General features: G+C 37.0%; 11 protein-coding genes and 3 long non-coding RNA genes across 24 annotated transcripts; 9 read left to right on the top strand and 5 right to left on the bottom strand.

The window, feature by feature from the left end:
• Positions 1–7,750: 7,750 nt before the first annotated feature.
• LOC134201455 (uncharacterized) lies at positions 7,751–12,946 on the bottom strand. The gene is made up of 3 exons (XM_062676228.1): positions 12,850–12,946; positions 9,319–12,207; positions 7,751–8,643 (listed from the first exon to the last, which is right to left on the bottom strand). Exons 1-3 carry the CDS (start codon positions 12,944–12,946, stop codon positions 7,751–7,753), a joined length of 3,879 nt encoding a protein of 1,292 aa, XP_062532212.1.
• A 20,778-nt stretch (positions 12,947–33,724) lies between these two features.
• On the top strand, positions 33,725–102,679 carry LOC101741191 (kielin/chordin-like protein). 4 transcript variants are annotated; one of them, XM_021346911.3, is made up of 26 exons: positions 33,740–33,933; positions 38,259–38,348; positions 80,056–80,138; positions 80,817–80,963; positions 82,924–83,117; positions 83,666–83,897; positions 84,220–84,360; positions 84,919–85,240; positions 85,660–85,949; positions 86,514–86,710; positions 87,603–87,786; positions 88,666–88,870; positions 89,654–89,847; positions 90,390–90,558; positions 90,924–91,071; positions 91,467–91,673; positions 92,528–92,717; positions 92,967–93,143; positions 94,095–94,154; positions 94,805–94,933; positions 95,741–95,881; positions 96,196–96,465; positions 96,901–97,050; positions 99,166–99,380; positions 99,893–100,021; positions 100,470–102,679. In XM_021346911.3, exons 3-26 carry the CDS (start codon positions 80,078–80,080, stop codon positions 100,722–100,724), a joined length of 4,407 nt encoding a protein of 1,468 aa, XP_021202586.1. In that variant the 5' UTR covers positions 33,740–33,933; positions 38,259–38,348; positions 80,056–80,077; the 3' UTR covers positions 100,725–102,679. The 4 variants fall into 4 exon arrangements, with proteins under 4 accessions (XP_012545066.1, XP_021202586.1, XP_062532144.1 ...); XM_062676160.1 differs by lacking the exon at positions 38,259–38,348 and having other exon boundaries at positions 80,059–80,138; XM_012689608.4 differs by lacking the exon at positions 38,259–38,348.
• Positions 44,835–46,234, bottom strand: LOC134201357 (uncharacterized). Its single transcript, XR_009976612.1, has 2 exons — positions 45,466–46,234; positions 44,835–45,054 (listed from the first exon to the last, which is right to left on the bottom strand). It is a non-coding gene; the product is annotated as an uncharacterized LOC134201357 (long non-coding RNA).
• On the top strand, positions 65,107–66,243 carry LOC134201452 (uncharacterized). The gene is made up of 2 exons (XR_009976743.1): positions 65,107–65,332; positions 65,830–66,243. It is a non-coding gene; the product is annotated as an uncharacterized LOC134201452 (long non-coding RNA).
• Positions 102,680–104,824: 2,145 nt separating the features above from the next.
• On the top strand, positions 104,825–131,484 carry LOC101739524 (egl nine homolog 1). Of its 2 annotated transcripts, XM_004921742.5 has the most exons (7): positions 104,825–105,776; positions 109,919–110,038; positions 112,456–112,536; positions 125,500–125,639; positions 126,234–126,350; positions 127,908–127,969; positions 129,850–131,484. In XM_004921742.5, the coding sequence occupies exons 1-7, from the start codon at positions 104,910–104,912 to the stop codon at positions 129,879–129,881; spliced, it is 1,419 nt and encodes a 472-aa protein (XP_004921799.2). In that variant the 5' UTR covers positions 104,825–104,909; the 3' UTR covers positions 129,882–131,484. The 2 variants fall into 2 exon arrangements, with proteins under 2 accessions (XP_004921799.2, XP_062532163.1); XM_062676179.1 differs by having other exon boundaries at positions 104,831–105,776; positions 127,908–131,484.
• Positions 131,485–133,142: 1,658 nt separating this feature from the next.
• On the top strand, positions 133,143–139,629 carry LOC101739664 (dynein regulatory complex protein 9). 2 transcript variants are annotated; one of them, XM_004921743.3, is made up of 9 exons: positions 133,143–133,396; positions 134,326–134,363; positions 134,632–134,702; positions 134,869–135,037; positions 135,996–136,142; positions 136,970–137,075; positions 137,431–137,625; positions 138,211–138,342; positions 139,114–139,629. In XM_004921743.3, the coding sequence occupies exons 1-9, from the start codon at positions 133,295–133,297 to the stop codon at positions 139,318–139,320; spliced, it is 1,167 nt and encodes a 388-aa protein (XP_004921800.1). In that variant the 5' UTR covers positions 133,143–133,294; the 3' UTR covers positions 139,321–139,629. The 2 variants fall into 2 exon arrangements, with proteins under 2 accessions (XP_004921800.1, XP_021202601.1); XM_021346926.2 differs by lacking the exon at positions 134,326–134,363 and having other exon boundaries at positions 133,311–133,396.
• Positions 133,708–134,984, bottom strand: LOC119630539 (uncharacterized). Its single transcript, XR_005246279.2, has 2 exons — positions 134,249–134,984; positions 133,708–134,172 (listed from the first exon to the last, which is right to left on the bottom strand). It is a non-coding gene; the product is annotated as an uncharacterized LOC119630539 (long non-coding RNA).
• Positions 139,630–140,857: 1,228 nt separating the features above from the next.
• Positions 140,858–148,867, top strand: LOC101739807 (dynein regulatory complex protein 9). Of its 3 annotated transcripts, XM_062676189.1 has the most exons (10): positions 140,950–141,096; positions 141,699–141,873; positions 142,881–142,993; positions 143,109–143,179; positions 143,257–143,425; positions 144,013–144,159; positions 144,783–144,888; positions 146,926–147,120; positions 147,603–147,734; positions 148,546–148,867. In XM_062676189.1, exons 3-10 carry the CDS (start codon positions 142,926–142,928, stop codon positions 148,735–148,737), a joined length of 1,080 nt encoding a protein of 359 aa, XP_062532173.1. In that variant the 5' UTR covers positions 140,950–141,096; positions 141,699–141,873; positions 142,881–142,925; the 3' UTR covers positions 148,738–148,867. The 3 variants fall into 3 exon arrangements, with proteins under 3 accessions (XP_021202609.1, XP_004921801.1, XP_062532173.1); XM_004921744.4 differs by lacking the exon at positions 141,699–141,873 and having other exon boundaries at positions 140,859–141,096; XM_021346934.3 differs by lacking the exons at positions 141,699–141,873; positions 146,926–147,120 and having other exon boundaries at positions 140,858–141,096.
• A 7,197-nt stretch (positions 148,868–156,064) lies between these two features.
• On the top strand, positions 156,065–212,261 carry LOC101740039 (serine/threonine-protein phosphatase 2A 56 kDa regulatory subunit delta isoform). 2 transcript variants are annotated; one of them, XM_038020336.2, is made up of 12 exons: positions 156,065–156,200; positions 156,436–156,489; positions 180,545–180,728; positions 193,354–193,553; positions 196,012–196,215; positions 200,516–200,646; positions 202,547–202,664; positions 204,217–204,329; positions 205,068–205,230; positions 205,997–206,226; positions 206,922–207,012; positions 207,566–212,261. In XM_038020336.2, exons 1-12 carry the CDS (start codon positions 156,183–156,185, stop codon positions 207,713–207,715), a joined length of 1,656 nt encoding a protein of 551 aa, XP_037876264.1. In that variant the 5' UTR covers positions 156,065–156,182; the 3' UTR covers positions 207,716–212,261. The 2 variants fall into 2 exon arrangements, with proteins under 2 accessions (XP_037876264.1, XP_004921802.4); XM_004921745.5 differs by lacking the exons at positions 156,065–156,200; positions 156,436–156,489; positions 180,545–180,728 and adding an exon at positions 190,138–190,462.
• Positions 212,262–213,361: 1,100 nt separating this feature from the next.
• On the bottom strand, positions 213,362–228,548 carry LOC101741333 (protein phosphatase 1 regulatory subunit 21). Of its 2 annotated transcripts, none has more exons than XR_009976699.1 (9): positions 222,563–222,789; positions 222,296–222,490; positions 221,987–222,118; positions 221,312–221,563; positions 221,148–221,231; positions 220,754–221,080; positions 219,829–219,924; positions 215,762–218,812; positions 213,362–215,686 (listed from the first exon to the last, which is right to left on the bottom strand). XR_009976699.1 is itself a non-coding variant. In XM_062676186.1 (9 exons), exons 2-9 carry the CDS (start codon positions 222,626–222,628, stop codon positions 218,666–218,668), a joined length of 1,299 nt encoding a protein of 432 aa, XP_062532170.1. In that variant the 5' UTR covers positions 222,629–222,793; positions 228,500–228,548; the 3' UTR covers positions 213,362–218,665. The 2 variants fall into 2 exon arrangements, 1 of the variants encoding a protein (XP_062532170.1); XM_062676186.1 differs by adding an exon at positions 228,500–228,548 and having other exon boundaries at positions 213,362–218,812; positions 222,563–222,793.
• Positions 228,549–229,202: 654 nt separating this feature from the next.
• On the top strand, positions 229,203–233,236 carry LOC101740307 (DNA polymerase iota). 2 transcript variants are annotated; one of them, XM_004921747.4, is made up of 2 exons: positions 229,203–231,219; positions 231,318–233,236. In XM_004921747.4, the coding sequence occupies exons 1-2, from the start codon at positions 231,209–231,211 to the stop codon at positions 233,125–233,127; spliced, it is 1,821 nt and encodes a 606-aa protein (XP_004921804.1). In that variant the 5' UTR covers positions 229,203–231,208; the 3' UTR covers positions 233,128–233,236. The 2 variants fall into 2 exon arrangements, with proteins under 2 accessions (XP_004921804.1, XP_062532162.1); XM_062676178.1 differs by lacking the exon at positions 229,203–231,219 and having other exon boundaries at positions 231,358–231,546; positions 231,623–233,236.
• Positions 233,237–234,042: 806 nt separating this feature from the next.
• Positions 234,043–239,200, bottom strand: LOC101740528 (conserved oligomeric Golgi complex subunit 2). The gene is made up of 6 exons (XM_004921749.5): positions 238,977–239,200; positions 237,726–237,953; positions 236,322–237,168; positions 236,036–236,241; positions 235,094–235,539; positions 234,043–234,330 (listed from the first exon to the last, which is right to left on the bottom strand). The coding sequence occupies exons 1-6, from the start codon at positions 239,052–239,054 to the stop codon at positions 234,060–234,062; spliced, it is 2,076 nt and encodes a 691-aa protein (XP_004921806.1). The 5' UTR covers positions 239,055–239,200; the 3' UTR covers positions 234,043–234,059.
• A 1,987-nt stretch (positions 239,201–241,187) lies between these two features.
• On the top strand, positions 241,188–259,835 carry Or-16 (olfactory receptor 16). Its single transcript, NM_001111362.2, is given in 8 exon segments — positions 241,188–241,525; positions 241,603–241,740; positions 243,065–243,233; positions 243,321–243,427; positions 244,592–244,691; positions 257,347–257,451; positions 259,333–259,488; positions 259,782–259,835. Coding segments are annotated over 8 exon segments (1,167 nt in total).
• LOC134201417 (uncharacterized) lies at positions 254,727–256,163 on the top strand. Its single transcript, XM_062676198.1, has one exon. It carries the CDS (start codon positions 255,639–255,641, stop codon positions 256,032–256,034), a length of 396 nt encoding a protein of 131 aa, XP_062532182.1. The 5' UTR covers positions 254,727–255,638; the 3' UTR covers positions 256,035–256,163.
• Positions 259,836–262,899: the final 3,064 nt, after the last annotated feature.

The raw sequence follows: 262,899 nt of genomic DNA, 5'->3' as shown, positions 1-262,899 counted from the left end.
CTATTATTATTATTATTATTTTTATTTTTTACCGTTTCTGATAAATGCGTTATATTAATAAGTTGCCTATAACATAACTGTGCCGTTGTAACTATACTGAGACCTTAGAACTCATATCTCAAGGTGGGTGGCGGCATTTACGTTGTAGATGTCTATGGGCTCCAGTAACTACTTAACACCAGTGAGCCTATTCAGTCACCTACGCAATAAAAAATAATAATAAATAAATGTGTCTATGATTATATAATAATTTATATATGAATATGTATTTAAACATATAAGACATATGTGTAAATTTTATATTATTAGTATGATTATAGAACGGCGTTATATGTTACGTCTATGTACATTATGTATATCTACTGCGCGAGTGTTTGTATACGCACGTATATAATATTATTATTATTTTTCTTACTTCTCAAAAAGCAGTGCACCTACCACAGGACTCTCTAAGCCCTTGGTTGACTGGTAAAGAATGCCTTAAGCATTAAGTCTGCCGCTGCACTTTTGTGCATAGCTGAATTAATAAATAAACATATAAGTGTAAAAAAAATGAAAAGTGCCCACTCAGCTTCTTACCTTTTTTTAAGGCATTTTAAGTTAATCGATTGTTACTATGAGTGTTCGTAATCAAAATTTAAAAACAATATTAAAAGCGTATGCAGTTGATCACATTAAATCGGTGGATGCACAGAACCATTTAAAGGATATTATATCGTACAAAAAAATGTAGCTATTTCACAAGTACATCCATACATTTACCGCACTTCATATCTTTTTTCGAAATATTCCGAAAAAAATGTTTTGTTAATGTGTAATATGAATAAATAAAATAAATAAAGAATTGACGTTTTAGGGCTACGAGCTTAATATAGTAAATATGTATAACTTAAATAAATACGTAAAATGTATTATTATTTATGAATAACAGTGATGTAAATAGCTACAGCCTAAAGCGTCTGCTTATAAATATTGGCAACAAATAAATCGAGCCATTGCTATGAGGCGCCGAGCAGGCTCTGAGACTTTAACGATAGCCTGCTTGGCAGCCAGCCACTCGATAAGGTTAAACGACGGTGCCACTGGTTATGTCGTATGTCTCTTATATACATAAACGCAATAATATTATAGTTTTAAAACGAAAGGATTTTTTTTTTGTTTTTATTGCTTAGATGGGTGGACGAGCTCACAGCCCACCTGGTGTTAAGTGGTTACTGGAGCCCATAGACATGTACAACGTAAATGGGCCACCCACCTTGAGATATAAGTTCTAAGGTCTCAAGTATAGCTACAACGGCTAACCCACCCTTCAAACCGAAACGCATTACTGCTTCACGGCAGAAATAGGCAGGGCGGTGGTACCTACCCGCGCGGACTCACAAGAGATCTTACCACCAGGTTTTATAGTAATTCATTCGTTCTTTGATAACCATCATCTATCATTGATAACAAAGAGATTTAACGTGTCATCGTTATCATCCTCTGTAAAGATCGAAGAAATATGCATTCCTTAAATAATGGTATGAAAGAATTAGGTTTGTTATTACTTTTTTTATTGCCTTTGTAGGCAGACGAGCATACGGCTCATTTGATGGTGAGTGGTTACCAGTTACCGTCGCTCATGAGCGTCAGCAATGCCAGGGACAGAGCCAAGTCCCAGCCTACCGTTAATATTCAAAGCTTTTTACAGATTATGCACTACTAGCATTTCCGGAATCCATATACCCATGTTGTATATTTTGAAATATTCGAAAATTTGTTAAATTCGTTCGGTAATCGATTTAACAGACCTTAACCTTAGAAATAGAGTCAAAACCGTTTACTGCGACATCGGTTAGAACAACATGCCGGTTATAATAACCTAGAACAAAGGTCCCGGCTGAATGCTATATGACCGCCTTATTAAAAACATTGCTTTATACGACATTGCTTATAACGACATACCTCATAAAACGACCACATTTAACTAATATTTCGGAGAATTAGATCTGTTAGAACGACTGGCTAAGCTGTATTGTAAACAATTTGAATAGGTATCCACTTTTGTCTTCAATGGCTATTAAAGTCAGGAAAGAAAACAATAGGATTTAGTTTGGTGTAGGGTATTTTCTAATTCTTAGAAACAAAACACGTGCATGCAGTAGAGTCAAAGACCGCTTCTTCATATCTCTTCAGTTAGTTTATTACTTATCTATACACAAGACGCACCAAAACTTTGTGGAGTTATTCGTGAAACTTTCAAAATGTCGCAAAGAAAAAGAAAACAAATTAATATTGAAGAAAAATTGCGTATTATGTAAATATATTTTTCCAATAATTCCCTATCGATTTGTTTGTACTTGCACGATACACATTAAACATCACCGGTTGTTACGACTATCGGTTTTTACGACTGAATATGAGCAGTCCCTTCGATGTCGTTATAACAGATTTTGACTGTATATAAAATTGTGCCGAAAATCAAAGTTTATTTAACAACTATTTCGGTATAGTTGCTCCTGTTGGGTTTGAACAAGGGTTGCCTTAAAGACTTTACGAGTTCTCTTGGGTTTTATTCAAGGTATCGCCGACGTGAATTTCAAAGTGCGACCTCCTGGGAGTGTAGGCTAGAAGCTTAGGAATCCTTCATAAAATTTTCAAGAGGGCTGGGTCAATGCAGAAACTACGAGTAGTATAGTAAAAAAAATGTTGTAAAAAATGTTTTTGACAAAAAAAAACAAGTTTTGTTTAATGAGATGCTTTATGGAATTTCGATTTCATATTTTATCTTTACCTACTGCAACCTCGTCATTTGAATGTGAATTATTTGTAAGTTCGTGTTGTGTATGTGACAGCCTTATTCGGGAACGTTTTGAATTGCGTAGGCTAATGAAATACTTCCGAACTTCACTATTGCTAGTTACGGATGCCTTATTTGGTGTGATCGATTTTCAAAATAATTTACAATCGACTCTTTGAATTTTAGTGCAATTCATTCAATACAATTTGTTCAGAATTTATTTGCGTGAAGCACTTAGTACTATTAGTATGGAGGGTAGAAGTTACCATTAGCTAGTCCCATCTTGGCGACGTATTAAGGAAAAAAATTGTTAGTGGTAGACTATACCAAATAAATAAACTTACTGAAGGAACACTTTTCGAAAATTAAATTATAGGTTGAGCGACAGTTTCTTTACAAAAAGATTAATTAATAAAAGAGATTAAATAAAATATAATTAAAGAAATGAAATAATTTAAAAATTATTTTCAGATGCCCACCTAAGTTTAAATGGTTGTAACGATGGTATGCTATGGCTGCTAGTCAAAGGCTTAAAATCTGTCACAAGTTATGTACGTACTTGCTCTGTCTCTGTCACATTTATCGCTTCGTGACATTTCCATCGCTTTCGTAACAGCAAGAACAATAGAAGGTGGCGGGTTGGACAAACCAACCGGATTCTAAATTCATGTCATGAACTTATGAGTCGTGTCGGTACAGACCTTGGGGTGTATTTGTGAATGATTCATTCGTTACTGGGTCTTCCCATCTAGTTGCAATAGAAAATGCTGAAATTGCAAAACCATTTGTAATCAAGGGAAATAATGTTGTTTATTAGAATCGTGTAATAAAAATCAAACCCGCAAAATTATAATTTGCGTAATTACTGGTGGTAGGACCTCTTGTGAGTCCGCGGGGGTAGGTACCACCACCCTGCCAATTTCTGCAGTGAAGCAGTAATGCGTTTCGGTTTGAGGGTGGAATAGCCGTTATAACTATACTGAGATCTTAGAACTTACATCTCAAGGTGGGCAGCGCATTTACGTTGTAGATGTCTATAGGCTCCAGTAACCACTTAACACCAGGTGGGCTGTGAGCTCGCCCACCCATCGAAGCAATAAAATAAAAATATAAATCGACCTTATGAAAAAGTACTAACGAAAAACTTACTAAAAACTGGTTTTTGTATGTTTTTTTCCTACTTATGCTGATAGCCTTGAGCGGCTATTTCAGCTTCACCCTAACGTGTGTAGGTGAGCTCACGGGGCTCAAACCGGAGTGTTGCTAACACTGACCCTAGCAAGAGCAGTGCTTCGCAGAATCTACCACCCCACTGAGAAGATCCGGCGAGAAACTCAGTGGGCTGTGTCTATGGGTTAATTCGTTCGTCGAGCCCTTCGTCGCAAGCGACGGGTTCGACGAGGACGGTGGCCGGTGCTAGTGGTGCCTAAAAGCACCGTTAATGGATCGGGAGGGCTTTGTATGAGCTTATGTAACTCTATACAAAATCGCGTAAGATAGATCTATTTTTTCCTTTCGCTGGTAGCCTAAGGATTTATACCAGTTACTCACGAACCGGCTAGATCAGTAGATTAACAGTGTTTTTCCAATAGTTGTTTGTCATGATGACAGTTTTGACGTCCTAACACGATCAGCATGTGCATAGATATTGTTAATCAAAGACTGTGAAATGTTTAGTTGATAATGTCTACTGCTAATGAGGTGTAACTGATAGGGGGCCCACATTACCATAATTTACGAGTTGATTTAAGTAATCCACGGTCGCTTCGATTATATTGACCTAGTTTGTGCGCAGTCAGCTGATGTGTACAACAGATCGTAGACCGCGACTTCAGTCGCATGTTTATATTTTTAATTTTTCCATAAAATTTTAACATTTGTGGGAGGTTTAAACGACAAAGGGAAAATCTTCCACCGAGCGGGTGATATTGCTCGGTAGACCGACGGTCCGAATGTTGTTGTTTTTTTCTTTTTCCTACCTAAGCTAAGAGCCTTGAGAGGCTATATCAGCGTAACCTTAACTAGTAGGTGAGTTCACGGGGCTCAAACCTGACGTTGTTGCTAACACGAACCCTAGCAAGAGCAGTGCTTCGCAGAATCTACCACCGGATCGGAAACGCGAACCACTGAGAAGATCCAGCGAGAAACTCAGTGGGCTGTGTCTGAGGGTTAATTTACTCGTTGAGCCCTTCGTCGCAAGCGACGGGTTCGACTACGCCATAAGGCGATGAGTTTTCTAAAATAATGAGATACGTGTTATATGTTATCTTTTGAAGATTATATTTTACATATTGGTTCAATCGTTCCTAAAAACCGTCTATCCAAATATACTTAATCACTCCTTTACGTGTATAGGTAACTTATAAATAAAGTTCTTTTTTAGGAATATGCAGCTAAAACGTTTGCATTTCGGGCACAACTAACGGCCGTCTGGTGTAGTGGTAAGTGACATGGTCACTACACAAGGGGGTTGCGGGTTCGAATCCCGCCAAGGGAAGATATTTGTATGATAAATATAAATGTCTTTTCCAGGGTTATGGATGTATATTAAATATATGTATGTGTATAATAAAAATCTTACATTTATTTCCGTTATCTGGTACCTGTAACACAAGTTCTTTACGAACTTATCACGGGACCAGTTAACGCGACGTGATTGTTAGTAAATATTTATTTATTTATTTAACTGTATCCGCATTACTTTCACTCCTTAGACAAATATAGTTTTCTATTATTAATTATTTGCTGAAATAAGTAGTGAAATTTTGTGTGTGTGACAAAAAAATTTAACTCGTACAAAGTATTATTGCAAAACTATTATGTAAACGAGTTTGCCAACATGTGTTCTGAATAATACAAAATTCGTACTTTCAGGTGTTTCAATAATCGCCAATGGAGCGAGGTTCGGTTTGAAGGTTGCAAAACACTTGAGGGATTTCGCTGATATTATTATGAAAATTTTACATAAGTTAAATCACATTTAAGTACACTTAACTTAGACTGCAGCTAGCTGTAAGCTTTTTGTTTTCAAAGTCTCTTTTGTTTTCAACGAATGTACTCATAAGGTACGCGTCCATTAGCCGGCGCCGGACGCACCGCACGCAACGGATTTTATTTATTATATAATATAATTCATTCAATAATACATTTAATAATTTATACTTCATTTCGCAATAGATGACCGTTGAATTCAGTATTTCATTATAATTTCGCAATTAAGTAAATAAAATCTAGTCGTTGTAGTTGAAAAGTTAATCCAATGGTTTGTTAGTTGGATTTCACAATATTCAGATCGATAGAAAGTTTTATGGCAAATATATCGTGTTTACCTCGTGTTGTAATCCGTATAGCAAATAATTACAGGATGGCATCATATTGACACGCAAGGTAAGAACGTAATTGAACTTTGAGAACGATGTTCGATAATATATCGGCAGTCTGGTATTCTTGGTCAGAACTTGTCGTAGGATCCTGCCATTTCACAGCGAGAATGTTCTCCGGGATTAAATAAGCTTTAGAAACCTTGACAAACATTCAAATTGTGTGAAAAATTATGCAAGTGATTCTATAAACGCTGAAAACAACATGGGCTACGAGGCTTATGGAGAGTACTTAACGGTAGGCAGTGGCTTGGCTCTGCCCCTGGCATTGCTGGAGTCCATGGGCGACGGTAACCACTCACCATCAGGTGGACCGTATGCTCGTTTGCCTACAAGGGCAATAACCATAAGGGCAAAAACTTGTCTGTCCAATTTGTATAATTAAATTCTTGGATTTTAAATAATTTTGCATCCAGCCAAATACCCGGCTGTCACTCATTTAAACCGGCAATATCAAGAACACGGCTAATTTTTAATTATTACGATGAAATTTTACTCAAAGCAATGTACATTCATAATTAATTTAACAAATAGATACTTATTTATAAATACAAAAAGCCCGTTTGAGGAAAGCTCGTTTTCTTAAGGCACATCATTTGCATAATGTTGTTACTAACCTTATACTCTTTGCTAATTACGATATTTTTACTTGTCAAAAGTGAAGTCAGTCGCACAATAAATGTCGTTGCAACCACACACAGTTTTTCTTTACGGATAGTACGCAAACCAAATTGAAACTTAATTACATCATTCATATTGATAATATTCCATTGTCTGAACACTTTTGACATCAAAAGGGTAACACCAGGGCGATGTGAAATGTTTATTCCATGAAGTTTCAAAGCCGCAAGCTTTGTACATTAAGTTCACGTCATCCAAGCTCAGTAAATTTTTTAGACCAAGCCTTTTCGTGACCGATTTAATTGTGTCATTCATTTCTTTGCTAATCCCATAGAGTTTTTGTTCCGTGTATGTCAATGGATTACTTGATAAATTCTTGTAAAAATATGTTGTTACTAACCTTATACTCTTTGCTAATTACGATATTTTTACTTGTCAAAAGTGAAGTCAGTCGCACAATAAATGTCGTTGCAACCACACACAGTTTTTCTTTACGGATAGTACGCAAACCAAATTGAAACTTAATTACATCATTCATATTGAGTCGCACAATAAATGTCGTTGCAACCACACACAGTCCTTCGAGCCGGATCAATATGAATGATGTAATTAAGTTTCAATTTGGTTTGCGTACTATCCGTAAAGAAAAACTGTGTGTGGTTGCAACGACATTTATTGTGCGACTGACTTCACTTTTGACAAGTAAAAATATCGTAATTAGCAAAGAGTATAAGGTTAGTAACAACATACCGCCCACCAAAGGACTACTAAGTTCTTTCTAAATCTATTGCACTAATTACAACGTCAAGGTGACTTCAAAACAATATTCTACAAAACGAAATAAAGGTTGCTTAAATACTAGACATCATAATACAATATGCTTAACTTGAGACTTAGTATTAATTTAATAATAATATTATTGCTACAGTGACATTGGTAGAGAATCTTGACAAAATTACAAGATGACATTTCACCGAGTGGAATCCACCGGCAAACGACATAATTTTGCTATTGATCTTTTTGTCACAGCACTGCCACTTTTCACACTGTAAACTCTCGTGAGATTATCAGGACCTGGGTGCTTCTCGACTATTCTTCCCAAAGACCATTTTCCAGGCGGCAAGTAATCTGTTTTTATCAAGACTATATCTCCAATTTTAAATTCTTCCTCTCTTCTTAGCCACTTAGGACGCTGCTGCAGTCTGGATAAGTACTCGTCCTGCCATCGCCGCCAAAAATCATTTACCAGCTTTTGTGTATGTTGCCATCTAGATAAATGATGTACCCGAACCTCCTTCATGTTAGGCGATGGTACGACGATAGGAGCTTCTCCAATTAGGAAATGCCCGGGTGTCAATGGGTTTAAATTTTCTATATCTGTGTCATCCAGCGGACATAACGGTCTCGAATTTAAACAAGCTTCCACTTGGCAGAGAATGGTGCTCATTTCTTCAAATGTAAGGTGAGTTTTAAGGATCCTTTTTAAATGAAATTTTATAGACTTAACTCCCGCTTCCCATAATCCGCCAAACGTAGGACTGTAGGCTGGAATAAAATGCCATTGGGTACCTTCTGCAGCAAGCTTTTCTGCTATGTTTCCGGGGAACTGTAATTGAGCCTCGTTCCAGGCATCTTGCAGTTCCTTATCAGCTCCTATAAAATTTCGACCTTGGTCACTCCAGAGGTGACAGCATTTGCCTCTTCTGGACACAAAACGCTTAAAAGCTCCGATGAAGGCTTCTGAAGTTTGATCACTAACTAGTTCAATGTGGATCGCCTTAGTAGCCATACAGATGAAAATACATACGTAGGCCTTGACTGTCTTACATCCTCTGAACCGTGACATCAAGATGTGAAACGGCCCTGCAAAGTCAACCCCACTGTTTATAAATGGTCTTGATGGGTTTACTCTCTGCTCCGGTAAGTCTCCCATTAGTTGGGTTCTTGTAGTAGCATTCATTCTGGCGCATATTAAACATTGGTGTACATGTTTCTTTGTTATTGATTTTGCCCTTAAGATCCAATATTTTGATCTGAGATAACATAGCATTAACTGAACCCCTCCATGTAGTGTTTTGATATGGGCGTCAGCAACGATCAAGTGTACTAGGGTGTTGTTATTTCCAAGAATAATTGGGTGTTTTCGGTCATCAGGCAAGTTAGTATGTTTAAGGCGACCGCCCACCCTGAGGATATGATTCTCATCCAGGTATGGGTTTAGCGATCGTAATTTACTTTTTCTTCTAACTTGTTTCTTATCTCTTAGCCAATCTATTTCTTCTTTGAATTCTTGTTGTACTAACTTAATGCATGTGATAAGCGCCTCTTCAAATTCTTGTGTAGTTATTTCCTTGCTCGTACTTAAATTACTTTTGTATCTTAAAAATCTTTTACAGTAAATAATAGTTTTTAGTAATTCTGGTAACGTATCAAAATCTTCAAACTGAGCGGTTAAAGGTTTTAGTTCTTCTGCATTGTGGTAAGTATTTAATTTTATTGTTTTCATTTCTAATTCTGTTTCTGTTATTCCTGGCTTACTGTATAATATTTCTTTTTTGCATAACCACTTGGGCCCTGTCCACCACAACTCTTTCTGTTTCAAGTCCGCCAGCAGCATGCCTCGCGACCCGATGTCTGCAGGATTCTCTTCCGAAGCTACATGGAACCATCGATGTGTGTTTACATTCTCTACAATTTCTACGACCCGGTTTGCCACGAATGTCTTCCATCTATGAGGATCACCAGATAGCCATGCAAGAACAATTGATGAATCTGTCCATGCATAGATGTTAGAAGTAGGTATACGCATTGCATTTTCTATTTGCTTAAGTAGCCTTGCTAATAACAGCGCCCCACATAACTCCAGGCGTGGTAGAGACACGGTACGGAGTGGTGCCACTCTAGTACGGGCAGCTAATAGATTGGTGAATACTGAACCATCTTCCCTCTTCACACGAATGTAAGCTACCGCAGCATAGGCTTTCATGGAAGCATCGCTGAAACCATGAACCTCGATGTTTTCCATCTGTGTGCTTACTGTGTTTAGCCATCTTGGAATACCTATCTCTTTTACATGTTCAAAGTCTTCTCTAATTGTCAGCCAATCGTGTAACAGCGATTGGTTAATCTTATCATCCCAGCCAATCGGTTCTAACCATAGCCTTTGTATGAGTATTTTAGCCAAAATTAAGCTAGGGGCGATCCATCCCAGTGGGTCAAAAAGTCTTTGAATATCAGATAGTATGCCTCTCTTAGTAATACTGCTTGACCTTGCTGGTAAGTTAACCTTGTATTGAAATTGATCCGTGCCCAGGTTCCATATCAAACCTAGGGCTTGTACTTTTCCATCCAATTTAAAATCCAACTGTGCTCGAGATGTACGTTTGTTTGGTTCTATAGATTTCAAAAATTCAGCAGAATTGGATGACCATTTTGATAATACAAATCCACCTTTCTGTAGAATATTATCTATTTCTTGTGCTCTCTTTATGGCTTCAGGAGCACTGCTGTCCCCCGACATTAGATCGTCCATGTAAAAATCTTCTTTAATAATTCGAACAGCCATTGGATGATTTCGACCCTCATCGTCCGCCACCTGATGAAGCGTTCTTACAGCCAGGTGAGGAGCCGCCGCTGTACCAAATGTAACACGAAGCATACGATATTCTTTAATCGGGTCTGTATCATTCTCTCTCCACAAAAGGCGTTGATATCGATCGGCGTCTTCTTCATAAAGTAATATTTGCAGGTACATCTTTTGTATATCACTTGCATAGCAAACACGATGTAATCTCGATCTCATAAGTATGTTCCTTAAGTCCTCTTGCAGTTGCGGACCTACAAGCAATTCATCGTTTAGAGAAACGCAGTTAGAGCCCTTCGCTGAAGCATCAAATACTACGCGTGTCTTAGAAGTTTCTCTGTCTGCGTGTACCACGGCGTGATGAGGTAAGTATACTGATTTTCTCTCATTTATTTCATTCTTAGGTATTTCTTCCATGTAGTTAGCTTTTATGTATTCTTGCATGACCTTTGTATAATCTTCTTTCAGTTTAGTTTCTTTCTTAAATCTTCTTTCTAGCTGAAGTAACCTCTTTCTAGCTATTTCTTTCGTATTTCCATCAATCGAAATTGGATTCTTTGTATTAAATGGCAGCCTTACTAGATATCTTCCTTCACTATTTCTCGTATGTGTGCCTTCATATATTGTTTCACATAGCTTTTCTTCCTTTGTTAATATTCTCTTTTTATCATTGTCAATTTCCCAGAGGGATTTCAACATATGATCTATATGGACTTGATGATGAAGGACCAGAAATGATTCATTTTCACTGTTATTATCGATTTCTCCGAAGAGGATCCACCCCAGGTTGGTTTCTTGGGCACATGGAGAACCTGGAGGGCCCTTAATAAGTGTTGGTTGCACAATCTGTGCATACTCTTTAACACCAAGAAGTAAGTCTATAGAACCTGGTTTGAAGTAGTCTGGATCTGCCAGGTTGAGTCCTTCTAGATGTGGCCAATGTGTGACAGTTACAGCTTTGGAGGGGATCTTCGTGGTCAACTGTTTACTCATAACATATGCTTGTATGTTGATTTCGAAGCTTGGATTCCAGCGGGAGCCAATCTTAAGTTGAACCACGTGATCAACATTAGTCCTAGTAGATCCCACCCCGATAATACTTCCTCTCGCTGATTGCCTGGTAAGTTTGAGCATTTGAGCCGCCTTCTCGCTTAAAAATGAAGCCTGCGAACCTTGGTCTACTAGCGCACGAAGAACAACGGTTTGGTTATGCTCGTTCCTCGTTAAAACCATCGCTGTGGCTAGTAGTGCTGTGCTTTGTTTAGTACTGTGATGTGACGCCACCATGCTATTTATAACCTCTTCTTTCTCTTCTACCCCGTGGTGAGATGCACTCGGTTGATTCCTTTCCTCAGTTTGTGCCGAGTCTTGATGGCGGTGGAGAAGAGTATGATGCCGTCTTCTACATAAGCGACAGGACATTTGTAACTTACACTGGTAAGCAGAATGCCCAGGCACCAAACAGTTAAAACACAGATTGTTAGTCTTGACATAATCAGATCTTTCTTTAGGTTGCAGTTTGGTAAAATTCTTACAATGACATAATGTATGTTTTTCTTTACAGAGCACGCAAGTTCTTTCATTTGGCTGTGACGTGGTGGCTGTGGCAGTTACTAAGTGTGAACGTTCTCTTACAGGTTTGTCACGGCTGCTACAAGTCCCTGACACGGACAATACAAGTTCTAAGGTACGGTATCTTGACTGCAGGAAATCTTTGAAATTCTCCCAAGTTGGTAGTTCGTCCTCTGATTTTGAATAAGCTGTCTGCTCCCATTCTTTGTGAGACTCCGGGTCTAACTTCTGTATCACAAGGAATACAATTATAGGATCCCAGGAGCTCGTAGCTATATTTAAATTTTCTAAATTATTCAAACAATCTGTCGTGACGTCTAATAAATTTTTTAATTGATTTGTAGACTGAGAACTAATTTTCTTCTGATTAAATAATTTCTTCAAAACTGAGTTAATTATTAATCTTTTATTTCCATACCTTGACTTCAAAATATTCCATGCTTTTTTATAATTGTTTTCCGTGACTTGAACAGGTTTTAATAATGTTTCTGCCTCGCAGCTGACTGTACTCTTAAGATAATGTAACTTTTGTACGTCACTTAAAGCCGGGTTCTTATCCACTAAGGAGGTAAATAGGTCTTGAAACGTAGGCCAATCTTCATAGTTTCCAGTGAATTTAGGTAATTCTATTCTCGGTAACCGAACAAGGTTTTCGGTATCCGCAATAATCTTAGAATTATTTGGTGAGGACGTTAAAGTACTCGGCGCGGCTGCTTGTGTGAAAGATTGCAAAAGATCTTTTAAATCGGCTAACAAGACGAGATACAAATCTTCGAACACGAAGTAATCTTCATTTTGAAAATATGGTAACTCTTGTCTTTGTTCTTTCGGTGTTATTTTTACCAATTGTAGATGCGTTTGCTTAAATGTAGTCCAATATTCTTCGATACATTTGATTCTTGCTTCTACATAACCTCTTGTCAATCTAGCTTTTGGACATTTCTTCAAATTAATTTGAGTTTTGTTTAAGAGCGCAGCGGTATCTTCTAAAACGTTCAAAAGTTCATCCATAGTACCGTCCAACCAGAAAACGGAATAAAATTGTAATATTTATAAATTATGTATAAATTATTTGTCTTTAAATCACTGGAATGTGGTTTACGGCTTACTGGAAAACAATATTTTCACTGGCCGGCGTCCATCTTCGATAGCTTGTATATTCAAAAAATCCGCTCGAATTTGACCAATATGAATGATGTAATTAAGTTTCAATTTGGTTTGCGTACTATCCGTAAAGAAAAACTGTGTGTGGTTGCAACGACATTTATTGTGCGACTGACTTCACTTTTGACAAGTAAAAATATCGTAATTAGCAAAGAGTATAAGGTTAGTAACAACACATAATCTTATTGTTCGTTCTCTCGGAGAGGGTGGGTACGTGCAGAAACGAATTTTAATCTTGTGAGAGAGTCGCTCCATTACGATTCTATTGTTTTATATTAACAATGATATTCGAAGTCAATTCTCATGTCAAATCGGCTTTTCTAAATTATAGATTTTTGCAATCGTCATTCGTGAACTTCATTTGTTCGTGATTTTGAAATGAAATTGGTGATTATTTCATTTAGGCTGTATAATTACAGAATCGCGGCATTTCCACTTCTAATCACAAAGCATAAAGACCATATTTTATAAAAATGTAAAATCAATGAATGATTTTACCGCATTTTTATCTCTGGTATTTTTTTTTTGTTTTCGCGGGACGTACACAATTATAATATATACTTTTACGGCTTAATGTCGCTCCATTCCATGTGGATTCAAGTAGGCCTATACATTTTTAATAAAAAATACTCTCATTTTATATAGTATTTTATTTGGTAAGAGAGTGTTAACTATGAATGTGGAATGCTATAGAGGAAGAGGTAGACTTAAGAAAAATGGAAGGATTGCGTAAAGACAATATGTGTAAGAGAGGAGTGAGCGAAAAAATGATATATTTTAGAGAAGTATGGAAGGAGAAAACATGCTGGGTCAACGGCAGTTGACTGGAAGAATGGCAGGAGAATGATGATTTTATATGGTATTTGACCATTGTATCTCAATAGTCCGTGACCGCGTAAACTGTGAAGATATATTCAATATGATATTTAAAATCGTATTAAATATATTCGTGACATTATACATTACATTTAAAAAAAGAAACTCGTCTTTGAGAAAACAGTGTTCTGTTTTTACTGATATCGGTGACTCAAATAGATATGAGCAGGGTAAAATGGCGTACAAATACTTACTTGATGCGTTGAGCAGTGTGACGTTGACAAATCGCGGAGAGGTCTCGTCGGATCGTACACGATTACACCGCTCCTCCATCAATCTCCTGTCTCCGGAGTTATCGAGCGCGATCCACTTACTAAGGACACTCGAATCTTTAAGCCGACACATTCAAAGAAATGAGAGCTCTATTTTAACAACGACTTAGTAAAAGAAGAGAAGTAAGAAACAGTTGATCTTCCATAGGTATTCTCTTTCATAGCGATTTTTATGGCATCAACGGGTAAACGAGCTTGCGGCTCATGTGATGTTAAGAGGGTACCAAAGCCCACAGACACCATAAAGTGATTACCGCCACCTACCAAGAACTTTGAGGTCTGAGTATCAATTATACAGGTCGTAATGATTGTACCGACCCTCAAAACGGGACTTATTAATACTTCGCTTCAGAAATAGGCAGGGTGGTGGTACTTCCCACAAGACGCCCGGAAACCACTTTCTAATAGGAGAGTCGTGTTATCTTTCTTCCATACATGCAATACATATGTACATAAATAAACCAACCAACACATTTATATATTCAACAGATTCTATACGTTCTACCATTTCTTGATATATTTTACCTAAATGACAGAGTAGTACTAAGTAAAAAAAAAACGTCTTTACAGATTCATCCGATCTACTAAATAATACTTTATTAGACGCGTGCAGATTTAGCATTAGGAGCAGGCTTCGGAACCCTGGAAACGATAAAATCTAAATAGATAAAAAAGCTTAATTATCGAATTCAATACATCTGTATATTAATACGTGAAGCAAAACTTTGTATCCCTTTTTACGAAAATTGCGCGGACGGAGGAGTATGAAATTTTCCACACTTATAGAGAATATAGAGAAGAAGTGTACAATGCTAATTTTTTTTTAAAATAATGCATAAAAGATACATTAAATTAACAAAGAAAACATTACACACACTACATACCATGTATTTGACGCACACACGCATGTATACTATTTACTGTCAAATTTTTGTTCTTGGCGTCTGTTGTCAAATTGAGAATAGATTAAACATTGTTTGTCTTTGTTAATATTTTTTATAGTGTAGTCTTCATAGATTATACACTTATTATATTTGAGTAGTCTTGGCGAAATTTGTGATTATAGAAGTATAAAATACAATCATAATAGTATACAAACTTACAATTCCAATTAATTATAGTCGAATTTCGACTACTGCGGGACCTTTAGTTCTTTATAACTTTGGAACCGTGTGGTTTTCAAAATTTGTTTGTCGATAAGTGATCGGCACGAGCAATAAAACTTCCCGTGTTTACTTACTATTGTATTTATGATTTATGCCTCCTGTACTTGTTTTTATGTTATATACGGTGAAGCAACTATAAACATAGTAAGGACTTGTACAGTCGTTCAAAGAGAGTGCAGATCGCAGCGCAAGTGTTATTGAAATTGAACACATTATTTAGGTTACGCTTTCGTCTTTATACTTTTGCAATATGTAATCAGAATATTGTAAATTAGTAGACTTCGCAAGTTAGCTATGAGGCTATTCGTCCGGGCCTCTGGGATCGGTTGACACTCACTTTCCGGCTGGTGCATCACTTACTTCGGAAAGTACTGCACCAGATCAGAGGTGAATCGACAGTGGATGTGGCTTGGACACAAAGAACGCTCGCAATATACTCCGCATGAGAGGAGCCGAGCGGCGCAGTGGCCTCGTCCTTTTGTATGCTAGTTTGGGCATAGGCGGGAGAGATCCAAAAACATGACCTACGAACTGCTCTATACGCGTCTTGCGAAAGAACCACCGGGAACAGATATCTGCGCTTACGAACGCACGCTAGTTTTGGCCCAGCGGGATATCTCGGGTGTACGAAGTGCCAGCGCTTTTTAGGCATGCTTTGAGCAGACTGCCGACCAAAAGGCCCGGCAGCTCTGCGTCCAGTGTGGGCCGCATGGCAGCCACATTGCTCTCCGTTCGAAACGCACAGATTCGGGAATGATACATAAACAAACTTGTTAGTTTTTCTGCTAGTTATAATTAGTATGGAATCTGAAATGTGTTCATTTATGTGCTTGATGTTTTTAAATAATAAAATATACAACAATCGCCAAAATAAAAACTTGTATCATAATAAAATGCTAAGAGCTATTGGTAAAATATACAAGTTCGCTTTTGTAAATAGCTTGTATACTTTATTTTCTTAAAACAAATATGTCTGAAACTCGGCCTAATTCAGCAATCTCTTTGATTTCGCTAATTACTTCGTTTAGTTAATGTCGCCGAGCTCCGACAGAACATTATTTACCTGATTTATGAACATTTCTTATTGCTTCACGAAAAACATACTTAGGACGAGATTTTTTTTTCGCATGTCGTATCACTCTTGTCAGATCGGTCGTGCTCGTCGTCCAGCATCATTGCTATGGACAGATGTTATGCGCCTCACGAGCAATCGCCACTCCTCCCGGCTTGTGGTGAGCCTGGTACACTCATGCAAACAGCCGCCAACTGCTGACTTGATCTGGTCTTTCAGGGCAAAGTAGAAGGCACCAGACCGCGTGAAAAGGTGCCCATGCGATGGAGGTCGAGATTAGTATACATTTTTATAGTATTTTTTATCTTTCTAGAGTAGTAGTATTGTTTTTGACGATGTGAGTTACATATATAAGGATTTTTTTTATTGTGTAGGTTATTTTAAAACTTATTGGTTCTAAGAATACGAAATGATTTTAAAGGTCTTGCGAATCTTGTTGTACGAGTCCACGATCCATTTCATACAAAACTTCGTAACGCAACTTAGTTCCGTTATTAACATAAATTTCAGGGTATCGAAAACATCGCTTGAGCCTCATTAAGACAATACTAAAATTTCCTTAGCACCTCTGTATTTTTTATAGCAGTACTTTCCACTATTTTATTGCCTTATAGCCTGCATGGTCAGATACCACGATATCTGCGGTGCAGCAATAATTCGTAGCGGTTTGATGTTGGAACCACCATTGCATTGATGCAATTAGATTTGAACCTTGTCTCTCAGAGTGTAAGGCTCTATTTACCTTTTAATATTTACGCAGTGCAAATGCTCAGCCGTTTGTCTGTCCATATTAGCCAAGAAAAAAAATCATGTAACTTAAACGCACTGAATAACGACCTTTAAATTCGGCACCCATTATCGCCCTTTTCATAAAATTATAATTTTAAAGTATTTTATTAAAGTTAGACCAGCGGTTGCTTTAAATACGTTAATAATCTATTATATTTTTTTTAGGTAATAATAATTTTATTTATTATAAAAAAAAGAACATAATATCACTAACCTAAAAGTACATGTTATTATCCGCAATATGCTTCGTGAAAAAGTACAATACTTAAAATACTTTCAGCTACAAGCGTCGTCATAATCTATTTGTGTTGTAAATATAGTTAATTTTTGTACCTACGTCTATAATTCTTCTGTAAAGTTGACGTTCGAAATCCTATCGAGTTAGATAAACGTGAATAGGGTTTAATAAGAAGATTTTGGCAGCTCGGCGTACAACACGGACCAATCTTGTTACCTCTGTATCTGATCGAGATAAATGAGTTTAGGGAGGTTTTCTGGAATGTCCTCACTTAAACAGTAACGAGAATTTTCGGACGGTTTTCACTTGACAAATCAGTACAGGATATTTATCGTACATTAAAGTTGTAAGCTGCGTATCTTAAAGTTCAGATTAAAGAACTTTGAGAGAAATATGAGAGCCCCATAGTAGTACAGTACAATGTGTTCTTTCAATACATAAGCAGAAAATGAAATTTTATTATTTACCTATGAATGTCGATGCTATTACACCGGTCACCGTTCTCGTCGAACCCGTCGCATGCGACGAAGGGCTCGGCGAGTAAATTTACTCACAGACACAGCCCACTAAGTTTCTCGCCGCATCTTCTGTGGGTCGTGTTTCCGATCCGGTGGTAACTTCTGCGAAGCACTGCTCTTGCTAGGTTTAGTCTTAGCAACAACGTCAGGTTTGAGCTCCGTGGGCTCACCTACTAGTTAAAGCTACGCTGAAATGGTCTTTCAAGACCATCAGCTTAGGTAGGGAAAAAAAAGTGTTTTTAATTTTTTGTTTCAATCTAATAATCACTTATTACGTTTTTAGTGATTTATATGGTAAAGACAGTTACTAGAAAAGAAAAGGCGGTTTTTATTGTGTCATAACATTATTTGTCTTAGAGCAGAGTTAAATAATTCTACAGTCGCCAGTCTCATGTTTTGTTTTGACAGTAAACACATGTTTTAGTATAATGAAACGAAAGCGAAAGACAAAGGCACAGTCTGTCTCTTTCTTACAGAATTTTTAAATCTACATATCTGTATATTGAACCAATTTCAGGCAGAGAAACAGTAATTCGCGAAAAATCGGTTTCTACTTTAACCAAAGTATTTTCAGTGCTACATGCAACTGTAGTAATTCTCGTATTTGGCATTCAAGTTTCCATAAAAAGTTTAACTAAGTATAACACGTCAAAATTATTGATAAGCCGTAATAAATAACTGAAGTGACATTTTCTTATTTTCGGATATTTTTGGTTATAATTATGGGTTCAGCCCCAGGACCTGATTAGAAATATATTTTTTGTGTACGATATTTGAGAAGAATATCAGAGTGTCAATGATTCTTCTTCTCAGTGGTTTGCATTCTTGGCAGAGTGATCGTGGTCATCAGTTCGGGTGGTGGTGAGCTTCACACGAGTTCGCCATTCCTCGCGTACCGCGGTCCTTCTTGGGCACTTGTTGACGGGACCGTTTAGAGCGTTTAGAGCCGTTTTACTGGTGGTGGGACCACTTGTGGGTCCGCGTGGGTAGGTACCCCCACCCCGCCTATTTCTGCCGTGAAACAGTAATGCGTTTCAGTTTGAAGGGTGGGGCAGCCGGTGTAACTATACTGAGACCTTAGAACTTATGTCTCGGGGTGGGTGGCGCAATTACATCGTAGATGTCTATGTGCTCCAGTAACCACTCAACACCAGGTGAGCTGTGAGCTCGTCCACCCACCTAAGCAATAATTGAATAATTGACTTGAAACATTTGACTTCATGACTTTTCCTTACACAGTTATTATACTTTTTTTGTTTTGTTGTGTTTATTTTGAGTAACACTTGTCGTATAAGTGTTGATATGACTAGTGTTAAGGTTTTAATTGCAGAAAAAATGTGTTTTTTTTCTGTAAATAGTGATTCATCTGTTTTTACAATGGACTTAACTAGAAATTAACCATTGTAAAATCTAATGTTTATTTCTTTATTAAATCTATTACTATTCTTGTTCTCAATAATAATAAAAGTTTAAAGTTGACACGCACAGCCTTCACCTTTCACTACGTATTATTTTAATTCAATACAACACATTAACACTTGTACAACCCTTGGACGTCTAAGATCGCATGTTCAAAACGCATACTTAAATTAGTTGATATAATCGGCTGCTGTTTGCGTGTTCAACTAACATTATTCGGAAGTGTTGTTTCTTGTGACTTAAATCGTCATTGACAGTGACCTGATTTCGCCCAGGACCGGACGTAAAAAACGAAACACCCGGATCTCGAATGCGAACGCATTAACAAATTCGGCCTTCGGCACAAAGAATTTTCGTGTCTAGAGAATAAACCGCAACGTTTATTGTATTACGTTGAACATTCTTAAAACATCAGCAATGACGACATGTCCTTGTGGAAGCTGACGAGTTAGCATTGCACAAGCGTTCACGGAAAATTGTGTAATAAATAGGGACACGTAATTTTAAGGATTACACGTAGCATTGACGTATTTATTATTACGAAAATAATATTTATGTGTTTGTTGTACAGACTAACTCTATAAAAATTGGCTGTAAAACTGTTTAATTTATATACATGTAAAAATAAGTTTAAAATACACTTTTAGTTTAAAATACACTACAAAATTCGTGTTTAAATGTCTCGTTCTCCCTCTCTCTCTCTCTCTTTCTCTCTCTTCTTCAAACGAGGTTGAGTACTCCGCAGTAGGCACCGACATCGTGACGATGATGGCCAAATATGATAACTTACCATGGTGGTAGTTCGTATATCTCTCTGTCGATAAAAAAAACGTGTTCTTAAAATGTAATAAATTTTATTTTGTTATTCTTATGAAACATGACGAAATACATTATTTACTTAACCAAGTAAATAATGTATCTTCGTCGATAGATAATGATTCTTTAACCAGTTATTTAAGCAAAAACAACGTATTCAGTAACAAAATAACAACCTTGCTATCAATTCCTGTCTGTAAGTAATTAATCCTTAGGGATCAAGTCTTCGAAGAGGCTAGAACGTATCTCTCATGGTCCCGACCTTGATGTGTTTAAATGACGTATAGGCTGTTTATTCGAGTAAAAAATAAATACGCAACTTATGAAATGGTGTTCCATTGTTTATTTGCAATATAATTCGATCCAACATCTATTAAGTAAGCCATTTCAAGGTTGTACTGGTACATTTTAGTATTAGTACCACAATCCTGCTTGTGATTTGAAGGGTTATAGGACTACATACACAGATGAGATTTGAACTTGGTGGGCGACGTCCATGGGCTCTGGGAACAGGAAAGCCGTGAGCACGTTCAAAATGCAACATAACAAAGCTATATTTCTGAAAATCGCAAAAGAATTGAAGTACGTTCGTATTTGAAGTTCACTGTTGAAACGACGGCCTTTGAATTTTTCACCACCCGTGCCTTTTTGGAACGAAGTTCCCTATCGCGCGTTGTGAAAGGAGGCTAGACGGAAAAAATTCTTACGAAAAGTTGTCACGACACTTTTTAGATCCGTCATTCTGACCAATCAACGTGTAGGCGCTTATCGCGTGACATTGCTCGTATCCGATTGGTCCGCGTAATGAGTACAGTTTCTCGAGATAGCGTTTCAACAATAGTAATTTAGTTCATAGTATTGTTTTTTTCTTCTTCATAATGCCGTAATTTATTATTATAACTTAAAAAAAAAAAATTACAATTCCTTCACTAATTAATCGAAAGGAACTTCGTTCCATCCGGGTGTCCCTTGACACCTCTGAAGTTTTTTTATTGCTAGATGGGTGGACGAGCTCACAGCCCACCTAGTGTTAAGTGGTTACCGGACCCCACATACATCCACAACGTAAATGCCGCCACTCAACTTGAAATATGAGTTCTAAGGTCTCAGTATAGTTAGGACGGCTGCCCCACCCTTCAAACCGAAACGCATTACTGCTTCACGGTAGAAATAGGCATGGTACCTACTCGTGCGGACTCACAAGAAGTACCAGTAATTACGCAAATTATAATTTTGCGGGTTTCATTTTTATTACACGATGTTATTCCTTCACCGTGGAAGTCAATCGTGAACATTTGTTGAGTATGTATTTCATTAGAAAAATTGGTACCCGCTTGAGATTCGAACATCGGTGCATCGCTCAACACGAATGCACCGGACGTCTTATCCCTTAGGCCACGACGCCTTCTCATTTGGTTTGTTAAAAAAACATTAAATGTCACGATTTCGAACTAAAGAACGCTACGTTAACTTTATATATTATGGTGGTAATGCGTAAATTTAGAAAAAATAAATGGTTTATTTTATTTTATTGTCCTGGATGGATTGACGAGCTCACATCCCAGCTGGAGATTAAATGCATTATGGACATCAAAATTAGGAACCCAACACGCTTTGGAATATGAGGTCAAAGGATTAATTGAATTGTATAGCAGCTGCCCCACCCTTCAAACTGAAATGGTTGACTGCTTCGCGGCAAATGTTCACGATTGACTTCCACGGTGAAGGAATAACATCGTGTAATAAAAATGAAACCCGCAAAATTATAATTTGCGTAATTACTGGTGGTAGGACCTCTTGTGAGTCCGCGCGGGTAGGTACCACCGCCCTGCCTATTTCTGCCGTGAAGCGATAATGCGTTTCCGTTTGAAGGGGAGTAGCCGCTGTAACTATACTGAGACCTTAGAACTTATATCTCAAAGTGGGTGGCGTATTTAAGTTGTAGACGTCTATGAGCTCCAGTAACCACTTAATACCAGGTGGGCTGTGAGCTCGTCCACCCATCTAAGCAATAAAAAAAAAAGCAGGATGGTGGTGCCTACCCGTGCCAGCTCTATCACCAGTATAATTACAATAGCGCACTAGTTGTGTAAAAAATTGATATGAACGTGCTAAAGTTAACGTTGTCAGAACTCAATTACCTTAGTGCTTAACGATTCATTGAAAAGCCACTGAACGCTTCGTGCACTCAAGAGATTTAAAATTTCCACTGGATTTGACTTGAAACATTAATTTGTCTCCAGTTTTCGTTTTTCAAAACAAGAAAGACAAATAAGGTTTTTCAAGATTAAATCTTTTACATTGTTTCAACTGCACGATTGGTTCTTTTAAAATTGTTTTAGAGTTCAGTGCACTTAATTTTATGTGAGATACTGCGTTAAATCTTCTAAAGCGAATCGCGATATTTTGAAACCATTATTAAGGGACACGGAATACAAGTATGAAATCTATAATTTGAGAGTAGTTTAAATAAAGATATAAAATCGGAAGCGATATCTGGGTTAGAAATTACTGGTAAAGCATTGAGAGGAGATAATTTTTTTGTGTTATCTGATTTGACTAAAACTTCACGGCTTGTAGACAAATACTGCACTTATAGAATTAAAAACTTTCCACAAAATTATTGTGTTGATAATATAAACAAAATACTACATACTAAAAACTATGAATTTACTCTGGGAAATCGGTTCAAGTTCCGGACTTAGTGCTGATAACAAATTCAATAGATGTTTTAAGCTGAGGATACTTTACACGTTTTTTTTTATTGCTTAGATGGATGGACGAGCGCACAGCCCACCTGGTGTTAAGTGGTTACCGGAGCCCATAGACATTTACAACGCAAATGCGCCACCCACCTTGAGATGTAAGTTCTAAGGTCTCAGTATAGTTACAACGGCTGCACGACCCTTCAAACCGAAACGCATTACTGCTTCACGGCAGAAATAGGCGGGGTAGTGGTACCTACCCGTGCGGACTCACATGAGGTCCTACCACCAGTAATTACGCAAATTATACTTTTGCGCGTTTGATTTTTACTACACGATGTTATTCCTACACCGTGGAAGTCAATCGTGAACATTTGTTAAGTACGTATTTCATTAGAAAAATTGGTACCCCCGCCTGCGGGATTCGAACACCGTTGCATCGCTCGATACGAATGCACCGGACGTCTTATCCTTTGGGCCACGACGACTTCAACTAGTTAATTCAATTTTAGTTGAACATTATTGAATATCCCCTTATCCCCATAACTGGGTCATTGGGAAATACCCTGAATCACGGATGGAGGGGTGGGTCGTCATGTAAGTTTTTTATGTACAAAATGTTTTATATTCATTATCTTGACGCATGTCTCGGTGACTCGTAGTGACGCTGAGTTTCAGACAGCGAGGTCGACGACATCCGAGAGATTTGAGACAAACGAACTATTGTAATTTGGAGAAAGAAATATCGTCGAGAAAATGAAATGTGTCTGATTTATATTGTACTTTAATCTGCTACATCGGTACAGTTCAAATAATATTTTTTAATCGTATTTAAACTGATTTCAATCTGTCTTTATTCGTATGAAACTCAATAAATATGGTACCTACAAAACTTTATATTCCTGCCACTATCTTTTTTTTTATTGCTTGGATGGGTGAACGAGCTCACAGCCCACCTGGTGTTAAGTGGTTACTGGAGCCCATAGACATCCACGACGTAAATGCGCCACCCACCTTGAGATATAAGTTCTAAGGTCTCAAGTATAGTTACATCTCAGTTATATCTCACTCGGTATACCGCTATATTTTATTTCTGGTAGAGTTATTTTTTTATAGTCATAGCTATAGTTCAATAGAGATTTTCATATTCCGCCATCGCACTTCTATTCGTGTCCCTAGGCACGCCTTCCAAATATTTTTTTTTTACTGCTTAGACCTGTAGACGAGCCCACCTGGTGTTAAGTGGTTATTGGAGCTCATAGACATCTACAACGTAAATACGCCACCCACATTGAGATATAAGTTCTAAGGTATCAGTGTAGTTACAACGGCTGGCCCACCTTTCAAGCCGAAACGCATTACTGGTTCACGGCAGAAATAAGCAGGGTGGTGGTACCTACCCATGCGGACTCACAAGAGGTCCTACCACCTGTAATTACGCACATTATAATTTTGAGGGTTTGATTTTTATTACACGATGTTATTCCTTCACCGTGGAAGTCAATCGTGAACATTTGATGTGTACGTATTTCATTAGAAAAATTGGTACCCGCCTGCGGGATTCGAAGACCGTTGCATCGGTGGTAGAGTTAACATTGTTATTTGTATTTTGACATTCAACAAGTGTGTCATACTGACATCTAAGTTGAAATAAATGATTTTGAATTTTGAATTTGAATTTGAATTGAATTTTGATAGATACGAATGCACCGGACGTCTTATCCTTTAGGCCACGATGACTTCAAGCGATTCGGGATAGCCGTTGTATGTACGTACATATTTGTACATGTATTACTTACATGTGATGTTTGTCGCCGACCTAACTTTGCATTATGCCCCAGTAATAAGAAATGTATAAGTTCATTTGACTAATACAAAGCTACGTGCCATTTTCGTTTCTATCGAAGTCAAGGTTCAGCGAATCACACTATTTTCCCCAAGGTAAATTACTGATAAGAACTAACTTTGTAATCAGTAGGTTGCGTGTGAACGACACAACCAAGTTTAGGTTACCAGAATTATTAGATTGCTCTTATTATTATTATTTTATTATTATTCTTATTATTATTATTGTTATTTTTAAAATATTTACGAAATGCTTTAATGGAGACATGTTCAAAATTGGTTGTACCTACATCTGACACTACTGAATCAAAAAATGCGATTAACTCATTTATCTGGCCCTAGGTTGGTGGTCTGCTTTCGATGGCAATAAAACTTAAAATACAATTAGTGTTTTATTTATCTTAATGACCTACATTATTTGACAAACATTTGTGTCGCTGTGAATGACGTTACATTTTCAGATATCTTAAAGATAGGACCAGAGTTATTCCGTATTTTAAAATGGAGACTGTGAATGTACCTATTAATGCATTGGCAATTGGTAGAAGAAAACTGAAGCAGCCATCGTCTATTAACAAACAATCGAATCATATCAGCTTTTAAATTACGTAACATGAAAATAACCATTACTTTTACTTTTGAAATTTCTATTTTATGGTTGTCTACCGTTTGTCACGCACCAAAAATCAATAATTTAATGATTTTTTTCAACATCTAAAAATCCTTGCAACAACTCTCGCATAGTGGATCTACTGTGAAACAACAGTAAGCCCACCGAGTTTGTCGCCGGATCTTCTCAGTGGATCGCATTTCCAATCCGGTGGTAGATTCTGCGAAGCACTGCTCTTGCTAGCAACACTCCGGTTTGAGCCCCGTGAGCTCACCTACACACGTTAGGGCGAAACTGAAATAGCCTCTAAAGGCTATCAGCATAGGTAGGAAAAAAAAGAAGTGAAACAACAGGAATTATTGTGTATGAAAATCCTATCATGGAATCTATTAACTGTTTTATCAGTTGTCCGTGATCTCGAAAACTGTAGGTAAAGTATTCAAAAAGTCGGAAATATTGTGATAACAATTAAAAACGTCAGATGAAACCGTTAAAGTAATTTTAATTATGTTTACGAGTCACGAAAAATAAAGATTGTTCTATTTTGGAATATCGGATAAAAGAATACAAAACAGTTATGCAGTCTCGATAATTAGGATAAAAATGCTACAATCTATCTATATATATATAAAAATGAATTGCTGTTCGTTAGTCTCGCTAAAACTCGAGAACGGCTAGACCGATTCGACTAATTTTGGTCTTGAATTGTTTGTGGACTTCCAGAGAAGGTTTAAAAGGTAGATAAATAAAAAAAGGCTTGGAATTAAATAAAAATAACTATTTTGTTTTTCCTTTAATGTGTCCCTCAAAAGTTTAGGTCTTTTATTTATCGATTGAGGCACTACGAAGTCTGCCGGGTCAGCTAGTTAAATATAAATACTTACTACAAATACTACTCTATTCATTTCCTTATTAATATCGTTATTGAAATAAAATAATTCTCCATCTTCACATTTAAGATCGATGTTAATAATTTGCATAATTTCATTTCAGACCTTTTCAAACAAAAGATATCTTACGTCAACAAAAGCATCAAGAGCATAACGAGAAAAGGGCAGGCCTTTTTTTTAAACGTTGAAAAACCCTCAATTTCCATTGTTTCTCGTGTGTCAAGAGCCAAAAGGCCGTAAAAGGAATGAATTAAGACCTTTTTACGGGTCGCGTCGGAGATAATATGTACAGAGGGATGTCTCGGCCCTACAAAACTTTTTAGCATTTTAATTATTTAAATATCAATGAAATGCATTTTTACTTGTTTCTATGAAACTTTTTTTAGACTCTACCTCTTCACGAAAAGTCATTGTTTTGAAAATATATTTACTTATAACTATACCTCCTTTCAAAATTCAATTGATAGAGGCACCCGTAACGTGCGGACGTGCCCATCGACCACTCGATCGCCCGGCCTTTGTTCGCCCGGCTTTTGTTAGCCCGGCCATTGTTCGCGCGGCCTGTGTTCGTGGTACATCTGCCGACCAAGTGTTTTTTCCTGGAAGTTTTTATTTGTTTTGTTTCCTTTCGTTATTTCTGTATTCGTGGTACATCTGCCGACAAACTGCTTTCCTGGAAGTGTTTAATTGTTTTGTTTCTTTTTGTTATTTCCGTTTTGTTGTGTTTTTTTCTTTGTCCTGTAGTAATCGTGCCGCATCGCCACCTGTGTTCAATAGAACCGCTCAGGTCCGAGAAGTTGGGGCCTCGCCGCAAGGCGAGTGTCTTCAAGACCCGGGGCCGCCCCACCTGGGCACTCAGCGATCATGGACGCTGTGTTCGCGGAATTCCTCCGACTTCGTCATCCACAGCTCGCCTCAGAGTTTCTGGCTTTCAAGGCCAATCACACTGCGAGCTCTCTCGAAGACTCCGCCGTGCTCGCTGCTCCTGCGTCGCCTGTACCTGCGTGCAAAGCTTCTACATCGAGCACCGCAACCTCCGTCGTGCCTGCCGTTCCCGCGTCGCCTATACTGGCGAGTAAAACTGCTGCGTCGTCCGCCGTGGCCACCGTTCCAGCTGTGCGATCATCCGCGGCCTCCGTCGCGCCCTCCAAAACACCTGCTCGTAGGTCACCGGCGCCCGCCTCCTCGTCCTCCGACTCTGACTCGGAGATGGAGGTCGACCTCGCCCCCGCCTCATCGACGGATGGATTTACCCTGGTACAAAAGGGTAAGAAGCGTGCCGCGGAGTCTCGAGCTCCCGCGGCCGCTAAAATTAGCAAAGCCGCGAACGCGTCGCGCCCCCGCCCCCAGACTCCCGTTGCGCCTCCAGCCCGTGCCAGTCCGTCGCCGCGTCCGGTGGCACAAAATAAAACCCAGTCCCCTCCTCCGGTAATCCTTCAAGAGAAGGCAGCTTGGGATCGAGTTTCCCTGGCCCTTAAGGCCAAAAATATCAATTTCACGAATGCCCGTAACCTCGCGAACGGCATCCAAATAAAGGTGCATTCATCTGATGACCATAGGGCCCTCACCTCTTACCTCCGTAAGGAGCGTATAAGCTTCCACACTTATACGCTTCAGGAGGAGCGCGAACTCCGCGTTGTAATACGCGGAATCCCTAAAGAGTTAGATGTAGAGCTCGTAAAAGCCGACCTGTTAGAACAAGGCCTACCAGTGAATTCTGTGCACCGTATGCACACCGGTCGCGGTAGGGAGCCATATAATATGGTTCTAGTCGCCCTCCAGCCTACCCCCGAGGGTAAGAAAATCTTTAACACACAGACCGTCTGTAGGCTCTCTGGTATCGCTGTCGAAGCCCCCCATAAAAAAGGCACTCCTAGCCAGTGCCATAACTGTCAATTGTATGGGCACTCTTCCCGTAACTGTCACGCGCGCCCCCGATGCGTCAAATGTTTAGGCGATCACGCCACGGCCCTATGCACTCGCGATCAAAAAACCGCGACGGAACCGCCTAGCTGCGTCCTGTGTCGAACACAGGGTCACCCCGCAAATTACCGCGGATGCCCCCGAGCCCCGAAAATAAATCGCCGCGTCGCCCGCCAAAACCGCCTCCGAGCTTCCGGCCCAGACATCAAAGCCTCGGCACCCTCTGCGTCGCAGGCTAAGCCAGCGTTCGTTCCGGCGGCGGTGCCCAGTGTCTCGGCCTGGGCAAAACCCCTGCCGTACACGAACACGGCTACAACTCCCTCCTCCGCGATTCGTCCCGCCCCCGCGACTCGTCCCTCTCCCGCGACTTGCCCTCCGACCGCGTCCGAAAATCTCGCTTTAGCGATCGACTTCTTTCAGTCGATCAACTTTGAGCGCGTTAACGCTTTGGGTGACGCCATTCGCGCTGCCTCCACTGCACAACACTTTATCGCCGTTGTGCAAGAATACGCCGACGTATACGCGTCATTAAATACGTACGTCCTCCCCTCACTCCGCCGGTAATCAATGGCGTATATAAGTAGAATAAAGCCCCTATCCGTGACGATAGGATTTTTTAACGCTTACGGTCTCGCAAATCAACGTGATCAGGTTTCTGACTTTTTGCGTGACCATCAAATTGATATCTTTTTGGTGCAGGAGACCCTACTTAAGGCCGCGCGCTGTGACCCTAAAATCGCGAACTATAACATGGTCAGGAACGACAGGCTCTCTGCTCGTGGTGGTGGTACCGTCATTTACTATAGAAGAGCCCTGCATTGCGTCCCGCTCGATCCTCCCGCGCTCGCTAATATCGAAGCATCAGTGTGCCGAATCTCACTGACGGGACACGCGCCGATCGTTATCGCGTCCGTTTATCTTCCACCGGATAAGATCGTTCTAAGCAGTGATATCGAGGCGCTGCTCGGTATGGGGAGCTCTGTCATTCTGGCGGGCGACCTAAATTGTAAACACATCAGGTGGAACTCACACACCACAACCCCGAATGGCAGGCGGCTTGACGCGTTAGTCGATGATCTCGCCTTCGATATCGTCGCTCCGTTAACCCCGACTCACTACCCGCTAAATATCGCGCATCGCCCGGATATTCTCGACATAGCGTTATTAAAAAACGTAACTCTGCGCTTACACTCGATCGAAGTAGTTTCAGAGTTAGATTCAGACCACCGTCCCGTCGTTATGAAGCTCGGTCGCGCTCCCGATTCCGTTCCCGTCACGAGGACTGTGGTGGATTGGCACACGCTGGGCATCAGCCTGGCTGAATCTGATCCACCATCGCTCCCGTTTAACCCGGACTCTACCCCGTCTCTTCAGGATACCGCTGAAGCCATAGACATCTTAACATCACACATCACCTCGACATTAGATAGGTCATCGAAACAAGTTGTAGCGGAGGACTTCCTTCACCGCTTCAAATTGTCCGACGATATTAGGGAACTCCTTAGAGCTAAGAACGCCTCGATACGCGCCTACGACAGGTATCCTACCGCGGAAAATCGTATTCGAATGCGTGCCCTACAACGCGACGTAAAGTCTCGCATCGCCGAAGTCCGAGATGCCAGATGGTCTGATTTCTTAGAAGGACTCGCGCCCTCCCAAAGGTCTTACTACCGCTTAGCTCGTACTCTCAAATCGGATACGGTAGTAACTATGCCCCCCCTCGTAGGCCCCTCAGGCCGACTCGCGGCCTTTGATGATGACGAAAAAGCAGAGCTGCTGGCCGATACATTGCAAACCCAGTGCACGCCCAGCACTCAATCCGTGGACCCTGTTCATGTAGAATTAGTAGACAGTGAGGTAGAACGCAGAGCCTCCTTGCCACCCTCGGATGCGTTACCACCCGTCACCCCGATGGAAGTTAAAGACTTGATCAAAGACCTACGTCCTCGCAAGGCTCCCGGTTCCGACGGTATATCTAACCGCGTTATTAAACTTCTACCCGTCCAACTCATCGTGATGTTGGCATCTATTTTCAATGCCGCTATGGCGAACTGTATCTTTCCCGCGGTGTGGAAAGAAGCGGACGTTATCGGCATACATAAACCCGGTAAACCAAAAAATCATCCGACGAGTTACCGCCCGATTAGCCTCCTCATGTCTCTAGGCAAGCTGTATGAGCGTCTGCTCTACAAGCGCCTCAGAGATTTCGTCTCATCCAAGGGCATTCTCATCGATGAACAATTCGGATTCCGTACAAATCACTCATGCGTTCAACAGGTGCACTGCCTCACGGAGCACATTCTTGTGGGGCTTAATCGACCAAAACCGTTATACACGGGAGCTCTCTTCTTCGACGTCGCAAAAACGTTCGACAAAGTCTGGCACAACGGTTTGATTTTCAAACTATTCAACATGGGCGTGCCGGATAGTCTCGTGCTCATCATACGGGACTTCTTGTCGAACCGCTCTTTTCGATATCGAGTCGAGGGAACCCGCTCCTCCCCACGACCTCTCACAGCTGGAGTCCCGCAAGGCTCTGTCCTCTCACCCCTCCTATTTAGCTTATTCGTCAACGATATTCCCCGGTCGCCGCCGACCCATTTAGCTTTATTCGCCGACGACACGACTGTTTACTATTCTAGTAGAAATAAGTCCCTAATCGCGAAGAAGCTTCAGAGCGCAGCCCTAGCCCTAGGACAGTGGTTCCGAAAATGGCGCATAGACATCAACCCAGCGAAAAGTACTGCGGTGCTATTTCAGAGGGGAAGCTCCACACGGATTTCCTCCCGGATTAGGAGGAGGAATCTCACACCCCCGATTACTCTCTTTAGACAACCCATACCCTGGGCCAGGAAGGTCAAGTACCTGGGCGTTACCCTGGATGCATCGATGACATTCCGCCCGCATATAAAATCAGTCCGTGACCGTGCCGCGTTTATTCTCGGTAGACTCTACCCCATGATCTGTAAGCGGAGTAAAATGTCCCTTCGGAACAAGGTGACACTTTACAAAACTTGCATAAGGCCCGTCATGACTTACGCGAGTGTGGTGTTCGCTCACGCGGCCCGCACACACATAGACACCCTCCAATCCCTACAATCCCGCTTTTGCAGGTTAGCTGTCGGGGCTCCGTGGTTCGTGAGGAACGTTGACCTACACGACGACCTGGGCCTCGAATCAATTCGGAAATACATGAAGTCAGCGTCGGAACGATACTTCGATAAGGCTATGCGTCATGATAATCGCCTTATCGTTGCCGCCGCTGACTACTCCCCGAATCCTGATCATGCAGGAGCCAGTCACCGTCGACGCCCTAGACACGTCCTTACGGATCCATCAGATCCAATAACCTTTGCATTAGATGCCTTCAGCTCTAATACTAGGGGCAGGCTTAGGGACCCCGGTAACCGTACTCGTCGAACTCGACAAAGAGGTCGACGTGCAACCTAACCCATGCATCAGCCCGCTGAGTTTCTCGCCGGATCTTCTCAGCGGGTCGCGATTCCGATCCGGTAGTAGATTCATTCGCGAAACAATTGCTCTTGAGTTGTTAGGTCTCCTTCGGAGGCGCTCGGGCAGTTGTTAGCAAATCCCACCCCTCTTGGCTGAGCCTTTGCTCGCCCACCTGTCCTGGTGAAACTGGAAAGGCCTTCGGGTCACCAGTAAATTTTCAATCATAAAAAAAAAAAAAAAAAAATTCAATTCGGCTGGTTGTACGAGCCCTCTAAGTAATGTATTGTTCATAACAGAAATGACGTTTGTTAGTAATTGGTTGACACGTAACCACTATTCATAGTATATTTACATATTACCAAACTAACTTTAAGTTCACATCAACAAACAATAAAGAAATAAAAGAAAAGTTACATAAACGAACCGTTTTCCTTATATCTCTCCTCTAATTAAGACTACGACTACTCGTATATAAGGAAGAGTAGAATGTTGTTACTTAATTTCCAAATTGACAGCCCTATATGCGATTAATTTTTCCATTCCATCAACCGTCGTAGGTATCAAATTAAATTTTACAGCATTCCTAACGCCTTTGAGTGCTAAACGAAAAAGTGTATAATGTTTTTTTATATTTAACATGGATGTTCAGATGTAGACGAAAATAACAAGAATTTGTTTTGGGTAATGAACACTTCTTCTTTTTCTCCACCCTATCCCACTAAGTGGAGTCAGCACAGCGAATTTTTCTATTCCATTCTCTTCTATCAGCCGTCATCTCAACACTCATTCCTCTCTCTCTCTCATATCGTCATTCACACACTCCATCCATGTCTTCTTCCGTCGACCTCTTCCCCCTCTACCTTACACTACCATTTCTATACATAAAAGGTGACAGGGGGATCTGGGGGCGGAATGAAACACTTTCTTTGAAAACTTTTTCTAGTTAAAACTAAAAAACTCAACAAGGTATTTGCGAGTATTCTAGAAAGTGACATACCAAATAGTGACCAAAATACTCGTTACACACACCATTTAACGTTGTACATTTACCCCTAAGCTTACCCATTTACATTTCCCCATAACCTTACCCCTGTACATTTACCCATTTACATAACCTTTTCTCTTGTGTTATGTTTTAGATAATATGTCTCAAACACACCGTAAACACCTTTACCCAAATGTATTTCACAAAGACACTTACTGTAGCTGAAATTTTGTATTTTTTACAGATATATGTTTACAATTTTGGCCTAACCAAGAATTTGAACAGAATAACAATGAAACGTGAAATTATAAATTCATTCTAATGTTAACCTGATGAAAGCATATTTGAAAACTTATTTATAAATATGGATATATTATTAATGTTTTCGAAATATTATATGGAGCAGAGAAACAGTGTCGCATCCGTTATAATGGTGCATGTCGTTCTCGCGGACTGCTGCCAAGTTTTAATTTACGGTTCCACAGAATTTATGAACCTTACCGCTCTTCACGGCAATATTTTTATTTTTCATTTCAGACCGCTGAATGCGAGATAGCCTTTAAAATAAACATACGGACCCCGAACGAAATTAGACCCTTAGACGTTGTATTATAACTCTTACTTCAGCATTTTTTTGTTTGGTCCCTTAAATACGTAATTTGCATTTGTAACTTGCGAAAAAGTTTCACAGGTTAACCAAGCATGTTAAGTTTAATTGGACACTTGTTTAACATTATATTTTCAAACGAAGCGCCTAAATTTTACATTTGCGATAAAGGCGGTCCTAACGAACTTTTCTTTTTAAGCCGAATTGGCGACTCCCAAACCGGTCGCTTCACTTTCGACAATCGGTCAGATGTTTGACCAAAACACGATCGACGACCGAATCATCTCGCCGAATGACTCAGAACGATTAAGTTTTTAGGTGCTTTCTCCCACACCTGCCCGAAAGGGGCACGGATCACGGATACGAACACTTTCCACTGGGGGAAATGGGAGCAGCGTTTTGCATGGCCTTGATTCGAGACAAGCCGCGTTGCCGCGCGTTATACACGGACACCGCGACCAGTCCACAGTCTGCAACGGGCGCTCGAATCGTATACCCGTCGATCTGGCCTAATCGATTTACGGCGCCGATACTTCGCCGCGAGTGATACTTTACTTGCCTCTAGTGATCGTGAAGTGACGCGAAAGTGATTTGTGAACAATTGCAAGGATATCGGGAGCAAATCTGGAGCGACACATTATCAACGGGAGGTGTGTGTTCTTTTAATTACCAAACTTTAGTGGTTCAACAGATATTACTTTCAAAATATAATTGTTTGTTTTGTGAATGGATACCGATCGTTCAGTTGCTGTATGATATTTTCTACCGCTTCGAAGACGCATCGGCCCGGCATGCAGAGAGTCTTGAGTTTTTTATTTGTTGTTTGCGCAAAAAATGTGAAAGTTACTCGACTCGCATAACTTGAATATAGCTTAGCGAGCAGTTATCGCGCCGTCACGCTTTGTTAGCGCACCAGTCGCTCGTCCAATTAAAAATGAACGTATCTAACTTAATTTATTTTCACCTACATTAAAGTTCTTAATATTATTGAGAAACGTTATTTTATTGTTGTGATCAATTAATATAACAATCCGAATGCTTTATAAATTCATTATATCTGCACAAGTGATATTTGCGAGCTAATGCTTCGAGAGACCATAATAAATCAACAAGTGTGTAAAAAAATAATTCCATTATTCCAAATAAGACTGTTTTATGTAAGGCTAAGTAATAATAAAAAAATTGGTAATGCCGCCAAAATCAATCGAAGTTAGATGTTTAAGCACCTTATTTGAAATTAATTTGAATGATCAAGGGGTTGTACAACGGTTATGGAAATATCACATGTGAATATTTGTAACCATATTTAATAATAAAAATATTTCGTTTTGAGCTCATGATTATTGCTCCTAGGGTGTCCTATGTCATCCTTTATATGTTTCATATATTAATTCATCAATATGTATTAATTCACATTCTTAGATCGTGATCGGTGCTTCCCATAGTTGAAAGGATTTTAGAACCGTACAATTCACTCCATCAGTTGGCCATTCATACCAAATCTATAGCTTTTGTGAACTGTATATTCCTTCCTTCAATTCAAATTTTAATTTTAATAGTACGCGTGAATTAATTCATAAAGGCACACGTCTAAATCTTCAAGTATGTGAGTAATTAAAGGTACAGAATTGGAATTTCCGCGTGGAATTTCTTTGGGTACAGGTAAAGTCCGACAGGAATAATTATGTACGGAATGTCGTACACATATTTCTCTTTCATGTAACAAAATACTGAAAACCAATATTTTAACAATTCCTTGTTCTATGTATGATCTAAATATTATGTAGGTAAATATAGAATATGCAGATGAAATATGTAGTACCCGATAAATGCCGTACAAAGATTAAGGCTTCAAGACCTTTGATAGTCGTGCTATGACTGTAAATAAGTTTGTTGAAATTTAAATTTATATGTAGATTTTACAACGGCCACACTATCGTCCAAATATTTGAAGCCTTATTTCATAAAAATATTTATATTCAAATTAAATCCAAGTTGATATTTTGTTTCTCTAGTTCGGTGATATTTTGGAACTTTTTAGAATTATGCCCTGGGCTTGGGATTGGAAAATAGGATAAGGGTGAGATGCGCCCGAGGTGGTATATACTTTGAGGGTTTTTATTAAAATTAATTAATTTGCCGGCGTTTCGACCCTCGGGATATTTCGTATCATTGCCCTGTCCTCTAAACGCCGTTCGGATTATTTTTGGATTGGGAGGACAATGTCATACTACTGATTCCCTGTAGATAAGAGTTTGTTGAAGTCGAATCGTTTGTCGTACAACAAACTGAATCAGAACCTCAGATTGTTCGAGACTCAAACAAGGCAGAGAAAGCCGTTGAAGAGTTTAGCGCGAAGCGAATCTCTTGCGGGAACTAGTACTATGGAATAAAAATACGGATCAGGCAGTAGTAAATTCTTTTGGTCTATGTACAGACAGACTAAATTTTCATGTTAAATTAATTAGATTAATAATAAAGTAAACAGTAATTAAGACATTTTATTTCCTACCTAAGCTGATGGTCTTGAGAGAAACATATCAGCGTCACCGGGCGAGTTGGTGAGCTCACGAAGCTCAAACCCGACGTTGTTGCTAACATGAACCCTAGCAAGAGCCGTTCTTCGCAGAATCTACCTCCGGATCGGAAACGCGACCCACAGAGAAGGTCCGGCGAGAAACTCAGTGGGCTGTGTCTGTGGATTATTTTACTTGCCGCGCTCTTCGTCGCAAGCGACGGGTTCTTAGAGAACGATGACCGGTGCTTGGGGTACCTAAAAGCACCGTTAGTGGACCGGGAGGATCCGGGATGACGTGTTTTGAGCGACGTCGACTGCTTACCATTCGGTCCGCAGAATCGGGAATGAAATATATATATATTTTATGGTTTAAATGGGTGGACGAGCTCACAGCCCACCTTGTTACTGAAGCCCATAGACATCCACAACGTAAATGCGCCACCCACCCTGAGATACAAGTTCTAAGGTCTCAAGTATAGTTACAACGGCTGCCCCACCCTTCAAACCGAAACGCATTACTGCTTCACGGCAGAAATAGGCAGGGTGGTGGTACCCACCCGCGCGGACTCACAAGAGGTCCTACCGCCAGTAAGAGATTACTATACTGCTGATTCTATTATAAATATTTTTGTGTAAGATTTCACAAGATAATCATTTCATCACATTTCGTTGTAATTGTCTTTTAAAGTTTTGATTTACGCATACAACGATTTGTGTAGTATGTATTTTGTGTCCAACATTGTAAAGATCTGTAGACTGTCTGGAATCCCTAATCAAACCTAAGCATTCAATGTTACTATAATGAAATTAATAACAAAATTACAAGCATTTAAACGGAACGTAATTTGAAATATAAATTCCTCAAATTTGAAGCGAAAGCGTTTCAATCTCTGTAAAATAGACTGTTCAAAGACAATCAAAATTTTCAAAGGACAAGTTAAAAGTGCTTCATTATGAATAAAGTAGTCTTTAATCAAGTTATTGAATTCCATTAACTATCGAATTTCAATGCTTTATCCGAGAAAGAAAAAAAGGCTAAAACATTAATAATTAATTTAATTTTTCAATAGTAGACGAAGACTAATAAATAGCCTCAATGTAAAACTATAAGTTTCATGTCTTTTTTGGTTATTAATTACTTATGACTTTTAAATATTTTTATGAATAAACGGCGTCTAGCCGGTGTTGGAGTTTAAGTTGTGAATGTTCTAGAAGAAATGTTTATATAAATAACGAATATTTATTGAATATGAAGGAGTGCCGGAGTAATTTATTATTAAGGCTAAATAAAACTATAAAATTAGCGAGTTGATGTATGTACGTATATTGTAAGGCTTACAAGACACACATACACACTTCATTAGTAGTTACATTACAATGTAAAAACTATATAGGCATGCATTTTAAATAGTGATTTCTACTAATTTACTACTTTGGCCTTTAAGAGAAATAATTAATTTAAATTATTTATCTATAAACTTAACGTAAAAGGGATAACGACCAATGCAATAATTTAAAACTACTTTTACAGGTTTATCTCGTGTTTATTGTTTATGTCTACGGCTCGCGAAAGACCTATAAAATGTTTTAAAGGTTTTTCAGACAATTAAGACATTGTTTATGGATTTGTACTAGAACATTTAATCAGTAAGATAGTGTGTTTGAAATAATTTATGACCGGTTAAAAAATGCATGATGATCTTAATTTCGAAATTCAAAATATGGACCTACGAAAATGGTTGATTATTAAACTTTGATTGAAGGCTCAATTTTATTGGATAAAAACTATCGTTTTCTACTAAATAACCTTTCAAGCTAGAGCTCTTGATTGCTTCAAGGTAGAAAGCGACAGAGCTATTCATACGAGTCATTTTCTTTTTCGTTGTTTTCCTTCATTGTGGATGACTAAAAAGTAGAGAGTTAAAGAATAGTAGAAAAGTCAAGAAAGCATCATGAAATGCAATAAAACAATCCGATTGTTTTTTTTTTTTTTTTGCCTATATGTGTGGACGAGCTCACAGCCCACCTGGTGTTAAGCGGTTACTGGAACCCATAGACATCTACAACGTAAATGCGCCACACACCCTAAGATATAAGTTCTAAGGTCTCAGTATAGTATGTTTCCAATTGTGGTATCGCTAACAAGAATCGCTAATACTTTAAGATTATTATAACCATTAATCATTGACCTCTCCAAATTAACATTTACGGTAGTGTTCAAGTATCATACTTAATTTAAAATCAAGCGATAGTAATCTGTTTTAACTGATTTCGGCTACTATGAAAATTGCTTCAACAATTATAATTGATTATTCTGCTAATTGACGGTTAGTGGAGTTTTCGTTTAGTTCATTCCATTAGTGTAATAGCGGTCTCTTTTTTTTTGTACACAAATTTGAATATGGCATGTGGGATAGGTTGTGATATACGAATATATATCTTTTATTGTTATTGTAGGTAAACAGCCATACGGCGCATTTGGTGGTGAGTGATTACCGTCACTCATCATCATCTCAGCCAAGAAGCTGCCTACCGCTTCAAAGGCATGTATGTAATCATACTAAATATTTTATACTTTCGTAGCTATCTACATTATATAGACTATTATTTAATTAGTTCTTGTTACGATTTTCTTATTTGCAAAACTCCAAAATGGCCCTTTAAATAATATCGTGTATATATTATTCATATCAAATTCATAATAAAACGCGCAATGAATTCACGAAAAGTAAATGGAGCTAAAAAACCGACACTAAACGTTGAAACACAATTGAGCCTATCTACGAATCCCGAAGGGCATGTTAAATAAAGTCAAATATTATTTCATCCGACCCGTATCAGAGTATGACAAGCCCGTCCACAAAGGCCGTGTCTATTTTGTTTTTCGTTTGACATGTTTTCTTTTCATCCATTCACAGAGTGGCAGAGCGTAACAATAGCTCCCGCGAACACACCTTTGTTTTTGGCTAGTTAGATGCGTCCTATTTTTACAGTGTGGCGTATTTAGCTAGACTATTTTTTTATTGGCTTTGTATAAGTTCCGTAGACCCGGAAACAGAAGGCTATCTTGACACGAGAGGTCAACTCCATTGGATTATAATAACGATTGGACTACGCTTTTAATGAAGTAATTATACTATTCACTTCGATTTTCGTAACTCGCAGACACAAATAAAACCTTACTTATCATTGTCCACGAAAACTGTAGTATTGAAAAGCAGGGAAAGAATTTAGTGTCAATAAATGTGAAAAAAAAAAACCAATGAAGGAGTTTTAATGAAGTTACTGTCTTTTAAAGATTTTATTATATATACGAATAACTGTTTTATGGCTAACAAAAGTATACTTTCATAGTAAGCAGCTCTTGTTGAGCTGAGGTAGAAATGCGCAGAAAAATATCTTAAATTTTATGAACTCCATTATAAAAGGAATTCTTTTAAAATTCCAAACGAACAAGCGATGGTATGGACAAAATGAATTTATTATAGAAATTTCTTTTGCTTGCTTACCTTATTGATGCTTTATTGGAACTGAAAGTGCCTGAGAATATGAAGAATTTTTAGTTCACTTGGTCTTGTCTCGTATATAACATTATCATCATCACTAATCAAATGAGAAAAGTCTAGTTCGAAGTCATTGGGGTTATAAATTATTTTATTATTCATGATAATGTTTAAAATATCAAATATAAATAGTGGTGTTTCTATTTCTATAACTAGATATCATGTAACAATATCGTATGCAGACATCCACTCAGAAAATAAGGGTGAGGGTGAAACGAGGGTAGAATGGTGTAAAAGTGCCGAGTCAGGTGCCCAAGGCTGCTCTTTGCGAAGTTGAAAACGGTTCTTTTCCAGACACACCCTTGTAGCTTCTTATTGCTGATATCATGGAAGTTATCGCGAACAATACGACCTTTGAACCATTCCCTTTGTATGGCGGTAGCTTGCTTATTATTCCTACAATACAAATCTGTAGATATTGGCTTCTGATTTTTTATATTTTGTATTACAATGATATTTTTTATAGCCTTTTTTATTATATGCAATCTATACAATGATGTGTTGAAGAATTTGTTCTGTATTCGTTGCCGAGCTTTTCTTTCTAATTCTAACGAAACTGATATAGTTTTTGGCACTGCAGCGGAGACATTTGTCAAAGTACGCGAGTAGTTTCAAGAAATCGATATTAATATGTCATAGAATTAGAGATAGTCACAGCAGAGCGTTAATGAATTTCACTAGTTTTCAAACAAGTTAAGGGCATCTCGAACAGTGAAATAATTTATTCTGTGCACTATCGAACCAAGAGTCTATCCAATTGTAAGTGATGAATCCATAGATTCACGTCGTATCTGACCGAATATGTAGTTGAGACCATGAAGAATGACAAACAGATTTATGTCAAAGGAATGCGTGAGCAGGCGTGCTCAAGCATCGTAATGTGGGCAGCAAGTACGTACCTATAGTTTCGCAGCCCGTCTCGTCTCCATTGTTGTCTGAGTATGGTATAATATACTCGATGGCATTACAGGTGAAATATGAAACAAATGAAAACACGTAAAATAATATGTATTTATATCCAGGGGTGAGATACTGTTTGGTTTAATGAAGATTTTTTTCAAGTTTACAGGAAAGACATTTAATGTTTAAAAATTGGAAAAAGTATTTGGAAACAATAAAAAACTTCTTGAGCTATTTGAATGGGGTAAGCTTAATTTTTTTTAATTTTCTTTATTAGAGCCATACATCTATTAGGTTAAGTCGGCTTGGGTAAACTCAATTGAAGTACAATTAAAAACCTCGAACTGTTGATGCTAATCCATACCAATATTATAAAGCTGAAGAGTTTGTTTGTTTGAACGCGCTAATCTCAGGAGCTACTGGTCCGATTTGAAAAATTATTTCAGTGTAATAACCGTTCAGTGTAAATAAAATAAATTAATATAACCCATTTATTGAGGAAGGCTATAGGCTATATAACATCACGGTAAGGCCAATACAAGTGGAGCACCAATAAATAATGTTTCAAAATAGGGGTTTAAAAAGCTCCTTGACATTATATAATTCAAAAATATTTTCACTTTCTGCGTAAATGAAGTGTGGGTAAATATTAGCGTTATGCCAAAGTAACTATTCCACGCGGACGGAGTCACGGGCAAAAACTAGTACCAAATAAAATGGACCTTCATCAGATAGATGTCGTGTATTAAGAGAAATGTCTTTTAAACCACCTTTCACCCCTCGACATGGGTTTTAAAAACGACAAAAAAAACATTTACATGACATACTTAACTACAATGTACTTCATCTTTTTATGGATGGAAGAGCAATGACTTGAGAGATTGTCATTGAATATACAATAGACAAAGAAGTAAACAAACGCATATCTTAAATACTCAAAGCTTATTCGTATTTATATTATATATTGAGTTCATAAAATATTTTGCTAAAGTGTTCCATAAATAATACGTACTAGTCAAGCTGTGTAATACTGTATTACGTAAACTTATTCTATTTTGTAATATTCTACTTAGATAGCACTTAAAGATTTAATTTATCTGATAAATGAACACAGAATATATTAAAATACGTAAAATAAAACTTTATAATACTTAATAAGACTTTAAAATATATTTTTCGTTAATGAAAGGCAATTTTCGTTATACTAACTCAGAATCCAGTTAAAATAGAAATCTCAAGTAAGTTTACATTTTACTAAACCGATGTCAAATCACGGACGCTTTTTACAGCTACTAATAAATAGTTTGATATTATTACTGTCTTTACGAATAGTTTGTCATTCAAGAGTTTATTACTAGGTAGGTACCACCGCCCCGCCTATTTCTGACGTGAAGCAGTAATGCGTTTCGGCTTGAACGGTGGGGCAGCCGTTGTAACTATACTGAGACCTTAGAACATATCTCAAGGTGGATGGCGCATTTAAGTTGTAGATATCTATGGGCTCCAGTTACCACCAGCCATATAAGCAATAAAAAAAATTACGGTGTAAGCGATATTGTTTGAGTTTAAGCCGCGCAACACCATGCTCAGTATTCGCTCAACGTAAGGAGGCGTACCTACATAAATTCTTTGTGTTGTAATTGAAAGCGTCAAGCGAAAGTTTTAGTTAGTCATTATGACATGTACGACCTGAATTCACAATAATATGGTCGATGTAGAAGTCAAAGAAGGCAAAACGAATGGTCGTTCGTTTTAAGGTAACAAGACAAAGTTTTAAACATAAAATATCACTGTTTCTTTACTGCTGGTAGGACCTCTTGTGAGTCCGCAATGGTAGGTACTACCACCCTGCCTATTTCTGCCGTGAAGCAGTAATGCCTTTCGGTCTGAAGGGTGGGGCAGACGTTGTAACTATAATAATAATAATAATAATCCTTAGCTAACGGGAATTGGAAGAGGCTGAAGGTAGAGGGTATTTCAGATCGCATAACCGTATGGAGGAGCAAGGAGTTACACGGTAGGTTCTACCGGGCTCTCACAGGGCCTGATGTAGACCAATTAGCTTCCGTGGCCTGGTTACGATTCAGTAACCTCTTTGGGGAAACTGAAGGTTTTATCTTTGCAATTATGGACGAAGTTATCATGACGAACAACTACCGGAAATATATACTAAAGGATGGGACGGTCGACATTTGTCGGGCATGCCACCGTCCGGGAGAGTCTATTAGACATATTGTTTCTGGCTGTTCTCGGTTTGCTAACGGCGAGTACTTGCATAGACATAACCAAGTGGCTAGGATTATCCATCAACAACTTGCTCTGAAATATGGTTTTCTTGATTCTGCTGTACCTTATTACCAATACCAACCTCAACCAGTTCTTGATAATGGTCATGTTACGCTCTACTGGGACCGATCTATTATCACGGATAGGTATATTGTTGCCAATAAACCCGATATTGTGATAATAGATCGATCTGCGCGTCGAGCAGTGTTGGTTGATGTCACCATTCCTCATGACGAGAACCTCGTGAAGGCAGAAAAGGACAAATTAATAAAATATTTAGACCTGGCCCACGAGGCTACCGCCATGTGGCATGTTGATTCAACCATCATTGTTCCAATAGTTGTATCGGTACACGGCTTGATAGCGAAAAGTTTCGATCAACATCTTAAGAAACTTTCGTTATCCAGCTGGGTTAAGGGCCTAATACAGAAAGCAGTTATCCTCGATACTGCACGCATTGTGAGGAGGTTTCTCACTCTGGAGTCCTAACCACTGGTGGCTTGTGTCGTAGACACCGCCATCAGCGGCAATCTATTTTTATATAGTGTTTTTTAAAAATTGTATTTTTAATATTTTTTTAAAAAATATTATGTAATTAATAAGATTTTAAATAAATATAAATAAATAATAATAATAATATTACTCTTTATTTAACACCATATTATGTACAGAGTAAACTAATAAAACAAATAAAAGTCGGTGATATAAATCGGCGGCCTTATCGCTGAAAGCGATCTCTTCCAGGCAACCTAGCAGGGAGAGGAATAAGTGAACTGGACGGTGCTATATCTTAATACTGAGATCTATACCTTATGATATGATATCTTAATACTGACTATACTGAGATCTTAGAACTTATATCTCAAGGTGGGTGGCGCATTTACGTTGTAGGTGTCTATGGGATGCAGTAACCACTTAACACCAGGTCGGCTGTGAGCTCGTCCACCCATCTAAGCAATAAAAAAACAAGTGTGGCAATTAGATTCTAGCATACGACACACTTTTTATGCATGAATAGGTATCTGATGTAGGCCTTCGTGTAATTTGGGGCTTAATGCGTTCCTCGGGTCTACAGCAATTACGGGACATTACGAGGCATTAAGCCTTATGTGGAGGTTTTTGCTCTGGTTTCTGTTTTAAAAAAAACATGTGAAATTAACGATGATTACTCTAATGCTCTATTGTATTATTATGGAGACCAGTATTTAGTTCTTAAAGCACGTGAGAAACTCTGATTTGCTGAATTGAGTGTGCGGTTTCGGTCTACGTATGAAATTAATTGCATAGAAAATTGTAATTTGACGTTTTTAAAGGAACATAGATTTTGTTAGATCGTGAAGATGCACGGGATTCCGTGTCGAGCATTGAGTTTATTATATCGGGTAATCGAAAATTATTTACTAACAATTTGAAAACTGATGATTTTTTCTATGACTTCTAATTTAAAAATTTAGAGTGTAAATGTGTTTTAAGTTTTCAATTTGAACGCGTGAAAAAAAAAAAAAAACTACACCAAGCATGGACATGAATATAACTTAATATTCTTGAGATACCCACACATATTGCCTAATTACGATATACGGTGGAAGCTAAATTGGATTCCCGCACGACCTTAACTCAAATCAATTTCTAATACATTTACCCTACCTAGTTATTCGTATATAATATGTTACTGCCAACAATGTAATATAGTAGGATGCAGGCTCGTTCGACCGAATCGACCTATTTTCATTGGGTGACGTCATATTTATCCGTGGCTACTGCATTCTTCTCCTTTGTAGAATTAGTTCTGATATTAGATAATCTGTTATTGTTGAATAACGAAGGTGATTTAAGCAATATTATTCAATTTACATTTTTGCTTTTATGTATGTTTTGGTGTGGTGGTTGTCCCTAAATATATACCCGGAAATTGTTGTTTGTGAGATATTTAATAAATCAAACTCGCACAATTATAATTTGCGCAATTACTGGTGGTAGGACCTCTTATGAATCCGCACCGGTATGTTCCACCTACCTGCCTGTTTCTGCCGTGTAGTAATGCGTTTCGGTTTGAAGGGTGTGGCAGCCCTTGTAACATACTGAGACTTTATATCATAACTCATATTATCTCAAGGTGGGTGGCGTAATTTACGTTGTAGATGTTTATGGGCTCCGATAACCACTTACCACCAGGTGGGCTATGATAAAATCATGATAAAATTAAAATATGATAAAATTGAATAATATCAGATGTTTATTAATAGAAAATTAACTTTATTTTTATTTTGTAGAAAGTTTATGTGGCAAAATCTTCATGTCATCGTGTTACTACGCTGAAAAGCTAATAAACTCATTTTCGTGTTTTTTTTATGTTTTCCTTCGCACACGAGAACAACTTGTTCATTAATCCAGTTTTCAGTACAGCCTCGCTCTGACTTTCCGTGTTATATGGCCGATGTTCCGAAAGTACTAATGAATGGCCTTCATTAATTGCCTTGTGCCGAGCCGAGGGAAAAAGCGAGCTGAAAATGTTCGTCGAGTGAGAAGAGAAAAATATTCAGTCATTACTCCGTATAAGTTACATATTATATATTATTATGTAAACATTACACATGGAAATTGTTAATTAAGAATTTTTCAACAGTGTTAATTCTTTACGGTAGTTAATTTAAAAACAATACATTCTTAATCGACAATATTATAAGCATTTCAAATCATCGAATCGCGTGCTCGTATAATTAATTAACAGAAATTAAGTGTGATTTCGATAAACAGAAAATTACTAATTTATTCAAAGGCAATGAACTGTTTTACTGTTATTTTTAAATCAGTTATTAGTAAATTTCCACTGAAGTTTTACTGTTTAATTAACAAAATAGTAACAAAAGATCAACTTATTTACAACGCTCGCAAAGACTCCGCAGTGTGCTTACCGAATTCAGCAGTATTTCCGCCATATTGCTTGCACTGGCAAAATCAAGAGAGTAAGATTCCAAGAGAACGGACCGTTCTAAACGATGAAAAGAGCAGGAACAAACACCTGAAAATACCTCTCAGCGTAGCTCTCCTTCATGCCAACGTAACAGATATCGATGGAAAGATCCATTAAAATCCAGATCGGTTAGGTTAGGTCAGGCTAGGATCACGAATTACAATTTTAGAATTATATCTACGTAGTGAATTTTTTTTTTCTTTTTTTTTTATTGCTAAGATGGGTGGACGAGCTCACAGCCCACCTGGTGTTAAGTGGTTACTGGAGCCCATAGACATCTACAACGTAAATGCGCAAAACCCTTATCATTTATTCAATCGATGCAGTGATTGGTAAGGTGCTTCTATCTTCTGCACTATTAGTTTACAGATCTAACAACTTTTTTAAACAAACAATACAGCAATAGGTAGTAATATATAAACTTGTAATGTTCTCAATGAAATCAAAATTGGTAGATTTTATTGAAATTACTTTACTATTTGTTACGAACGTTTCGAAATACTCTACAGTTTTCCTAGTCACGGACGACTAAGGTGGTAATAGTCGTCATTTGAATATTGTGCCAAAAAAGTTACCTACTACTTTGGGTAAATGCGAAACTAAGCCATGAAAGTAAAATAAAAGTAGTTAACTATGTCTACGACTCGCGAATATATTATTTTGTAAGATCTTTAAAGTTTAACCTAATAAAGTTAACTTGTAACATGAATTTGTCCTGTATTTTAGAAGTCGTCGTGGCCTAAAGGATAACACGTGATTTGATTTGATTTGATATGGGCTCCAGTAACCACTTAACATCAGGTGGGCTGTGAGCTCGTCCATCCATCTAAGCAATAAAAAAAAAAAGTATCGTAATTGAAAAATTCGTAATTATATTGGCTCTTATTAAGAAAACTTTTAGACTTAATTATTCTGTGAACGTAATTAGATTAAACATGAAATATTGTTATAAAAATGTTATTTCATAGCGTGCCAATTAATCATCATCATAAGTTAAAATAAAGATATTTTCGTACTAACGATTGAATGGATTTGGTTATTACTCTAAAATTTATTACCGAATATTTCTATGATTCCATAGCCAAAAGTGAGTGCTTAAACTAGAATATAATCTGAGGTATTAAAAGTTATAATCTTTAATAGTTATTTATTTATCTTGGCCTTTGGCTCTAAGGGGAACTTAAATAGCGATATTAGATTTCTCCAAATATAACGCCGTTCCGTTGCTAGCTAGAAACTCTCATAGATCAACCTAACGTATGTCCATTGGCCCATTACATCAGTTCTCTCAATGCTCTGAACGAGTCCCTATGGAATTGTTTTAGACGATTCCTTCTTCATTCATGGCTCATATCTTCGTTTGGCTATTAAAGCTAATAAAAAAAGAGGTATTACATCATCAGTAATACTTAGCTGTAAATTCATTGATATACAAAAAGTAGCGTTACTAGCTGCATTGCTGTAGCGTGTCTGTTGTAATGTGATTGCCCCTAAGCATGTAACGTTTGGCGTTTCACCTCCCCATCCATCCATCAAATCAGATCTTTAATGAGTTTTTCCAACCAAATTATAGCTGAATTTCAGCTTGATTCGTATACTTTATAGTGTAACAAAACTGCCAAGGTTACGTTGAACTATTTATAAAGTATGTTATAGGGACCGTTCATTTTGATGATTAACTGGAGTTTGGCAGTAATGTATTGAGAGGCTTTTAGCATAATTGAAAAAAAAAGGTTGGACTTTTATGAATATATTTGGAATAAAAATGTACACGCGGCCTAAAATATTGAATAATATACTAAATTGAAATATTACATATTTTATTTGTTATACAGCTTGTTGTTTTCGCGACAATCTTTGTTAATTAAATATACTCATGATAGCAGTGTGGAGTGGGAGCGAATTGCTGTGATAGCATTATACAAATTAGACGTGGGGCCAGATGTAATTTTTTAATAACTCCATCCACTTGATATTAGTCGAATGCTTATCCCTAATTATTAAGGTACAATGGAACGGACTTTGCCTGTAATGGCTAAGATCTGGCTGTCCATATACTACATAGTCAGGTCATAAATTCTGTCACATGTTTAATGTAAAATAATTGAAACAAGTTTATTCATTATGTAACCATTCATATACCAAAATGAACTTAACAAAACATAGATTCTTATGACACTAAACTTTATTCAAAATGACCTCCGTGATTTTGAATACAGGCCTTCAATCTGCGCGGCCAGTCGTTTATCGCAGCACGAACGAGGTCCATGTCAATATCGGCGGCTGCCTTAATCAAGGATGTCTTGAGTGACTCCAAATTGGGATGAGGCTTTGAGCACGCCTTTTCCTCCAAGTGTTGCCATATCTTGTAATCTAACGGATTCAAATCTGGACTGGAGGAGGGCCAGTCTTCGTGCCGGATGAAGTCGATTTCACGCGCCGCCAGCCAGTCTTGTGTGCTCTTCGCTCTATGAACTGGCGCCGAATCTTGTTGGAATACCCAGTGCCTGTTATTGAACATGGTATGAGAAACAGGTACTACAAGGTTCGTCAGGACTGTATTTTGATACACAACTGCATTCGTTTTTACACCTTTCTCACAAAAATGTACCTCTGTTAAGCCCCAATAAGAAACTCCCAACCATACCATGAGCGAGGATGGAAAATGACCTCGTTGGACACGCGGAATACGGTTGCTCGCTTCTTCACTACGGTGTGCGTACACCTTATCATTTTGTTTGTTGTAGCTCTCTTCTACGGTAAAAAATTCTTCATCCGAAAAAAGAATTTGCCGATATTTTTTTCCCGCGTACCGCTTCAACAAAGCGCGGTATCTCTTCAGTCTCAGGTCCATTAGACGAGCATTCAAACGATTTCCTGTTTTTCTTCGATATCCCCGAAGCCCTAAGTCTTCATTTAACACCCTTTTCAACGTGGTTCTGCTTAACCCCATCTGAAGGGCCAACAGTTTCTGCTTACGTTTGGGATTTCTTTGAATTCGCGCCTTCACAGCTTTTATCACTGCTGGAATCCTAACAGAACGAGGGCAACCACTTCTTGACCGGTCATCTACACTAGAGTCTTCATTGTATCGTTTGATGGTACGATAAACGAATCTTTTGGTTATATTCAAATTTTTCAGTATGTTAAAAATTTGAACTGGTGCGTAACCGCAACGATGCAACGCAATAACTGCAACACGGTCTTCTTTAAGCGTCCACTCCATATTAAAAAATGAGTAAAATTCTAAATGTATACTATTTTTATTTTCATGAACAATTCGAAATTCGAATTCAATAAACTTTTTTGTGGCCAGCATTCTAAAAGAAAAGTTTTTACTGTGTGACAATACTTATGACCTGACTAGGTATTTACACTAGAAATGAGAAGCAGTAAAGGAATAAAGTTAAAGGAATCCAGCTCGATAGCAAATTGTATAATGTCGCGTATTTTAAAATATGACTTTCGACTAGCAACTTATAAGGTTGAAGTCCCAGGAACACTGATTAGAAAAGATTTTTTTATGTCAAGCAGTATTTTAATAAGCAGAATGTGCGAGTTTATGCTAAAAGTCATTTTTTGTGTAAAGAGATTGTGAAAAAGATATTATACCGTGGTCCAGGCATATAAAAATAAATTCTCGATTGGGCAGTTAAGTATCTTAACATCACTACAGTTTATACTCAAAAATTATCCTTTCAGTAAAGCTCATGAAGCTTGACACAAGCGTGACTGGAAAGGAAAGTTTCTAAATTCATCAAAGCTGAATCCTCAGCTTCATCGCTATTAAGCAACTAAACTATGCTTTATGTTTTTTTAAGAAACTAAATATTTCATAAAATTGAAATTGTCAAAATTTCCCATGGGGAAAGTTCCCGTTGTGCTCAAGGGCTGGCCAGACAGAGCCTGTAAAGGATTGTATTAAAGCTAATGGATATTATTTTTAAAAAGCTTTATTTTTAAATGCCCTTATATTATTTGATTAACTGGACAACATGTACATCGATTATCTCGAATATTATGCAATGGCGGTGCTGAATTGGGCTTTAATACCATTGTTACGTTGTATACGTTAAGTTCGTTTTGTCTTATTACAGAAAGTAGTTGTGATTTGCGCTAGGCGTATCTTAATTCTTGGTCTTAGCCTGAATTAATGTCATAGGAGATGGTTAAGTACATGTTCATATGACCGGGCAATGTCCCAAAATTACGAGTAGATAAATGAGATGCTGTCATTATTACATGTATAAATTTTGGAGGGTACACAAACAAAAGGACAAGGGTTCTTATTATTCACTTTGAAAGCAGAGGATCATTTAATTAAAGTACAACCACTAAAGACGACTTAAAACTTCCTTTCAACCATTAAAAAAAAATTGAAAATCAGTCAGTACCCATTGGCTGTGGTAATGCATTAAAATAGAGTAATAGTGAATTGTATTAAATCAAAGTTACTTATAACTTCAGCACGACAATACAAGGAAATTTTGGATATATGTTATATATATGTGGAAAGCAAAAGAACAAAAACATATTGCAATATCTTTTAAAGGTAGGTAGCCAAAAAGCACGATGGTTTCTGTAGCCTTTCCCGTGTTATTGAAGAGCAGTGAGCACTTCTAATGACACGACATCTTGTGAGGTTACATTTAAGCAATTACTGACATTCGAAACATGAGGCCGAACAAATTGGGTTATATTAAAATGCTTCAATTCAGAAATAGGCAAGATGCTATGTTGGATACTGACCCGTGTGGGCTTCTCCATCTTTCCACCATCAGTAGAGAAGTGAATTAACTTGTCGGTTTATTTTTGTTGATAGTGTTTACTGGTATTATCTATAAACAATAGCATAAAAAAAATTCAGTGCGGCCATTCAACAAAAGTCGCTTTGACTAATTGTAGAAGACTTATCTATAATCTTTCGTAAAGTTCTATGTAATTCAGTATTTGATGTACCGAAAAGACTCGTGGAGGTTTCGTAAATCTAAGTTATCTCCCGTTTCACAATTACATACTTACAGCTTACTTACTTTTGCATAGCAATGGCTATTACTTTAGTAGTCTTATAAATACCGCGCGTGTTAAAACTTTTGAACAATGTCGTTTACTTTACTTTCCACTATATTTCACTTTGACTGTTAATGAGGCATCAAATGACAGAACCAAACTCAACAAAATTTACTAGTAAATAGACATAAGATTGTATTTTCCGAGTCTGCACTTTGAAATGACTAAGTGCGTCTTGGTAGTCAATAAATAGTACCGTGACTAATCTGACCGACAATATATTTTATAGCCTAAGCCGGATCCAGTCATTACAAATTTGTGGTAAATATAGCTTAAGTAATCTAAGGGCGCATTGTAAACGAATTTCTATGCATATCTATACTAACTAGAGGTCCCGCAGTAGTCGAAATTCGACTATAATTAATTGGAATTGTAAGTTTGTACACTATTATGATTGTATTTTATACTTCTATAATCACAAATTTCGCCAAGACTACACTATAAAAAATATTAACAAAGACAAACCATATTCTATTCTCAATTTGACAACAGACGTCAAGAACAAAAGTTTGACAATAATGTTTTCTTTATTGATTTAATGTATCTTTTATGCAATATTTAAAAAAAAAATTAGCATTGCGCACTTCTTCTCTATATTCTCCATAAGTGTGGAAAGGGATACAAAGTTTTTGCTTCACGTATTTAGATATTATAAAGCTGAAGAGTTTGTTTGTTTGAACGCGCCAATCTCAGGAATTACAGGTCCGATTTGAAAAATTCTTTCAGTATTAGATAGCCCATTTATTGAGGAGGGCTATAGGCTATATAACATCAACAAGACCAATACAAGTGGAGCACCACTTTATTGGTGCTCCACTTGTATTCAAATTGTGTTTCAAAATAGGGGTTTAAATATCTCCTTAACATTCTACAATTCAAAAATATTTTCACTTTCTACGTAAATGAAGTGGAGGTAAAATATAGCGTTATGCCAACGTAACTATTCCACGCGGACGGAATGGCGGGCTAAAGCTAGTACGGATATAAAAATGTGTAGGTTTCAATTAAAAAAAACATTATTACATCATTACATAGCTGGGCAGCCGAGTTCAGGCCTGAACTTGCTTAAGTAGCAATGACCGCACGCATATACCACAATATTAATTCCGCTGCTCACCTTTCAAGTCTCAAATGTATTCTCCGTGCAACTTCGCTTCAAACAAGAAGGCATGATTAAAACAAAACAACACATATTTAGAGTTGCTATAACACCAATTAGTGTTAAGATTTGAGAGTCATATTAATGTACAAACAAACGCATTGTTCCTTTTAAAATATTAGCATTTCGTAGACCGTAGTTTTGTGTCGATAATGTATTCACTGGCGGTCATCCAAACGGTCTGGAGCCCATTCTCTCTGCTACACTGTAACACACACATCACATAAAATTCAGGATTGATATCGTATATGTCGTAATACATTACGAAGGATCTGCTTAGGAATATCTACAGTTTGAATACGTTTTACTGTACAGAAGGAAATATGTAGAAATAAGGTTATCCGAGTAGCTCGCAGCAGCATCGCATCGAGAAATAGGCACTGATTTATTTAAAATATAGCTAGAATTCCACTTTACGATTATGAGATTGTTGGTGAGTAGATTTCTTCTTCTCTTCTGCCAGTGCCTCTTCAATCCTGAAGGTTGGCCGTTAGCTTCCTATATTCATTTTTATCAGCAGCCAGCCGGAACAGCTGTTCGACGGGGGCAATACCGGTCCACTCCCGGATATTCGGGAGCCATGAGTTCTTTCTTCGCCCAGCACGTCTCTTTCCGTACACTTTGCCCAGACTACTACTTTGAGTAGATTTAGTTATTGTAAAATAATGGAACCCGCGAATTTACAATGCTGTCAGATTAGTTATTATAATCCTACGAATTCCATTTGTCAGACGTATACAAGCAAAATCGCTATCATTCTTAAAATCTGAGACATATGACTTATTTAACAATCGGTAAGCTCTTAAAACATCCCCGACACGGATCAAAACTGTAAAGTTCTTGGCTCTTTTGACTAGTCTTTGAAGAATACAAGAACTAGCGAACGAGTTGACAGACTAAATATTTACAACACGGTCCATATTTATATGTATATAAAAATGTCTTGTTACATAAAGCGGTCTCCATTGTCTCGCTAAAGTATAATGCGGAAAAAAAAAACGTTTGACCCTTTTAAATATACATCACGTGATGTCAGGCATTGCATACAGCCCATTGAGTTTCTCTTCGGATCTTCTCAGTGGGTCGCGTTTCCGATCCGGTGGTAGATTCTGCGGAGCATTGCTCTTGCTAGGGCTAGTGTTAGCAACGTCTACGTTTGAGCCCCGTGAGCTCACCTACTCACCTGGAGAATCTAGCACAACCCCTCAAGGCTACTAGGGTAGGTAGGGAAAAAGGGCATTGCATAATGTTTTGGGAGTTTTTTTTTTCAATGGAAATTTAAATCTTTGCCAATTGACGATGTAAAATCTAAATTATTTATAATTTTAGGACAATATGTGGAAATGACGCCTTTAAATATATTATACATACTGTCACTGTGATTTGCTTGCTATAAGTGATCGACGCACTGTGTTACGTAATCAATTTTTTCACGTTTATTTTTCTAAATCAAAAAACTTGGTTATACAGCTTGTACATTCGTTTTGATTTCACATTTAATTTCACTTTGCAATTGATGGTCGTTCTCTTAAAGCATTCGTTTCGGCGTTTTTAAATTTTCAATGTCATTTAGTGGACACATAAAGTTATGATTAATACCCACTGAAATAACCGTAATAAATCAAACCGCTTTAATATCAGATAAATCGCCGGTTTGAATACCAAACCGCAATAACGAGATACCCCGGGACTCACGATTGATTAACATTGCACCGTGAAAGGGTTTTCTCGAACATTCATTGTCCTACTTTGGTTAGCGAATTTAATTTTGAACGAGAATTAGAAATAATTCGTTTTATTAATTTATTAGGTGATGATCTATATATTAATACGTGAAGCAAAAACTTTGTATCCCTTTTTACGAAAATTGCGCGGACGGAGGAGTATGAAATTTTCCACACTTATAGAGAATATAGAGAAGAAGGGCACAATGCTAATATTTTTTTTAAATAATGCATAAAAATTATATTAAATCAATAAAGAAAACATTACACACACTACATACCATATATTTGACGCACACACGCATACATACTATTTATTGTCAAACTTTTATTCTTGACGTCTGTTGTCAAATTGAGATTAAATATTGTTTGTCTTTGTTAATATTTTGTTATAGTGTAGTCTTGGAGAAATTTGTGACTATAGAAGTATGTATAAAATACAATCATAATAGTGTACAAACTTAGAATTCCAATTAATTATAGTCGAATTTCGACTACTGCGGGACCTCTAGTTCAATTTGATCATCAAACGTATGCAAAAACCTAACAACATTTTCATAGATTTTTTTTTACTACATTCACCGTTGGTAGGGCCAGTTTCAAGTCGACACGGGTACGTATCACCAGTGTCTATTTCTGCCGCGAATAAGTAATACGTTCCAGTTTGAAGAATGGGATAGCAGCTGTAGTATACATTTGCGAATTAGACCTCATGTCTCAAGGTGGGTATTCATACAGTCATATCTTTGCGCTTAAGTAACCACTTAACACCAGGTGGCCCCTGAGCTCATTCGCCGGTTTAAGTAATGAATAAAAAGGTTAAGTTTGATAGTTTCATGAAATGCCGAAAGTTTTCCAAATTTCGAAAATTCAACCCTTTCAATAAGCTATTACTTAAAAATATGAAGAAAAATACAAAATATTTTTTGAAAGTCAGCTTAATACTCCACTTGAGTATTAAGCAGACTGCGTGGGATGTAAAATCGACGGAGAAAGCTCCTAAGCTCCGCCCTTGGACAAATTGAATAATATAAGCCGCGAACAATACCAAAAGCGGATTTGCATTTAGAAATAAGCATTCGAGTTCCGTTCTTTTATCAGTCTTTTTATTTTCAGTCGGGTTTGTTCGACTAGTCACTTTTTCGTTATCTTTATCTGTCCAAGATCGTCTTTAGTTTTATGTCCCCCTTTTAACAGCATGGATGAGAAGAGCTCAGCATCGACTTGGTTTTATAAGGTTATCAAAATCCACATAGGTCGAAATCTTGATTGGAATAACAGTTATCGTACTTCAAATCTGAATCCACTATTGCTTCGCCAATGAAACAGTCAGGACAGCGGTTCACAATATAACAAACTTAGTAATTACGTTATAATTAAATTTACAAAACATAGCGAGTAAATGTATTTACCGAATTGTGTTCAATCGTTTGACACGAGAATTAATAGAAATAATAAACTGTTGATTTCTTCATTAAAACTACTTTTACGGCTTAATCTCTAGTTTATTGTGTGGCTCGTTTATTATATGGCGTCTTGTGAGCTCGTACGGATAGATATCCGATCTATTTCTGCCGTGAAGCAGTAATGCGGTTCGGTTTGAAAGGTGCGGAAGGCGATGTACCCTAAAAACTGAGGCTCAGAACTTAGGTCTCAAGATGGGTGACAGCATTCACGTTGCTGATGTCCATGGGCTTCGGTAACCACTTAATAACAGATGGGTCGTGAGCACGTCCACCAATCTAGGTAATTTATTTAAAAAAATTACAGTCGTAGACTCTTATCTGTGTGGTCGAGAAATCATGATGATGATGTTGACGCTTGAGCTAATTCAGCTTTTGGAACGTATCTCTTGAAGAATTGATTGCATAGAAATCTATTAAATTACCAAAAATGTGTAGGTAAAAACAGTTATAATTCGAATAGATAGGCAACACAATAGTTGCTACAATAAATGGAAATGTTTTTCATTAGATTATAGGATCGCGTGCGCCCGGCCAGGCGTGAAGTTAACCCTGTTACTCATCATTTAGTGTACCGTGGTAACGGGACGGTCGATTGTTCTACTCCCGATTCAAACAACTTACAATCCTAATCGAATATAGTGTGAATAGGCTTAAGGCCTTAAATGAGAGAACGGCTTCTATTAGTGCTCGAGAATGTGAAATCTATACTAATATTATAAAGCTGAAGAGTTTGTTTGTTTGAACGCGCTAATCTCAGGAACTACTGGTCCGATTTGAAAAATTATTTCAGTGTTAGATAGCCTATTTATCGAGGAAGGTATATATATAAATCATGCTAAGACTAATGCAGGCGGAGCACCAATAAAGAATGTTTCAAAATCGGGGTTGTTTCCCTTTTGAGAGCTACCGCTGCGTGCGCTGCAGAAACGATTAATGTTTCGCTAAAATAATGTGTAACAGAATTATTCCCCTTTAAAATATCGAAAAAAAGTCCGCGACAGCATATGTCTATATGTTAAGGTTGGCTCACTATAACGTTTTTTATGCTAACCAAATTTGTTCTAAAATAAAGCATTATTTTTGAGCTATTCCACGCGGACGAAATCGCGGATAAAAGCTAGTCGTTGATATTGTTCGAAAACAATAAGCCAATGAATTCATTAAAAGTACTTTTACGGTTGAATCACGCTTTGTTTTCGCTTTTTTTGTCTATAAATATTGTTATGGCCGCTTCGAATACTTCAGAGTTTCCCGTTGTCACGGACGATCGTAGTTTTGGAAACGTAAAAGTAGTTTGAATAGTGTCTTTAACTCGCAAAGACCGAAGAATTACAAGATTACATTGGCTGTTAGTTACTTTTGACGATAACGGTAATAGATATATTTTATCTTAAGAAAATGCCAACAGAAACTATGGAAACAATTGTTGTTTTTTATTAAATAGCACGTATAGAATGTTAATGATTCTTTGGAAAATATAACCATGTATGCATTCTTCAAACTTCAAAGCCGTGTTTCGAACTAGTTTTACGATTTAATTTTGCTTTTATAATTTTCATTTTATTATTTCTGACGCATCGAATAGTTTACAGGTTTCGTGGTCACGGATGATTGAGGTGTTATTCGTCGACATTTTGTTAACTGTCCTGGAAATAAGAAAAAATTAAATGAAATGAAAATGATTTTTTTTTATTGCTTAGATGTGTGGACGAGCTCACAGCCCACCTGGTGTCAAGTGGTTACTGGAGCCCATAGACATCTATAACGTAAATGCGCCACACACCTTGAGATATAGTTCTAAGGTTTCAGTATTGTCACAACGGCTGCCCCACCCTTCAAACCGAAACGCATTACTGCTTCACGGCAGAAACAAGCGGGGCGGTGGTACCTACCCGTGCGGACTCACAAGAGGTCCTACCACCAGTAATAATAAATGAAAATTAAACTAAATTTGAACCCTGTTACTCGCATAACAAAGTGAAAGATAATATTGTATACAAACTGTGTATGATAGAGAAAGGTCTAGTTTAGACTGATCTCATCAAAGCCTACTGTTGTAAATTTTAGTTAGCGATCACGTTATGCTGGCACTTAGGGAATGCTGTTGCCCATTCTCCGGCGAATCCTTTAGTCGTCTTTTACGACGCCCACGGGATAAGATGGGGCGGTGATAGTCAAAACCGAAACCACATAGTGTCTTAAGTTTGAGTTACCCGATCGACAATGAATATTAAGTGGGTAATTTATCTGAAGGGTTTCATAAGTTATTATAGTAAGATACAATAACATGTAGGCAAGAAATATGTTTTTTTTCATTTTAATTAAAATCTACCAAGTTATATTAACGCGATGACCAAATTCACAATTTATCGATACGATACGATAAAAACGGTCACTTGGTGTAGGTGAACCTGAACAAAACAATAATATACTAGACATATTAATGTATCTCTTCGGTATGTTTTTAATCTACAACCGTATAGCTCGATGTTACAGTTTTATTATAGAAAAGGTGTATAAACAAAACTGCTAAAAATGTTATATCGATTTGAATGAAATTGATTACAAAACCCCACGCTTGAGCCGCGTGATCTCTGTGACTCAACATTTCGACTTAACTCCACTTAAGTAAAATTATTTGCAATAGTTAAGTTCTGGATAGTTAAGTAATCAATCGAATTGAATGAAAATATCGAGGGGTAAAAGGCTATCAAGCGACATTACGTTATTATTAATACTCAACATTTATCTTTGTAATTAAAGATCCGTTTTATTTGGCATTAGTATCAACAATTCGATGTTTTTAATTGAACTTCAATTAAGCTTACCCCAATCAAACAGCTGAAGAACTTTTTTGTTAAGATTTTTTTCTAAATTTTAAACATTACACGGCTTTCCTGTAAAGTTGCAAAAATATCGCTTAGACCAAATAACATTCCACACCTAGATATAGCTAATACCTTTCCTACGCTGTAGGTGATATCTTTTTATTTAAGCTTTGACCACACGTATGGAGGTTGTTCGCGACATTTCCGTTGGTTCCGACAGGTACTAAAACCCGCATGTATGCGGGTTTTAGTACCTGTTTAATACCAGATACCAAAGGACTCAAGGATTTATGGAGTGATGGAAGCGGTCTGTATTCATCGCGTTCCTATAACTCTCTTCAAATTGATGTCCTCTTCGGAAACACTACGAGGTTACATTAAAACATCCCTATACGTAGTTTTGCAAGAAATTTGGTATATATTATCAGTTCATTAATATTTCAAAGCCCAAGACCAAAACAAACAGCTAAACATTGGCTAATAACGGTAATTTAGGAGTACGTAGACAGTAAAACCGGTAATAGGCTGGATTAGTGACAGGCAAAACGTGCGTTTAGAACAATGGCGTGCAACGTAAATAAAGTTGAAACTAGGCTGCCGAATCCGCTTCATGTAATCATAGGGCTGTCACAAAAAAAAATTGATACAAATTAATGTATGGGTAAATTTCTTTATGTATGTATATGTATAATATATCCACATGAATCCACTATCAGATCCAGACTTCTCTCGATGCGTACCATGGCCCTTTAAAATTAATATAATTGAAAATAGATCAGGTACATACTAGTTCAGTTAAATACTACAAAATAGTTTCATTTTGAAATTAATTCTCAACTACTCAGACCTTATTGTTAAGTATATTTTACTTCAAAGTAACAAAAATTAGGAAATCATTACTTCTTTACAGAATGCTCAATATTGCTTGGAAAGTCAACAAAAAGTCGCATTGTTTTATTAACGCTTAGAACATTGTAAAGTTTAATTTAATTTACTGGAAATTTACATTAAACTTACCAGCGCTTAGTAAACTGCATACGTGCTAGAAACAGTAGCAAACAACAGCAGTAATGCGTTTCGGTTTGAATGGTGGGGCAGCCGTTGTAACTGTACTTGAGACCTTAGAACTATATCTCAAGGTGGGTGGCGCATTTACGTCGTTAATGTCTATGGGCTCCAGTAACCATTTAACACCAGGTGGGCTGTGAGCTCGTCCACTCATCTAGCAATAAAAAAAAAAGTCCTACGAACGTATAACACGCGAATAGTTTGGTGACATTTTAATTAAATTTACCAACGACATTTAAAATTAATGTCATCGATTGAATTGTAAAACAGCCACTAACCAATCCCAGTCTTTGTGCGTTTATAACACTGAATCATTGATTGAGACCCAACGCACGAATTTAGTATTAACTAAAGACAATTGGAAAAGGAAATTTGAATTTAGTACCAAAATGTAGCTTTATTATTAAAAAAACATAAAAAAAACGGGTCTTCTAACTACCGTTCAATTTTATTGGAGTTTACTCCTTTAGAATCGATTTACATATATAGGCCCGGGGTATGAAAATTATGGGGACCAAAATCGTACTAGCATGTCACACGAAATGCGTTATGCGCCTGATTGCGCATGTCACACGAAATGCGTTATCGCAGGTGACGCCGGGCTGCTGCGCCGGCGGCAGTCCGCCACAAAGCCTCGTACTGATCGCGCGTTTCTCTCATTATTGTATTTTCATATATTTGTTAGTCGTTTGTTTTGTGTCTCGTTAATTTGTTAATAATCTGTAGTGTATCGTGTTGTCGTAATATAGAACTATTTCTCGTATTGTTTCGTTTAATTTTTTATATCCAGTAAACTCCAGTCGTGCGTCGGAGCGGACACACACACTTTTTATGTTTTTATTTGTATTTTTATTTCTGCGTCGACCCTATCTGCTTTATTGCATTAAGCTGCTTATGAGTAGCCGAATATTGCAAACTACAGTACTTCGTTGGGGCCATTTCTGGTGAATAATGTTTACTAAAATCTTAATCAAGTTTCTTAACCAACTCATTACATTCTTATTAAGTTATTATTAATTCTGTGTTCAATGCTTAACTATGTAATGATAAGATTTTTGTTCTACTAGATGGGTTAAAGAGATCGGTTAGCTAAGGGGCTATTCTAGCTACTCGCAGTCGGGTAGTAACCTCAGGGACTCAACCAGAGAGAATTTATTAGCACTAGCCCTAGCAAGAGCAGTGCCTCCCAGAATCTACCACCGGAGACATGAGGTCGACTGTATTGATAACGTCCCGTCACACCTAAGTCTTAATACGTGCGTGCTTTACGATATAAATAAGCAAGATAGTGGTACCTACTCATACTGGCTTTCACAATACGCCTTACCACTAAAATGAAATAATAAGTACCAGTAGATTCAATGCATGTGGACCTTGTACAAAAACCTGAATGTGTGAGTCATAAAAAATGCGAATTCATTCCATTATCTTTTTTAAATGTTCTTTAAACAATTTGTTACAACACTACATATAATTATTTAATGTGGCGAACCGATGTGAGCTGGCTCTGTATCTAACACAAAATACATTAACATTTTGCTTATTAATGACGCGAAGAGATCTCTCGAAAAATTTTCAAATCGTATGTCTGTATTCTTGTTTTAATGGCAATGCGCTCAGGTATCCCTTCCTTTTAATAAATTACAAACAAAATGAACAAACAAAACCATCCTCGAAAACAACGATTCAGTACATCGAAACAAATCGAAAAATCAAAGAAACATCGCTGTAAGATTTCAATTAACTTTACTGATTCAATTAATTTTGTGAAGACCCCATCACTAGACTAGAATCGACTAAATTAAGAAATATAGGAAAACGAATCGAAATACGTTCTTTAAATAAACCGTTGCATAGAATCGTACAAGGCTGTCGTGCAAGTTTCCTGGTGATTGCATAGCGAATTTCCCAGCAATGAGTTCCGCGTGTAGGTCAGTGAACGCATCACTTGCGGTGCATTGTAACGGATTCGATTCGATGCAACCGAGCTACACTTCCAGGAATCCTGTTAATTCATTTATTTATATCAACTCGCGTTAATAATTATTGAGCGCTTGGCTTCCGATTTATAATCCATTTCTGATGTGGTTTCGTATTGGCTTAATGAGCTAGATGAACGAGTTTGCGACTGACAGTTCGAATCGGATAATAATACGTAGGTACTAGTGGTCCCCGGTAGTCGAAATTCGACTATAATTGATAGAAATTATAATTTTGTACACTATTATATTTCTGTTGTGAAATACTATTATAATTATTTAATCTCAGATTTCGCCAAGGTAGTCTTTAATTTAGACAAATATGAATAAAGAAAAAACAATATCTAACCTATTCTCAATTTGACCACAGACTATAATTGACAAACTGCAATAAGAAAAGTTTGACAATAAACAAATGGTATGCATGCGTGTGTGTGTCAAATACATGGTAGTGTGCGTAATGTTTTTTTAATTGATTTAATGTGTTTCTTACGCATAATTTAAAAAAAATATTAATATTCAGCGCTCCTTCTCTATATTCTCGATAAGCGTGGGAAATTTCATACTCCTCCGTTCGCGCAATTTTCGTAAAAAGGGGTACAAAGAGTTTGCTTCACGTATCACTACATAGTATAAAACATAGTCGCTTTCTCTGTCCCTATATATGCTTAAATCTTTAAAACTACGCAACGGATTTTGATGCGGTTTTTTTAATGGATAGAGTGATTGAAGAGGAAGATTTATATGTATAATAAAATCCATTAAATAGTGGAGAAATCAATAATAAATTACAGTTTCCGAAGCGAAGCGAGAGCAAGTCGCTAGTTTAATATATACGTATAATAATGTGAAGGCACTTGAAACATGAGATTGAGCAACAACAACGTTTTAATATCGCCCATCCTGATCTCACAATCGAAAAGTTTGGAAACGCGTGGAGGCGTTGTTTAATTTTACAATTCCAAACACATATTAAACTGAGAACTTACATAAAAAGAACAAAAAGAGTCTTTTTGGAACGTGAGATTCTAAATATGTAAATAAATGTCACTGAAAAAAATCTTATTCTGGTATTTTTCCCATCAGTGCCCACAATGCAGTAAATTTGTCGTAATATAGTAACAGTTGTAGTCGTTCATATAATATAGGATTTAAGAAAGACGGATAAAGTCTGAATGGGCTTGGAAATTTAATAATAATATATCTGAATATATGAATATAATATATGTATACAGAAAAATGCATACCGGTTCGTTGTACAGAGCAATATCATTTTCTCGGTGGAAGTTCTTCTAGCCTTTGCTGTTGTCTCTACAACGTTCAACGTAAAGCTATTCTTGGTGTTGGTATTAAATTTATTGTCTACCGAATCTTAAATACATTTGGTCCAAACATTTGGCCAAAAAATATTGGTCACTTATTTAAGCGCCATAGTTTTTGAAACTTTAGTTACACGTTTTTTTCTATGACGACGAGTTTTAAGAAATTCTCTTTTTTACTTTTTCGATGGATGAACGGCATCACGGTTCACCTGGTGTTAAGTGGTTGCCCATAGATATCGAAAGAGCGAAGGCCCCCTGACAGACACAGACATCAGTTCTAAGTCATAGTATAAACGCACTACTTCTTCACGGCAGAAATAGGCCACCCACCATATTACCCACCGGTGCATGCTTTGTGAGCCTTACTACCACTATTACTACTACCAGTCATCTATCGAGCACCTCCCTACAATTTGGTAATAAGCCTCACAAAGTTTCGTATTTTGAACAGCAAGCCATAACCACAGACTATATAAAGTCGGGATGAGGTTACGTGGCTTTTAACTCTAAAAGGGTAGTAGTAATATTCTGTTCTTAACGTTGACTTAATAGTTTGATGAAACTGGATGTGTTCTGATAGTTAAAAGTTAAAGTTTTTTTTAAATATCCTTAACTATATAATGTTCAAAATGTAGATTTCAATGAAATAAAAAGGGTACGTGTACTTATGTACGCGCGTAAGAAGCTATACTTTATTTTTATTAAATTTATTTCTTTCTTTTTTTAATATTAAATAATTAATAATAAATATTTAACGTTAATAATTTAATAATATTTAGTATGAATTATATTAAATAATAATGTTGTCATTTATATAACTAAATAATACATACGGATAGTTAACCTCAATTGTATTAGAGCACTTGTGGGCAACTTCATTTCTGTTAATTTTGTGTCACGGTGCGCGCGCATCGTAAAATTTCACTCTCATCAATTTTTCATAACGTGCCTAAAGAAGTATAAGTTAAAAAATGTTATTAAAAAAATATTATACGTATTAACCAAATAAAAGCCTCCTCCAAATCGAATACTAAAGCTTAATAATAAAATAATATTTTTTAAGTTTGTTGCGAGGGGTTATTATGTAATATTTATATTCTTTTATTACATATATTTAATATTAAAAACGTCGTGTCCTCCCAAAACCTGATACTAGTCCTAACAGAAATTCCATTACATTCCTAAGATTTATTTACGGACAACTTGACAACTGCTTGACTAAATTTATGGAGGTTTCACTTTTTCACAGGTGTTCATTTATTTGCAAATAAATCTTTACTACGAAAAATATAGTTTCGGATGAAAACAGCGTAGCGATTTATCGTTGTAGTCAGGAATAATGCTTAATGGGAACATCTTGCTATCTCTCTCTTTCATATCAAAATCATAATGACCGTGACGTCATAGACTATTTATTATGTGCAACGTTTACCAGAATTCTAATGAAGTTCTTATCGAATTTTTATACATTACATAATTTTTTATAAATGCAATATTTAAAAAAGGATTTATTAAGTAGAACGTTTAGAGTATATAATATACTCTAAGGTAGAACGTTTTTAAAAAGTCAAATTTCAAATCTTTTGTTTCTAATTCGGTTTTCGGAATTCCTTGTTTAAGTTATACTTCTTTAGGCGCGTTATGAAAAATTGATGAGAGTGAAAAATTTACGATGCGCGCGCACCGTGACACAAAATTAACAGAATGAAGTTGCCCATTAAATCGCTCATTACAATACGACCGACGTAACTTGGCGAGTCTGAATATAGCCGCAGGTGAACTTTCCGAACCGTACCGAGAATTACCGAATTTATACGATGTCAAGAAAAGGGATGTCCAATACGCTTGTTTGAGGATGTTGTTTAATCGATTTTTTTTCAAATTGATTAAAATTTAAATAATAAAAAAAGAAATAAATTTAATAAAAATAAAGTATAACTTCTTACGCGCGTACATAAGTACACGCACCCTTTTATTGGCTTTATTTTATTTATGTATAAGTTTAACGAACATCAAACAAAAAATAATAATAGATAATTAAAATTAAAAACATATTTTACTGTATTTATAAGATTATCGTCTTTACGTATTTTCACCTCGGCTAGTTGCTATTATAGACTTTTCTAGAACCAACTTTATATTTAGTTCAGTGCTTCTGAGACTATTAAGTTTATGAGAGGCTGAGTCACGTAGAGATCGAGATAATATCGTGTCGCAAACACCAATGGTTTGTATAGACATCGCCTGAATAATTAAATGTACAATATCCATTAGTTTATACGTTTCCAATTCGAAATTTATACGACAATCACATTTCGGCCATCGCTCGGAACCGCGAACGTAAAATGAGGTCGTAATACAGGGGATACGAAACTTTTATGTAAATTGTAAAATAATTTAGGTGTGGGCATCGCCGTAAATTTTAGTGCTGAATAATTTCATTACTTTTAATTGGTTTTTTGTAATGTGTGTTTTGAGTTTAATTGTATTAACATGTTCGCTTCCTTTTTTTAGGTTATGAATGCAATTTAATATAATATACGGACTTTTTGGCGGGAACGCGAGGAGTTTAGTTTGTGATTTATTTCGTCTATTTAGTGTTTCTTCAGGTTTAAATGTGTAATAACGATGGTTTATTAACTATTTAGTATCTGTGTAAGTGCACAAATGTGGGAAAATAAAACAAAGCCGCTGGACGTCACTTCTCGGGATCTTACAAAAAGTCCACTGAAAAGGTCTCAGTAAATGACCACCATTTTACTGAGATTATATTTCATCCCATATCTGACTTACATTATACACTGCTTATAAGTAAGTCTTCTTATAAGTAAGTCTAATTATAAGACTGCTTATAAGTAAGTCTTACCTATAATAAGCTTAAAAAAATTAATATAATCTGTATTCTGCGCAACATCATGAGCTTTATTTGATTTACCTGTGGATTTACCGATATTTACCGATTTCAATATCATGAATGTATACAGAAATGTACGTAGTTTTTATTAATGGCCAATACGGTCCTATATTGTGATATCATAGTTATTTGTTCCGTATTGCGTATGTTTGTTTTGGATATCGTGTACGGAAACCGTTGGTGTTTTGAAACAAAATACCATTTGCCCGATGCAATAGCAGCAAAACAAACAGAATAACATTTACTCACGCTTCTCGTCAAGATCAACAGTTATGAAAGTAAGTCGCTGTTAGCAGACTGGCTGGTAATCGTATTTTGAAAATGTTTGTTTTGAATTGCCTTACCGCGTACAAGGTGTAAGGGACTTACTTAGAAACAGGAAACAATGTGCATAAATTAGATTAAGCACTTTGTTAAAGAAACAGATGGCTGAAGTCACTCGACGCTTTCCCCCAAACATCGCTTAAGGCCGTTGACCCCTATCGACAACTGATCCTTAATTTTACATACATAGCGTGCAGTGAAATAAAAGATTGGGTAATGCAAATGTTTTAAAAAAAATCCAGAATTCTAAGGTATTATCCGCTATAAGCTATTTCTTTCTGTTATACTATAAATTTTAATAATAAACTGGATTACATCAACGTAATCTTGTTTATCACGGTTAGGCACAATAGAACCAAGCTTTTTTTTGCTAAACTAAGTCGATTACCTAAGATTCTTAAGATATATAATTCTAAAATCGTGTTTATGTTTTGTTCTTTGCTGTCGACAGGCACTTGGTACAACGGACTTACTTATGTTAGTTAGATCAGAGACCACATCACTAGGACGTGAATTCCGCCTTAATCGTGGGATATGAGAACATGTCAAAGTTTAACTGTGTTACTGCGATTCCACCCTTCAGTCACAACAATTAGTGAATTCATTATATCTCCACATAAAAAAAACCTGTACTAACATAAAGAACGAAGAAGCCTTCGCTTTGATGTACCATTTCCATTGGACACGCGTGCGAGAATACGTATTCGAAATCTATTGTTTGACAAATCGAGAATTTCAATGGAAATTGAAATCGATTTTTTTTTCTACGAATACCTTATGACATATAAGTGAGCAAAACAATGTTTAAAGTTTATGAGTGTATTTCTTAACTAGAAATTTAAAAAAACGCTTTTGATCAATCTTATTTCGTCTTATTTATTTCTTAATAATATACTAAGCTCAAGTTTGAAATCGTTGTGTATACAAAATGTTTCTAAGCATAGATTATAATTCAACAATAAGTAAACGTGGATTAGGCGGAATTTTATGTTTCCCAAATGCAAAAAAAAATTTTTTCGTTCGGAATAACATCATCTATATACCTACGTGAAAAACAAAGTTCTATGCAAAGACACCACATGTCATACAGCCATTAATAATTACAAACTCTCTAAAGGTGGTTTCACTGCGTCGTGTTGCGCGCTATGTCGCATGAATCAGGCGGTGAAAGTGCTCGGACCGAGCTCCGTGATCAATGCTAAGCAGCCCGACCATATTACACTTCAGCAATCGACACTAATTAACACGTCTGTCGGAAATTGCACTTGTTATGTCGATATCACCTTTGCTTTCGCAATTTATGTTTGTTTGTCAGTGGATCGGGACGATAAATGTTAAAATGTCTCCGAGCTATTAATCTGAAGGTTTATTTTTGCGATACTGATGTTCCAGTTCGTAGATTCCTCGCTTGCTATTCTGTCTAACTACTTAATAATAATTATAGGACGAATAGTACGTTACGCGGTCGGAACTAGCGTCCTAATTCGACCGCGAAGCAAACCCGCAATCTGATGTGAAGAGTAGGAAACTACAACACTATTACTAAAATCGTCGTGGCCTAAAGGATAAGTTGCCCGTTGCACTCGTATCGACATTGCGACAGTGCCCGTGTTCGAACGATCCACGATGAAAGAATAAATAATTAATCGAAGACAAATCACACGCGATCATCTGACTCCAAACTAGGATTCCCGCTACTAGGGGAATCCAAGACTGATATACACACTTATGTAAATCCCGTTTTTGCAAGATAAGCGTCGCAGCACCGTGTGTACGTGAGGACTGTAAGTACGTACATCTTCTTGACGACCTAGAATTATCAATTACAATTTCAGCGCTAAGATGCATATAACTAATACGCGAACTACACGTTTTTGGTTTAATTATTTTCAAACTAGAAACTTCGTTTTGAAGAATCACTAGAAAGAAGGAATGATAAATTAGAAGTTCTTTTGAAAGAGAACTTTTATCAAACAACTATGTGGTTATAATCAAAATATTGAGACATTTAGTCAAATAGCAAAGAAATTGGTGTCATACGAGTTAGCTAATGTCTTACGCGATCTTCACTGTTTTTTTCTATGATGCTAGAAAAATACCTCATGTGGCTCGAAAAACCGTTTTTACTTACCAAGAGCTTTGGAGAGTTGTATCTAAAAAAATATTTTTTAAGAAGTAGCACAAAATGTATTATTCCTGGACCCAGACACCAGATTCCAAGAGTTCTAATCCCTATGACCCACAAATAATATTTCCACGAAATGGGATAAATGTATTTGTAACAAATACTTCGAATGCTTTTTAAATTAATTTTTTAAAACTTAATATCCAATTTCGTAGTGTAAAATAAAAATAAAATAATAAGAAATTTGTTTGCGATTCAACAACATGAGACAGTTTAATGAATATATATGCACTATAAACAGACAGACCTAGAAAACGAAGAAAATTTTCAACACGAAATAAAGCAATAGTAATTACTGGTCGTAAAACTATTTAAAGGTATTTAGCTAAAAGGTAAAGTGCGGGTCGTACCAGTCACGAGTCATGACCCAATGATTACTTCCTCGCCGCGTTATATCCTTGGAGCTCATAATGTTCCAACAATTCCTTTATTTAAATAACTTTGAAACTGCGTTGGTCTGCGTGTATCACGCTCTAGTTGCAAACCAAACTCAAGATACGTAATCATTGTAATATGTTTGCGGAACAAAGTATCGTTTTGAACTTGTTTAATCAACTAAACTGCATTAATTCTTTAGCATTCTATTAAAGGCTTGTTTATACATTTGTCCCTACAGGCACTGTTTTGATGTCCCTTCATAATCGAGTGCCAAGGAGTTCCAGGTCGGCCTTCCATTAAAGTGGTTACAAGATCCCATAAACATCACAACGTAAACACTACCATCCACGTTGAGATTAGAGATAAATATCTCGATTCTTCTTCTATATCGTTTCCTCACTGCTGAGGCCACATGTGACGTTCCTCCACTGTGTTCGATCATGGGTGGTACGGACCACATGGTACATACTATCACCAAGTGCTTCTCTGACTAGATCTGACCATCTCGATTAAATAGAAATAAAATTAGTTATAGAAGTAAAGAAATTTCGCGGTTTTGTTATTACGCGATGTTATTCCTTCACCTCGTTCGTGTACATGAGTTCAGTGCGTATTTCATTATAAAAATTGGTACCTGCCTGCGGGGTTCGAACTTCGACATACTCGCATCGCTCGATGCGAATGCATCAGACGCTCTATCTCTTAAGCGACGACGATTTTAAGACCTCAGATGTCAATAGACTGCACAGCATGAAAGCCATCGCCCTGAAATATAGTTGAAGAAACTAATTTGATTAATAGACGGAGGAAATATACAATTAAAAACTACTAAAAACTAATATGGTTTGTAGGCTTACGACAAAGGGAAGTTCTTCCACCGAGCGGGTGATATTGCTCGGTAGACCGACTGTTCAAATGTTGTTGTTCGGAACTTGTATATATGCAAGCTTATCTTTAAAATGTCGTAAGCGAGATTCAGGCATCTGTCAAATATCTTTGTGTTCTGTGATGGCTACCGCCACAATGGTAATTACTGAATGACCTACATGAGCATAGTAGCTCGTGTTCATCACAGAAGACGGAGGTGTGTGTTAAGGTTTTGTGATGAACACGAATTCTGTGACGCGAGTTGAGCAACGTTTTATCAAACGATAAATCATTATCAGTTCTAATGGAACATTAAACGATTTTTCAATATTAAATGCGTTCAGTTGGGACAAATTGGTGAATCGACAAAATTTTTGGCTTCCCCTTGACTCCATTATCCGTCTAAACTTTGGACGTTATATAAAATATTACGCAAATTCTGAAGGCTTTTAAGCGAAGACAAGTTTTCGGCAAACATTAGTTATTAGTATCATAAATTAAAATTTAAAGTTAGAGTATTGTGTTTTATGAATGCTTTCAATGTAATTGGTCTAGTATAAATAAGGTAATAAAATAATTCCAACCAAAAAAAAAAGAGAAACAGTTAAATTTCCCAAACACATTTTGTAACATCTTGCCACTGCGAAATATAGGTACTGTAAGATCGCATATGATACCTTCTTTGACTATACTTTATGTATCTCTCTTCCTGGTTGAACCCGTGCTCGCCAGCATGCCGTGCTGAAGCTGTAATGGTCCTAGGGCCACCAGTTAGCGAGTTATAGTCCCATAAAAAAAATTGGTATTAAACAGCCGCCTTTTGGATAATACTCTTTCTCTAACTTCACTTGTCGATATTGATATAATTTTATTAGCTTTCATATATTAAACAGACTCTTCAGGATCCTCAACAAACAACAAATTGTTTACAAATTTTAAAAATAATACTAAATTTTGACAAGATTTTGATTTTTTTATTTTTTATTGCTTAGATGTTTGGACGAGCTCACAGCCCACCTGGTGTTAAGTGGTTACTGGAGCCCATAGACATCTACAACGTAAATGCGCCACCCACCTTGAGATATAAGTTCTAAGGTCTCAGTATAGTTACAACGGCTACCCCACCCTTCAAACCGAAACGCATTACTGCTTCACGGCAGAAATAGGCAGGGCGGTGGTACCTACCCGTGCGGACTCACAATAGGTCCTACCACCAGTAAATACGCAACATTGTTATTTTTTCTTAATTGTTGGGATTTTTTTTTATTACACTAGATCGCGACCTACTTATAAGCATTACGTTGTAACGTAATAAAAATTTCTACCGCCTTCTTGCTTATTTCTATTGTGAAATTATGGAGGGTAAGAGGAGCACCATCTTGTATAGGGGATAAGTTGAAAATGTCCACCTGTAAACAGCAAGTTATTGTTGGAATACTCACCGAAATACCGCTAGAGAAGTGTGCTGGATTGAAGTGAAGTGTGGTAGTCTATGGCACTGTTTTTAAAATGCTTCTACGTGGTGATATAGTGCCATCTTAATTAGCCCCCTTTTAGCGGACACTTTTCAATACACTGAGATGGTGCTCCTTAATTCTACCATCCATATGTGAAACATATTACTGGTGGTAGGACCTCTTGTGAGTCCGCACGGGTAGGTACCACCGCCCCGCCTATTTTTGCCGTGAAGCAGTAATGCGTTCCGGCTTGAAGGGTGGGGCAGCCGTTGTAACTTACTGAGACCTTAAAACTTATATCTCAAGGTGGGTGGCGCATTTGCATTGTAGATGTCTATGGGCTCCGGTAACCACTTAACACCAGATAGGCTGTAAGCTCGTCCACCCACCTAAGCAATAAAAAAATAATTTAAAAAAAACCATGGGGCTACGATTTCATGATTAAAATGGATGACGACAGTCATGTTGTAATTTAAGGATTTCGTAAGCATTTCACCAAGCAACCGAATGAATAAAAAAAGTATAACTAAATACTATTTTAGTACAATTTGGTATTCACAACTTACAGCCAGTGAAAACGTGAAAGCGCAGTATCAACGACCTTAACTTCTCGCTTCTCATTAGTTTATCACGTGCCACTCTCGCACTATGAATAAATATAACAAAAACAACTAATTACCTAACTGTTAATTGAGATTCAGTAATTTTTTAATTAAATTTCATGGAACGTTCAAGATTAAGATTTATCGTGATAATTTATCGACGATTTAAAAAGTTGATGTGTAGTGACAAACGCGATAAAGTCAATCAAATCTAAGTTCACAATCTGGCGAAGAATTAGCCGAACGGAGGCTTGAGTCATTAGCAGCAGGCATTGCCGGCCATCACACAATAACAAAGAGATAAAACACGGATTAAGCTAGAACTCGTTACGCCGGTTTTTTAATAACAGCTAAAATGTTCGATTTTATCTACAGTTTCACTTTCATTACAGCACGTTTTTCGCTCGTGGATTTTACTATTATTAGAAACAGTATCTGTAATAACAATTAGTCAGAAATGCTAGTAAATTGATTACTTATTTCGATCCTATTATTGAGAAACTATTAGGAATCTAGCTCAATGTTTCCCATCAAATTAATTAAAATGTTTTACTAAACCAACACAAACTATTCCAACAGTTAGTATTCATTTTGCAAGGCTCTTTCTAGATTTAAGTATACAGCAGTGCAAACATCGTAACCTATTAACTATACGTTACATTGATATTCAATTTGTTCAGCAATGCTATTTGCGTTAAAGGGATTAAAAATGAAAAAAAAATAATGACAAAGTGTAGATTTAGTTCTTTTAAAATTTTAAAGTGTGAATAGTTTTATCGTTTGTAAAGGCACGTTCACAAATGACACGACGAATGAAACACACAAAATACTCAGAAAATATTTATGTTTCTATTTTATGAGTTCTATTTTATCGCGAAGCATGTTTTTCAGCTTAAAAAGTAAAGCGGCTATTATTACGATACGATTCAGATTTTGATCTCATGTCTAAACTTCTACTGCTGTCTACTTCATAGGACTTGGCGCTAAATGTTCCGTGGCCTTACTCATTTACAGGTTTTTTTTATTGCCTTAGTAGGCAGACGAGTAGTAAACGATCCACCTGGTAGTTATCAACGGTAGACTTCAGAAATCGCAGGGGCACCGCCGCTATCTTACGCTAAGTGCTCTCCGCAAACATCGTTTAATTATAGTGTTCAGGAAACACCGTGGAGGGTAGTTTGTTCCAAAGCCGGATGGTACGTGGCAGATAAGCTCTCTGGAAACGTACTTAGATGAAAACAGTGGTTTTAGGTAGTACGGATGAACTCCACTCCAGTGGCCGGCTCTACTTTAAAATCTGTACGAAGACAGATACATGAATAATCTATTATTTAACTGTGAGTGTTGTGACCACACCGAACCAGACTCTTAGATTTCAACTTTTACGATCCGTCACGAAATCGTGAAGTTGTTTGAGAAACTTGTCAGTTTTACGATGGAACTCGTGGAATGTCTTCAACTAACTATTGCAATTCGCGACGAATCAAATTTCAACACCGCTTTTACGACCCTTTGAATTACGGTCCCGATCAGGATTGAGGTTTGTGTGAATTTATGTTTGACCTTCGAATAGTCTTAAAGTGCCTGTGGTATTTCCAATTACTATTTCTATTTACCATTATTTATGAGGCATTCGGTTGGATTTGTTGCAAATATGTTGGCGGTAATGAAAGTCAAAAGGTAATGTAAAAAAGTCGGCTTGATTGCAAACAGGAAAACCCCAGCTAAAGAGACGGAATTATAGTATTGAGATCAAGCTTTTCCAAAAGTAAGATGGTTGTATTATTGCACATATTATTTGATATTAAATAACTATGCAATAGATTATTTAAAAATATTCTCGTGCGTCGTGTTTTGATGACTAAAAACTTGACAATAACAAGCTCGTAGCTTTACATTGTCGGGATTCCAACTTCACTAACTAAAACTACAGTGGCTACTAACAATGAGACTTCAAAACCAATTACTGAACTTTATTGCCGGCCAATACTACATAGTTTACTACCGAATGTTTATCTCTAAGCTTTTATTTTATCTTAAGTTGGATGTTAAAACTTTAACTTAGACATAATAATGAAATTCAATTTCAAGATAAGATACGCATTAAGTTTGGAATTAGGGAGTCATTGAAAACGGGTGCTCATATTTTGATTGTGAAAAAAAAGTGTTTATTATAAAAAAAAGAGGAGCTTAAACCTTACAACTTATACGGTTTCATCAAAACCGGCTCAATACGTAACACTAAAACAAGATTATTTACAAACAGACTGAATAATATTGGTAATTAAGAGAAGTTATTTCGAAAAGCTTAATGTTTAAAGCAATCGCAAGATGTTCTCTACTAGGCATTGGATTTCCTTAAATACATATATCACTTTATAAATACTCATCCGCGTTTATATGCCCTTCATGAAGCCACAAAAATCTCCAGCTTATTGATTGTATAATATAACAACAGATCGTAATTTGTTACTGAAATTCTCCAATGCATGACTTGTCGGGTATGACGGGGATTCTTCGACTGCGAGACCTTTCACCAAATGTATGTACCAGGCGGATCGTTACGTAATCACATACGTCATACACGCAGAGTTCACTCACATCTTACGACATCGGAGATCCTGAGGACTTGCCAAGTGGTTCTCAAGTACTTTGAAACATTTTTAATCGAAGTTTCGAGCAAATACGACAAATATATTGTGATTGGAACTTCACATTTTCACAATTTTAAAATATACAAACAAATATATATCATGATCGATCTCGACCGAAAAACATAAATATTGGAATCAAGAATAAATAGTGTAGTGTTCATTATTAAGCAGTTCAGTAACTGACAGTTAAATTAATTGCGTTTTGTCGGTAGCATTCTGATAAGATGGTACACCATACATCACGATTGCTAATTAATTAATAATGCTAAGCGTTGACAGATTGTTTTCGTTTTGTGCGCATTATCAGTTATCTACTGGGATAAACTTGGGTTTTATGGGGCTATGGGCTAACTTTTCTCACATACATTAACAACATCAATGCCGTCAACTACCTATAGTTTTGATATGTCTCTATTGTGAAATAATAAAATTATATATTTCTTTTGGTATTGATTTATGTAACATGATTTTATTCTTTCATTGTAAAAGTAGTTTGAGAATACACCGTAATATTTGGCTAATTTTAATTAATAATTGTATTAATAGATTTATACCTGCTTACAAAATAAATTTGAATCTATTCTCTTCATATTATTTTTTATTTTCTCCACAGCCAGTCTTATTTGTACTTCATTACCAATTGTAGTTTAGTAGATCAAGGTAGTTTAAAAAACTGCGTTTTGTTTATTTTGTGATTAGAGAATACAGCACTTTAGCAAACATAATAAAAACTGAACTATCAATAAATACATTTATGAGGAGTTTTTTTATTCCGAACTATTTTATTGTCTGAAGTTCATTGACCGAAAAGCGTCGGAGTATAAGCCGGAGAAAGTTATAGTTAATCAGCATGCCCACGACTAACTCAGCTTACGTCACTTCCGTATCCCGAATAACGAATAGATTGTAGATAAGCGTGATACTTTGTAGACAGCTTTCATTCGGATTGCTTTTATTGTAATGAAAATGTTTGCGCAAAGGTCGCGACACTGTTTACGTAAATCATTTATTGTGTGTGGTTTATTATGTTCTAAATAATTTTGTGAATCTATAAAAAGTGTGGCTTGACGAACTTCCTTACCTTAGCAAATATACTTATGATGAACAGATTCGTTTGCTATGTGTGTGTGTGTGAGAGAGAAATTTCTTTTTTGTATTATTTTTGTAATGATAGCGATAAATCTGTTTTTTGTAAATATGCCGCCTTCATTTTAAGAAAAAATAATATGTTTTTCTTTTTATTGTTTAGATGGGCGGACGAGCTCACAGCCCACCTGGTGCTAAGTGGTTACTGGAGCCTATAGACATCTACAACGTAAATGCGCCACCCACTTTGAGACATAACTTCTAAGGTCTCAATGTAGTTACAACGGCTGGACCACCCTTCAAACCGAAACGCATTACTGCTTCACGGCAAAAATAGGCTGGGCGATGGTACCTACCCGCGCGGACTCACAAGAGGTCCTACCACCAGTAAAAATGTAATGAATATTAAATTCAGAACATGGATAATGCGCGGGAAAGCCCGACAGAGCGCAGAGTACGTAACGGCTAAGTGGCGCGAGGACATGCATACCTCGAACGTGTCCGGAATCCTCATTAGTGCGCGCATCAATTATTACTGCAATAAAGTGTATTTTCTTAAAACTAGTGCCTAATTATTGATAATAGACGATGACGGTGTTTTTTTTTGATAAATTGTGTTTTTAAGAAATTACCTATATTTAAATACGAATTACATATTGATAAAATGATGAAATATTCTAAGATCGTTTATTTATTTAAGCATTACCAACAGGGTTTACAGTAAGACATAAAATAACATTGACATGTATAGACCAATTGATAACTGCAACTCTAATTAGAGGCAATCACAGCATCCATTACATTAATGTATCAACAGAGATTTAACAATACTAATACTAATAATAAAAAATTAAAAACAAAAGAAAGACAACAAGGACAGTAATACCCGAGTACTCAGACCAAGGCTGAGGCTGAAGTTCAACAACAACTTTTTATAATTTTGTTCCTGAATATTGGAAGGGAATCGCCAAATATGTCAAGGTTTTCAGCTTTTCTGACTAGATTATTATAAAGGTTAGTTAGACGAGGAGCAGGTGAGTGCTTGCCTAGATAGGTTCTGCTAAAGCGGGTGCTGAAAAGAGAAACGTTTAGGTATTTTTAAGTGAACACATGAGTAAAAATGAGACAAATAATATAAATAAACAATTAATTTTCTTGGTCTAACCTTAAACCAAAAACTCATTGGCTTCGGGTGGCTTAACAACGCCATCTGCTAGAATAGCTTTAGTGCTATTGTGTTTTTAAAGCAGTTAGTTGCTCGATTATGAAAAATTGTATTATTATTCGCCAATAGACGTCGGGAAGAGTCATAAAGTTGATTATCGATAAAGTTGATTATTGAAAACACGATAAAAACAACATTTTCTGAAAATAAATCGTAGCTAGATCGATTTATCGCCCCCGAAATCCCCTGTATACTAAATTTTATAAAAGTCATTGGAGCCGTTTCCGAGATTCAGATTATATATAATATATAAAATAATTGCTCGTTTACAGGTATAAGATAAGATAAGATTTACAGGAGAAAGCCGTCAAATACATCTAATCATCTTCCTTTTCAAATTATACAAATGAATATTCATTTGTTTGAACTTTTTTTTGTTGTTTAAGATCTTTGCGTCGCGTTTGTGTTAAAACTTTGTACAGTTGCTGGAACTCTACATTAGGTTTCTGGCACCACACTAACAATTGGGTTCCAATATTTTTTTCTTTTCTTACATTTTCAATCTCGATCGACTAGTTAGTACAAGTACCGATCAAAATAAAATCTTAAAGACGTTTTGGTGCTCTTGCATTACGGTATAGAGGCTCGGATAGCCATAAATCCAATGCAATTAAGACTTCTATTTCGTGTTTCGGGGCCATACTGTAAAGAAGAGCGAACAAGTGGACAACGTGTTCACATTTGAAATTTAAATCATAAAAACTAAATTTAATGCTTAAGCCCTAAGCTGCATGAATGAAATCAGCCACAGACACAGCCCACTGAGTTTCTCGATGGATCTTCTCAGTGGATCGCCATTCCGACCCTGTGGTAGATTCAGCGAAGCACTGCTCTTGATAGGTCTAGTGTTAGCAAATTCTCTCAGGTTGAAACCGTGAGCTCAACCATCCGGGCGTAACTAGAATAATCACTTAGGCTAACAGAGAAACGCAAGTTGTTTTTAAAAATCTATACTGATATTATAAAGCTGAAGATTTTGTTTGATTGAACGCGCTAATTTCAGGAACTACTGGTCCGATTTGAAAAATTCTTTCAGTGTTAGATAGCCCATTTATTGAGGCTATAACATCACGGTAAAGCCAATACAAGTGGAGCATCAATGAAGAATGTTACAAAATAGGGGTTTAAATAGCTCCTCAACATTCTATAATTCAAAAATATTTTCACTTTCGACGTAAATGAAGTGGGGGTAAAATTTAGCGTTATGCCAAAGTAACTATTCCACGCGGGCTAAAGCTAGTAAAATATATACTGTCTGTCTCCAAACCTATTGATTTTATTCATTACTAGCCGAAAAGTGAAGAAGTTGTATTGATTTGAACAGAACAAAAATGGCAATATTTCGCTGCTCCCGCACCCTTATTGCCCCTTGCGAAGCATTACAAAGGTGTACCCAAGTTAATGCGTCAGTGGTTTATGATCAAACTAGCCGTACTCGCCCGCATCGCTGGGCATTTAAAATAAACATTATTGTTTATTGTCATTATTATTAGGGAGTCTAACACTCATATAAATATTAGGCTATCCATTAGGTAGGTACATGTATTTTCTACATGGATACCAAGTTTCAAATCAATCGGATGCATGGTTCAGTAGTTACAGCGGAACATCCGTAAAAACCACTGTAGAATATTAGTATAGATTTCGACTTCTAACGTCATATTATTTCACCGTCGAAGTATTTTCTGTATGCAAACATGTAGCAATCACAATGAATCAATCTTTTTTTTAAATGGTATCCACTTACAGTTAAATACAAGGTTGACGGCTTATTTGTCCTGCGTTTTTACAACGATGAGTCAAGAGGCATGCATGATGATGCGTACGTAATATAAATAGCATGTTCAAAAACAAACAATACGAGTCGTTAAAGCCCACATTTATCAGGATTACTAAATTTTAAATACTTTAATTTGCGGGCGATATTCAAGCGGAAACAAAGATATTTCTAACGATTCGCTGCATGTCATTGTAAATGTAAGTGGAGCGAAACATACCTAGTCAGGTCATAAGTATTGTCACACAGTAAAAACTTTTCTTTTAGAATGCTGGCCACAAAAAAGTTTATTGAATTCGAATTTCGAATTGTTCATGAAAATAAAAATAGTATACATTTAGAATTTTATTCATTTTTAAATATGGAGTGGACGCTTAAAGAACACCGTGTTGCAGCTATTGCGTTGCATCGTTGTGGTTACGCGCCAATTCAAATTTTTAACATACTGAAAAATTTGAATATAACCAAAAGATTCGTTTATCGTACCATCAAACGATACAATGAAGACTCTAGTGTAGATGACAGGTCAAGAAGTGGTCGCCCTCGGTCTGTTAGGACTCCAGCAGTGATAAAAGCTGTGAAGGCGCGAATTTAAAGAAATCCCAAACGTAAGCAGAAACTGTTGTCCCTTCAGATGGGGTTAAGCAGAACCACGGTTAAAAGGGTGTTAAATGAAGACTTAGGGCTTCAGGCATATCGAAGAAAAACAGGACATCGTTTGAATGCTCGTCTAATGGACCTGAGACTGAAGAGATGCCGCGCTTTGTTGAAGCGGTACGCGGGAAAAAAATATCGGGAAATTCTTTTTTCGGATGAAAAATTTTTTTCCGTAGAAGAGAGCTACAACAAACAAAATGATAAGGTGTACGCACACAGTAGTGAAGAAGCGAGCAACCATATTCCGCGTGTCCAACGAGGTCATTTTCCATCCTCGCTCATGGTATGGTTGGGAGTTTCTTATTGGGGCTTAACTGAGGTACATTTTTGTGAAAAAGGTGTAAAAACGAATGCAGTTGTGTATCAAAATACAGTCCTGACGAACCTTGTGGTACCTGTTTCTCATACCATGTTCAATAACAGGCACTGGGTATTCCAACAAGATTCGGCACCAGCTCATAGAGCGAAGAGCACACAAGACTGGCTGGCGGCGCGTGAAATCGACTTCATCCGGCACGAAGACTGGCCCTCCTCCATTCCAGATTTGAATCCGTTAGATTACAAGATATGGCAACACTTGGAGGAAAAGGCGTGCTCAAAGCCTCATCCCAATTTGGAGTCACTCAAGACATCCTTGATTAAGGCAGCCGCCGATATTGACACGGACCTCGTTCGTGCTGCGATAGACAACTGGCCGCGCAGATTGAAGGCCTGTATTCAAAATCACGGAGGTCATTTTGAATAAACTTTAGTGTCATAAGAATCTATGTTTTGTTAAGTTCATTTTGGTATATGAATGGTTACATAATGAATAAACTTGTTTCAATTATTTTACATTAAACATGTGACAGAATTTATGACCTGACTATGTACATAATATAATAGTTGCGTTATGAGTATAGTTTAGCTAATAATCATTGGTATAAGAAATACCTGTTAAGAATACTTAGTTTTTTTTTTTTAATAAATCTTTATATAAATTATAATACATACCAACAGAATGTTTGTTACTTTTTTGTTTAATAACTACGAAGTTTTAGTGTTAACAATTTTAAAAAAATACATATTAAATGTTTGTTTTCACACTTACAATACATTAAACGAATCTAAATTCTGAAGAGTCTGTAATTATGATGAGTTCAATAGGTGATTAGTTTTCATTAAGCAATCGTCGCACACATTGCGTTGTTGGCTGAACGACCTCACGCCTAGTGGTCATAAGAGTTCACACGGAGTCCATAAGCAACGTAACATGGATGCAAATTGAGACATGATATTGTAGTGTCAATTCGTCTTTTCGCATTAAAAGTGTACAATTTTCAAAAATATTCGAAATCGACTTAATATGCAGATCCATTTGGTATCACCAGTATTTTTCTAATAAGTACTGTCAAAAGAGCGTAGTTTAGTTTTTTGTTTTTTTTTTTTAGGTTTACCTATGTTTTGACTACTACTAACAAAATTAATACATAATTGTATCTTACTTTAAAAGACAGATAATGTAACTGGTACAAAATAAAAAATAAATGTTGCAAAGATGATTAATATTACAAATATCACATGTTACCTTTACCTTGTTATGTTAAACCTTTAAAACACTCTCCTGTAAAACTAGTAAGTTTTGAGATAATACAATTTTAATGTGAGAAGACAAATTGTAGTGGGACTGACAGGATCGCCGTGACTGTTTCGCTCTGCTACTTACTCACCCGGCTATCAATAATTTGTTAATTCTTAAACTATATCTGGAATTGATATGGGCTAACGTTGATAATCAACTTTGTTACAGAAGAGGCGTGTGTGATGCAGCGATGGCAGCGTTCTCGGTGAGGGTGGCGGTGCTCTGCGCATGCGCATTGCTCCTGCAAAATGGTAAATACCAAATAATACTTTTATTAATGTATTTATTCTAACTCAAGAACTATTTAAGATGTTAATGTCTTTGACCGAGTAAGTGCTTCGTATCACTCTATAGCGTGTGATCTTTTGACTTCCACGTTCCTTAAGCTATTCTGTTAATCCAAAAACGCCGTAGCCTCGACTATTTCTATATAATTCGTAAATTAGTTAATGTCTTCAATAGCTGCCATCTCGCCTATTTCTGCCACGAAGCAACCATGCGTTCCAGAGAACCACATCAATGAAATCGGGAGTTTAATCCTCTCTCCAGGTTAAATATACTTTAACCTTCTTATTTTCTGCTGCGAAGGAGTCATACTTTCTGTTTTGTAGGGTAATACTATTATGACCCAATTAGTTGCAGAAAAGAGGCAGTTACGAAAATCATCCTCACCGAGCTACTAATGTTAATATCACCATCGTTAATTCACAGCAGTAGCACCATCATCTATTTTTCAACCTAACTAATCTCCCCTCCTTCCGAGTTTGAATACGATTTCTCTCCAAACACTTCAGGTTTCGAAATAGGCAGGGACGTTTACAAAATTAAGCAGATAGTTACTTAAATAAGACTATTGTTATTTAAGTATTTGAATGTACCCACCAAAAAAATAATCCGTTCCTGTATTCACATTAAGTTTTTTTATGCAGCAAGCGCTGAGCTGAAAGGGAGATGTCCAACTGAAGAGAGTTCGTGTCCAGCGCGAGCGGCACCTTGCAGCTCCGATGATGAGTGTGGCGAACAAGTGTGCTGCTCAACCAATTGTGGACGAACTTGTGTCGATCCGCTGTTTACTGGTAATATAATTAAACTTTATAATAGTACTAGCGGCCCGCTCCGGCTCCGCTCGGGTCCTTAACAAAAATTTCAAATATTTGACGTTGTTTTATTTTTTTTAAATAACAGAGCACTTATTGCGGCCTAACTATAATAGTTAGAAATATGCTGTCGGGATACTTTTTATAAATAATAATGTGTTCTACGAAGTCGTAGTACATTCTTTGATTCTATCTTCAATAGTTTTCGCAGGGCACGCGATGTAAAGAATATTTTAGGTATTTTTTTTACACCTCGGGTTACATTATTGGAATTTTAGTAAGGATCCCTAATTTTTTTCAAAAAAGATTATAGCCTATGTCACTCGGGAATAGTGTAGCTTCCAAACAGTGAAAGAATTTTACAAATCGGTTCAGTAGTTTCGGAGCCTATTCAATACAAACAAACAAACAAACAAATCTTTCCTCTTTATAATATTAGTATAGATTAATGTACTAGGACTTTTAGTACTTTTATAGTCGTCGTGGCCTAAAGAATAAGACGTCTGGTGCATTCGTGTTGAGCGATGCACCAATGTTCGAAATCCCAGGCGGGTAGCAATTTATCTAATGAAATACGTACTCAACAAAAGTTCACGATTGACTTCCACGGTGAAGGAATAACATCATGTAATAAAAATCAAACCCGTAAAAATTATAATTTGCGTAATTACTGGTGGTAGGACCTCTTGTGAGTCCGCGCGGTTAGGTACCACCGCCCCGCCTATTTCTGCCGTGAAACAGTAATGCGTTTCGGTCTGAAGGGCAGGGCAGCCGTTGTAACTATACTGAGATCTTAGAACTTATATCTCAAGGTGGGTGGCGCATTTACGTTGTAGATGTCTATGGGCTCCAATAACGTTTTAACATCAAGTGGGCTCAGAGCTCGTCCATCCAACTAAGAACAAAAAAAAAAATAGGTTAATTCTTACATGATACCTTCATATACAAACTGATGCGATTTGCAAGAAAAAATAATTTAAGTAACGGATACTTGTTTTTTTTGTTTTGTTTGTTTAAATAGGTGCACGAGCTCATAGCCAATCTGTTATTGAGTGGTCACCACAGACCATAGACATAATATATGCCGTCATCTTTCAAAAATGAGCTTTAATTCGCAGTTTTACTTACTCGCTGTCAACAGTAATAGCGCAAATTATATTTTTATGTAAATGTGTATTATAATTTAATAAACTTGTCTTCGTATTATGTATTTATTTTAAATGGTAATTGGAATGCATATTACAAAATACTGCGTCAATATCGGAGTTAATGCCTTACCGATTACATTCCTCTACAATTTACAATCCGTTTCTTCCATCAACCCGTACAATAAGTTCCCTCCACGTTTCCCAAGCACTATACACTTCCTTTAAAAGAGATTGTTTTAAAGGAAGACAAGGAAGTCATTACCTCCCATGTCTATGAGATTGAATGATTTTAATATCAAGACTTCTCCGAATCCTGATCACGCAGGAGCAAGTAACTGTCGTCGCCCTAGACACGTCCTTACTGATCCATCAGATCCAATGACTCTTGCATTAGACACCTTTAACTCGAACACTAGGAGTAGGCTTAAGGATCGCGGTAACCGTACTCGTTGAACTCGGCAAAGAGATCGACGTACAACCTAACCCATGCATCAGCCCGCTGAATTTCTCGCCGGATCTTCTCAGCGGGTCGCGATTCCGATTCGGTAGTAGATTCATTCGCGAAGCAGCCACTCTTGAGTTGTTAGGTCTTCTTTGGAGGCGCTCGGGTAGCTGTTAGCAAATCACACCCCCTGGCTGAGCCTTGCTCGCCCACCTGTCCTGGTGAAACTGGAAAGGCCTCCGGGCCACCAGTAATACTTCAATCAAAAAATAATAATATCAAGACTAATTTAACAAAAAGAGCAAAACCAATTTAAGCATTCTAAACGTTACGTATGTTTCCCGTACAGGTTGTGAGAACGTTAAGCTATCGACGGAGCGGATTTCCAGAGCTTTGGCTGCGGAGAACGGTCGCGGTGGCAGGGGCTTGATGCCTTCTCTTCGAACTCCACGTTGCAGGGTCAGCGACGGAGAATTCGAGGAGATCCAGTGCGATAACGAGATCGTCAGCTCGTGCTGGTGTGTCGATGCCGCTGGATTTGAGGTGACAACTTAATAATATATCTAATCGTCTCTTTCCCACACCAAGTCTAATTAAAGTTATGGCCTGCGGAGGATAAAGAAATTTAGGTATTTCTTAGCCACCTACAAAGGAGATATGGACGAAACCGTTAGTTATTAAAGCATTAATATAATCTTTAAATATAAAAATGAATTGCTGTTCGTTAGTCTCGCTAAAACTCGAGAACGACTGGAAACGGATTTGGCTAATTTTGGTCTTGAATTATTTGTGAAAGTCCTGAGAAGGTTTAAAAGGTAGATAAATACGAAAATGCTCGGAATAAAATAAAAATAACAGTTTTGTCGGACGGATTCTTTTTGTTTGGTTTATTTTATACAAAAGTTTAGGTCTTTTATTTATCGATTGAGGCACTACGAAGTCTGCCGAGTCAGCTAGTAATTAATAATTACATAATAAAAAAAATTGTTAATAAAGCAAGTATAAAGTATACATTTTTTTTTTTTTGACAATTAAAAATTGACAAATGTATAGGTACTTTCTTTAAACTGTGGCTCTCCCTCTTTTGAAAGGTACCCGGTACTAGAGCGCCGGCAGCTGGTCTGGTGAATTGCACGAGGTCGGCTCCATGTGCTGCTCACACTTGCCGGATGCTGTGCCCGCTGGGCTTCGAGCTCGACTCTCGAGGGTGTCCGCTCTGTAAATGCCGAGATCCGTGTGCATCCATCACTTGTCCTGGGCAATTGTCTTGCCAGCTTGAGGAAACTCCTTGCTTGAGACCGCCGTGTCCACCAGTGCCTACATGTAGGTATAATAAAGTGCTTTCTCACTTCTTCTAAGTGATAATTTTTAAGGGTTTTTTTGTTGTTGGAAAATCTGAATGGTGAATTACCTCACAACCTGTCTGATTCCTGAAGCCTATAGAATTCACAAACTGAATGCCGCCCCCCACCCTGAGACACGAGACCGAAGATTCAATTGCAACGGTATACTTTTTTAGTTTTTCTGCCTTTAAAAGCAGATGACCATACGGCCCTGGTGGTGAGGTGATTTTGGGATCCGTAACAGGATAATAATAGCATGAATTATACAAATTCTAATTAAAAATAATATTTTGTCATTTAAGGTAAACGTGGAAGGAGTCTGCAAAATATATGTCCTGTCGGCGAACCCTTATTAATCTCAGAAACAAGTCGACCATTCCTCTGTGGTACTGATCCGGGAAAACCAAACTGTCCACCTCTGTATAGATGTCTTGTCGAATCAGGTATTCTTTTATTTATATACTCCATTTTTGGATGGACTTTTGCAATATAATACGATGAACTTAAATGCCAATTTGAGGTCGACGTTTCAATTGGATTGTATAACGAACCATCAAACCAGTGGCTGTTTCTCGACAGAAATAGGCAGAACAGTGGTATCAACCCGTGCTTTCTCCCTACCTATTCGCTGATAGCCTAAGAGGGTATTCCAGCTACGCCTGGAGGGGTAGGTGAGCTCACAGGCTCAACCTGTGAGAATTTGCTAACACTAGCCCTAGCAATAGCAGTGCTTCGCAGAATCTACCATCGGATCGGAATCGCGACCCACTGAGAAGATCCGACGAGAAACTCAATGGGCTGTATCTATGCGTGCCGACCCGTGCGAGCTTAAAATACACACTGACAGTGTATTGCAAATTGATAGCCTAAAGTTAATTAAAGTGGCCATTCATTTCATTTCCAGGATGTCGTCCTAACATTTGCATCGATTCTAAAACCTTAGTTGTAATTTATGGATTAACGATTTTCTTTGTTGACTAAATTTTCAATTAACCAAATAGGAAACGACTACGGAGTTTGTTGCCCAGCATCTTTAGAGCTGCAAAAGGCCGGCACTTGTCCGGAGCCGGCCACGAAGGATCTCGACTGTAGCACACCTTGCAGCCACGACTTAGAATGTCCTTCCATGCAAAAATGCTGTGACGGCGGGGAGTGTGGCAGGCACTGCGTCCTTCCGCACAACGTCACTATGTGCACGCAGCAGAAGATGCTCGCAGAGCTGTTGGTCGTTAGTGAGAGAGAAGGAAAAGGCTACGTGCCGCAATGTGCAGCTAATGGCTCATTCGAATCTCGGCAGTGCTCTAGGAACGGATTAGTTTGTTGGTGGGTACATTAAAATTTTGAAATACCAATCGTAGTTCTATTAAAATAAATATCTGCTTCCTTTTGTATCTGTCGCTACCCGCTTGGAGACTTGAGATCGAAGTATTTGGAGAAATGGTACTTAAACACGGAAGGAGGGGAGAATAGTTACGTTGAAAAATAGACTTTGGTACTACTGTTATGAATTAATGATACTAATAGTGGTAGGTAGGTAGTGGTGATTTGTCACCAATTCCTCTGAATTTTAAAAAGACATCAATAAGGAAATACTGTTTTTATATAGATGTTAAAATGTCACAACGAATCCCAGGCGTCCCACAAGATTAAATAAAATCTTTGGTTGCGTGTTAAACTCATTTTGTTATCAAAATTCTGATTTTTTTCTATCCGATTAGACCTAACCTTCATATTTCTAATAGGTGCGTTGATACGGATGGAAATAAGCTACGAGGTTCCATGGGACCATCAGCTACGGTTCATTGTTCTCCAACTCCACTGTCAGCCAGGAGTGGTGCTCGTAGCCTCAGCTCTTGCGCACGGTCTCTGTGCGCTGGTATATGTGAATACGGGTACAGGACGGGTCCTGATGGGTGTCCGTCATGCGAGTGCGATGACCCGTGCGCTGGTTTCCCTTGCGCTGACGGAGAAGAGTGCGTACGAGTTAAAGACTCTGAGTGCTCTGGTGAATTCTGTACTGGATATCCTGTATGTAAGTTTGTATACAGCTTATTTTTATTCGTGTGTCGAGCGTCTGTTTTCTGGGGTAGCTTCGATAAAACTTGATTCAGAATGAAGGATTTTTAATTCTCTTGATATACAATCAAAAATATATGCGAAAAGTACGACCAAAATTTTTTGTGCAATTGCAACAACTTGTGTTGCCATACTACTAATGGGTTGCCACATTAAAAATAATTATATAAAGTGCTAAACATAGCATTGCCTTAAACAATTGGTATCGATAACTTAACGTTTTTATGCCCCATCTCATTGTACGCGGTACCTTGGACATTTGAACGTTACCGCCTACTATAAGAAATGAAGTCAAAGACACATTTGTAATTGATTAGCGCATGTCTTACTTTTTGAATTTGAAAGCCTGGTGAATGACCCTGCGGAATAAAGGTTGATCGAGGAAATCGTCGCCTGATGGAAACTAGACCTACCATGAATTATTAAAAAAAAAAAAAATGTTGGAGAATGTTGTTCCTTATCACACGTGAAATGGCTGCTTCATAATCGACATCATACGTTATTCATTATAAATGTGCAGGTCGTCCAAAAGTATCGTACGAGAACCCTTGTGAACTCGGAGCTCCTGCTACGGACGACGATGGCTCTGTGATCAGATGTGGAGCCGATGGAGACTGTCCGTCATCACACAACTGCATCCGTACCAGACGTAGTGGAAACGCGCTCTGTTGCCCCGACCCGGCTTATCTAAACTCAACCGATGCTGATCTTATGGAGGTGAGCTTGATGGATTTTCAAAACGGAAAATTTACTTTTACTTATCTAAGCTTTGTTATTTGATTTTCGTTTAATTGGAAGTTGTAGGGCTGTGTCTTAGAATAATTCTTAGGGCTGTGTTTAAATATTAGAGCTTACAATTATAAAAATCAGAAATTACATTTATTTGTGTTTATTCTCTGACTAGCGACCCGCCCTCGCTTCGCTTCGGAAACATTAAAACACACATGAAACCAAAAAATAAAAATAAATTTTTTTTTAAAAAAAAGTAGCCTATGTTCATCAAGGACAATGTCGGCTTCTAATGGAAAAATAATTTTTCAAATCGGTCCAGTAGTTTCGGAGCCTATTCGAAACAAAGAAACAAACAAATCTTTCCTCTTTATAATATTAAGTATATTAAGTATAGATTGAGTTCTCGATCTGCTAGGTTTCAATGTGCGTGTAAAAATTTACTGAAGCCGCTTCAAATCTCATTTGTATTAGTTCAATAACTATAAACAAAGTCAGTTGGAACTAATACGTTAGAAAGTAAGATGTTACGGTTGGTATTGTGAATCCGCACGAGTAGGTACCCCACCCTGCCTATTTCTGCCGTGAAGCAGTAATGCGTTTCGGTTTGAAGAGCGAGACTCTCAACTCAGATCTCAAGATGGGTGATAGCATTTGCGTTGTAGATGTCTATGGGCTCTAACCACTTAACATCTTTAGAGCAAGAAAAAAAAAAAAAAAAAAATTGGTGACAACAGATTCTAGGCAAGTAGTAAGGTGGTATAGAAGTAGTAGGTGGGTTAGGTAGGTAGTAGGTATGATAATATCATATTAGGATCGAAAGTTGCTAGTTGAAAAACTAATGTTTTGGATACCAATCAATGCACATCATTAATTCTAGATAAGCTACGAATCGTGTGGCTCTGAGGCTGAAGCTCTCTGCGGCTTGAACTCCACCATGAGCTGTCCTGAAGGTGACTGTGACAACGACTTAGTGTGTTGTTCTACAGCGTCCTGTGGACCAGTCTGTGTTGATCCCGCTAAGATGCGACTCCAAGCTGATCGGGTCGATGACACTCCTACAAGTAAGTCGACACCAATTTTTCTAGTCTTCTTCGAACTTTCTAGATTTATTTAAAGCTAATTAGCTGTGCCACTGGAATTGCTGATGTCCATGAGCTATGGTAGCCAATCACCATCAGACGGGCCTTATGCTTGTCTGTCTACAAAGGTAATAAAAAGATGCTACAAATATTTTCGGACAATTTTTTTTAACATAGACTAATTTTGTATTTGATTGTGCTGTAAGAAATTAAAGGCTTTAAGAAAGATTTCCTTTCGTTCAAAAAACTTTCAAACTTTTTTATTTAATAAATACAAGATATTCCCGAAATTCCACTTGTTTATTACTTTTAAAAATTATTTTATTTCATTGTTTTCTTAAAGCGTACATTTTACTACGACTAAAAACATCACAGGAGACCGAAGAGTTGACTGCTACCTCGGACAAAGTATTCGTCTAGCTATTCAAATGGGGGGAGTGTGATGGGAGAGATGTGCTCCGCACTAAACGCTTCGCTCTCCCCCTTTGCCTTTCCATGAGTTCTGTCTCATGCGAGGCTCGGAGGACGTGGGTTGTTGAGCGACAGGAGGTTTTAGTCGGTTCGACTCTGACATGCCCCGTCCCCCATCCACAGTGGAGGGTGGGACACCGGTGATTTCCTTCTGACCAAAAAAGAAAAAAAAAACAGAGAAGGAACGCTGTCAGTATCTTGGAATCTTGCGTAAAGGGACTGCTTTAAATAATATATTTTAGTTATTATATTATATTTTTTAAGGTTTTTTTTAGTTTTAGTTTCATTATTCTAGTATATATATAATTTTTATAATTATCTAAGTTGAACGTTGTAAATTTAATTGAGCTTTTAAACAAATAACGTGAAATATTGAAATACCTATTACAGTGTGCGAATACCTGAGAGACTTTGACGAGAAAATGGAAGGGACAGTGGACGGCATGAAGCTGGCTCTACCGGCACCAACCTGCCAACAGGACGGCTCCTTCACATCGCAGCAGTGCGCCAACGGTAGATGTTGGTGTGTCGATTCGTTTGGCACTGAGATACCTGAGACCAGTACCCATAACGCATCTGCAGTGGATTGTGATAAGTAAGTTCTATGACACGACGTCAGTGTGCTTAGTGCGAGTTTTTTAACGTTCTCGATAGCGTAAAAGTTAACTCAAATTTGTATGGAGTTGGAACAGCGCCCCTAGCGGCAAATGTAGGCAAACGTATAATCAGACGTAATATCCTTAATAAACGTAATAACTATAATGTTCAGATATAATGTGTAACAAACAATCTATACATACATACATATTAATAAAATTAGAGTGTCTGTTTGTAATAGTGAAATAACCTGTTTTTACTACATGCATATGAATATAATAATATATACGGTACCAACACGAAAATAACATTTTTTACAATTTTTGTCTGTCTGTCTGTTTGTTCCGGCTAATCTCTGGAACGGCTGGACCGATTTTGACGGGACATTCACTGATAGGTAGCTGATGATATAAGGAGTAACTTAGGCTAATTTTTTTAGACTAGCTTCGCCCTGCGGCTTCACTCGCGGTACGACAATAACCGTGGGTAACATCGCGGGACTCAGCTATCAATAATAAAGTTTAATGTTTCCGAAGCGAAGCGAGGGCGGGTCGCTAGTATTAAAATATAATCAAACAGGAGTAAACGACGTAGGCACAAGACGATACAAATTCAACTAAAATTTCGATTTTATATTGGACTTAAGTCGGCGCGCGAATCTTGTTGTCGTGACGTCAGGGGCAACCTGCGCGTTCGGGAATTCCGATCGCGCCCGATGACGCCCGAGTGCGGCCGAATGTTGCACGCTACAAATCACTAAATTTTTCTGTTACGCTTTCAGAGTTCGCGAAGAGCTATCATGCTTGGAGTTGACCTGCCGCATGGGTTGCGACTATGGCTTCGAGCTCGGAGCCGGTCGTTGTCCGACTTGTAAATGCCGGGATCCTTGTTCAGGAGTGACGTGTCCGGCCGGTAGAGCCTGTGCCACAGTCGACGTCGCTTGTGACGCAGATTATTGTCCTCCCGTACCTGCATGTAAGTTCTTATAGGCCCGTTGCTTTAAAATATTATGATCAATTAGGACTATGATTTTAGATTTTATTATATTAATAGCTAAAAAAATATCTGGACTTATAAACACCACTCTTTAATGGACTCTTCATCATCATCATCAGCCCGCTGAAATCTACTGCTGGATATATCCACTCATAGTGCCTCCTATACAATTCCTACCACCAACAAAAGTTCCACATTGCAGGACAATATACAAATGATACACTAAGTAGTAGGATAGAATATAAACAAATTTACAAAAAAAAATATTAAAATATTGGACGCTACTCGCTGCTAACGCTCGCGCTGTCCTGTACCAGGTATACTACGCGCATGCGTTCGAGTGCCATCATGGAGTTAATAAGTACCTAGTAACTCTATGAGTGCCATGTATTCACTCTCACTCTGTCTCTTTCTAGTATGGCAGCGTTAAACGTTTAACATAACCTTGTTGGAAGTCGCATTAGTTTCAATTCAAAAACAGGATTGATTTTTGTTACATTCAACTTCTTTTTTTAAATTAGGTTTGCCAAAGAAATCCGGTCAGTGTCCATACTTAGTGCCTCAGAGCGGAGCGTGTGAGTGGTCGTGTCGGAGCGACGCCGAGTGCTCCGGGGGGGAGAGGTGCTGCGCCACCGGATGTGGGACTGCTTGTACGCAGCCCGTCCACCAGACAGCTTGCCAACAGAGAAGGTATGTGCTAATTATGGGATGGCCAAGAATAACACCATCACCCATCACACACGACACAAGGATGCCAAGAAGAAGAAATTATATCGTGTAATAGCATTAGTTTTTACTCCCAAAAACTATAATTTGAGTAACTACTATAATACAATTGAGACATGGACTTAAAATCTGAAGGTGTGTGGCGAAATTCACGTTGTGATTGTCCATGGACTCCGGTAACCATCTTACCCCAGATGTACCTATAGCTTGTACACCCGTCTATGCCAAAAAAAAACAATTAACTAATACCACAAATAATATAATAAGTCCAAAAAGCGATACTATTCTTAAATAGCCAAGGCCTCTAAACGAATGCGACTGTTTTTCAGAGCTCTAGCGCTTCATACGGCCGCTGAAAGCGGAAACCCTCCCGCTTGGGCCTGGGTCCCGCAGTGTACGGAGGACGGTGCTTACCAAGAAGTTCAGTGCAGAAGATCTGACAAGACATGCTGGTGTGTCGATACTGCTGGTAACGAGGTACGTACAAGACGTTTTATTCTTCTAGGTGTTTCTTTTTAATCCATTACTTGGGTATGCGAGATCACAGCCGACCTAGTGTTAGAAAGTCATTTCAAACAATAGACAACACAACGTGTCAGCTGTGTCGTAATAGTGGTCATACCTTCCAAATCAGAACACATAATTAATCTGCCAAAAAAACAGCTACCCCTACAGAAATAAACTGCAAAACCCCTAATAATTTTGGTACCGGTAAATCAAAATTGTACCCACATACACTAAATAGTTGCCCAATCAACCTATCATAGTACCTACCAAATTAATTTGTTCTCACCATGTCCGTAACTAAAAATGCCTTTTCTAACGACGTATGCTAATAAATTATAATAATTCTATTTCCATGTATACGCCAGATCCCCGGTACAAGAACTAGCAACTCCACACCGACTTGTGCCTCTCCAATCGAATGTCCGGAAACGAATTGCAATGACATTACCGCCTGTGCTCATGGACAAGAGCTGGACCGCAGAGGCTGTCCCACTTGTGAATGTAGGGACCCCTGCGCCGAAGCCAAGTGCAAACCTGATGAATCTTGCGAATTAGTGCCTTTGGATTGCGAGGTACGATTGATATTAGATTTAACATCATAAATTCATTAGAAATACAGGGACCCGTTTGATGTTCACCGAAAATGAAGACAATATTTTCTCAACTTAAGAATAAAAAAATATGGTTTAGGAGGAGGGGTTTTAACCAACTACGTATAAATAAATGTTATTCTAGTTATGAGAATATTTGTAAGTTGCTAACTGCTATTACTATTTGCAATAAATAAATAAAAAAAAATGTTTTTAGCTGGATGAAGTTCTAGTTAGGAATCAATATTTATTAAGTAGGTCAGTCTAGGCCAGGACCAGACCCAAACCCTTCATTTGTATTGGCCCGTTTTTTCAATTGTCTAGTATTGTTATTATTCCGTGGACCTTCCTGTTGTTGTTGTGAACTCATACTGAGTTATACCAGCGTTTTGCCTGTTTACACCTCGAATCGGTCATGCGTTGAGATTTTAAGCTGTCATTCCTTTGCAACTCGGTCTTCCATCTTGTGTCTCAACGTAGATGATGACATATTTACATACGTCAAGATCCTGTCTCCAATCAATAAAACTAGTAAAAAAAGATGAATAGAGTTTTTATTTTATTGCATAGATGTGTGGACGAGCTCACAGCTCAGCTGGTGTTAAGTGGTTGCCGAAGCCCATAGACATCTACAACGTAAATGCCGCCACCCACCTTGAGATTTGAGTTCTGAGGTCTCAGTATAGTTACAACGGCTGCCCCACCCTTCAAACCGAAACGCGTTACTGCTTCACGGCAGAAATAGGCAGGGCGGTGGTACCTACCCGTGCGGACTCACAAGAGGTCCTACCACCAGTAAGTTTTTAAGAGTCTGAAGTGTTTCTGTATGTGTACAGGGTGCAGTGTGTCCGCCGTTGGCTCGATGCGCGCCGTCCCTGCGGTGCCCGGACAGCACCACGCCGCTTGGAGCGCCGGACGGCTCAGGATCATTGATATGCGGACCTAACGCTGCGGCTTGTCCATCCACACACGCTTGCAGATTCGCCCCGCACGACTCTGGACCAAATGTTTGCTGCCCCAAGCCTCGTAAGCAATGATTTTATTTTTATTTCTTAGATGGGTGGACTAGCTCACGGCCCACCTAATGTTAAGTGGTTACTGGAGCCCATAGACATCTACGACGTAAATGCGCCACCCACCTTGGGATATAAGTTCTAAGGTCTCAAGTATAGTTACAGCGGCTGGCCCCACCCTTCAAACCGAAACGCATTACTGCTTCACGGCAGAAATAGGCAGGGCGGTGGTACCTACCCGCTAATGTTACGAATTGGGCAGGTACCGTCTGCTTCGAGAGCAAAGACGAGGGTAATTGCACGGAGGGACAAGTGTTGAACACGACAAGATGGCACTTCAATCACGAGCGGAACAGATGCGAGAGGTTCCGCTACCACGGATGCAGCGGAAACCACAACAATTTCAGGACCAAGGACGAATGCAACGCCGTATGTCCCGGTAAGTAGTTCTCGTTTTGTATCCGTAACACCAAATAGTTTTTATACGAATATCATAAATACGACTAGCTTTAGCATAGTTTAAATTCATTTCTTTTTTTGCCAAATAATAACGAGTGATGAAAGGATATTTGGTTTAATCGACATTTTTCAACTTAACAGGAGAGCCATTTAAAGTATAACATTTGGAAAAAATATCATAACAAAAAAACTTCTTCAGCTATTTAAATAGGGGAAACATAATTGAAGTTCAATTAAAAACATCGAACTGTTGATGCTAATACCGAATAAAATAGATCTTTAATTACAAAGATAAATGTCGCGTATTTTTTTTTATACCTTGGATGGGTGGACGAGCTCTCGGCCCACCAGATCTTAAGTGGTTACCATAGACATCTACAATGTAAATGCCGCCACCCACCTTGAGACATGAGTTGTAAGGTCTCACTTTTAATAATGCGAAATGTCACTTAAACCAAGTAGTGTCCTTTCGAAATATACCTGTTAATAATATGCTATCTAGGCGGCATTGTTGGATCACTCGTTCGATTCCACTCTCAGTGCTTTTAAGCTCTTCAAGCACCGGTCACCGAAAAATAATAAAATATGTAATTTGTGTGATGTTTAACTTACACAAAAACAAAACAATCTAGAAATAGTATTATGCATTGTATAAGTTGTTAATGTATACGAACTAAGAACATTCGGACGTACACTTGCGTGAATTTTAGCAATGTTAATTACACGACTGTGCAAGACTAATATACCGAAGGCATGATGCAAATGGCTATTGCCTTTAGCTATGACCTTTACCAATAATATTTTTTTCAATCTTTCGGAAAAAAGCTGAAAATAAATTAAAAATACATTTAATTACATAATCAAAGTAATTGTTTTATAACAAAAAAAATTAAAATTTCGAATCGTTAACGTCAATTTATTCTTCAAACAGTCGAAGGACAATCCTCAAAAATAACGAGAGTTCAGAAACCGAAGGAAGACGCCGGACAAGGCACGTTAACTATTCAATTATAAACGTGTGCGAGATAATCCAATGGTGAATAACAGCACAGACATAAAATGTGAATTGCACTTTCATTTTAACAATTTATCGTGTTTTGTTTTGAATTAGTTTTCGATTCACTGAATGTTTGAAAAGCACACTTACAGCCAATATCAAGGCAATGTAATCAAAAACAGCCGTTTGTAAAACCTGCCTTGAAACGGCAACTAGTTACATAATATGTACTTATGTTACGTTATGCATTTCATTGAAGGATTCGTTAAAATCGATAATCTTATATATTAAATAGGAATACTTTAAGGTTGAATCTCGCGTTTATTATTTCCAAAATTTCGGATACTTTACAGTTTTCATGACTGCGTTGATGACCACGATTGACCATGAAAATTGTAAAGTAAAATTAGTTTTAATTATATCTCGCAAAAACCAAGGAAAATAAAATTTCTTATATTCATTGATTAATATTCGTAAACATAATAACTCATTATGATTTTAATTTTTCATTGCAAACGTACGAATGCTAAACTTGGAATTGAAGCAAAATTACAAACAATATTATCCGAGCGAGTTGTTAGCTCCGCTCATCTCAAGTAATAAAAACAGTTTTATCTTTTAATATGAATGAATGTTTATTTCAGTACTTAGTCCATGCGAAAGACTGCGAGAGAAAAACGAAGCGGCAGCACTGAAGTACGGAAAGGGCACCTTCATACCGGTTTGTGACGCCAGTGGCGCTTGGGAGCCAGTGCAGTGCATGTCGCATATCGGTAAGTTATTATTTGTTTGAACGCGCTAATCTCAGGAGCTACTGGTCCGATTTGAAAAATTATTTCAGTGTTAGATAGCCCATTTATTGAGGAAGGCTATAGGCTATATAACATCACGCTAAGACCAATAAAAGTGGAGCACCAATAAATAATGTTTCAAAATCGTTTTTTTTTTACCTTTTGAGAGCTTCCGCTGCGTGCGCTGAGGAAACGGTTAAAGTTTCGCTAAAATAATGTATGACAGAATTGTTCTCCTTTAAAAGATCTAAAAAAAAAGTTGCGATAGCACATGTCTATATATTAAGGTTGGCTCACTGTAACGTTTTTTATGCTTACCAAATTTGTTCTAAAATAAAGCTTTATTTGTGAACAGTCAGGGTCAGTCAGCTAACTACTGCAGTTTACTGCACCACCGAGCAGTCAAATCATGAAACGATCCACGCTAAATATTCGTTCCTATTTCAATAGCATTAAAAAAAATTATTAGGACTGTTACTGGGCTCTCATGGCGCCCTTTGTGAGCCCGCACGGATAGATAACTAGGTACCCAGCTCATCATTGCCGTGAAGCGTTAATTCGTCTAATTGAATCGATTATTTAGTTCGATTAATTGAATGGTGAGACAGTCCTTATACTGTGCAATTCCTCATGTTTCACGGTACGTCTTGGTATCCATGTTGTGATCTTTATGACCTAATAATCAAACATTTGGTGAACCTGTACCTCGTTGATTGAAAAAAAGTTTTTTTTTCAAAATGGAATGTAGGACTTTCCGCTTTTACAAATATTTGTTTTGTCCTATGACAGATGTGTGTTGGTGCGTGAGCGCCCGCGGTGAGCCATTAAAAGGCTCTCTGGTACGAGGATCCAAGCCTTCCTGCAACTTCCGGCAGGCCCGTAAATGGATACAAAAAGACCCTTTCGATGAGAAAGCCAAAGCTGATGAAGGTTTGTTTTGATATTTTTACTTCGAATTTACTATACAGATATGACATTTAGCACGAGGAAGTAGGTCACATCTTAAGTCACAGTTACGGTCATATGTTTCTATATTTCGAACTATCCAAGATTAGACATTAAGCAAGTCATAAATTAAACGGCTAGGTACTTTAACTAAGACTTTGACATCACTCAATTCTATTTATTTTAAGACTAAAGCTTCTAAGCGACTTACTATGGTTGGAGAATCAGTATTATTCCGTCTCAAATTTACAACATCTGTGCAATGTTACAAGTGTAATGAAATTAGTTCTGTTTCCCAGTTCTAGAAGAGCTTATAAGACAAATGACCGCTTATCGAGTTGATGAATTTGAAGAAGACGATGCAGATTTAGATGAAGACTTAGCAGAAGCGAGGAGCACAGCGGATTTTGTCGACAAAGAAGCACAAAACGAAGAAGCCATACTCGTATCTGAATTTGTTGAGCCCAAACAGGCTTTAACCACCAGGAAAATGGATAGGCCACTAGTACTGGAGGAAAAGATTTCATTTAAAACGAAATGTCAGATGTTACAAGCAGAGATTGATAATGGTGAGTAAATTTTGGATGTAGTAGCAGATATTAATCTCTTTATGAACGAGTCGACATCAAAAGTCTTAAGATTCGCTGACTAAATAAATTGGGTAGGTTAAGTTTTTGGAATGAACGGGCCAACCAAAGACCGATCGCAATGGCGAAATAATGTTGAAACCCTTTACTCTACTTGGCGGTTATAGGACCTTAAGCAAAAAGAAACAGCAAAAAATCATGTTTTTGGAATAAGCTTTACTAGTATCAGTGGCCGTCGAAACTAGTAGATGTTGGATTTATTATGTTATTTCATTGGTCGCTACCATAATTTAGCTTAAAATTTTAAGAGGTTAAGATTAGGTTGTGTGCCATATAATGTCAAACTTCGACCTCATGTCTGAAGGTGTGTTTCACCGTAAGTTCTGCTCGTCTCAACGTGTATTGTCTGGGTTCCAGGATCGGAAGGGTATCGTCCCCGCTGCCTGTCGGACGGCTCGTTCTCTCCGCGCCAGTGCGTCCGCGGCAGGTGCTGGTGCGTGGACGCCGCCGGAGAGAGGAGACACCACGCCGGTCCAGTGCCTGATCTTCCCGCCCCTGATCCTTGTGGTAACTGTTCTATATAATTATGTAGAATAAGGATCGCAGCGCATAAAATAAAACTTCCACTGTTCCAAAATCTTCTGTTCTAATAATAATCATAACAGAAGATTTTATGTCTACAAAAATTTTTCGTTCTTTGTCCTAACGTTTATACTAGGTTTTTCCGGTTAATTATTCACCAAAACGAAAATAAAATACGTTTTTTTTTGTATAAACTTGGCTTTGTGATAGTTATAGTAATAATACTGATATTTCAATTTTTTTATAAATTTTAAATAATTTTAATACTTTAAAAAAAAAACGCGCTATGAGAGTGGGGTGTTTACGTTTACACAATGCCACTAGATGGCATTCGAGTCATAAACAACGATCAGATGTTTTGTACAAGCCCAGAAAAAGTTCAAATGTCACGAAAGTGTAAATACGATGCTGATGCATTTTGTTTCATATGTGGTCAATTTATTAAAGTTCAAAAGGGAACTGTTTCATGCCATGTATTTTTTTTTCGTCTAAGTACGATCTAAAATATCTAAATTTTATGCTTTGCAATCAAAGTCAAATTTGGTGTTGACCCGTGATTAATAATGAAAACTTTTATTACGTCTTGCTCATTCTTCAACCGTCTTCGCTATCTTCCTTTTCTCTGTCATTCTGTCTATCATTCTCTTCTCTCTTTTTTTTCGTTTTCTCTTACTCACATCTTAACGCTCCGTTCCACACTCTTTTCATACGTTTCGTTCTTACCAATCCTACATATATTTTAATATTGATAATGGTTGATAAAATTTACTGGTGATAGGACCTCTTGTGAGTCCGCACGGGTGGGTGCCACCACCCCGCCAATTTCTGCCGTGAAGCAGTGATACGTTTCGGCTTGAAGGGTGGGGCGGCCGTTGTAATTATAGTTAGACCTTAGAACTTACATCTCAAGGTGGGTGGTGCATTTACGTTGTCTATGGGCTCCAGTAACCACTTAACACCAGGTGGGCTGTATGCTCGTCCACCTATCAAAGCAATAAATAAAAAAAAATCGAATACATATTTACAAACTGAACAGGTATGTGACAAGAATCCTGACAATAATGTTTTGAATCCTAAAATAAATTATGAATGAGTTATGTGTCCATTATTCAGATAACATTTCTTGTTAATGTGTTTATAGTCTGTACATATTTATAGAATGATTATCACAGAAAGTAACATTTAATATACCATTCGTGCCCTGTATGGTAGGTAGCTTGATAGTGTCTCTGCTATTGTTCATAACTATGACTCATGACCGACCACTCATCATAATAGAAGTGGAAAGAATCAATAAGTCTGAAAAAAGCACTATAACATAGTATCGGATGAAATAGCCACACGCTCGCTTCTCTTTTTCTTAAGAAAATGAGTTTGTTTTGTTATGCTTTTAAATTTTAAATACACAATCGATCATCATGAAATATTCGTTGACATTGTCAGTGGCCTCTCGACTAGAAAGAACATACTGTTACGCGCTCGGGTTCGGAATAAATAAAAGTCCCACCAAAGTACAATTTAAAACTATATTTAACACTTAGAGCACTTACAGAGCACTTAACAATTTGTAATTTGCTTCTTCCGCTTCGCTTCACGTGATCCGTTCGCTGCTTCGCTTCAATTAATTCCGATTACTAACTCTACTCTGCAACGCTTTTATAGTCGATGCGACATCCCTAGAATGAACGAGAACATTCCTGACAAGTCGAGTAGTTTCGATTTGTTTTCGCTATTTGACAATAAATGGCATTGTACTTCTCGAGCGTTCTCGGTTTTACAGGTTATGCATATTCATTTCTATGTATATATTATATATGCACATTCATTTCTGCTATTCGGCGATATATGGCGTTGCTCTCATTCACGGTTGTTTGCATAAGAGTTAGTGTATTGCGCAAACGAACGCTTTGAGATCGTGGTCAATGAATGATAAAAAATCTGTTATTTTTTGTACGTTATTACAAAGTTAAGTCGTACACTGTATGCATTACTAATAAAAATCTTACGTTACGGACGCTTTTTCCCGGTTAGGTACCCCTCCGCATCGTCCCATAAGGAACTTCGTTCCAAAAATAATGAGTTAGCCTTTGATTTTCACAGAACGAACGCAAATAGAATCCGCTAAGCTCGAACTGAAGCTGATAGGCGTTGACGATTCAGTAGCTCAGCGCTCGTCGGGTGTACTGGCCGTAAAGTTGGCCGCGCTCGGCGCCCGCGTGCCCGTCTCCGTCACCAAGGACAGGGGGGCGACCCGGCTACGCGTGTCCCTGTATGGACCCAAGTCTGTCGACCGAGTCTATTATATCGAGAACCTGGTGAGTTCGTCGTGAGCATATACATACACAAGGTGTACGGAAATCATTCTTGAAGCTGACATGAGAGAGAGAGATAGAGATAGAGAGAGACAGATATAGAGAGAGAGAGAGTATGTTTTATTGCACTCTAAAACGTAACTAACATTGAAGATTGGTCAACCGACCGGTATAATTTCCGCAATAGGCGGTCTTATCGCTAAGAGCGAGCCCTTCACAAGTCAAAGTCACTATTGTATTGGAATATAGACTTTTGGAAGTAAAAATTTATTTTGCTCTGCCGTTATTTGAAACTCGATGAGGCGTAATAGTGACATTAAGAAGAGACGAAAGATGCACGTTAATTAGCCTACGAAAAAATGACATAGAACATGTCTAAAAGTTCCATATTTAACGCGTGTAAATAGCATATTCGTTTTTATTGCTTCTTAGTACTGAACAATACAGGCTACACCCTGCCACTATCAGTTTTGTACTACAACTATAGGCTTTAAAACCATTTCTTCTTACTACAGGTTCAACAAGAAAAGCTATCCAATAGCGATTCTGAAGATTCACTGAGAGCGGACGTTGTCAGTGCGGAGTACACATTGTCCTTGCCGACACCCGCCTTACAACAAAGAGAAATACTTAGTGAATCTACAGTAAGTGTATTCTACTATGTACGAAGATGACATTGAAAAGAAAAAATACGTCAAAATCAAAATATCGTGCTGGCAACAATTTGAAACAATCTCTCATTCAAGTTACTGTGTCATTTGGACCTATCGCTGACTTGTGGTCTTCCGGTTGCATTATTAATCATATAGTAAACTAGTTCTACCTGCCCGCTTCGCTGGCCATTTAAAATTAACATTATTATTTCTCACCCTCACAAAGATTCTCATCATTAACGCCCCCGCAACTGGTGTAGGGAGTCCAACACTCATATAAATATTAGCCTATCCATGAAGTACGTGTATTTTCTACATGGATACCAAGATTCAAGTCAATCGGATGCACGGTTCAGTAGTTATAGCGGAACATCCGTAAAAACCGCTATAGATTTATATATTAGTGTAGATAGCCTGAATATACGCAATTAATTTCCAGGTGTCAGCGGCAACATCGTATCACACAGCGCTAATAGTCCTCGCAGCAACCTCAGCGTTCATCATCAGCATCCTCTGTGTACTCGTGATGTTATACCGAGCGAGACTACAGAGAGAGCCTCATAAAGCCGAGAGATTCCTTCCACCAGCTCCGCCAGTATATGTGCTCTCCGCTGACGAGAAAGCTGAACTTGCGAGGGTCTTGCACGCTCCACCACCCCCGATCCCGCCACAGAGTGACGATTCGAAAGTATAATGAAACAACAGCGAAATCTTTGCGTGAATTAGAAACTGTTAAAAAAACAGGTGTGAGATTTTTATTTCGTAAATAAAAAAATTGTGCGCGTGCAGCTTGGTGCATGTGAAATAAGTGAAACTTCCTTATGCGGTGTGTAGTATTGTGGTTTTCTTCATTTTTCATCCTTAAATAAAATTTGTCTTGTAATAGGGAATACAACATTCCCTATTACAAGAGATCTAGCTCGCTTTGTCGTTTCCCTCTTTCCACGGTAGAGTAGTTCGCGAAACGCTCTGTCTATTTTCTCACTCTCACTCTTCCTAAATTGTATCTCTTCTCTCTAGCCGTAACGAATCTGTCGCGAGTTAAATTTTACTCTAAGCTCGCTTAAAGAAGTTTCACTTCAAAATCTGTAGCAATTTGTCAAAAGCGTACTGCATGTGTACAACAGGATCCTTGTCATTTACCCTGTTTGAAAATTCACGCAAATTGATGTTAATATTCTATATCTTTCACAATCTTTCGTTTAAGCTACTTACCTACACGAAATTGTAAATTTAGTCAAACATACAAAAAGTGATTCTAGGGTCCAATTAAAATTGCCTAGAGTTTTAGTATGGCGATATTAAACTATCTTTAAAAGACAAAAATAACTAAAATGACAATCTTTTTTAATCTAAATTGTTGGGAAACAGTTCAAGCATGGCAACACAAAACTTACGACTTTACAGTAGTGTTGCCACACATCACATTACTCGAACATTGGTAAATAAATTTAGACATTGTCATTGTTTGTTCATAGTTAATTTGAAATACAATTCATTTTATGTCCAACCCACACACATAGATTGGCCTTTATGACTGTGATAGCCATATTTCATTCATATTAAATGCTAGAGGATACCTTAAAATGGTAATGGTCAACAGACGACTTCCTTTAATAACATCAACAATAAATCAATTAGCCAGAGATAAATACGGCCGTTATCGGAATTACACGGAAATAAAAAGCAAACTTAGATTGAAAAGTCAAAATAAAATAATTTTCCGTGCACGGTTATAACCTTATAACCACGGTTATAACTTTTACAACCTGATGTTCGGGTTTACGCCTCCTATTGCAATATTGGCTATCGAAACAAAAAATTCTTGCGTTGAAAATTCGTCTATTTAAAGCACTATTATATACAAGACTTTCAATTCATCAAACCGTCCGAATTACATTAAAGTTCTACAAAAAAACTAAGTTTAGTTCGCAATACGTACACCTAACTTAGACACACAGACAGATAATTTTCAGACGCCAACAATCATTAAAACGCCGACTCTAATTGAATCCAAAGAGAAATACATAAAAGCATTTTTTTTCTTTCTTTCTCATAAAATAACTTAAGTTTCGTAAGTGTAAGTACTCATAGGGAAGTGCAGAAGCGAGGGTGGACTGTTTACATGTGCTCTCTCTTTTACGCTCCCCTAAGTTCCTTTCGTTGGGTCTCGCTCTTTCATTCTATTCCAAACGTTATGTTCCACTGAGCCTTTTCCAAAAGAACGTGGCTCGACGTAGAACTAATCTAGTCTATTTTTCATTCATAATTTAAAAAAATAAACTCATATCATCACAAATAAGCTTCCATTCATTATATTTGTTGTTAATAAATAAAACGTACGTAAAATTCTAAATAAATTTAGAAAAATATTAGGTTTATTGTATGCATTAAATAGAGGTAATTAATTCTGAAGGGACACATTTTCATTTGTTAGATCCAAAAAAATCTAGACTATAGTATATTCAATGTATAGTGTGTGCTTTCAGAATTATTTTATACCTTGAATATTTATGGTATACTCACTAATATCTCTATATTAAATTTTCTCTTGAAATGATCGATCGAAAGAAAATAGTAGTTTAAGAATATAAATTTATATCTAATCATGTATTATCGAAAATTGGATAAATCGTTTTATGTATTAAGTATTTGTGGTTTTATTTATGCCTGATGTAATTTACAAGTAATACACAAAATCTTTACAAAGAAAACCTACTTCAACAAAATAAAATGGACACTGTCAACGTCCATGAGTGACGGTAACCACTTACCATCAGGTGGGCCGTATGCTCATCTGTCTCCAAGAGCAATAAAAAACCAAAAAATCGATTAAATATGAATTAATAAGGATAACTCAAATACTATTGATCTGGCGACCATTATCAGATATTTTGAATGAGAGAATCCACCAGCTTTCAAATAATAATAATAAATCATCAAAATCGATTCAATTAGAAGAAAGGTCGGAAAACACACAAAAAATACACTCGAATTGAAAGCCTGCTTCCTCCTTTTTTGAAATGATTAAAAAACCTCGAGAGAGTTAGTTATAGTTAATCGATGTAAAATTGCTAGTATCTCGTCACGAATTAGGCGCGGTAACATTACCGTGGGCTTCACAGGCCAAGTACCTAGGCATCACCCTCTATAGAGTGCTGACGTTCGGTCCCCACATTAAGTAAGTACTCGACCGAGCCACGTTCTTACTCTGTCGACTCTACCCCATGATCTTCAAGCGAAGTAAATTGTCCTTTCGCAACAAGATGACACTTTACAAAACTTGTACACGTTCGTCTTGACCTCTGGAAGTGAATTATTCGCTAGCAGGTGCAAGGTTCGCTCTGCAGGTCATCCGATCGCATTTCTGCTGGATAGCCACTGTTCGTGAGGAAAGTCGACCTACACGACGACCTGAGCTTCGAATCGATCCAGAAGCACCTGAAATTCGCATCGGAACGCTACTTCGACAAGGACATGCGTCATGATAATCGCCTAATCGTTGCCGCCGCTGAATTGTCCGCGACTCTGACTCACGCAGGAGCTCGAGTCGAGTCACCGTCGACGCCCTAGCCACGTCCAAGCTTTACGATCCGTATTAGTTCTACTAACTCTATTATTATACGCTTGCAGCTCTGGTACTAGGAGCAGGCTCAGGGACCCTGGTAACCGTACTCGTCGAACTCGGCAAAGTTTTCGACGTGCAACCTAACCCATACATCAGTCCGCTGAGTTTCTCGCCGGATCTTCTCAGCGGGTCGCAATTCCGATCCGGTAGTAGTAGGTGCATTCGTGAAGCACCTACTACTACCTTGAGCTGTTACTCCACCCCTCCTATCCTACCCCTCCTAGGTGAGCCCGTGCTCGCCCACATATCCTGCTGAATGGTGAATCTGGAAAGGACTCTGGATCAAAGTAATAGTTTCTTTTTAAAAAAAATGCAATATAAAAAATGAAAATAAAAACAATATATTAAAAAAGATTTTTTAAATCTTAGTTGTAATGATTTTTTTCTAAAAATACTGCAAATTTTTATTTTGAATATGGCAGTTTAATTAGTGAAGACAGTATACTAGATCGCGCCAAACCAAAGAATAAAGTAATGTTAGGTAATAATAATTAAAGAAATGAATACACTGAATTTAAAACATAAACCGGAAACGTGTACAATCTAACCGGACTACTTCACAGATGGCAACCCTGTCTTTCTTAAATTTTACAATTTTCCGCGTTAGACTAGCGTGTGTAATGTAGGCCTAGAAAAGCCCCACCCTTCTCCAAATACTTTCCCTGAATATTTTTTATTGTGAAAAACCATACGCCTAACGACTAAACTTTCTCGTTTATTTATTTGAAGTCGGTAAAAGAAAAGAAAACCGTATTGGACTGCAAGATTACGTTAAAGTAAAATTGAAGATGAAGCCATAAATCTTCAAAGTTATTTTATTAGTAAATTCAACAATATAAAAAAGTAGTATCTCATGGAATCTTGCAATGTCATAGAAATTATCAAATAGAAATAGAAATAATCATGATTACAGAGGATACTCATATATTGGATCGTAAAGTTGCTCTTTTAGTCGATTTTTTTTATACTTAGTAGATTTTTCATAATTGTTATAGGGAATGCGTGAATCAGTCGCTATACAAGTCAAAAAGCTTCTTTTATGTTAGTCTAATAATATAAATACTAATTTGACAAAAAATAATACGGAAAACCTTAAAATTTAATAACATTATCTCTAAATTTGAAGCTAATATTAAATAAAATACTCAAAACTTTTAAAAATAAGTGCACTACTTGACTCTCATTCATCTGTCATGTCGATGACATACAGTTGACAAGTTGCAGGGCCGGCCCTTGGTAAATTATTTCAGAATGAATCAGGAAGGCGGGCTCGCTTGTTGCGCCGTATGCAATCAAAAAACTCAAAGAAGATGCGCAAGATGCCTCAATATTTACTACTGTAATACGGAACATCAACGACAGGACTGGAAGAGACATAAAAGTGAATGTATACCCAAATTAACGAAGCAGCTTGCAAAAAGTGATAATTTTGGTGAATGTTCAACTGTTACCAAAGAAGCTGCTAAGGAAATTGGAAACATTGCTCAAAATTATCAGCATGATGTTACGAAAGTATGCAATGATGGTGATGTAAGACATTTAAAAAAGTCAAAGACTAAAAACGAAAAAAAAAGTGTTTCCGAGGGTAGTAGTGTTAGTAAACAAAATAAATTTGACTTCAAGAAAAACATACAACAAACACAAAACAATAAAACTACATCGTCAGGACAAAGCGATAGCTCTGTGATTTCTAGTGTAGTGTTCACCAAGGAAGATTTGAATAGTGAAAGTGCCATAACTTATGAGGGTTCCTCAGAGAAGGAAATATTGAACGAGTCAGTACAGCAACTTAGTACGGTGGACTTCTCCACTGCGACTGGATCTAATGTGTTGAGAACCATTAACAGTACAGATACAAATATGCCCATTCTTCCTGAACCGACAGCCCGGGTGAAGGAGTACCCTGAGGCGTCATTGAAGGGAAGCGTGGCACCATTTAATCACATGCTCAATAGCTATTACATGGATCCAAGTGATCCATTCTATGAAATATGCCAGAGAGTGATCCGGGACATGACTCAATATGGTGTTTGTGTTTTGAACAATTTCCTGGGAAAAGACCAAGGACTATTAGTATTAAATGAAGTGTTAAAAATGTACAGATCAGGAATATTCACAGTAAGTTATTCATATTTATTTTTGTTGAAATGTTTTCTTAAAACAATAAAAAAAAAACTTTCTATGAAGTAAGATCATTTGAGACCGACAAACAAAATAATGATTCTCTGAGGCTCTCTGAATCCTTAAGATGAACTTTAGATGATCAATATTTGCTTAAGTTAAGACCACCAAAACAAATTTCTGACTCAGATATTTTATTTATTTATTCTTACATTAGTATAATCATAAATCAAGACCTTTAAACACATAGTTTTTGATAATTTTAACCTTGAGACATGAGGTAAAGCTTAAACCTAAATTTGCAAAAACAAATGGCCTATTTATCCTTTGAGTTAGGATCTAGATTGATTTAAATCTTCTGATGATTTGTCTACACCATACTTGTGAATTTTCACATATAAATGTAATTTGCGAAATTTTAAGCATTTCGCGTTACTGATTTTTATTATCTCATTTATTAATGTTATGTTGTCTTGCAATACGTTGATACTTAAGATAATGTTGGTATAGTGTCACCAAAAGCTTGGCTATATGTTGTGTCATCTGTTTTGAAGGTAATATAAAAACTGGTAGATTTATGACACTTAAGATTTTATTATCAAAGCATAAATAATGAAAAGTTATTCAGACTATTATTGTAAACCACATCTTGCAGGATTCATATTATGAGTCATTGTTTTGCAATTTAAAATAATAACAATTAGTATTGAAAAGCCGTACCCATTGAGTGTGATTGATAACATAAAGATCAATAAATTTTACAATACAATGAACTTTAGCTGCAGTTCAATGTCCTGGAAAAAAACACTATCGAAAGGTGACTATGGTGTCATAATATACCTACCATTGAATATCAGGTGTATTAAACTCAATTAATGTATTGTAGAATTGTTGAAAAATTTACAGTACAACATTGAGAGACAAAATCGGATAACAAAAAAACTGAATAAAGTTTAAATAAATAGTAAATTAATCTATTAATTATATAAACATATGTTAATAACAATTAATAATATAATATCATTTAAAACATAGTATAAATGATATAATTAGTTAGCACGGGTTATCATTATCATCATAGTAGATTGACATTTTGACAAATTTATAATAAATTTGTTTTCAAGTTAAAATATTTTATAGTTATTTTTAGCACTTCTTATTTTATTTTTATTAGTAACAAAGCACATTATTTCCTTATTACTAATTAAACTATTAAGAGTTGTAGATAGATAAAGTACTTATGTAGAAATACTTAAAAAGGAGACTCAACAAATTTCATCATAAAATAACAGACTAGAAACTAGTAACCTATAAGAATAACACTCTAACTAAAGAATAATTAGTAACAATTGAAACTGAATAATAATATGATGATTTACTGTAATGAGACTTGCTCTAGGTTAGTTCCCTCTCTCACAATTTTATAAGCCTAAGCCACTAGAAACTGGTGGTAGGACCTCTTGTGAGTCCGCACGGGCTGGTACCACCACCCTGCCTATTTCTGCCGTGAAGCAGTAATGCATTTCAGTTTGAAGGGTGGGGCAGCCGTTGTAACTATACTTGAGACCTTAGAACTTATATCTCATGGTGGGTGCGCATTTATGTTGTAGATGTCTATGGGCTCCAGTAACCACTTAACAGCAGGTGGGCTGTGAGCTCGTCCATCCAACTAAGCAATAAAAAGGAATATATAAATATACTGTGTTCATCTCATTTGTTTTCACCTGATTGGATCATATAGAACTTTAAGATTCAGAATACTCCTTCCTGCATGCCGACCCTAAATCCTTTAAGTCAGGGACATAAAAAATAAAAAATAAAAGCCTTTTGTTTAATCAATGGCGGATCCAGGGGGGGGGGTCATGGGGGTCATGACCACCCCCTGAGCTGGTTCCAGGACTTAGGTGGACCACTAATTGAATATAATGATTTTATTTATATATTTTGTCACCATACAGATTTTATGTAACTACATACCTTCAATATTTAATTAATTTAATATAATATAATAACTTTGTATAATAGCAAACGTCTGGGAACGAACGCATCTAAATTTGACTATGTGACCCCCTCTTGGCGCCAAAGCTGGATCCGCCCTTGTGTTTAATTGTTATATCTGTATACGTATTAATTGTTGCTATAATAGCATAGAAGCTATAATACTTACATCCGTTTGAACGTCTAGTGTGAAACGTGATCGGTTTAATGTTTTTCACGGATGTCCGTCAATTATTACCGCAAGTCGAACAAACTTACGTGCCTTTGGTCACTATGCACTACGTTAATGGGATACGCATATCAACACCGTCTAGGAGATGATATTTCGATTTTTCTTTGTTTACCAAAAACAATCATATTCATAACATACAAAAACAAAATATTATTGATAAATTTTATTTAAAGCATTTAACTAGACTTTAGAATAAAACAATTCTGGTTTGCGTACATTAAATCGCATTTAAATGAAAAAGAAAACTGAATTAAGTAATTGTAATTATTTTTTTATTGCTGGGTGGACGAGCTCACAGCCCACCTGGTGTTAAGTGGTTACTGGAGCCTATAGCATCTACAATATAAATGCGCCACCCACCTTGAAATAAGTTCTAAGGTCTCAAGTTTAGTTACAACGGCTGGTCCACCCTTCAGACCGAAACGCATTACTGCTTCACAGTAGAAAAAAAACTCAGACCGAAATACCACAGAGCACGCATGGAACATGCTCCAAAGATTTACAGAGCTTTGAAGGATTTCCCTGCAAACATTGCGGCTAAAGATTAACTTTTTTGTCATCTTTGCAGGACCTGCGACAATATGCCGCAGAGACGCAATATGCGCGGGTCAGAACTAAGACGACACGGTCACCACTAGTTCCGAAGCCTTTAAACCAATTGCATGGCCATAACATTTGGCTGTTTTCTCGCGTCAATTTGCGAAAATCGGTCGTGTCGTTAGATGATAATGCGTTTCCCGCCTGGGTATCAATTTCAAAATTTCAGCCACTTCACTAGTAGCACGATAATGTGACAATAACCTTGTTATCATTTATTTCATTTTTCAACCATTCATCTATCATATTATTTTATTCCAATACTTACCCTCAGCAATACTCTGTTAAGTCGATCCAGCTTCGAGCATTCCCACTGCCCTTAACATGACCTCTCTTCTCATTAAATGGCGCCCTGCCTAACGCATACGGTGGCATCACTTCAAAATCTATCATTAACTGAATTTACAACTTTAATTTGAGACCCCAAAATTATCAAAAGCTATAGTTCGTTAAATATATGCCGAGCAAATATTTTGCGTTCAATTAAATAGTTCCAAATTAATTTTTGGGATCATAATAAGCTTTCTTCAAAAGATTTTGAAACCGGTCAGCAGGATGTTTCGAGTTCACAAACCTGAAGAAGTATTCCTAGTCAGTATCTCCTCATAATTTGAAATAAGATAATTTTGAATGCTTAGGAATAACGGGGAACGGGGCACAGCTGTCATAGATGGTAGTAGTCACTTGCCATCACGTGGACTGCATACTGATCTGCCTATCTATACTAATATTATAAAGAGGAAAGATTTGTTTGTTTGTTTGTTTCGAATAGGCTCCGAAACTACTGGACCGATTTGAAAAATTCTTTTTCCATTAGAAGCCGACATTGTCCCTGATGAACATAGGCTACTTTTTTTATTTTATTTTTTTATTTTTATTTTTTAGTTTCATGTGTGTTTTAATGTTTCCGAAGCGAAGCGAGGGCGGGTCGCTAGTTGAAGTAATAAAAATATATTCCTAGATAATATATATGACGTCACATGTTAAATTTGCAAAAAAAAATAATTTACTTTTTTTTATTGCCCTTGTAGGCAGACGAGCATACTGCCCACCTGATGGTGAGTGGTTACTGTCGCCCATGGACTTCAGCAATGCCAGGGGCAGAGCCAAGCCGCTATCTACCTACTTCTGAACATTTTAAATAAAACAAATCAAGTAATCATATTTACATAGCTTTTTCCTTCCAAATACCTAGTAAATCTATCAATAGACTATTTGTAAATACTTTAGTATTTAATATTAGCATTATGTTATGTACTAATATCGTGGAATTTAACAAATAGTTATTTATCATATATTTATTTTTAATTAGGCTGGACAACTGGTGTCTAGCCCTGGGAGTACAGAAGCGCAAACGATTCGAAGCGATCGCATCACGTGGATAGATGGAAAAGAACCTCAATGTTTCCATATCAGGCAACTAATCAGCAAGGTTTGTACACTTACCATAATATTTTACTATTAACCTCAAACTATCATGCCCTTATTGCGCAAGTTTATTTACCACAAGAGAGCAACAATGACGTATGTCGGCCCTTGGAGAGCCAGTAAGGATGGTATTACAAATTATATTTGGTCCACTGTACATTCGTAGCTCATGTCAGGCGGCACGACATGAGAGCCCTCTTGTCGTGGCCGTCTGGAATTACATACCCGATCCTGTAGACCGAATGGTAAATAGTCGACGTCGCCCAAAACATGTCATTACGCATCCTCTCGATCCATTAACAGTGCTTTTAGGTACCACAAGTGGGTGGGTGGGTCGCGTTTCCGATCCAGTGGTAGATTCTGCGAAGCACTGCTCTCGCTAGGGCCCCGTGAGGTCACCTACATGTTAGGGTGAAGCTGAAATAGCCTCTCAAGGCTATCAGCATAGGTAGGAAAAAAGCTCATGTAATTTTGAGTGTTAGTGGTAGGAAGTGTCGTGTGTTTTCAAAGTTGGTATCACAGTTTCTCCTTTCGTCTGACACAAAGATGTAACACGTTTTGTAGCTAAAATGTTCGTTATTCGTATACGATTGAGGCCTAGTTGTCTCAAGGTAGCTGGAAACATACACGGCCGGGAGCGCGTTCGCCCATCTTCGACAAAAAAAAAAGCTTTGTCATAACTGAGTGAGAATGTTTCTACATTATCGTTTATCACACAGTTTTCGTTCTTAATGCATATATTAGCTGATTGCATGTAACATGATGTGGCGCCACTGAATGCGTTCTGGAAATTTTCATAATTATTTCTTATCATAATTTACAATCCACGTAAATTATTGAGTTTAAAACAAAACATTCTTTGCTATCGTCTCGTTGATTTTAAGTTTTTTTATGACCGTCGTTTGCTTACACCACCTAATGTCGAAACAAATATAGACCCATATGTATTGTTATGGAGTTCCTATAACTCCAATTTGGCTACATAATATACCATATTAGGGTATAGACAGCGAAATTACACGGCATCAACTAGTGCTTAAGAACGGGATTACTGTCGCCCATGAAACGAAAATTCTTCTGTGTAGTTCATTCTATTACAGTGAATAGTGAATCCTCGTTCCCTCTCTTACATTCCACTGTCAAAAACGAGAAATAAAAGATCGTAATAAGACTTAAACAAGAGTAAATTCATTTCAGAAACTATTCAATATGCGTTGAAACTTATCGCTAACTAACAATCAGTACATGAAATGTTCCCAGCTGGTAAATTTCCGTCAATAACGACTATATTCATTAGCAGTGCCCGAAAATTACATTGATTAATCGTGCTTAATGTGCAGACAAAGAAAAATGTCTTTAATGTACACGATATTTGTATTGTGTGATTCGTACTATAGGAACATGAGCATAATGATTTAATTCGCGTAATTTACCAAGCTATGGTTACGCTTTATAAAGTTGATATACTCGTACATTCTAATGGATTTTTCAGTGTTTGGCTATTGGGCTGTCTAGCGCTAAAGGCTCTTTACCAAGACCATTCCTTGTTTTTTACGGTTCTGCAGTGAAATAGCAAAAACAGAATAGCTATACTTAATATATATGTATATTTTTATGTGCTATTTCCAAGTTAAAATATTTTCGTATTTTCTATTAAATAATTATATAGATGGTTATTAGACTTACGGCTATTTATGGGGAGATAATGCAACTATAAAAATCCGTTATATTCTTTTTTGTTAAAAGTGTTATTTAAATGGTCTTATTTATCATTAAAACTACTTTTACGGATTATTCTTATTTTAGTTTCATCATTATTATTAATAATGCTTTTTGACATCCTTCTTAAAACGGTTTATAAAATTCCGATAACACATTAAGAACAAGATTGTTACATTTGAGATCATCCAATTTACATTTGTACCTACAGTTCTAATAGTCTTGAATAAATCGGTTATAAGTACAGTCCTAACTGGTGGTAGGACCTCTACTGGTGGTAGGACCTCTACTGGTGGTAGGACCTCTTTACTGGTGGTAGGACCTCTTGTGAGTCCGCACGGGTAAGGTACCACCGCCCCGCCTATTTCTGCCGTAAAGCAGTAATGCGTTTCGGTTTGAAGGGTGGGGCAGCCGTTGTAACTATACTAAGACCTTAGAACTTATATCTCAAAGCGTGTGGCGCATTTACGTTGTATATGTCTATGGGTTCCAGTAACCACTTAACACCAGGTGGGCTGTGAGCTCATCCACACATCTAGGCAATAAAAAAAATATATATATATAATAATTCCCATGATACCTAGACCCCCGAATGCTAAAGATCTCTCTGTCTAACAATCGTATCCGGAACTCGCAGTTCTGTAGTCAAGACTAAACCAAAGGAGCTAATAAAAATGTCCTTCAAACTTTTGCTTTTTCCAGGTTGACAATATAATTCTGAGGGCGAACAAAATGGCCAACAATGGAAAAATGGGAGACTTCGTCATCAACGGCAGAACAAAAGTAAGATTTTATAATACTTTAATCAAACTTGCAAATATTTCTTCAATGTCATCCGAAATGAAACATTTGAATAACTCGTTTCTTGTGTTACCCAACAAAGTTTTAATTTAATTAACTTGTCTTTTATCTTCACTCCGTATTCATTATTTTTTCTTTACCCTTGTTGTTTAGCGTTAATGGTAAAAATTTGTATCTACTATTACTTCAGAGACCTACTGTATATCTTTATCCGTGCGATCGTTAGTCACGGCCATTGTACATCTAATGGGCCTCTGAATGAGAGATAGTTTAAAAGGGGATTTCGCATCTTCTTATTCTTGAACATACGCCAAATGTAATTGATTGATATCAAAAATTAGGTAATTTTAGAGATTTCTTAGAAAAACATCGAATATATTTGTTAATTTCGAATACAGAATTGTAATTTCTTGTTAAAATAACTACACCTGATACATAAATCGCAATACATCGCATTTCAAGACGCGTGTTATGACGTATACAACAACACAGATAGTAGTAGCCAATGTGTTTCTACCACGAAATATACAAGCTGTATTGGAATCGTTCCTGAAAACAAAGAAATTTGCTTTAATATCTGTCTTCATTTATCTGCGAGTACATTGTAATTTTGTATCCCAGCAAACCAAACATCACAAGTAGAATAAAAGTAAAGGTAATAAATCAAAAAAAAATCCGCCCTGCCATTCGAATTTTCCATTTGAATTTAGTCATTAACACATACAAGTTGCGGTTGGGGACTTAATATGTGCACTAGTGAATCACCAATAATTCTGTTATCGATAATGGATCAGATTTGAAAAAATATTTATACACTACAGTCGAATCTCAAACGATGTAAAAATTGATAGAACCACATATCAACAAGTAAAAATCTTCACTCCACCTTAAAGTATAAATTCGCCGGACTTTATTTATCTTCACAATAGTGACATGATGAAATATTAAAAGGTTTCCCCGCGGCTGTTTGCATACACGTTTGTACTATGTATTATGAAATAAAACCATTCATAAGAACGTTACAAAATATTTATCGCGTCGGCTCCAGCGTTTTGGCATTAGAACTCCGAATCGCCAATTCGTTACGGTTCCGTATTCTTTAATGCGTGCTTTTTTTTTTTTTAAAGAATAAATTTTACTCTTACCGCAAAAATGAAGGCAATTGTACTATAACTAAAGCAGTAAATAATATTTAGTGGTCAAGCATTAAAAAAATTATTAGAATTTGAAAATGCAGAAAAAGGTATGCAACATTTTACGAAAAGTGAAAACTTCAGATCGGATACTAATATTGTGCACTCAGCTTACAATACAAGTTATTGTGATTGTCAGTAAAAATTACGACTATACAGTCCACCTGAAAGTTATTTATTTAATTATAAGATTAACTGGCTCCGACTTTACTGACGATAAGATAAAGAAAACATTATCAATAGACTAGACTATAACCGTAATTAAGAGGAGTGAAAGAGCATGCGTGACTCATGATTCATGGTGGTGGTTTCGTTGATGCTGTGATATCTATGGAATCCGTGACCACTTTTCATCAGGTTGTCTTGTTCACCTATCTACCCAATAAAAACATACAAACATACAATCTAAAGGTTTTTCTGGTGGTAGGACATCTTGAGAGTCCGCGCGGGTAGGTACCACCACCCTGCTTATTTCTGCCGTGAAGCAGTAATGCGTTTCGGTTTGAAGGGTGGGGCAGCCGTTGTAACTATACCTTAGAACTTATGTCTCAAGGTGGGTGGCGCATTTACGTTGTAGAGGTCTATGGGCTCCAGTAACCACTTAACATCAGGTGGACTGTGAGCTCGTCCACCCATCTAAGCAATAAAAAAAAAGTTATTTAAACAAGAAAAAGCAGATTTCAGTAAATAACAGTTTGATGTATGTATGCTTTCGAACTATAGAACTAACTGCCCAAAACTTTATTATTCAAGAATTTTGAGTAGGTAGGTACTTACGTTTAATTTTTCTCAATTTTATTGATATCAAACTAAGCGAATGTCGACCACGTTTTCCTGTACATCGCTCACTGTATGAAATACATCTGTTTGTCGAAATAACTCGCGCGCCATTTGTCTAATAGGTATGTTGAAGGAATCTATATATTAATACGTGAAGCAAAAACTTTGTATCCCTTTTTACGAAAATTGCGCGGACGGACGAGTATGAAATTTTCCACACTTATAGAGAATATAGAGAAGTGCACAATGCTAATATTTTTTTAAAATAATGCATAAAAGATACATTAAATCAATAAAGAAAACATTACACACACTACGTACCATGTATGTGACGCACACACGCATGCATACTATTTATTGTCAAACTTTTGCTCTTGACGTCTGTGGTCAAATTGAGAATAGATTAAATATTGTTTGTCTTTATTAATATTTTTTAAAGAGTAGTCTTGGCGAAATTTGTGTTTATAGAAGTATAAAATACAATAATAATAGTGTACAGACTTACAATTCCAATTAATTATAGTCGAATTTCGACTACTGCGGGACCTCTAGTTCCAATAAAGACGTATAAAAATTTTACTCGAATCTCATACAGGATCATGTTATACAAATACCTACTTTTATAAGATTAGATTTTAATAAATTTATAATAAACGTTCCCACTTCATATCATAATTTGTAAATATATTATATTTGTAAACATAAAAATTATGTATAATTAAAGAAATCTTCACAATAGAGTATAGATGTTGAAAAATTAAGTTACAATAATTATACAAAATATAACTCAACGGCCTTATGGTAGGTAGGTACGACATAATTATCGTTATTTGGCGAATGGCGAAATTCCATCGGCGATATGATAAACGTTATCTGTCGCAAATGTGTATCGTTGGTATATCGGGTATATTATTATCAGATAAAGGCATAACATAACGCGTGCGGTTCGACGCATGCGCCTCGACGGTTCTGCGTACGTGACTCGTAGCATGGCGGCCGAGGGCGACAGTCGGGGGCAAGGGGAGGAGTGTAAACATTCGTAAAACCGTACATTCACGAGCGAATATGCCTTCCAACAACAAAATTAATCAAGGCCTTTTTAATATTGACTGACTCGGTGGTGCAATAGTTAGCGGCCGTAGGGTCGTGGGTTCGATTCCCGCATCCAGCCGACCATTCGTTTGATGAACAGGTCTGTTGATCTTTATCTGGGTGTTTATTATCTATATATGTATAGATTTTAAACGTATATACGTATGTACGTAAGTATGTACGCAGTTTTTGGTACCTATAACGCAGGGAATCTTATATTGGGACCGGATAACCGAGCGTGATATGTTCGCAGTTATTTATTATTATAAAATATCTAACAAATAATTTTCGTCCAAGAGTTTTATTTCATTTATACAGTATTAATTTATTTAATAAATACCAAATAACAAAAACGAAACCATCGTAACTATAATGACAAACACATATACTGATAATACTCGTATGTATTATGTAATATATATTATATATGATGTTTTTTTTTTGTATATGAAATGTATTTTGAATATGAATGTGTAGTATTATAAGATAAACAAATAAATAATAATGTCTATTCAAATTAAAATGCGTTAATACGTAAAACTTATCGGACTTACGCAAAACCCCGTCATATTTACTCAATGAGGCTCATTAAGCTCCATGAGAATTTAATCACAGTTGTTGTACATTACCGTCTTAATTCTAACGAGCCAATAAGCTTCCATACTTCATATTTTTGTGTATTTCGACATCTTACATTTGAGGATGTGATAATAAGGTCACGTACTCTAGGAGCCTACGTGATTATTCATAGGAAATATATTTACAAACGCGACTTTCCTCTTTCGGTTATCCTTCTCAGGATAAATACAATATTATATATATTAGGCACTAAAATTACAGCCAACATTGCTATTTTCAAAACCAGAAATTTTAGCTCGGGAAAACAAAAATGTCAAGTTTTTTTATTACTTAGATAGGTGGATGAGCTGACGGCTCGTCTGGGGTTAATTGGCTATTGGAGCCCATAGACATCTACAACATAAATGCCGCCGCTCTCCTTGAGTTCTAAGGCCTGTGTTTTTACAGTACCAACGGCTGGCGTACCATTTAGACTGAAACGCAGTACTGCTTCACGGCAGAAATAGGCAGGGTGACGGTAGCTACCCCGCACGGACTCACAAAAGTCCCACCACCAGTAATTACGCAAATTATAATTTTGCGGGTTTGATTTTTATTACACGATATTATTCCTTCACCGTGGAAGTCAGTCGTAAATATTGTTGAATCCGTGTTTTATTAGAAAAATTGGTACCTGCCTGCCGGATTTGAACACCGTTGCATTACTTTAGGCCACAACGACGTTAAAGTCTACATTTTTCTACAATAATTAGGTTTGTACCATTATTCTGATTATTCAAAGCATTAATCCCGAAACGAATGTTCGATCGTGAATAGTTAGCCTTATCAACGTAATTGAAACTCTTGAACAGCCCAATGTTTACAAACTGTGATTGTAGATTAACAACCATTTCACGGAGGCCTGTCATCTCTTCAGTTTTGTGTCATGCTCCGCGTCTCATCGTTGGCCGGTCGTTGTGTGTGCCAAACGCTAATTCACATAGCAACGGGATGGCAAACTTTACGCGGTAATTAGAAGTGAAATTACTAAAAAACATATTTATTCCATGAATATAAAATTTTCGGCGAAGTAATTTTATGCATTAGAAGTCCCAATTCGGCAGTCGTGCGGATTCACAATTCATAATAAGCTACCGGAACTTTATAAGTCCGTGATGAGAGACTGTGTATAAAAGTGTTACTTGTGGCCTTCATTCATTTTTATTACGAATAGCACTTTTTGACAACTTTCTTATCACGGGCTGTAAAGCTTTGATAAGGCATTATGAATAAGACTCATTCTAAGACTAAGAACTCATTCATATTAGCATCATAATATATAACATATTTTATTATTATTTATTAACGTGTATTGCTCTATAATATTAACTTAGTAATCACACAGTGCTATAGGAAATTTACAGAAAATTATTCAAGCAAAATATATGAACTACTTTTTTTGTTTGCAATGCTTGTAACATTGCGCTGTATTTTTGTTCTAATAGGTCCCTATCACAATTGCTACTTTGACCGGTCACCGTTCTCGTCGAACCCGTCGCTTGCGACGAAGGGCTCGAAGAGCGAATTAACCCACCGACACAGCCCACTGAGTTTCACGCCGGATCTTCTCAGTGGGTCGCGTTTCCGATCCTGTGGTAGATTCTGCGAAGCACTGCTCTTGCTAGGGTTAGTGTTAGCAACGTCGTCAGGTTTGAGCCCCGTGAGCTCACCTACTAGTTAAGGTTCCGCTGAAACAGCCTCTCAAGGCTATCAGCTTAGGTAGGAAAAAAAAGCTACTTTGAATTACGTCAATATTAGTTCGTTAATTTGAATAAAAAAGAACAAGATTTTAAGTTTTTGAAAGCTTATACCGTTATCTGTATAAGGCAATGAAAAAAAAAAAACAATCCTAGAGCAGCTGCATTGTAAAGTACACAATACACGCGTCATGGCCTAGCGAGCGATAAGCGGGACCCGCACGTGCGCGTGCCCGTTCCGGATGTGACATTGATTCGTTCAGACAACAGACTTGACTGACAAGACTGGGGCAGACTGTCGCAACTCTACCACAGTTGTCCGCGCCGTGAAATTCGTTTCGGACCAGACCGTATCCGGAGACGAGATGGAATGTTTTCTTTAATACTATTGTTATGAATATATTTTTCGTAGCCACTTTTTAAGTTGTGTTATGACGGTGCAGGAAATAAATTAACAAATCAGTATTCCACTGGAAAATGTTGATACAGATGGACCGCTAGCTCTTTGACTTATCTATCCAGTAATAATAATTGTGAAGACACCATGAGACATGAGGCATAATTTTCATTTATATTGTAGTCGAATTACAACATGCCGATGGGAATGCACGAATTCTTCGCCCTTGAAATAGGCTTGTAATACATCCAGCCGTAGGAAAAATCCATTAACGGTGCTTTTAGGCACCACAAGCACCTGTCACCGTCCTCATCGAACCTCGACGAGCGAATAAACCCATAGACACAGCCCACTGAGTTTCTCGCCGGATCTCAGTGGGACGCGTTTCCGATCCGGTGGTAGATTCTGCAAAGCACTACTCTTGCTAGGTCAGTGTTAGTAACACTCCGGCTTGAGCCCCGTGAGCTCACCTACACAAGTTAGGGTGAAGCTGAAATAGCCTCTCAAGGCTATCAGCATAGGTAGGAGGAAAAAAAAGGAAAAATTACGAGCAATTAGAGGTAGGGATTACTAGGTTTTGGAATAGACAAGTCACCGCTGCTAGTGTTAAAGGAATGTGATGCCAGTTGGCAAAGATGGACCAGGTCTCATGCCCGTATGCGGAAATGGTGAATCGACACCGGGTAGACACCGTCCACGTGCCTTCGACTGGAATATATGAATGATTCGCGTCAGAGTTATATAGGACAGTGCTACCTACTTCTTACTCCAACATTAAATAAAACGGTGACCGCTTAGAATAAAACTAAATAATCTTAGGTATTACTTTTTGTCAGGCATTTACTAGACTCATATATTCATAATTAAAACAATATTCTTGGTATTCAGCGATGAAATTTAATCGTTCTTATCACACGTATCACAATTATATCCTTATCGACTACCTACATCCTTCACCGTTGAAGCTACTGACGATACGCGAACTCAAAACTAAATACCGTGTACGCCTTGTAGGTACTATGTATGAGGAAGGTAAAATCGTATGTGCTCGTCTGTATATGCATATGGTAATTATACGAACCGGTTCGAAGGTTACATGGTTTGCGGGGAATACCGGCGGCGACGCGAATCGAACGAAAATAAATCAATTAACCCTTCAAATACCTCGCGAGACGTGGGTATAATTAAAATCACTTTTATGTTTTAATCTCGCGGTCGGTCGGTCTATAGACATCGACAACGTAAATTCCACCTTGGGACATGAGCTCTAAGTCTCAATTTTGCAGTACAACGGCTGCCCCGCCTTTAAAACTGAACCGCATTATTGCTTCACGGCAGTTTGTAGAGTAGTGGTAGTAGAAATTGGTAGGATACACCCCGAGCGGACTCACAAGACGCCCTACCATTAGTAATAACGCAAATTATATTTCTTGCGGGTTTGATTTTTATTACACGATATTATTCCTACACCGTGGAAGTCGTTCGTAAACATTTGTCTAGTACGTATTTCACTACTAAAATTGGTACCTGCCTGCGGGATTCTAACATTGTTGCATCGCTCGATACTAATGCACCAGGCGTTCTATCTTTTAGGCCACGGCGACTTATAGATGTTTTCGTTATCACTGAAGACTAACTTGTTATTCGTCAAGGTTTGAATGTCAACTACCGTCAAATTTTCTGTATATATTTATTTATGTTTTTTTAATCGTTTTTTTTTTTGCTTAGATGGGTGGACGAGCTCCCAGCCCACCTGGGGTTAAGTGGTTACTGGAGCCCATAGACATCTACAACGTAAATGTCAAGTTTGTGGTATTACGTAATATGTAAGTTATGCAACGATTCATAGCTTTTATTTAAATGAGTCTATAATAAACGATTTCATTTCTGAGTGCTTTTTACGTAAAACTTTTCCAAATAATTGGAATAGTAAATATTATTTAACATATTTCTGTCTGTAGTAAATAAGTGTAGTGTGAATAGGAGGCGTTATCTTCGTAATCTATATTGTGTGCGATGCCCGTGCCGATTTGCAAAACGACTTATCAGTCACGTACTTAAAAACAAATGCAATTACATTATCAGAAAACGATTTACGAGCCCACGCAGCACTTACATTAGATTCGATAAGAATGTACATATTTCTGGCGTCTCAGTAATACCTACTAATAATAAAAACTCTGAAGTCCTAACCACCGGTGGCTTGTGTTGTAGACACAGCCATCAGCGACAATCCATTTATAAATAATGTTTTTTTAAAATGTACTTTTAATATTTGTTTAAAAATTATTTTATAATTAATAAGATTTTACACAAACATAGTAGAATAATAATAATAATAATAACAGTATTTGACGCATTTATAAAAAAAACAGTATAAGAATAAAATCGGTAATCATAAATAGTCAGATACGTGTTTCGGCAAATAGTAAGTGGTGTAGAGCATACGAAAAGTACAATATTTTAGAATGCAATGGTGCATCAAAAGACAATTATCAAAATACCGTACAAAAAAAAGGAAACAAAAAAAAACGCGATATTAAACCGTAAAAGTATTTTAATTAAATATACGATTCGCAAATAAGAACAAATAAAAGCATGACAGCAGTCAATCACTACAGTGCAAAGGTTTACAAATATGGAATAATATTATTCTATTAATAGGTCGTCTAATCATTATGGCGAACCTTGCGGAAGGACTTCGTCCAGCAATGGACGTCTGTATTGTGATAACGACAATCATGAATAGAGGTTAACGTTCAAACAATAGTGCACTTAGGTTTTATAGAGAATGAGCAGTGGCATCAAACGAATCAATGCCCTGATTTTATTAGAGATAATTTCACAAACTGCGATTACCGTGTAATAATCAATCTGTAACAATCTAGAAAATAATGCTTAGAAGATCCTTATTAAAACTATAATTCATTAGCCAAACCAATCACAACGTACGATGACACATGTGTATGGTTATCAATTTGATATGCGATGACGTCACTCCAGTAACCAACGAAGTAAAAGTTCATTCAATTTTTATAAATTAGGGACAATTCGAAGTTTTAATATTGATAATGAACATTGAGTTCGGCCCTTTGCATATTGCCTATTGCACTTACTTGTATGTATGTTTGAAAATTTCGGAGGCGTGCTTTTGTGTTCTCGCATTGAAGAGAGTGTTTGTTATAAATAATTCCGAATACCAATATATCCTTTCCTTTTTCTGTACGAGAGTAGATAATGTAAAATAGGGCCTGTCATTACAGAGCCACCGTACGCCTTAGCACACGACTTCTCCCGATTCATTAACGGTGCTTTTAGGTACCTCAAGCACTGGTCACCGTCCTGGCTGAAGCCGTTGCTTGCGACGAAGGGCTCGACTAGTAAATGAACCCATAGACACAGCCCACTGAGTTTCTCGCCGGATCTTCTCAGTGGGTCGCGTTTCCGATCCGGTGGTAGATTTGGCGAAGCACTGCTCTTGCTAGGGACAGTGTTAGCAACATTCTGAATTTGAGCCCCGTGAGCTCACTTACCTACACGTTAGGGCAAAGCTGAAATATCCTCTCAAAGCTATCAGAAAAGGTAGAAGAAAAAAAAGACTCACGACTTAAAGAGGCAATATAATAAAAAGTTCAACGCAGAAATGGATAGGCCGTCGCGGCGTCGGTCGGTATCTACTCACAATACTCTATTATCTCACTAATTTTTGTTTATGTCTATGCTTTTATAACATTATCCTAAATCTGTGTAAACTAATTTGAGACTCTGAACATTATCAAAGCTTTCTTTTCGATACCGTTCATATAAAGTTTATAAACAAAACATCTGTTCGTTACATCAGTAGCAGCTGTAAGCGTGTTATGTTATGAAATATCGTTTAAAGAGACAAACACATCTTCATGTGCTCTTGACACGGCACGTACGCCAGTCCTCACACAGGGGTGCAGACGTACTAGTAGTTGATCCCTTATACCGGATTTGTACGGGTCGGATCGTAGTGGAGTAAAGGATGAGCGAATGAACTGCCACTACAGACTGTCTGTCGCGTTTGAAGTTTGAACAATATTCAACTTAAGTGACGCGAGGGTGTTGTAGACGAAACAGAGATACATTATCTCTCATACGGGCCAAACTGTTTCAAATTAAACAAGGATACTCTTTAGTATTTAATTTACTGTAGGTATACGACAAAAGGAAGATCTTTCAACGAGCGGGTGATATTGCTCGGTAGACCGACGGTCCTAGTATTGTTATTTGGAGCTTGCTGGAGCTTGCATAAAGCTTATCTTGAAAATGTCGTAAGCGTGATTCCGGCATCTCTCAAATATTTTGCGTTGTATGATGGCTACCCGCCACACATTTATTGGTGGTAGGGCGTATTGTGAGCCTTCACCGGTAGGTGTACCGTACTTATTTCTGCCGCGAAGCATTTCGGATTAAGAAATCACGGGAGCACCGTTATACTAATGCGCCATTTAAAATTCGACTGTATGTCTGAGGCGGTGTCACGCGCTCCATGCCCTGAGGTCATATATTTGTGTATAACAAATCTTGTCGGCAAAATTTTTAATACGGCTATAGCTTATAACAGTTATTAAGGTTTTTTTCTCTCAATAATGATAAGTACCTTAAGTGTAACTTTCGCTTGAACGAAAACAAATGAATATCTTCCATAATGTCTTTCGACTATTTTTAACAACTAGAGGTCCCGCAGTAGACGAAATGAGGTCCCGCAGTAGTCGAAATTCGACTATAATTAATTGGAATTGTAAGTTTGTACACTATTATGATTGTATTTTCAATGCCAAGACTACACAACAAAAAAATATTTATAAAGACAAACAATATTTACTTAATCTATTCTCAATTTGACCATAGTCGTCAATAACAAAAGTTAGACAATAAATAGTATGTATGCATGCGTGTGTGCGTCAAATACATGGTATGTAGTGTGTGTAATGTTTTCTTTATTGATTTAATGTATCTTTTATGCATTATTTAAAAAAAATATTAGCATTGTGCACTTCTTCTCTATATTCTCTATAAGTGTGGAAAATTTCATACTCCTCTGTCCGCGCAATTTTCGTAAAAAGGGATACAAAGTTTTTGCTTCACGTATTAATATATAGATGCTCACAAAAGAAGATCAGTGTCCCATAACAATATTGCATTAAAAATGAAAATGAAACAATCTTAATTATATCTTAATTATTTATTTAGTCTTATAACTATCGCCGTTCCAGTAGCTTCTGCTTTCGGAGAATTCTTTGATCATCTATGGTCAAATATCCAAATAGAATATTCAACGTTTAATGGTTCCAAGCCAGGTCCTTGTCTTTTGTCACCGATGGCGAACCAACATCGCACGTCTGGTTTTACAAAAATACCAACTTCGGAATTGAAGTCCGTGGTTATAGTAATGAGGTTCGCTAAACCGTACAACAATACACTAAGGCTTGTGCCCGTGCCTACAGAATGAATTACGTATTTTGAGGACTTTTTGGCGGGAACGCGAGGAGTGAAGCTATGAGATATGTTTTAATTTGTCTATTTAGTGTTTCTTCAGGTTTAAATATGTAATAACGGTGGTTTATGAACTGTTTAATATCTGTAAAAGTGCACAAATGTTGGAAATGAAATAAAGCCGCAGGGACGTAACTTCTCGGGATCCTCCAAAAAGTAAACTGGAAAAGTGTCAGTAAATGACCACCATTTTACTAAGATTATATTTCATCCCATATCATCTCATAGTAATCAACTTCATTTCATTTCATATTATCATTTTTCATATAAAATAACTAGACAGACTTCGTAGTGCCTCAATTGATAAATAAAAGACCTAAACTTTTGTATAAAATAAACTTAAAACAAACAAAACGAATCCGTCCGACGGGGGATACATCAAAGGAAAAACAAAATTGTTATTTTTATTTAATTCCGAGCATTTTCATATTTATCTGCCTTTTAAACCTTCTCTGGACTTCCACAAATAATTCAAGACCAAAATTAGCCAAATCGGTCCAACCATTCACGAGTTTTAGCGAGCCTAACGAACAGCAATTCATTTATATATATAAAATAATAATAATATATGTATAAAAAAGATTAGGTTGTATGGCATGAAACCATTGCCTTTCCAGTTGGAAAAGTAAAACCACTACTACTATGTATGTTGAAAATGTCACCTCTCAAAACCTCAATTATAATAGAAACGGGAGCGCCATACGTAATCGGCCACCCACGTAGCTCCTAACGCTCCACGATTATCGCCACATCTACGCTTCGTACGAACGTATGAATAACGTGACCGGCTTGCTAAATAACAAACAGCGGCTGCGAAAGCATCAAACGTAGGAAGTGATAATTTACAATTCATTGGCAACGGTGATGATATCTCGTGCATTAACTGCGATGAGTTTTAGTATCGTTGTTATTATGAGCAGGATCGAGAATAGTGTACCGCCACAGAACAAAACTGAATTATGTACTTCATTACGCGTGACGTCATTTGGGGCCAAATAAACGATGAGCTATGTGTATGATTACGCAACACGTAGTCAACTTTTGAAAAACACAGGAGAAAATGGTACTTAACTATTCTGTCTTTGCCTTTTTATATATACCGACACCCGTCCGTGGATAAATGGAATAGCTCCTTAGGATACCAACGAATAGGTAGGGAAAAAAATATCTAAGGACACTATTATTTCATACGATTTTATCGTTGTCTGTTGACCAGGGCAAAAGATTAGAATCGTGTTCAAAATATCTCTATAGAAATTTAGGAATGGGAAACAGTCCAAATCAAAGGTCGACTATAAATAAAATAGATAAATATCCCTTTTTAACTCACTTTTAATATATTGGTATGTGTGTTTGTTTGTATGTAACGGAATTTTTGAACGTCATTTTCACGGACTTCAAAACTAAATAGGAAATTTGCACACGCATCAAGGACCAATGGAAGTACAATAATTTTAACTTCGCTCTGATGTTCGGGCCAGTATCAAAATGTTGAAAAAAAGATGAGATTAATTATTGTTGGTTTGGTTTTTAACCGTATTTATGCGTGTTTTTTTTAAAGGTTTTAAACAACATATTATGTTATTTGTTAGTGCTGTGGTAATCAAACAACATGTAATTAATTAATTAAAATAATTCGCTACAGGCCATGGTAGCGTGCTACCCAGGACTTGGCAGCCATTACGTGAAGCACGTAGACAACCCCAACAAAGATGGCAGGTGCATCACCGCCATATATTATCTAAACCTGGACTGGGACGTGAAACGATACGGTGGACTACTCAGGTAAATAAATATATGTAGTTGCTTTAATAATTTTATTCTAAGCACAGTTATAATATGGTAGGACCTCTTATGAGTCCACACGGGTAGGTACCACCGCCCTGCCTATTTCTGCCGTGAAGCAGTAATGCCTTTCGGCTTGAAGGGTGGGGCAGCCGTTGTAACTATACTGAGACCTTAGAACTTATATCTCAAAGTGGGTGGCAACCATTTAAGCAATAAAAATTTTTTATCGCGGCATTGGATTGGTCACACATTAAGAAAGCCTGCTATCCACCAATCCAAGAGAGCACTGACCTAGACAGTGTCTGGCAAAACGAAGAGAGGCCGGCCCAGAACAACTTGGTGTCGCTCGATGGAGGAACTGGGCGTCTTGGGCATGACATGGGAGGAGTTAGAACAGACTGCCCAAGACCGATGCAAATGGATGAATTTGATTCGAGCCCTACACCCCAACAGAGGGTAATAGGAAAGAAAGAAGATTTTTTTTAAAAACATCGTAGCAAAAACAGTAGATCTAAAAAGAAATAGACAGCATCGAAAATATTACATATTTTTGTAGCTTAGCTAAATTGCATTAATAATAATTGGTTCCAGGGTGTTCCCGGAAGGTACCAATCAAGTGGCCGATATAGCACCGATATTCGACCGGATGCTTTTCTTCTGGTCGGATCGCCGAAACCCACACGAAGTCCAACCCGCCTACAGCACCAGGTATTACTAGACATGTGAAATATTTCATTCCAATAGATTCTCGACGTACGATTTTTAAGATGAAAAGAAACAACAAATATAGGAACTACTAGCTGTACCTGTCCGTTTCGCTGGGCATTTATAATTAACATTATTATTTCTCTCCCCCACAAAGATTCTCATCATTAACGCCTCCGCAACTGATGTAGGGAGTCCAAAACTCATATAAATATTAGCCTATCCATTAAGTACATGTATTTTCTACATGGATACCAAGTTTGAAGTCAATCGGATGCACGGTTCAGTAGTTATAACGGAACATCCGTAAAAACCACTATAGATTTTTATATTAGTATAGATTATCATACATTTTTAATCCACTTTAGATTTGCATCTACATCAAACTACTTTTCTTAAACTTAAAGTACTTTTCAAAGTATATTTCTGTATCATATGATATTCTGTGCATGAAATCCACACTGAATATTATAAAAGCGAAAGTGAATTTGCTTGACACGCTTTCGCATCTTAACTACTCTACCGATCAACATGACTACAACGATGGCACCAGCCACAGCGCAGGGCATTGTGCTCGTCGAAGAGTTCGAGCTGATACTTTGCCCGTGACGTCATCTCCTTAGGGTGCAAGTCTTCCTTCGGAAGTGCTCAGATAGCGATTCATATTCACAGTAAAAATATTATTTCGTAGGGAGGTATTTTTTCTATGTATTAACGCAAATGAAAGCCTCCGTTAAAGCTTACTTATCTGTGTGCTTAGTGCGAGTTTTTTAACGTACTCGATAGCGTAAAAGGTTAATTTGTATAGAGTTGAAACGTTTACCTACGTTTGCCGCTAGGGGCGCTGTTCCAAGCTGCATACAAATTTGAATTAACTCTTACGCTATCGAGTACGTTAAAAAACTCGCACTAAGCATACTGTATAGCCTTAAGCCAACCACAAAACTATAGATAAGACGACGAATATAATACCGATATGTTTAAAACCGAACGAATGTATTCCGAACGACAATCATCAGTAGCTTAATGACTAGTAAATCATTATCAGTAAACAACGCGTATTATGTCGGAATTCTGTCGCATAAAGGAATGTGCAAAACAGCAAGGCGATTGCATGCAGCAGAGATGCGAATGTTGCGATGGATGTGTGGAGTAACGAGAATGGATAGAATACGGAATTAATATGTTAGAGGAAGTCTGAAAGTGGCACCTGTGACAGAGAAGCTGAGAAGTGCGCGTTTGGGATGGTATGGATATGTGATGAGACGAAATGAAAAATAGATTGGTAAGAGAATGTTAACTATGAATGCGGAAGGATATAGAGGAAGAGGTAGATCTAAGAAGAAATGGATGGATTGCGTGAAAGACGATATGGGTGAGAAGAGAGTGAGTGAAGAAATGGTATATGATAGAAGAGTATGGAAGGAGAAAACATGTTGCGCCGACCCTAGGTGTCTGGGAGAAGGGCAGGATAGTTATATGAAAGGAATGTGCAAAACAAGTGCTTTATCACACTTAATACTAAGTATCCGATTATATTCAAATCACCATTCGTTACAGATACGCAATAACACTGTGGTACTTCGATGCTCACGAACGAGAAGAAGCCCTTAGGAAATACAGTAAGTATAGATGTTTAGAAAATTTGACCTTTAATGTTTTTTGTTTTTAATGTTGCGGCTTTTAGTCCTTGAAGTCAAATTTCACATTACTCTGTCGTGAACCATGAATTTCAATTGTGTTGTAAAGTAGCTGTATTGCCCTTCAGTCGGGAACTAGTTTTGCAACAGACATGAGTTAATGCTACCTACCTTTGAAGAATCAGAATACGGCCAATGAAATAACTAATCGTTAGAAAATAATCCTTGTAAAATAGTGTGTATTTTGAGTTTAATTGATTTCGAAAAATTCCGGGAAGCCGTGCCCAGGGATTCTGTATGATTCTTCTACGGTTTCAGAAAATCTTCGTGGCCTAAAAATAATACGATCGTATCGAGCGATACGACTGTACCGGTATTTGAATCCCGCCCAATTTTTCTAATGAAATATGTACGTACTTAACAAATTCTCACGAATGTCTTCCACGATGAAGGAATAACATCGCGTCATAAAAATTTAACCCGCAATAATAATAATGCTCCAGTAAACACTTAACATTAGGTGGGCTGTGAGCTCGTTCATCCATCTAAGAAACAAATCAATAAATAAAAACAAACAGTTCATTAGTCATTGTTATTGCAGCGATATTGCCTTTTGAACATAGCTTTTGAAAAAGTACTTTTCCAATGCTCTATTGGTATCTGAACCTCATATAGTAGGTAGCACCTCGTAGTTTGCCTATTACTCACTGGGCCATTATCTCATCTACTTAACCACGCTATAAGATGCTGAAATGTTTGCTTTAATCAAGTGCATAAGAGCATAAGTGCGGGACGTCCTTAAGAATATCGTAGACAAGAATTCTGATTACATTTTCCTTGTTTGATTTCAAAGGGGAAAACCGTAGTAATATTGCGCAACACAGTGCGCCTTCTCGATGCACCTCTATAATGTTTCTGACACACGATTTGCGTGCAAATAATTTTTGTATGCATAAAATTGCCCAAGCGAAATAAAAAACACATTAGCTGTTTGTAATTTCCCAAAATACGTTAACATACTTTACATACGCGACACATAATACGTTTTCGTTATTATATTTTACTATAGCTGACCCGGCAGACTTCGTAGTGCCTCAATCGATAAATAAAAAAACCTAAACTTTTGTATAAAATAAACTTAGAACGAACAAAAGTAATTCGTCCGACGGAGGACACATCAAAGGATAAACAAAATTGTTATTTTTATTTAATTCCGAGCTTTTTATATTTATTTACCTTTTAAACCTTCTCTGGACTTCCACAAGTAATTCAAGACCAAAATTAGCCAAATTGATCCAGCCGTTCTAGAATTTTAACGAAACTAACGAACAGCAATTCATTTTTATATATAGGTATATAGATAGATTGTAAGTTAACCGGAATAAGGTGACATGAAAATTAATAGTTATATTTAAAAAGTGAACAAATGAGGTTTTTTTTCTGTAATAGATAAAATTGTCAGATGATCTCAGAACATATCTGATGTTAAAACAGTTACCGAAGCCTTGCACACTGTAGAAACGGTCCAAATCTAATTTTTACTGGTGGTAGGACCTCTTGTGAATCCGCACGGGTAGGTACCACCGCTCTGCCTATTTCTGTCGTGAAGCAGTAATGCGTTTCGGTTTGAAGGGTGGGGCAGCCGTTGTAACTATACTGAGACCTTAGAACTTATATCTCAAGGTGGGCGGCGCATTTACGTTGTAGATGTCTATGGGCTCCAGTGATCACTTAACACCAGGTGGGCTGTAAGCTCGTCCACCCATCAAACCAATAAAAAAAATTAAAAATAAAAACGGAATAAATATACAATTTTTTCCTATAATTTGTTAATAATATATTTTGTTTTTCTTTTGTTACAGAAGAACGCGGCCAGCCGTCTTCAAGTAAGTGATCGTTCTGATCTAAGCGGCTCGTTCCGACTTTAGCCTCTTATTGGAATGTGTTTTATGCAAGCGGATTAAATGAAATGAAGTCAATATAAAAACGTTTTCACCTTTAGTGTCTTAAAATTTTAAACAGACACGTTTTCGGCCTTTTTTATATTACGTTCTGTCGCAACCACTATTTTTCTTTAATTGCCAAGCAATGAACTAATCCGATTCCTGTCATGCTAACCCACTCTGAATACGTAGAAAACTTCATTTCACACATTATCACATAGTGAAAACTGTACTTGTATCTTATTTTTTTAAGTCTCTTAACTAATATTTCTCTCCTAATCTACGATATTCTATTTCATTGAAGTCTAAGTGTAATTTGTGAAAAAAATATTGACATAATCGGATTTGTAATATTTATTTGAGCTGGCAACATTCAATGTATTGACAAGTCAAATTTTATTGGAGAGTAAACTATGTTTGGTACATAGGTATGTTACTATTTTTGTTATTTTTAAATTAAAATTGTGGTTTAAAATACTAATATGTATAATAAGATGTAATGCAATACTATGTTATACAGTAATTGAATCACTGGAATGATATTATATGGGTAACACCATATTTAAAAAATATTTCTGATCCTTATTTGTTTTTAAGAAGAGCATATTAAGGTCTGACCTCACCTGCGATTTGTCAAAACGAATACGGTTTTTGTCTACATTTTTGGAATATATTTCCAATAATAACCATTTAACTGAAACATGAATAACATGGGGGATGATTGTAAAAATAAGCTTAGTCAAGTCCGCGAAAAAAGTATATACCATTATTAATAAGGATTTATCCGACAATCATTACGATTTTGTTTATCTATGGACATAGTGTTTAGAGTTTAGTGTATCGATTTATGTTAGTCGATTATTTAGATCAGAAAACGAATAAAAACGACCCAAGACTGAATTTATTCGAAACATGTTAACGAGATTTTTTTTCATTATGTACATTGTTTTTATTGTACTATTTATTACTATAAATATGAAATGTAAATAACGAATGGAGACGAATAACTTGATCTTTAATTGAATTTATATCAAAGTTGTTTAAAAAAACATGTATCGCGTATAAAAGTATTTCAGTATGCATTCTTTTTCTTTCCAACTATAACTCCTTGGATAGTGTTATGTTTTTCCATTATTTCAGAAGCGGTATGTTGAATATCGTAACCGTAATATATTGAATAACGTTATTTATAAAATACGACAACTGATGTGTAAATAAAAAGAAATTATACCACGGTATAAAAAAACGCATTATTTGAATCTTTAGTTCTTTGTGTGTGTAAGAAATATAATATTGAATTTTATACAGAAATTAGATTATAGTGAACGTTAATAATTTTTTTTTTTTTATAATTATTAGTCTTAATTCTTATCGTTGGTTTATTTTGTGATGTGTCGTACCAACGTAACCACCATGTTTTTTTTTTTTAATAATTTTGTCCAACGATAAAGTTAATATTTGTTAAATCTCTTAGACCAAATTGACTTGAATTGTTTGTGAGTTTTAATGTTATTTTGTGGACAAATTCCTGGTATTAAATTTTACAATTGAAAACGTTGTCTTTTTTTTCTCGCTTTCGTAACATTATATTTAAGAAATTACTGTCAGTCTTTTGTAAAGAGTCTTCGTAATGTAAACTTACTTGGACCTCGTGTTTCAAAACAGCATTTACGTCTTTTACATAAAAATATTTTAAGTACATTTTGTGACTGGTAACCTCAAAATCAGAAGTCAGAATTTTATTTATTTATTTATTTAAGCATTACCGACAGGGTTTACAGTAAGACATAAAATAACATTGACATGTATAGAGCAATTGATAACTGCAACTCTAATTAGAGGCAATCACAGCATGCATTACATTAATATATCAATAGAGATTTAACAATACTATTAATAATAATAAAAAATTAAAAACAAAAGAAAGACAATAAGGACAGTAGTACCAGAGTACTCAGACCAAGGCTGAGGCTGAGGTTCAACAACAACTTTTTATAATTTTACTGTTATTCCAAAGACTTAAGATCAACAAGCGTCCATAGACAACGCATAGTAAACCCCTTAGACACGAACAAGATTAAATTGTTGATAAATCACATGTGATGTTCGAAAGTAGTTTTTTTCAATGGCCTCGAAATGTGTGAACGAACGCACAGCCCACCTGATGACATTGCCACGTGAATGCCGCCACTCAAATTAATAAATGACGCCGTAGTTTCAGTTGAAGACATGAGTGGATGAAGGGGAGAAGTACCATTTTTAAGATTTTTTAGTTTTTACATTAAATGAAGGTGTTATGTGCCTATAAATCATATTAGACCTTAAAACTCCGGTCTTAAAAGCTATTTTTAGAAATTGCATGTGATGAAGGAGTTATGTACGATGAAATAGTACAAGCAACAAAAAATTTGTTGCCAGTTTTTTTTTTTATTGCTTAGATGGGTGGACGACCTCACAGCCCACCTGATATTAAGTGGTTACTGGAGCCCATAGACATCTTCAACGTAAATGCGCCACCCACCTTGAGATATAAGTTCTAAGGTCTCAGTATAGTCACAATGGCTGCCCCACCCTTCAAACCGAAACGAATTACTGCTTCACGGCAGAAATAGGCGGGGCGGTGGCACCTACCCGTGCGGACTCACAAGAGGTCCTACCACCAGTAAAGTGGTACCTACCACTAGTTTTCTCAAAATTAACAAATTGTATCGTAGCGCCTTCATCCACTTATGTCTTCAATTACGTTGTATAACGACTATCTCGCCTTTCAAAGTGAAACACGACTCAGCGGCATGAGTAGGCGGAATGGTCAGAGGTATTAGTTGTTTTGGTCGGGTTTGAACCGATTAAAACGTAATTTCGCGCATCCATCGAGCCTCCGGTGTCACTGAACTTACTCAAGGTAAGCCACGCTGGCCTTATGGATTGTTCAGACAGAGCCATGACTCTGGGACAGGAAGCGACTACTCTGAGGGCTGTGAAACCAGTATTACCACCAATTATTAGCCTATAAATATTGGACGTTTGATTACAAAGTAATTGCTACAACCTAGAAGTCTCGTAAGTGTTCGGAAAGTATTTCAGAAAAATACGTGCTGATTATAAATATATATTTTTTTAAAGATTAAATATTTTTAATATCTTGACCAAAGAGTTAATTATATTTACATAAGATACTGACCGAATAATATATTTTCTGAAACTGACAGAACGAATCAGTAATACAATGTTTTTCTACGTCATTTAATATCGTAATTTACAGATCCTTTGGACAACCTTTTTTTTGTTTTGTAATTTTCTTTAATTTTTATTTTTTGCGAATCTTTTAATTTTTATATAAATAATTTATGATAATTTCGGAAACATGAGTTTACATTCAACGTCTCGTCATTTTATACCTCCTGCGTTCGGAATTGAAGGCTACGCAAGAATCGGAAACCCACTTACGAATCCAAGTGTGGTAGAGGTATGTGTCGTGTAGCTCTCGCAATAGAATGACAAAGGGAACTATGTATTTATTAATGGGCTATCACAATGTGTCTTGTTCAACCTTATCTGCACAACTAAGGTGCTTCTACTATATTATCACTTCCTGTGGTCAAAGATTAATTCGATTCCCCTTTAAACAATAGAATCGATAGTATTATTAGAGAACAAGTCGACTTAATTCTACTGCAATTGATACTTTTCAAAAAACCGGTAACCCGTGATTTAAACTTCGTCGAAATTCCCAAGATGAAAGGTACCTATGTTCTTTTAAATTTACCAAATTCCAAATCTGGTTCGTAGTTTATTATTTTTTATTTTTTTTATTTACTTATTTATTTATTTATTTATGTACACACAAAAAGGAAGACATAGTACAGAGTAATAGGAAAATTATGTACAAAGGCATTAAATGTAAATTATGTATTTTGTGAATTCTGTCTTTGTTCCTACGGCAAATTCGAAAACAGAATATTTATGATATATTTATTGATAATAGGTTTGTAGTCTTTATGAAAGTGGTATCTATAAGAGAAGAAATCCGGACAAACCAGAACTGGACTAGCGACAATTTCATGAATATAAATATAAGCCATAGACATAAACCGGTTTAAGTTCCGAACAAGAAAGAACATTCGGACCGTTCTTCTTCCGAGCAAAACACCAGCTGTGCGAAGATCTTCGCCCCATCGTGGTATTTTCCCTGCATTCTATTTGGTGATAAATTGCTCAAAAAGGGCATTCAACTTGCCAGCACTGAAAAAAATTGCCATATTAATGCCGTTTTGTTAAGGGTCGTTACACTTTATGGACAATATAGATAATACTTTACCTGCTCTGCCCACCGTACACGATTTGGTACCGAAATGTTTGTCATGTGTGCGTGGCTTTAAAACTTTGCAATTTCAGATCAAACCAAAAACGACAGCCGGTCAAAATAAATATTGGTTAGTTAACGTTTTGTTTTTATCCATGTTGTATATTGATTTTATTCTCGGAGTCTGACTGACTTTACCCCGCGAATTTTATGGCTAGCTCTAAAATCATTTTACGCATTAGATGGCTTAAGACGATATTCCTAGGTACTTGGTTGGATTCGGATTTTTATGTCCAGCGTCTCTGCCTAATTGAAATAAAACACATGTTTTAGAATAATTAATGTAAAATAAATGGAAAGAAATGGAAAATAAAATAAAACTATTACCTTTGTTTCAGCTTAAAATATCTTTATTCAGAGTTATTTGCTACCGCCATTGAAGATGCTATAATCGCATACCGAATCTTAGGTAAATAAATATACCTTTCATAATATGTTATGTTTTTTTTTTTATTTGTCATGTAACAATACCGTTTCCTTGAAGTCGTTGAAAATGACGCTCAAAGATTCCGTTACCTACAAAAGACACAAAAAAAAAGTTTTTTTTTTTTAATGATTATAAATTTACTTTTCAGCCGAAAGCAATAGTGAAATGCGCATACAAAAGACCCTTAGCGATATGCCAATTCTTCTAGCCAAGAAGTACAGTGTAGAGCAGCCAGCGTTTGCCGACGAACTCGACAGTATCGACGCGAATAATCTTAAATGTACCAGCTATAAACTTAACAAACTGAATAACGATAGGTACTTTAATGGGGAATAACCTCAATCATATATAACCTACTTACACGTTGTACTTTAGTTCGTTTTGTCTATCGAATGCAGACTATTAATATTATAAATGTGAAAGTGTGTGTGTTTGTTTGCTTGTCCTTCTTTCACGTCGAAAAGGTTCAAATAATTACCGTAATTCTATTTAAGGTGATAATTTTAATCGATTCCACTGACATATCCTAAATTTATTTCACCCAAAAAAAACCGTTTTCATGTGAAATTGTTTTATTGACTTTCGAAAAATGTTGAGTTTTCCTTGACCACGGGTGAAACGGCGGGTAACAGCTATACACTAACTAGCGACCCGCCCTCGGTTCGCTTCGGAAACTGTTATTTATTATTGATTTCTTGTTATTTTTTTGTTATTATACATATAAACCTTCCTCTTCAATCACTCTATCTATTAAAAAATCGCATCAAAATCCGTTGCGTAGTTTTAAAGATTTAAGCATATATAGGGATAGACAGATATAGGGACAGAGAAAGCGACTTTGTTTTATAAATACGCATGACTTGAGACGCGCACTTTTTGTGTGTCGGAATGGCGGGATAGCCGTTTTTCTAACTTCGAACTTCATTCACACTTTGAACCAATTCTTCAAGCATGCGTGCATCTGTCAGCTGTGCGATTGTTATTGTTACCTACATTTGTTGTGCCATTGTCATATACTCTTTGAGATAACAATTGTAAAGTTGAAATACATACTTTGATACCAACTAGCGTTATGTTATATTAATTTAAATATCGAGCTTAGTAAATCAAAATAAATATATCGTACTTACGGTAAACCGTCACTCATTACAAGGTTTTTTTATTGTCATGGTAATGACCACGGCAACTGTAAACTATTCGAAACATCGGAAATAATATAATGATAATAAATATATGTATATTGTTTGAAATGATATTATCGTCTTTTGTTTTCAGATTATTATTTTCTGACATACTCATAGCCACATATTTAGGGTTGTCCCTTCTAGAAAATTGGAAAGTGTTGACTGATAGAAACAACGGTCTTATATCAATTGAGCGAAATCGGTTGAACCTTATAGAAGAGGAAGCAAAAAATCGAAAGTTAGCCAACAATTTATAGAAGTTTTTCCTCGTCTTTTTGATTTTATTTCCTTGAACTCCTCACGAAAACGAATAAAGGCTTTACCTAAAATTCCAGACATGAATTGCTTTTAGGATAGTTATTCAACGAATTTGCCTACCCGAAGGCGCTGACCGTCGAGTTACATTCACCTTATAAGGCCTTTTGCTAGTATGACACTTTTTACTACTTAAGCTGATAAGCCGCTTTCAGACTACGCTATAATATAATAGTATATAGCTCATAGCACAACAATATCGCACACCATACATCGCTATGGGCACGTTTACACTGTACTGTACTATATATTATTGGCTAAGTATAGGCTGCTATATGGCTCTATAGTATAGCGTAGTCTGAAAGCAGCTATAGGCTTGAGAGGCTATATCAGCGTTACCTTAGCGTGTAGGCTAGCTCTCGGGGCTCAAACCGGAGTGTTGCTAACACCGGCCCTAGCAAGAGCAGTGCTTCGCAGAATCTACCACCGGATCGGAAACGCGACTCAGTGAGAAGATCCGGCCAGAAACTCAGTGGGCTGTGTTTATGGGTCGATTTACTCGTCGAGCCCTTTGTCGTTTGTTGTTTGTGACGAATTCGGCGAAGTCGTTTTGGTAGCGAGTACGTGCCGCTATTCTGCCTATTTCTGCCTGTTGAACTGTAAAAACAGACCTTACAACTCTTGTCTCAAGGTGGGTGGCAGCATTTACATTGTAGATGTCTATGGACTCGGGTAACCACTTAAAACCAGGTGGGCTCGTCCAACTATCTAAGCAATAAAAAAAAATTATAAGCTAGTTTTCACTTCCAGTAATCTTCGCGAACTAATGAAGCAGTACAGACAGCAACGCAATCACATCAAATCCGTTACCTACGATACTAACGTTGTTATTGAGCATCTGAAATCTCAAGTTGAAGTTAGTATTGAAATTAATTGATTTTTGCAAATGACTCGACAAAATAAAAACTAGACTTGCCTCCGCGATTTTATACGCAATAAATTCGAAATTGAGAAATAATTAATTACGTCGCTTCTTCTCGATATAAAGTTTAGTTCGTAAGCTTCCAGATCCGTTGTTGCACAAGTTTTCAAAGCACCACCCAATTTAAGGTGTATTCTTACTTTTAAAATTCGACATGTGACATTGCATATTAAACCTATTGTTAAATCAACGCTGGATCGTACCGAATGCAGTTTTATCTCATAGCGAGAATAATAAACATTCGTGATTATGATTTTTTTTTAACGATAATAAACTTAATATTTCTAAGGATTCAGCTATAAATGCCGAAGCTCGAAGCCGCTACATGGACGGTTGGCAGCGGGCGCGCACCGAACAGCATGTACAGATGATAAACGACGTAGAAGCGTCCCCGACGAATTCCATAGAGTACTATAAACACAGAATGGACAGTGAGCAAAGAGTCCACCACGAAATTGAACTGCTCCTAAATATAAAGATCGGAGTGAGCGTTATTTTATCGTTAGATCATTATAGATATATTAAGGTTTTCTAGTTTATCAATTTTACAATTTATCATTTGCATGGCCGAGAATTTTATGCATTTTTTTTATAATAGTTGTAGGTACACGGATGGCCAATGGTCACCATCGCCCATGGATCTTTGCCTTACTGTTGAAGACTGTCCTAGAAACTCGTTTGAAGTGGAACATGTCATGGCGCTCAGGAAATACCGTGGAGAGGTGTTCATTCTTCAAACCAAAAATATTAAAGAGAGAAGTCGAATATGGAAAGTTTAAAAAAAAGTTGTATTTATAGATAACTAAGTTAACGTTCCAAACAACAAGAAAAAACAATCCCTAAGTTCCTAAGTAAATTTCTAAATGCTAGTCCCGTTGTTCGATCTTAATATGTATATGTATATTAGTTAAACTCTGGTTGCCACCTTAAAAATGGCTAAAACAATACAAAAATATGAAAATAAATAAAGAGCTATATGCTAACAATTAAAATTAGCCGAAAATGTGGACCTTGAACAATCAACAATTGATACAAAATATGCAATGATCTGTAACATTTTTTTATTAAGGAAATTCTCGCGAAAGTTGAATCGTGGATGAACAAATACGACGCAGATATGGAAAAGATAGAACTGAAGATACAGCACAAGCAGAATGAGCATCAAAAGATATTTGATAAGAGAGTGGAGCTTGAGGAAACGGTAGTGTTTATTGCAATTTTATACTTTTAAATTTCAAGTGATTTTAGCGGACACCAGATGATTTTTTTAATTACATAGGTAATTATTTCTTTCCTTATAATATGATTCTTCATGATGATTCCATCTGACCGTTGTTTGGGAGAGATCGATTTTAGCGATAATACTGTCCTTGTTTTTAATATTTTGCTTTTGTTTTGATAATAATAACCAATTTATTATAATGCATACAAAAAATCCTTACCTATTCGCTGATAGCTTAAGGGGCTATTCCAGCTACGCTGTGACTGGTAGGTGAGCTTAACCTGATCCGGTCATCGTTCTCGTCGAACCCGTCGCTTGCGACGAAGGGCTCGACGAGTAAATTAACGTTCAGACACAGCCCACTGAGTTTCTCGCCGGATCTTCTCAGTGGGTCGCGATTCCGATTCCGTGGTAGATTCTGCGAAGCACGGCTCTTGCTAGGGTTCGTGTTAGCAACGTCGTCAGGTTTGAGCCCCGTGAGCTCACCTACTAGTTAAGGTCACGATGAAATAGCCTCTCAAGGCTCTCAACTAGGTAGGAAAAAAAAAACCTGATAGAGTTTGCCAACGCCAACCCTAGCAAGAGCAGCGCCTCGCAGAATCTACCTCCAAATCGGAAACACGACCCACTGAGAAGATCCGGCGAGAAACTCACTGGGTTCACATAATGTACAATAATGTATACTCTACAAAAATGAATCCGTGGGGCACATATACGAAAGATTCATTACGTTTTCTAATTGTATTCCAGCTGGAGAAACATCAGAAGCTGATACAGAATTGGCAGAAGTTCAAAGATGACCGAGAAGAGGCCCGCTTATTCGAGGAGAAAATGAACAACGCCGCGGTTACAGTGCAGTCGTGGTGGAGAGGTCTGCTGGTCAGGCTCGAGCTTGGGCCATACAAACCGGTCAATAAACCGGTCAAACCCGCTGAGAAGAAAAAGAAGACCAAATAGAACAAACCGAAAGTCAAATAATTTCTTTTTGAAGATAATAAAAAAAAAATTTTTTTAATTTTTAATGTGTTCAATATTTTGATAATCTGTATTAAGTACGCACAACGTTCTGACATTTTATTTTGTATAATTTAATTTATTTTTATATAAATTTTGTTTAATACTATGAAATATATTGTTGGTAATGTTTAATTTCATTGCCCATACTTGCTAATTATGTTGTTTTTAGTTTTTATGTTTTGTTACTTTTTAATGTTCTGTTTCTATTATGTTTTTATTGTTTAATAAAAGTATTTTAATTTTGTTTAATTCGGTCTTTATTTGATGTTTGACCTATCAGACAGGTAAGACAGCATGTTCAAGCATGGTTACCATCCAAATTTCAGATATTCTATTGATGAACAGAAAGATGAGGTCGATTGAGGTCACATAGAAAGATGAGATCGATTTCTATAAATATATATGTATTCATTAATGCTTTTTTTTTTTTATTGCTTTGTTGAGTGGACGAGCTCACAGCCCACCTGGTGTTAAGTGGTTACTGGAGCCCATAGACATCTACAACGTAAATGCGCCACCCACCTTGAGATATAAGTTCTAAGGTCTCAATTATAGTTACAACGGCTGCCCCACCTTTCAAACCGAAACGCATTACTGCTTCACGGCAGAAATAGGCAGGGTGGTGGTACCTACCCGTGCGGACTCACAAGAGGTCCTACCACCAGTAATTACGCAAATTATAATTTTGCGGGTTTCATTTTTATTACACGATGTTATTCCTTCACCGTGGAAATCAGTCGTGAACATTTGTTGAGTACGTATTTCATTAGAAAAATTGGTACCCGCCTGCGGGATTTGAACACCGGTGCATCGCTTCAACACGAATGCACCGGACGTCTTATTCGTTAGGCCACGACGACTTCAATGCCAGTGGCGGATTTGCAGTCTCGGCCGCCCTAGGCCCCAAGCCATCAGCCGCCCCTTTCTCAGCATCCACCATATAGACTACATAATAAAATTACTTTATTGCCAACTTTTATCTAAACAGATTTAGAAATTTAAAAAAAAAAAAGTTTTATGCGGTATAGATTGCACCATGCAGTGCAGTCCGCTCGCCATATGTTACGATAAATTTCTTGACACGATTGGGGCCACCCCTAAATCTGGCCGCCTTATGCCCGGGCCTACCAGGCCTTAGGATAAATCTGCCACTGATTAATGCAGCGTTTCAAAATAGCTATGAGATGATCCAATCAAATAGATACAAAACTAAAGAGCGTGCCTAGGCTGATAACCGACTTGGTTTTTTTTGTTTTTCATTTGTGACACCCAATTAGCTATATTCCATCTTCAATTTATTTTACACGAATTCTAACAAAAATACTAAGAAATTCATTAATATGTGTACTATTTACATAAACGTCTTAAGCGCTCAAATTAAAATAAATATGTAAATATCACTGAAGTATGAAACCTTAGAGTATACATAAGTATGAAACCTATTATAAAGGTCTATAATAGATATGAAAATGAAACTATTGACTGCGTCAGCGTCAAAAAGAATCGCATTAACAGAATTTTTTTTGGTTTGCCACCATTTGTAATCGAGAATTTATTGCAATGGGGCATTAAATTTAATTGGAGATATATTATTTTATAAGCAGTATTCTTTAGTAGTAATATAAAATGACGGCGATGCGTGTTAAAAATCTAGTAAGCGAACAATGGGGCCACGCCACAATCTATACGGACAGTTCGAGAATGTCACAGAAACAGGTTAAATTTATCTTTAATTCAGCTATTTTGATTTATTATATTTATCCACGTTCCTAGGCTTTGCAACAATTGCTTCTTGTACAGAGAAAATTTTGAATATCACACTAAAGCTGGTGGAAAGTCGCCAAGCGATCGAATAAAATCAGTTTGGTGACTAAACAAACGTCTGCACTGTAGTTACTGACTGGAGTGTTTGAAGAAAATAGCAGATATGAAATATGCTATACTTACCTTTTAATATTGCTTAGAAATTACGGGTGTTCTAAGTACTAGTAAGACCTAGTCGATTCCGAAAGTATCTCATTGCCGGTTGATCTAAGTTCAACACTCTTTTCATTGCGCTCGAGTAACCTCCAACCTACCGTCGTTAATTTGCAATACCAACTTCTCTCAGAAACATCAACAACCTCTCTCAGAAACATAATAGTTACGATATACTTAATTAAAATTATTTAACGAGTAAGTCGTCCATGACTGTGAATACCGTAAAGTACACAGTCTGAAATAATATTATTATAATGACAATAAAAAACGCGAGATTAAACCGTAAAACTAGTCAAAAGCCGGCAGAAAATACGATATGCTCGACTATTTTTTTACAGATAACGAATTTACCTGGAGCCACTGCATTCATCCCCAGTGCGTTTCCACTAGAGATCCATTAGAGGTCTTTTTTGCCACGTACCATCCGGCTTTGGATTGAGCTCCCCTTCACGATGTTTCCCGAGCGCTATGACATGTCCTTCTTCAAACGAGGCCTGTGGAGAATATTAAACGGTAGGCAGCGGCTTGTTCTGCCCTTGGTATTGCTGACGCCCATGAGCGACGGTAACCATATGGTCATCGTATGGTCGTCTTTTTATTTTTTTTATTGCTTAGATGGGTGGACGAGCTCACAGCCCACCTGGTGTGAAGTGGTTACTGGAGCCCATAGACATCTACGACGTAAATGCGCCACCCACCTTGAGACATAAGTTCTAATAGTTACAACGGCTGCCCCACCCTTCAAACCGAAACGCATTACTGCTTTACGGCAGAAATAGGCAGGGTGGTGGTTCCTACCCGCGTGGACTGACTAGAGGTCCTACCACCAATCTGCCTATACGACAATAAAAATAAATAAATCAAACCGCCACATGCCCATTTTAAATTTGTTCTAATCCATCGCTCATATTCAAAAGTGACTTAAACGTTTGCACACGAATAGTAAGCTCTCGTAAATGAATAAGTATGTATTTGCTAAATATCAGCACTTTTTTAAATTCCGTGTAGTAGTTTATAAAACCATACAATATCACGCCGCAGATTTTATTTATTTATCGTATGGCATTCGTTTACACTGCGTGGTTATAATTTAAATTTACAGTTTGTGAAATAATCTATAGCTGCTTCCTGTACATTTTTGAGATCTTCCACTTGGCCTGCGAATCTCGTTAGTGGGCATTCCATGACAATGTGGCGTATAGTTTGCTCTGGGCATCCGCATTCACAGCTTTCGTTTTCCGTCCAGCCCCATCTCTGCCGCAGTTGGTTACAGTGACCAACTCCCGTTCTCAGGTGGTTAAGCATGCACCAGATTGGGCGTTTTTCTTTGAAACCAGGTGGGCGGGAGTGTGGATTCAGCTCGAACAGTTCAGGTGGGATACATCTGGCTGACCATTCTTTAACCTAGGCCTCGTTTGTGTTCCAATTGGAGTGTGGTTGGTGTGTCTGTGTGTCTCCACAGGAATATAGTATTCTTAGCCACGCCATTTTAAAATACCAATTCTGTAACTGTTTCTCAGGAACTAAGCTCCTTGTACAAGAGGTCTTTGTCGCAATTGCTGCAAATGATACCAGAGACAATAACAGTAACTGAAGAAGATACAATGCCTGTTGAAGAGTATACACAACCAAGGTTACAAAAAAAGTTTTTTTAGACTTGTCTTGGTTACCTAAACGGTCGTTGAACTTTGGATCATAGACTATACTACATTAGGTACGGCGTTAATTTATTAAACCTTATGTTTCAGCTTATCATACATGTCTTCATCTATGTTTGCGACTATATTGGAAGACACTATTATTCAAATTCGAATACTTGGTATGTTTTTCCCTTTAATTGCAACGAACGTATTTATTAATTTTACACCAATCAAATCAATAATTTGGTTTATTTAGACGAATGCAACAGTGAATTACGTATAATAAAAACGCTGGCTGATATCAAACTGCTTCGAGCCCTGAAGTTTGGAATAGCGCAGCCCAAAACTGCAGATGAACTAGAAAATATTGATCCAAAGAATTTGGAATGCGAAAATTACAAAATATATAAGCTTGATTCTGACAGGTAAAATGTGTTATAATGTCATTCGGGACTACACGTATGTACATACATTGTAATTGAATATGCAATTTCGAAAAGGGCATATCTCACAAATATAAAATATCTAATTAAATATATATATACGTTTAAAATAACAATTCCAGTAATTTTCAATTGCTAATTAAGAATAAAATGTATCTCAAAAGTTAATATTTAAAATTTTACAGTACTTTAGAAAAGAATCCGCTTTTTTTTCATTTCCTGAACATTTTACATTTTCAGAAATGTGCCCTTTTCGAAATTGCGTATTGCTATTCTATTTGCTCAAGTATTCCAAGGTCTTCACTGAGAAGATCCGGCGAGAAACTCAGTGGGCAAACTGCTACATGTGGATAGGCTACGTGACCTGGCCTATGTCTTCCGCGAACCCTTTTTTTTTAAATGTGCATTACACGAACATAAATAATGAACAATAAAAAAAATGAATTACTAAAGTAATACATTTTTTTCAACACTAGTTGATCGAGGCATTTCTAGCGTAATGCCAATGATCGATGAATGGTGTGCTTTTTTGGTATTCATTGTATTATAATAAAATAAATATCTTTCAGGAGAAATATCATTAACGCCATTACCGATTTGTATGTGGAGATGACGCTTAATAAAAATTACAAGACATTGACATCGTTTTTAAACAGCATTTTCGACAAAGAACACTATCGGATTGCTTTAGCCGAGAATGAAGCGAAGAACAAACTGTGAGATACTTAATTAATTAAATCGGTTCATTAAACTATTTTTTTGGGGTTCCGTGAGTCGTAGACATAACTAAAATTAATTTTACGGTTTGATCTTGCGTCTTTTACTGTCTTTATATTATTTCCGACGGTTCGAATACTGTACAGTTTTGTGTTCACAATTTCACACAAAGCGAATTAATACCTATCTTGAGGTCTGGCAGTTTGTTTGACTTGTGTTTTCATGTTCACAATAAGAAGATCCCAAGTGTTAGATAAGTGCTATTGGTTCACTAAACTGTTAAAATTACAGTGAAAATGCTGAATAGGAGTAATTAGGATTAGGAGAGTAAATAGGATTGTGTAACAAGTTGAAAATGTGGCTTAAACCACCTTTGCACCTCGCTACAAATAGTTCAACTGAGTCCCCTTTTTTATTGCGTGTGACAGGGGTCCGGCTCGCCTGGTGTTTGTTAAGGAACCCATAGATATCGATACATTTCCACCACGTACTTTGAGACATAGATTTAAATCTAAATTTTATAGTGTCGCGGCTGTTCCATGCGCTTGATTCATTCTTATCTACCATAAACAAATCTAATTAAAACCATAACAAAATTACTTTAAAAATTGCCCTTTTTCAGGGAGCGACGTGAACTCACTAAACAAATAAGGCAGCTGCGTAATCACATCAAAACAGTTTTGTACGACAATGAAGTTACTATTGATAGTTTGAAAAGTCAGGTTGAAGTAAGAGACATAAATTATCGATACTTTTGCTAACTAGAAATTTGTTTTTAGAAGTCGATGCACCGGTGTTCAAATCCCACGGTGAAGGAATAACATCGTATAATAAAAATCAAACCCGCAAAAATTATAATTTGCGTAATTACTGGTGGTAGGACCTCTTGTGAGTCCGCACGGGTAGGTACCACCACCCTGCCTATTTCTGCCGTGAAGCAGCAATGCGTTTCGGTTTGAAGGGTGGGGCAGCCGTTGTAACTATACTTGAGACCTTAGAACTTATATCTCAAGGTGGGTGGCGCATTTAAGTTATATATGTCTATGGGATCCAGTAACCACTTAACACCAGGTGGACTGTGAGCTCGTCCACCCATCTAATCAATAAAAAAAAATTGTGCATTCAAGAAGATTATTGGAAAATTTTAAAGTTAATATGTCGCCTCCCAAACATTCGGCCAGACTGCAAAATTTTTGCTAGCTCTTGAGCTATTTATCCACTTTCGGTCCTTTAGTTCCAAATTAGAAGCTATACTCGAATGATGAAATCGATTTATTTTCTGCACACATTAAACATAAATTTGTTTACTTTATAAATGCACGTACCAATTTTCGCCTATTGATGGAAATTTGATCATCATCACTTGACACTTTAAGATATCGTTTTTTTTTTTATTGCATAAATGGGTTAACAAGTTTCAAGGTCTAGCTGACGTTAAACAGCCAGAGCGTTTAGATATTTTAACAACATATCTTTTATTGTATTTACATACAGATAAAATAATTATGAATAATAAATATCGCACTCTAGCATGCTCTGTTTAAACAAATAAGTATGGGTATAGGTAACGTGACCATATTTTTTTTCGTGTCAAAGCGGGATGCCTACGAAATTTCGTATATAAATAAACACATATATAGGATACGTCGGGGTAAAATGTAATATTTAAGAGCAAAATAAAAAATATGGTTTAAAATATGACTTGAAATAATTTATTATGGTATCTTACTCTCACTGACATCTTAATTCTTACACCAACTTGCCCTTAAAATAATATTTATAAATAATTTCGCAACAAAAAACTACTTTTCTACAGCAAAATTAGAGTTACTTTAGTATGTATTTTGTAATACAATTTGGATTTGAGATAAGTAAGTATTCGGTAAGCTTCTAATAAACACACACATGCACAACAAATAAATGAAAGCGGGACATTTTTGTTCTCGTTGGGGACAGCGGGACGGACAGCCTGAAACCGGGACAATCCCGCCCAAAACGGGACGTATGGTCACGTTAGGTATAGGCTACGTTTACAAAAAAAAAATTACAAAAATATATGTAATTATTATTTTAAAGAATAACAATGTTTATTTTCAACAAACTGTTGCTATTTATGATAATATTAGCATATATAACTAATACGTTGAGACGTGGAAGGCTATTTAGTTTAAGCGACATTTCGCTAAATACCTACACGAAATGTATCTTTGTAACTAAAGGTTTGTTTTATTTGGTAATTAATATCAGCACTTCGATATTTTTAATTGAAATTGAATTAAGTTTACCCCATTCAAATAGCTGAACAAGTTTTTTGTTGTGATACTTTTTTCGAATTTTAAACTTTAAAAGCTTCTCCTGTGAAATTGCAAAAATGTCGCTTAAACTAAGATATACCCCACGATATTATAATATTTTATGATGAAACGATAAAGGGTTTTATAAGATACTAGCTGACCCGGCAGACTTTGTAGTGCCTCAATCGATAAATAAAAGACCTAAACTTTTGTATAAAATAAACTTAAAACAATCAAAATGAATCCGTCCGACGGGGGTCACATCAAAGGAAAAACATTTTTTTTTTTCATAATAAAATGATTCCGACCATTTTCATATTTATTCACCTTCTAAACCTTCTCTGGACTTCCACAAATAATTAAAGACCAAAATTAGTCAAATCGGTCCAGCCGTTCTCGAGTTTTAGCGAGACTAACGAACAGCAATTCATTTTTATATATATAGATATATATGTAGATTAATTCTTGTAGGATTCTGTACTGGATTCGGAATGCTCAAGCCGTTACGTGGATAATTGGCAAGTGGCTAGAACCGAACAACACCTAGAGGTTATTAACGAAGCGGAAAATTCTTGTATTGAAACAATCGAACAATACAAGCTCAAGATCGAACACGAGCAAAGAATACATTCTGAAGTTGAACTATTAACCAATATAACCATAAATGTAAGAAAATGTTTGCAGCCAAACGCTTCAGGCAAACAGATGAGCATGGGACTGATGCTGATACTGATTGCATGTGCTCACCGTCGCTCATGAACATCGGCAACTAATAGAAAGGAACAATAGTATCAACTTTTTTTTTATTGCTTAGATGAGGGGACGAGCTACAGCCCACCTGGTGTTAAGTGGTTACTGGAACCCATAGACATCTACGACGTAAATGCGCTATCCACCTTGAGATATGAGTTCTAAGGTCTCATTATAGTCACAACGGCTGCCCCGCCCTTCAAACCGAAACGCATTACTGCTTCACGGCAGAAATAGGCAGGGTGGTGGTACCTGCCCGCGCACTCACATGAGGTCCTACCACAAGTAGCACTACTGCAAACTATGACTTAACTGTAAAATATGCATCTTGCAAACTTGATATCAGAACGGGCTGCAGTCATGTAAGTTTAATTTATCGTTTTAAAACGAATTCCCAGGAAACTTTGGAAAAAATTGAAAAATGGATGAGTAAGTACGATCGAGACATGGAGGGCATCGACATAGATATGCAGAGGAAAAAGAATCACTACCAGGATATGCGTGACAAACGAATTAATTTCGAAAATACGGTGGGTTTGCAATTTTAATTGATAAAAACCAATTTTAGCCTTTGCACTAGACTAAGTTTGAACTAGTTTTGTTTTAGACTAATGGTTCTAGTAAGAACATTATTAAAAATACACGTCGTACTCTAATTTAGATTATTTGTGATAAGGCGCGTTATAAATCCGTACGGGTTCTTTTTTTTATTGCTTAAATGGGTGGGCGAGCTCACAGCCCACCTGGTGTTAAGTGGTTACTGGAGCCCATAGACATCTACAACGTAAATGCGCCACCCACCTTGAGATATAAGTTCTAAGGTCTCAAGTATAGTTACAACGGCTACCCCACCCTTCAAGTCGAAAGACATTACTGCTTCACGGTAGAAATAGGATGCATTACCGTCTTGTCATGTGACTGTACTCTGTGGTCCTGACGCCTGTTTGGTTCAAACACAAACCAATCACACAACCGTACTTGTCGAACTCGGAAAAGAGTTCGACGTGCAACCTAACCCATGCATCAGTCCGCTGAGCTTCTCGCCGAATCTTCTCAGCGAGTCGCGATACCGATCCGGTAGTAAGTAGGTTCTTTCCCGAAGTAGCTGCGCTTGAATTGTTAAGTCTCCTTCGGTGGATCTCGGGCAGCTGTTAGCTAATCCCACCCCTCCTGGCTGAGGCTCGCCCACTTGTCATGGTGAAACTGGAAAGGCCTCCGGGCCACCGGCGTTTTTTTTAAAATGGTATTTTAATCTTTATTTAAATGCCACTGAGACTTCGACCATTCATGTTGTGATATTATGTGAATATTTGATCCCTTAAAAATTAATTGTTTTTATAGATTGAAAAGCATGATCTACTAATGAAACAATGGATTAATTTCAAAGAAGAACGCGAAAAGGCTCGTATTTACCGCGAGAACATGACAAAGTCTGCTATAATTGTACAAGCGTGGTGGCGTGGCTTGCTTGTAAGACGCCGCTTAGGCCCTTACAGAGTAGGCAGAAAGAGGAGGGGACGCAAGAAGAAATAAAATTCATCCGTTTATAACGTTTTCTTGCGTATGCATTGTAAAAACGTTACTATTGTTACAATTTTACTTAATTCTCTTATGTTTTTCTTACATATTAAATGTAATTTTTAATTATAATTCCACTTCCTTATCTCGTTTTTTTTACTTTTATCATTTTGATCGTTGATTACTGATTGACTTATCCTAATTATTGTGAAATTCAATTTTAAATATTAAGAATGTTGAAAGAGATTCGATAGACAGCGTCAGTGCGGGTATCACGTATTTGTTGCTAACGAATATCTTTTTCCTTTAATATTCTTTTTTTTTTTGTATTCTTTCTTTTTATACCTGTTGTTTTATAGTTTTTGTTGCATGTTTGTGTTTCTTTGTCTGTTTTGCATAATCAACGGTGTCAGTAAGTTGTAAATATATATTTTTTGAATAATATTTAGTAAGTAAGTCTACTGTACAGAATTGTTTTTAATACAAATTGAAAACAAATTTTTATTTCTATGAGTTACACATAGAGATAAATATTTGTCATGGATTCTGTACCTAATGAACCGCCTGACCCAGGCATAGATATTAGTTTAGAAAACGGTTCTGTTAACTCACCATCATATCCAACGTTAAGTGCCCAGTCTGATATTGACAACCTACCCTCACCATCTAATTATAATGAAACCATGTCAGTTGACCTAGTTACAAGTACCCCCCGAAAACGTAAAACATATGATAACAATGCAGATGAGCTAGCTGGCTTCCAAAAAACTCTCCAAAATTGATACTTTTAAAAATGCATCCACTAAAGGTGGATTAAATTCGTACTATAGACCATATGCCGACACAGATCAGGGACCTTATATAGTTCATGTTTCTAGAGTAACCGAAGATCCGGCATCACCGGTTTCCCTCCACCCAGTTAAATTCGGACAATTTTTATATAAGAATAAAGTACAATCTCTGAAAAACGGTGGTATTAAGCGGATTGGTAGAAACCGTGTATCGATAGAATTTTCTACAGCCCAGGGAGCAAATGATTTTCATAATTACTCCCTGTTAAAAGAGAAAGGCCATAAAGCATTTATACCCACTTTCAATATTACTCGTATTGGAATTGTTAGAGGAATATGTACGGAACTTTCAAATGAAGAAATAACGGAGTTTATTGAAACACCGCATGGTTACGGAAAAGTAATGAAGGCAAGACGTCTGAATTACAAAGTTCGCTCAGAAGGTACCACGGAGTGGAGACCCAGCGAAACTGTTGTCTTAACTTTTGATGGTCAAAAATTACCTCATAACACCTTTCTGTTCCATAATAGCCTTGTTGTCGAATCTTATAAATATCCGGTAGTCCAATGTTACAAATGCTGTAGGTATGGACATGTACAAGTTCAATGTAGGTCGAAAATTCGGTGCCACAAGTGTTCAGAGGACCATCCTGCAGAGAAATGCAATGTCGCTCCCGATGCTATGTGTTGCGCCTTTTGCCATGCTAATCACTCAGCCCTTGACAAAACGTGCCCGGAATACATGCGACAATATCAAATTAAATCACTTATGTCCGCCGAAAACATATCATTCCAAGAAGCCTCAAAACGCTTAGCACCCATCAGACGACCTTATGCTGACGTAGTAAAACAACCCCCTTCTCGTCACCATCTAAACCTGTTAGACCAAGCTACACAAGATAACACCCACCCCATTTCTTACAAAAAGACCGTCTTTCTGAAACCCAGACCCAAAACTTAACTACAGTCAGGTTACGACCAAAAAACCCATTCTGAACTCATTCACAGTTTTACAATTCCAACACCCCAAAATGGCTGTGCGCTAGTTCAAAAAAAAGCCCATAATTCCACTCCTCCTGATATAGCTATTTCAAAAGTCATAGAGCTTTTGGACTCTTTACTGTTTAATCTTACTAATATTACATCAAAAACTTTGTCTTTACCGTCCAACGTTGCCGAAAAAATGAATCTGTTAAATCAACTTTTACTACACATTAATGGACCAGATACTTCAATGGAACACGAGGAGTGTAACACGGAATAAAAGCGATCTTTTATACCTTGTTAATAAATATAATCCCATAGGTATAGCTCTTTCTGAGACATGGCTTAAGCCCTCCACAAGATTCACTGTCCCAAGATATGCTTGTTTGAGACACGACAGGCACGAGGGATGGGATGGAGCAGCGCTGCTCATTAAAACTAGCATCAAGTATGTCAGACTCTCCAGTCCACCTGTAGAAAATGGATACATCGTTGCCGCAAAGATCTATATAAATTCATCATGGATTACTATTATAAGCATCTACCTACCACACCCTTTGGTTTCCACTATAAACAATCTGAAGATAGCATTAGACACTCTTCCTTCGCCTAAAATAATTTTAGGTGATTTCAACTGTCATCACCGTATCTGAGGTTCCATATCTTCTGATGCACCGGGGAAGAAACTAATAGAAATGACAGACGATTGCGATCTCGTCATCCTAAATGACGGTAGGCCTACCCGTAGGACCTCACCGATTCAGAACCCTTCCGCTATTGATCTCTCATTCTGCTCTAGTTCACTCGGTTCCTTACTTTCATGGAATATAGAATGTTACACCTATGGCAGTGATCACGCCCCTATAATTGTATCTTTTCCTGGTAGAATTAGTGGCAGCCCATATACTGTACCTTCAACACATGTCAGATATAACCTTGCTAATGCTGACTGGGATTTTTTTAGCCATTGCTTAAACTTAGCAATCGAACAGTTACCAGTTGTAAATTTCAGCAATGTCGAAACATGTTATAATCAATTTATTGCAACACTCCATGAGGCAGGAATTAAATCAATACCCATAAAAAGGGCATCAAATAAATTACCCTCACCTCCTTGGTGGGACCATGAATGTTCAGATTTAGTTAAACTTCGACGTTCTCTGGAAGCCACATTTGTAAATTCAATGACCTTAGATAATTTTATTAACCTGCGAAGAACACAAGCACGCGCACTGTAAGCGTGAATTTTCTAAGAAAAAGGCCCTGAGTTGGAGGGACTTTTGTAAGAACGTCTCCCCGCGTACCCCTTCCTCGACAGTTTGGAAATCTGTGAAGCGATATAGATCGGCTAAAAATACAACGCAATCGCCAAATTCTAATGTCGATGAATGGAAATACGATTTCCTCAATAAACTCGCACCTCCTTATGCACCCCCTTCTCTTGGAAACTCATCCTTCCAAATTACCAGACCTCAAGATGACGTGCTCTCCGAGCCGTTTTCTTTCCAGGAGTTATTATTTATCCTCCAAAAGTTACCGGATACGGCTCCATCCCTTATTCCTTTTTGAAACGCTCCCCAACGAAGCCACTTAAATATTTTCTCTCTCTCATCAACCACATGTACTGCTTAGGCTCTGTTCCTAGTTCTTGGAAAGACCAAATTATTATCCCTGTTTTGAAACAACACAAAGACCCTAATGAACATACTTCATATAGACCCATAGCTCTCTCTTCTACTATAAGTAAATCAGCAGAACATTTAATTAAAAATAGACTACACTGGTATATGGAAAACCAAAAAATATTACCATCTGTACAATTTGGATTCCGTAAAGGTAAAAGTGTTACAGACTGCCACTCTATTTTGACCACTGATATTCGTAGTGCCTTCTCTTCGAATGCTTCTGTTGTAGCTGCTTTTATCGATATTTCCGCTGCATATGATAACGTCCCAATTTCAGTACTCAGAAGCAAGCTGCTACAGCTGAGTTTACCTTGCAAGTTGGTACAATTTATATGCAATATGTTAAATGATCGTAAGATTCATCTACTCCTCAACGGATCACTTACAGATAGAAGGAACGTTTGGAAAGGCCTACCCCAAGGGTCAGTATTAAGCCCGATACTATTTAATATCTTCACTCATGATATTCACAGAAAACTAACAGGTAATTGCCAAATGATCCAATACGCTGATGACATGTGCATCTACACATCTCATAAGAGCATTCCTGTGGCAGCATCTGTTTTAACCAAATGCCTGATATCTATCGGAACCTGGATAGAAGAACATGATTTGGAAATCTTAGCCCACAAAAGCTCTGTAGCTATATTCTCAAGGAAAAAAAATATCCCACCTGTCACAGTAAAATACAGAGATGAGTTTATTCCTATCTGTAATACTGTTAGGTTCCTCGGTTTAACTCTAGACTCGCATCTTAAACGGACAGCTCATGTCGATACGGTAGTTGACAAATGTGAAAAGAATATAAACTTATTGAGGACTCTCTCGGGAACTTGGTGGGGGGCCCACCCATACTCTCAGAAACTACTATATAACGCTTTAATCCGCAGTATATTAGACTTTGGCTCAATTATGTTAGAACCATGCGATAAAAAAACTTTATCACGTTTGGATAAAATACAAGTAAAAGCCCTGCGGGTTGTTTTGGGGGCCATGAAATCGTCTCCCAATCGTGCATTGCAGGTCGAAAGTGTTGATCCACCTTTACATTTAAGACGTCAATACCTAGCAGATCGCTTCTTATTCAAAGTATCCCACATAAAGTCTAACCTCGTACTTACTAAACTCATTTCACTCAAAACCTACATGCACTCAAAATATTGGAGAAATAAAAATTGGCCCTGCCTTCTTAGAAGCTTAGAAAAAATAACATGCCTCTCAGCACCAGCTGTACAATCTGATGTGCTACCAATTTATGAGACAGCGTTCAATGCTCTCTGCCACGTCCCTAAAATTGTACAAGATATTGGCTTAGATGAAAACTTTGATATTAACTCTAATTTCTTAAATACTGTTAATGAGAAATGGCCTGGCTGGTATACATTTTACACTGATGCATCAAAATTGAATTCGAATAGCAATGTGGGCGCTGCTTTTCTTAATGCAACCACTAAAGTTTGGAGTTTACATAAATTACCTGTCGAGGCAAGTGTTTTTAGTGGAGAATGTATAGCTATTCTAAGCTGCATTACTCATATTCTGGAAAAATCAATCAACCCTTCAGTAATATTCACAGACTCTCTAAGTGCCTTACAGGCCATTTCCGGTCACCCTTTTAAAACTTGCATCCATAACCATATTATTTGTAAAATAAAGGAATGCCTTCTTAGATGCCATAACAGTAATATCATTGTTGAACTAGCATGGGTTCCTGCTCATGTCGGCATTAAAGGAAGTGAGTATGCAGATGATTTGGCAAAAAAGGCTACATTGCATGGTGATAACATTTTTTTTTATAATACAATGACTGATATATTAAGTATTGCTAAGAAAACTCTATTCCGTGACTGGAGCATACAATGGGAATCTTTTAAGTATAAGTATTCTATAATCCAACCATCAATACCCCATTCCCCATGGTTTTTTAAGTACAGAAATCTTAACAAAAGTACCATTAGCATTCTTATCAGAATGCGACTGGGTCACGTTTGCTCTCCTGTCCAGCTGTACAAATTCAAAGTAAGAAATACAGCAATATGCGACTGTGGATCCGAGGAAGGTACGGTGGATCATATATTCTTCAACTGCATTCTTAACAATAATTGTGATTCCCTATATACTTTATTAAAAAACATAATCCCCTTCCCCATCAACATGAACTTCCTATTAACATTCCCCAGTAAAAAGGTAGTCTACTCGCTTGCTTCTTTCATAGACACTAATAATATAAAATTGTAGTTCCTACTAACTGTTAAAATAAATACAAAAATTGTAAAACTAAATAGGTAACTCTATTTTCAGTTCACGCCTGTAAATGTTATGTAAATGTTCTAGCATAATTATGTTGATACCTCCACTACCCGACGTTGGCAAAATTGTACTTTAATCTAAGTAACAAAAGCCAGAAAGAAAGGAAAAAAAAAAAAGAATGTTGAAAAGATTAAAACGAATAAACCTACCAGTTGAGCACGTTATTCTCAAATAAAAATACATGCGTATATAGAATGGCCAGTATTTCGTGACGTCACGATCATTTAAGTGAGGATGATTCAATATAAGTATTATCCCACGAAGATTAATTCTAATTTACCATCTTTAAACTATTGATTACGATATCTGTAGGGACCCCTAATTGCAACCAGAAAACCAAGCTACAACTGGCGGTAGATTCGTTTCCGTAGAGAGTAGATTAATAAAATGTTCTCTGTTACGTTGTATTCATAGAGGCCCTTCCAAAAGTACGCCTTTCAAAATAAAAAAAGCTCTCAAAAAAAAATGAAGAAAGAAAATCAAGAAAAATGTTCAGAGCCAAATTCAACCAATTAGATTGAATTAAGCTTAACTTTATTTTTTTCTGTTGGCAATTGGCATTTCCGTTGAGAAACTTTGGTGTTGGTGCAATATTAAGAAATAAATGAATGAATGTGAAGAAATTATCTGTTACTCTTACTACTATGTTCTATTCTATATTATACTATTACTATATAACATTGTTTTTAACTTGCTATGATTAGTTTGACTTGTTGCTTGGGCTTGTTTGGATGTATTTTATTGTAATAAAATTCAAAAGAAGGGAATTTCATCCGCTACCTAAATTTCATTTCACTCACCAATTTTTCTCATTAAAATTACGCTACACATTAAATAAATTTACGATTAACTTTTACTATATATTTGCAGTAAAAAGAAAACACGCTACTCGTAAAACTGATACATAATGGTAGACCAACAAAAACGTCATCGTCTGAAAACGATTTAACATTACAAATGTTAAATTTGTTTTTAACATAATAATTCGATAATTAATATATTAATTGAATCATTTAGTTTATGAAGAAAATGATTGGGAAGTAGAATTGTGAGTTAGTTCGAAGAAAAAGGAAAGGTTTTTAGTTGCTTAGTATGAATATAGTATAATCATATTAGTAGATTTTGATTGATTTGGAAAGATGAAAAACGGACATGTAATCATGATACTATTTAATCGTATGTAAGTCTATCTTATATTGTATTTATTTTTCACATGTGTATATAAGTACATATATATTTTTATGTAAGTTTATTAATATATAGCACCGTCCAGTTCACTTATTCCTCTCCCTGCAAGGTTGCCTGGAAGAGATCGCTTTCAGCGATAAGGCCGCCAATTTATATCACGGACTTTTATTTGTTTTATTAGCTTACTCTGTATGGTGTTAAATAAAGAGTTATATTATTATTATTATTACTAATAAAATATGTTGAATTAAAAGATATCGAAAATTATCTGCAACGGAAATCTGTTTTTGGATGAAAAAAAATCGACTACAAGAGAAAAACAACGAATAAGACATTTTGTTTTATGTCCGACCCTATTTGCAACGTCAATGAAATCACGTGACTAGCTCAACCAATCAGAATAAAGTATTTGACAACTAAAATGTAAACTATCCACGCGATGTTAATGTTGATAAAAAGTTGTAATTTTAGCTTTATTTACTAATTTATTTTTATTTTTAGTATGCCGAAAAAAGAAAAGGTGAGTTATACTTGGCTGAGAAGTCCTTAAATACAAAGTTTAGGGACTATAATAAAGTTTAAAAACAATTTATGATAGCAATTCAAAGTCGGCGTAAACTCTAGCCGTTTAATACAATGCCATGTCAGTTGTTTGATGGTATGCGGTTCTGAATAAATTAGTGGAAATTTATAGTAAAGTGTTTAAAGAACAATTTGTGTTATTACGAAGTTAAAGTGGACGCTGCTATTCACAGGAGGCGATGAAGACTAAAGTAGAAAAAGCTAGAAACGGAGATACTGAAGCCGAGGTAAGAATGTTTATATTAATGTGCAACATTATTCCTGTTACGTTTGTATTGGATGTTGGTAATGTTCATACAATAGTTTTATTAAAACAAATACATATAAATTTACTTTATATTCTAATTGTAAATTATACATTTAATTGCCAGTGGAAATTCGATTATTTTTATATTATCCTATTTTTAGTGTGCCCATTGCTAAATCGGGTTTTTCACTCATATATCAGTAATTCCTGCAAATGCTTTATAAAATAAATTCCAAGCAACAGAAAAAATAGATGTTTATAATCTTGAATATTTCCATAACTTTGCTGTCATAATTTCTTGTAGCTATTTTTAAAATACCGAGGTTAAACTAAACCAACTATTAATGGGCCGTAAATCATGTGTAGCAACATGCTCTTCCTGATATTCACATAAAATATTCATATTTACAATACATTCAAATCCTTCAAGATATATATTAACAAAATTGTTCATATAAAATATGTATGTTAATTTTTGATCTTGTATAATCCATATTTAAACTTGTAATCATTCTGAACTTTAAATTCACATATTATGTTTGAAACAATCTATACCAAATGAAATGACATAATACTTATTGCTGATTTTATAATATTCATTTATAATGAGCCTATGTATTCTCATTTTCTCTAATGTTACAGACCCAATTTAATGTGATGATAAGGTGTAAAATATATACATCCAGGAACATTGAATAAGGATTTGTAAACATGTTTATTAAAAAAACAACTGAACTTGCAAAGTTGCATTCTTTTACCAAGTAAAATAGATAACAATTTGTAACACAATGCCACTTATTATTGTTAATACAATGCCACATTATGAAGGAACTTTTTGTCAAGTAATCATTCAGTACAACAGTACTCCGCAGTCCATAAATTGATCTTTATTACAATTTCTAGTCCCAGCACTCTAATAAGTGTGAGCCTGCAAATTCACATAAACCTGCCAAGTCAGAGCTTATTATAAACGGAAAGGCTTGTTTCTGAATTACCGTTTTTATGTTATTAGGTGCAAGTCATTGGAACCCGAACAGTTTTAAGCCAGTTTTTTTATATAGATTTCAGCAGAATCTAATACATTATTTCTAATATGTTCAAATGGAAAAATATAAAAATCATTTGACAAAGTCTTAGTATTGGTGACTTGTGTTTTTTGGTTTACTGGAGTTCTTCTGGATTGGCATATATATACAGCTATGTATATATATACGGCATTTTTTTTTTTAAATTGATAATCCCAACATTAGTCTAATGTATTCACTTTTTTTAAACACCTGTGTTGCTCTAGCCTTTATGGAAATGGCACAGCAATGGTTCATGTATAGATAGTCAATCGTGTATGTAGTCATAATCTTGTAATACTTCTTAAATACCCTTAAAGTACATTAGGTACCTCATTATAACAATTAGTAGAAAGATAAAAATGAACTGACCGAGTTTGTCATAAAAATACATGCCAAATTCTCATATTCTATTATTTTTTTATTCCTACCTATGCTGATAGCCTTGAGAGGCTATTTCAGCTTCGCCCTAACGTTTCCAGGTGAGCTCGCGGGCTCAACCGGAGAGTTACTAACACTGACCCTAGCAAGAGCAGTGCTTCGCAGAATCTACCACCGGATCGGAAACGCGACCCACTGAGAAGATCTGGCGAGAAACTCAGTGGGTTGTGTCTATGGGTTAGTTCGCTCGTCGAGCCCTTCGTCGCAAGCGACGGGTTCGACGAGGACCGTGACTGGTGCTTGTGGTGCCTAAAAGCACCGTTAATGGATCAGGAGGATCCGTAATGACGTGCTTTGGGCGACGTCGACGGTTTACCATTCGGTCTACTGGGTCGGGTATGTAGTTTCCAGCGGCTACGATGAAAGGGTTCTCATGTCGTGAGATACTCTCTACATGTATACATAAACCATATAAATTAAATACTGCTTACCAGAATAAAACACTCCTAAATATTTCAAAGAATTTTTAGTTCAGTAGCATAATGTCAAATTAAGGCATGTTTCTTTTTAAATTATCTTATAAAACAAACTGCATTATCATCACATATGAGTGTTTTATCATATGACATGTAAATAGTGCTGTTTAGATGAAACATCAAGATTTGGCACCTCCCGCAGTTACACGGCGCGAACGTCAGTAGTCGCAAGTAGCGTTGCGTGCTGAAATTTCAAGAAATATTCGGTCTGTGTTTAGTGGAAAGCTTGAGAATTCAATATTAAACAAATTATTACATCCAAATCGATTTCATTAAAAAATACATCATTTTATAAAGAACCTTGATTTTAAAAATTTTTTTTAAAAATCATGTAAATAATGACGTATTTCATTATGAATTTAACTTTTAATTAAATAATAATTCTGTTTTTTTTTATTGCTGTTTGTTGTACGTACAGTCGAGCTTATAGCTCGCTCTGTGTTACGTAGTTGCCGAAGATCATGTCGCCAAAGTGTAAGCGCCGCTTCTCTCTACGAAATCTAAAATCTAAATTTTAATTGTATTATTACGTCTACTGTCTTTCAAATCGGAACACATGACTACTGCGCCCTAGAAATTGACTAGACGGCTGTAGGCGCCTACCGGTCAGGGCTACGGCCTTGCCATTAGGTACCCGTACCTGCAATTCAGTAAGTTTAAATTTCGTACATTGCATAAGTACATTGCACGCACGCGGTTACCTAGATTTGTAAATTTTATAAATTATCTGTCTGGTGTAATAAAATTCGAGAGATATAAATGTTTTTAATTTGAAAAATGGTTGAATTGCGATAAACAGGCTGCTACTAAACCCGGATAGGCTTTAGTTTGAAATATTTTATGTATCGTGCGGGTCAATCGATCGCCTTCGTAAGCATATTTATATTAAGCTAATCGCTTCATGTTCGTAAATATTTTTTTCTAATTTCGTTTGTAATACTAGAGCGATTCGTTATCTGCTTACTTTCACTATCACACTCGACCATGCGAGGCACATAGTCGTTGTGTGCAGTAGAATTAAACAGGATCATTCCCTTTAAGCTTCTAACAAAATCCAGATAACGTTTCTAGCTAGCTGCGTACTCAAGGCTCGCTGATTATACATTTTAATATGCCTCTCTTCAATGTAAAAATGAAAGCTGTAACTGACAGTCTGACTGGATTATCTGATAAGAGTTTCTGTGTGACCTTAGATCATTTAAAATAGTCTTATTTACGGTGACGCATTACGCTGTCTCGTAAGCTTGTTAATTTTTTGTTAAATATTTGTCTATAGAATTCGCACTGCGTATTGATTTTGACAGTGTGTAATCGCTTGAGGCTTTGTTGTGTTTCAAGTCGTTATTAAAACTTGATTGATATGTTATTGTGGTTTATAAGGACGGGACTAAGGAATTCAAACGACTGATCACATCGAAGTATGATTTATTACTCTTTCTATAACTAAACGATACATGTTTATATAAATGCATACTTACTACATCAAATGCCATACCAAAAAAAAAAACCATTAAAGGTTCTTTTTTATTAATATAAATTAATATAATAATTAATATAAAAATATCTTAATAGAATTTTTTTTTAACGTCGAAGTATGATGTTTCTCTCTATAATTAAACGATTAAATTAAATACACTCAAATTCGGGTTTTGTGAAGAAACTGTTTTAGAATGTGTGTATAGAACTGCTATTAATTGATTTTTACTCTGTTGTCTACATACAAAGTACCATTCGGTAAACAGCGGCCGGCTTGTGAGCTGTTGATGTCCTTGAACCGCGGGGATTGCCTACGATCCGGTGAACCGTAAAAATACTACTATAAATTGGCGATGTAATTTTTATTGCTTACATAATAAAAGTACATTAAAACTTCCTCCAACACGATTAGTAATTAATCCGGTAAACTGTCGTCAGGTGAGCTTTGGCACACCGAAACTAGGTTTCATTTAAGTGACAACACACACGTTCCTTGATTATTTCCCTTGTAGACAGACGAGCATATCAACCACCTCATGGTGTGTGGTTACCATCGCTCATAGACGTCAGCAATGCCAGGGGCAAAGTCAAGCCGTTAGTACTCTCGACTCTGGTCATCGTTCTCGTCGAACCCGTCGCTTGTAAGTCGCGAGAAAATAACCCACAGACACAGTCCACTGAGTTTCTCGCCGGATCTTCTCAGTGGGTCGCGTTTCCGATCTGGTGGTAGATTCTGCGAAGCACGACTCTTGCTAGGGTTCGTGTTAGCAACGTCGTCAGGTTTGAGCCCCGTGAGCTCACCTACTAGTTAAGGTTACGCTGAAATAGCCTCTCAAGGTTCTCAGCTTAGGTAGGAAAAAAAGATGTTTTCGAAACTCGTCAATTCAGATGGGCACACCGAAACTAGGTTTCGTATAAGGAACAAAACACACGTTCCTTTTTTATATCCCTTATAGGCAGACGAGCATATCATCCACCTGATGGTGTGTGGTTACCATCGCTCATAGACGTCAGAAATGCCAGGGGCAAAGCCAAGCCGTTAGTACTGTCGACAAGCCTCGCTTGAGGTCATGTAATAGCACTCGGGAATCACCGTAGAGGGGAGCTCATTCCAAAGCCGCACTTAATCAATAGTGTATCTTTTTCAAGAGACAGAGATCCGTCTCGTTCAGACATGTCACTCCTAACTGCGAACACGTGCATAATATTGCACAAACAGACAAAATAAGAGGATTAAGGACCCCTATAATTATTTCCATTCCATCGCGTGGATTATGGTTTCTTAAACTACGTTTTTTTTATTGCTTAGATGGGTGGACGAGCTCACAGCCCACCTGGTGTTAAGTGGTTGCCGGAGCCCCTAGACACCTACAACGTAAATGCGCCACCCACCTTGAGATATAAGTTCTAAGATCTCAAGTATAGTTACAACCCCACCCCACCCATTCAAACCGAAACACATAACTGCTTCACGGCAGAAATAGGCAGGGTGGTGGTACCTACTCGTGCTGACTCACAAGAGGTCCTACTACCAGTATACGTATCGGTTGATATAATATAACACGACCTATACATAAATGTGCCGGATATTTAGTGATGAGGCAATGTACGCCATGCGAACAGTTGAGGCGCCGCTGACCTAAAACTGATCACAGTCAAGATCGTCTATTTTCGTTTATAAACTTGTCACAGAGGTATTTCTCAAGGCGTTTAATATTTCTTACGTTTTATCATCGACAAGACAAGTTTTACGCGAATAACAAAAATCAATTTAAATTTTAGTGCTATAAATTGTTGTTTGATTGTAATTGCACAAAAACAAAAAATACACGTTGAATAAATATTCTCATTAAAGGAAGGTTGTTGTCCACGATATCGACTTTATAAAACTAAAGGTTTTATATCGAAATTTCTTATGGGACTATTTTATTGATAAGGTTTACTTGAAATTATTCATAAAAAATATAGTTTACTAGCTGACCCGGCAAACGTTGTGTTGCCTTAAATAAGATTTCTAGGGAAATTCTACTGTAGAAAAAAAAAACATAATACCTCATTATAAACAAAAAAAAAATATCCAAAAAATAAAAATAAAAATAAATGTTTGGGGTGGACAACCCTTTTCACTTAGGGGTATGAAAAATAGATAGTAGCCGATTCTCAGACCTACTGAACATACTATTTATACACAAATAAAACCAAAAAAACATAGCTGAAAAATGTATAGTATTGTATAGCTCTCAAATATATTAAGTGTATAATCTATGATGTATAGTGAGTAAGTAAGACAGGAGACCGGCTTCGTCTTCATCCTGGCGACACCTGGCGGGGATAGCTGATCGATTGATAGTTGATCAGTAGTCGACCGGCGAGGGCGGGAGATCAAATTCAATTTAAAAAACATAAATTAAAGGAACTTGAAATTATAAACTCTGAATAAGAATTTATCGTACTACAATTATAATATTTGATTGCCATCTTGCAACCTTATTGCGGATTTGTGCATAGAATAAAAAAAATATTAATCGGGATGGAAAAATAGGGGTTGATCGTATAAGAGTGAAAATTGAGATTAATATGATTTTTTTTTAATTTTAAGTAATGACAAAACAAAATAAAAAACTTGACAAAAAAATTAAAGTTTATAATTAACAAATAAAAAAGGGGTTGATCATAGAGGGATGAAAAATTGAGAGTAACATCAGATTTTTTATTTTAATTCATGATAAAATGAAAATAAAAATGAAAATCTTGCCAAAAAAATTAAAGTTAACAAATAAAATATAGGGGTTGATCGTAGAGGGGTGAAAATTTCAGAGTAATATGAATTTTATTATTCTACGTCATGACAAAATAAAAACAAAATTCTCGCAAAATATTTTAAAGTTTTTAATTAGCAAATTAAAAATAAGGGTTGATCGTAGAAGGGTGAAAATTAAGGATTGTATGTATTTTTGTATGTTGTATCATAAAAAAATAGAAATTAAAAATTGTGTCTAAAAAATAAATAAATAAATTTAGGGGTGGACTACCCCTAACATTTAGGGGGATGAAAAATAGATGTTGGCCGATTCTCATAGATACCGGATAAGCACAAAAAATTTCATCAAAATCGGTCAAGCCGTTTCGGAGGAGTATGGCAACGAAAACTGTGACACGAGAATTTTATATATTAGATTAGCAGATATCCTAAGAAAACGATAAAAAAGTTATAATTGCCAAAATTGATTATAATAACCAAGAAGTAAGGTAGGTGCGGACCATAAGCTTGTAATTTAGCGTTATTATCATAAAGTGAATATTTTTTGATGTGTATATCACATTATTTTTTTCCCTACCTAATTGTTGATAGCCTAAGGCGCTATTCCAACTACGCCCGGTTTGGTAAGTGAGCTCACGGGGCTCAACCTGGGAGGATTTGTTAACACTAGCTAGGAAGAGCACACCGGGCTCAACCTGGGAGGATTTGTTAACACTAGCTAGGAAGAGCACACGGGGCTCAACCTGAGAGGATTTATTAACACTAGCTGAGCACACGGGGCTCAACCTGAGAGGATTTATTAACACTAGCTAGGAAGAGCACACGGGGCTCAACCTGGGAGGATTTATTAACACTAGCTAGGAAGAGCACACGGGGCTCAACCTGAGAGGATTTATTAACACTAGCTAGGAAGAGCACACGGGGCTCAACCTGAGAGGATTTATTAACACTAGCTAGGAAGAGCACACGGGGCTCAACCTGAGAGGATTTATTAACACTAGCTAGGAAGTACTTCGCTGAATCTACCACCGAATCGGAATCGCGATTCCCACTAAGAAGATGAGTGAAGAGAACTGTATCGCATCGTTCGTATAGCCATTCCCAGCCTTTTTCAAACAGTGTTTCACAACTCTAATAAGAATTGAATTTCAGCTGAGTGAAGTCCGTTTTTTTATTTGTAACTATTCATATTAGTTTCAAGGAAATGTTATTTCTATCACGGAAACAAAATTCTTCTAAGCCAACACGGATTAAGACATATCAAACCACAGCGGGAACTACGCGATTTCTTTGATCAAAAATATCGTAAACATGTTTAGGATGAAATTCCAATTCCAAACATAAAGAACAAAGTCTATTAAATGGTCAAACAACGTAAACAATTTACAGTTCTAGGAGAATGATGAATAGTGAATGAAATCAGGGTGAAATTGGGTTTCCTGTATTATTTTATTATAGATTTGGAATATATATTTGACACATTAGGCTTTTCTAGCGATCAAAGTACGAGTTCAAGAGTTCGACGAGCGAACTAACCCATAGACACAGCAAATTGAGTTTCTCGCCGGATCTTCTCAGTGGGTCACAATTCTGACCCGGTGCTAGATTTTGCGAAGCACCGATCTTACTAGGGCTACTACTTCAGTTGAGCCTGTGAGCTCACCTACCCAACCCGGGCGTAGTTGGAATAGCCCATTTGGCGACTAGTTAAAATAGGTAGGGGAAAAAACACAACCCTCCCAACGGCTGAGCCCGCACTTTCAAACCGGAAATTGTCTCAGATTCTCCATCTTGGTTCGAATGTTTGTTCAAATAATAGTTTCATTTAAACATCATTACAATGATGCCGACGTGTACTAAACTGTGTGTTATATCCGCCGAACGCGTCAAGGAATAAACATAAAGTATCAATTTTACGACAATGACAAGGAAAATTCATTTTCTGATTACGTAAAACTTAATTACTCGAATGAGGTTTTAGTATTTTGAATGCTATTAATAGGTACGTTTTATTTCCTTCTATTCCATTTAAATACATACAAATTTGTTGTAAGTAATAAAACTAATTTGTTGTATGTCTGTCGACAGAGGCTATCTAAAAACAATATTAAAACTATACCATACTAAGACTTATCTATTTTTTTAAATAAAAAAAGAAATTTAAAACGCAAAATATTGTCTTGGTTTTTCAATTTCTCGAATGCCACGCGCACGGTAATAAATAAACATGACGTCATATTAATTACAATTTAAGTAATTTGCAATAAATTATATAATTCATACCAGGCAAAGTAAGTTATCATAAATAATGTAACTAATTAGACCATGATGACCTTAATAATTATCGGATAATTTAGTTCTAATTTAAAGACGCCTCTTATTCGATTGACACGGTTAATTAATTGATCAGCGTGATGCAATTACATCGAGCATCAAGCTGTGAAATTAGTTTCCCTTTAACAAAGAATAAAACGAGAAACTAATATTTCTAATAAAGAAAAAAATACTTCGTTATCAAATGTATTATACAGAGTACGGGGGCTCCGTCCCCGGGAACCGAAAAATTTCACTGGAGAATGGGCAGCAGCGTTTCCTGCGTACCAGCATGCTGAGATAGTCAATGGCCATTTAGAGGTGGTTATGCGTATGGTAAACCTACATGGATAAGTACTGCTGTTCAGACTATTTCTATCGCGAACTAATCATGCCTTCCGAGTTGAAGGGTCCCACAGTAGTTTGACAATATATTGGAGACTTTGACGATGACGACATTTACGTTGTGTGATGTCTATGGGCTCCGATAACCACCTTACATCAGCTAGGCCGTGAGAGCTCGTTCACACATCACACACAGAAAAAGGACCTACAATATTAACTACCAAATCTCTATTTAAGCAAAGACAGTTTAAAACGTTTTTCTCTTGTGACTGTAAACTGATTTTCCTTTATTTTTTGTAGGAGCTAAAAAAGTTGGAAACAATGTTTTTCTCACTGCAACTTGAAAACAAATGAGATAAAAACTATCTAGCCCAGCAAACGTTTTTTTGCCTTATAAATTATTTCTAGGAAAGATAAATAACCTAGATACCAACTGCAGCGACATCTGCCGGGCTGATTTGTGAATCTAAACCATCCAGGGTGCCACCCAAACGCATACAAAGAAAATCATTCAAATTGGTCCTGCCAATTTGGTATATCTCAACCCTGGGATGCTAAACACTAGTTTAGTACAAATAGTCGTCAAAAGCAAAAATGAAAATTCATAATAGTCAGCCATTCCAAATGAAAATAATTTAGCTAAGTCTGTTTTTCCGTCAATGTCACGTAACCTTTGGCCGCGCGCGCATCTCTTGAAATACAGTTTTTAGTTACCTCCGAGCTACCAACATTGAAGTCATCACTGAATATGCTAGATACTCCGATAATAGAACCAAAACGCATCATTGTTTGCTGTTTGTGGTTCACGTGGGCGATGCTCGTGACGTTTAGCGTCTGCGTTGCTGTTTCATTTTAATACTAATTTATATTGCATTTCATGTTATTTACATTTGAATTTATACATGGGAAAAATCTTTCTAAGTCAATTGTGCCGTTGATATGTTTAATATATTACCGTACCGTTCGCTGACAATTAACCTAATGTTAAGTGCTTAACAGGGGCCATAGATACAAAGCAAAAGCAGCCGCTCGGGCTCTGGTCAATTTGACTTGTAGATAATCCGAAGTTTCATTTGCAACCCTGCTACTGCCTATGACATGTCCTTCTTCAAACGAGGCTTGTGGAGAGTATTAAGCAGTAGGCAGCGGCTTGGCTCTGCTTCTGGCATTGCTGAAGTCCATGGGCGACGGTAACCACTTTTTTTACGCTCGCCTGCCTACAAAGGCAATAAAAAAAAAGAAGCAGAAATAGGCTGGGTGGTGGGTAATCTGTACCAAAAAAAATAATAGAAACTATTGTTTAAATTATTAAAAGCTATACGTAATCTAAGATTTCTATGTTACATACGAAATTGAACGTAAAATTAAAAAACAACCAAGTCGGCCTTGACAAAAAACTCGTCAAAACTAAAAAATACTAATCAGAAAACGAGATTTTTTTGTTTTCGTACTGTATGTACTGTTATGTTTTTATATCTTTGGTAGATCTTTGATAAACTTGGTTGCATTTCATGCTTAATAAAAGAAGCCATCAGTCATAACAGGCTTTTAAAATTGAATTAAAAAACCCAACTTAATTCGTTTTGGAATACAGTTGATTTCGCAATTTTTTCAAAACGAACCATTTAATTAGTAACGGCCGTCCAGCAATAAGAAAGACCACAGGCAAGGCCGCTGTTCTTATGATAATATTATATCGTTGCCACGTTAATACGTAAGAGTGGTTCCGATTCGTTGCGCTTTTATTATGTTAAATGTCGGAAACCGCATGTAGCTATTTCTACGATAATCATTTAGAAATGATGTACCTGTCAGTCCAGTCAGTCTATCAGTACGTCCACCGTTCCCTCCCGACGAACACGTTCAGTGTAAAAAACATCTTCGCTTCAGAGTCTTGTGTAAACCTTAAAATCGCCAAGCAAACACTAGTGTTATTAGAGTCGTCATGTTTATAGTTAATTTTACGCGCACCGGTGTCACTCAAAAATTTTTTTAAGGTGTCTTAAATTTAAAGCGATAACGTTGTTTTTGCAGAAATTAGAATAACATGGATTTTGAAGGTCAAATTTGATGACGCGATTTGAGCTTAATTCCACATCGAATCGTCCGACTAAGAGAAAGTGTACATTAAGTAGGAATTTTAAAATATTTTTAATTGAATTTTTCGTCAGGCAGTTCATTTTTTTTTTTATTTATCTCTAAATATTACGCTATCCCTGTGCATGTTGTTCACGTTCATCGTTTGACAACATAAAAATGCAAGTTTTAAGCTTTTTAGAGAAAGTACTTCGTGTGTTTACCCAAACAAAGTTTCTCGACCATTCTCGCGAATTACAAGTCGCTGCGGGCTCTCCGGCGCAGTGAAATTTTGATACGCCATAACAAAGTTCATTGTCCGTGCAAACTCATTACCAAGCCGCCCGTAATTTGACACTAAGGGTCGATTCGACCAAACAAGAGTAAATCTTATTCTTAGAATAACTCCTCAGTTAATCGAGAGTAAATCAATTTTACGTTTTACCAACTACAATTCTAAGAATAGTGGGCCTATTCGGGAATTGTTACTATACCGCCGTTTCGCACGGAATAACGGAGCTATTCCTAGAATAAAGTAATGGCGTCTGTCAGTCCAACATCTGATTTCTGTCATTTCATAAATATTTATTCTGTTTTAATTTCAAGTCAACGCAATGCACTAAATGATTATTAATAGTCTGAATGCAACGTTTAAACGAAAAAAGATAAAACCACACGACAAAACTTGACAATTCCCTCAAACAAACAAGAAATAAAAATAATACGTTTGACAGCTGGATATCTTACACAACAGCTACTTTTTCACACTAAAATACGGCAAAATCGAGTTGACGATTTGTATGCTCTTACACTATGCCGTTGAACAACAACATTTATTTGCCGGATTTTATTTTTGTTCACCATTCACTCTGCTATTCGCGTATTGTTATTCCTAGCGCAAGTATACGTGGAAAAACGACTATGAATTTACTCGAGATTAAAATCATGGAATAGGTTATTCCTCGTATAGTTACTCGAGTTTAAATTTAAGTTTGGTCGAATCCGCCCTAACTCTATTACTTGATCGCCTAGAAAATATCTCCATAACCGGTTCTTTTGGAAATGAAATTTTTGTTTATTTAACGAAGTGTCTTTAGTTTTTTTTTAAATTAATTTAAAAAAAGTTTTTAGTGTCAAATTTAAAAAGTGAATTTTGTGAAGTGAAGTCTGGTTGTATGCGTTAAGAAATTCAAGATGCTAGTATCGGCTGCATCGTCCGCTAATGTTAACGGTCATTCCTTGTCGTCCATGTTTCGGAGACGCAGGAATCGGTCGCCGCCTCCTCCACCGGATCCGGTAAGATTCAATTAAGATAGATTACGTAGGACATTAATATGTATTTTATCTACAGTTAGATGCAACACCACGAATTATGATTACAGATTTACAGTGATCGAGCGACAGGCACGCGACAGTGTTGTTGTTGTTTATTTATTACCTCTAGATCTAGATCTCGTGCGTCAGTCAATCGACATTACAACGTGAATGCCGCCACTCACCTTGTTCTCTCTAAGGATGAAACTGGAATAGGGGAATCGGTTTTTTTTTTCAACGTAAACCTTTTCGAAACACAGTTGAATACAACGTCATTTCGTGTTACACTATTCAGTTGGTTAAAGGACGATGTACAAAGTATATTACCGGCTACATTAGCAATCGACATAGCTAATTTTGAAATATGTATAATTCTAAATAAGCGTTTGTCAAAGTTTTAATCCGAATGCGCATTAATTCGAAACTTATGTCAACTTAAGTAGGTAGGCACATTGTGATTGATGTTTAGCTTGACATTATTATTATTATTATTATTTATCTAATTATTAGTGTTTGACAAAATTGTGTATTTATATGTATATATACGAATAACAATCGTTTTAATTTCGTTAAGGCCCCTTATTTATTTCACCTTTTTTTTTTGTTTTGTATTGTCGGTATGCCAGCGGTATGGTTGTCGCGTTTTTGTATATTGCCGTAGTCGAACTAATATATTCTCTGTAAAAATAAACGTTTACTTGACAAATCAATATGCAAACAATACGTCTTTAAATCTTGATTTTATACGAATCTTGTCGTTGAAAATTTAGCAGTCGCTTACAAATGTATTATTATATATTAAAATCATGTAACAACAATAACGCGAGTTTAGAAAAATAATTAACAGTAAACAAACGCACTTTAACAACTTTAATTACTACGTATCAAGTATTTAAAAAATTATACAAAATTGTATGATTTAAATTATCCAGTAGTTTTTTACATGATGCGCGCACTTCGGCAGAGCTTTACAATTTTATTTACACAAGAGATTTCATTAAATTAGGTTCACATTAATAGTGAGCGCTTTACGATCATACAAAATATCTATTCACATTTCGAAAATCACTTACTGGTGGTAGGACCTCTTGTGAGTCCGCGCGGGTAGGTACCACCGCCCTGCCTGTTTCTGCCGTGAAGCAGTAATGCGTTTCGGTTTGAAGAGTAGGGCAGCCGTTGTAACTGTACTGAGATCTTAGAACTTATATCTCAGTTGTAGATGTCCATGGGCTCCAGTAACCACTTAACACCGGGTGGGCTGTGAGCTCGTCCACCCATAGCTTAAAATGTTTTTAAATTCTTACTACTTTAAAGAATTTCTATACTTATTACAGATTTATTTACACACAATACCATCTTACTCATAATTATACATTACAAGATTATACGAATCAAACTAATGAATAGATTCTTGGTTGTTACTTGTCGTGAATAGAGGTGTGAAACACAGTTTAGAAGTACAGTTTCCGGGAGAAATGTAATGGATAGTAATATTAAAATCAGCAAACTATTCTCTTGTTTTACGATTATGTTCGCGACCTAGAGATGTAGAGTTTAACGGTATTTGGGCGTCACTAGCTGTCTTCCGTATTGCAATCAACGTAATATCGATTTTCGCTTGGAACATAATATTTTAAGGCTTAGTGTTGCGTTGTGGTGAATGAGAGTGGACTGTATTATTAGTTTGATATCTATATATTAATACGTGAAGCAAAAACGTTGTATCCCTTTTTACGAAAATTGCGCGGACGGAGGACTATGAAATTTTCCACACTTATAGAGAATATAGAGAAGAAGTGTACAATGCTAATTTTTTTTTAAATAATGCATAAAAGATACTTTAAATCAATAAAGAAAACGTTACACACACTACATACCATGTATTTGACGCACACATGCATGCGTACTATTTATTGTCAAACTTTAGTTCTTGACGTCTGTTGTCAAATTGAGAATAGATTGGCGAAATTTGTGATTATAGAAGTATAAAATACAATCATAATAGTGTACAAACTTACAATTCCAATTAATTATAGTCGAATTTCGACTACTGCGGGACCTCTAGTTTTTATTAGTTCATAAGTGACAAATTAAAGAATTTAAAATTAATGAATATAAGAAATATGAAATAGATGTGTCGCCCTTGGCGGCTGGAAATGAAAGGGGGTAAAGCGTCATAGCGGAAGTCGCTCGTTGACACCTTTGACGTTCCGAATTCAAACACTTAGCTGTGATCGGATAAGCAAGAAGCGGTGTGATAGGTCATTTCACCTGTACTGATTTGTGAACTTTATAAGATAAAGGAATATTATCGTAAAACAAAGAATGAATATCTATGTGTTGGCACACGTCAGGGATGGCTGAGCGGTAGTTTCGTCATCACTCGTATTCGATTGAACTCAGTTTAGTCAATAAAACTTTTCAATAATAATTATTGAAACTCAACACACACAACTTTCACAATGACAGGATAAACCGACAGTTTCGTTGCACATACCGACAGACCGACTGACTGACTGTCAGAGACTCACTGCTGAGACGGACGGAATCACTGTCTGACACGAATGCCACGACTCTGTCCACGTACCGCAATTTTATACTGTGGCGTTACGGAGTCTACCCTTCATTTTGTGATATTTATCAAAACAACATTTCATCATTTAATTATCCACGACATATGTGTTCCGCTAACAACTTACCAAGAGGGCTGTTCTCTTTGACTCATATTCATACCGACCTACGTATAGCTGTCCTGAATGTAATACTGCTCACCCTAAATTTTCTAATTAATAGAGCGACGTGTGATTCTTTAGTAATAGATCAGATAAATAATGCCAAAAGTCGCAAACAAAAAATAACAACAACCCTTTTCTTTTTTATCAGCTTAAAATATATTAATGATCTATACTATTCATTTTGAAATTTTCGTAGTTTCCCTCACGGTTTTATAGTTATAATAAGGATGTATAGGAATAAGTTACAATATTATTATTTAGCAAAATTTGAATTATGCATCAACTACCGTCAATTGTTTGATCACCTCGTAGTGTACCACCGGGTATTGAACCCAGACGGTTTCATAGTCTATCTTTGTGAAAGATATTCGGTATCCAGGGTCAGCGTACTTGTTCTTGTCTACTGTCTACAATGAGTATTGCCGGTAAGTATTATACAGAAGAAAAATCTGACCTGGGTCGGGAACGCTGAATTAGTAAATAATAATTATTTACATTAAAAGAGAAACAAATATGCAATTAATTTATCTGGGAATGTAATTGAATACCATGTGAGCCGTCAGCTCGTCCACACATCTAAGCTATAAAAAAAAGAGGCGTGGTGTCGTGGGACACCGAATAGGAACGAAGTTCCTTATTATAAAAATATTAATTTTAAGTTCTATTCGAGGTATAAAGAAAATAATTATTCGGGTATACATTTTTTATTATTGATAAAAAAAACTACTTTATAAAGCTATCAACTTTATTTTATTCACAATTATTTATAAAAAGTATATAATAATATACAAAGAAACATCTATTTATATGAATAATAATAATAACCGTCATCACGTAGAGTCTACGTCGTAGATTATACATTAGACACTGTATAGCCATCATACTAAGACTATACATAAATAATAAAAATCTTACGTTACGGACGTTTTTTCCCCGGTTAGGGTACCCCTCCGCATCGTCCCATAGGGAACTTCGTTCCAAAAACATTTTTGTCAATTAAAAGTACGAATTAATTACTGTAGCTTGACGACAATAATTACCCCTAATTACTTTTGGAGTTTACTCCTTTAGAATCGATTTACATATATAGGCCCGGGGTATGAAAATTATGGGGACCAAAATCGTACTAGCATGTCACACGAAATGCGTTATGCGCCTGATTGCGCATGTCACACGAAATGCGTTATCGCAGGTGACGCCGGGCTGCTGCGCCGGCAGTCCGCCACAAAGCCTCGTACTGATCGCGCGTTTCTCTCATTATTGTATTTTCATATATTTGTTAGTCGTTTGTTTTGTGTCTCGTTAATTTGTTAATAATCTGTAGTGTATCGTGTTGTCGTAATATAGAACTATTTCTCGTATTGTTTCGTTTAATTTTTTATATCCAGTAAACTCCAGTCGTGCGTCGGAGCGGACACACACACTTTTTTTTTATTTTCTTTAAAAACATTAGGTGGCATTTGAGTAAACTTCTGTGTAACCTCGATCACGTAATTAATGTTAATTATACACATAATAATGTTTATTTACTTATAAGTTCTTTGCAATGTAACATATATATATATATATTTAGTTGACTGTCGGATCTTAAATAATGTAAGGTTCGGAGGTTATGTGACGAACCAATAAAATATATTATACCATAAAATGTTTATTTATTGGCATTATTAATCGCATGATTTCGACGACACTTGTATCAATAATATAGACCGAAATTATTCGTTTAATGTGAACGAAGACGACAATTTTTATATCTATGTAAATAACTTCGAGGACTTAGAAAAGCTTAAGATACGGTAAATGCATACTCGAAAAGCTATGGTGTGACAAAAAGTGTGGATGTCAAATACCCGCGTGCTCCTACAGTAAATACATCACGAGCTCCAAGGTTAATTGGACACGTGTCTCGATATTCCCTCCCAAGTAACTGTTCTGGTAGCCACCCTCTTTAGGGGATCAATTCCAATTTTACTTTAAAAAATAAAGTCGTATTATTGAATTTTTTTTATTTTATTGCTTAGATGTGTGGACGAGCTCACAACCTATCGGTGTTAAGCAGTTACTGGAACCCATAGACATCTACAACGTAAATGCGCCATCCACCTTGAGATATAAGTTCTAAGGTCTTAGTATGGCGCAGCGAGCTTCGTGTTCGGGGCGTGGCGCGTCTCCCCGAAAGTGAGCTGCGGGCGCGGAAGGCCCATTCTCGGCGGTCCGTGCTCGAGTCGTGGTCGAGGCGATTGGCCAACCCCACGTGGGGGCTACGGACCGTCGAGGCGGTTTACCGGGTCTTTGATGACTGGGTGAACCGTGGCGAAGGACGTCTCACCTTTCGTCTGGTGCAGGTGTTGACCGGGCACGAATGCTTCGGGAAGTACCTGCGCCGGATAGGGGCTGAGCCGACGACGAGGTGTCACCATTGTGGACACGACCTGGACACGGCGGAGCATACGCTCGCTGTCTGCCCCGCTTGGGAGGTGCAGCGCCGTGTCCTGGTCGCAAAGATAGGACCTGACTTGTCGCTGCCTGGCGTCGTGGCGTCGATGCTTGGCAGCGATGAGTCATGGAAGGCTATGCTCGACTTCTGCGAGTGCACCATCTCGCAGAAGGAGGTGGCGGGGCGAGTGAGGGAAAGCTCTCCTCACTACGCAGAAACCCGCCGCCGCCGAGCAGGGGGTCGGGACCGGGGTCGTATCCGTGACCTGGCCCCCTAAGAGCTAGGGGTCCCACCCGTTTTGTGCGGGGAGAGACCCAGACGTGGGGTGGCGTGCTTTGCACGTTCACCCGCAATAGGAAGCCGGGTGATGGTGGACCGCGTTCCCCCGACCGCTCTGGGGGAAGGTGTAACGCGGCGCCATCAAAGCGGGCTCTCGGCCCGCTGAACGAGGGAACCGGTGGTCGTGTCGCTGGCGGCCGCCGGTCCGGCGTCCGTGGGACGGTGGGATGGATGTAATGTGCTCTGCGTCAACCCTGTCCCGCCGTTTCAATAGCCCCGACTGGGCTCCGGCCCGGTCCGAGGTAGGGCGCCGGTTGTGAGCGGCAGGAGTTTTTAGTGAGGTTCAACTCCCACATACCCCACCTGCCGCGCGGGTGGGGATCCGGCGATTTTCTCCTGTGGAAAAAAAAAAAAAAAAGGTCTTAGTATAGTTACAATTGAATATGAATTGCGTGGACTGGTTTTTTTTTCCTACTTATTCCTTGGTATCCTTGGGCTATTCTAAGTTCACGCGAACCGATAGGAGAGCTCACGGGCTCAATCTGAGAGAATTGCTAACATTGATCCTAGCTAAAGCAGTGCTTCGCTGAATCTACCACCGCATCGGAATCCCAACCCACTGAGAAAATCCGTCGAGAAACTCAGTGGCTTCGGACTGTTTTATATGTTGATTTCTGAATACCTTCAAAGTAATTAATGAATCTGCTGGAATATTCTATCCGAAGGCAATCGTAATGATTTGAGATTGTCGTGACTTGCGATCACCTTTGAGGTTTCTGTTTCACACGGAAACTTCAACTAAAATAATTACAATGAATATAACTTTAAATATCGTATTTGTTTTCATTGAAAGTCTTCCTAAGCTAAGCCAAATCTGGCCTAATAAAGTAGGTGTTTGCAGAATATATAAAATTCGGTAAGCCCGGTTTCGGTCAGTACTAGATCGGTCACAAAATATTGTTTTTAAAAAAAAAGTTAGATATGATAAGTTGTGATCAGGAATTTATAGGTTTAGCAACTTCAAGGCGAATGTGGTGTTAACTTAGACCATAGACATCACAATATAATTGACACATGAGGTTGAACTCTTAGTTGTGTTATAAAACAACTGTTTTTCACTCTTAAAAGAGGAATGCGTGACTGATTTGCGGCAGAATCTACAAAGGCTGGATACTGGTACTTACTAGTGCGGGCCCAATATGTAATAACGCTAATTTATTTATTTTCAGCGTATGTTTTTTATTACACGGTCTTGTTCCTTCATCGTGGGAGTCGTTCGAACACATGTTTGGTACGTATTTGCTTGATTTGAAAGACTGCGGCGGAGTCGCATCAATCGATTTTAGTTAGTACACCAGGCGTTTTAATATTAGGACGGACATATTTAATGAGGAGCACGAAAAATAATAATAATAGCTGGACCGCCTTAACATATTCCATCATTATGTAATCTATATATTAATACGTGAAGCAAAAACTTTATACCCCTTTTTACGAAAATTGCGCGGATGGAGGAGTATGAAATTTCCCATACTTATAGAAAATATAGAGGTGTGCAGAATGCTAATATTTTTTCAAAATTACGCATTAATAATACATTAAATCAATAAAAAAAACATTACACACACTACCATGTATATGACACACACATAGTATATACTCTTTGTCTATTGTCAAACTTTTATTATTGCTTAAAGTCTATGGTCAAATTAAGAATAGATTAATATCGTTTATCATTAATATTATTTGTCTATAGTGTGGTCTTGGCGAAATCTGTGAATAAAGAAGTATAATAATAGTCTTTGACAATAGAACCTTAATAATGTTCAAACTTATAATTTTAAGTAATTATAGTCGAATTTCGACTACTGCGGGACCACTAGTAAATATAAAAACCTGACGTCCCGAAAACTTGGATAATTAGTTCCTACTAAACGCTTTACTCGTGGTTATCGAGCTGTCCAAAGTATTGATTGCCCGATACGACTTTGGACTTCACCTTGACATTCGGAATTACCTATACGGTACCGATGTGTCAGTAATCAATTAGCTTGTACGAATCACTTGAAGTGTAAGAATAAGGATATGAAAACAGACGACTGTTTCTCTGATAGGCACGGTATTATTATAACAAAATTTCGATTACAAATCGGTTTTAATTGCTATGAATTCATTGACAATAGTTAAATTGTTTAATATATTTATCTTAAGATAGATTTTCCTCTTCTCAATTTCTTTAATGAATTGTAATGAATCTATACAACCCAGATGACACAAAAGAGATGATTTATTCTTTTTTTGTTTTCGGTTAAATACTTTGAGCGTTTGAGCACTCGTGAATACATTTTAAGAATACGTATGACTTTCGAAGAAATTTAAAACGGCAGTCAGTGTCTAATTTAGAAACTGCGATCTCTAAGCACGACAAATATATTATATGATTGTTCACGAGCGCGAAATTAATCTCGTATTAATCACGAAATGTATTATAATCACAATAATAACGTGAAATGTGAGATAATTCCGCATTCTGAAACCGATATCGATTAGACAAAGCGGCGTTACAAAGCGATGTAAAACAAGACTGTTTTAAATCTATCAGCGCTAATAGAATCTTGGCAGTCGATCGAAATACCTTTTGCTGTTCGTTTGTAAGTAAATCAGCGTCAGGTGTAAAGTTTCCTTGAAGAATAGTAAATATTTACTGCAAATTAAAAACGCGGACGGATGCAGCTCTTGTATTTATACAAAGTATATTAATTGGGGCATAAGTTCGAATTGTTTAATTTGTAGCCAGTTTTGTTTTCATATTAAATACAATTTGTAAAACTAGTTCAAATATAATCAGCTGTGAAATAAGAAATTATACACACGTGCAATATAAGTCAATTGTAACTGAAGTATTAAAGTCTACAAGTCAGCTTTGTTGATAAGTAGCAACAGTAATTCCTTCATAAGGCGCTCTTTGCCTTAATTTTCATGCTGCATGGCCTGGCCATTGCCACTTTATACGCTGGCCATGATTTCTTACATTGATTACTTTAATTTTGTTTTTTAAATCGCTGCTTTAATGTCTGTGTATGATTCATACCCAGTAAGCTCTTCTCAGTGCGTTGACATGCTTGTAATTTAATTTTCATGGTGTCATTTAAGATCCGCATTCGAGCATAATGTATTAGCCAGAGCAGGAGGCGTGAATTCATCGGCTTTTTTTTTCAGTTTCATAGATTTTACAGTTTCTTTATAACTACGATATTTCCTTCAGGTCCGATTCATTTTTTTATTTAATTCGTCTCTTTTACTTATATTAGTAATAAAGACAAATACGAAATTTAAAAATGATGCAAGGTCAAATCATAGAGTGTAAAAAGCTAATACAATAAGGTAGTTTTGTGAAGATATTATAATATATTTTAACTATAGGTTTTTTTATTGCTTAGATGGCTGGACGAGATCACGGACGACCTCATTTTAAGTGGTTACCGGAACCCAAAAACATCAACAACGAAATTGCCGCCACCCACCTTAAGACATGAGTTCTAAGGTCTTCGTTTTTTACAGAACACTGGATTCAAATCGAAACTCCTTACTGCTTGACGGCAGAAATAAGCAGGGACCACCCTGCTTATTACTTACTTCTGTACTTACCACTGCGGACTTGCAAGATGTCCTACCACCAGTAAATATAAATATAAAAAATAAACAGTATAATATAAAAAAAAATGAAGTAAATAATATATTATTTCAACTACGTTATTTAGATATCGTTGGCCCCGTGCATCAGGTGATTATTATATGTGTTACATTACGTGTATTGCGAAATATTTTAAATGTATTTATTAGAATTTTTTTATATGTATGTATCATATTAGCTACACCAACACTACTACTTGTCTTCGTTTTTTGTAATAGCCCTCTGCTAGGTGGACTAATGAATAAATATTTTTTTAGCCATATATTTAATACTGAGATCACACATCTCAAGAAGGATGATGGCATTAGTTAGAATTTCGTAAGTGGACTTCAGCACATATACCTCAAAAAGAATATGAAATTATTCGCATTTTGGAAAATTAAAAAACTCACGTTTGAAAGTGTAAAAACACATAAAAAGAGATTATATTTGCTTTTTGCCAGTTGTGCATCGATGCGCTGATGCGATATTCGCATTTTTCCAGTTCCCACCTGACCTACAAAGGACACGTATATAAACGTATATGTATATAAACATGTGCTCGTACTATAAATAGAAACTTGCACCAATGTTTCTCGCTTGGAACATTAACCGTGATTCGTTTGTGTAGAGCTGATAGCATACTCCGTTGTTCGACCCATTCTCGTACAGCTTAGAACGGTTCAGCAATAACATTAAGTGGAGAGAAAATATAAAAATTATACATACTATGTTCGGACGAAATCATTTTATGTTATTCTACTAGCGACCCGCCCTCGCTTCGCTTCGGAAACTGTAATTTATTAATGATTTCTCCACCATTTAATAGATGTTATTATGCATATAAACCTTCCTCTTCAATCGCTCTATCTATTAAAAAAAACCGCATCAAAATCCGCTGCGTAGTTTTAAAGATTTAAGCATACATAGGTACAGATAAAGCGATTTATACTATGTAGTGATATACGCTTGAGGAAAATTTTATAAAATTAAATATAGAAATATCAAAAATAGCATTCTGACTGAATTTTCAATGTGATTTATTTCTGCGTTTATTAAAGCTCTATAACGTTACCTAAATATTACTGGATTGTCCGTTTATCCTAAATAATCCAACACATCGTTAGGTAATAAAATTTAAAGAAAAAATGTGTGAATCAATACAATTTTATTTCGTATTTTGAATTAGCTTTGTTTCTGCAAGCTTTGCATTTTTAATACATATTTTTACGTTTAGTCCTAGGCGAGCAAACGAGCTCATAGTCTACCCACCTCAGGATTTCTGCGGCACATAGATGGATTACCACTGCCCAAAACCCACAAGATATCCAACTTTACTTCAAGATGGTGGCTGCTAAACAACATAACGGTTATACCAACTCTTGCCAGTTCCATCTTTGGTTGACTGGTAAAGAATACCTTAGACATTAAATCCTTCACTGTACTCTTGTTCATAAACGTAAATATATAAATAAAAATTGCTAGAAATTCTTTTTTCATTTAACTTAATCAAATAAGTATCTCTTAAAATTAAGAATATTAGAAGGAATATTAAGAATGATATTGTAGTGGTTAGTATCCCACGTTTATTCGAGAAACTGGTTTTATTATTATTAGTTATATAAGAAAAACATAAAATAAAAAGCTGTCTCTGATTCATCAATACCCAGGCCAAACTGCTAATCCTATAAACCTGAATTTGATAGCGTATCTCTATAACTCTAGTAAGCAAACCACAATATATTTATTTTAATTGCACCTCTAGAAGCCTGAGAAAGAATGCGTAATCTTTTGTAAGGAAAATCATAATCATTTATCTGATTTACTTGATACGTTATGAATATTCCTAAAAACCAATAGACAGATACGAGTTTCACTAATTGGATCGATCAAGGAAACGAAGTTTGTAAGATAAAAATGATTTAAATTTACATTGATGTTGATAGATTTTATCTGACTCGCGCTATGGTTTTTGTTCTATTCTTCGACGTTACTGTTTTTGGTATGTATTTATACATAAATAAAATGTACAACAGTTGAAATCGCTGGAAAATTTCGTTACCTGCTAAAAACTTTACTGGGGGTAGGATCCGTAAACGGATGCCCTAGCGTTAAAAGAAAAAACAAAAAAAAGGACCTCTTGTGAGTCCGCACGGGTGGAATACGACTCCGGAATGGTCACAGGTATTTAGTTGTTTTGATCGGGAAGGATATCGCCGTACTTGCGATGGAGTTGAACCGAATAAAATGTAATTTCGCGAATCCAACGAGCCTCAGGTGTCACTAACTTGGTCAAGGCAAACCGCGCTGCCTTTATGGATTGTTCAGACAGAGCCACGACTCTGGGGCAGGACCTCTTGTGAGTCCGCGCGGGTAGGTACCACCACCCTGCCTATTTCTGCCGTGAAGCAGTAATGCGTTTCGATTTGAAGGGTGGGGCAGCCGTTGTAACTATACTGAGACTTTCGAACTTATATCTCAAGGTGGGTGGCGTTGTAGATGTCTATGGGCTCCAGTAACCTCTTAACACCAGGTGGGCTGTGAGCTCGTCCACCCATCAAAGCAATAAAAAAAAACTTTCTGTATTTTGTTGTGAAGAGAAAAACTGAGACGAAATAAACAGTTTATTGTTTTTTTGTTCGCAGAGCCGTCCAGAAAAACAGTTGTCATCGTTAGCGTCTGGTCCACCGCCGCCGGTGACCATCGTGCCGCGCACAGCTGACGGTCCGCGACCTCCTGGCTGGAACAGCCAACCCCGCAAGCATGGCTCCAGCAGGTTCAACGTTCAAAATCACAACCAGGAACTGGTCAAATTGCCGCCTATTAAAGGTAAAGTACGTTGTATGCATTTAATCTACACGAAAAAAAAAATATTTTAGAATAAAAACTATAAATACGATGATAAAAAAATGATTGTATCTATATCTATACTCTATACTAATATTATACTAATATTATAAAGAGGAAATATTTGTTTGTTTGTTTGTTTGTTTCGAATAGGCTCCGAAACTACTGGACCGATTTGAAAAATTCTTTTTCCATTAGAAGCCGACATTGTCCCTGATGAACATAGGCTACTTTTTTTTATGTTTTTTTTATTTTATTTTTTTTGTTTCATGTGTGTTTTAATGTTTCCGAAGCGAAGCGAGGGCGGGTCGCTAGTAATATATAAAATGCGAAAAAACTTTTCCTTCGAACTTATATTAACTATTTTCGTGCCGCCACATTCCTGTCCGATCGATCATAGATGAAAGTTTTCAACACCACTGTATATAATGTAGGTATGTGTTTATTTCCTCTTTATCACGTGCAGGTTCTAACTGTAATTAAATTTACACGGTATTCTCAAAATTGAAGGTTACAATGTTTATTTGTTGTTTAGAAAAATTAAAATTAAAATCATCTCTTTGCAACTGTTACGAAAACTCTAGAATTTATAAAAATTTCATTTACTTTAGACATTTACATATTTTCGTTAATTCTGTATTTGTCCGTCCTTACATATCCGATCCTATGGAGCGAATGGTAAACAATCGACGTTGCCCTGAACACGTCAATACGGATCCTCCCGATCCATTAACGGTGCTTTTTAGGTACCTCAAGCACCGGTCGTCGTTCTCGCCGAACCCGTCGCTTGCGACGAAGGGCTCGACGAGTAAGTTAACCCGTAAACACAGCCCACTGAGTTTCTCGCTGGATCTTCTCAGTGGACCGCGTTTCACTGCTCTTGCTAGGCCCAGTGTTAGCAACACTCCCGGTTTTTGCGGTATTCGGTTCTCTCTTCTCAACTCTAATGCCTCATTAATTTGCTCCAACTTCACCTATCGTACTTAGTCAATTTGGCTCCGATATTCATTCCATTAACATTTTGATCAATGAAAAACTTTTGATTTGACAAATTCAGAACACCGCATTATTTTTAATACTCCTCTCCATACAGCCCAACGAGACTTTAGGTCTTTAGTTTTAATTCTATTGTGTTCAATCTTTGTTTGTTGTTTCAACAGCATAATTGCATCAAAGTCATTTTGAGGACGAAATTTGTAATAAAATTGTGTACCGTTGAAAATTCGACGTTAGTGCGATGACGTTGAAAAATTATATATTTTTGGCAAACCTATAGTCGAATTCGCCGTTGACTGAAGAGCGTGACGATTATCCATTGACGACTCCATCTCCACTAATCCGTCTCTGTTCATTTTAATGAATAAAAATATGCATAATTTATAGTATCTGTAAGCTAAAATTGATTTAATTTGTACAGTCAACATCACAGAATATGGCATAAGACAAACAGTAATTTATATTAGCAAACGGGCTCTGTGATCTCCCTTTGTAGATTGCAAGGAATTTTTATTTAAACCACAAAGCCCTTTCTCGACATCGCATAGCCCCTGAATACTTTACAAAACATGCTTTTGTCACGTAAACAAAACAAAGGGTTAAGACAACTCGTTGAAAGATTATTTATTATTAAAGTGGCTATAGAATTTTTGAATTCAAAGTTTCGGGAAAATGAAATGTAAATATCTTACCGCAAAAATGGGTATTTTTCCTTTCCTGCCAGTTGAACTTTCGGCTCCACTAATGGTTACCGTTGCTCATGCCAAGGCCATAAGTTGCTGCGTACCGTTTGGAATTTTTTTATTAGTTAAAATGAACCAACTAGCTCACAGGTCAGCTCCTATGAAGCGATTACCTATAAATACCACAGCGTGTAAACCACAGCCCGATTTGTTCTAGAACATATTCCTCAATCCATATTTCTGAGTGCAATGTACTCATTGCATATGTAAAAAATTTACATATATATTGTTTTGCGCCGGTAATACTGATAACGGATTGTTAACTGACACACCCAGCATGCTACACCGACTGGTGGTAAGACGTATTGTAATGCAAGCAGGCATATGTCTGTTACGTCGTCAAAGATGAGACGGCCGCTTCTCAATATGATTTAGTATTTAACCTCATATCTCAGGGTTGTTGAAGGCCTTTACGCCGTCGGTGTCTATGGTCCTGGTAGCCATTTAACACCACATCGTTTGTCTGAATCCATGTCCAATGTCTAATACAGAAGCAATAAGAAAAACAGTCGATCTGTGTTTTTTTTATTGCTTAGATGGGTGGAGGAGCTCACAGCCAACCTGGTGTTAAGTGGTTACTGGAGCCCATAGACATTTATAACGTAAACGCGTCACCCGCCTTGAGATATAAGTTCTAAGGTCTCAAGTATAGTTACAACGGCTGCCCCACCCTTCAAACCGAAACGCATTACTGCTTCACGGCAGAAATAGGCAAGGTGGTGGTACCTACCCGTGCGGACTCACAAGAGGTCCTCCCACCAGAATCTGTCAGATAATGGTTTAATTTCTTCCGTATAGTTTGACGATGTCCTCCAAGTTTGAGCCCCGTGAGATTACCTACTTGATATAGCGTAGCTGGAATAAATAACCTTAATAACCTTAGACATAAGCAAGCTTGCTTATGTCCTGATCTCGTTTACCCATTTCTGAAAAAAGCAATACCCTACGGGATGTTAAGTTTTCAGTGTAAACAAAACACGTTATTAAACATAGACTTAGAAATCATTGTTTTTTTCCAATAATGACTCGCGATGTCACCTGTACATAAAATGACAGCATAATTAGTTTTGTCTGTACAGTTGTTTGCTAACTCCTTTGTTTAAAAATGAAACATATCCACAATACGTTAGTAAATACAAACATTATCGTTTTTCCTTCTAAGTATTATAAATTATCTATAAATACATAGACAAAACAGTCTAGTAGTGTTTTTCGTTGGAAGCTATTTACGGGATCTAGTGTAATCAATTTAAAAAAATGGAAATATTTTTTCACGACTGGCGAAAACGTGTATAATGCTTTCAGGTTTATTTTGTATGTGAGTTTTTTTTTTTTTAAACCATAACTTTTATACGCCTGACTAGATTTGAATGTGCTCACATTGGCTATATTGTTTATTTAATTTAAGGGCGGTTGTCTTTTTTAATGAAACGTTTTAATTTTAGTTTCGTTTTTTACGAGAATAGACATTACAACTAAATGAAAGGGAAAATTTGATGCATAAAATGAATCTTGGGTCATCGGTGTATCAGTGATTTTGATCGAATTTCGACAGTTGGGCGGATGCTAGCTGTAAATTAATAAATGGCTGCTATATAGATTTCGATGGAACGCTACGGGTCGATAATATTATCGAGGAAAGGATTATAAGATAGGAAAGTTATTCTATGCAATAATGTACCAAAAATGATCACTGCATAAAATAAATAATAAAAATAGAAAACATGAAAGTGACGTCACTCACTACAGGCGAAAAATGCGCGTTTTAGTGGGCGAGTTTTGAGTATGTTTTTTTCGTTAAGCGTGACTTGATTAAAAATATGTTTTGTATTAATTAACATCGAGTGCTTAATGGTTCTGTGTAGATCAGAAAATCCCTATTCTATAGGGGAAAATCCAAGCCCCTCTTTTTCCTAATAATCTTAATACAATCTGTCAAGATATTTCTATTAGATGCAAAATAGCTTCGTATAGCTTTATGCAAAAACGTAAAATAACTTCAAAAACACAAAAAATTATGAAAAAATGAAGCTCAAACTTGCATAATTCGTCAAAAGTATCACGGCTTAAGATCTTTTCACACTCGTACCTAAATGTGTAAAGTGCCGTGTACAACACGAATGGAGGCATTTCGCTAGACTGTAGCTTTTGTCTTTGTCTTTCCTTCTGCATAAAAACTCGGCCCCATTTCAGCGTTGGAAACGCGAACACTTCCCCTGAATACGGTCTTCATTGAACATGCGCTAAATCCAAACTTACGTATTCGTCTTTAGAATTTTTACGTCACCCTATTTGATTTCATTATAGTGAAAACGTTACAGAAGCCGTACTCACTACCCATTCAAGACCAATCAATAGAAGACCAAGGTCTTTTTTGTTCACGACAAACATGTTTTTCTCAGATCTAAAGAAAAACAAAACAATATCGGTTGATCTACTGACAAGGTACGATTAAAGAATGGATATATAAAACCTATACTAGACGAGCCCGACCCTATTTAATGGCTAATCTTTAATTTTAATTAAATCCGATCGCTACCAAACTTCACAGGATTAGCGGCTAGGCCAATCTGAAGATTTCTAGAAACTTTCATCTAAATCCTTCCAGCCATATATAGATATATCATTATTTCTGAAGCGGATTTCGATGACTCATCTTCAAAGGTTGGGTCGCTGACAAAATGTAAGGGTATGTTTTCGTATACGCAGGGGATGGGAAGTTTGTTAGATAAGTTTTTAAAACATAAATTCACCTTTACTTCTTAACTTGTTTAAATACAACGATCTCACTTATTAAATTATTTTGTTTTGGCTGATTTCGATACGTATTCATAAAAGTTTTGACTAGTTTGGTAATGTGGATTTGTTTTTAAAGAAAATTACTTTTATCTTACGAGCGCAGCAATTATTTTATTGGTAGTGATTAATTCCGGAATGGTGAGTGGGATAATCGCTATTACAATACAATTGGGACTTCAATCTCGTGGCTCATGGTGGCTGTGACACCATAGACGCCGGTATCTATAGTGTCCAATTAAATAATCAACTAACAACTGACAGCGTTGTGGCCTAAATGATAAGACGTCCGGTGCATTCGTATTTAGCGACGCATCGGTGTTCGAATCCCGCAGACGAGTATCATTTTTTCTAATGAAATACGTACTTAACAAATGTTCGCGATTAACTTCCACGGTGAAGGAATAACATCGTGTAATAAATATAAAACCCGCAAAATAATAATTTGCGTAATTACTGGTGGTAGGTCGTCTTGTGAGTCCGCACGAGTAGGCATCACCACTCTGCCTATTTCTGCCGTGAACTAGCAATGCGTTTCGGTTTGAAGGGCGGAGCACCCGTTGTACTGTGAAAATTGAGACCTAAGAACACATATCTCAAGGTGTGCGAGGGCATTTACGTTGTAGATGCCTATGAGCTCCGGTAACCACTCAACACCAAGTGAGCCTAGAGCTTTTCAGTAGATAGCATCAAAAAAATAAAATTCTCAATTATATTACTCATTTAAAATGTTCGAAATCAATAAAAAGAAGATTAAATTATGTGGGTCACGGGTCATCGGCACCTCTTCTACAATCATTTTAATTCCGTCAAACGCTGTACACTAATCGTTCCTCTTATCTTAATTAGACGACAACCTTGGAAGCAGACTTGTATTTTAAATTTAATGATACCATTATTTTGTTGAAGTGTGTATATTTTGATTTTATTTGTGTCCCAAAACGTCCGCGGCCCTGAATGACGTCTATTTTATCATTAAGGTATGTTAGTTTCTACTTCAAATAATAGTAATATCAACAAGATCTCTGAGATTATTTTCAATTCAGTTAGTTTAGATATCGCTACACAATTTATGATATGAAATAGAATTTTCAAAGGTATGTAGATTCTTGTAGAACCTATTTTGTAGGAATTGTGTTGAACTTATTACTTTATCGGTACGAATGGACTCAATATAGGAATAAATAGGAAAAATAGAGAAAAATAGCTTAAATTATGAGAAAAATTCAATTGGTACACAAATTGTTAATCGATAAATGTATTTAAAGACTTTGCTTTCGCCTTCTATTTTATAGGAAACAAATGAAGAATTATTATTCTTTAAATTTTTTTTTCACGGACGCTATATTTTAATTAATTACCTCTGAAATCATATCACTCTCATAACTCCGAAAGATACAATATGATAAAACGCCTCAAAATAGGCTGTAGATCGTGCTAAAGAATTAGAAATACATACATAATGTATAAGCTGGGGAAACTTTACCCTCGTTCAGTAGTCCAGTGATGAAGTCAATTTCACTCGTATTATTTATTATAACTACCTCTAGTTTTGCATAGCAAATTCTCAGTTAATATTGCCACACTCCATGTAACGCAACCCGGCTTAGGGATCTTAACCTTATGCCTGACCTTCTCCTAATTGGGTACAACGTACAGCCAGTAGGGCCTCTGGTTTCTCATAACCGGATATTATTTCCGGTCTGTAGATTTTCATAAAGATATTATCCGTCAGGCGATGCAGTAATTTATACCTACTTAACTACCTGCCTCCAATGTGCCAAATTTTCAATATCGGAATCGTTAGAAAGGCAAAGGCATGTTCTGAAATAAGTTATTCTGGTCACAGCAGTGGGATACTTTATGTCTGGACTTATGTTTTATGAAGCACAAGTTCGGCCTCGCATGGAGTATCCCATCTCTTCTAGAGGTATTTATTTGGCTCTTTACAAGATATTTGCGTTCGAATTGTGGATAATGCTCACCTCACATATCGTTTGGTAATTTAGTGTCAACGGAGAAACTATATACAGATCGTTGGTGTTTTTTAATGCATGTTCTATGAAAACCGCTCTGAAGTAATGTTTGAGATTTTAATTTCCCGTCGTCCTTTTATTACACTTCCTCCCATCGGAATTGAGCTCATCGTTGATATTATACAAAATAATCACTGCGATAATCTCAGTGCGTTTCCAGGGATATTTTCCACACACTATCTGACTGCAATAAAATTTCCTCTACGACTAAGTATGTTTTTTTTTTTTTTTATTGCTTAGATGGGTGGACGAGCTCACAGCCCACCTGGTGTTAAGTGGTTGCTGGAGCCCATAGACATCTACAACGTAAATGCGCCACCCACCTTGAAATGTAATGCGGAAAGGTCTGAAACTTCCGAAGATGTAGTTTTCTCTAAGGTTCTAGTAGAAATTGAAGATTAAGATTTTGGTAGGACTGTGTGAAATAGAAAACGCGTATAGATACTAATTAAACAATATAACACACTATTCGAAGCGCAACACAACAGCGGTTCACTCTTTATTTGAATTTTTGCGATAGACCGCACTACACTTTTCGCGCGATCGTTCTGACACTGACGTCTCTGAAATGCTCTAATTTAAGAGGTTCACAGAAATGCCACTCCATTCGACTAAATTACGGCAAAAGGGGAGAAACTAAGTCCCCATTTCTATTTTGCAGTCTTCATTAATAGATGAAACGTGTTCTAAAAATTCGGTTCTTGCGGTACATTTGTTTTTGGAGATTTTAATAACAAAATATTCAGTAAAGCGTCTGTAAAAAAAATTGTACAGTTACAAATAACAGTGCCGGTAGTAATTATTCGAGAAAGGACGAAATGTGTTTATCTCGACGTTCCTACACATCGTGATCGTATTTGTGAAAACTAAACAAATTCACGGCCTACGTTTATTATGGAAGTTGGAAAGTAAACCTATTTATACGTTTCGTTTTTTTTTTTTTTTTTTCGTTACTCTGAGTTCGTCCAATTTTAATTCCTCGATGGCCTCGATGAAGTGAATTGAACAACAAATCAATTTATAACTCAATTGAACACACATACTGGCGAGAAGGAATGTCACCTGTGTGCTTAGTGCTAGGTTTTTTAACTTCTCGATCGCGGAAAAGTTAATTCAAATTTGTATGGAGTTGGAACAGCGCCCCTAGCGGCAAACGAAAGGAAACTGTTCCAACTCCATACAAATTTGAGTAAGCACACAGTTCGTCTGTATATCAACAGCGAGCCTAAGCTAAACAAACTTGCGTGCAAATAATCAGTCAGTTATTTTATTTGGAACCCGGTAGATTTTGCCTATTATCGCCGCAAAACATTGCATTCCTGTTTGAAGGGTGGGACAGTCGTTATACAATACACTTTAATATTCGACCTCATGTCTTGACACACAACGTAATTCGTGACAAATACCGAAATAAACATAAATTATTTCCTGAATTGTCCAACCAGCATCTGCATTGATTTTGATCTCTGTGAGAAAGGTTATATTGACAGTAAATCTATCTGTAATTCGAGATCGTTTTTTTTGTAACTTTTACAAATTATCCCTTATTGTTATGTCTCGCAATATTATCGTTTAACACATAAATTTATACCGTACACCCGAAATAATAAAGTTCAAATAAAAAAAAAAAGTTTGAATCTCAAGCGACGTAACATTTCAGAAAAACAGAACAACCTTTGTAAAGGTATCACAAATACACAAAATACAGATTGTAATCTGACTTATCACGTCACAAAGGCTAAGGCTAAGGCCTTCAGTGCTTACAGTTAACTTGATCATATTTAAAAAAAAAAGTAAACGAATTCAAAAATTTTATTCAGAAAATATTTAAAAATGTGTGACATGAATATTTACTTACATATTACATTTTGTCTTTTGTTTTGTTATATACATTTTCTTGTAAAGATAGAAAAAATTGTTTTCAATTTTTATTATTGATCAAACTAAAGTTTATACTGAATCCTCTTTGCCTATTTATACATTTATTATCCCTACTATGAATTATTAATATAGTTTAATAATACAACCAAAAATATTTTATTTACTTACTATCAAAAGACGTATAGAATGAATTAGCTATTTCACGCAAAGAGAAAAATAAACCGTGTGTATTTAAGCAGAATCAAGAAGCTCAGACAACTTGAATAATACGATTTGTGGGCAGTAGCATGATCGATGATCGTGGAAAACGTCTGGCAGTTACCCCCATATTAAGGGGAGAACCGATCCCTTAACTTCACCCAAATAAACTTAACCAACCCTTGTGTGCAATAAAAATCCATATGTCTAAACGAAGCACTTATCTTTAATTTTGTGCAGTAGCAATGTTTCTAATATTCTTAGATGATTACATTGTAATTTTCTATGAGCATTAATAAAATAATTGTTTCTATCAAGCGGTTTGGTAAAGTGTGTTTTGTGTAGTGATAATTCGAAATATTGAGTTTAAAAAATCATTTGAATTCATTCTTCAGATAAATGGACTCATAAATTTTATAATCCTTTGCTCGAAATCATGAAGTTTTAATTTAAAGGATGTTATGTAATGTTTGGGTATAAATGGAATAAAATACAATTGCGTGATGAATCAAATTGTCAACCCTATTATAGTTGAGGTTGTGTAAAGCGATGGTTGCGAGGGGACGGCAGAAGACGGCGCGCATGTGCGGCGAGTACGGTGTGCGCAGCGCGTGTCAGTCCAGCCGCCCCGCAGCTCGCACCGGTCCCGGCGCTGCCGGGCTCCCGCTCGGATGCCGCTGCCGGCTACCGCTTGCGATGGTCCACGCCGGGCCGGCCGTGCGCGCGCCCTCTCGCGCGATGTTCGCCGCCGCCGATACTAAACCGCGTCGCGCCGTCTCGCCTCTTGGTATACCGAAATCTCCTTCGTTCCACTCTGGACTTGATCTCGTCGCGAATCAAGCGACAACTAAGCGCTCCGAAAGCGTATCGGACGTCGCCAGAGCCTTTCGGTTTGCGTTGTTCGCCGGCATGGAGGGCCAGGGCCCGCCGCAGAAGGCGCCTTCGCCGCCCGATGCGCGGAGCCCGCCGCCCCCCGTCTCTGCCGCTGTATCACCCGATCGTCCCGTGCTGGTGATACCTAATATTGATAGAGAGAGTCTAATGGAGCAGTTGCCACTGCTGAAAGGTTCGTCAGAATCACCCGAATGAATTTATATAGAAAATAGTGAAATTATCTATTTTTTCCTATGAAAATTTGTCATACCTGTTTGCACTGCATACATACAAACATACCTAATTTGATGTTGCCAATATATCCGAAAGTGCAGCAGTTGGTGTCATCACATGACACTCACAGCACAGGTAGCTTTGAAAATGAGTTTTCAGGCTCTTATCTCACGTATTGATAGTAAATATATAACATAGGAGGGAACGATTACTGACTCACCCATGCCTCGTAGTCAACCTTGAAGGGGCACAGCGTTCTATGTTCACTGAATGCGGTTGAATTGCTGAAATTAATGACCTATTTCACGTACTATTCCGTATCATGTAGCAAAATGGCGAAACTGGCGTAGAAAATGTTATCGACCCAAAGGCGGACACCGGCCGGCTTTTGTATGTGTGCGATTGCAAATGTAATGCGACGACAATATTTCCTGCAGTATTTAACTATCAGCATTATTCTTCCGAAGCTTAGTTTATTTTCTGATATGAGTAAAACACGATTATCTCATTACTTCGTAATTAGACACTTATGATGGACATTGGTTTTGTTAAAACAAATATTAGTGCATCAAGGTTATTCATCGTAAAACTCACGATGGCCAGAGTATATATTTATCAGCTAATACAGTAATTGTTCCATGCTGTGTAGCGCGATTGTATATATTTGATACTTACGAAAGAATACGAAATGATTACGCATTAAATCGATTACCTAAATGCAACGTTGTTTTTTATTACCGGTATACTGGTATCAGTTCCACTTTGCTTGAAATGTGCAACTTAATACGCATTAGGCATTGTTAACACGTCAGATATTTTGAAATTTAAGTAGCCGTAATGAATCTTCATTTATGGTATAATAGAGATGGTATGGTGTTTATTGTTCAAGGAAATAATCTATACTAATATACATCTACAGTGGTTTTTACGGATGTTCCGTTATTACTACTGGACCATGCATCCGATTGACTTGAAACTTGGTATCCTTGTAGAAAATACATCTACTTAATGGATAGGCTAATATTTATATGAGTGTTGGACTCCCTACCCCAGTTGCGGGGGCGTTAATGATGAGAATCTTTGTGGGGGTGAGACATAATAATGTTAATTTTAAATAGCCAGCGAAACGGATGGGTATAGCTAGCAGATTTCTGAAATTGCTTCTGAATTTCTACTTAAATTGTATATGTTTCAAAGGTATTTTAAGTATCTTTTATATGTAAATTGCTCATTCTTATTTATGTGTAAAGAAGCAAAATTTAAAATTTAATTTTTATTTTTTATTTTTAATAATAATTATTATATTATAATACTTTGTATTAATTGTATGTATATTTACGGAGATATGTATGTGTACATATATGTATATGTATTTCACTGGAATGGTACACCGCGCGTAGTTCGTTTCCAAATGATTCTTGTCCACCTGATAGTTTTCTGGAAGAGATCGCTCTTAGCGATAAGACCGCCAATTGTACTTTTTTGTTTTTAATGTATCGCACTGTTTATTTGTTTTTTGGTGTACAATAAAGAATACTCTCTCTCTCTCTCTCTCTCTCTCTCTCTCTCTCTCTCTCTCTCTCTCTCTCTCTCTCTCTCTCTCTCTCTCTCTCTCTCTCTCTCTCTCTCTCTCTCTCTCTCTCTCTCTCTCTCTCTCACACACACTTGAACACCTAGTTTTGTAGGTAGGAGCAGTAATTAAAGCAAGACGAACATGTGATTTAAAGTATTAGTATCCTAATCCTAGCAATATACGAGTATATCAATAGAACATCAGTGTCAGTTGATATGCCCAAGAAAACCCTGAGAAAGAGCATCTTTGCGACAGTCTACCATTATCAAAGCTAACCAACTACCTACTTCCCGCGGCGAAATCTTTTAATCTTGACATAATTTGGTAGTTTTATAGAGAATTTACAACAAAATTGTAAAGTCGAAATTCGCTGAACTTTTTTTTTATTGCTTAGTTCGGTGGACGAGCTCACAGCCCACCTGGTGTTAAATGGTTACTGGAGCCCATAGACATCTACAACGTAAATGTGCAAACCCACCTTGAGATATAAGTTCTAAGGTCTCAATATGACTACAACGGCTGCCCCACTCTTCAAACCGAAACGCATTACTGCTTCACGGCAGAAATTGGCAGGGTGGTGGTACCTACCCGTGCGGACTCACAAGAGGTCCTACCACTAGTAAGTGGATAAGTGAATATAGTTTAATAATAAAATATATTCTACATTTTCTCGTTTACAGACTAAAACTTAATGACGAACTTCTGTCTGTACCAAATGATAAAAAATAGGATATTTCTAGAGTCGTAATAGTTATAAATACTTCAATCGCACTGGAAATTAAACAATTTTGGCGGTAGGCTTCGTTGCCAACAACATTTGATATTAAGGGTGTCAACTGGTGGTAGAGCGTCTTGTGAGCCCAAACGGGTAGGCTCCACCACCGCCTCTCTATTTCTGCGGTGCAGCAGTAACGCGTTTCGGTTTGTAGAGTGGGGCACCCGTTATACTTTAAAAACGGAGACAACTCTTGTCTCAAGATTGGCGGCGGTATTCTCGTGGATATTGTCCATGGGCTCTCAACACCAGATGGGGCATGAGCTCGTTCACCTATTTTAGCAATAAAAAAGAACGATGTATGAACATACCTATGCCTTCAACCCGCATAACTAATGAGCGTTTTATAGCTTCGTGATCGAATAATAAAAATTATTTTGTCTTTCCTCTGACCGACTGTCCCTGCAAATTTCTAAATTGTTAAGTCCATACTGAAAATTTAATTTCCGTTCCAAAAAGTTAAAGCCATTTCAAAGATCCTGTTTTATTTTTTGGTCGCCAGATGCACCCGCGGCAGAAAAAGAACAGCTCTTCGTGCAGAAGCTGCGGCAGTGCTGTCTGCTGTTCGACTTTGCGGACGAGCCACTGTCTGATCTCAAATGGAAGGAGGTGAAGAGGGCCGCGCTGCTCGAGATGGTCGAATACGTCACGTCGCAGCGAGGCGTCATCACCGACTCTATTTACCCTGAAGCCGTTAATATGGTAACTATTTACAAACATATATTGAAGTGAAACTTCTTTATCGACGTAGGGAGGAAAAAACGTATGTAACAACAACAGTAAATTCAACAATTCCTGAATCGCGGTGACGATTTGTTACACAGTTGATAAACTTTCTCGTATTTCTCTTGCTAAATCATGCCTACTTGGCGTGATTACATGATTCGAAAAATTAAAATCATTGCCACCAGCGCCTCCTACCCGACACTAACGTAACTTATATTGGTCGGAGTGGTCATATCGTCCTGTAGGTATATATGTGCAAAATTTTCATATCAATAGGGCTAACATTCACTCTCTTAAACATCGATATAAAGTCACAGTATTTGCAAGATAGCAACAGTAAGTGTATAACTTATTGTGGCGTGAAAATAGTGAAGAAGTTTATCTCTGCATTTTTTTACTGTATCGATGAGCTCACGGTCTGCTTGTTGTCGTCTGGTTACCGGAGTCCATAGAAGATCACAACGTGACTGCCGCCAGACACTAGAAGACACGAGATCGATTTCTCGATTGTGTTGCATAATGGCTATTCTAGGACTTAAACCGAAAAACATAACTTTTACTATGGCAATAGTTAGAATGGTTATACCTACCCTTGTAGGTTACGGTCATCCACCACATTAGCATCGTTGGTAACGATATATTAATATTTTGAATATATATGCAACGATACACCTAGCATTCCTTCGTCTTTCCAAAATACTTTTTATCTTTGCAAGGTTATGATTGTTTAAAACAAACACTACGGATATTTTTTGTTTATTCTGAAGAACAAAGAGAAGTTTTCATACAAAGGCTTGCATTAAAAATTGAATTATAATGAACTAGAAGCGTGCACGAATCGACAAGAAACACTAGATGATTTTCTAATTGGTTTTGTTAGCGGGTGGGTACCACCACTCTGCCTATTTCTGCCGTGAAGTAGTAATGCGTTTCAGTTTGAAGGGTGGGGCAGCCGTTGTAACTATACTTGAGACCTTAGAACTTATTCTCAAGGTGGGTGGCGCTTTTACGTTGTGGATGTCTATGGGCTCCAGTAACCACTTAACACCAGTTGGACTGTGAGCTAGTCCACCCATCTAAGCAAAAAAATAAAAAAGTACAAATGAAATGTATGTACATACATATATAACATATACGTACAGTTTTATTTTTATGAAGAAGTCTTACATGTCTTTAATACAATACAGTTGAAGTCTTAACTGAAAGTAGAGAAATGTTTATTGACGGAGGTCATCGCGTCATGTTGTGTTACTCTTGGTGTGACGTCATCATGGAGGGCTGACAATAAAACAAAGTGAAGAGTGGTCAACCGATTCCCAAAAATCCATAAAACGCAATCACCTACATGACACCGGATTTGTTCCGAAAATCACGTATGGGTAGCCATATGTTTTAACCATCAAAACCCAGACGAATGACTCATTTTTATTTGATGTTGTGAATATTTGTAATGGCTACAAACACACAAACTTATTTTATTAGTATTAGAGTGTAAACTGTAAACCGAGGTTACAAGGATATCGATATCCTGTCTAGGTTCCAGCTTGAGAAGTTTTTCATTCGTTATACCATACAATTGGGACTTCAATCTCATGTTCGTAAGTGAGGGGCGGTATGCACGCTAATGATGTCCAGGGACTCTCGTAAACTAATTAATAGATAGGCAGTGAGTTCTTGGAATGCTATCAGTATTTTTTTTATTGCATTCACGTGTGAACGATCTCATCGTCCTCCTAGTGTTCTGTCATTACCGCACATACGATATTGAAGTCTCATTTAATTTCTATATTGAATCTCTATGCTGGTTATCTATATTCTAATACCCTAAACTTAGTGAATCGTGTTGAAGAGCTGTCTGATTCTATTCTTGTTCAGCTCAGACTCTTTCTTAAAATTAAACCTACCTTAAATGTGAGACGAACGTATGGTCTATTCTATGTTGAGCATTTACCGGAGTCAATAGACCGCAATTTAAATACCGAAGTCGAGGTAACATTTGTGACCGGGATTTCTTCACCACAGAGACTATTATAAGGGTGACACCAATCCGTGCGGATTAAATAAGTCCTACCACCAGGACTCGAGTAATTACTATACTAAATTTGGTTATATTACTACCATTGGAGCAGGGGAGGCGCTCAGTGGTCCCACATATAAAGCCGGTTTCTTCGTCTATGGAGAGTCGGAGGAAATTTAGAATACGACCCAAAAAAAAAACAACGGTTCTAAAAAGTACCTACGTGAATTTCACGTCTACTGCATTATTCAACCAAAAATACTTTTTTTTTATTGCTCATGTAGGCAGACGAACATACGGCCCACCTGATGGTGAGTGGTTACCCGTCGCCCATGGACTTCAGCAATGCCAGGGGCAGAGCCAAGCCGTTGCCTACCTAATCTTATAAATAAAAAAATTGGTTATATTCGTTCTCAGTTCGCGATCAATCTATTCCGGACGTTGCCGCCATCGTCGAATCCTAACGGAGCGGAATTCGATCCAGAGGAGGACGAACCCACATTAGAGGCCGCCTGGCCGCATTTACAGCTCGTCTACGAACTGTTCCTGCGGTTACTCGAGTCTCCGGATTTTCAGCCAAACATTGCCAAGAAGTATATAGACCAGAAGTTTGTTTTGCAAGTAAGTATCTTCTTCTTTTTCTCTACCTTATCCGACTAGGTGGGGTCGGCACAGCTAATTTTTTTCTTCTTCCATTCTCTTCTATCAGCCGTCATCTCAACCCTCACTCCTCTCTCTCTCATATCGTCATTCACACACTCCATCCATGTCTTCTTTGGTCGACCTCTTCCCCCTTTACCTTGTACTACCATTTCCATACATCTTCTAGTTACATGCAACTAAGTATGTTGCATTAAAATTTTATTCGTTGTTGTTCCTTATTTATCGCTTTGGTGGGTCTTAACGCTTTCGCTACAGCAGACCTTACTACAAAGTCTTGCAGGAAAGGACGCTCCATGCCGAAAGCGTACATCACTCATCATGTAATGGCAGTGTTTTGTGGCGGGCGAATATAGTCACTGGTAGTAGCGAAAGAGTTAAAGACGTGATTCGTTTTTATTGAATAGATAAGTGAACTTGTTCGCTATCCACCTTGTGGTGTGGTAATCGGAGCTCATGATTTGAGTGCCGCCGCACCATGAGATATAAGGTCGATATTTCGATGGTATTGTATAACGACGGTCCCACTCTTCAAACCGGAATGTATCACTGCTTCGTGGCAGAAATAGATGGCGGTATCTATATGTTAATACGTGAAGCAAAAACTTTGTACCCCTCTGTACGAAAATTGCGCGGACGGAGAAGTATGAAATTTCCCACACTTATACAGAATATAGGGAAGGAATGGAGAATGTTAATATATTTTTTTAATTATGCATAAAAATACATTAAATCAATAATAATAAAACATTACTCACATTACCATGTATTTGTTGAAGTCAAACTTTTCATATTGCTTAAAGTCTGTGGTCAAATTGAGAATGGATTAAATATTGTTTGTCTTTATTCATATTTGTCTAAAGTGTAGTCTTGGCGAAATCTCTGATACAAAAGTATAAGTCCATACAATACAATAGAACCATACTTATAATTCCAACTAATTATAGTCGAATTTCGACTACTGGGTAACCACAACTATATACAATTGCTCCCTTACATTACGCTCTATCACCTTAGAGAAAATCCGATTTTTACTAAAATAATGAAATCATAGATAGCCCTTAAAAATAAAATCAAATTAAGCAATTTAAAAAAGTATACTCGCGTTGCAACATATTGGAAATTTATTCTATAAGCTTCATAATACGTATAGTAATCGGCAAACTTCTTGAGCAAATGACCTTGACTGCGCAGAACCGAATTTTAGATCACTTTGGTGGTGAGGGTGAGGCGCGACGGCAGGGGAAATCGTATCGAGCGCGTTATTGGTAGATCAGTCGAACCTTGCGTCCCGCACCGCGCCCTCATTCCGCTTGCTCCCAAAAGTACGCTTGCGTACAGTGGAAAGTCTATCGTTATTAATCGTTAAGTTATTTGTTATAATTGCTTGTGGACTTTGTTGCCATTGCTATTTGTTGAGTGTTTGTTGATTTTTTATAAAACATACACTATGCCGTGACAAACTGGTGTAGTACTTAAAAGAAAGGGTAGAAAATTTGTGTACGACGTATATTGCTTCATTATAAAACAGGGGAAGAATGATATGGAAAAATTAAAACAGACTTCGGAAGCAACAAAAACATCATTGAGTACTGTTAGGTGCATTATTAACGAAGCTAAAGGCTCTGGCTTGCTCGCCGTGTTTCGGACTCCGGGTAAGAAAAGATCAGGGAAGAAGAAAGTTACCGGAATGGATAGTTTCGTTCAATCTGTAATAAAAAGATGTAATCATAATAACTACATAACAAGCAGCGAAACTCCGTACCGTAGAAAGGCTTCGAAAATTTTAAAGAAGATATAAATTTTAATGGCTCGGAATGAAGCTTACGACGAATTATGAAAGAGCTAGGCTTCAGATGGAAAAAAAGAACAGAAAATAATCGGAAGCTGGTAAATGAAAAAAGTAACATTCGATTACTACGAATCGAATATCTTCAAAAAATAATTAATTATAGACAAAAAAGAAGACCGAATCGACCGAGTTGTAAACTACGCCGATGAGCCGTATGTCGAATCATCACGATGATAGCGACTCGGCAGATGAAAACAGTGATGATGATGATGGTCAAGATTATGATAACGAAAAAAAAATTACAAATACCAGCTTCGCTTCAACTGAACCAAGACCTGGCAACAGCTCTAGTTTTGACTTAATAGAAGGAATATCTATTTTACCCCAAGATTAAATTATTACAATTATTAACCTATATGTTTTGTTGATGTTCTAATAAATATATAAATAAATACATATGTTGATTTTAATAATTTAATAGCATTATGACGCAGAGTAAGTAATGTTTTTGCACGTGAGTGTACCATGCGCAAACTTACCCCCACTACGTCAACAAATGCTCAAGAAGTTTGCCGGTTATTATAATTAAGTTTAACATCTAACCAGCCAACTCTTAAATATTTTTTGATGTACATACTTTACCTCCTAAACTGCGTTGCACAAAACATACCTACCACACGCACACACTAATACATAACAACACACACACTCGACACTCGCATGTGTGGTTTACATAATACGTCATTTTACATTAGTTGTGTCTATCTATATTTTCCTTGATCTGTGTACCTCTTGTAAATTTTTTCTTCAGTTCTTTTTTAGTAGGTACTTGAAATACTGTACGATCAAAGCTACATCATATTTTAAATAAGACAGCTTATAGTGACCGTATTTTGCAAAATAAATTTTAATTATCACTAGCGACCCGCCCTCGCTTCGCTTCGGAAACTGTAATTTATTATTGTTATTCCACTACTTAATGGATATTATTATACATATAAACCTTCCTCTTCAATCACTCTATGTATTAAAAAAAGCGCATCAAGCATACATATGGATATAGGGACAGAGAAAGCTACTTTGTTTTATACTATAATATATAGTGATTTACCTACGTACTATTGTTTGTTAATTGTCTAATCTGCTCAAATCACGTGTTTACATGAAGAATATCATGATTTTTTCTCGTTGTTAATTTACAAAATATATTATGATATTGAAATGATTGAAGGTAACAATCATTTTTTGTACACCATTTAAACGTGTTCCCTGGAGTGCTGTGTCAATTTACAAATACACGGTCAAGGCTATATGTCATTGTCGAATACAAAATAAAATGAACCATGACTCTTTGGCCTTAAAGCGCTATTTCGAATAAATTATGTTTAAATATTAAAACAATACATTGATTTCTTCATAGTTCAGCATCTGCAATCAACACAAAATTTGAATGATTGATTGTATTTAATCAATAAGTGTTAATTTGCCAGTAATTATCCAAAGTAATTATAGCATGTAATTAGTTTTAATTTAGGTAATTATAATTACTTTCGTTAGTTAGTAGATAATGTTGTGTGTGTTAATTGATCGTGTGAAAGACGATCTTGGTACATTCTAGAAGCCGAGGCATATGTAGAAAGAAACACTAAGCAGTTACAAAGGGTTTTTATTAGAGTGAAGACCAGTTCTTCTGACGATTAGCGACCAGCGGAATCCATCACGTGAATCAAAGTGAACGCGACCACGGTTGCAATGGTTTTAGTACAGATTATTCTAAAATCGAAATAATTTGTAATTTGGGATATTTTTTTATTGCCCTAGTAAGCAGACGAGGGTACCGTCCACCTAATGGTGAGTGGATACCGTCGCCCATGGACTATAAAATAATTAAAATTGTTTTTCTAGTTCATATGGATGTGCCCGCCTGGTTTTAAGTGGTTCCTAGAGACGCCCGTAGACATTGAAACGTAAATGCCGCCACTCACCTTACGATATATGAGTCGACTATTATCAAAGCCGGCAATGTGACTTTTGGACAATTATTGGTAAATCAGAAAAACGAATTATTGACTTTGTATTCCATTGGCAGTCACAAAACTCTTCTGAACGACATCTTAGATAAATAACAGGTTAAGTATTAACCTTTATTTAATGCAGGTTTTGAACCGTATTCTTTGAAGGAGACAATTATATTCAAATCAATCTGTATTGACATATCAATAACATTTTTTTGTCCAAATGCACAGATTGCCACCTTTGATAATAGACGACTCATATGAAGCCCAAATCTCAATTGCGTCCTACGACGGCTTCACAAAGGTTTTCAATACCCGATGATTTTTATTACAAAATTATGTAATGAATAGCTTTTGAAGTCTCGAGTGTTGAATACGCAATACCTATTTTAACATTTAATTTGAATAAAAGTGCTAAAGATCGAATAGCCAGTCATGTTTTCCGTTGTTTCAGCTCTTGGAGTTGTTCGATTCTGAGGACCCACGCGAACGAGACTTCCTCAAAACAACTCTCCATAGGATATACGGGAAATTCTTAGTTCTACGCGCTTACATAAGGAAACAGATCAATAACGTATTCTATAGGTAAGGGGCCTTTATCATTCATGTAAGAGGTGATCGGACCTCCTGTTGTTAACTGGTACCATAGAAAACATTTCAAACGAGGTTTGTGGAGAGTACTTAGCAGTAAGTAGCGGCTTGGCTTTACCCCTGTCATTGCTGACGTCCATGGGCGACGGTAACCATGCATCATCAGGTTAGTGCACATGCAGCACACACATGGGAGAATGTTTCCAAAAGTATCAAATCATGGTGAATTACGGAATTATAAATTTACTAACCGTAATCGCCCGCTTCGCTACGCATTTAAAATTATAATAATATTATTATTTATTGTCATTATTATTAGGGAGTCCATCACTCATATAAATATTAGCCTATCCATTAAGTACATGTATTTTCTACATGGATACCAAATTTCAAATCAATCGGATGCGTGGTTCAGTAGTTATAACGGAACATCCGTAAAGACGACTGTAGATTTATATATTAGTATAGATTGTTCATTTACCAGAAAAAAGTACTTGTTTTATGTATAAAAAAAAAACCTAATATACATTCAAAGACAAGAAGGACGCGTAATTCTTCTCACCTAAAATAAGACTTCTTCTCAGTTGCCCCTCTTCGAAAATTTGCGGAACACTAATCTAATTAACAGTCTTATCGCGTCTACCGAAGATTGATAATTGATAAATAATAACGATGATGTTAAGTAAATCAACGTACATTGCATTACGTACTTATCTTAAGTATTTAGAACACAAAATTATGTATCGCACAATGGTTGCGATGGGCGACGCTCTCCGGAATGGATTGGTCAAATAGCGTGTCGTAAAACTAACCTTGGCTTAGTAAGGTAGGCAGCGGCTTGGCTCTGCCCCTGGCATTGCTGAAGTCCACGGGCGACGGTAACCACTCACCATCAGGTGGGCCGTATGCTCGTCTGCCTTCAAGGGCAATAAAAAAAAAAAAATTAAAAAAAAAATTACTTAGATGTAAGCGTTTACATTTTTCTGCAAAAGAATCGAAAGAAATCATCTGTCTCTTTCTCACAAAGTGTATGTTTAAAATACGGTAGTCTCAATTTAAAGTTTATAGATGACTTCGTAATTCATGAACGAGATTTAGCATTATTCGATCTGATTGTTATATTCTTCAAAATTCGTTAATATTATTTTTGTTGCCCTTGTAGGCAAACGAGCATACAGCCCACCCGGTGGTGAGTGGTTACCGTCGCCCATGGACTTCAGCAATGCCAGGGGCAGAGTCAAGCCGCTGCCTACCATAAACTACCATATTTCACTTTGCCGACATCGAAATATTTTAATTGTAACTTTCGAAGACTGATGAGTGTGCGGACTATAAGTTTTTTGTCCCACGATACTTTCCTGTTATCACTAATACAAATTGAATTGGAATATGACATTAATTATCTTTGTTTTTTTGTTTTTCAAGTTGTAACCGTAATTAGGGTAATGTTAGTTCTCCGTGTAACAGAGAAACCGAAATATCAATAAATAGTTTATAGAAAATTTGACGGCAGTCAGCCCAACATTGAAATGTAAAGACTTAGACGTCCGTGCCTACGTAATGTATTGGAAACTTCGGAACTAATAAACACCATAAAACTAGTTTTAATTATAAAGTCTTAAAATATAATTATTTAATAAATAGCCGTACCGCTTCCCTTTGCATTTAAAATTAACAGTATTATTTATTGTCATTATTATTAGGGAGTCCAACATCATATAAATATTAGCCTATCCGTTAAGTAAGAACATGTATTTTCTACTACATGGATACCAAGTTTCAAGTCAATCGAATGCATGGTTCAACATTCAATAGTTCTAACGAAACATCCGTAAAAACCACTGTAGTTTTATATATTAGTATAGATTAATAATTCTTTTAAATGTTTAAACAGGTTTATTTATGAAACGGAACACCATAATGGCATCGCGGAGCTCCTCGAAATCCTTGGTTCCATCATCAATGGATTCGCGTTGCCTCTCAAAGAGGAACACAAATTATTCTTACTCAGGGTAAAGTATCGTCCCTTCGCTATCAGAATATCGATCTATAAATAAATTTTGCAAAATTGCCAAAAAGTATAAAGAAATATTTCATTTATAAACGAGCGCCTTTACTAAGTTTACCTTTGTCTTGTTATCGATAAAGCTCACTATAAATCCAGTAACAATGTTACAGTAATTTTGGACAAGAAACTATATTGATAAACGATAATATATGTTATATTTAAATGTACACATATAACGTTCAATGTTGTTAATAAGAATAATAATGTTTTATTACGATTAAAAATTCCCTATTTTTTTTTTTTTTTTATTGCTTAGATGGTTGGACGAGCTCACAGCCCACCTGGTGCTAAGTGGTTACTGGAGCCCATAGACATCTACAACGTAAATGCGCCACCCACCTTGAGATATAAGTTCTAAGGGTCTCAGTATAGTTACAACGGCTGCCCCACCCTTCAAACCGAAACGCATTACTGCTTCACGGCAGAAATAGGCAGGGTGGTGGTACCTACCCGCGCGGACTCACAAGAGGTCCTACCACCAGTAAAAATAATGTAATTATCCTTACCTATTCGCTGGTAGCCTAAGAGGGTATTCTAGTTACGCCCGGACAGATAGGTGAGCTCACGGGCTCAATCTGAGAGAATTTATTAACACTAGCTCTAGCAAGAGCAATGCTTCGTAGAACCGAGCACCGAATCGGAATTGAAGCCACAATTTGCATACCAGAAGAACTTCGTCTCTAGGTTTCAATACATACGTCGACTTTTATATAAATAGATATGAAGGTAGTTTCACTGTACTATATTCACCGTATATGTGGATGTGTTTTTAAACGCTAAATATCCAAATACGATTATAAATGAATTAAATGATTATGTAAAGAAAAACCTTTTTTATGTAATTGTTACATAAAACCTAAAAAACCTAAAAAAAACTAAAAAAACAAAAAAAAGATTTTTCTTATACAGATGGAACTCTCTGTCATTGAGAAAAAAAGTCTAGTTGTTTTATTTAATTCAAGAATACTATGTAAAATATTTTTTTGGAAAATATAGGCTATAAATGTCTGTTGTTGTCTTTAAATGTTGTCTTAATATTGTACAGTACATTTTTTTCCTACCTATGCTGATAGCCTTGAGAGGCTATTTCAGCTTCACCCTAACGTGTGTAGGTGAGCTCACGGGGCTCGAACCGGAAGTGTTGCTAACACTGGCGAAGATCCGGCGAGAAACTCAGTGGACTGTGTCTATGGGTGTACAGTACAGAAAACGCAATTAAGTATTTTATTATTGTTTAATCACTTTTAGAATATTTCATAACTATATATGCGTCTATTTCTGCCGTGAAGCAGTAATGCGTTTCGGTTTGAAGGGTGGGGCAGTCGTTGTAACTATACTTGAGACCTTAGAACTTATGTCTCAAGGTGGGTAGCGCATTTACGTCGTAGATGTCTATGGGCTCCAGTAACCACTTAACACCGGGTGGGCAGTAACCTCATCCACCCATCTAAGCAATAAAATAATAAATAATGTGGTTGTAATGTTATCGTTTGCAGGTACTACTGCCGCTGCACAAGGCCAAGTCGCTGTCGGTGTACCACCCGCAGCTGGCGTACTGCGTCGTGCAGTTCCTCGAGAAGGACCCCTCCCTCACGCAGCCCGTCGTCAGGTACCACACCACAGCCCCTACTCATTTCCGACTCATCCTATATATTAATACGTGAACCAAAAACTTTGTACCCCTTTTTACGAAAATTGCACGGACCGAGGAGTATGACATTCCCACACTAGAAAAATATAAAAAAAAAAGCATTAATCATAGGTACATTAAATCAATAAAAAAAACATTACACACACACTGCCATGTATTTGACACAACACACACACACACACGCACGAACGCACACACACACGCACACACACACACACACACGCGCACACACACACACGCACACACACACGCGCGCGCACTCACGCACGCACGCATACACACATACATACTCTTTGTTTATTGTCAAACTTTTGTTAGTGCCTAAAGTCTGTGGTCATATTGAGAATAGGTTAACATTTTTTTATCTTTAATACTACTACTACGGTACCACTAGTAATTTTAACAAGTGGACTGCCATGTTGACATGAAAACTTTTCTCCTACCGCGTTTAGTTTGTGATCAAGCTTACTCCCATGACGAAGCGATCAAAAGTAATGTGCAAATAATTAACTAACAATGACAATTTAATACAAATTATATCCCCCAGTCGTTGTCAATACAAATATAAAAACTTATTTATTTTCTCCTCTCGTAACCATATGAGTTTAAGCATTGTAACTTCTGCTCTACTAATGTCCAAAATAATAGTTTCACCTCAAATATCCGAATTAAATACATTTGTCGTCCGTTCCCCAGAGCTCTCTTGAAGTACTGGCCGAAGACTCATTCGCCGAAGGAGGTTATGTTCTTGAACGAGATGGAGGAGATATTGGACGTGGTGGAACCGGCCGAGTTCCAGCGCATCATGGACCCGCTGTTCAAGCAGCTAGCCAAATGTGTCTCCAGTCCGCATTTCCAGGTGAAACACCTCAACGTACCAAATGAATATTCAGCTATTCCTTAGATGGGTGGACGAGCTCACAGCCCACCTGGTGTTAAGTGGTTACCGGAGCCCATAGACATCCACAACGTAAATGCGCCACCCACCTTGAGATATAAGTTCTAAGGTCTCAAGTATAGTTACAACGGCCGCCCCACCCTTCAAACCGAAACGCATTACTGCTTCACGGCAGAAATAGGCAGGGTGGTGGTACCCACCCGCGCGGACTCACAAGAGGTCCTACCACCAGTAATAAAAAGTAAGAACAAAATAAACAAAAAAGGAAATTAGCTTAAAAAATCACGTCACATATCTTTAAAGACTGGTTTAAGGAAGGATCGGATGTCACCCTAAACACATCATTTCGGATCCGCCCGATCCACTAACGGTGCTTTTAGGTACCTCAAACTTGCGACGAAGGGCTCGGCGAGTAAATTAACCCACAAACACAGCCCACTGAGTTTCTCGCCGGATCTTCTCAGTGGTTTCGCGTCTCTGTACCGGTGGTAGATTCTGCGAAGCACTGCTCTTGCTAGGGTTCGTGTTAGCAACGTCGTCAGGTTTGAGCCCCGCGAGCTCACCTACTTAAGGTTACGCTGAAATAGCCTCTCGGTAGAAAAAAAAAAAGATCGGGTGTATCTTGTCATCTCCCTCGCACATCCGTCACGTAACGTTATTGCGTTACGTTATTTGACAGCTGCATCTCAACTTTAGTTTACATTAGAACTATAATAATTTTTTGCAGGTAGCAGAACGAGCGCTCTACTACTGGAACAACGAATACATAATGTCTTTAATATCGGACAACGCGACCCACATCCTGCCCGTGATGTTTCCGGCGTTGTACCGGAACACAAAGAGCCACTGGAACAAGACGATACACGGGCTCGTGTACAACGCGCTCAAACTGTTCATGGAGATGAATCAGAAACTGTTCGACGAGTGCACGCAGCAGTACAAGCAGGAGAAACAGAAGTGAGTCATAGTCATTGACTATGTCAATGTTAGTGTCTGGTGGGTTTAACGAGAAACAGGTCGTGATGTGTGTCTCTAACGCAGCGGTCGGGGAACCTTTTTAATTATTACCCCAAAATATTTTTGTGTAAGTTGATGGCGAAGAACAAAAAAAAACGAAATCGCTTCTTTTTAGCATCTTTCATATTATAGCCCCCATGATAATTTGAAATCACAACGATTCTAAAAAAAGTTTCACTTCAATATATACTTTTTTTTTACTCACAAAAGTTTCATTTTTACCCCCCAAAATTTCATTTTACCCCATTTGGGGTAATTTACCCCGGTTCCCCGACCGCTGATCTAACGTATCTTTCGACTTGTATTGGTCACTGATTCATGAGTGTCGAGTCTAAACCACTTTTTTTTTATCGCTCAGATCGGTGGACGAGCTCACAGCCCACCTGGTGTTAAGTGGTTACTGGAGCCCATAGACATCTATTACAAAGTAAATTCAACACCCACTTCGAGATATAAGTTCTAAGGTCTCAATTTTAGTTACAACGGCTGCCCCCACCCTTTACCACTGGGGCTATAGATTTTTGGAATTTCGGCAATATTGAAGTCACCTTTCGCAGATAGTTCAATACAAAAAGAGGATTACTTTCGACGTTTCAGTTTTCTTTCTTTAAATATAATGACGCTTTGTTCGGTAGAGAGAGGGAGCGACTTCTGCAGCGAGAGGAGATCTGGCAGCAAATAGAGGAGAGGGCGCAACGAAACGACCGCGGCTCAGAGCCCGCCGAGGTGACGCAACCTTGTACTACTGATACATCCATACATGATCGAGCTCACGGCTCATATAGTGTTAAATGGCCAACGGAGCCCATGGACATCGACAACGTAAATACCGCCACTCACTAGTGACGAGTTCTAAATCTCAGTTTTACGCAATACTGCTTCGCGGCAGAATTAAGTGGGGTCTATTCATGCGAGTGCACAAGACGCTCTATCGGTAATGTAAACGTAAAATGTAAAAATATCTTTTTTTTTATTTATTGCTTAGATGGGTGAACGAGCTCACAGCTCACCTGGTGTTAAGTGGTTACTGGACTCCATAGACATCTGCAACGTAAATGCGCCACCCATCTTGAGATCTGAGTTCTAAAGTCTCAGTATAGTTACAACGGCTGCCCCGCCCTTCAATCCGAAACGCATGACTGCTTCACGGCAGAAATAGGCAGGGCGGTGGTACCTACCCGTGCGAACTCACAAGAGGTCCTAATATTACGCAATATTTTTGCGGGTTTGATTTTGAAATTGACGCGATAGATCAAATTGAAATAAACGCACGTTACAGACACGCAAGCAGACCTATAGTAACGCGAACAAGCCCCTCCTCCGCAAGAAATCGGAGCTGCCCGTGGACAGCAGCGCCGTGCGCGCGCTCGCCGAGCACCGGCGCGCCGACCCCTTCCTGTCCTCGCCGCCCGACATCAACCACTGCTAGCGACCGCCCGCCGCCCGGACCCACGTTACAACATTCGGGGAACCAGAGCCATAAAGTCGGTTAGTTGAACAATATTCGGTAGGAGCGCGACCGTCGCACGTCTCCCGGGACGATCCTCAATCATCTAGATCTTTCGATTTCTATTAATCACGTGATATATCTTGAAACAAAACGAGAGAGAGACTGAACTCATCTCGCCACAAAAAAATTGCATCTCGAGTGTCACAGAACGATTTACGTAAAGTTATAGAAATCAATCGCGCTCTGGCGACTGGTTGAGACGAAGAACGATTAAACTGAGTCAAAAAGCGTGAAACGCGCGTCGAGTTCGAGAACGGTACGTCGCGTCCGCCCACGGAAACCTGACCATGACTTGAATTACTTGGATACTTCATAACAAATACATAAAGAACTCGCTTACGCGTTCGATAATTTATTTATACTACATTGGACACGTAATGGATAGGTTTATAATATACATACAAACACAGTACTTACGAATAGCGCTATTACGGTTAGCAGTGATCTCTTTCAGACAACCGACGATGGAAAAAAACATCAACGGAAAAATCTGTGACCTTACGACATTTGTACATTTACAAATATATAAAATCTACATATCGACGCTTGAAAGGCAAACGTGACTAAGCGACAATAACTGCTTTGTACATAAATGATAGGCAATAACCATATTCGATGCGCAAACAAAATATATTTCTAGGTCTATTAAAATCATTTCAATCCTACAGCTACTAGCTAGATTCTACTACAGCTAGATTCGTTAAAATAATTTTTGTTTTCAGGTACATATTTCAACTTTAAATTAGTCTACTGTAAAGTTCACGCATTGTCGCTTAGTCAAGTTTGCCTTTCAATCGTCGATATACATACAGTCCTACATCCAACTCTATATTTACATATATGTATAAATACATACATACATACATACATATATTTTATGATTGTATTGTGGTTATACAACGTGGAAATTCGTTCGTATATATCGTACCGTTTCGATAACTCGCTTTCATTAAACCTTTACTTAATAATTTTTTTATATAAAATATTCGATGTATTATTTAAGAGTATAGATTTATACACCATTCCACTGCAAGTACCACCTGTAATCGTATGATGTTAGTCGAATTGTTTTATATTATGGTTCGATTTTTTTATTATTATTATTGTAAAAACTCAACCAGAAATCTATTTTGAAAATTAACACAATGTGTTAAGGAACTTGACACAAAAACAAAAATACATTTCGGAATTGACTGTCAAAAAATGGGTTTTTACAATCAGTGATTCATAAAATTTATTGATATTACATACAAAAAAAAAAACATCTGATCTACAGTACACTTCTATACAAAAAAAGTACACGTGTAAAATTATTACAAAATCTTCTTTTTTTTGTCAGTAAATTTCGTGAGTCAAAATTATCTTCCGTGAATTTGATAAGCGCTTGACACCGTATCCGTAATGTTCGATGTTGTTTTTTCATCTAAATTCATTTAATAATTTAATTAACGTGTCATTAAAAAATTATAATAGTGTATGCAACTCATTAGTGTTTACATTTAGAAATTAAAATCCACTAAAGCCATAGTAATCATGAACTTTATTTATTTAATTTGTAGAATACCAAATAATGTATTGTGAAGGTAGTTAATTTTTAATTTTCTATTACGTTATAATATTTACTTTTATTATTATTATAATAATTATTATTATAAAAAAAATAAAGGGGCACAAGGAACTTGAGTGCTGATTGCCTTTAAAAGTTATAATTTGTTTTATTTTTTTTATCTGTTCTTATATTTGGAGTCAAAATAATATAAATTAATTAGTTTAGTTACACAACGAGGGCTGAAAGACTATTTGGTTTAAGCGGCATTTTTAACAACTTTATAAGAGAGCCATTGAAAGTTTAAAATTTGGATAAAATCTCATTTAAAAAAAACTTCAACTATTTGAATGGAGTAAACTTAATGTAAGTTCAATTAATAACATTGAACTGTTGATGTTAATCACTACATAGTATAACAAAAAACAAAGTCGCTTTCTCTGTCCCTGTATCTGTCCCTATGTATGCTTAAATCTTTAAAACTACGCATTTTGATGCGGTTTTTTTGGAACGAAGTTCCTTATCGCGCGTTGTGAAAGGGGGCTAGACGGAAAAAATTCTTACGAAAAGTTGTCACGACACTTTTTAGATCCGTCATTCTGACCAATCAACGTGTAGGCGCTTATCGCGTGACATTGCTCGTATCCGATTGATCCGCCTGACATTGCTCGTATCCGATTGGTCCGCGTAATGCCGTAATTTATTATTATAACTTTAAAAAAAAATTACAATTCCTTCACTAATTAATCGAAAGGAACTTCGTTCCATCCGGGTGTCCCTTGACACCTCTGAAGTTTTTATTTTTAATAGATAGAGTTATTGAAGAGGAAGGTTTATATGTATAATAACATCCATTGAATAGTGGAGAAATCAATAATAAATTACAGTTTCCGAAGCGAAGCGAGGGCGGGTCGCTGGTACCAAATAAAACGCACCTTTAATTACAAAAATAAATATCGCTCAAACCAAATAGCCTTTCAATCCTCGATATAATAATATGTATAAAATTTCACATCAATACATAATCAATATTGATCTGCTAATCAAATATCGTTTGTTAATAAAAAAAATTACTTAAATCACGCATTGCAGTATCGTTTTAGTTAGGTTCACTGTTTGCTTCGTGTAGGTAATAGTCGGTAATGTGATGAATGATGTATTTAAAGGGCACCCGATGTACTGTTGCATTTCTACTGTGTCTTATTGATTTCCGATCTAGTAGTGCGCTTAGTGCCAAAGTTGTCGGTTTGAGTGTGTCTGAAAACGGGTGAATCTTATCAACTGTAGTTAGGGCCGCGGATACATACTTACTAGTACTACTACATATATCAATAAATGCTGGTCGATTTTATCAAATAATATATTTTGGTCAGCGATTTAATTTGGTTTAGTTATTTGAGGGAGCAGATACAACTGAACTGAATTATTATGCACTTATTGTTCGTACTATTTTTGCGCTCGTGTTAGAAAGAGAAGGAGAATCTTGCCGATCGTTTTTTTTTTTAAATGTATCAAAATCATGCGTTGAAAATTTTCGAGAATTCCATTCATTATTTAGGCAAAAAATATTTATTTATTAAAAAAAACATTTTAACTAGCGCATATAAAGTTTATAGACCATGTTATTTTGTCTGATTGTCTCAATGAGAAATGTGTGCGTGAATTTTTTGAAGGACCGGAAGTAGACATTTATTTCCCTTATACTATATATTTACATTTGATACAGACCTTTGATTGTAAAATAAATTTATTAACGATAACTTATTGTTTATCACTAATTCATATGTCTGCATCTACTGGAGTGAAAGTTAAAAATACGTAGGTTTCTGTTTCAAAATGGTTTTCAATATTTGTATACAACGCGAATTGATTTTAAGAAAAAGGGGAATATAACCTTTATTTGTTAATGGAGCTTATATGAAAATATGTTTAACTTAGTTTGGGTTATTGTTGTAGACAGAATATAGGAGTGGGACTCTGTATCCATAGACGGGCACTGCTTCGAGACTGAATGTTAAGAGACGGATTCTATACTATACTATTACTATATACCTACTACTATACTATACTATTTCACAAATTCACTTGTGCACTATATTCTCATATAAAAATCTTCCGTGTCTATTTCATTCGATTCTAATATTTATCACTTAAAATATTGATTTCTTTTATTTTTTGTACAAATTTTCCAATCTAATTTCTTTAATACAGCTATTGTCAATATATCACTGTACGGTTTCATAACCGTTTTTTTTTTCTTTTTCTTTTCATAACTAATCTAAAATGTTCGAACAGAACTTAGGCATATTTATAATGTAAAATTTGTATAGTATAATACAACTTACTCATAAGTCAAGTGGCCGTATCGGACAATTAAAATATTTAATAAATAAAAAATGTAATTAGGATTAATAGTATTTAAAATAATAATAATAATAAAATATTATAATATCTATTTGGCGAAACGCTTCTGGTAAGCTAATGTGTGCAATTTTTATATGCGTGCTGTTCGGTCACTTGACGTAATAATTAACGCTAGTTACACATAATAGACACGACATATATTCGTTTTGTATTTTTAAAGACATCCCAATGAATCTGCCATCAATCGAATTTATTTCTAATAAATATCTACATATGTATATTATATTATAATATAGAAATATATATTTGTGTGTAACTAGCGCGATTAAATTCTAAGTAGTTCTAATTTCAGTTGTCTTAAATGTGTGTATGTACGTACGGACTGACGTCACCATAGCAATATTTTGCAAAATGCTGTTCATGAAATTGATAAATTTTGTATAAAAGCATATTTATAACGGTAATATATGTAACTGTTGATAACAGAATAATGGTAACAGACAACATATTGTAAGGTGCTTATGATTATCGTTATAATACAAAGTTGTGCATATAGTTTTGTTTTTTTTATTACCACAAGGATGACTCCTAGTGTATTAGAAGAGAAGTTTATTGCTACTACAGGCCGCAATGAATGAAAATTTCCAGTTGATGTGACGTCACATACCAGATAGCCACATTTATAGTAACAGGAAACTTATTTTACCTTCAACTAGTCCAAATATTTTAACTTAGCACTTATAGGAATGATCAATTAGATCAAATTGTGTAATAATAACTGCAATCAAAGAGTCTATATAAAATTTTGAATTCGTTTAGATGATTTTAAGTTGATCCTATTTGTCCGGTTTTATTCTGGACATAATAATTTTCGATATCCCCACTGTAAAACACCGATCCAGTGTTCGATTGAAAGGATATTTATAACTAGTTTTTTTTTACCAATATTATAATTTGTAATACATTTCTGGCTAGTTCTCTTGTTTGAGAATATATTGTTGGTTTTATTTATTTATTTACCGAAATTATATTCGATACACAACTACGAGTATCGATCAGTGAAATCGATATCCCGATATCCGCTAGCCCCTAGGGTGCGGCGCCCTTCCACAGCGGGTAAGTAAAGGGGATATTTACAACAACTTTTTTTTACCAATATCATGATTTGTAATACATTTCTGGCTAGTTCTCTTGTGTGGAAGATGCATTGTTTTTTTTATTTACCGATATTATATTCGATACACAACTACGAGTATCGATCAGTGAAATCGATATCCCGATATCCGCCAGCCCCTAGGGTGCGGCGCCCTTCCACAGCGTGTAAGTAAAGGGGATATTTACAACTACTTTTTTTTTACCAATATCATGATTTGTAATACATTTCTGGCTAGTTCTCTTGTGTGGAAGATGTATTGTTTTTTTTATTTACCGATATTATATTCGATACACAACTACGAGTATCGATCAGTGAAATCGATATCCCGATATCCGCACAGCCCAGAGTGCGCGTTGCCATTCCACAGCAGGTAAGTAAAGTAACTATATTAAAAACAATAAAAAAAAGGAAAAAAAAAACGACTTAAACATATAATATGAATCGGAGCAGAAGTTTATGTTTATCGCTTTATTTAAACTCCTGTTCATTGAATCTACAATTTTTACTTTGAAATGCCTTTATTTACATTTGTAAATAAATACACACGTGTATATTATTTATTAACACAGATTTATACATAATTTTTTTTACACGATGTAGACATAAAACTTACAAAAAATTACGTTTCGTTTTTACAAGTCATTTACATACACATTTTATAATATTACAATTAACTACATCAAAATAATCGAAAAATAATAATAATAATTGACCTAACCAGTAACTAAAAAAAAAGGATGTGTTATCGGATATATAAGGAAAGATTTTTTTTTAATTCTATCTACCCACAATTCTAAAGTGTCGGTTGTATCTCGCGCATTACCTCTTACATTGCGTGCAGTACGAAACAGTAAAATATCGTTTATCATCACTTATTAAATATAAGTAAGACATTACCAACTACTTTAGTTTCCGGGAACGACTCTCTTGCTCCCGATATTATTGAACCTTTAAGATTATACGCACAAGCAAAACTATTCATTTGTGAACATTAATGTAAAAATTATTAAATACAACAGGCACCACTAACTGATTATACAAGCACGGTAAAATACGGACGCTCGATTTAGTGGTGTCAACTTTATGTATTACAGAATACATATACAGAACCCAAATTTTCATTTTCCAATAATGAAGCAATGTTTAAAAATTCATTACATAAAACTTCAGTTTTAAAGTTGGTTAAAATTGGGGGCAGCCCTACCTTTAATCTTTAGTAAAGATCTAGAACTACATTATGGTAAAACACGCACGCTGAAAATGACCTCCTCTACTCCTCTAGACCTCCTACACTTTCTATGGTATTTCGTTGTGTTTTCTAAATCCAAATGTTACGCAATATCGATCCTACTATCCTGGGTATTGGTTGGAGGGTAACCCACGCTTGGAACCACATACGCGTACTTTAGTTGTATATGTCGGATCACGAACTGAAGATATTATTTTCGTGTTTTTCTGTCATTACTCTTAAAGTGATTTGAAACCATAAAATGAAAATCTTCAAATTCACTTTCTGCCTTCTAAAGTTCCACCTAATATTGAGGACACTATAGTTCTTCGTCGATCGATCGAGTCAGAATTCAGATTGACTTGCATCATTAAACGAGACTGAAATTTTTTATGAATTGTCTAAACGTAAAATTATTTAATATACAATTTCGGATACCTAATTAGGCCTAATACTCATTACGTCTAGATAATTAACAATTCAATACTAAATAGGAATGCGATTTTAAGACTAGACCATGCGCCGAAAACTTAATATCAAATTGGTTTAGGAATATGTATATGTATAAAGATATAAGAACCATATATCTGATTTCATGTAAATAATCGATTTTAATAAATTATTTTGTACTTAACATGTCTTTAAAATAATAATGTAAAAGGCGAATCACCAAACCACAATGTTTAATCAATAAAAAGTACTTTAATATATGTAGGCTTTGGTCGGACACTGCCAAACCTCATATTAAGATGTTCGTTATAAAATTATCTTGTAGACAACAAAACAAAAGTAATAGCATTCTTTAGCGAAATAAGCTAATAATACAATTATATTTATATTTTTTCAGTATAGTTTCAATGACTTTACGGCAGAAATAGGCAGGGCGGTTGTACCTATCTACCCGTGCGGACTCACAAGAGGTCCTAACACCAGTGATTACGCAAATTATAATTTTGCGGGTTTGATTTTTATTACACGATGTTATTCCTTCACCGTGGAAGTCAATCGTGAACATTTGTTAAGTACGTATTTCATTAGAAAATTGGTACCTGCCTGCGGGATTCGAACACCGGTGCATCGCTCGATACGAATGCACCAGGCGTCTTATCCTTTAGGCCACGACTACTTTAATATATAATTTAATATTTTTATATAAGAATAAACGGCAACTACATCAACGTTTTATTCAAATATAAACGATTGCTTACTTTTTAATCTCACAGTGAAATCAGTTCGATTTTTTTTTTATTCCAATTTACTGCCCCCATAACATTATTATGTTATTTTGAAACTAGTTTATGGGTTTATCTCGCGTTTTTATTGTCACCATATTATTTCGAAAAGTCCGAAATAATATAAAAACAATTAAAAAAAAGGGTGCGTGTACTTATGTACGCGCGTAAGAAGTCATACTTTATTTTTATTAAATTTATTTCTTTTTTTTTATTTAAATTACTATTATCAATATTGTCGTCCATAATTATTATAAAATATTTTTCGTGTATCTCAGGAATGTGGACAAGATAGGACTATTATAACAAATTACATTATTATTTTAGCAACGTTTCGGTCTTTTATTAGACCTTCATCAGGCATCTGAAAATTACACATAATTGATAACCTACAATACAAAAAACACAAAACAACAATTGTCCAAACTACCATATTTACCATAATATGAATTTAAATAATCTCTATCATACACTGCACAATTGTCTCAGACATCAGAGACTAATACAAATCTACAAAGCCACTAAATTATTTAATTACTATTTTTTGATTCCGGAAACAAAGCCAACACGACACATAAAATTGCTAATTGCGTGACAAAGGTTAGCCCACTAAGTTCAATAGTGCAGTGTATGATAGAGATTATTTAAATTCATATTATGGTAAATATGGTAGTTTGGACAATTGTTGTTTTGTGTTTTTTGTATTGTAGGTTATCAATTATGTGTAATTTTCAGATGCCTGATGAAGGTCTAATAAAAGACCGAAACGTTGCTAAAATAATAATGTAATTTGTTATAATAGTCCTATCTTGTCCACATTCCTGAGATACACGAAAAATATTTTTTATTTAAATTTCAATCAATTTGAAAAAAATCGATTATACAACATCCTCAAACACGCATATTGGACATACCTTTTCTTGACATCGTATAAATTCGGTAATTCTCGGTACGGTTCGGAAAGTTCACCTGCGGCTATATTCAGACTCGCCAAGTTACGTCGCGGCGTCGGTCGTATTGTAATGAGCGATTTAGTGAGCAACTTCATTCTGTTAATTTTGTGTCACGGTGCGCGCGCATCGTAAAATTTCACTCTCATCAATTTTTCATAACGCGCCTAAAGAAGTATAACTTCAAAAAAACGAGAGATCAAAACGTAACAGTAGTTATAATTATGTCTGAGTCCAGAAACGAAGAAAATACCTATTAGACTACAATTCAATATTCATCAATATTGTATTACATAAATATATTATATTCATTATCTTATTACTGTAATATTAGCCGTAACTCATTCATAGCACGATTGTAGAAAAAGAAATCAACGTTTTCAACTACCTTCAAAACATATAGGAAAACAGTAGAAGAAGAACCCGGCGTGTCTGATGAAACAGCGAAAACAACAGAGTAAAAATAGAGAGGGGACAACCAAAGAAGCGTAGTAGAATATAAGGTCGTCGTGGCCTAAAGGATAAGACGTCCGCTGCATTCGTATATAGCAATGCAACGGTGTTCGAATCCCGCAGGCGGGTATCAATTTTTCTGATGAAATACGTACTTAAAAATTGTTCACGATTGACTTCCACGGTGAAGGAATAACATCGTGTAATAAAAATCAAATCCGCAAAATTATAATTTGCGTAATTACTGGTGGTAGAACCTCTTGCGAAATATTCGAGAAAAAAAATATTGAAAAATTAGAGATTTGCTAAATTTTCATCTGTCAGATAAGAGTACTTTCGGAACAAATAAACGAATTTTATGTTGTTCTCGTAGGCAGACAAACAGATTAATATAGGCTTTTACAGATATCATTTCGGAAGAATAGTTAGTCATTCAATATTTTTGGAATTTACAGTATCAACAGACTTAACATATTTTATACTACCATGGAAACCAAAATCAAGCAATTGAGGGATAGCTGAATAAAAGTTTCAGGCATGATTACAACTTTTTTTTTAAAAGTGGAGTACATTATGACTTTGTCAACAGTAAAAATATAAGTGGGATAAGCAGACTTAAGTTCTATTAGCTTTTTGTATACAAACCTCCCCAATAGGATATGGTACCCCTGCTCAAAAAGTTGCTTTTTTATTGCTTTGTTGGATGGACGAGCTCACATCCCACCTGGTGTTAAGTGGTTAATGGAGCCCATAGACATCTACAACGTAAATGCGCCACCCACCTTGAGATATATAAGTTCCAAGGTCTCAGTATAGTTACAACTGACCTGCCGAATTACTGCTTCACGGCAGAAATAGGCAGGGCGGTGGTACCCGTACGGAGTCAAGAGGTCCTACCACCAGTAGCTGAAACACTCAATAGAACTAGAGATTTCAACAGGAAAAATACTAAGACCCCTTTAAGCATATTCGGAATAAATATCAAACAATTTACCCTTTAATGGTAAAAAAGAAAAGTTTCCCTTTGACGAATTAACAAAGTAACTGACATCCAGGTGAATTTAGTGAGATGCTAAGAAGTTTCCTTTCCTGTCCAATCATCAGAATGTGATCGACAATGTAAAAAATAATGTAATGGAATGATTGATGTCTCAGAACTCTGATAGCCTTCCTAAAGGTAGGCGAACATGGGATCCAATTTTGCAAAGAAGCTTTCCTAGTTCAGTAGCAACAATAGAATGCTGAAATTGTACAAAAACAATTTAAAAGTCACTTGCTCAAATAATACGTCATTTCAGATCCTACCTTCGGATAACAAGTTGAAATATAAAGTTTTTTTTTTAAATATCGGTGATACTAGTTAGACCAAAGTTATAATATTATTAAACCGTCATCGGTTATTGATTCGTGTTCAAATATTAAAGCATCAATCGGACGTATCCAAATTTATAAAAATCACGTTAAAAAAATTCTATTATGTTTAAACATAGAAAGACAGGTACAGGCCAGGCTAATAAAAGTGTGTTAAAAAGCGAACGGGAAAGAATAAGAATAATAAGATTTACAAAATTAGTTGTAAAAGTTGAAATACTAAATGTGCCAAGAAGCCGGCTGTTTTATTAGCTAAATTTGTTGTTCGACAATACTTTAAAAACAAGGATACGATGTGTACATCTATGTTGACTAATTAAAATTCGGCCTAAATTATTAGAATAATAATTCACCTTTTTCTTTAAGCAACAAAACGATCTGATCGTCTTCGGTATGGCTATACCATATTTGATGCTCATATTATAAAATCATTAGTATGGGGAGACAGGCTCATTGCTTTTTACCTATTCACCTCCCAAATGGAGATAATGTTGACAGTCCCAATCTCACTTGAACTGCTGCCACCTTACTCTTCGAGCAGGTTGGTATCTGCTCACGGACAGCTTCAGCTAGTTCCTTTTGTTGGCGAGCTGGTGTTTGAGATGTTGTATCACGTCGTGCTGCCTCGTCAGCTGCTCATTGAGGCCGGCCACGTGTTCTGTCAGCACAGACATCTGCTCCTCGTAGTTGTGAGATGTTGAATGCAGTTCTTCTTCCTGAAAAAAAAAAAAAACAACATGTAACTGATATTCATAAAGTCCCACGTCAAATTACGTTTCGTGCCTTAAACTTAATAATATTTTTTTTTTCTCTTTTGTTTTAGTCTCATGGCGATCTGTTTCAGTTGACAATGAGCTATTCCTTTGGCTGAATTTAATCTTAGTAGTGATATAAATAGAATCAGATGTCCAGTGACATCTTCATCTTTTATTGTAAGATTTAATTTCTATTCTGTAAGGTAGGTATACTGTGCCTCCTTAATCTAGTAAACTGCACTGCTCCTGTGCCTCCTAGGTCTGACGCCAATTTATTGACGTGTGTCGATAACCTGGCTTGGTATTTTTTGCTGTAAGCTACTATTTCCTCTTTCACTGTGGGAATATTTAGGTCCATTTGTATGATCTGTATTATAATAATAATAATAATAATCATATGAAAAGTGTTACTATACATTTGGCTGAAACTTGAGTAGTTTGCAAATTACCAATGTATGATATGACAGATATGATATCAAGGATTTTTTTCCTACCTATTCTAGTAACCTCGAGAGAATATTCTAGATTCACCTAACTAACATTGACCTGATGGGACCTCAAACCGGGAGTGTTGTTAACACTGGCTCTAACAAGAGCAGTGCTTCGTAGAATCTACCACCAGATCGGAAACGCGACCCACTAAGATCCGGCAAGAAACTCAGTGGGCTATCAAGACAAAGATAGACCAACTCTTATTTTCAGAAGACTGAAGTCTCATTTCTCAAGGTGGACTTTGGTATTAAGCTTTGTCGTGTCTCTGGGCTCCAGTAAACACTCAACACCAGGTGGGCAGTAAAGTAATTTTCCATCTATGTAATAATATAAAAAACTTTAGGAATACCTTATTGGGATAAAGAAAGGACATCAGTTTGTCTACCCACCTAGGTCAATTAAGAAATATTTTGTCAGTGCCATTGTATTAATGTTAAAAACTAGACTTTATAAAGAGATATGAAGTTATAAATACGATGACTCACTAGTCTGTTGATAGTATTGTGTTTCTCATTCAATGTATGCTTGTCCATTTGTTTGTCCTGCTCCATCTCCTCGAATCGAAGCCTCAGTAACTCACACTGAAAACGCAATATTCTTGATAACTTTTAAACTTTGTTGTAACCTTTACCACAAACAAAGAGAGTTGATTGTGCAGTGTTAATATTCTTTGTGACATGAGCACACCATAAACATCTGATAGGTTAACTTAAAAAAAAAACTAGATAATTAAAATGAACGTACAAAAGGACAAAGCAGCCATGTGTGACATATAATAAATTGACAAAATGGTTTTATATGTGGTTAATATGAGCACTATGAGACGTATATATCGACACTTGAAAGGCAAACGTGACTAAGTGACAATGCATGAACTTTACAGTAGACTAATTTAAAGTTGAAATACCTGACAAAAATTCTATTTTAACGAATCTAGCTGTAGGATTGAAATATTGAAATGATTTTTATAAACCTAGAAATATTGTTTTTTTGCGAATCGAATATGGTTATTGCCTATCATTTATGTATAAGGCAGTTATTGTCGCTTAGTCACGTTTGCCTTTCAAGCGTCGATATATATCTCAAACACTGACTACCATTGAATACACACTGTGAAGAGGACGAGTTCATAAACGAATACAAATATTTTTTCTGTTTATCATTTTTTTAATTAGATTTAATTTTAAGACTTAGAAAATCATATAGGGAGCCCTATTATAAATATTTGATACCAACAGTAACAACAATTTATAGAAATTACTATAGTTGCTGATGCATATTTCCATGGAATATTGACACAAACTTTTTGTCTTCCTATAATGGGCTCACAAGCTTTGATAACTCATTATAAGTAATTAGCAGTTTATACCATCACATTATTATATAGAATTTGAGACAATATTAAAATACCTCTTTAATATAATGTTCAGTCTTACTCTTCAACTCTGCTTTCTCAACCTGAATTTGACTTAGTTTGCTCCTGAAATATGTCTTCATCCTTTCTTCTCTTGCTTTAGTCTCTTCAGACAAAACAAATGGAACTTCAAGACTTCCTAAAAGTCCTGTAACTCTCCCCTCCCCATCTATAGACGTTTCACTAAATACATTAAAATCACCAGAATCGTGCCCATCACCTCTTCTTTTTTGCGAGGCAGATTCATACTTTGCAACTTCTAATTTTAAACTCTCATTTTCTAAGCGTAAAATTTCGAATTCCAATTTCATTTGTTGGTTTTCCTAAAACAAACAACAATTTAGAATGAGCCTGATCACTTGAGCAATCTAATTAATGGGGCATGTTTACCTGTTCTAAGGAATGTGCTTTAACACTAATTTGTTCATTGTCATTCAAATCATCAACAGAACAAAGTCCCCCTTCACTGCCAAACTGTAAAGTAAAAGAAACAAAATCTTATATTCAAATACTCCACAAATTGCCTATAAATAAGAATTTACCAAAGCATTTACCAAACTCCCTGCTTCCGACAGGAAGTCACCATTACAGCTTGTCGGTTGACTACTAGATGGTGCATTGACCCTGTTTGGGGTCCCATCAAGCTTCTCTTTTTGTGCACCTTCTAATGCTAGCTGTAATTCTTGATTTCTGTTTTTTAGTTTTGCTATTTCACATTTATATTTACTGTCACTTTCACTTATGTGTCTCTGGTAGTCTTCTAAAGATGCTTTCAATTGAGATATCTCAAAATGTTTGTCTGCAAGCTAAAGCAAAATTGTATGAAAATCATTTATTTAAGATTTATTTGTATTATGTATCATGTGGATAAGCAGTAATATCCAGATAATGCTTCCTATTTGATTTGAATGCTAATTAAAAATCTTCTGTATTAAATTATGAAGATTTGATCTGTGATTACTGTATTACTGCAAATTTATCGACCTTATCAGACGCTCATGTCAACACAGCATTTACTTGAATGTGATTATCTAATGTACTGGTACAATTCCAGGACTTAGCTCACAAGATTAGACACTATAGATACCATGTTGGCATACTGAGATTTAATTATAAAAGTAGGCAGAGACACCTAGGCAAATAAGATATTCAAATATACTATAGAACAAATTGAAGATCAAAATTGTGTTAATTTTTCTAATTTTTTTTCTCCTAATATAGTTTTGCACCTGAGAGGAAATATCAGCATTTTCTATGATTTTCTTCTGCAGTTCTTCTTGTAGTAACCCTGAATCCAACATGCTACTTGTTGTGGGCTGTTTTTCTTCATTTTTACTTTTTGTTTTTTTTGTACATTTTATCTGTAACCAACATAAAATGCAATCAATGCAACTAGAATTTTCACTCTGAGTCCTGCATAAAATAAGACTGAATTAAGTTTACCGGAATTGGTAACAGCAGTAACAGAATTATAATTCATTTTTTTACTAACACCGCTATTCCTAATAATTTCTAAAAGTAGTGTCAAGGAAACTCACTTGTAATATATCCAGTTCATCCTGGAGGACGGAAACTCGTCTTGTCAGCTGCTGATTCCTGAATGTCAGAGAATCTATCTCCAATTCGCCTTTACGCAAAGCCTTTTCTTTCGCCTTTAAAGTCTCTCGCAATTCATTAGACTTTGCTTGCTCATCGAGAACTCCTTTTTTCAAAACTTTGATGTGCACTCGCAGCTGTAAAACGGATGTGCCGAATTAACTTAGTCACGAAACATTTAATTTCACGAACAATGGATTGCTACTCACTTTAGAATACTCAGCGGCTAATTTTTGGTATTTAGTCTGAATATCCCCTGTTGGTAAGCCTTCCATGACTGTTTTAAATGTTCATAACAGTATAAATAGTGTAATATTTGTTTATGAAACTGGTTTGTGTGTATGTATGTATCACAATTTTATTGAAACGAACTCCCACTTTCATCAAATTGTCAACAAAATATTCTTTTTTTTGAAGATTTTTGAACCTGGTAATAAGACCTTTAAGCCGACACAATATTCTCGTATGAGGTTTAAATAATTTATGCTCTTATACCTAGTCTATCCAAAAGGAACTTTGTAGTAGATATTAGTCGATGATCAACTTATTTTCATTTGTAAGGTTAAATTATTAATTTTGGTAAAATTGTAGAACAGTTGGTTCCAAAGCTATTTTTTTTTTTTTTTTTTTTTTTTTTTTTTTTTTTTTTTTTTTTTTTTTTTTTTTTTTTTTTTTTTTTTATGGCTCGAGTCTCTTCTTTTACGAATTACTCTGCCAATGTCAGGTAGATAGAATATCAATGATATAGATAGATATAGATTGTAGCAGATAAGATGAATGAGAACTGGAGAAAAATTTGTAAATATTTTTACAGTTCAATGTTATTGCGGGAAATAAAATAAGCTAATGCATTTACAACTTTAGGATTAGGGAATGTTAAGAGATAGTTCATATTAACTGGGAACGGGATGTTAGTGTTAGTTAGTAAACAATATAGTGGTGGGCATTCAACATTAAGAGCGCATTCCAGAAATATATGATCTAAAGTACCGATAGATTTACCGCAACTACACATAGGAGAAGGTTTAATTTTTAGCTTAAATAAAAATTGTGGTGAGCAAAAGTGACCCAATCGAAGCCTGATAAGTACACTAGTTATTTGCTTGTTGAATTTTTTGAACTTATAAAACCAAGGTTTGATAAACACACTAGGATTTATTTTAGAATATTGATATTTGTAGGTTTCCCATTGCTTTTGCCAGTCTGATACGAGATTAAGTTTAATATTATGAATAAGATCACGACTTACATTCGCGTAGTACTCACAATCACCACTATGTGTTGCTTCTTTAGCCATTTGATCCACAGTTTCATTCCCAAGAATTCCTGTATGTGAAGGGATCCAAACTATTTCAACTTTGATGTTGTTTTGATGACAGGTGAACAACAGGTTTTTGATTATACAAACTAGCGGATTTTCTAAACAATTCTTTATCGGATTCTTTGAAATGGCTTGAATAGCACTAGAACAATCACTGAATATCGCGGAGTAGTTAATTGAGTGCTGCATGATGAACTTTAGACAACTTATCAATGCAATACACTCGCCCGTGAATACTGAGGTTTCTGGGGGTAGTTTGTGCAATTTGTAATGATTTGCGTTTGGGTGATAGAAGGCAGCACCAGTGTTACCATTTGAAACTAATTTCGAGGCATCGGTGAAAAATAAATTCCACCGTGGCCATTTTTCTTCTACCATGTTTAAAAATTTTAAGTTGGCGTTTTTTGTATTTTTTTCTAAACCTATGTTTAGATAAACTGTGGGGGAATGGCAGAGGGCCTTAAATGATATTTTGAAAATAGGGAGGGTGTCGGATTGAATTAAGGGAGATTGGAAGCTATCAATATAATTTACACTTTTAATGAGACAGGGCTGTTCCCTACTATTCCAGAAGTTTGAAGTCATACAATTTTGAAGAGCAGATAATTTTGATATAATAGCATTAGGGTGTATTTGAGCTAAACGGAGAGTATATCGATCTGAAAGATACTGTCGTCTCAGGCTTAAGGGCGGCTCTGCACTTTCGACCTGTAGGGCTCGAGTTGGGGAGGATTTCATTGCACCCAGCACTATTCTTAAGGCTTTGAACTGAACTGAGTCTAGTCGAGACAGAATACTTTTAGTTGAGGTCTGCAGGAAAATTGAGCCGAAGTCTATAATACTGCGAACTAGAGCATTATAAAGGAGTTTTTGACTATAGGGATGGGCACCCCACCATGTACCAGATAGTGCGCGTAGCACATTGATGTTTTTTTCACATTTTTTTACTGTGTTATCGACGTGTGCCGAACCCGTAAGCTTGGCGTCTAGTATTAGACCCAGAAATTTTGCCTCTGTTACTAGTGGAATACTATATCCTTGATATACGATGTTTATATTAGGGGGAGAACGCTTTCTTGAAAATAATAGTACTTGACTCTTTATTGGAGCTACGTCAAAGCCGTGGTCCAATAACCAGTTGCCAACAGAGTCCAAACAAGCATTTATATCAAGTGAACCCTCATTGATATTTTCGTGCACACGATAGATGCAGATATCATCTGCGTATTGAATAATTTCACAGTTATTTGTGAGAGCGGAGCCTATATCCGAAGTATAAATATTAAATAATAATGGACTAATAACTGAACCCTGAGGGAGTCCCTTCCACACAGTTCTTTCTGTAGATAAGTGGCCATCTATACGAAAGCTGATCTTACGTTCTACCAGTAAATTGCATATAAATTGTACTACTTTACAGGGAATGCTCAGCTTGAACAGTTTGTTCCTGAGCACCGAAATTAGTACGTTGTCGTAGGCCGATTCTATATCTAAGAAAACTGATATGACCGAGTGTTTATTGGAAAAAGCAATCTGGATGTCAGATATTAGAAGCGCGTGGCAGTCCATAACACTTTTACCTTTTCTAAACCCTAATTGGCTGGGAGAGAGGATACCTTGACTCTCTACAAACCAGTCCAATCTATTTTTCAGAAGATGTTCTGTGATTTTACATAATGTTGAGGAAAGGGCTATGGGTCTATATGATGATGATAGTAGTGGGTCTTTTGAAGGTTTTAGGACTGGGAGGATAATTTGGTGTTTCCAAGATGGCGGGATGGAACCGGTGTCAAAAAATGAATTTATAATAGTTAGGAGATGATAAAGAGCATTATCTGGGCATTCTTTTACAAAGGAATAAGGGATACCGTCTAATCCTGGGGTAGAATCTTTTAAATTGCCTAATACCATTTTTAGTTCTGCAATAGAAAACGGAACATCTAGATCAGTAGAGTGGGTAAAATGATAGGACATGGGGAGTTCAGAAAACCAAGGCACATAAGCTGGGGCTAGCTTATTGCAAAATTCTTTGGTCCAGCTATTTAAGTTTGTTTTAGGCGATGGAATGGCTAGTTTGCTAGATTTGTATCTTCTTATCATGTTCCACATTACAGTTGGATGCGTAGATGGTGAAACGTTTTGGCAAAAAGATTGCCAACCCGTGCGTTTCTTCCTATTTAGCAGTCTTTTACTTTTGGCTTCAATTTTACGGAATGAGATATAATTTTCTAATGTCATATTTTTATTAAAATTTAATTCAGCATATTTTCTTGCTTTGACTACCTCCGTACATTGTTGATCCCACCATGGAGGAGAGGGAATTTTTCTGGATGATATATTTTTAAATGGAATGTTGGTTGAGCTAGCAGAATGTAGAACATCGACAAAATTCTCATAACATTCGAGTGCATTGGCGTTAGTGACGCTTTCTTTTAAACTTATTTCATATTCCACACAGGTTCGGAAGCCACTCCAATTGGCCGCATTCAATCGATATTTAAAAAGAGAAGGAGGGCTCATAGTTTTTCCAAAAGAGGGGAAAGAAATTTTAATGGGGGCATGATCACTACAATAAGTGTGTTGGTCTATGTCCCATGATAAAAGAGGTGCAAGAGAGGGTGAACAAATGGACAAGTCGACCGCGGAAGGATTTTGAAGAGGAGAAGTTTTACGCGTGGGTCGGCCATCATTTAAAATAACTAGATCACCGTCATCTAGTATTTGACAGAGTTTTTCTCCTGGTCTATCATTTCGGTATGAACCCCACAGAGTATTGTGGCAATTAAAATCGCCGACTATAACAATTGGGGGTGGAAGGGAGTTAATTATACTACTAAGTTCAGTTATGATAGAAATAGTAGGATGCGGTATATAGATAGAAAGTAATGTAATAGTTTTAGATTTGAAATACACAGTGGCAGCTAGCATGTAAACATTCTCAATTGACGGTAAAGAGATTTGAATATATTTTACGCAGTTTCTGAATAATAGGGCCACGCCGTCCCATCCATCCGGGCGGTCGTGCCTTAAAGTGGCGTATTGTGGAATATAAAAAGGCGTTGACGGCTTAAGCCATGTTTCAGATATTGCGACTATTGATGGTTCGTGTTTATTAATCAGATAGCATAGTTCATTTTTTTTATGAACTATGCTCCTGATATTCCATTGTAGAATGGTTTCCGTTTTGATTGATTAAAAGTTGGGTAATTTCGAATAGTTTTTCGGCAACGTTGGACGGTAAACTTTGATTGGTGGATACATAGGTAACTAGGCTTTGTTGTAGTAGATCAAGGATATCTGATATTTTAGAGACATCTGTAGAGTTGGAAATAGTTTTAGAACTCTGCAGAGCACAACCGTTTTCAGGAGTAGGTATATTAAATTCTCGAATGATATTTTCATGTGCTTTTTTATCATAACCCCTTTGAATTGGGGCTCTAGGTTTTGGTTTTAAAAAAACGGTTTTTCTGTAAGAATTAGTCTCAATGTGATTTATTGGATCTTGGGTGGGCACTCTTGTAACGTGAGCTTGTTTTAGAACTTCTGAGTATGGACGTTGAGAGGCGGCAATGCCTTTTGCAGCCTCCTGAAAAGATATTCCTTCTTCTGACATACGTGTTTTGATTTCGCGTTGACGTTGTTGCTCAGGACAATTTTTATCTAAAGCGGAATGTGTGCCTGAACAAAAAATGCAGGACAGTGAGTCATCGTTAATATAACATCTATTGCTAGAATGTGGTCCGCCGCATTTATGACAACGTGAATTTGATCTACACGCTTCTTTAACATGGCCGTAACGACAACAGTTAAAACACTGTATCACTGGAAATTTATAGGGTTCTATGGCAATAGAGTTATGGAAGCAATAAACGTAGCGAGGGAGCCGCTGTCCATCAAAAGTCAGAACTACTGTCTCACTAGGACGCCATTCGTAGGATGTCTCGTTCCTAACTTTATAATTAAGCCTCCTAGCTTTAACTACCTTTCCGCAACCTAATGGAACGTCTATATAGTTTGGTATCTCTTCATTAGAGAAATCTGTGGGAATGCCCCTGGCAATTCCCATGCGAGTTACCTGATAAGACGGGATAAAAGCTTTATAGCCTTTTTCAAGTAGGAGACTATTTTCTAGGAAATCGTTTGCAGCAGATGAGATCGTAAATTCCACAACTATCCTGTTACGGCCTAATTTTTTAATTCCGTCTTTACTGATATGTGGAATGTTATGTTTAAAGATGAATTGACCAAATTTTACAGGGTGGATTGATACTCCTGAAGAGGGGTCACTTTCAATCTTAGAAACATGTACTGCAAAAGGTCCCAAATCTGATGATAGGTATTTACGAGTGTATGCCGGGGTCGAAGGTTGATTATTTTTCGATGATTTTGTCGAATTTTCAATCCTAGTTATTTTGTGTCTAATGGACTGATCATCTGCGATTGGGCCTCTTTTCCGCGATGAGGCTTCATTTGGTAATAGCTCGACGTCAGGAATAGGTGAGGAAGAACTTGACCGAATGGAAGGAGCTGTCAATGTTGAAAAACTTGGAGATCCTAGGGATTCACTATCCCGGGATTCAGAATCATGTTCTGGTATCCCCGGATCGGGAGGTTTATTTTTGTCAGAATTCATATTACATTTTATAAGTGAGGGTACACCATAAAAAAGAATTAATTTATAATAAGTAAGAAAAAATGATATTTAAAGAATATAAAACTACTTACCAACACCGAGAAACATAAACTAAACTAAATAAATAAATGTTAAACACTCACAAATAAGGAAATATTTACAAATAACATGCAAGAATAATATTTAATAGACCGCGATGATAACCACGTGATATTCGCACTAGAGCTGACCACAGAGTCCAAAGCTATTTTACTATTCATTAATTATAATTTGAAGTCACCATAGAGTTACTATTCTAACTGGAGTGCTTACTTCGTTTGACATAAAAACTAAAAATATACTTTATCTCTATGCTTTAAAGTTTATTTTTAAATAGCAAAAGATGTAAGGAAAAACGGTCTGAAAAGAGAATGATTATTAAGTGGTGGTGTCCCTCTCGCACATTTTACAAACAAAAAGCAGTGTTGCTAGCTTAGAGGATTTTCCATAAAATCTCGGAATTCGGACCCCCGTCTTAGTTATCAAAAATGGCTTTTAGTGGTTAGTGGATTTTTTAGTAGCTTGGGCGTTGTAGAAAATTATCGAAAAGGTTAAAATCAATCCACTTTACAGGATTTTAAACATTTTATGACAATAATATGTCTAAATACATATTATTTAAACGATGTGACTTAAACTTAACTAGAAAATTTTGCGACAATTTAGAATTTCCATCAACGTCAAAAATTAAATTTGTTCAAAATAAACATACAAAGTTATGGTGAAATTAGTTTCTGATTATGACAATTTATTAAAATAAATTATATAAGAAGTATTGATTTTTAATAGAACATCATATATTAATAAAGCTTATTAACAAAAAAATTTTTGTTCTATATTAATAAGAACTCTGTTTAATGAAAAATTTAATGGTAGGTACGTAGATTTCTGATGGTTTTCATGTTGAATTTGGTGGGAAGCCAGATTAATTGTTGGCATCACCGAAAAAGAGCTATGAATGGATTAAAAGAAAAATGGCGTCTATTTACGTTTTAGTGCGAAGTTAAAATGGCACTGATACAGCTTGTGGCTTGTTTTTTTTCGAAAATCGTGAAAGTTTCCGTGTAATCATGGTGAGCACTTTTAATGTAAGTGGTTTTAAGCGAGAATCCTCTCCAGTTTGTGGAATATCCTTCCATATGTCAGATTCATTGATAAATTTTTACTAGTGTGAGCATATATTTTTAAACTGTGAGATATTTTTTCTCATTATAATATTTCATACCATTTGTCTTGTAAATTGTACTTAATCTATGTCATATACTAAATTTGAAAAAACAATCGTGAAAACTATAATTTTGCAATGTATTTTTCATATTATAAGAGCCATCACGTGGTATTTTTTGAACTTTTTTTATTGTATTGAATAGCGTCGCACGCAAGCATGTATATCATTTGCCTGACGTTAAGCGAACGAGGAGGATCTTCTAGTAAATATGACGTTGGAATTTCTGGAAGATGTCCTATATAAAGGTCCAACAAGAAGAATCAAGTACTCAAACGCAAGAAATAAAAAATACCTCGAGAAAAGCAAAATTACGACAAGATGATAAGGTATTGAAACAAAAACTTAAAAGTCGCGAAATAGTGATTGTAAATATAAAGTCGATTTTAGATTTATTAAAGAAAAATGGCGATTTTTAATTGAATTGAAATTTAAATTGCGACATTTTAATGATACTCATGGTCCACTTAGATATTGATTAAAATAAATTATGTATTTCATTGAAAAAAATGAATTCACTTAAAATAGAGGAAATGTTATATTAAAAGACTACAGAAAATTAACTGAACTTAATAATAATAATATAACCAATATTTTGTAAATAGAGATCAAGTACTATGTGTATTGTGTTATGTGTATTGACTTGTCATTTAAGAGTTATTTAATTGTCTACATATAACAAATAAATGAATTTCAGTTCATTTCAATTTATTACCCATTGTGTTTTATTTCCTAAAATGTAACTAGTAGACTTAATATACACGTGTCATGAAAATAGCACAGAAGTAAAAATAGAAGCAATTTTAAATCAATTTAAGATGTGAATGTAGGAAAAGACCACCCGATACGCGCAGACCATGTGTGTTGCAGTGTCTCACTCAGTGTGTCAAATATTAATTTGCACGGCCCACTTAGCCAGTACATTAAAGTAGGAATTGCGTAATTAAGTTCAACATAATATTTAAGTCGCGGTTGAGTATTCGGACGTTAAACATGAGTTTGAGGAAGTTTAAGTAATAGAACTGAGGTAATGATGTTTGTAATAAAACTCAGTGCTAGATTTTCGACAACGCAGCAATTTCCAAAAAAAATCGTCGAAAAAAAGTCACCATGACGACGAAGCAATGTTTAGAATTGAATTTACATAAATAAAACGTTGCAAGCACGTGTTTTGTATTTACATAGGGTTACACAGAATTACTTAAGGTAAATTCAAAACTGATGCATGTGTATAATTTTGTCCTATAAATAAATTTTATATGGTCACCACATTAGACAAGGACACCGCGACCAAAAAGTATTCTCTTTCGAGACCGATTTCTCGGCATTAGACAGCACTCCAGTTGTAGGTACTTATTAACTCCATGGAAGTCACTAAGTGCCGGCTGACCATAGTTTTATTTATGATAAAATTTTCTGAGAAGTTTAGTCGATAACGAGACAAATTAAATGTAAACTTGACGTATTATTTCATATAAATATTTGCATGTTGCAACACTAAGTCTGTTGATGTGTCGCGATTGCCCGATTGTTAGTTTCACTATTTTGTAAATTTGATGAAAGAAAACAATTATTAAATAACATAAATATACAAATTAAAGAAAGCAAAACTTATTACAGCTTTCAATGATACGAACATGGACGACAGGCAAGTTCTTTGTCAATCTCTCGTCACAACATAATACAACTACTAAAACAGCACTAGAACAAAGTAAATCCTGAGTGAAATGTCTTTTAACATTACAGAAACATGGAATCGAGCTGTTCCACTTGTAACGAGATTGATGGTGAACATTTCAAGAGCATTATACATATTGATTTAGATTGTTTCTACGCGCAAGTGGAAATGGTGCGAAACCCCGAACTCCGTGATGTACCGCTCGGTATCCAACAGAAGAACATTGTAGTGACGAGTAATTACGAGGCAAGGAACTACGGAGTTAGTAAATGTATGCTCGTTACTGACGCACTTAAGGTTTGTCCAAATTTGAAACTTGTAAATGGTGAAGATTTACATAGTTACAGAACTGCATCAGGCAAGGTGTTTTTAGTGTTGCAAGGTTGGCGGTGTCCCGTTGAAAAACTTGGAATGGATGAAAATTTCATTGATGTGACAAGTCTTGTGGAGGAAAAATTAAAAAATGCAAACTTAAATGATCTCATAGTTATGGGCCAGCTATATAGTGAACCGAGTGCTGAATGTCCATGTGGTTGTCACAACAGACTAAAAATAGCATCACAAATTGCAAATGAAATGAGGAAGAAAATTTATGATGAGTTGGGTTACACAACTTGTGCCGGAATAGCTCATAACAAGTTGTTGGCTAAACTAATTTGTCCCCTGCATAAACCTAACAACCAGACCACAATATTTCCTCAACATGGAGCCAATTACATGTCTACTCTGACCAGTGTCCGGTCCATTCCAAGTATTGGCTCCAAAACAATGGAAGCATTAATTTCTCAGAAGATAATATCGGTCAGTGACTTACAAGAAGCTCCTTTAGAGATTCTGAAAAAACATTTCAGCAGTGATATGGCTGTTAGATTGAAAAGTTTAAGTTTAGGAGAGGATAATACTCCAGTAAAGCAAAGTGGAAAACCTCAGAGCATAGGATTGGAGGATAGTTTCAAAACTGTAAGTGTAAAAAGTGAGGTGGAGGATAAATTCTCTGCTCTGCTACAGAGATTATTAGTACTTGTAAGAGAAGATGGTCGCATTCCAGTTTCGGTGAGGGTAACTTTACGTAAGAAGGATGCTAAAAGATTGAGCAGTCATAGGGAATCAAGACAAAGTCAGATTTCTCCATCTATCTTCACACTAAGCAGTGGTGTGTTGACTGTAACAGAAGCTGGTCAACAAAAATTGATGGCCATAATAATGAGATTATTCACTAAACTTGTTGATTTATCTAAACCATTCCATTTGACTTTGGTGGGACTAGCGTTTACCAAGTTCCAAGAACGAATGACAGGCAGGAGTTCCATTGTAAACTACTTAATGAATGACATTTCTGTTCAGTCAGTTCTCAACTTACAAAATGATGGTGACGCTTCAATTACTTCAATGGACTATTCTGCTGCATCTCCAAGTAGCAGTACCACTACAGATCTCTCTGATGCAGAAATTGAGCCATCACCTAAAAAACCTAAGAAAGTTAATTGGATTGCAAAGAAGCGGTGCCTAGCCAAGGAAGAAGTTGCATCACCAAGTAAACTGAAAGTTGGTGAACTTAGACTTAATTCTAAAGAGCTAGAAAAAGTCTCAGAGTTGAGGTTAAATTCAAGAGATCGATCTCTTACTCCTCGAGCAAGCCCCGCTAAAGACAACTTTTCTGATGCTTCAGATTCTATGAAGGACCTAGAAGATGGAGCTTGTAATGATTGTCCAAGTTATGTTGATAAAGAAGTGTTTAGTGCTCTCCCTGATGACATGCAACAGGAACTTAAATCAATGTGGAAGAACCCTACTAGTTCTGAGAAAACCAGAAGTAGTCCAAGAAAGAACAAATCAAAACCCAACTCTATAATGAAATATTTTGTTCCACAAAAATAGTATTAAAAATATTTTATCTTGTTATTAACGTTAAGTGAAAAGTGAATGGTTTCTATTTTTTCAAATCATACAATTTTATTCAGCTGAAAATACATGTTTATGTTAAAAAGGTTGTTGTGTTTATTATTTATAACTTTAACTCACCAAAGTAGGAAAATCATGCAAGGTTCATAGAAATCAGTATTTATTAAAACGAGATTGAAGTTTGATTCTTAATCCAAATAATGTGACCTGAGTATGAACGTAGTCATTTAAATTAGAATTTTGGGAAAAGATGCCTGACAATTTAAATATCAATGACGAGATTGATTTTCTGTCAGTGCTCAATTAGTCAGTTACAACTTGTGTACATGTGTGGGGAGGTAGAAACTCACGATAAGTTGACGATTTATCGAATAGGAAATGTAACTGCCGACTGACTATAAGCTATCTAAACTAAATAAGGTTAGGGTAATTTTAAGGTGGGTGGCGGCATTTACATTGTAGACGTCTATAGGCTCCGGTAACCACTTAATATCAGGTGGGCCGTGAGCTCGTAGAGCCATCTAAACAATAAAAAAAATGGATAAATATATCATTTATAGTCGCTAAAAAGCACAAGTAAATCCTTATGATATTAAGTAATTACCGTGTGTAGCGTCTATAATAACTGGGTAGCAACGATTTATTTACAATAAATAGATCTTGATACTTTTTGTTAATATTTTGCCTCATTAATAAATGTATTAACATTTTTTTTTGAATTCTCATTTTTTCCCCTAATTTCAGCTGGACATGACAATTAACTTAAAAAAACAAATTTATTAAAAAAAATACAATTGTTGGGTTTCGTTTGCAGAAGACTACGCACTAAATGAATAAGAAATATCAATAACTAAAATAATCAGACCAATTAAATTTAATAAAACACAAACCTTGTATAACTGGACATATCATTTAATTTCTATATTTTTTACAGCATCTGTAACCATATTGGATAAATCTGTGTATTTCTGAACACTATGTACATCGAGTTTTAACGATTCTGCTATTTTCCCATAAGAAATGACATCTACTTTTAGTTGAAGGCGAATTTTATCGCCGTCTGTGATACCGATCTCGGGGTTTTGCTGTGACGCCACTTCCCGGATTTGTTTCAGTCTTCTCAGTGAATCCTCAGTTTTCTGAACAGATGTTAAAATGTCTTCCACATTCCTGTGATACCTGTGAAACGAAAACGTGATAACAATGTTTGTTTTTCTTAATGCCTGGGAAAAAAAGAATAAATACAGTCAAACCTGGATAAGCGAGAGTTCAAGGGAGCACAATCTCATTCTCGCTTATAGAGGTTTCTCACTAACCCGAGTTTCTCGCTAATGCTCCCTCTGAATTTCATTCCGCGATTTTCCGGAGTCAAACGCATTCACTATTCACTTAATGACAGTACTTTAATTTTCCGTTTTTACATTATGCAGAACAGAACTTTCCTTCGCAATTGATTAACGATAAACTGAGTAAGTCCGACAAACAGGACGATACACAGGCACACGTGTCCATTCGAAAATAATGCGATAAAAGAATACGATAAAATAACAACGTTATTTAGTTCCACGAAATAGAATAGGTTCAATATTCACGAGAAAACAATACAAAAACAATAGAAGGAAGTTCCACAAAAGTTAAGAATGAGTCATAAAATAGCAGATGTTAAATTTGTAATTTGTTTTTTCATTTGTTCCTCCTAAATAATATAAATAAATAAAGCTCGACTGTCGCTTATAGAGGTATAGATAAGTAGCAGTCTCACTTACGGAGGTCCATGAGGGAAAAACGACTCTCTCTTACAGAGGTTTCCGTTTCTCTCTAATAGAGGTTTTGGGAGCTTAAAATGACGGGTCCTGGCTATTACTCTCACTTATAGAGTTTTCTCACTTATCCAGTTCTCGCTTACCCAGGTTTGACTGTATTCCCGAAGGTTCATACTCACGAAACGGTCAAAACACTAAATAAATCCTCGTATAATTCGGACAAATTCGACTGATCCAATCTCTTAGAGGCATCTTCATTAAATTCTCTTAAGGCATTGGACACGGTGTCTATGTACGCACATGGTTTGGAAGGTACACTTCTGTTAGTTTTTCTGTACAACCTCGGTATATCGCTTACTTGTTTTAACTGTACATTAAAATTATCATACAATTCATTTATAATAAATTCTTTGATTCTCTTGTGAACTGCTCTCAAAGACTCCTTGGAAGACTGCAAACTCTTTCTAAGTAATTCGTTATTTTCAATCTCTAATTTCGACTCGACCAATTGCAGCAACAACGGCAGGCGTTCCACCAGGTTGTGGATGTCAACATAAATGTTTATGCTGTTGTTTATCAATTTTTTATTTACATTCAATGTTTCTGCTTTGCGTAATGATGCTTTCTAAAACATAAAATAATTAATTTATTGAGTACATATTGTTTGGAATAGGCAGTTAATTACGTAGTCGAACAATTTTGTATTTATTAAAGTTCAATGGTGTATGATTAAAAAAATTAAGTGTGTTGAAGAAGCTGATTTGAATCAGCATATAAATTATAAATAAGCCTTTTAAATTTAAAGCTATAGGTAGGTTTAAGAGGGATACTGCATGTCTTTCCCCTTCCTTGGTTGGTATTTAATGTGTGAGGAGTGCCTAAATATGACGTCATTATTCAAAATGGAGCGTGCTCCTTTCCTGCATACTTTTAAAAAAGCATTATTCTAATAATTACGTGTATTTTTCGTTAGTCGCCACGTGAGAGAGTAAAAAAGAAACAGATAACATACAGATTAGGACTTAGGATATAATTGTCCGGGCATCAATACTTGAAGTTCGAAAATAAAGAAATTTTTAATCAACTTTATGTTAACATGTGGACTTAATAATTTAATTTACCTGAGAACAATAAGAGCTAGCCCACGAAGCGTATCTCGATATCAACTGTAATGAGAGTTTCCAGAATTTATGTCCCAGTGCTTTTATGTAAATGCCATCAGACCAACAGTCTTGTAATGCTAACCAACATTTATATGTCTGCTTCAAAATGAAACCATCACTGGATTCAATAAAGGGATCATTATGTAGTGAGCCCTCATAGCTACCTGTAAACAGATTGAGGAGTCTTAAATATTATACAGTTATTCTTAATATAAGAAAATATATAGTATAAAAATAGTTGTACCAGCAATTTCTTGGAATCTTATCTGGAAGTAAACTGGGAGATTCCATCTTCTCTTGAAACTCTTATATTCTATAGTTTCGCGAAATAGTTTCACTGTATTTTCGGCAAGGCAATATCGTTCAAATTTGTTTATAAATTCCATACTTTCATTATATCTTTTGAAAAAAGTTTGAGGATTGCCAGGTGCAAATATTGATGATAAATTAATTTCAATTCTATTCTCGACTTCACACCAAAAAGAATTAACGAGGAACCTATATTTCTTATAAAGAAATACCAGTTTGGAATGTTGTGTAATACTAAGTAGCAATTTAAATTTTGTATCCAAAAGTGCTAAGACCAGATCATATATTCCTGACAAGCCATCTTTGTTTCTCTGCAAAGCTGATTCATTGATAATGTCCTGTAGTAATGGAGCCACTGCCTGTTTTCTTAATAATTTCTCGACATCATCGACCCGGTCTAGAGTTGCTAATGTTAATAATGCTTTTGTTAGATTTTCTTCATCTCCATCATTCCAGAATTGGAATAGCAATTCATTTAAGGTCCTTACGAGTGTTTCTTCAATATAAGTAAATTGTGTTTTGTGTTCAAGTTTTACTAAATTGTCACATTTTTTTATGGTAAACTTTAACTGATTATACTGCATAGCAGCTCTATCGGCTAGTACAATTTTATCATACATTTTCTGTTCAGTAATATTTTGTAAAACATTATCTAATCTGTTAAGACTGTTTATTGTTTGGCTATAATATTTCAGTAACTGCTTTTTACTTTGTAAGTTGTGCCGCTGACTCATCCACATGGAAGTTTCTTTCATAGCATCCTCTAGACTTCGTTTTACATTCTGAAAGCATTTTCAATAACAAAATAATTAAGATTTAAAGTCTAAATAGTATTGCTGTGTGACATTAAATTATTTTTTTATTATTATTTTCTTTATTGCAAATAGTGAACAAAAAAATGTGACACATTTCATTCCATTTTTTTATTGTGTGCCTGAAATTAATCTATAAGATGAGTACTATCTACTAATTTACTGGTGGTAGGACCTCTTGGGAGTCCACACAGGTAGGTACCACCACCCTGCTTATTTCTGCCATGAAGCAGTAATGCGTTTCGGTTTGAAGGGTGGAGCAGACGTTGTAACTATACTGAGACCTTACAACTTATATCTCAAGGTGGGTGGCGCATTTACGTTGTACATGCTATGGGCTCCAGTAACCACTTAACACCACGTAGGCTGTGGAACACGTCCACCCATCTATGCAATAAATAAAAATCTCGACTCCAAATAGAGCCTGGCCCTTGTGTGGTACTTTAACCAGTATCATCAATGGTTACACTAACAAAGCAGTCCAACTACAAACATTGTTTTTAATTAAGAGAAGAATAAGTACTTACAAGAACATCCTTGTTTAATTGTTCTAATGGCACATGAACTTTAGCTATAGCTTTGTCAAAGCCAATTAATGTTGCACATAAATTAACAAAATTGGCATAGTCCTTATTTATTAACTCTATCATAGCCAATCGGAGAACTTTTAAATACATGCCTAGGTCATCCCTCATAGTTTCCAGTGAAGCCACATCCTGATGTTCTGCTAAGAAGTTATCTACAGAAAAATTTGTCTGCAAGAGATTAAGTCATTTAGTATTTTAATTAAATATTTCAATTTTATATTAAGTAATGGATGAATGATGAAAACAACCAGTAAGTAAAGATTATGTAAGCAGAAATGAAGATACCAAAAAATAACCATAGAAACTTTCAACAGGTATTGTTATCATAAGTTGCAGTTAAAAAAAGCAGTAGACTTAAAATGAGTGTATGTATAATATGTATCAGTTTTTTCTAAAAAAATGTTTACATACTAAAACTACTAGCTTTAAATTTCAGCTTTGTTCTTGTGGAAACTATTTTATGTACAAAGTAAATCCAATTATCCATTTTTACGATCCAATTCATGGAGTTTTGCTAACATCATAAACCAAATATCTCATACATATCTTTAGTGGTATTTTTATCAAACTACAACTATCAGATAACAACTAATGAGCAAGTGTGATTTCATTGAAAATATCAACTGACTTAGTCTTATTCTACACTTTATCAATGATAATTCTGATTTTCTATAGCAAAAATCAAGCTTTTAACTGTTAAAGGTCAGGTAAATATCTGCTACAAAGAACTGAATCTGATCACAAAATATATAGTAATATGTTAAGAGCTTTACTATTGAATTTTGATAAAAAAAATCATTTCAGTGTTGAAGCACTAGTCAAGGAGTTGTTTATTAAAAACTCTTATGCACTAACATTATAGATTGAAAAGCTGTGTTAGTGTGGTTTGGATCTCTATAATCTAGTAATATAATCTATAGTGTTATCTATATGCTATAATATAATTACGACGAGACTAAAATCATAACTACAAGTTAACATCTCTGTACTTTTAGATGTTGATAGCCGGGTATTATTTGACGTGTCTATTTCAGTACATTAATTTGTAGCATCTAATTGGACGCAATATAGGTTGATTTAGATATAATAATGGATATTTTCCCGCGATTTTGGAGAAACTTATAATAACACTGACTGAAATATTGAAAAAATAAGTATTGGTAAAGAATAAACAATAAGGATTTTACAAACCTTCACGAAATCATTTCGATCAAAACACAAGCCTCGAGGGGCCGGAGGCAAGCTAAATTCAGTCGATTCACATTCCATGTTTATTGTTTATTACCATATTTTTACAAAGGCACCATAATTGAGGGAAATGTTTAATTATTTCTTGTTTGGATGATTTTGATGAAATGTTGAATTGATACCATGATTTGAGTTTGACAGCAATGACGTCAGCTTGACATTACACGTCTACAGTGTTGCGAGATTGTCATAAAATTCAGGCATTTATTTTATGAATGTTTACTGCAGAGCCTTAATTTTAACTTAAATCAATGGATAGGTACAAAATAATTTAAGATATCATACTTCAAATCTACCACACATGATCAAGATCAAAATAATGTGGTTGGTCATATTAACAACCAGTGTTTTTGTTCAAGTAAGCATCAAGGCTGTTTCAAATCGATAAACTATTTTACCACCGATTTGGAATTTGTTTCAACACTTAATAATGATCAAAGATTTATTCAGTACTGTTGCTATGTGGAGCACAATTTAAAATCCACGCTGTTGCGGCATTAATAATCTCTAAATGCTAAGTCTTGGCTATTAAACTAATTTATTTAGTTATTTTAACCTATGATCGAAATAGCCCTGGTATTTTGTTAAAATAAATAATTTCCTAGATAGCACGTGGTTTACCTTCAGGTAAGGTCGATCTTGAGATCACCAACAAATGGCTTCAAATCTTAGTCTAGTATGGTTTCCTAGCGTTTTCACGAAATTGGTTTTGAAATTGCTCGAAGTGCGACCACAAGTTGCGGGAAACGCAGTACCGCAACATTCTAAAGGCGCACGTATCACTGAGTCAGGTTTGTAATTAATCAAGTATGTATATATTTTTAAGGGAATCTTGATTGTACAGGGTAAACTGCTGCTGCTGGCAAAGACCAAATGGAAAAAATCGGCTATCTAACGGTGCAAAATTTCATATTTCGTGAACCTTCAATCTAAGCATGAATTGCTTAGTGACAGCTTCTAAATTGTGTTGGTTCTACTTCCGCCAGAGTCTCTGTACAGTTTCAAAACATTTTTATAAATGCGAGACTTTGCGTTCTATCATAACTCCTCAGGAGTACAATTTGTGTCTGTTTTCGTTAATTGCGCTTTTGGTATTACACTACGTTCCTTTATGAAAATTAGCACGAATTGATATCTACATTACATGTACTGGAATTAAATCATATTGACTTGGTATATTCGCTTTAGCAGACACTACGCCACGGACGCATTATAATTTTCAAATTAATAAATGATGTTATTAAAACACGTTCGTTTTATTTGTATTACTTTGTAAAATTCAGTTGTATTTTAATAAACGTTCATTTTAACATATAATATCTATAAAAATGCCTTTTTTAGCGAAAGTTCTTTACGCGTGTTGAGGGTAAAATTTAACTCGCGACAGAATCGTTACGGCTAAAGAGAAAAGATACAATTTAGGGAGAAAGAAAGTGTGAAAATAGACAGCGGATCACGAATCACTCGACCTTGGAGAGAGGAAGAAAGCGAGCTAGATCAAGGTCTATGGCTAGGTCGTTTCTCATAAACACATTCTATTTGCGGATGTCGGCCACTAGATGGCTTATTAGTTTCTCATTGTTCCTGTAGATGGCAGTGATTTCTTAACTATCTTAAATTTTACCTATTATCTACGAATAAATACTTATTATTAATTTATTATTACTTATTACTTAAGCAAAGGACTGTCCTCCGATCTAAGTCACTGGTCGATTATGATTAGATTTTGTTAATGTATGACTAATAGACCTTCACATGCCTATCTTGAATGTTAGGCGAAATCATGCCTCTATTATTTATTTATGATTAAATGAGATACGACCACACGCAGAACCAGTCATGGGGACGAACTTTGGGGAAGGCTATGTCCAGCAGTGGATGCCTGTAGACTGATCATTATATTTATCTGTAGAAAATTAAATTATAACATAAATTTAATGGCCCAGAGTATCTACTTATAACACTAAATTGTCCGTAGATTAATTTATAATTCAGTTAAATCAAACTTATCATTAAGGTACATTTACTTAACAATCTGATTGCACTGTTATTCGATGTTATTACCTACCTAAATATTTAAGTAAAGGTTTAGGTATCGAAAATGTGGTACAACGCGAAAATAAGTAACATTGCCTAGTTGAGGCTTTATCGGATATGTCTTTTAATTCAGAAGATCTTTATTTGAATAGAGCAAAATTTGTTATGAAATATCTTGGAGTTTGGGTTCCTCCTGAAAACGAAAATTTCGCAAGGAAATTTTACAAAGTTTTTATGATGACCCTTCAACATTTATTTTTATTTTTCCAGATAATATACATAGTAGAAGTATGGGGGGACTTGGAAGCAGTTTCTCAAGCGTCGTACTTGCTATTTACACAAGCCTGTCTGTGTTTTAAGATAACAGTTTTTCAAATAAACATGAATAAGCTCAAAGAACTCTTGAAGCAAATGAACGGATACGTTTTTCAGCCAAAGAATATTAATCAAGAAAAGTATGTTGTATCTCATTGAATAGATTTTATGTTTACCCAATAGATTACACTTCAATTTAGTATATTTTTATCCTCAGCATTATAAAAGTACAAGCGACACGAATTAAGAGATTGTTATTTGCGTTCATGATAAGCTCCCAGTTGACATGTGGCATGTGGGCTCTGAAGCCGTTGTTCGACGATGTCGGAAGTAGAAAATTCCCTTTTGATATGTGGTAAGAAAAAATAGCATGAAAGTTAATGTATCGTTAAAGCTATAGGTAGTGTTGCAATTTGTATACATGCAAATTGCATTTTAAATAAATTTTTTCAATACATCAAAGCACCATATTTTTCCCTATCCATTTGTTGTTAGCCGAAGGGGCTGTTAGGGTAGGTGAGCTCATGGACTGAACCTGAGAGAATTTTCTAACACTAGTCCTAGCCAGAGCAACGATTCGCAGAATCTACCTCCGGATCAGCATCACGACCCACTCAAAAGATCCAGCTAGAAACTCAGTGGGTTGTGTCTATGGCTTAGTCCGCTCGTCCAATCGTCATCGTTGAGATCAACTACACTGCAATTTACAAACAAGACCCGAGATAAATTATTCACTCTCAACTACTCTGAGCTAGTTTTAGTATATCTTATATTGTTTTAATATTTATGATTTTTAATGACGTAGAACTTTAGTGATGTGAATTCCGCCATCATCATCATCATCATCATCATCATCATGAACAGCCTATTATAGGCCCTTAATCGGTTTAAAAATGAAAAATCCCAATCGAGGACCGAATAACAGCAGAGCTCCTAGAAGCCGGCGGAATTCCCTTATTGAAGGAACTCCAAGAGTTGTTTTATAATGTTCTCATCTCTGGGAGAGCTCTAAAAGCATGGTACAGGAGTGTAGTCGTGTTATTCTTCAGAATAATCCTTTTGCTTATCGACTCATTTCATTGCTGAGCCATATCTATAAGTTGTTTTCTATTATTATTACGAATTGTTTACTGCGAAGGCTCGATGAATTTCAGCCCCTGAAACAAGTCAGGTTTCGAAGTGGTTATGGCACCATAGACCACATCCACATATTCCGCTAGATGATATAAAATTCCGCCAATCGAATCTTAATAGTACTGCAGCTAATCAATCCTTTTGTCTAAGCCATGTAGACTAAAATGAACATTATAATAGGATTTAATAAGAATCTACCCACTGATAAACCTTAAAAGAAACGAGCCACATTTTTACGGATAGGGGTGTAGTTATCGGTATAAATTAAAAGTTTTATTATGACCTATGGGAACAAAAGAAGGTTGGGAACCACTGATCCAATGCAATGAAAAGGCAGAAGAAGGATAGCAGCTTATCAGATCTTACACCACGTGCTACCATTCCCAGTATTTAAGGCACTTGAGGAAAATTTTTGTTCGAAATTAAGATACCACTACTACTAGGAATGAAATATGTAGAAGCATTCGTTGCATCTGAAGTATTTGCAGAAATATTTTTGTGTGTTTGATTCACTGATTCACTGCCCTAATAAAATTTTGTACCAGGATGCCAGTATCTCCGGAGAGGTCACCACATTACCATTTAGGCTACTCATTTCAGTTAGTAACGATCTGTATGAGTGCCTATATGTACTTTGGTGTAGACAGCGTAGCCTTTTCCTCGGTCATCTTTGGGTGCGCTCAAATCGGTGTTATAAAGGACAAAATAATGAGCGTAAGAATCATCAATTTTATTTGGAACTTTTATAAGATTTAAAATAGTTTTAATTTAATTTCGATTACGATAGAAATAATTTTGCAGATAAAGCCTTTGGGAATATACAGGAATCATAAAACGCATACAAAAATTTCACGGTACAACAGAAAAACTTTGATCGAATGTGTAAAACATCATCAAGCTGTGATTTCGTGAGTATCGTTAATTGTTATTTAATTATTAATGTAATTAATTAACAGTTCGTTTTTTTTGTGTATCTAACTAAATGATATATTATAAATATTAAGACACACCTTGTGTCTTTGTAGGCATATTTATTGGTATTTAATACAAAATAAAATTAAGCTTAATAAATAAATAAATGCTCCATTTTTAGGTACTTAAAAATATCATTTATGTATATCGTTTAATGTATACTAAATGAAACAAGCTAATTAATTTTATTATTATTGCATGTCGGGTCATGGCCTTCTGCATACCTACAATTAGTTTCTACTAGTAATTACGCAAATTACGTTTTTTGGGGTGTGTTATCGTTTAAACAATATTATTTCCTCTCTCGAGCGCGTCATTTGTGATGTTAAGGAGGTATTTTATTAGAAAAATTGGTACTCACCTGCGGAGATTTGAACACTGGCATACTCGCATCAATACGAGTACACCCGGTGCCTTATCTTTTAGGCCACGATGACTTAAACAGTAGGGCTGGCATAATTTCTTGGATAGACCTCCTCTTAATATTTTTTTTCGTTGTATATATAATATATTATATTATCAATGCAATTTCGTTTTGGTGTACAATAAAGTATAGTGTATCCGACAGCTCTCATTTTTTAACGTTAAAATTATTTTTAAACTTTGTCTTGTTTGTTTTGCTTTTGTAATTAAATAATAACCGGCGAATTTATTATAAATTTCATTAATTCTAATTAACAAGAATTTTAACAATCTTTAACCGACTTCAAAAAAGGAGGAGGTTCTTAATTCGACTGTATGTTTTTTTATGTTTGTTACCTCATAACTTTTGACTGGGTAAATCGATTTTGATGATTCTTTTTTATTAGAAAGCTGACGCTTCCCGTGTGGTCCCATTTCAATTTAGTTCAGGTCTGAGAAAACCATATACGTCTTAAATTTGCATTAAGTACATGCGCGACAAATAGATGAGTAACTCAATATCACGCCAACCGATTTCGATGATTATTGTTTTTAGTATATTATTATATTAATTTGTTTTGGAATATCTTTTTTTTCTATTTGAAGTCGGTTTTTGTTAAAGCATGTCTATTTACAATTATACCATCACGGCCACAGGCGATATGTGTGGTATCTTTGAGTCTTTTCTTTTGTTACAGATTCACAGAACTAGTTGAAGACACGTATAACTCTTACCTGTTGTTTCAACTGGTTGGCAGCGTTGGTATTATTTGTATGTCGGCTCTTCGTATTTTGGTGGTAAAAATTAAAAATAGTCGTAACTTAACAATTTAGGAAATTACTTAATGTATCAAAATCGTAATCTATAAAAGTTAACTGACGTGCGTAAGGCCTTTGACCCCACGCGTCAGATTTTTTGTATTTATTGTGGTGATTTTAATTTTCTGTAATTATTCCTTACACGTTTTGTATTTAAATATTCCAGGTGGATTGGCGCAGTGTCCAATTACCATACCAATAGCAATACTGTGCTATTTATCAGTAATGATAAGCCAATTATTTGTCTGTTGTTGGTGTGGACACGAACTTAGTGCTACGGTACGTAGGTATTTTAAACCGTCTTCTTACACTTTTCAAATAAATAAAATGGATTGTTGCCAGTTCATTGCTGCAAGAGTCGAATTAAATAAAAATAATCATTTATCAAATACATATTTGGAGATACACGACAAACGGAAGATCTTCCAGCGAGCGGGTGATATTGCTGACGGTCCAAATATTGTTGTTCGAAACTTGAATATATGCAAGCATCTCTTAGATTTTCGTATTTGTCGTAAGCAAGATTCACGAGAGACACGCTGATGGTGAAGTGAAGATGAAGATGGCTGTAATTGTTTCATCGCAGGTCACCGGTTTGTGATATTGCTCGGTAGACCGACAGAATGTTATTGTTTGGAGCTTGTATATATGCAAACTTAGCTTGAAAATTTCGTAAGTGAGATGATCAGGCATCTGTCAAATATCTTGTGTTCATCAAAATCATACATATTCTGTTAAATGAAAAATTATATCGAGGTGTGAAATTACATGACGCGGGATAAGTCTAAATAAAATAGTAAATAGCCACTTACTAGACTTCAGTGGATTCCTTAGAAGAACTCGAGAGACTACGGTCAACGACTTTATTTAGATTTATCACATTTGAGCACTTTTATAGATACTAAACAGTAAACAAACCACCCATAATAAACGAATAAACCTACAAAAACACTACATTTTAACAAAATAAAATGATAGACCCAACTCGCTCTTCACTTTCCCGCCAATAATTCCCGCGCGTGTTCGTGTATTCAGTTATGTTGACCTTTTTAATATTAGTATTAATCTAATTAGAAGGCATTTTAAAATTTCAAACTATATTATATTATATTTATTAATATATATTTATATTCTAATTTGATTTTTTTCCAGAGTGAGGAGCTCCACACGATTTTGTACAACTGTGCGTGGTACGATCAAGATGTGAAATTCAAAAGAGATCTTAATTTCATGATGGCGCGTGCTAGACGTCCCATTTTACTTCGCGCTGGCTATTATATTAGCCTGTCGAGGCAGAGCTTTGTTTCTGTTAGTATGCCAAGGATTCGTTTTAATGCAATTTTAGTAATTTAATCTGTACCGTGTTTGGCACAAGAACCATATTTCTTATTGTGCTCATGTTTAATATAATCTTAACGAGAAGAAGTATCTTCTGTGGGTTTCGCGAGTCGTAGATATAATTACAAATACAAACGGTTTAATTTAATTTACAAAAAAAAGAAGAAGACTTAAAAAAAGAAGACATTCACAATGACATCCCTAAAATTAATTGTAAATAAGTCTTTGGTAATTTTAGATAATATCTGAATACTTTTTTTAGATCCTTCGCATGTCTTATTCCTACTTTGCTGTCTTGAACCAAACGAATAAATGAGGATACCGTCACAGTAGCTTCACATATTACAATGCTTAAACTATGGAATGCACCAAATTTATCTGTGTTATGATTTGGATTTGTGTCTCTATTTGTTTTTTTATTCTAAGTATTTTTATAAGACATAATCGCCTAAAATATACATAGTGCTGTAAACTTAATAATTACAACGCATAGTACCTAAGTACTTGCCTGTAGCTGGTAATACATGGGTAAAATCCGTTTATAATCGAAATATTGGTTTGCGTTTACTCAATTAAATATTTCAAGACAATTTTAAACAATCAATCCGCATTTAAGGACTTAATCGTTGTTTGATTGTTCTTTGTTTTCATAACAATCGATCTACCGTATAATTTGCTATGTCATTGTGTGTCGGGTGTACTTATCAACTGTAAAATTTAAAATGTTTAGAGTGAACCTCTGATTTGGCTAGGAAATTACGTTGTTAGGCCTTATTGAAGCACTAGTACTTGGTTTAATCAACGCAGCCGGAATATAAAAAAATATAATGGAACTATATCAATAAAAATCAATTTTGGAATATATTTGTATATGAATTTTTGTTCTTTATATATTACAATGTCTTAACATTCATCGGTTTGTGATGAAACTAGTTGTTGTTGGCACATAGTTCCGTCAATTTACAATAGCTGGCGCCCGAGTAATTTTGAGGGGACCAATTTTAATGTAACCCGTCGGCCGGGTATCCGGAATCTAGATTCTCCGACCTAAAAAAGAATACGTAGGGTTTTGACGCAGCGTCCGTATATCTTCAATGAGGTGTCCAACTTTTTTTTCATTTTGTTCAAGATCACCAATATTACGGTTGCTTTTTATCATTGATTTTGATTTTAAGTTATAATTAAAAATTAATTTTAATAAATGATGTATTGTAACAGGCTACCTATTGTTTGAATTAAATTTCTTAATTTATCCTTCATGTTAAGATTCCCCCTTCCTCCCCTTCTTTATTACCTTACCTTCGATTTATTTGCCGGAGCTGAGCCGAGCGAAGTCCATTCTTCACTTGGAAGGTAACTGTAATAAAACGAATAACCTCTAAAGGTATTTCAGCTGCATTAAAAGGTAATACTGGATAAAGGAAAAACAATGGTGTATTCCAATTTAGCGTAATTTTCGCTCGTGAAAATCTATAAATCTATGCTTTTTTTTTCTTCTTTAGTTCTAAGGTCTTAGAATAGTTACAACGGCTGCCCCATCCTTCAAACCGAAACGCATTACTGCTTCACGGCAGAAATAGGCTGGGTGGTGGTACCTACCCGTGCGGACTCACAAGAGGTCCTACCTCCTGTAAATGTTCAATGTATGTTCAATTTTGTAGTTACTTCTTCCCGCCAAATTCAGCGGAACCCTTAACAATATAAATTAATGTACCTGTATCGGTGCTACGGCATAATTTGTACACGCGGTAAGGTATGATGTGCTGGTGGAGAACCTTCGATGAGCATTGTAGAACATATTGCGAGTATGGATTAAGGACGGATATCGTAATTCTGATTATTTCTGCCGCGAAGTAATTATACGTTCCAATAGAACAGCCGTCGTGCCAATGCAATTCAAACCTAAATCTTATACCTGAAGGTAGACTACGTCGTTGCTGACAAAAACATCAGTATATAAACAAAATGCCAATGTAACCCTAACTTTAGTAGGTGAGCTCACGGGGCTCAAACCTGATGACGTTGCTAACACGAACCCTAGCAAGAGCCGTGCTTCGCAGAATCTACCACCGGATCGGAAACGCGACCCACTGAGAAGATCCGGCGAGAAACTCAGTGGGCTGTGTCTGAGAGTTAATTTACTCGTCGAGCCCTTCGTCGCAAGCGACGGGTTCGACGAGAACGGTGACCGGTGCTTGAAGTACCTAAAAGCACCGTTAGTGGATCGGGAGGATCCGAGATGACGTGTTTTGGGCGACGACGACTGCTTTCCATTCTATCCGCAGGATCGGGAATGTAGTTACCGGCGGCCACGATGAGAGGGTTCTCGTGTCGTGCCGCTTTATCGAAGTGGACTACACTGCAATTTGCAAACAAGACCCGAGTTATATTATTCACTCTCAACTACTCTGAGCTAGTTTTAGTATATCTTATATTGTTTAATATTTATGATTTTTAATGACGTAGAATTTTAGTGATGTGAATTCCGCCATCATCATCATCATCATGAACAGACTATTATAGGCCCTTAAGCGGTTTAAAAATGAAAAATCCCAATCGAGGACCGAATAACAGCAGAGCTCCTAGAAGCCGGCGGAATTCCCTTATTGAAGGAACTCCAAGAGCTGTTTTATAATGTTCTCATCTCTGGGAGAGCTCTAAAAGCATGGTACAGGAGTGTAGTCGTGTTATTCTTCAGAATAATCCTTTTGATTATCGACTCATTTCATTGCTGAGCCATATCTATAAGTTGTTTTCTATGGTTCTTACGAATTGTCTGCTGCGAAGGCTCGATGAATTTCAGCCCCTGAAACAAGTCAGGTTTCGAAGTGGTTATGGCACCATAGACCACATCCACATATTCCGCCAGATGATATAAAATGCCGCCAATCGAATCTTAATAGTACTGACAGCTAATCAATCCTTTTGTCTTAACTATGTAGACTAAAATGAACATTATAATAGGATTTAATAGGAATCTACCCACTGATAAACCTTAAAAGAAACGAGCCACATTTTTACGGATAGGGGTGTAGTTATCGGTATAAATTAAAAGTTTTATTATGACGTATGGGAACAAAAAAAGGTTGGGAAGCACTGATCCAATGCAATGAAAAGGCAGAAGAAGGATAGCAGCTTATCAGATATTACACCACGTGCTACCATTCCCAGTATTTAAGGCACTTGAGGCAAATTTTTGTTCGAAATTAAGATACCACTACTAGGAATTAAATACCTATGTAGAAGCATTCGTTGCATCTGAAGTATTTGCAGAACTATTTTTGTGTGTTTGATTCACTGATTCACTGCCCTAATAAAATTTTGTACCAGGATGCCAGTATCTCCGGAGAGGTCACCACATTACCATTTAGGCTACTCATTTCAGTTAGTAACGATCTGTATGAGTGCCTATATGTACTTTGGTGTAGACAGCGTAGCCTTTTCCTCGGTCATCTTTGGGTGCGCTCAAATCGGTGTTATAAAGGACAAAATAATGAGCGTAAGAATCATCAATGTTATTCGGAACTTTTGTAAGATTTAAAATAGATTTAAATTAATTTCGATCACTATAGAAATGAATTTGCAGATAAAACCTTTGGGAATATACAGGAATCATAAAACGTATACAAACATTTCTCGGTACAACAGAAAAACTTTGATCGAATGTGTAAAACATCATCAAGCTGTGATTTCGTGAGTATCGTTAATTGTTATTTAATTATTAATGTAATTAATTAACAGTTCGTTTTTTTTGTGTATCTAAGTAAATGATAGATTATAAATATTAAGACAAGCCTTGTGTCTTTGTAGGCATATTTATTGGTATTTATTTGATTAGGAAAATACAGTTTTGTTTATTTGCTTAATAAAATTAAGCTTAATAAATAAATAAATGTTCCATTTTTAGGTACCTCAAAATATCTAGTTTAATGTATACTAAATGAAACCAATTAATTAATTTTTTATACTTTACTAATTATTAGTCGGGTCATCACCATCTGCAAATAAGTAGTTTCAACTAGTAATTACGCAAATTACGTTTTTTGGGGGTGCGTTTTCGTTTAAAAAATATTATTTCCTCTCTCGAGCGCGTCATTTGTGATGTTAAGGATGTTTTTGACGTGATGACGTCTTATAATTCGATGAAGCCGGCTGCACGCACGAAAAAACATGACTTATGCGGCGTTACCTCGCTCTGAGGCGTTCCATTTAAGGCTTGAAGTGCAAGCGAGAGTGCGCAACGAGCGACAAAGAAGCACAATCGGCCTCCGCGTTCGGCATCGTTCGACATCTCTCTCTCCTACTTGAGTGAGCGATGCATCCGCGTGGACAGCTGCTATACAATAATACAATTCAAAGCACATTCATACTTGTAAAAAAACTATGAAAATTGTAAAAAAATAAAATTGACATCATTGTATTTATGCGTACAAATAAATGTAACTTGATTAATTCAATAGTGATTTCCATTTAGCTCCTTCTCTATATCCATACAAAATATCTATCAAACAAATAAAATTAAAATTGTCTTTTGAAAAATGAAACCATTCCATCAGCATTTTCTTATGACATTGTCACGTTCAACTATCGTCAGTAAGCCGACTTTACAGACAACCGATTTTTTTTTATTAGAAAAATTGGTACTTACCTGCGGAGATATGAACACTTTTTTTTTTTTTTTTTTCCTACCTAATTTATTATTTCAGCGTAACCCTAACTTTAGTAGGTGAGCTCACGGGGCTCAAACCTGGTGACGTTGCTAACACGAACCCTAGCAAGAGCCGTGCTTCGCAGAATCTACCACCGGATCGGAAACGCGACCCACTGAGAAGATCCGGCGAGAAACTCAGTGGGCTGTGTCTGAGAGTTAATTTACTCGTCGAGCCCTTCGTCGCAAGCGACGGGTTCGACGAGAACGGTGACCGGTGCTTGAAGTACCTAAAAACACCGTTAGTGGATCGGGAGGATCCGAGATGACGTGTTTTGGGCGACGTCGACTGCTTTCCATTCTGTCTGCAGGATCGGGAATGTAGTTACCGGCGACCACGATGAGAGGGTTCTCGTGTCGTGCCGCTTTATCGAAGTGTTTGAACACTGGCATACTCGCATCAATACGAGTACACCCGGCGTCTTATCTTTTAGACCATGGTGACTTAAACAGTGGGGCTGACCTAATTTCTTAGATAGCCCTATAATGTTTTTTTTTTTCATATAATTATATCTGCTTGTATATATATTGTATAAGTATAAAATATATTGTTACTCTTCGAGTTCGGGATAGAAAAATGTTCCACCAAAGTACAACTAAAAACTGTGTTCAACACTTAGAACACTTAAAACATTCAACAAACACTTTAAAAATCTCAATTCGCTTCTTCCGCTTCGCTTGAGGTGATCCGTTCGCTGTGTCGCTTCGAGTAGTCCCGTTTAATAACTGACTACGTGTTTTTTTTTTTTTTTTTTTTTTTTCCTACCTAAGCTGAGAGCCTTGAGAGGCTATGTCAGCGTAACCCTAACTTTTGTAGGTGAGCTCACGGGGCTCAAACCTGATGACGTTGCTAACACGAACCCTAGCAAGAGCCGTGCTTCGCAGAATCTACCACCGGATCGGAAACGCGACCCACTGAGAAGATCCGGCGAGAAACTCAGTGGGCTGTGTCTGGGAGTTAATTTACTCGTCGAGCCCTTCGTCGCAAGCGACGGGTTCGACGAGAACGGTGACCGGTGCTTGAAGTACCTAGAAGCACCGTTAGTGGATCGGGAGGATCCGAGATGACGTGTTTTGGGCGACGTCGACTGCTTTCCATACTGTCCGCAGGATCGGGAATGTAGTTACCGGCGGCCACGATGAGAGGGTTCTCGTGTCGTGCCGCTTTATCGAAGTGGCGCATTGACGCCGACTGCATATACTTACTGGTGGACTCTAAGTCCAGGTCGTCATGGAGGTCGACGTTCCTGACGAACCACGGGGCTCCGACGGCTATCCTGCAAAAACGGGATTGAATGACTTGGAATGATTTTAAGTGTATGCGGGCCGCGTGAGCGAACACTACACTTGCATAGGTCATGACGGGGCGTATGCAAGTTTTGTAGAGTGTCACCTTATTTCTAAGGGACATTTTACTTCGCCTACATATCATCGGGTAGAGACGTCCTAGAATGAAGGCGGCACGGTCGCGTACCGTCTTGATGTGGGGGCGGAATGTCATCCTACTGTCGAGGGTGACGCCTAAATATTTGACCTTCGGGGCCCACGGTATGGGCTGGTCGAACATCGTGATTGGGCGAACGGCGGGGGCGGGGTTATTGACGCGCCTAGTCGGGAGGGGGATGCTCAGCGTGGTGTTCGGAGGGCGACCCCTTTTGAAGAGCACCGCTGTGCTTTTCGTGGGGTTGATGTCGATGCGCCACTTCCGGAACCACTGTCCCATGGTGGTAGCTGCGGTCTGAAGTCGTCGATGAAGCAACGCCTTCTTCCTACACGAGTAGTAGATGGCGGTGTCATCGGCGAAGAGCGCCAGATGGGTCTCCGGAGACCGGGGTATATCGTTGATATACAAACTAAATAGTAACGGGGAGAGGGCGGAGCCTTGCGGGACTCCGGCTGTGACGTGACGGGGCCGGGAACGCGTTCCCTCGACTCGATATCGGAACGAACGGTTCGACAAGTAGTCTCGTATGATGAGCACGAGTCTGTCTGGCACTCCCATGTTATACAGTTTGTATATCAAACCGTTGTGCCAGACTTTGTCGAACGCCTTCGCTATATCGAAGAAGAGGGCTCCTGTCGGAATGGGTTTCCGCCTGTTCAGCCCTAGTAAGATGAGCTCCGTGAGGCGGTGCACTTGATGGACGCACGAGTGTCTGGCGCGGAATCCAAACTGCTCGTCTATAAGAATTTTATTCGCGGATACGAAGTCCCAGAGGCGTTTACGAAGGAGCCGTTCGTATAGTTTGCCTATCGCCGGGAGGAGACTGATGGGGCGGTAACTCGCGGTTTCATTCTTCGGTTTGCCCGGCTTGTGTATGCCGATAACGTCCGCTTCTTTCCACGCCGCGGGAAAGATGCAGTTCGTCATAGCAGCATTTAATATGGTGGCCAACATCGTTATCAGTTGGGCTGGTAACAGTTTAAGCGCGCGGTTGCGGATGCCGTCGGAGCCGGGAGCTTTCCGTGGTTGCAGGCTATCGATCGCCTCCTTGACCTCGGAAGTGGTAATGGGGGGTAACGCGTCCGAGGGCGGCAGGGAAGTTCTGCGCTCGACCTCCCTGTCGACGAACTCGGTGTGTTCGGGGTCCGCGTGTTGCCTTGCCACTCTGCCTTGTCATCGTCATCGTAAGCCGGTGATTGGCCTGAGGGGCGTACGAGAGGCGGCATAGTGACGATAGTTTCGGACTTGAGGGTCCTAGCTAGTCGCCAGTATGCTTGGTGAGTGGGCGCGAGTTCTTTTAAATAACTATCCCAGTTTTCGTTTCGGGCGTCGCTCAAGCGGGATTTGACCTCCCGCTGTAAGCGACGCATCCGAGTCCGGTTTGAATCCGTGGGATATCGATCGTAGACCCGGATTGCCGCGTTCCTAACTCTAACGAGGTCCCTAAGATCGGGGGAAAGTCTGATGCGGTGGAAGCAGTCCTCCACATCAACTTGCTTTGAAGATCTTGTGATCGCCGTCGAGACGTGATCAGTGAAGATATTTATGGATTCGACGGTGTCCTCGGGGGATGGAGTTGAATCCGGGCCGCAAGGGAGGATTGGTGGAGCGGTGTCAGCTAAGCACGTGCCCAGCTTCTTCCAATCCACCATGGTCCTCGTATCTGGTTCGCGGTTGAGTGGGCGACCGAGCTGCATGACGACAGGTCGGTGGTCTGAGTCGAGTTCTGACATTGCCTCGATGGAGCGCAAGCGCAGAGTTACGTTCCTCAGCAGTGCCAGATCTATTGTGCTCGGACGACGCGCGGCGTTGTACGGATAGCACGTGGGGGTCGGGGGGTTGAATATCTCGAATGTGAGGTCGTCTATGAACGCGTCGAGACGCCTACCGTTCACATTCGTGCGATGGCAGTTCCACCTAGTGTGGTGGCAATTTAAATCGCCTGCCAGAATGACCGCGTCCCCCATACCGAGCAGTGTCTCGAGGTCACTGCTCAGGAGGGGTTTGTCAGGAGGGAGATATACGGATGCGATGACGATCGGCTGGTGTCCCGTCAGCGCGATGCGGCACACTGACGCCTCGATATGTAAGAGCGAGGGAGTATCGAGAGGGACGCAGTGCAGGGCCCTCCTATAGTAAATGACAGTCCCGCCCTTGCGGGTGGAGAGTCTGTCATTCCTAACCATGACGTAATTCGCGACTTTGGGGTCGCGACGCGAGGGCTTTAGGAAGGTCTCCTGCACCAGAAGGATGTCGATGAGATTGTCACGTAGAAACTCATAAACCTGGTCGCGCTGACGCGCGAGTCCGTTAGCATTGTAGAATGCTAACTTCAAAGAATGGGGTTTTAATCTCGCGTTGCACGCCATTGATTACCGGTAATCAAACCAGCGTGCGCTGGACGGACTCGATGACGTCGATGTACTCGAACGTCGCGTTTAGGCGGTCTTCGGCCGTGACCGCTCTGCGCATGGCGTCGGCGAATGCACGCATGCGGTCAATGTTTATCGCGACGATGTAGTCGCGAATAATTGTAAAGTCGTTTGAGTGCGCGGGGCCGGGGCGAGGCGCGGGACCGGGCGCGGGCGCGGGGGCGGGGCGCGGCGCGAGTAGAGGTTGCGGCGCGTACCGCGGTTGGGGTGCCGGTGTCGTTCCTGCCTTCGTGAACGGCAACGGTTTCGCCCACGCGGAGACGGTGGGCACCGGAGCCGGTACGAAAGCCGGTTTCGGCGCGCGGGGCGCCGAAGTCTTTGGGCCAGCGGTTTTAGGGGGCGCGTTTGCCGGGCGCTTCCGTGGAGCCTTGGGGCATCCACGGTAGTTGGCCGTGTGTCCCTGCTTGCGGCAGAGTACACAGCTCGGCGGCTCCGTCGCTGTCTCCTTAACGCGCGAGCAATCGGTGGTCGCGTGATCGTCTAAGCACTTTACGCAACGCGGTCGCGCGTTGCAGTTACGCGCGGAGTGGCCATAGAGTTGGCAACGGTGGCACTGCCCGGGAGTGCCGCGTTTGTAGGGGGCCTCTACGGTGACCCCCGATAGGCCGCACACGGTGCGGAGACATGAGGCAATTTTCTTGCCCTCCGGTGTGGCTTCTAGTGCTACGAGCACCATATCGTACGCGAATTTGTCGCGCCCGCTGTGCATCCGGTGCACACTTATGACGGGGTAGGACTGACCTACCAGGTCATTCTTAATTTGCTCGACGTCGAGCTCTTTGGGGACTCCGCGTATTACGACGCGGAGTTCACGCTCCTCCTGGAGCGCATAGGTATGATACCCTATGCGTTCCTTGCGGAGGTACGCGGTCAACGACCTATGGTCGTCGGATGTTTCTACCTTGATCTGAATTCCATGCGGGATATTCCTCGCATGGACGACATTGATCTTTTGGGCCTTAAGGGCCAGGGACACGCGATCCCAAGAAGACTTTTCCCGCAGGATGACCGGCGGCGGCGCGGGAACTTTTCGGACGGGCGCGGGCCCGGGGCGCGGCGACGGGGTTGCGCGGCGAGGGGAGTCGGGTGAGACCACGACTTTAGGCCGCGACGCGTTCGCGGCCTTGGGTTGTTTCGGCGCCGCGGACGGTTCCACGGCGCGGGCGCGTTTTTTCCCGCGCGTGACGGTTTTGAACCCTTCGGAGGTTCCGGGTTCGGGACTGGCGGCCGACTCGAACTCCATCTCCGACTCGGAGTCGGAGCCGGAGCTCGATGCCGCGCAAGACGCGATCGACGCAGGCGCGGGGGTGGGGGGCGACATCGGCGAGTCGCGAGGTACCGGCGCGGGGGGCGACAACGGAGAGTCGCGGAGTGCCGGCGCGTCAAGGCCGGCCTTGTAAACTTCGAACCTTGCGACTATGTCCGGACAGAAGTCGCGGACGAACTTGATGAATAGCGCAGCGTTGGTGTCACTCATGGTGACGTGTGCCCGGGGGGGGCGTCCCCGGGACTTAAAGCAAACTCGCCGAAAGGCGAGTCCCCTGAGTGGGAATTATACCCCCTGCGCTGTGCCAGCAACAAGGGGGGGAGTGCCTTTGCCGTGAAAACGGCAGTCGGCTGGGAATTGGGGTGGAAAGTTGGGAAGGTGGGGCTCCACTGGGTTGTGAGAATGCCACAACAAGCGGTGATCTCAGTGGAGTTTTAGTCTCGAAAGAGACTGTTTTGCTCGCCGAATATATAAATGAATTTAATATATGAAATGGATGGGTGATAATGAGTTGGCGTTACGAGTGCACAACAACAAGCTCGAACTGTTTTTGGGATTCAAGGTCACGACGCCAGCGACAGCGCGTTGAGAATGCACAACAATGTCGCGATCTATGCGAAAACGACAATGTCGGGCAACTCACAACTCACGTTCGCGACGGCAGCGACAATTTTTCTCAAAAACGCGTCCGGACCAAATGGTGTTGCAATCGGAACTGACTACGTGCCAGCTCTGCAACGCTTTTATAGCCGATGCCACATCCCTAGAGTTATCGAGAATATTCCATACATTTCGAGTATTGTGTTTCCGCTATCTGACAATAGATGGTGTTGTACTTCTCGAGCGTTCTAGGTGCTACTAGATCCTTCGATATTCGTTCGACTATTCGGCGATAGGTGGCGTCACTCTTGCCGGCGTAAAATTTCGTTTTGGTGTACAATTAAGTATAGTGTACCCGACAGCTCTCATTTTTTCAACGTTAATATTATTTTTAAATTTTATCTTGTTTGTAGCTTTTCTAATTAAACAATAAAATAATAACCGGCGAATTTATTATAAATTTCATTAATTCTAATTAACAAGAATTTTCACAATTTTACCATCACGTTTACAGGCGATATGTGTGGTCTCTTTGAGTCTTTTCTTTTGTTACAGATTCACAGAACTAGTTGAAGACACGTATAACTCTTACCTGTTGTTTCAACTGGTTGGCAGCGTTGGTATTATTTGTATGTCGGCTCTTCGTATTTTGGTGGTATAAATTGAAAATAGTCTTAACTTAACAATTTAGGAAATACATACTTAATGTATCAAAATCGTAATCTATAAAAGTTAACTGACGTGCGTAAGGCCTTTGACCCCACGCGTCAGATTTTTTGTATATATTGTGGTGATTTTAATTTTCTGTAATTATTCCTTACATGTTTTGTATTTAAATATTCCAGGTGGATTGGCGCAGTGTCCAATTTTTCTCAATACTGTGCTATTTATCAGTAATGATAAGCCAATTATTTGTCTGTTGTTGGTGTGGACACGAACTTAGTGCTACGGTACGTAGGTATTTTAAACCGCCTTCTTACACTTTTCATGTATGACAGTATAACAGTTTTAACAGTTTCAAGTATGATTGTGACTAGTTAATTACTGCAAGAGTCGAATAATAAAAACAAAATAATTTATTAAATATTTGGAGATATAAGTACAACAAACGAAAGACCTTCCAACGAGCGGGTGATATTGCTGACGGTCCAAATATTGTTGTTCGAAACTTTAATATATGCAAGCATCTCTTGAAAATGTCGTCGACATCAACCCCACGAAAAGCACAGCGGTGCTCTTCAAAAGGGGTCGCCCTCCGAACACCACGCTGAGCATCCCCCTCCCGACTAGGCGCGTCAATAACCCCGCCCCCGCCGTTCGCCCAATCACGATGTTCGACCAGCCCATACCGTGGGCCCCGAAGGTCAAATATTTAGGCGTCACCCTCGACAGTAGGATGACATTCCGCCCCCACATCAAGACGGTACGCGACCGTGCCGCCTTCATTCTAGGACGTCTCTACCCGATGATATGTAGGCGAAGTAAAATGTCCCTTAGAAATAAGGTGACACTCTACAAAACTTGCATACGCCCCGTCATGACCTATGCAAGTGTAGTGTTCGCTCACGCGGCCCGCATACACTTAAAATCATTCCAAGTCATTCAATCCCGTTTTTGCAGGATAGCCGTCGGAGCCCCGTGGTTCGTCAGGAACGTCGACCTCCATGACGACCTGGACTTAGAGTCCACCAGTAAGTATATGCAGTCGGCGTCAATGCGCCACTTCGATAAAGCGGCACGACACGAGAACCCTCTCATCGTGGCCGCCGGTAACTACATTCCCGATCCTGCGGACAGTATGGAAAGCAGTCGACGTCGCCCAAAACACGTCATCTCGGATCCTCCCGATCCACTAACGGTGCTTCTAGGTACTTCAAGCACCGGTCACCGTTCTCGTCGAACCCGTCGCTTGCGACGAAGGGCTCGACGAGTAAATTAACTCCCAGACACAGCCCACTGAGTTTCTCGCCGGATCTTCTCAGTGGGTCGCGTTTCCGATCCGGTGGTAGATTCTGCGAAGCACGGCTCTTGCTAGGGTTCGTGTTAGCAACGTCATCAGGTTTGAGCCCCGTGAGCTCACCTACAAAAGTTAGGGTTACGCTGACATAGCCTCTCAAGGCTCTCAGCTTAGGTAGGAAAAAAAAAAAAAAAAAAAAAAAATGTCGTATTTGTCGTAAGCAAGATTCACGAGAGACACGCTGATGGTGAAGTGAAGATGAAGATGGCTGTAATTGTTTCATCACAGGTCACCGGTTTGTAGGTATACGACCAAGGGAAAATCTTCCACCGAGCGGGCGATATTGCTCGGTAGACCGACAGAAGGTTATTGTTTGAAGCTTGTATAGGTATATGCAAGCTTAGGTTGATAATTTCGTAAATGAGATTCAGGCATCTGTCAAATATCTTGTGTTCTGTGATGGCTACCGCCTCAAAATCATACATATTCTGTTAAATGAAAAATTATATCGAGGCGTGAAATTACATGACGCGAGATAAGTCTAAATAAAATGGTGGCTATTTACTAGACTTCAGATTCCTTAGAAGAACTCGAAAGACTACGTTCAACGACTTTATTTCGATTTATCACATTTGAACACTTTTATAGACACTAAACAGTAAACAAACCACCCATAATAAACGAATAAACCTACAAAAACACTACATTTTAACAAAATAAAATTATAGACCCAACTCGCTCTTCACTTTCCCGCCAATAATTCCCGCCTGTGTTCGTGTATTCAGTTATGTCGACTTTTTTAATATTACTAATAAACTAATAGGAAGGCATTTTAAAATTTCAAACTATATTCTAAGTTCAATCTTTTTTCCAGAGTGAAGAGCTCCACACGATTTTGTACAACTGTGCGTGGTACGATAAGGATGTGAAATTCAAAAGAGATCTTATTTTCATGATGGCGCGTGCTAGACGTCCCATTTTACTCCGCGCCGGCTATTATATCGGCCTTTCGAGGCAGAGCTTTGTTTCTGTTAGTATACCAAGGATTCGTTTTAATGCAATTTTAGTAATTTAATCTGTACCGTGTTTGGCACAAGAACCATATATCTTATTGTGCTCATGTTTAATATAATCTTAACGAGAAGAAGTATTTTCTGTGGGTTTCGCGAGTCGTAGATATAATTACAAATACAAACGGTTTAATTTAATTTACAAAAAAAAGAAGAAGACTTAAAAAAAGAAGACATTCACAATGACATCCCTAAAATTAATTGTAAATAAGTCTTTGGTAATTTTAGATAATATCTGAATACTTTTTTTTAGATCCTTCGCATGTCTTATTCCTACTTTGCTGTCTTGAATCAAACGAATAAATGAGGATACCGTCACAGTAGCTTCACATATTACAATGCTTAAACTATGGAATGCACCAAATTTATCTGTGTTATGAATTGGATTTGTGTCTTTATGTCGTACTATCCGCCTAAGTCTAATCTGTATCTAAGTATTTTTATAAGAAAAAATCACCTAAAATATACTTAACGTTGTAAACATAATAATTACGACGCATAGTAGTTGCCTGTAGCTGGTAATACATGGGTAAAATCCGTTTAATATCGAAATATTGGTTTGCGTTTACTCAATTAAATATTTCAAGACAATTTTAAACAATCAATCCGCATTTAAGGACTTAATCGTTGTTTGATTGTTCTTTGTTTTCATAACAATCGATCTACCGTATAATTTGCTATGTCATTGTGTGTCGGGTGTACTTATCAACTGTAAAATTTAAAACGGATATAATGAACCTCTGATTTGGCTAGGAAATTACGTTGTTAGGCCTTATTGAAGCACTAGTACTTGGTTTAATCAATGCAGCCGGAATATAAAAAAATATAATGGAACTATATCAATAAAAATCAATTTTGGAATATATTTCTGTATGAATTTTTGTTCTTTATACATTACATGTCTTAACATTCATCGGTTTGTGATGAAACTAGTTGTTGTTGGCACATAGTTCCGTCAATTTACAATAGCTGGCGCCCGAGTAATTTTGAGGGGACCAATTTTTAATATAACCCGTCGGCCGGTTATCCGGAAACTGGATTCTCCGAAATAAAAAAGAATACGTAGGGTTTTGACGCAGCGTCCGTATATCTTCATTGAGGTGTCCAACTTTTTTTTCATTTTGTTCAAGATCACCAATATTACGGTTGCTTTTTATCATTGATTTTGATTTTAAGTTATAATTAAAAATTAATTTTAATAAATGATGTATTGTAACAGGCTACCTATTGTTTGAATTAAATTTCTTAATTTATCCTTCATGTTAAGATTCCCCCTTCCTCCCCTTCTTTATTACCTTACCTTCGATTTATTTGCCGGAGCTGAGCCGAGCGAAGTCCATTCTTCACTTGGAAGGTAACTGTAATAAAACGAATAACCTCTAAAGGTATTTCAGCTGCATTAAAAGGTAATACTGGATAAAGGAAAAACAATGGTGTATTCCAATTTAGCGTAATTTTCGCTCGTGAAAATCTATAAATCTATGCTTTTTTTTTCTTCTTTAGTTCTAAGGTCTTAGAATAGTTACAACGGCTGCCCCATCCTTCAAACCGAAACGCATTACTGCTTCACGGCAGAAATAGGCTGGGTGGTGGTACCTACCCGTGCGGACTCACAAGAGGTCCTACCTCCTGTAAATGTTCAATGTATGTTCAATTTTGTAGTTACTTCTTCCCGCCAAATTCAGCGGAACCCTTAACAATATAAATTAATGTACCTGTATCGGTGCTACGGCATAATTTGTACACGCGGTAAGGTATGATGTGCTGGTGGAGAACCTTCGATGAGCATTGTAGAACATATTGCGAGTATGGATTAAGGACGGATATCGTAATTCTGATTATTTCTGCCGCGAAGTAATTATACGTTCCAATAGAACAGCCGTCGTGCCAATGCAATTCAAACCTAAATCTTATACCTGAAGGTAGACTACGTCGTTGCTGACAAAAACATCAGTATATAAACAAAATGCCAATGTGACCCGTGAGCTATGGGGTTCACTGAGTTTTATTTTGCTTAATAAAACCTTAGTATTATTAACCTAGTAATATTAGGTTCGTTAGTTCTTGTTAATTTTACAATATGATCGCAAGCCTAAGATTAGAGCGCTCTGACATGTGCTTTTTCAAAAGAGGCTTGTAGAGAGTATTAAACAGTAGGCAGCGGCTTGGCTCTGCTCCTGACATTTCTGACGTCCATGAGCGATGGTAACCACATACCATTATAAGCCCGAGAGTATACATTCGGGACCATTAAAATTTCCTGAGCGGATATCATAAGGAATACATACTCGGTTAGGTACTCGAGAATGAAGTAGGAAACTGGTGGTAGAGCGTCTTATTGGCACAGGTAGGTACTACCGCCCAGGTTATTTCGGCCGCGAAGCAGTAATACGTTCCGGTTTGAAGGGTGGGGCAGCCGTTGTACTATAAAACTGAGATTTAGGACTCATGTCTCAAGGTGTACGGCAGCATTAACACCGTGACCTCGTCCACTTGTTTTACAAATAAAATAAAAACATTAAAAAGATTTTTCGGTTCGCAATTGTAGGTACTCAATTGTATTGGATGAATTTAATATGTTTTTAAAAAGGACTACGCTTCGACTCGCCTCCAACATTATTATAACCTATAAATAAAAAATTAAACTAGTTGTTCGCCAATTATTGAACTAAAAGTCATCAATGAAATATTAATGTAAGCTGAAGATATCATGAAAAACAACGATGTAAGTCATAGGGATGCTTCATGTAATTGTTTTTAATTTATTACATCAGGTTACAAAGTTAAAATGCCATTTAATTCGAATAATAACTAGAGTCGAGGGATATTCGATCCTTCAGATTTGGTTATTGCAAATAGAAATTGATCGGTGGAAAATTGACAATCTTTAATTTGTATACTCGTTTTATGAGTAAAGACGCTTAATTTCCTTTAGTATTAGTTATTCCGAACTAGCTTATAGGCACAACCCACTGAGCTTCTCGCCCGATCTTCTCAGGTTCAGCCCGTGAGCTCATCTACCGGTCCGTGAGTAGATGGAATAGCCCCTAAGGCTACCAGCTATCAGGTAGGGAACAAATAAAGTACTGGTATTACGAGCCCTACTCCAAAATTTTTGACGTTCGTAAGGACCTGTAACTTACGTACGTATTCCGCTGACCCAAATGGATCTTCGCTTCCGAAATGAGATTTACAGAAAGACCGTGATCCGTGAAGTAAATTTTATTTGGTTTACATTTTGGCTAGACAATATGCTAAATATTTCAATTAGAAAACGTAATTTGTAAACTGTTTTTGCTGGAGATCGGCCGAGTAAGATTATTCAAAATTATTATCAGCCCGTTTCGAGTTTCCAATTGCGGTGTATACCG

This window comes from Bombyx mori, chromosome 25 (genome assembly GCF_030269925.1).
Source record: "Bombyx mori chromosome 25, ASM3026992v2".
In the NCBI taxonomy this organism is placed as follows: Eukaryota; Metazoa; Arthropoda; class Insecta; order Lepidoptera; family Bombycidae; genus Bombyx; species Bombyx mori.
This window is presented reverse-complemented; position numbering and strand designations above follow the sequence as displayed.

What these genes read in the sequence shown, in the direction of transcription:
- LOC134201455 (XM_062676228.1), bottom strand. Translation starts at nt 12,946, where the DNA reads ATGGATGAACTTTTGAACGTTTTAGAAGATACCGCTGCGCTCTTAAAC. An exon ending in AAAAGCTAGATTGACAAGAG is followed by an intron (nt 12,208 to 12,849) that starts GTTATGTAGAAG and finishes ATTTAAATATAG; the next exon opens with CTACGAGCTCCTGGGATCCT. An exon ending in CAAAAAAGAAATATTATACA is followed by an intron (nt 8,644 to 9,318) that starts GTAAGCCAGGAA and finishes TTGACTTTGCAG; the next exon opens with GGCCGTTTCACATCTTGATG.
- LOC101741191 (XM_062676160.1), top strand. Translation starts at nt 80,078, where the DNA reads ATGGCAGCGTTCTCGGTGAGGGTGGCGGTGCTCTGCGCATGCGCATTG. An exon ending in ACAGCTTGCCAACAGAGAAG is followed by an intron (nt 90,559 to 90,923) that starts GTATGTGCTAAT and finishes ACTGTTTTTCAG; the next exon opens with AGCTCTAGCGCTTCATACGG. An exon ending in ACAAGCAGAGATTGATAATG is followed by an intron (nt 96,466 to 96,900) that starts GTGAGTAAATTT and finishes TCTGGGTTCCAG; the next exon opens with GATCGGAAGGGTATCGTCCC.
- LOC101739524 (XM_062676179.1), top strand. Translation starts at nt 104,910, where the DNA reads ATGAATCAGGAAGGCGGGCTCGCTTGTTGCGCCGTATGCAATCAAAAA. An exon ending in CGATACGGTGGACTACTCAG is followed by an intron (nt 125,640 to 126,233) that starts GTAAATAAATAT and finishes AATTGGTTCCAG; the next exon opens with GGTGTTCCCGGAAGGTACCA. An exon ending in CAACCCGCCTACAGCACCAG is followed by an intron (nt 126,351 to 127,907) that starts GTATTACTAGAC and finishes CATTCGTTACAG; the next exon opens with ATACGCAATAACACTGTGGT.
- LOC101739664 (XM_004921743.3), top strand. Translation starts at nt 133,295, where the DNA reads ATGAGTTTACATTCAACGTCTCGTCATTTTATACCTCCTGCGTTCGGA. An exon ending in AATCGCATACCGAATCTTAG is followed by an intron (nt 134,703 to 134,868) that starts GTAAATAAATAT and finishes TTTACTTTTCAG; the next exon opens with CCGAAAGCAATAGTGAAATG. An exon ending in TCCTAAATATAAAGATCGGA is followed by an intron (nt 137,626 to 138,210) that starts GTGAGCGTTATT and finishes TTTTTTATTAAG; the next exon opens with GAAATTCTCGCGAAAGTTGA.
- LOC101739807 (XM_004921744.4), top strand. Translation starts at nt 141,007, where the DNA reads ATGACGGCGATGCGTGTTAAAAATCTAGTAAGCGAACAATGGGGCCAC. An exon ending in CGAGAATGTCACAGAAACAG is followed by an intron (nt 141,097 to 142,880) that starts GTTAAATTTATC and finishes ACTGTTTCTCAG; the next exon opens with GAACTAAGCTCCTTGTACAA. An exon ending in TAACCAATATAACCATAAAT is followed by an intron (nt 147,121 to 147,602) that starts GTAAGAAAATGT and finishes ACGAATTCCCAG; the next exon opens with GAAACTTTGGAAAAAATTGA.
- LOC101740039 (XM_038020336.2), top strand. An exon ending in ACGGAGATACTGAAGCCGAG is followed by an intron (nt 156,490 to 180,544) that starts GTAAGAATGTTT and finishes TTTTGTTCGCAG; the next exon opens with AGCCGTCCAGAAAAACAGTT. An exon ending in TACAAGCAGGAGAAACAGAA is followed by an intron (nt 206,227 to 206,921) that starts GTGAGTCATAGT and finishes TTTGTTCGGTAG; the next exon opens with AGAGAGGGAGCGACTTCTGC.
- LOC101741333 (XM_062676186.1), bottom strand. Translation starts at nt 222,628, where the DNA reads ATGGAAGGCTTACCAACAGGGGATATTCAGACTAAATACCAAAAATTA. An exon ending in TAGCCGCTGAGTATTCTAAA is followed by an intron (nt 222,491 to 222,562) that starts GTGAGTAGCAAT and finishes TCCGTTTTACAG; the next exon opens with CTGCGAGTGCACATCAAAGT. An exon ending in AAGCACATTCCTTAGAACAG is followed by an intron (nt 221,081 to 221,147) that starts GTAAACATGCCC and finishes TGTTTGTTTTAG; the next exon opens with GAAAACCAACAAATGAAATT.
- LOC101740528 (XM_004921749.5), bottom strand. Translation starts at nt 239,054, where the DNA reads ATGGAATGTGAATCGACTGAATTTAGCTTGCCTCCGGCCCCTCGAGGC. An exon ending in AAGATTCCAAGAAATTGCTG is followed by an intron (nt 236,242 to 236,321) that starts GTACAACTATTT and finishes ATCTGTTTACAG; the next exon opens with GTAGCTATGAGGGCTCACTA. An exon ending in CTAGCTCTTATTGTTCTCAG is followed by an intron (nt 235,540 to 236,035) that starts GTAAATTAAATT and finishes TTTATGTTTTAG; the next exon opens with AAAGCATCATTACGCAAAGC.
- LOC134201417 (XM_062676198.1), top strand. Translation starts at nt 255,639, where the DNA reads ATGACCGGCGGCGGCGCGGGAACTTTTCGGACGGGCGCGGGCCCGGGG.